We start from the raw sequence: 264178 nt of genomic DNA, 5'->3' as shown, positions 1-264178 counted from the left end.
CACCTCCCTATGATTAAGCATAATGTTAGAAACATTAAGGTATTGGTTGACTGGATAAATTGCCACACATTTCTTTCTCTGCTTCTTTTAATTTTCCTCCCTTTAAATTCTCCCTGTTTTATTCCAACATTTAAGGGGAGGGAAAGGAAAATGATGCCTCATACATCCAAACCCTAATTCTATGATTTCCAATTCTGTCATGCTTTACCGCCAGAAAATAGCAAAAATCATGCCAGGTGAGTAAAAAGGGAAACCACAGGAACAGATTTTTTTTTAAAAAAAAAACACTAAAATACCCCTGGAATATAGGTGAAACCCAAATGAATTAAACTGCAAAATGCACAAAAGGCAACAAAGATCAAAACGTTGGTTCTTCATGAGTAAGTCAATATCAAAGTCAGTGTGAATAATAAACATGATTAGAATAATGAACTAGTCAGGTCAGCAACCCTCGGCTCTGGAGCCGCATGTGGCTCTTTCATCGCTCTGCTGCGGCTCCCTGTCACCGCTCAGTGCCACAATTGATAGGACTTTCGGTTAGGACAGGTAGAGGAAAAGGATGCCTCTCTAGAGGAGACTCTATGGTGGGAGAACCAGACTTCCAGTCAGCAGAGGAAAAAGGACATCGCACTAGAAGGAAACTATGATCAGAGAACTGGACTTCCGGTCACTCCAAATTGAACGGGGGGGGGGGGGACTTCCATTTAGGTCCTTTCTTTGCAGAGGTTGCTGACTCCTGAATAGGTAATGTGCAGAATCTTCGGTGGACAGGATCCTGGAATTGAATCTTGAGGGATCCATATAAAAGGAATTGTTGCAGACTTCCCTCACTTAGCATCACTCTGAACACTTAGGATTGCATCTTGATTCCCAATGAGCTGGAAACCACTTGGAATTCTAGAAGATCTGCCACCCCGCCTCCCCCAGATATTTGGAGGATGTTTTGGGACAGGAAAATTTAGTAAAGTGGAAGGACGCAGCCCTATAATTGAAAGGTTTGGGCCAAAAGGGAGAGAGATTTGAAGGAGAAAGAAGCAGCAAATTGGCGAAGCAACAGCTAAAATAGCCAGCTCATCCTTGGCAAGGCACATTCATGGCATGTTTGAAATGCCTTATAACCAAGGCCTTTGAAGGGAAGCATGTAATCCAGACCTTGCTTTTTTGTGGGTTTTCTCAGAAAGGGAAGATTTTCATCCACAGGGCCATCTTTCAAACCTCTGCGTTTTGCGTATCAGTGGAACCTCAGAACGATTTGCCCCTGTAATGCCAAGCCTGTATTTACACCGAACTCTGTGGCTCTAGCTTAGCTAGTTGATATTTTTTTAAGCAAATAACTTTTTTTTTTAACAAAGGATCTTTATTAAGGGGTCCTTGGTGCTTTCTCAGTTGTTTTCCTGTAGACCTTTCATTACCCAAACTAAGCAGTGGTGGGTTGCCAATTTTTTCACTACCGGTTCGGGCATGGGTACACACGCTTCTGCGCATGCACAGCAGCATCCGGGAAGGTGGGCGGAGCCTCCTGCCACCACTACTACCGGTTCAGCCGAACCGGGCCGAACCGGGAACAACCCACCACTGAAACTAAGTAACAGTCATGCCTGCAAGCCACCTTTTCTTTTGGACTTCAGGCCTGCCACACTTTCTCCTATCTACTTTCTATTGTGGGAAAATGGGAAGGGGGAATTACAGAGTTGGGTGATATGTAGCCATAACAACATTCTTCTTAGAAACTCAAGGTCATCTTTGTTTCTGCACTTGGATGGATGGAATCTGTCATCGTGGCAGTGGAAGATTGGACCATGTGATGGACTTTAGGGTGTGGGGGGCAAGATCTTGAACTTTCAACTGGGTGGGGAAAAACTGGAAGCTTTCAGATTTGGGTTTTCCCAGATGTGCCAAGATGGCTCTTTTAATGAATTGGAACTTTGAGGAATCTTTTGCCTCGGACTCTGATTTAATTTTTGAACCCTGACAGTAACATCATCAATAGGGAGTAGGGAGCAAACCCTATTAACACTGATGATATTACCTAGTTTGGGTAATGAAAGGTCTGCAAGAAAACATCCAAGCTCAGAGAGCACCAAGGACACTTCATTTCAACCCTGAGCTACAATATTCTCACAAATGCTAGTGAGAGAGAGAAGTTCCTTGAAGATGAATTCTAGCATGAGTCCAAAAGTTCGGAAGTCAAAACTCTGATTCCATTCACTGTTCCAGATTGGATCCTACTATAAATATTCTCCTTTAAGGGTCTTTATTCTAGGCTAAGCAGTGGCTCAGTAGCTTAGACACTGAGCTTGTCGATCAGAATGGTCAGCAGTTCGGTGATTCGAATCCCTAGCACCGCGTAACAGAGTCAGCTCCCTTGACTTGTCCCAGCTTCTGCCAACTTAGCAGTTCGAAAGCATGTAAGAATGCAAAGAAAATAGGAACCACCTTGGGTGAGAAGGTAACAGCGTTCCATGTGCCTTCGGCGTTTAGTCACGCCGCAAAATCCCCATTCCCCCCCATTCTCCATCTGGCCACCCACCGGTTCTCCGAAGTACTCAAATTTCCGCTACCGGTTCTCCAGAACCTGTCAGAACCTACTGAATGTCACCCATTTTTATGGCTTTGTAAAAGCACAGTAGGTCAAGGTCAAAGAGATCTCATTCTAAAGGCATGGGCAGCAACTAAGAAGGCATTGGCAGAAAATGTTTTGGCAGCTGGGATTTGGAGCACCCCCAATTCTTCTAGATCATATCCATTGGTTTGGAAACGACAGGAAAAAATCAGGGCCTGAGACATCATTCAGTTCATTGTGAAGTTACATTTCATGGATGATGGTATCTATGCTCTCTGAATTCAGGAAAGAGCATAGCTGGGAAGCAAGTTGTAATTGGTAATAGGTACTTCCATCCCTTGGCCTCTAGCATCATAGGAGTTGAAAGGGACTATTAAAACGTAAAGCCCTGCCTAATCCAAATTATAGTGCTGGTCTAAATTAAAATGCAGGAATCCAGATTAAAGCATTCCAGACCGATGGCTGTCTAGCCTCTATTAGAAACCAACCAGGAAAGAAGGAGCCACCTTCTTCCCTTTGCAGAGTGACAGTGTTGACTCCCCATTCTACATGTCTATCAGGTGGGATTAATTTTTTTTACTACCGGTTCTGTGGGTATGGCTTGATGGGCGTGATGTGGCTTTGTGGGCATGGCAGGGGAAGGATACTGCAAAATCCCCATTCCCTTCCCACACCAGGGGAAGGATACTGCAACATCTCCATTCCTTCCCCACTTCAGGGGAAGGATACTGCAAAATCCCCATTCCCTCCCCACTCCAGGGGAAGGATTCTTCAAAATCTCCATTTCCTCCCCACTCCAGGGAAAGGATACTGCAAAATCTCCATTCCCATCTCACTCCAGGGAAGGATACTGCAAAATCTCCATTCCCTCCCCAACCCACTAACCTGCTTTCCAGCCTGTTCTGTGCAATGCAACAAAAGAAGACCCAGCCAAGCAGCTGAGACTCAGGAGGCAGCAAATAATCAGGGGTGGGGCCAGCCAGAGGTGGTATTTGCTGGTTCTCCGAACTACTCAATATTTCTGCTACTAGTTCACCAAACCGGTCAGAACCGCCTGAATACCATCTCTGATGTTTATTCCTTCTAGGTGCAACATCGTTTTTTTTTAAAAGGGGGGGGAAGTTCCCTAATTCCTCCACTCACAGGTTCCCAGTATTCTTAGTGGCAATTTATAGAACTTTTGAGGCTTCGTTCATTCATTCATTGGGTCCAGGCAACGGTTCATGTCTTGGATAGCATCCTTTGATCTAAATGTTGAGAAGAAATATTGCTGGGCAGCATCAGAACATTTATTTGGCATCTTGACTCAGCGTTCTTGGTTGACCATTGGCCACAGCTTCATGATCGTATTAAAGAGCAGTAGGAGACAAATGATTTGTGGCATTCCACAGCAAGAGCACCAGGGTGCTGAAGTTCATTCAACCCAACACTTATTTTTGAAACCATCTTTAAAAGGAGTGAAACCACCATAGCAAGATACCTTAATCTTTACCTGTTGGAGGCCATTCAGAATGTTGTCATGGTCAACGGTATCAAAAATGGCCAAGATCTAGCAGGATCAAAGAATTACAGCTAGTCCTTGACTTATAACCACAATGGAGCCCAACATTTCTGTTGTTAAATGAGACATTTGTTCAGTGAGCTTTGCCCCATTTTATGACTTTTCTTGGCACAGTTTTAAGCGAATCACTGCAGTTTATAAGTAATCTGGCTGTTAGGTGAATTTGGCTTCCTCATTGATTTTGATTGTCAGGTCATAAAAGGTCATCATATGACCTTGGGACACAGCAACAGTCATGAGTTCAGTTGCCAAGCATCTGAATTTTGATCATGGAGATGCTACGAAGGTTTTAAGTGCGAAAAATTCCTCAATCACTTTTTTCAGTTCTGTATTGTGACGTTGAACGGTCTTTAAATGAACTGTTAAGTCAAGGACTACTTCAGAGGTGGGTTCCTGCCAGTTCTAACCTCTTCTATAGAAGAGGTTCCACAAATCTACAGTGCCGTTTAGAACCGGTTCCAGCTCCCTCCCCGTGCCCGTCTGCACATCATCAAGATGAAGAGCGAGAGGAGGAATTCTGGGAGTTGAAGTCCACAAAGCTGTCAAGTTTGAACACCCCGGGTGGGGGAGTTCCTAAAGGGTTAGGGGTACAAGGGTCTTGTAACTTGACAGCTTTAAGACTTGCACACTTTTACTTACAGCACCCAATCATTGTGTAGTTTGCATTCATGCATGTGTCAAGACTCTCCAACTAATGAACTACAATTGTGTATTCTGGCCTATTGTTTACTGTTCCAGCTGCTAAATTCAATATCCTACCACTAGTACTATGAATTTCCTATGCGCTGGCTGGTGTCAGCTTTGATGGTATCCAACCAACATGTTCTTTGTTGGCCAGGTTTCATTTTACTGCTAACTCTTCTAAACATCATTGTTTTCTCCAGTGAATTCCCCTTCTTGCCATGGCCAAAATAAGTGAGATGCAGTTTTGTGATTTTGGCTGAGCATTAAGGTAAAGGTTCCCCTGCACATGCGTGCTAGTTGTCCCCAGCTCTAGGGGGCGGTGCTCATCTCCGTTTCTAAGCCAAAGAGCTAGCGCTGTCCGAAGATGTCACCGTGGTCATTTGGCCGGCATGACTAAACGCCAAAGGCCCATGGAACGCTGTTACCTTCCCACCAAAGGTGGCTCCTATTTTTCTACTTGTAGTTTTTACGTGCTTTCAAACTGCTAGGGTGGCAGAAGCTGGGACAAGTCACGGGAGCTCACTCCGTTATGTGGCGCTAGGGATTCGAACCCCCAAACTCCCGACCTTTCTGCGTCTTAGCCACTGAGGCACTGTGTCCCTAGTTGAGCATTAGTTGCCATTAAAATATTAGACCCAAGTCTAGTTTCTGAAAGAAACTTTATGAACATTTTTCTCGCCCAGATTTTCCAGAGAATTAGGGACACCTTGATGAGACTTTATAATGTTGTGATGTTTTATCAGTCTGAAAATGAGCGAAGGATGCTTTGTGTCTGGGCAATCATCCACCGGAGTAATTACTACAAGCAGCTACAATATGTTAATTCACTGGACTCATATGAAATAAAGCATCCTGCAGGCATGAATATAAAATAATTACTTATTTAAAACAAAACATGAAAAGGTGGCTGGGTAAGAGAAAATGGTGAAGGTTTGATACCTTCTAAGACTTGAAATAGCAGTAAACCATTTGCTAAGCTGTCCTCAAGTGTGAACAGTGTAATGCCTAGCAAATTCTCAGCTCCTTGAAGCTGCAAAAAGAATAGACCAGTAATGGCTAACCTTTCATCGTCGCGTGCTGAAAGAGCGTGCCTGCACCCATAATGCGATGCATGTGTGGACACCACCACCCCGCTCCACCTCCACTTGCACATGTATGCACCACCCCTCTGCACCTCTTTTTTGGGCCTAGAAGGCCTCCATGCAGCCTCCTGGGACCAAAAATGGGCCACAGGGGGGTGCATGTGTGCGCCCCTTGCATACAATCCCCCTGTCCCCCCATGCATGCACGCATGTCTCCCAACCACCCCCCAACCACACATGCACAGCAGAGAACTGAAAATCAGCTGGCCGGGGGAGGCGTGAAAGCATGCGCGGTGAAACTGAGCTGGGGGGGATGGCTTGTGTGCCCACAGAGATGGCTCTGAGTGCCACCTGTGGCATGCGAGCCATAGGTTCGTCATGACAGGAATAGACCATTTGTTAAAGTGTTTTCAGGTGAGAAAGTGTAATTCCTACAAAATACTCTTTAGTTCTCCTTCTCCAAGGGGACCTAAGTGTCGGAAGTGACCAAGGCAGCTCCCGGAACAAGAGACACACAATTTCCTTCAATGTATGTTTTGAAAATATGTAACTACTTAAGGCAAAAGTAAGACCTCTCTTGGAATACTATGTCCAGTTGTGGTCCCCATGATACAAAAAAGATCTTGAGAACTTAAGAGTGAAGAGCAATGGAGATGTTAAGGGGGTTTAGAGGCTAAACCATACAATGAAAGATTGAGGGAACTCTTCCTGTCTGGTCAAGAAGAGAAGGACTAGGGTGACATGATAGTAGTCTTTCAATAGCTATGGGGCTGTCACAGAGAAGAGGGGGTCAGCCTATTCTCCAAAGCACCCGAGGACAGGACAAGAAACAACAGGTGGAAGCTTATCAAATAGAGATCCAATCTAGAACTAAGGAGAAATTTCCTGAAAGTGAAAACAATTAATTAGTGGATTAATTTGGCTTGCCTCCAGAAGTTGTGGCTGCTCCATTGTTGAAGGTTGTCAAGAAGGGATTGGACAGCCATTTGTCTGGAATGGAATAAGGTCTCCTGCTCGAGCAGGGCGTTCAACTAGAAGACCTCCAAGGTCCTGTCCAACTCTCTTATTCTGTAAAACCTTCTCCAGAAGCTTTGCAAGGCAAAAGCAGACATAGAATAAGATCATCCTAGTTCTCATTCAAAAGCAAAGAACACTTAAACCCAAATAGAATAGAATATCAGAATTGGAAGGGACCTTGGAGATCTTCTAATCCAACCCCTTGCTTAGACAGGAAACCCTACACCACTTCAGACAAAAGGTTATCCAACATCTTCTTTAAAACTTCCAGCATTCACAACTTCTGGAGGCAAGTTGTTCCACTGATTAATTGTTCTGTCAGGAAATTTCTCCTCAGTTCTAAGCTGCTTCTCTCCTTGATTAGTTTCCACCCATTGCTTCTTGTCCTGCCTTCAGGTGCTTTGGAGAATAGCTTGACTCCCTCTTCTTTGTGGCAGCCCCTGAGATGTTGGAACACTGCTATCATGTCTCCCCTAGTCATCAAATTAGACATCCAGTTCCTATAACCATTCTTCATATGTTTAACATACAATCTCCTAACCCTGAGATGTATAGTCTGCCAAAGTCACCACCAGATGAACATCAATTCTAGGCATGATGTGAAAGCACTTTTGTGGTTGAATGGAAGTCATATTTTTTTAAGGAGGATTCTCCCCACCCAAGGATAATGAGGATATATCTATTCAAGAAATGCTTTCAATGCTATGTTTATGTTCTATTCCTCTCTTGTGCAACAAAATCAGGATGTCACACCCAGTTTGACCCTGCAAGCAAATCAGGTGGAAAGTGCTGCCTTGTGCTGTCCAGCTGAGCGTTTTGGCCAAGCTGAAAGAGGGATAGTGACCTGCCAGATCTCAGAAAATCCACAAGCAAAGAAATGGAGGATGACTCTTGAGTTATGCATAACAACTGATCTGAGCCAAGTAAGGTGGAATTGGGAAATGTGCTTCTTTGGATCGGATAAATCTATGTGCTTTGTTTTTTGTTTAACCACTCTGCAAATAGAAAACTAGCAGTATGGAAACTAGATTTCTCTCCTCTCCCCCCCCCCCCACCATTGCTTTTCTTTTCGCAAGATTTCACGCAAGGAAAATATTATTCAAAAATGAAACTTCCCAATTTTATTTCAGTTTGTTGAACTATCTTCTAGACTAGTATTTCTCAACTGTAGCAACTTTAAGATGTCTGGACTTCAACACTCAGAATTCCCCGGCCAGATCTTCTCCCCCCTCTCCTTCCTTCTCCTTTTTCCTTCTCCTTCTTCTCTTTCCTCCTCCTCCATCTTTTCTCAGCCTTTGCAATTTTAAGAGGTCTGGACTTCAACACCCAGAATTCCCCAGCCAGTCCACGCCGCTGCTGCTGCTGCTGCTTCTCCTCCTCTTCCTCCTCCTCCTCCTCCTCCTCCTCCTCCTCCTCCTCCTCCTCCTCCTCCTCCTAATGTTTATTAATAACACATACTCCTAACATATTCTTATCCATGAAGATCAATTACTGCTAAAGATAAATAGATCCTATGTCAATGTATAAGATGGAATCATTTCTTCTTCTTCTTCCTCCTCCTCCTCCTCCTCCTCCTCCTCCTCCTCCTCCTCCTCCTCCTCCTCCTCCTCCTCGTCCTCCTCCTCCTCCTTTCCCATCTGAGGGCTAAAAGACCAGTGTCCCTTCAGCATTCCCAAGTACAACTATCTTTCCCCAACCTGGAGCCTCCTCCTTCTTCTTTTTCTTCTTCTTCTTCTTCCTCCTCCTCCTCTTCTTCTTCTTCCTCCTCCTCCTCCCCTCTCCATGCAAAGACAGATTGACATCCATAGTCTTAGGACATCAATGGATAAGTTTAAGACAGAGTGTCTGCATGCTTATGTATACCTCAGTCCTAAGTCACTGTGATCCCTCAACTGGATCATGCAAACATTACTCTCAATTGTAAGCACCTTCAAACTCTCAATTTTGTTTTTTTTTAGAAGCTTTGTTCCTAATCCTCAAGAATGTGGAGATAAGTTTTAAAGTGTATGGGCAAAGCTTGATTAAATCTCTTGACAGGGGCTTAATAGATTTTTCTAGCAGTCAAGGCTTCGGCGCCCCATTCAGAAGACAAACTCGAGTAAGAGAAGAACTTGTACAAAGAAAGAAAGAAAGAAAGAAAGAAAGAAAGAAAGAAAGAAAGAAAGAAGAAAGAAAGAAAAAAGAAAGAAGGAAGGAAGGAAGGAAAGAAGGAAGGAAGGAAGGAAGGAAGGAAGGAAGGAAGGAAGGAAAGAAAGAAAGAAAGAAAGAAAGAAAGAAAGAAAGAAAGAAAGAAAGAAAGAAAGAAAGAACATTTTTCTTTGGGAATTTTTTTGCTTCATGGAAAAAAAATCATAATCATCATTGAGGGCTGAGATTTCAGCTTTCCTTGGGGCAAAACCAGATATGCTATACCCCAGACATGTAACCTGCTGAATACCCATCCATCGGCTATGAGCTACAGCTGAAAGTATGAAAAGCAAAACAACATATTTCTTAGAAAAACAACAACCAAAAATGACCCTTGCAGATAGAAACAGGACTGATAAGGTCGTGCTTTTTTTGTTTTTGTTTTTCCTCACCTGGAAATGCTGCTGCTTTCTAGCAGTCGCCCACACTTCCTGGATCTGTCGGCAAAAGTCAGACCGAAATAATTATAAAAACAGGGCCACTTAGGAAAGAGATTTATCACCTTTGATCATCACTCCCTGCAATTAGTCATCAACAATCAAAAGGAAAATCCAGGCCGTTTCTTGGGGAGAGCAATTTGACTGTAACAATTAACAAATGACTTTTTTGGTTTTAAAAAAGGGGGGAGGATTGTCTTGTTTTAAAATAATAAGTGACCTCAGAAACAAGTCATTTAAGCAATTCCAGAAAAAAATAGTTTGGCATCACTACCTCCGCATTGATCGAAAACAATGGCTTCTCACAAGTAGCTTTTGTGACTGTGGCTTTTACACTGTGTGTACAGGGGGTCCTCGACTTAACGACCACAAATGAGCCCAAGATTCATGTTGCTATCGGTGGTGGGATTCCAAATTTTTACTAGCGGTTCTGTGGGCGTGACTTAGGGGGCGTGGTGTGGCTTGGTGGGCGTGGCTTGGTGGCCATGGCAGGGGAAGGATACTGCAAAATCCCCATTCCCTCCCGATCAGCTGGGACTCGGGAGGTAGATGGAGGCGGGGGCCAGTCCGAGATGGTATTTACCAGTTCTCCGAATTTCTCCAAATTTCCACTACCGGTTCTCCAGAACTGGTCAGAACCTGCTGAATGCCACCTCTGGTTTCTATGCGAGATATCTGTGAAGTAAGTTATGCCCCATTTTACAACTTTGCATGCCCCAGTTGTTGAGCGAATCATTGCAGTTGTTAAAAGTTAGTCACACAGGTTGTTAAGTGAATCTGGCTTCCCCATTGACTTTGCTTCGTCAGATGGTCGCCAAAGGGATCACATGACCCCGGGACACTGCAACCCTCGTAACTATGAACCAGAGGCCAAGCGTCTGAAGGTTGATCATGTGACCATGGGAATGCTGCAACAGCCGTGTGAAAAACGGACATGTCAATTTTTTTCAGTGCCGTCGTAACTTTGAACGGTCACTACATGAACTGTTGTAAGTCAGGGACTACTTGTATTTTGTTCTGAAACCATGTAAACAGCATCAATCTGTCTTTCCTGGCAGCCTAAAACTTTCCTACTAAAACTCTTGTATCTGTTTGTTTGTAACCCTCAATTAGGCAAAGCTGAAAGATGTAGGGGAATAGTTATTAAATCAAGATAACTCAATTGGGCTAAATTACCCCAGTTATTTTCTCTGCCCTCATTCTGACCTGGGCAGTGCACAGGTCCTCAATGGAAGGCAGGCTGGTTGCAATTGGTTTCCCCCCCCCCCCTGAAATCGTAACTACCCCCTGAAGTCTGTACCTGTCCTATTTGAAGTCTCTACCTGTCCTGAAGTCTGTACCTGCCCTATTCGGTTGCTGTGCCAAATACAAGCAGACATAGTACTCAACCCGGACAAGACCGAGTGGCTGTTGTGTTTCCCTCCCAATAATTTGGCCAGTGTTCCATCGCTCAGGCTGGGGGGGTCAAATTTTACACCCCTCAGACAGGGTTCGCAACTTGGGAGTCCTCCTGGACCCACAGCTGACTTTTGACCATCACCTGTCGGCTGTGACCAGGGGGGCATTTGCACAGGTTCGCCTGGTGCGCCAGTTGCGACCCTACCTGAACCGGGAGGCCCTCACAACAGTCACTCGAGCCCTTGTGACCTCTAGGCTGGAATACTGCAACGTGCTCTACATGGGGCTGCCCTTGAAGAGCATCCGGCGACTTCAGCTAGTCCAGAATGCGGCCGCGCGAGTGATTGTGGGCGCACCGCGGTTCGCCCACATAACACCAATCCTCCGCGAGCTGCGCTGGCTACCTGTTGATCTCCGGGTGCGCTTCAAGGTGCTACTTACCATCCATAAAGCCCTCCATGGTAGTGGATCTGAGTACTTGAGAGACCGCCTCCTGCCAATTACCTCCCTTCGACCAATTAGATCGCACAGATTAGGCCTCCTCCGAGTCCCATCCACCAGTCAGTGCCGACTGGCGACTACGCGGAGGAGAGCCTTCTCAGTAGCAGCTCCGACCCTTTGGAACGATCTCCCCGTGGAGATCCGCACCCTCACCACCGTCCAGACCTTCCGCACAGCCCTTAAGATCTGGCTATCCCGCCAGGCCTGGGGATAAAGATTCTAATCTGCCCCACCTGAATGCTGAATGAAAGTTGTGTTTTATCGTTTTATTTTTTTTTCCACTCACGTATTGTCTTATGTTTTGTCTTGCACTTCCCCTCCCATGAATTGTAAGCCGCCCTGAGTCCCCTCAGGGAAAAGGGCGGCCTATAAATAATAAATAAAATCTAAAATCTAAAAAAAAACAAAAAACATAGAAGTACAAACGACAGTCTCAATAATTCCTCTGTAGAACAGTCTATTCTACTCCAGGGATGTCAAACTCGATTTCGTTGAGGGCCGCATCAGGGTTGTGTTTGACCTTGGAGGACTGGGGGTGGCATGGCCATGGTAGACGTGGCCAGCTTGATGTCACTTGTGTCGGGGGCAGTGGTGGGTTCCGGATCCCGTTCCAATCAGCGCACGGATGCGTTGTAGGTGCAAACGACGCTTCGGCAAGCCTCCGTGATGCTCCAGCTGCTCGGCGGAGCATCGTGCAGGCGCTGTACGGGCCATGTGTGTCCGGGGAAACACCGAAAGCTTTAAAACATGCTAAGGAACTTGGGCGGGCGGGTGGGCCCTCCGGAGCACCATACCGGAACAGTACCTGGTGCTCCGGGCAGGCTCCGGTACGCCTGTACCGGGGCGTACCGCCTGCAACCCACCACTGGTCGCGAGGCACTTGTGGTGGCCAAGTGCTAAGGCAGGACTTCCCCAAGATCCTCCCTCACTCCCATTATAATCTCTTTCCTTCCTTCCTTCTCTTCTTTTCCCTTCCCTCTTCCTTCTCCTTCCTTCTTTTCACTGGCAGAGAGCTACAGGAGGCCATCGTAGCCAAAAATGGTGTGTGAGAGGGCACCGCCCCCGAGCTCCGTTTTCACTGGCAGTGGCACGGCGGGCCAGTCCTTTGCTATTTCCAGGCTGGTCCCACGGGCCTGATCTAAGTACTCCCCAGCCTGGATCTTGCCTGCAGGCCTTAACTTTGACACCCCTGATCTATTTTATTCTAGAACCCAGCAGGGCACAAGTTGTCTAGTTAGCACTAAGATTGTCTAGGTACTGCTAACTGCCTTAAGTAGTCACCAGAACTGCACAGCAGTCTGGGTATGTCTAGTTTAATGAAAAGAAGGACTAGGGGAGATGTGATAGCAGTGTTCCAATATCTCAGGGACTGCCACAAACAAGAGATAGTCAAACTATTCTCCAAAGCACCTGAAGGCAGGAAAAGAAGCAATGGGTGGAAACTAATCAGGGAGAGAAGCAATTTAGAACTAAGGAGAAATTTCTTGGCAGTTAGAACAAGTAATCAGTGGACAGCTTGCCTCCAGAAGTTGTGAATGCTCCAATACTGGAAGTTTTTAAGAAGATGTTGGATAACCATTTGTCTGAAGTGGTTAGAAGTTGTCTTACTCATTTAACAAATGTTTCAAGTTTTCTAAGTCACTTCTTTCACCATTGAAAGAAGTGTCTTACAAAAAGAAAGGGGAAAAAAAAAACCCAGATAATCTAGTTGCCTCCTGAAAAAGCACCTTTGGGACAACCATGACCTGGATGACTTAGAAATCTCTACCGACTTTCAGCTATACAATTTGGGATGAACACCTTTTGAATGTTGTGGGAGTAAGAATGGATTTCCGAAGGGAAAAAATTGCAGACTATAGAAACCAGGAGTATCACTCAGGTGACCCTGAGGACACAGAGAAACCTCCAAGTGTTTCAAGGACCCTGTAAAAGGATGCAAATGACCAGCTTTCTGCAAGGAATATAAATCCTTCCATTCCCCACTATCCTGTCAGAGCTGAAGAAGCTTCTTGGATGAGAAGTGAAATGTCTTTAAAAAAAACCAAGGAAGTCCAATTGCTTCTTGAAAAAGCCCCTTTGGGACTCCGGGGAGATGGTTGCTTGTTGAAGAAGCATTCAACTATCCTTTAGACATTTAACTTGGATTTTCCTTCAGCCTTTGTATGCCGCTTTGTAAATTTTATTGTAACCGCAGCAAAAAAAATACTAGCAATACACCACTTATGAGGCACTCCTGATCTGAATGGTAGTCTTCCCCCTTGATTGGCTTGTTATTGGGCCAAAGTTAAACCCATTAACTTTGTTCTAGTTGCAAGCTTCCAGAAGATCAACTTTGTCTTATGTCCTCAGGATCTATCTGATGGTCAATACAGTTGGTTTACTAGACAAATCAGCCATCGATGGGCACATAGGGATAAACAAAGTTTACATATCATTTAAAAAAGACAACCAGAAAGCCGAAAGGAAAACAAAAAGACGCAAACACCTCCTCAACCAGCAATCCACCCCTAGATAAACAGAGATTAGCACTAAGATTAACACCAGACTAACAATCCTGAAAGAAACAATGCCCCAATCAAAGAACTACAACTCAGACAAACAAGCTAACAATAGACAACACCCTAATCAAAGGACTACCAAAAACACTCCCACCAACACTGACAGGGCAAGACACAAGCATATACAAAGAAAGCAAGCTCTACTCTCACTAGCACTGATGATGTTACCTAATTGGGTAATGAAACATCTGCAAGAAATCAACCCAGTTAAGTAAGTGGCTAAGTATATATTTCAGAAATGAAAGTGCTGGAAGACCAGCTCTCCATATTTGAATAGGAAACCTAGAAAAGAGTTAACTTTTATTTGACTTCCATGAAAAAATAATAGTTTTCCCCAAAATAAGACCTCCCTGGATAATAAGCCCAATCGGGCGTTTGAGCGTATGAGCTAAAATAAGCCCTCCCCCAAAAATATTGCAACACAGCAGCAGCCATGAGATGACCATGCTCGCCGCCTCCTACACCTCAAAAATAATAAGACCTTCCCGAAAATAAGGCCAACCGCTTATTTTTTTTGGGGGGGGGGGTGTTCAAAAGAAAATAAGATCCTGTCTTATTTTCAGGGAAACGCGGTATATGTAGCTTACTTGACCTCTGCTGTGGAGTTCTTGGTGATATTACCTAGTTGGATACCGAAACATCGGCAAGCAAATTAACCGAGCTCAGAGACCACCAAGCACTCCATTGATTTGTTTATACAATCCTAGAAGCCTAACAATTTATCACCTTGCAAAGTAAATTACAAATGTTATGTCCCAAACAGGCATTGCTGATTTCTCAATCCCACGTTTCTTTCGTTTTTTTTCGCTGTTTGCCTCATGTTGTTTTGCCATAAATATTGGATAACCTCCATCACCTGCTCTGACCCAGAATGATCAAAACATATGTCACCCCACCCGGAGGGCACCAGATTAGGAAAACAACCTTCTAAATCATTAGGTCTTTAGGTGCCATCCCGTGCCAGCTGCTGAGAAGACCAGTGGCACTTTTCTTTTAGGTTTTGGGGTAGCAACTAAGATGCTGCAGTAATACCGATTTTTTTCTGAGTATAAGACGCACCATGATTTTGAAGAGGCAAATTTAAAAAAAAAGGTTTTGCACGCTGCAGATCTCCCAAAAATGGCCCATTTTTTTGTCAAAAAGGGGCATGCGTAGCCTTTAGAAGGCTTGTAGAGTGCTCCTAGGAGCTGGGGGGGGGGCAAAAACAAGCAAAAATCGGTCCATTTTTCACTCATTTCTGCCCTCCCCAACCCCTAGGAGCACTCTGGAAGCCTCCTAAAGACTATGCACATCCATTTTTGCAAAGGGGACAGGGTTTCGGGAGGCCAAAAACGCTGTATTAAGTGTATAAGACGCACCCAGATTTTCACCCTCTTTTTTGAGGGGAAAAGGGTGCGTCTTATACTCCGAAAAATACAATAAGCGGATCTTTGGTCCAAAAAGTTGTTTCTTCATTTTCTGAATATATCCATTTTACCCGGAATGCTAAAAAGTCTAAACAGGCCTGGCTGGGTGTTTGAAAGTGCTTCTATAGGTAATCCTCAATTTCTGACCACAATTGAGCACAGAATTTACGTTACTAAGTGAGAAACGTGTTAAATGAGCCTTGCTCCATTTTACAACTTTTCTTGACACCTTTGTAAAGTGAATCATTGCAGCTTTTAAATTAGTAACACGGGTTGTTAAGTGAATTTGGCTTCCCTGTTTAACTTTGCTTGTTGGGAAGGTTGCAAAAGGGGATCGCGTGACCCCGGGACAGTGCAACCGTCATAAGTGTGAGCGAGTTGCCAAGCATCTGAATTTTGCTCACGTGATTGTGGAGATGGCTGCAAAAGTCGTAACTCTGAACAACATGCCAAGCATCCAAAGGTAAATCATGTGACCGCGGGAAGGCTGCCATGGCTGTAAGGATGAAAAATGATCGCAGGTTTCCCTTTTTTTTCCAGCGCCGTTGTAACTTTGAACAGTCACTAAATGAATTGTTGATTACCTCTATTTCTGTGAAAAAGCCCAGTTCAGTTCAGGGAACAGTACAGAAAAATGCCTGAATTGGTACCCACAATTGGCTGACTTGGAACAATGCCCTGGTGCATCCATCCGCTAAGCATAACACGGAGAAAATCAGAGAGGCACATTTTCTGATTTCGCCCCAGGCAGAGAAGGAGATTAAAAGCAGGGAAAACCTCACGCGAGACACAGGATGAAAAGAGGGAGCAGGAGGGTGAGGAAACCCAGCTTAATGCCTACCAAGGAGAGCTTTAAAGGACAATCTCTTTAGATTTGATAAAAGTAGGTCAATCTTTCTGCTTTGTTAAGTCTCTGGGCAGGACGGCATTGCCTTCCGCCAACGCGTTCGAGTTCTCTTTTACACTTCATGGCAGACACGTTTCTCTCTCTCTCTCTCACACACACAGCTAGTTTCTCTCTCTCTCTCACACACACACACAGCTATGCACCAGGGCTGGGCTTCAAAAATTTTAGCAAGGGGTTCTCTGCCTGGTTGCTGGATGGGCATGCCCATGGTGGGCGTGGCATAGCCGGCCTCTTGCACCGTTTCCGCCCTCCCCTAGCTCCGGACGCTTTCCTTGAGCCTCCGGGAAGGCGAAAACGGCATCCCCAGGCCTTCCGGAAGCCGGAAATGGACCTGTTTCTGGCCTTCCCTAACTTCCGGTAGGGCCGTTTTTTTGCCTCCCTGAGCCTCCACACGCACCTTGCACTTACATACATCCAAAATGGGCTGTGTGGGGACTCCTGGGAAGGGAGGGGCAGGGTGGCTGGGTGTGGCCAGCCAGGATTGGGATTTAGGGGTTCTCCAAACTGCACAGAATCTTAGCTAGAGGTTCTCCTGAACCCCTGCGAGCCCCCAGCAGCCCAGCCCTGCTATGCACATACAATTGACTCGTAAATATTTTTAATTTACACAAATACACACATACCTATATTAACGCAGGACGCTGAGTAGTCCTCGATGTACGACCACAATCGAGCCCCCAATTTTTAACCGGGTGAGTTCTTAAGTGAATTTTGCCCCATGTTGCGACCTTTCTCGCCGCAGGTGTTAAGTGAATCACTGCAGCTGTGAGTGACACGGTTGTTAAGTGAAACCGGCTTTTCCCACTTGTTTTGCTTGTCAGGGGGTTGCAAAAGCAGAAGGTCGCAAAAGGAGATCCTGTGACCCCTGGACACATCAACCGTCATAAATACAGGCAGTTGCTAAGCGAGCAAATTTTGATCACATGACCACGAGGATATTGCAATGGTCGAAAGTGTGAAAAACGGTCCCAGGTCACATTTTTCAGAGCCGTTGTAACTTTGAACGGGTCACTAAATGAACCGTTGTAAATTGAGAACTACCTATACCAGTAAATGAATCAACCTTAGTAAATATCCAAAACAGGCCCTGCATCCCTTCAACCTTTATTCTGCTCTCTCCATAGCTTCCCCAGTTTCAAAAAGAAAAATGGCACATTCCTCAGGTCCTGCTCCCCTCCCCCCCACCCCGGTCCCTTGGTTCATCTCCATCCTCCAGTTAGATCGCCATCATCACAGTCTCACTCCTCTCTGGGAGAAAGGCAATAGGCCTGAGTGAGCTCACTGTTTTGTACACCTGAACTCTCCTTTTATTGATCTGCTAGGACTGGTTAACTATACTCCAATCCCAGACTGGGATCCTTTGACTTCTGAGATGATGTTGGTCATGCAGGCTGCCTTCTCTTGACTAATACCATCCATCCATCCATCCATCCATCCATCCATCCATCCATCCATCCATCCATCCATCTAACTATCTTCTATCTGCCTGCCTGCCTGCCTACCTAGCATCTATATCTTCCTACCTACCTACTTATTATCTATCTATCTATCTATCTATCTATCTATCTATCTATCTATCTATCTATCTATCTATCTATCTATCTATCATCTACCTACCCATCCATCCATCCACCCACCCACCCACCCACCCATCATCTATCTATCTATCTATCTATCTATCTATCTATCTATCTATCTATCTATCTATCTACCTACCTACCTACCTACCTACCTACCCATCCATCCACCCACCCACCCACCCACCAATCCATCCATCCACCTACCTACCTACCTATTCTATCTATCTATCTATCTATCTATCTATCTATCTATCTATCTATCTATCTATCTATCTATCTATCTATCATCTACCTACCCATCCATCCACCCACCCACCCACCCACCCACCCACCCACCCACCTACCTACCTATTCTATCTATCTATCTATCTATCTATCTATCTATCTATCTATCTATCTATCTATCTATCTATCTATCTATCTATCATCTACCTACCCATCCATCCATCCACCCACCCAACCACCCACCCACCCATCCATCCATCCATCCATCCATCCATCCATCCATCCATCTCTATCTATCATCTATCTTATCCTCTCCCTCTTCCTCTCTCATCTATCTCTCCTCTCTCTCGGAGGCATGATGGCTAAGTGGTTAAGCTGAGCCTGTCAGCTGGAAAGCTGGCAGCCCCGGTTTGTCACCTGAGCATTGCACGATGTGGCAAGCTCCTGTTTTGCCCCAGTTCCTGCTCACATAGCTGTTCAAAAGCATGAAAACGCGAGTAGATAAATAGGTACCATTTCGGTGGAAAGGCAACAGCTTTCCGTGTTTCGCTGCATGCTCTGCACTGCGGCATGATGTCATGCTGACGACTGTGGAAACGTACTCAGACAATGCAGGGGTCTCTTGGCTAAGAAATGGAGATGAGCCAGGATAGACAAACCTTTATTTTTACCTTATGTCTCTCTCCCTCTCATCTCTCTATTGTTGGTCTATCTATATCATCTGTCTCTCTGTATCTATCTACTATCTTCTATCTATCTATCTATCTATCTATCTATCTATCTATCTATCTATCTATCTCTATCTTACTATCTATCTACTATCTATCATCTATCTATCTATATCATTATCATTGTCTATCATTCTATCATTCTATCATTCTCTATCTATCTATCTATCTATCTATCTATCTATCTATCTATCTATCTATCTATCATCTCCATCTATCTCCACTCTATAAAGCCCTAGTAAGACCACACCTAAAGTACTGCATCCAGTTTTGGTCACCACACTGTAAAAAAGATGTTGAGACCCTAAAAAGAGTGAAGAGAGGAGGAGCAAATATGATTAGGGGACTGGAGACTAAAACATATGAAGAACGGTTACAGGAACTGGGCAATGCTGGTCTAGTGAAGAGAAGGACCAGGAGAGACATGATAGCAGCCTTCCAATACTTGAGGGGCTGCCACAAAGAGGAGGGGCTCAAGCTATTTTCCAAAGCAACTGAAGGCCAGGCAAGGAATAATGGATGGAAACTGACCAAGGAGAGATTCAATCTATAAATAAGGAGGAACTTTTTGACAGTGAGACCAATCAACCAATGGAACAGAAGTTGCCTTCGGAAGTTATGGGAGCTTCATCACTTGAGATTTTCAAGAAGAGATTGGACTGCCATTTGTCAGAAATGGTGTAGGGTCTCCTGCTTGAGCGGGAGTTGGACTGGATGACGTATAAGGTCCCTTCCAACTCTGTTAATTTGTCTAGCAACTCCCACTAATAGTAGAGTAAGAATGACCTTGGGAGACAGAGGAAGTGCTGCAGAGTGGACATCTCAGCCCACAAAAAGAGAGAGGGCACGGGAAGTATTTCAAGAAGGGACGCTCCCTAGTTTTCCAGATGGTAAAAGGAAGGAGGGGAGAAACACACTCAGTCTTGCAAGAGCCTTGCTATAAAGACAAGCGCTAGCATTCAATGTGGTACTTTGGGGTCTGGACTATTTCAAAGGACTAACAGATAGCCAGCTTCCAATACAGGAAGTCACTGCTTTAGAAATGCCTCATTCCATCCCTCCTGCCTATTTATTACCCTCTGCCCTTTCTCTATGCATTCTTTCAGTGCTGCTTGGGGGGGGGGGGCGAGGAGGGCGGGGTTGAGCAGGGACAGCACTGAATACTTCTGCAAATAGAAAGTTAGCAGCCGGGAAATTTAAAGCACCCCCACTTTTTTTGGGGGGAGGCAAGTTTTTATTTTTACATGAGGAAATTATTATTCAGAAATGAAACTTCCCAATTCTGTTTCAGCTCCTTGAACCCACTTCTAGAACTGGTGAATCACAGCACAAGAAATGATTGTGTAAGCAAACGAAGTGTGTGGGGGGAATCCCTCCTGCCCAGAGGTCATGCTTTGCTCTTTCTATAGGGCCCCTTTACGAGGTCCTACTGCTTGAAGGGTTGCAGTTTGACAATCGAAGAAAATCCGAGTTACTAAAGAATATCTTGAGTTGGCTGCAATCACTCCTGGCCACCCTCAAAGGAATGACAAAGAGTTTTGGAGGTGGAAACTTCTAAGTTTTAATCTCCGGTTTCAAGAGGTTCATGGATTCGTAAGAGTTGGAAGGATTGGATGCCACCAGTAGAGAGCCGAGGTGGCACAGTGGTTAGGGTGCAGTACTGCAGGCCACTTCAGCTGACTGCTATCTGCAGTTCGGCGGTTCAAATCTCACCAGCTCAAGGTTGACTCAGCCTTCCATCCTTCCGAGGTGGGTGAAATGAGGACCCAGACTGTGGGGGTGATATGTTGACTCTGTAAACCGTTAGAGAGGGCTGAAAGCCCTATGAAGCGGTATATAAGTCTAACTGCTATAGTTGGACTACATTACATGTCTGTGGAGATTATCTATCATCCAGGTCACGGTTGTCCTAACGGTGCTTTTTCAAAAGGCTGATTACAGATTAATAGAGTTGGAAGGGACTTTGGAAGTCATCTGGTCCAGTGGTCTCCACCCTTGGCAACTTTAAGACCTGTGGACTTCAACTCCCAGAGTTCCTCAGCCAGCTGAGGAACTCTGGGAGTTGAAGTCCATAAGTCTTAAAGTTGCCAAGATTGCAAACCACTGATCTAGTCCACTCCCACCCAAGCAGGAGACCTTATACCCGTGATGATGAACATATGGCACGTGGAGCCATTTGTTAGGGCACGCAAGGAATTGCCCTGTCAGCTCCAGCCCGCATGCGCATGTTGGCCAGCTGACTTCGGCCTTCTTTTAAGGCTGTTTTTTGCCTTCCGGAGGCTTCCCTGAAGCCACACAGGCAAACCAGAACTTCGGAAAAGGACTTCCAGTTTGCTCGTAGGGCCGTTTTTCGCGCTCCGAAGCCTTCAGTGGTTGTGCACATAGTATTATGGGCATGGGCACACCTGCGCACGACTCCCCTGCGTTCCCCGCTTTTGGCACGTGATCCAAAAAAGATTAGCCATCACAGCCCTATGCCATTTCTGACAGATGGGAGTCTAGTCTCTTCTTGAAAGCTTCCAGGGATGAAGCTCCCGCAACGTCTGAAGGCAACTTCTGTTCCATGGTTTGATTGCTTTCACTGTCTGAAAGTTTCTCTTTATTTCTAGGTTGAATCTCTCCTTGGTCAGTTTCCATCCATTCTTCCTTGTCTGGCCTTCAGGTGACCCAACATCTTTTTTATGGTGTGGTGACCAAAACTGGATGCAGTATTCTAGGTGTGGCCTTACTATGGCTTTACAGAGTGGTATTAGTACCTCACTTGATCTTGATTAATCAAGTTTAGGATTGCATTGACTTTTTCGGCTGCCCCTGCATACTGTTGACTCATATTTAGCTGGCTGTCCACTAAAACTCCAAGATCCTTCTCACAGTTATCAAGGCATATAGTCAGGAAGGCATATAGAATCACTTGTTATTGGTATCATCATCATCATTATTATCCTGTTGCTTTGAATGTACATTGTATGTACGCTGGAGACAAATAAAGCATTCCATTCCACTCCATTTTCTCTTCTAGAAATGAAGACTAAAAGGCAACGGTACTTTTGTTTTCCTCTGAAGACACTTCGCTTCTCATCCAAGAAGCTTCCTCAGTTCTGGAAACCAAAGAATGGAAGAAGCTTCTTGGATGAGAAGTGAAACGTCTCCAAAGAAAAACAAAGCACCATTGGGTCTACATTACATCCAACCTCTCACACCATCCTGGAATCTCCATACCTATATAAGCTTTCAATCTCTCTCTCTCTCCTTCGGGCCTTGAAAAAATTACTGCTTTCCAGAGCAAACAATATTTTGACAGTCTGACCTGCCCTAAAATGCTTCCTTCTTATTTACTCAGCCCCGTCCATCCTATCAGGTGCTAGGGGGAAGGAAAAGAGAACATAACATTTACACAGCCTTGGGCTGGCAAGAACTCTGCTTCAGAGTTTATTCTGATTCTCCCACCAAGCATGCATCTTGACTATCGGCATCATTACCAAGGTCACAGGTTCCTTTTGCTTATTTATCTGTTGCTGGTTTCCCTCCAAGCTTATTTTGTTTTCCCAGCAAACTACTTATAGGGAGGAAGAAAAACGTGTCGCTTCTGCTCAACAAATGAAAGTCCGAAAACTTTTATTTTGCGAATCCCACAAAATAAGACTCCAGTACATTTTTCTGGACGCGGTGCCTCAGTGGCTAAGATGCTGAGCTTGTCTATCAGAAAGGTCGGCAGTTCAAATCCCTAGCGTCGCGTAACGGAGGGAGCTCCCGTTCCTTGTCCCAGCTTCTGCCAACCAAGCAATTTGAAAGCAGGTAAAAATGCAAGTAGAAAAATAGGAACCACCTTGGTGGGAAGGTAGCAGCAATACGCGACATTTGCATAAAAGGCACCAGAAGATTCAAGATTCTTTATATGCTTTATTGTAGTTTCAGTTTCAGTTTAATAAAATTTGTATGCCGCCCACTCCCATTGGGACCTCTGGCGGCTCACAGGCAAGATAAAAAAGCATTTAAAATTTAAGATAAAAAATACAATTATTAAATACACCATCCATTTTGTCTAAGTGGGGCTGGATATGACCAACAGCCCAGGCCTGCCGGAACAGCCAGGTCTTGGTGGCTTTATGGAAGGGCCGGGAGAGTGGTAAGGGTCCGTATCTCTACGGGTAGATCGTTCCACAGGGCCGGCGCAGTTCAGAGAAGGCCCTCCCCGGGGCGCCACCAGCTGGCATTGTCCAGTCGACGGCACCCGGAGGAGGCCCAACTTGTGTGATCTTATTGGTCGTGGGAGGTAAGTGGCAGGAGGCGGTCTCTCAGGTAGCCAGGGTCCTAAACCAGGTAGGGCTTTAAAAGTAACGACTAGCACCTTGAAGTGCGTCCGGAGACCAATGGGGAGCCAGTGCAGCTCGCGGAGGATGTGTGTACATGGGTGTATCTAGGTACACCCAAAATCGCTCGCGCGGCTGCATTCTGGACCAACTGCAGTCTTCGAACACTCTTCAGGGGCAGCCCCATGTAGAGCGCATTACAGTAATCCAGTCTTGAGGTGACGAGGGCATGTAATTGTGACAGCTATTTTCTCACGAACTGCTTTGCATTCAGGAATCCAACAGCCACTCTCAGCCACTTTAATGACGGCAGCTTCCAGGTTCCTAACATGTAGATTATCAGTATGGATCTGGCCTGCAGAAATGCTGATCTTCATCGCACTGGTAAATTCTGCCTATTAAAAAGAAGAAAAGAAACAAAGACCCCTCCATTTTAAAAAAATGGAATAGGAGGTTTCCCAGATCTGGTGACTTAACTCCCGATTCTAATTCTGTCTCTATATCTAATCGGCCACTATGTCTCTGATTTCTTTTTTTAACCCACCCATTTTCCAATGCTGCATATTTTATCATCCAGCAGAAATACCCTTTTGCATCACACGCAGAATAAATAGCCCATTTCACAGAAAAGAACGAACAGTTAATATTTGATCGGCAAGACTCAGAAACCAAACAGTCTGTCTTTTGAAGCCATTTAGCTCCAACATGGTCTTGGTATCTCTGTCTCTCGCTCCTTTCTGTGAATTGTTGAAAATTACCGTATTTATCGGCGTATAACACGCACCGGCGTATAACACGCATCCCCCATTTTAACACAAAAATTTGAGTAAAAATTTTTTTCATTAAAAATAAATGACTTGGAAGCTCGGAACTTAATGTTGGATTAAAATTTATAACATTAGAACATGAATTATAACATTAACTCCTCAACATAAAGTGCCTTCCTTCCTTCCCTCCCTCCCATCCCTTTCTTTATGTTTTCTTCATGCTTTCTTTTCTTTTTCCTCTGCTCTTTTTAAATCCCCCCCCCTTCTTCTCCTCCTCTACATTTAGGTTGGATTAGTTTGTACAACGGTCATCAAACTTCTGAAGTAAAAATAAATAAATAAATCATATTTAAGAAGAAGAAGAAAAGGAAGACGTTTTAGTTAAGTCAAACGTTTTAATAAAAGTTTCATCTTTTAAGATTTGTCCAACACATCCAATTGTAACCTTAACAGTAAAGAATATCACCCCAGCTGCTAAAGGTTCAACCAGTCTGAGAACCATTGAAAAGACAACAGTGCAAAATCCAAAAGACACAACTTCCTCACCGCCATTGCTTTGGTACCAAATCTTTGAGGAAGGGGCTCCAGAAAGAAGGAGGAGGAGGAGGAGGAGGAGGAGGAGGGGGAGGGAACCAAAGAGAGGCTTTTACCGAGTCTGCGCCCCACAGCCAGGACCGTCCTGGCGCCTCCAGCCGCGTTTCTTCCCCGCAAAGCCCTTCGGGCAACCCGAGAGTTCCTTTTGGCGCCAGAAGGGCTTTGCAGGAAGAAACGCCGCGTTTCTTCCTGCAAAGCCCTTCTGGCGTCCAGCGGAACTCTCGGGTTGCCCGAAGGGCTTTGCAGGAAGAAACGCGGCTGGAGGCGCAAGGACGGTCCTGGCTGTGGGGCGCAGACTCGGTAAAAGCTCTCTTTGGTTCCCTCCTCCTCCCCCTCCTTCCACAGTCTGTGTGACGCTGCCGCCAGGCTGAGAGCTGCCGCTGAAACAAGTTGGGGAGGTCCTTTGCAGGCAGCCAGTTCTAGCTGCCTGCAAAGGACTTCCCCACGTTTGCTTTGAAAGAAACCTCTGCGCGGGGGTTTCTTGCCATGTGCGCGGCCTTAGAGGGAACAGTGGACCCGGCGTATAACACGCAGTATCGGCGTATAACACGCAGGCAGGGTTTAAGCTTCCAATTTTAGTTTTAAAACTGCGTGTTATACGCCAATAAATACGGTATATAATATTTAATTTACCAGTTCAAGAACGATCTCTCTCTCTCTTTTTGGACACCCTTGTTCCTTTTCACCTTAAATTGGAAACCTATGAACCTGGACTGCCAGGTTTTAACTGATTGCTTTACAAGATTTTATGGCTGCAGCTAGAGTTCAAAACATTTTAAGTCCCATTGATCAATCAGCAACTGATCTGAAATGGATGGCACCATGCTAGGGATTTTCAGGAAGTGGCTGCAGTGCGAAATTGCTGAATAAAAATATCAAGAGGTGTGAATTTATTAACTGGAGTTCCTTGAGAAAATAAAAGGAGGATTAAGGGAAAACATTGATGTTACAGAGAAACTCAAATGCTCTGAAATCTCTTACCTTCACTCCAGGATCTGATATTTAACAGGAAAGGGAATCAGAAGAACTTAACAAATATTGGTGGCAAGAGATAAAAGACCTCTTGTGATAAAGCAATCAGACATACTTAGGATATGACAAGCTTCAATCATGGACATTGTTGGCTGGAGCTTAGAAGAGCTGTAGCTTAAAATACCTGAAGATGGCAGCTTTGTAATCCTGTCAATTTCATCAGCTACGTGAAATATTATATTACATTCAACTGAGAAGGGAGAGAACTGTACAGCTGTGTCCCCAAACACTTGGAGGGCACCAAATTGGCTCTAATCAATGATTATTGATTTGGTGCAGTCCAGAATACATACTTGTTCCTCTGGAAATCCAGTTAATACATGCTTTAAATCTGGAGCCTAGAAAAACTTAACGATTATTCTGTTCATTTTTTTCCCCAATGGGCCAAAGTGTGGGAATACACCTCCTTCCAGGTAACCTGCAGTTTTTCTAGTGTTTCTAAGTGGCTCTCCTAAAGACTATCGGAAGTAACTTTCATTGTAGACCAGGTGGGTCTCCAAACATGTCTGCTTGGAAGACTTGTGGACTTCAACTCCCAGAATTCCCAGCTAGCATGGCTGGCTGACAAATTCTGGGAGTTGAAGTCCACAAGTCATAAAGTTCCCAGGTTTGGAGATTCCTGGATCACGGGGAGAATGTCTGAGTATACATTGAACAAGTAGCACAGATGATACAATGAGAGTACACAGATATTCCTCAAACTACGACCACTATTGAGCCTAAAAATTTATTTTGCTAAGCGAGACAGTTAAGCGAATTTTCCCCATTTGATGACCTTTCTTGCCATAGTCGTTAAGTGAATCATGGCAGTTGTTAAGTTAGTAACATAGCTGTTAAGTGTTAATCTGGCTCCCACTGACTTTGCTTGTCAGTCCCACTGCAACGGTCATAAATAGGGAGACAATGGCCAAGCACCTTTGAGCAATTTTGATCACCTGACCATGGGGGAAGCTGCAACGGTTGTTAAGCGTGAAAAATGGACATAAACCACTTTTTCAGTGTCGTTGTAACTTCAAACATTCGAAACGTCGTAAGTGGAGGACTCCCTGTATCCTAATTTACTCTCCACATTTTGAGCCTATCTTTTTGTCCAACAGCTGAAACCGCAGACCACAAACCTCTTTTGAAGAGCGGGGAGACCCAATCTTGCCGACAACTTTTATTTATCCTTCAAAACTCAGTTCTCCAAAGACGAGAACTGGATTGGATGAAAAGAATTCAGTCACATTGGGGGTGGGGGAATTGAAATAGATCATCTGAGGAGATTAAAATAAAGACTTGAGAGGGGAGTTTTCTTCACTTCCTAGAAACTAACCTGGCCTGTTAATTTTGTCTTTTTAAAACTATTTTTAAATATATATATTTTTTTAAAGCTCCCCCGCCCCTCCCTGCATGGCTTGAATGGCTACTCCCAGGTCATCACTTTAACCCACAAGGTATATATTTAAAGGCTAGCTTACTAAGAACAACAATTTGGCTGGAAAGCCCCTTTCTTTGGCTGCCTCAAAATTTGCAAAATGGCAACAAAGTCTTGTGTATTTGAATACTCAGGGGGAGCACCAAATGCCGGATCCCCCAGAGAGATTGAAAAGGAGGTTGGGTTTTTCCGCTACTCATACTGAAAGTCCTTTCAAATTACTGAGTATTTCTCATACATCACATATATACTATTACTACTACCACTACTACTGTGATGATGTCAACCATGACCACTGGAAGAAATTAATGAATGTGTAGGAATTAGGGTTGCTGCGATACTGTGTTGTGTTGAGTGAGTTACATTTTCAACGTTCTCTGGCGGTTTCCCAGTCAATCTTGCAATCCCTCACTCACCCAGCAGCAGCCACTGATTCCACAAAGAATCACTGGGGAAGCCAGCAGGAAGTTGGAAGTCACTTGCTTCGGACATTGTTTGTTTAGATAAGGAAAGATCTCGGAAACCAAGCACAGGCTATTATTGGGAACAGTTTAGACTCCATTACTTAAATGGTTCTTCAAGCTTTCAGTAAAGAGAACTCTATTTTCTTGGAATTGTTTTAACAAAAGCAGAGAACAAGCACACCTTTATCTAACTAGAAACAGCCACCGATTTATCTTGGAACACCCTAAAGGGGAAAAAAAAACATGTCTGTTGCCAAGCCCAACTTTTCAACACATGACTGTGGGGATGCTGCAACAGTTTGGAAGATCAGTCGTAAGTTCCCCTTTTCAGTGCTGTTGTAACTTCCGATGGTCACTAAATGAATGATTAAAGTCAAGGATTACCTGCATTATATAAGTTTGCAGCCTGGAGTTAGTTATGAAATACCGTATTTTTCGGAGTATAAGATGCACCCTTTTCCCTCAAAAAAAGAGGCTGAAAGTCTGGGTGCATCTTATACACTGAATACAGCATTTTTTGCCTCCTGAAATCCTTCCCCCTTCACCAAAATGGCTGTGCATAGCCTTTAGGAGGCTTTCAGAGTGCTCCTGGGGGCTGGGGAAGGCAGAAATGAATGAAAAACGGGCCTTTTTTTGCTCAATTTTGCCCCCTCCAGCCCCCAGGAGCACTCTATAAGCCTCCTAATGGCTATCCATGCCCCCCTTTTTTCACAAAAAACAGGCCAGGTTTTGTGACCGTTTTTTGCTGGACATCCATTTGCCCAGAATACCACTAGTATGAGGTTTCATGCTTTGGGTAAGAGGTTGGACTAGAAGACCACAATTTTGCCGCCCCCCCCCCCCCGGAGCACTCTATAAGCCTCCTAAAGGCTATGCATGACCTTTTTTTGACAAAAAATGGACCCATTTTTGTGAAAAATGGGCCGTTTCTGGGAGGTCTGCAGAGTGCAAAAAACTTTTTTTTTTATGTTTGCTTATTAAAATCTTGGTGCGTCTTATACTCCAAAAATACGGGTGATAGTTAATTAAATAGTCCCTCAGAGGGAGATGGATGGTTCAGAAATGTGAAAAGCAAATAAATAAAGATAAAAATCTAATAAATGCATAAATAGACACAAAAAATGCAAATGCTTACTTTACCTAAAGAAACTGAGGAACAGAAAGATAATGAAGACAAAAGGGCAATCTAACCCATCTGTCATGCTCACCTAAGCACTGTTCCATCTCCGCATCACTCTTTCTGATTCAATCATGTCATTTCCATCACTTATCAAACGGGACTTTCTCTGGCCATTTGTGTACCCGCTCCAAAATCTGCAAGAAGCAAGAGAAGAAAAACAGATCGTAATTACTGATGAACCTCAAAGGTACCGTTTAGAAAACATGGGAGGACTTTTTCAACCTTATTATTGTTTTTAGAACTATGTCCCACAACCTTCCCCTTTTCTGCACAACAATCTTGTGAGGTGGGTTGGGATGAGTGAGAAGGACTTGCCCCGCCACAAAAATAACCTCAGGACTTAGGGTGGATTTACTGTGATCCTGTGGAAAAACCCAGGGAGCGATCCACTATACAACCCAAGAGCCATTGCTACGTCGTAATGCTCAGCAATCTAGCTACTGAAAACAGCAAAAAAAATTATTACAGCCACTCAAATCATACAATTAAAGTGCAATGCAATAAAATCTCGATGGAAGGATAACAAAATCCCCCAGAGGAACAAATGATGAATGTATCAGAATTATGAATATGTAGAATTCACAGAAATAACAAATTCTGCAAACTATTCGGTCAGGAAAGCATAAAAAAATTGTTAAGATGTTTTTGAAGATTGTCTTGACTTATGAGCACAACTGAGCCCCAAATTTTCATCGTTAAGCACTGTTAGATGAGTTTTGCCCCATTTTACAACTTTTGTTTGTTTATTTATTTATTATTTATTAGACTTATATACCGCTTCATAGGGCTTTCAGCCCTCTCCAAGCGGTTTACAATTTTTTTTAGCAAATTGAGTCAGCAACTTGCCCCCACAGTCCGGGTTCTCATTTCACCCAACTCGGAAGGATGGAAGGCTGAGTCGACCTTGAGCCAGGGAGATTTGTACCGCTGAACTGCAGATCACAGTCAGCTAAAGTGGCCTGCAGTACTGCACCCTAACCACTACGCCACCTCGGCTCTTAAGTTGTTAAGCGAATCACTGCCATTGTTTTTAAACCAATCCAGCTCCCCAAAACCTCTGATGCTTGTCAGAAGCCAGCTGGGGAGGTTACAAATGGTGACCCCATGACCCGGGACAATGCAAGTGTCATAAGTACATGCCAGTTACCAAGTGTCTGAATTCTGACCATGGGAACATGGGGATGCTGCAAAAACAGTCGTAAGTTAGTTTTTTTCAATGCTGTTGTAACTTTGAACAGTTGCCAAATCAAGGACTACCTGCATAGACGTTTTGAAATAAAATTTAAAAGATAATTTGTATAATCATGAAAATTTGAAAATTACGGAAGATGTGAATTGAGTAAAGAGGCTGAAAGGGCTTTTATAACACTGAACTCAGAGGGAGGGTTCCACCACAAAACCGCGCTCAACTAAACCGCGTCCGACTAAACCGCGTAGCTGACGTCATCAACAGGGCGACAACAGCGCGGAGACAGAAGCACGCTGTAAACCCTAACCTAAAATTAACCCCTAAACCTAAACCTAACCCCCCTAAACCTAATCCTAACCCTAACCCTTAACCTAACCCTAAACCTAACCCTTAACCTAACCCTAACCCTTAACCTAACCCTAAACCTAACCCTAACCCTTAACCTAACCCTAACCCTTAACCTAACCCTAACCCTTAACCTAACCCTAAAGCTAACCCTAACCCTAACCTTAAGTTGAATCTGCTTGCTTTCAAAGCGCTATTTAAAGCGCCCTTCTTTCTCCGCACTGGCTGTTGTCGCCCTGTTGATGACATCAGCGATGCGGTTTAATCGGGTCCGGCTTAATCGGGCGCGGTTTGATGGGTCACGGAGAGGGAGGACAGTAATTGTTGAAAAGTGTTGTGGTCCGTTGGTGGCCTAGGGAGCTGGCAGCAGATTCGGACAGTGAGGAGTTTGGGGAGGAACATGGGCCAGTCCTGGAGTCTGGGGAAAGGCTCTGATGAGGGCTCTGCGTCGGAGGCAGAGAGGGGGCCAGGGCTATTTGGGAGTTATGTGCTGCCTCCAGAGTCGGACATCAGCAAGGCAGAGGAACATGGGGAGCATGTTCCCAGTGGAGCTGCCAGAAGGCAAGAACAGTTAAGACAAAAGGGCTGACTTGGGAGTAATGCTTGACATGATTGGCCCCGCCCATAGGACATAAAGGAGGAGCAAAGGCACGTGAGCCTTTGTAGGAAGCAACTTTGTTCGTTCTGGTCGGTTTAAACTCTGAAGCTCCGTTTTGACTCTGTGCTCCATGTGGCCTTGCAAGCTAATTGCCAATTGGGTCTTTGGTAGCATTTCAAGGGAGATAAAGGTGGGTGCTTCAATAGCCTCATCCTGAAAGACTTTGGTAGACTTTTGTCAGACTCTTTACAAACTATTTGTGACTCATTAAGGGCTGTGAATGAACATAATTCACGGCTACTGAAATAAAAAGAGGGTTTTGGGGACTAAGCATGTGCTTTTTACTGTCTCAGGAAGCTTAGGTCACAATAAAAAGGTTGGAAGTCCTTTATATATCCTTTCTTTTTCATCCCTTGCACTTTTTTTTGTTTTTCAATTTGTCTTTTATCCTATGGAAATATTTTAAAATAAATACACAAGACAGTGCTGTAAAATCCATCATGTAAGCCAATTTTAAATGAACAAAATTGGCTTGATGCAGGTTAATAAAACTGCAGTATCAATACAGGGCTGTTGCCTAAAGAATGATATGGAAAACTGTTTTAGTTATATTCAGACTTTCATTTGAAAGGAAACAAGAAACGTAGAATTAAACCATTTTGGAACCTTTGTAGTAAGTGGGCCCATATCAGAGATGGGCAACTTACATCTATCTTTAAGACTTGTAGACTTCAACTCCCAGAATTCCCCAGCCAGTATACTTCCTTATATCCCAATCTAGAGTACAATACAGAAGGTTCAGCCATAGTAGTTTACAAAGTGATAGAAACAAACACCATTGGAAGCTCAATGCACCGAGACTCTCTAATATAGATGAATATATCCATTATCTAGATCAGTGTTTCTCACCTTGGCAACTTGAAGATGTCCGGACTTCAATTCCCAGAATCCTCCAGCCAGCGAATGCATTTTTGCCTTCCCCAGCCCTGCTGAATCCTAAAGAGTGCTTCCGGAGGCTATGGGAAGGCAAAAACACCTCCGTTTTGTGAAAAACGGCCTATCTCTGGACTGGCATGCACACACCATTAAAAAAAAAGGGGGGGTTTTACATTTTTTCAATGAAGATTGTTCTGCGCATGTGCAGAACAGAAAATAAAGATGGCGGCACCCAGGAGTCATGTGTCCGGCCGAATTACTACCTATTTGGCCGAACCGCTAGGAAGCCACCTCTGCATTGAAGCCCTTTCAGGTATGCTTCCAAAGGACTAACAGACTGGATTTAGTCTGTGGGTAATTCTCTGGTTGCGTGACCCGACAAATGCGCGCCGAAAAAACCATGACGTCAAAAGCGCACTCACAAAAGCGTGCCGACAAAACCGCGTCCACAAAAGTGCAATTAGGGTTAGGGTAAGGGTTAGAGTTATTACGTTGTTTCAAGTCCACTATGTTGTTTGTTGATGGCGCGCTTTTGTGGGCGCGCATTTGTCGGCGCGATTTCGACGTCGCAGTTTTGTCGCTGCGGTTTGTCAGACGCGCATTTGTCGGTGAACCCTCTGGTTGTGTGATCTTGATGGGGGCGGGGAGGTGGCAGAGATGCACGAAAGGAACAAGGGGGGAAAGAAATACTGGTGTGCTTTGGTGGCCGCAGGCCCAGGCCTGAGAACTGCCAAGTTCTCAGCTGGCTGGAGCGGCACTTATAACAAAAGAAGAGCCCTTCATCCCTTCCGCCTTGGCCGGGAAAGTGATTTTCCAGTTTCTTTATAAAGCCAGCCTGTTGTTTTATGAAAACCGCAGCCGTCCAGGTAGATCTTGGCACTGGAAGGGAAAAGCAAACGGAAGCAGCAGTTCAAATTTTCAGAATGGGATGACTTTCTCCCCGGCCAAGTCACGATCTGACTCGCTGTAGAAAACGCACAACGGTCAAATCCCCATAGGGCAATTAAAAAAAACAAAACAATTCCATTTAATTATTAAAATCAACAAAAAAAAATCTTTAAATTCTTTGCCATTTCATTCTGTCCTTCCTTCTTAAACGATTCTATTCCACTGTTTCTTTGATATTAGTGTCACTGTTGTCCCCGACGCGTTGTCCGCGGCAAATTGTCATAGACCACAACATTTAGCGCCCCTGGAGACGGCACAGCGTCCACCATGCGGTGAACACAGGTAGTCCTCGAGTTGCAACCCTTGGTTTAGTTTCCGTTCAGAGTTACAACGGCATTGAAAAAAGTGACGCGCAACCCATTTTCACTCTTACGACCATTGCAGCCTCCCCGTGGCCACATGATCGGAATTCGAACGCGTAGCAGCTGGTTCCTATTTATGACAGTGGCAGTGTCCCGGGCAAAATCCATCCATCTATCCAGATTATAGTTAACAACCGTGTCTTAACAACTGTGGCAAGAAAGGTTGGAAAACAGGGCAAGACTCACTTATCAACTGTCTCGCTTATCAACAGAAATTTGGGGCTGAGTTGTAGTCGTAGGTCAGGACTTCTTCCTCCAGAAGAAACAGTTCTGATCCAAAAGCAGAATTCAGCACTAGATAGCAACTGAAGGCTTATATACCGCTTCACAGTGCTTTTACAGCCCTCTCTAAGTGGTTTACAGAGTCAGCCTATTGCCCCCAACAATCTGGATCCTCATTTTACTGACCTTAGAAGATGGGAGTTTGAGTCAACCTGGAACCCCCATCAAGATCTAACATGTGGGGGGGGGGCTTTTTTCGACTTTGGAGGGGCTGGAATTTCCATTGTTTAATCAAGACAATTGTTAAAGTGAGTCACATCCAATTTTATAGTCTCTTTTTTGCCATAGCTGTTAAGTGAATCGCTACAGTTGTTATGTGAATCATGGTCTTTAAGTGAATCCAGATTCCTCCTATGACTTGCTCATCGGAAGGTCACAAATGGCCATCACGCAACCGAGAGATCATCATAAATATCAAATCCATTGCCAAGTACCTGAATTTTTTGCCACATGATTGTGGCAACATTATAACAGTTTGTAAGTGTGAGGACCGGTCATAAGTCACTTTTTTCCGGTGTCACTGGTTTGCTTTAAGTCAAGCACAAGCGGTATAATAAATCCGGCTAAAAGTATTGTCTTCACTTACTTTTGATCCTTTCGCACTTGTAACCAGATACGGTTTCGGTACGACAGAAAGTTTCATCACAGCCAAACAATACGCAATCGACTTCCAAGGAAAACACATATAAAACCAACCATTCTCATTTACTGCTTTTAAAAACCAAGAGTTGTTTTACGATTAACATTTGTTAGCGCCTTTCTGGAAGCCTTTCTGGAATTCCTTGAGGAAGTTTCAGCCGCAGGCCCATTAGAATAATAAAACCAATTCTCTTCTTTAGCAACCTCTGCAGAACATTAAGGGGGGCCTTAACCATGGCAATTTTAAGAGCCGTGGACTTCAATCCCCAGAATTCCCTAACGAGCCGTGCTGGTTAGGGGATGTTGGGACTTGACGTCCACAAGTCTTAACAGTTGCCAAGGCTGGACTTCGGAGACCACCAGTCTCCAACCTTTCTGACTTTTGGGGATGGAGGGGAGGGGGGAGAAGATGGGATGGTCGATGCAAGTGTTGGGCGAGCACACGCCCCATTTGCACAAGCGGTGGTCGGTTCCACCACAAAACCGCATTCGACTAAAGGGTGCTCGACGAAACCGTGTAGCTGACGTCATCACAGCGCGACAACAGCCCTAACCTAACCCTTAACCTAACCCTAAACCTAACCCTTAACCTAACGCTAAACCTAATCCTAACCCTTAACCTAACCCTAACCCTTAACCTACCCTAACCTTAACTTGAATCGGCTTGTTTTCAAGCGCTATTTAAAGCGCCCTTCTTTCTCCGCGCTGGCTGTTGTCGCCCTGTTGATGACGTCAGCAACGCAGTTTAATCGGGCGCGCTTTAGTCGAGCGCGGTTTGTCGTGCCACGGCGGTGGGCACGCACGCCCATCTGCTGCACACACCAAGTGGAGCTGCATGCACTCCTCACGGGCTTGCCTCCCACTTCCGCGGCCCGATAATGGGACACAGCCCAGGGATTGGGTACCGCTAGTGTAGGTTCTATGAATATATATTTATTTTTTTCTAAAGTATGACCTTTACAGGGGATGCTGCGGCTCAGTGATTAAGATGCTGAGTTTGACGATCAGAAAGGTTGGCAATTTGGCAGTTCGAATCCCTAGCGCCGTGTAATGGAGTGAGCTCCATGACTTGTCCCAGCTTCTGCCAACCTAGCAGTTCGAAAGCACGTAAAAATGCAAGTAGAAAAATAGGGGCCACCTTTGGTGGGAAGGGAACAGTGTTCTGTGTGCCTTCGGCGTTTAGTCATGCCGGCCACATGACCACGGAGATGCCTTTGGACAGCGCTGGCTCTTCGGCTTTGAAACAGAGATGGGCACTGCCCGCCTAGAGTCAGGAACGATTAGCACATATGTGCGAAGGGAACCTTTTTTTACCTTTACAGAATATCCCCTGAGCTATTAAGGGTAACCCCAGGAAATCCCCAGCATAACACAATACTCAGTCAAGTGCAGGCTTCCTTCACAGTTCTCACAAAACCTTGAGACCTAGATTTCCACTCCCTTTTCTTGTCCCTATTCTCTTTCTCTCACCCCTGGCTTCTTAAAACAATAGCAAAAAAGCCACAATAAATTTCTCAAAGGCCAAAAGGCTGGGCGGTTAAATGTGAATGGTAACAATTGGACTTTCCCCCATTATTTACTGGATTATTTCTTAAAAGTGATGTAAAACACAGATGATCTCTCAACGTGGCCTGCTGGGAATTCTGGGAATTGAAGTCCACAGGCCTTAAGGTTGCCAAGAGTTGTACAAGACGTTTTGGCCACGAGGTTGCAGCCTAAAATTAGTCTCACACTGGAAACCTGCAGACTAAATCCATTTATTCACGGTACATGCGCGATTAAACTTCCAGGGACAGAAGAAATCATACAGAACTTCCCCACTCTGAGACAAAGGACTACTGTATTTACGTCATGCTCTTTTGATGGACCAGCTGAACAACTTTATCTTAAAAAGATTTGGTGTCCCTTTTGCTGTTTTTGAGGGAGGTGATCGCAGTTCCTTTCCACAAAAAAGACTGATGCGATCACCCTGCTAACTCCAAGGAAACACATGTCTGGATGGAGCCTGAAAAGAGAATACTCTTTGGAAAATTATGCCACAGTTCCTTGAGGGTACAAGACTTTAAGACAGTGATGGCAAAACTTTTCGGCACTCGCAGAAACATCACACATGCACGCACGCGCTTGTCGGGGCTGCGCTCCGGAAAAGCCGAACTTCCAGTTCTAGCACGCATGCACGCTCGACGATCAGCCAGCGGTTGCGCACGCACAGGCCAGTTTTCGGCACTGCTGCACACATGAAGGGACCACACTCCAGAAAAGCTTAACTTCTGGTTCTGGCGAGCATGCACACGCAACAATTAGTTGGCCAGCACACATGTGCACACCGATTTTCGACACTGCTGCGTGCGTGAAGGACAGCTGATCATCACGCCAACATGAGCGCCAGAAAACCCAGAAGACAAACAGGCAAGGCCGCACGTATCGGGCAACATGGCTTCGCGTGCCACTTTGGGCATGCGTGCCATGGGTTCGCCATCAAGGCTTTAGGAGAATAGATCCTGAGGCTAGATTAACAGAAGAACAGAGAATTGGAAGGGACCTTGGTGGTCTTCTAGTCCAACCCCAGATCAGGCAGGAAAGCCTGCCTATACCATTTCAAACAAATCGTTGTCCAATGTCTTCTTAAAAACCACCATGCTTGGAGCACTCACAGCTTCTGAACGCCAGTCTTTCATTGACTTAACTGTTCTGTCAGGAAATTTCTCCGCAGTTCTAGGTTGTTTCTCCCCTTGATTAGTTTCCATCCATTGCTTCTTGTCCTGCCTTCTGGTGCTTTGGAAAACAGTTTGGAACCCCCTCATCTATGTGGCTGCCCCTCAAATATCGGAAAACTTCTATCATGTCACCCCTGGTCCTTCTTTTCATTAAACTAGATGTACACTCAATTCCTGCAACTGTCCTTTCTGTTTTAGCCTCCAGCCTTCCAGTCATCTTTGTTGCTTCTCTCTGCACTCTTTCTAGAATCCCAACATCTTTTTTATATCGTGGTAACCAAAACTGGATGCAACATTCCAGGTGTGGTCTTATTAGCAAGGCATTATAATCAGTACTAACACTTCCTTGATTCTATCCAGCCATGGGCCTGTCTCTTTCCACCAGATGGAAACTGAAGAACAAACCAATGGGCCTCAACGTACAACCAAAATGGGACCAGAATTTCCATTGCTAAGTAAGACGGTTGTTATGTGAGTTGAGCCTGATTTTACAACCTATTTGCTTTGCCACATCTAGTGATTCAATGTAGTTATTGGGTCATGGGGTTGTTAAGGAACCAGTTACACTATATTGCCAAAAGTATTCACCCACCTGCCTTACTTGCATATGAACTTATTGTAAATTACATCCCATTCCTAATCATAGGGTTCAATATGACGTTGGTCAATCCTTTGCAGCTATAACAGCTTCAACTCTTCTGGGAAGGCTGTCCACAAGGTTCAGGAGTGTGTTTATAGGGATTTTTGACCATTCTTCCAGAAGCGCATTTGTGAGGTCACACACTGATGTTGGACGAGTTTACGTGGCCTACCACTTCGTGGCTGAGTTGCTGTCGTTCCTAAACACATCCACATTCTTATAATACAGCTGAGAGTTGACTGTGGAATATTTAGGGGCGAGGAAATGTCACGACTGGATTTGTTGCACAGGTGGCATCCTATCACAGTTCCACGCTGGAATTCACTGAGCTCCTGAGAGCGATCCATTCTTTCACAAATGTTGGTAAAAACAGTCTGCATGCCTAGGTACTTCATTTATACACCTGTGGCCATGGAAGTGATTGGAACCCCCAATTCCGATTATTTGGATGGTGAGCGAATACTTTTGGCAATATAGTGTATCTCCCCTAGTCAGAAGCTGACTAGGAAGGTCCCACATGGACATTACATGAACCCAGTATGCTGCATGTTGTAAATACATATTAGTTACCAACAGAGGTGGGTCGCCAATTTCTTTACTACCGGTTTCGGTGCGCTTCATGCACCCTCCGTGCAACACTTCTGTGCATGAGCAGAAGCTTCCGGGTGGGTGAGCGGAGTCTCCCGCCGCCGCTACTACCAGATCGGCCAATCCAGGCCGAACCGGTAGCAACCCAACTCTGGTTACCAAGCATCAGAATATTGAACACGTGACCACAGGAATGCTGCAATGATTTTAAGTGTGAGACCAGTCGTTAAGTCACTTTTTCGAGGGCCACTGTAACTTCAAACGGTCTTCTAAATGATTTGGTTGCAACACAAACGGTTCTAAGTCAAGGACTACATGAAAGGCTTAATAGCAGTAGCTGTGAGAGGGATCTTGGGAGTTTTAGGGGACAATCACTTAAATATGAGCCAGCAGTGGGCATCAGCTGCCGAATAACCAACACAGCTCTAGGCTCCATAAACAAGAGGGATACAATCAAGATCAAGTGAGGTACTTATACCATTCTATCCAGTTTTGGTCACCACACTATAAAAAGATGTTGAGACTCTGGAAAAATGCAGAGAAGAGCAACAAAGATGATTAGGGGACTGGAGTCTAAAACATAGGTTATGTGACTGGGCAAGGCTAGCCAAGTGAAGAGAAAGACCAGGGGAGACATGATAGCAGTGTTCTAATATATGAGGGGCTGCCACAGAGAGGAGCGGGGCAAACTACTGTATTTTTCGAAGTATAAGATGCCACCAGAGTATAAGACGCACCAAGATTTGAACAGGCAAATGTTTAAAAAAAGTTTTTGCACTCTGCAGACCTCCCCAAAACAGCCTGTTTTTTGTAAAACAACCCTTCCTCCCCCCCCCCCAAATCACATTAATAGCCTTTAGGAGGCTTGTAGAGTGCTCCTGGAGGATGGGACCAAAATGAACAAAAAATGGCCTGTTTTTCGCTCATTTCTGCCCTCCCCAGCCCCCAGGAGCACTCTAGAAGATTTCTAAAGGCTATACACGGCCATTTTGGTGCAGGGGGCGGGGTTTCGGGAGGCAAAAAATGCTGTATTCAGTGTATAAGACACACCCAGATTTTCACCCTCTTTTTTGAGGGAAAAAGATGCGTCTTATACTCCAAAAATACGGTATTTTCCAAGGCACCTGAAGGCCAGAGAAAGAATAATGGATGGAAACTGATTAAGGAGAAATTCAACATAGAAATAAGGAGAATTTTTCTGACAGTGGGAACACTCAACCAGTGGAACAGAAGTTGCCCTTCGGAAGTAGTGAGAGCTTCATCACTGGAGGCTTTCAAGAAGATATTGGACTGCCATTTATCAGAAATAGTGTAGGGTCTTCTGCTTGGGCAGGGGGTTGGACTAGATGACCTACAAGGTCCCTTCCAACCCAATCTGTATCTGTAAAGGACATGAACAGTGGCCTCCAATGAGATGGCTTTCATAGGTCTAATAGACTCTGATCCCCATGACTTCCATGGATTGGTCCATCTTTAAGCCAGCCAATCCGGTAAGTCCATTTTCTTACACATCATCTGGCAGAAGAAATCTTCTCGAAATCGGTTTGAACAAATCACCAAGGTACTTATTTAAGACAAGGAAGTCAAAAGAACAAAGCGCTCAGGGAACCACAGAAATCTTGATTGAGCATTGAAATTATTACTATGAGATTCTGCAGAGAAATAAGGAAAAACCTACCAGCGGCAACCTGTATCTAAAATCTATGCAAATCACAATTCTTAGGAAACAAGACGAGAGCAGGAAACTTTGTAGAAAGTAGAGCAAGAAAGAATCTACCCTGGAGCTACTTTCTTGGCTCGGCTATTGTGTTTCCTTTTTCTGCCATGTTCAAAACCAGCTACTTCTTTTAATATTAATTCGGGAAGCCTCTTCAACGTGCAAAGGCTTAAACTGGGTAGGTAGAGGGGCATTTTTGTTAGTTGCGACCCCATGGTCAACGTTCCGCCAGGTCTTCCTATCCTCTACCATCCTCTGGAGTCCATTTGAGCTCATGCCTACTGCTTCAGTGACTCCATCCAGCCACGTCATTCTCTGGCCTCCCCTTCTTCTTTTGCTCTCAGTCTTTCCCAGCATGAGGCTCTTCTCCAGTGAGTCCTTCCTTCTCATTAGGTGGCCAAAGTATTTGAGTTTCATCTTCAGGATCTGGCCTTCCAAAGAGCAGTCAGGGTTGATCTCCTCTAGGACTGACCGGTTTGATCACCTTGCAGTCCAAGAGACTCGCAGGAGTCTTCTCCAGCACCAGAGTTTCAAAGGCCTCCATTCTTTGTCACTCAGCCTTCCTTATGGTCCACTTGGACCCACACCATCAACATACTATATCCCCCTTTGGATATAGGACCCACACCATCTTTGGACCCACACCATCAACATACTATATCCCCCACTGATTTTCCTAGCTTGCTTGCAGGGACTGAAATCTGGCTGTGCTTGTGTTCATGCAAACACAAAGTCAGCTGTCCAACACAACCAAGGACCTTTCTCATTAGGTGGCTAGGAAAGCTCTGGTTTTGCAACACTCACAAAAAAATGCCGTATTTTATAGCAATAACACTTAGCCTTATATACCTCTTCATAGTCGTTTATAGCCATACAGTGGTTTTACAGAGTCAGCATATTGCCTCCAACAATCTGGTCTTAATTTTTACCGACCTTGGAAGAATGGGAGGGTGAGAATCGAATTCCTGGCTGTGGGCCATGATCATGTGATCAAATTCAGATGCCTGACAACTGGTTCGTACTTATGACCACTGATTCACCTAACAGCCAGGTTACTAACTTATCAACTACAGTAATTCACTTAACAACTGTGGCTAGAAAGGTCATAAATGGGCAAAACTCACCTAATAACTGTCTCACTTAACAGAAATTTGGAGGAGGAGGAGCTGACGTCACAATGACACGATGTGCGATCTTGGAGCTCCAAGATCGCAGTCGATACTTTTGCCGTTGGACGGTCCTTTTGGACCTAAACAGGGAAGAGTACGTCCTGCTGATCTCAGGGGCACCGCAAAGTCCCTGATTGATCCAGGAGAATCTCTTTTTGCTGGCGACAGAAGCACAGCCATTAAAGCTGCTGAAGTTGGGTTAGGTTAGTTGGGACAGCTCTGGAACGGGAGGAAAACAGAAAGAGAAAGTGTGTCCATCTGGTGAGCAAATCTTCTGTTTGAAAACAGAAGAGAACAAGCGGCGAAATTAAGGTACATTAGACAGTGTGTTATCCTTTTTTAAAATTTTCTTTTACGGATGCAAATGTTTCTTATTCTTTAAATTGAACAGATTAGTTTTTCTTCTACTACTTTTTATATTCTTTTTTTATACATATGGATTAAAATCTTTTTCCTTATTTTTATAATGCTGGATTGGATGGGTTTTGTTTTTTTTTGCTCCATTTAAGAATTTTGTTTTTTTTAAAGCCTAGAATATAAAGAAGATATAAAAGGAATACAAAGAGGGCTGTAATAACAGAGGGAATGGAAGTAACACTGCCACTTGGAAGCTGGAGGCTTGGAAATATTGTCTTTTCTTTTTTCTCTTTGATCATTTGATTTTGCATTTCAAGGTCCTCAACTTGTTTAGAGAGAGTGATAGTGAGAAGAGCATGGGTTGTTTATACAGGTGCTGTTTGGGAGCTTTATTGGCAGCTGGAGTGGAGTGAAAACAAAGCCTTGTCTTGAAAGATTATAAATGAACTTGCTTTAAATTTAATAAAAAGTTTTGAATGCCAGAGTGACAGTGTTTACAAGTTGGAAGAATGGCGCAACATGAAAAAAAAAACCTTAACATTGCAAAAGATTATGTTTGAAATTCAAAAATGATTAGAAGTAGCAGAGAAAATTGAGAAGAGATTGGAGAACATAGATCTTAGAACAGTAAAATTTGATGGAAAAAATGAGGATGTTCATCAAATGAAGAAAGTGGAGGTCAGAGTTCTAAAAACTGAAAGAAAAAATAAACAAGAGACAAGAAAATTGTTGATATTGACAGTGAACTGAGCGTGGTTGGAAATGGAAAGAATGGAATATGGAAAGGGGAGATAGATGAACTGGAGCTCCACCCCAGATCTCAAAGTACAGAAGAAGAAAAGAAAGAAGAATTGATGGAACTAAGGAGATAATTTTGTCAGAAGCACTAGTGATAACCAAAGATAAGCTGATCGAAGAAGCAGATGGAGGGTTTCGAGCTTATAGAAGATATGCAATAAGCAATAAGTTGCGAAAAGAAGTCCATACAAAACTTACTAAGGAAATAACCAGTATACTAATGCCACAAATGGCAAGAGTCATACATAAGACTGCACTGCTACTGGAAAGACACAGGTTGATGTATGAAAGCTTATAATAAAAAATTAAGTTAAATTTAGTTAAATTTACAGCATTATGTATAAAATGAAGTGATAATGGATACAATTAATAATTAACTGATAACGATAATAATGCATATATATGTATTGGTTTGATATGAGGAAATTTGATATAAATTGCAAATGGTGACTACAAAAGGAGGTTTAGAAACTTTTATTAAATATAACCAATTTTGATTTAGAACATGTTATAAAGATGTAATGTTACTGGATGATATTGGGAAGAGCTAATGGAATGCCATTATGTGGTTTTGCTTTCAATCTGGAGTATTTTATATAAAAGGACGTAAAAACATATAGTCAAATGAAGGTTGAGGTATGATGATAGTAATATATATAAATATATATGATTTAAAATATGTGTTTTGATATGTATTGTAGGTGATTACTGTGGAAGGGATGCACGGAGGTTTTTGTAACCAATTGACACACTTTCTACAATTTGTAATGGAAGATGGTTTGTTTGTGTGTGTGTGTATGTGTTTGTGTGTGTGCATGTTTTGTCTGTTTGTGTTTAGAAGAGCCGAGGTGGCGCAGTGGTTAGGGTGCAGTACTGCAGGCCACTTCAGCTGAATGTTATCTGCAGTTCAGCGGTTCAAATCTCACCGGCTCAAGGTTGACTCAGCCTTCCATCCTTCCGAGGTGGGTAAAATGAGGACCCGGATTGTTGGGGGCGATATGCTGACTCTGTAAACCGCTTAGAGAGGGCTGAAAGCCCTATGAAGCGGTATATAAGTCTAACTGCTATTTATTCAAAAATAAAAATAAATTCTTTATTTTAAAAAAAACCAGAAATTTTGGGCTCAATTGTGGTTGTAAGTCGAGGACTACCTGGAATTTCTCTCTATAGGACTTACCTTCTTATTGTGGAACACTATGCTTAACCCAACCTATAGCATCGTTATAACCACCCAGGAAATAGTGCAAACGTTCCCTTTAGTTACAGGAGTCAAAGATCTGAAAGTAATGCAAACTATCTGAAAACCTCAGCTGGAACAGAACACCAACAATCCTTTGACAGCAGGTGCGAGCTGCTGAGAAAGTGCCACGACTTTATTAAAACATTGCTCTTTCAAGCCAGTATGATTGTGACCTTGATTGACACAGAAACATGCTCCCCAATTATTCCCTTTGACAAAGCTCAGATTCAATTTCCTTCCTTCTGGAAGCTGAAACGAGTCCTTTCTCAAAGCAACATCAGTGGCTTCCAAGTTAGTTCTGAATGGGTGGTTGCCAGCCTTGTGAGGTAGTCTATAAACAGGAAGCATGCCCTGATGAACTAAATGTACTTCATTGTAAGGCTAAAGGTAAAGGTTCCCCTCACACATATGTGCTAGTTGTTCCCGATTCTAGGGGGCGGTGCACATCTCTGTTTCAAAGCTGAAGCGCCAGCGCTGTCTGAAGACGTCTCCGTGGTCATGTGGCCAGCATGACTAAACGCCAAAGGCGCACGGAATGCTGTTACTTTCCCACCAAAGGTGGTTCCTATTTTTTCTACTTGCATTTTTCACGTGCTTTCGAACTGCTAGGTTGGCAGAAGCTGGGACAAGTAATGGGAGCTCACTCCATTACGCGGCGCTAGGGATTCGAACCGCCAAAGTGCCAACCTTTTCTGATCAACAAGCTCAGCGTCTTAGCCACTGAGCCACCACATCCCTGTATTGTGGACTAAGCTATTTTTAATCATACTCTTCTCCTGGCGGTGACATTTCCTGCTGTCTCTCAAGATTGTTCCAATAGAGGTGGCACTTCTCAGATGGTCGTAGTATGCAATTTTCAGGTCATTCTGAACTCATTTCATTTGCTTGCTGAGATTCTAGAGCAGGAGTGTCAAACTCAAGGCCCGTGGGCCAGATCTGGCCCGTGGGGTGCTTAGATCTGGCTCGCGGTGCCTCTGTCAGAGAAAATGGATGTCAGGAGGGCCAAACGTGGCTATCCCAGGCTCCGTTTTCAGCTGCAACAGCCTCCTGCAGCCCTCTGCCAGCAAAAATGGAGAGCTGCACGAGGTTGTCACAGCCAAAAACAGGGCCCAGAAGGCCTGGCAAAGCGCTTGGCCCATCACAAGTGCCCCTGACATGAGTGACGTCATGCTGCCCCCCCCCAGCCCGGCCCCCCCGGTCCCCTGAAGTCAAACACAACCCTAATGTGGCCCTCAATGAAATCGAGTTTGACACCCCTGTTCTAGAGAGAGTGCAGAGAAGAGCAACAAAGATGATTAGGGGACTGGAGGCCAAAACACACGAAGAACGGTTGCAGGAACTGGGCATGGCTTGTCTGATCAAAAGAAGGACTTGCAGGACAAGAAGCAATGGATGGAAACTAATCAAGGAGAGAATCAACCTAGAATTAAGGAGAAATTTCCTGACAGAACGTTTAATCGGTGGAATGGCTTCCCTCCACAGGATGTTCCAAAACGCGATGTTTTAAAGAAAAGATTGGACAACATATTTGTCTGAAATGGTATAGGGTTTCCTGCTTGAGCAAGGGCTTGGACTAGAAGACCTGCGAGGTCCTTTCCAACTCCTTTATTGTGCTTGAAGGTGACAGATGTGGCCAGGAGAGCCTTCGCATAGACGTGTCTTATATACCGATTCCTTGAGGTCCTTCCTCAGCCATCTTGGAGCTGGGTTACTGCAAAATGGGATGCCCTTGATAATTAGTTGAAAGCTGCCACTGGTCCAAATTGCAGTGGTGACAGTAACCATGGGTGCATCTCAGCATCCACATGGAATAGGACTACTTCAATTGCCCTGGTTATCTGTAGCTTTCTGGGTGCTATGCAAAGTGACGGCAGCCATTTAGGAAGCACTGTCGTATCATGGATCAAGAAGCATTTTCTCTCTCTGTAGGCCCAAGGAATCCTGATCCCGTTTCAAAAATAAGAGCTGGCTCTTGCCAACAGGAAAAGGGCTGATAAGATATGTGACTTCCCTGACAGTGATGTGACTGTCGTGTAAGCCTTTAACTATTTTATTTATTGATATTTATATCCTGCATTTATTACTTTTATAAATAACGCAAGGCAGCGAACATACTTAATGCTCCCTCCTCCTCCTCCTATTTTCCCAGCAACAACTTTGCAAGGTGGGTTGGGCTGAGAGTGGCAGGCCCAAAGTCACCCAACCAACTTTCATGTACAAGATGGGACTAGAAATCACAGTCTCACATATAACAATAGAAAAAGGAAGGGAGGGAAGAAGGAAGGAAGGAGAAGAGAGGAGGAAGGAAGTAGAGAAGAGTGGGATGAAGGAAGGGAAAGGAGAGGAGGGTGGAAAGGAGAGAAAGAGAAGGAGAGATAGTAGGAAAGGAAGACGAAGAGTGGAGGAGAGATAAGGGAAGAAGAGGTAAGGAGAGGTGGATGGAAGGGAGAGAAAGAGAAGGAGAAGAGCGAGGATGGGAGAGAAAGAGAAGGAGAGAGGGGAAGAAAGAGGGTAAGAGTAGGGGAGAGGTAAGGGAAGAAAGTAGGGGACGGAGAGGAGGAAGGAAGGAAGCAGAGAAGGAAGGGAGAGAGAAAAGAAAAGAAAGAGAAAATAAGGTGGTGTCATAACAGGCGCTAGGGATGGTAAACAAAGCAACCCAAACTGTATATTATAACCTTTTAAATGGAATAACAATAGTATAAGAATGGTGAAGAAAAAGAATAACCATGTGAATGTATACCTAGAATTGTATGTAAGAGAAAAAATGATAGTAAGAATATATAGCACAATATAGGTAAACAATATTTGGTTATAAATAGCTAAGTATAAATAAATATAGAATTGTATATAAAAATGGATAACGAATAAGGGGACCATGAACGCAAGATAGAAATGTATAGAAGGGAAAACACTAACTGTAAAGAAACCGATACGGAACTGCTGTATGATATATGATGGAACCTCTTGTTCCTATGTTGTCTTAAGTCATGTGTTTGTTTTTGTTGATGTGTTTGTGTGTTTAAAATAAAAATTTATATTTTAAAAAAAAGAATCCACAGTCTCCTGGTGATTGGCCCAAAGTAACCCAGCCAACTTTCATGTATAAGACGGGACTAGAATTCACAGTCTCCTGGTGATTGGGCCAAAGTCACCCATCTGGCTTTCATGCTTTAAGTGGGACTAGAACTCAGACTCCTAGTCAAAGTCACCCAACCAGCTTTCATGCTTAAGGTGAGACTATAACTCAAAGCTGCAATCATACCTTATTTTCTTTTCTGCATTGTTCCACGGTTGCTCCCATTTTTTTTCCCTTAAAATGTGGTATCCAGATTTGGACACAGTCCTAAAATAGTATGCTTAGGCTATAATTAATCTATTATGTGCCATAATTTAGAAATTACACTTCTGTTGATAGAACCTCCTTGCCGTTGGAGCAGTGTTATCACATTGCTGACTCACATCCATCTACAGTCTTAAAAACTGCATTCAGAATCTGAGGACATAAATCAGCCTGTCTCCCAAAGAAATGATAAAACCTCATCTAAACCCCCACCAAGAGATTTCAACTGTTGGAGGTTGTATGTGCCTTGATTTTCTTGCCTGCAAGCTCTCTTTAGATGTCTGGATAGCAACCTTCCACCATGAAATTTATGGAAATTTTCTTTTGCACTTCACCCCCGAAATACAACGAGTTTAGGTGCTGGCATGTAAGTAAATATAGCTCTCAGACATTTGCAGCCATTTATTAATTTCCGCCTTTGGTTAATGAGAGATGTTATCTTGCTGGCAGAAGTCTTGATTCATCAATGGTGCAGAGTGAAACAGTCTGCACACAATTTCTTCGAAGGTCACTGGAGGAGCACTCCAGGAACCTCCCAAATCTTCAGTCAACCCAAGGTGGGGGAAAAATATAAGTTGATAAACACAGGGTGCAAATGGGCAAGGAAATCTCAAGTTCAATTTTTGTTAAGTGGGAGCAAAGAACACAGTCACCCTTCCTTGTGCGAAGAAGCCCTTAAGTTTTGGTTTTGGACAAGTGAAATCTTTTCTTCCTCTTGGGAATCTCCAAAAGGGGGGGGGGGTTAGGGAGGGAGAAAAGGAACAAGGATACAAACACGCAGACATGGAAGGAAGGATGGAGGAAATAAATAAGAAAAGAAGGAAGGAAACAAACATAGAAACAAAGAAGGAAGGAACAAGGAAACAAGGAACCAACAAGGAAACAAGGAACCAACAAGGAAACAAGGGAAGAAATAAACATGCAAACAAGGAAGGAAGGAAGGAAGGAAAAGGAAACAAACTAATTAACAAGGAAGGAAGGAACAAGGAAAGAAGGAAACAAACAAGGAAGGAAGGAACAAGAAAGAAACAAACAAGGGAAAAATGAAATAAACAAGGAAGGAAACAAACAAGGAAACAAATAAACAAGGAAGGAAAAAACAAGAAGGAAGCAAACAAGGAAAGAAGGAAATAAATATGCAAACATGGAAGGAAAGAAACAAACAAGGAAAGAAGGAAGAAACAAAGAAGGAAAAAACAAGGTAACAAGGAAGGAGGAAGGAAACCAGAAAAGAAGGAAACAAACAAGGATTCAAGGAAGAAGAAACAAGGAAAGAAGGGAAGAAGGAAAGGGAAGGAAGGAAGAAGGAAAGAAACAAGGGAAGGAAGAAAGGAAGAAGAAGGAAACAAACAAGGAAAGAAGGAAGTAACAAGGAAAGAAGAAAAAACAAGGAAACAAGGAAGGAGGAAACAAACAAGGAAACAAGGGAAGGAAGGAAGGAAAAAGAAAGAGAAGCAAGAAAGAAAGGAGGGAGATCAGGAGGGGTCTTCTCTGCGTTTTGGTCTGGCCTCCCCTACTACAAGGAACAAAGATTATGTATGAAGACTCAGCATGGAAATGTGAAACTTCTTTTCTAGTGAGCATTTCTGGTGTAAACTGTGAGTCCAAGTCCTGCCGTAGCCATGAAAGCCAACTGAATGACCTTGGGCCAGTCACTGTCTCTCTCAGCCCAACTCACCTCGCAGGGTTGTTGTTATGGGGAAAATAGGAGGGGAAGGTGTGGATATGTTCACCACCTTCCCTATATTTGTAAACATAATAAAGGCTAGATATAAATATAAATAAGTAAAACGTGCCAACGTTATCTATTCAGGTTTCAGGATAACTATAGCAGGTAAATTCAGATAACTTAGGATGTGCGGCTGAAGAAGCAATTCCAATTTTCTGAGGCTGGAGCAGTGGTGGGTTTCAAAAATTGTTTGAACCTACTCTGTGGGTGTGGCCTCCTTTGTGGGAGTGGCTTGCCACCCACGTGACCGGATGGGAGTGGCTGGCCGCCCATGTGACCGGATATGAAGATGCCGATGACACTTGTCAGAACCACCTTAAATGACCTCACACACAGCACTGGCATGCAGAAGAATATGATGTAAACTTGTTTTTTAAAAGGCATCTTTGGTTTGCGTTAAAACAACTTCAACACACGCAATGTTCTGATTGCACCACAAACGCAGTAGTCATCCTTACCTTTCACAGAGGCACTGAGTTTCATAAATATGAGCATGATAGTGTAGAATAATCATATCCAAGGACCAGTGGTGGGTTTCAAAAAATTTTGGAACCTCTTCTGTAGGTGTGGCCTGCTTTCCGGGTCCACTGGTGGAACCTCTTCTCACCGGTTCGGTAGATTTGACGAACCGGTTCTACCGAATAGGTGCGAACTGGTAGGAACCCACCTCTGGGCTGGAGTAGAGTTAACCACATGCCACCAGTGGTGGGAGGGGGCTGGTTTAACAACTGGTTCCGTGAGCGTGCAAGCAGGGCTGAAAATAGACCATTTAGAAGCTCAGCTGCTTACCTTCTAAGTTAGCAACAGTAAGTAAAAAAGCTGGGGGGGGGGGATCAGCTGTGCCGTGCAATTGAGATGAGGTAGAAAGCAGGAAACAAAGGACAGGAAAGGGTGGGGCCAGCTGATCGTCGGTTTACCGGTCCGAACCGGATGAATATAACCTCTGTAATACCATCCTGAGTCATATTTTGAAAAATGAGTGCTTGTCAAATGGTCACACGTTCTAGGAAAGCTCCATGGGTATTAAAACCCGTGTCAAGGGAGAGGGAGGAAGTGGCTTTGCAACGACAGGGACAGAATTGCAAAGTAAGAAAGTCTTGGTTGCAGTAAACTTCACACACTCTCTCTCTCCATCTCTCTTCTCTCCCTCCCTCAAAAATAGCTTCTGTGTATTTCTGAATGGGTGACGGTTCAGAAACATCTGGTTGGCTCAAATGCAGGAATGCTGCAAAATACATCGGCTAACTACAGCTAGAATAGCATTTGCCCAATGCTGGAAACAAAATAATACCCCCCTCGGACGAATTAGTGATTGTGCAGAGATGGACAAATTAACAATGAAATCAAAAGATAAAGAAGAGTCGGAATATTACGAAATTTGAAACAATTGGTACAAATGGCTGCAAAACAAGAATAAAAGTAATTAAGCTGAAAAACAATATATATAAATATATATAGAACTGTGTATAAAGGTGTGTAAATGTAGAAGTGAAATATTATATACATGTACAGGTATGATGACATAACAATATTGATATAATTGATAGAGAGCCGAGATGGCGCAGTGGTTAGAGTGCAGTACTGCAGGCCACTTCAGCTGACTGCTATCTGCAGTTTGACGGTTCAAATCTCACTGGCTCAAGGTTGACTCAGCCTTCCATCCTTCCGAGGTGGGTGAAATGAGGACCCAAACTGTGGGGGCAATATGCTGACTCTGTAAACCACTTAGAGGGCTGTAAAGCCCTGAGAAGCGATACATAAGTCTAACTGCTATTGCTATTGCTATAATGACTGTAAGGTGTTGTAGAAGGGAAAACATAAAAAAAAATCTGCTAAAAAAAAAAGAATGTTATAAATGCCTGAATTTCTTTTAAATACAGAATAACAGAGTTGAAGGGACTCTGGTGGACTTCTAGTCCAAACCACTATTCAGGAAGGAGACACTATACCGGTGATGGATAATCTTTCCGTCACCAACTGCTGAAAGTGCATGTATCCACCCATAATATAATGCACACATGACCCCCCATGCACCCTGCTCCCCCCATGCATGCGACTCTCCCACATTCCCCCTGCACATACAACCCCATGGACCCCTGCATATGCACATGCAACTCCCCGCATACACCCCGCCCCCGTGCATGCACACATGACCCCTGTGTGCACCCCATCCCCGTGCGTGCATGCATGACCCCTATGCATGCATCTCACCCCCGTGCATCTCCCGCATGCGCCCCCTGCACATGCGTGGCAGAGACCCAAAAGCCAGCTGGCCGGTGGGAGGCACGCACGCATGGACAGTGGAGCTGAGCTGGGTTGACGGCTCCCATGCCCGCAGAGGACACCCATGTCATAGGTTTGCCATCATGGCCCTGTACCATTTCAGATAAATGGCTGAAACTTCCAGTGTTGGAGCACTCACAACTTCTGGAGGCAAGTTGTTCCACTGATTAATTGTTCTCACTGTTAGGACATTTCTCCTTAGTTCTAGGTTGCTTCTCTCCTTGATTAGTTTCCACCCATTGCTTCTTGTTCTACCCTCAGGTACCTTGGAGAATAGCTGGTCTCCCTCTTCCTTGTGGCAGTCCCTCAAATATTGGAACCCTGCTATCATGTCACCCCTTTTTTTCCATTAAACTAGACATACCCAGTTCCTGCAACGGTTCTTCCTATGTTTTAGCCTCCAGTCCCCTAATCATCTTGGTTGCTCTTCTCTGCGCTCTTTCTAGAATCTCCACATCTTTTTTCCATTGTGGTGACCAAAAAAGGAAATAGTATTCTAAGTGTGGTGACACCAGCATGGTATAAAGCAGTACTATCACTTTTTGTTGTCTTGATACAATCCTTCTGTTGAAGCATTGGCTTTTTTGGCAGCTGCCACACACTGTTGGCTCATATTTAAGTGACTGTCTACTAGGACTGAGATCCCTCTCACAGTTACTACTATTGATTCAGGTACCACCTATTCTATACCTGTGCATTTGATTTTTCCTGCCTAAGAGTAGGACAGAGGTGGTATTCAGTAGGTTCTGACCACTTCTGGAAAACTGGTAGCAGAAATTTTGAGTAGGTCGGAGAACCGCTAAATACCACCTCTGGCTGGCCTCGCCCCCATCTATTCTCTGCCTCCCGAGTCCCAGCTGATCGGAGGGAATGGGGATTTTACAGTATCCTTCCCCTTCCACGCCCACCAAGCCACGGCCCCAGAAGCGGTAGTAAAAATTATTGAATCCTACCACTGGCGCAGGACTTTACTTTTCTCATCCTTGAATCGCATTTTGTTGGAATGGGCCCAATACAAGTAGTCCTCGACTTACAACAGTCCATTTAGTGACCATTCAAAGTTACAAAAGCACTGAAAACTGTGGCTCATGGCCATTTTTCAAAGTTAGTTTGTAGCATGCCCATGATCATTGGATCAAAATTTAGATGCTTGGAAACTGCTTCATACTTACGACCGTTCCTGTGTCCCAAGGTCATTGACTCCCCCTTTGCCACCTTTTGACAAGCGAAAGTCAATGGGGAAGACAGATTCACTTAACAACCGGATTACTACCTTATCGGCTGCAGCGATCACTTAACAAACCGACAGCTGTCAATCAAGGAAACCCAAACCAAGGGTACAATGGAAATACTGATGCGGTAACAGCTCAGTACACAGAATAAAAACCAGCTATGGATTCTGTTTATCTTATTTCTAAGAAATGAAGTGCGTTCGCGAGTGAATGCGCATGTGTGTTGAGAGGGGGAGAGAGAGAGGGAAGGGCAGAGAGGAAGTACGTATCAAGAAAAGCAAATGCCTATGAAATAATCAGAAAGCAGGTCTCCAAGAATCATAAATAAAGTATAGCTAGATTTACGGTGCCTATCATGTTTATTTTATTTTACTTTGCAGGGAGCAGGAAATCCAGAATAGGAAATGTACACTTAAAGTTACATGCCTCAAGAGCTCCATGCTATGTGACTTTATTTGCTAAAACAAATGAATGAAAACCCTTCAAATTTGGAGCATCGTTTGTTCTTCTCTTGCTCTCCTGTCTCACGGGGGGGGGGGAATATAGAACACTAACGGAGTTGGAAGGGACCTTGGAGGTCTTCTAGACCAACCCCCTGCTCGAGCAGGAGACCCTATACTATTTTGGACAAATGGTTGTCCAGTTTTCTCTTGAAAACCTCTAATGATGGAGTATTTCTGAAGGCAAGCTATTCCATCGGTTGGTTGTTCTCCTTGATCCGTTGGGAAATTTCTTATGAGTTCTAGGTTGCTTCTCTCCTTGGTTAGCTTTTTGTCTTGCCCTTTGGAGCATAGGTTGATCCCCTCTTCTTTGTAGGAGCCCCTCAAATATTGGAAGACTGCTATCATGTCACCCCCCCTAGTCCTTGTTTTCATTAAACTAGACATACCCAATTCCAGCAACCATTCTTTGTATGCTTTAGCCTCCAACCCCCCCAATCATTCTTGTCGCTCTTCTCTGCACTCTTTCCAGAGTCTCAATATCTTTTTAATATTGGGGTGACCAAAATTGTATGCAGTTTTCTAAATGTGGTCTTATTAAGACTTTGTAAAGCAGTACTAGAACTTCATGGGATCTTGAGTCTATCCCTCTATTAATAAATACAGCCTAAGATTGCATTGGCTTTTTTTGGCTACTGCCGCACACAATTAATCTGGCACTGCCCGAATCCAAACCAGTTGCCCTCATAATGGAAATCAGAATAGAGCTGGAAGGGACCTTGGAGTTCTTCTAGTCCCGTCCCCTGCTCAAGCAGGAGATCCTATACCATTTCAGACTCTCCAGTCTCTTCTTAAAAATCTCCAGTGATGAAGCACCCACAACCTCTGAAGGCAAGATGTTCCATTGGTTAATTGTCCTCACTGTTAGGAAGTTTCTCGTCAATTTCTGGTTCCGGGATAAGGAGACACATCTCGTCCTGCTAAATCATTTGGGAGGGCAAACTTGAACTTCATCCTCTCACCTTTCTAAATCCATCTCAACAGAAGATAACAGAAACTGGGCCTCGAAAATTTGCTAAGGAGCATCCTTCCAACGTATGGCTCTGAAAGTTGGACCAGAAGGAAGGCTGAGCGCCAAAGAATGGAGGCCTTTGAACTATGGTGCTGGAGAAGACTCCTGCAAGTCCCTTGGACTGTAAGGTGTTCAAACCGGTCAGCCGTAGAGGAGATCAACCCTGACTGCTCTTTAGAAGGCCAGATCCTTCTAAAGATGAAACTCAAATACTTTGGTCACCTAATGAGAAGGAAGGACTCCCTGGAGAAGAGCCTAATGATGGGAAAGACTGAGGGCAAAAGAAGAAGGGGATGGCAGAGAAGGAGGTGGCTGGATGGAGTCACAGAACCAGTAGGTGTGAGCTTAAATGGACTCCAGAGGATGGTAGAGGACAGGAAGGCCTGGAGGAACGTTGTCCATGAGGTCACGATGGATCGGACAAGACTTCGCAACTAACAACAACAATCCTTCCTTTCTTCCCCACTGAGGAATGATGATGGGCAATGGCAGTTCCAAACAACTAAGGTTTGTCAACTAGTGAAAGGTTGCTTAAAAACATGAAGAATGTTGCCTATGGGTCCTTCTCGATCAGAAACTTTTTTTTTGACAGCCCTGGAAACAAGTTTTGTCTTGCAAAATTACATTTTTTTTTTTTTACTGTCATCTGTGGTGAAAGACGCACTCTTGGGCTTTCCTGCTCTTATTTTCCCCCACCCGTTGAATTTCTGCATACGCCCACAAGAAAGAGGGCTGTTAATTCCTTCCAAGACACACCTGAGAACCCATTTCCCCAACTCTTCTGCATCTACATAGTGTGAGGGAAAGATTTTAAAAAAAGAAAGAAAGAAAATCTGACTCATTTCCCACACTATCATTTTTGTTAAACACATTCAGTCATCTTGAGATCCGTTTAAGGAAATCCAAGCTACTAGTATAAACTGCTTGCTAGGTTTTATTTTATTTTTTTCAGAAATAAAAGAGAGAGCGAGGGAGAGATTGTGGAAGAAAAAGGGGGAAACAAGGAAAACTTTCCTTGTTTCCTCCGTCCATCAATCAGCACAAAAAGTCTCAATGAGATTCTCTTTCCTAATTTTTTTTCAAGTTTTTATTTTATCTTAACATAAACAATCCATCTTCCATTCGTGACCCGTCAAAACCGCGGTCGACAAAACCGCGCTCGACGAAAGCGCGTACATGACGTCATCAGCAGCGCGACGAAAAAAATTAAAAAATAAATAACATTAAAATTAAAATAAAATTAAAGCAAGCCGATTCACATAAAGGTAAGGGTTAGGTTTAGGTTTAGGTTAAGGGTTAGGGTTAGGGTTAGGTTTAGGGTTACGTTAAGCGTTAGGGTTAGGTTTAGCGTTAGGTTAAGGGTTACCATTAGGTTTAGCGTTAGGTTAAGGGTTACGTTTAGGGTTAGGTTTAGGGTTAGGTTAAGGGTTAGGTTTAGGTTTAGGGTTAGGTTTGGGGGGGTAAGGGTAAGTTTTTCGCTTTATTTTTAAATTTACCGCTCACAGCGCGATGTTTTCGTCGCGCTGTGATGACGTCACGTACGCGCTTTTGTCGAGCGCACAATTGTCTACCGCGGTTTTGTGGTGGAACCTCTTCCATTAAACCGCGTGTCATCTGGATGCAAATATTTTGCATGAACAATTAAGATGTACAATCATATTCATTATTCAATCTGCTCTTAGCTTAATATCAATACCTTAAACGTCTAATACGATAACAATCTTCATATTTATTTAATTCTATTAATTCTATTAACCATTAGTGCATTTTCTGTATTTTACATGACTCATTTTACTGCTAGGTTCTTATATTTATTCTCCAACCATCGATAAAATGATTCCCTTTCCTAATTGTGGAACTATGACAAATCTAGGCATTTTATGGCCCCCGAGTCACATCCAAACACTTTGGCTTTTATTGTACAGCCTATCTAAGATCAAATGTAAATAAGCAGATTCCATAGACATAACGCAACACCATTGTCTATGGAGATTCTCACTCATCCAGGTCATGGTTGTCCCAAAGGTGCTTTTTTCAGGAGGCAACTGGACTTTCTTGTTTTTTTTCTTTTGAAGAAGTTTCGCTTCTCATCCAAGAAGCTTCTTCAGCTCTGACTCGATGGTGGGGAATGGGAAGGATTTATGCTCCTTGCAGACAGCTGGTCATTTGCATTATTTTAAGAGAGTCGTTGAGGCTACTTGGAGGTTTATCTGTGTCCCCAGGGTTACCTGAGAAGTGCAAGGGATGCATGAATGGATTTCTAGGAAAACTGCAGACTACAGGAACCATTTGCACTTCAGTTTGAGAGGCAGACAGCACAGACTCATCCCCAACAGCCTGCACCTGTCATCAACAGTGAAGAGACACATCCTGCTGTCAAGAAGGCTCCACATCCATTTGCAACACTCGGCTGACTCTGAGGACACAGATAAACCAGCAATCAGGTAGTTGATTAAGAGCTGTGGTGGCGCAGTGGTTAGAACGCAGTATTGCAGGCTAATTCTGCTGACTGCCAGCAGTTTGATATTCACTGGCTCAAGGTTGATTCAGCCTTCCATCCTTCCGAGGTTGGTAAAATGAGGATCCAGACTGTTGGGAGCAAGATGCTGACTGTGTAAACTGTTTAGAGCAGGGGTCACCAACCTTTCGGACCTCAGGGACCACTTAATTCATAAGTTTAAATCCCGCGGACCACTAATACGATCTGCCTAAAGACCGGCTGGGTGGGCATGGCAAGGTGGTGATGTGACTGGGTGGGGGTGGCCAACTTAATGTCACTCACATTGACGGGTGCTTTACAGCTTCTACTCGCCACTTCTCGCCTGCCTGCCTGGGCTCCTTAGGGCCCCAACAGGAAGCAGTTGCTGGAGCTAAGCAGCCACCATGAGAAAGAGTTGGCAAAACAGCTGGCTCAGTTCAAACTGGATCTGACAGAGGAGAAGGCTCAGCAGAAGCACCTCACTGAGGACCACGAGCATAGGCTTTCCAAGCAGAGGGAACAACTGCAGGAGTGCAAGGCCAGGTACCAGCGCCTGGAGGCTCACTGGGCTGAGATGGTCAGCCAGTTTGATGCAGTCCCACTGGAACAAGGCCCTCTGGCTCTTTGCCACCAGCGGCGCTTCCCTCCAGCCTTCGCCCAAAGCCCCCCTCCAGGAGACTGAAGCAGAACCCAAGCCGGAATTTCTGCCCCCCTTCCGACCCACACAAAAAGACCCCGAAGGGGGAGACTCTCTGCAGCAACACAAGTATTCATTGCATGTATCCGGCCCTGGGGCCGTAGTTTGAGGACTCCTGATTTAGTGCAATGTAAAAAATGCAAATAATTTTTCTGCGGGCCACCAAAATTGTCTCGGACCACCAAAATTTGCACTTGGTGACCTGTTGGTTTGGAGGGGGTGTAAAGCACTATGAATCAGTATGTAAGCTTAAGCACTATTGCTATCAATGTCACCCCCAAGGCTCTCCATGAATCCACATTCCCCCCCCCCCTGCCGAAACTTGGCACCAGCCCCCTTTTCCCATCTACCCCTCAGCTCTTTCTGATTCAGCAAAGGCTGGGCTAAGAAATGTCATCCCTCACGGGATAATTTTAGCCCCATCAGACAAGTATCTCTGTCAGGCTCAGACAGATGGTGAGATACCTGAAAGGAAAGGAGAGCAATGGAATGGACCAAGTCAGAGACTTGTCTGCGCTGAAAATAATTAGGAACCACTGATTTGATGGGCGAGAAGAGTGCCAAATCGCACGCTGTTTCTTGGACAGCACTGAGCACACAGACTGTGTCCACACCTTTCACACTTAAGCCCAAGGACTGCTCAAATTTAAGCATCTGGAAAAAAGCCAACTGCAGGTCCTAAGCCGATTCGGTATCCCGTTAAAAGGAAAATAGTGCACAAGGGCAACGTAAGATCTTCGAGATAAGTTCAACGACCGCTTATAATTCATTCTGGATGTTCAGGATAGTTGAAGCGAGGGTCTTTTAACAGGCTCCCTGTGATCAGGATTGGAATTCAGGGCTTCCAACCACCCGCTATTTCATTCCCATGATTCAGTCCAAATATAGAACATTAGTAGGACAGTAGGGCTTCAAAACACACATCAGAGCATCTTCTCTAATGGCAAAGCCAAAGAATATTAATATCTCTGTGAGGGTTCTGACTGAGGCTACCCAAGAGCATGAAGCAAACTTCTGGTCCGGACAAAAAACATTTTTTATTAAATTACTATGAATTCTGCTCATTCACATCCAGCAAAGTCTTTCAAGGGAGGATTTACAGTCACAGACCTTATCTGGCTTGGAAAGCTGCCAGGCTGATATCTGCAAAACTTGGCTAGGAGTCTCAGAGAGTCATGAACCAATTAAGCTAACTAATTGTCTCCTGCAAACTTCACTCCCCCTTCTTTTATTTCCTCTAGGAGGGGCCATTCATCGTCCACCTGTGGCCTTACTCCCAAGTCGACCCCTGTTCTTTAGCTGTTCCCTTCGTCTGGCAACTTTGCTCATGCACACTCTGGGAACAGGCTCCAGCTGTTTGTCTGCCTCAGTGATGTCTGACTCTGAAGGCAGCTAATAAGTGTCATACGACCCTGGCCCCCTCTCTGCCTCCGACACAGAGCCCTCATCAGAGCCTTCCCCAGACTCCAGGACTGGCTCATGTTCCTCCCCAACCTCCTCACTGTCCGTATCTGCTGCCAGCTCTGAATAAGAATGGAATGGAATGGAATAAGAATAGAATGAATGGAATAGAATAAGAATAGAATTAGAGTAGAATGGAATGGAATAGAATAAGAATAGAATGGAATGGAATAGAAATAGAATAGAATTAGAGTAGAATGGAATGGAATAGAAATAGAATAGAATTAGAGTAGAATGGAATGGAATAGAAATAGAATAGAATTAGAGTAGAATGGAATGGAATAGAAATAGAATAGAATTAGAGTAGAATGGAATGGAATAGAATAAGAATGGAATGGAATAGAATTATAGTAGAATGGAATGGAATAGAATAAGAATAGAATGGAATTGAATAGCAATAGAATAGAATTATAGTAGAATGGAATGGAATAGAATAGAAATAGAATAGAATTAGAGTAGAATGGAATGGAATAGAATAAGAATAGAATGGAATGGAATAGAAATAGACTAGAATTATAGTAGAATGGAATGGAATAGAATGGAATTGAATAGCAATAGAATAGAATTATAGTAGAATGGAATGGAATAGAATAGAAATAGAATAAGAACTGAAATAGAGTAGAATTATAGTGGAATGGAATGGAATGGAATAGAAATAGAATAGAATTAGAGTAGAATGGAATGGAATAGAATAAGAATGGAATGGAATAGAATTATAGTAGAATGGAATGGAATTGAATAGAAATAAAATAGAATTAGAGTAGAATGGAATGGAATAGAATAAGAATAGAATGGAATGGAATAGAAATAGAATAGAATTAGAGTAGAATGGAATGGAATAGAATAAGAATAGAATAAGAACTGAAATAGAGTAGAATTATAGTGGAATGGAGTGGAGTGAGGTGGAGTGGTGTAGAGTAGAGTAGAGTAGGAATAGGAATGGAATAGAATAGAATTCGTTATTGGCCAAGTGTGATTGCACGCAAGGAATTTGTCTTTGGTGTATATGCTCTCAGTGTACATTAAAAGAAAAGATACATCATAAGGTATAACACTTAATCATACTAGGAAACAATCGATATAAATCGTAAGGATACAAGCAACAAAGTTACAGTCCTGCAGTCATAAGTGGGAGGAGATGGGTGATAGGAAGGATAAGAAGACTAATAGTAATAGTAATGCAGACTTAGTGAATGGTTTGACAGTGGCGAGGGAACCATTTGTTTGGCAGAGTGATGGCGTTCGGGGGAAAAAACTGTCCTTGTGTCTAGTTGTTCTGGTGTGCAGTGCTCTACAGCTTCATTTTGAAGGTAGGAGTTGAAACAATTTATGTCCAGGATGTGAGGGGTCAGTAAATATTTTCACGGCCCTCTTTTTGACTGGTGCAGTGTACAGGTGCTCAATGGAAGGCAGGTTGGTAGCCATTGCTTTTTCTGCAGTTCTGATTATCCCCTGAAGTCTGTGTCTGTCTTGTTGGGTCAAAACAGACAGTTATGGAGGCGCAGAGAACAAGGTAGATACACCTCAACACCAAAGAATTGGGGTGTAAGTAAAATTGTTTCCTCTCTCCCAAAACGGAGGGCTCCCGATACCTTTTTTCTCCCCCTTCCCCACCCCCTGTCCTCCATGCAGCTTTGCTTATGTCTGAACACACGTTTCAGGCATTCCCAGAAACCTATTAATGGAGTAGTGGCCTCACCACCAAACCATTTGCTAAGATCAGCTGTGACAAGTTGCTTGATGGACAACAAGTGGACTGATTAACCTTTGAGCGGTGTAACTCGGGTTTAAACAGAGCAGGAGTGGGAGGGGGGTTTTCTTTTCATTGCAACGCGTCGGTGCAGAGCTGGCAACCTGATCTTAAACATTAACAGAACACCGAAATTGCAATGGCAACCCGAACTGAGAAAACCCTGGCTGCTTCTATCTGACCTCCATGCTTTTTCTTCCCAAGGCCTTCAAGTCCTTTCTGTTTCAATGTGACCCCGTGCCACATTTGGCAAAGCCTCCCATAGCTGAAAGATCTCCAAGAACCTATTGAGGATCTGGATGTAATCAGTAGGCATGTCTCTACTGGAGAGCCAGAATAACAAAGTTGGAGGTGACCTTGGAGATCTTCTAGTCCAACCCCTTGCTCAAGCATGAGACCGTATATCACTTCAGACAACTGGTTGTCGAGTCTCTTCTTAAAAACCTCCTGTGTTGGAGAACCCACAACATCTGGAGTCAAGTCATTCCACTGATTGATTGTTCTAACTGTCAGGAAATTTCTTTTTAGTTCTAGTTTGGATCTCTCCTTGATGAATTTCCACCCATTATTTTTTGTCCTACCCTCAAGTGCTTTGGAGAATAGTTTGACTCCCTCTTCTTTCTGGCAGCCATTCAAATATTGGAACACTGCTATCATGTCTCCCCTAGTCCTTCTTCTCATTAAACTAGACACACCCAATTCCTGCAACTTTTCTTGATGTGTTTCAGCCTCCAGCCCCCTAATCATCTTCATTGATCTTCTCTGCACTCTTTCTAGAGTCTCAGTATCTGTTTTATATCGTGGCGACCAAAGCTGGAAGCAGAATTCCAACTATGTCCTTACTAAGACATTATAAAGTGGTACTAAGACTTCACGTGATCTTGATTCTATCCCTCTGTTAATGGAGCCTAGAACTGGGTTGGCTTTCTTGCAAACTGCAACACTAGTGGTAAGGATAAAGAACTGCAGAGGAGGATTCAGGTGTATAGACAATCTCAATGATCCAAACGTGCTTTTTTTCAAAATGTGCTTTCTTGTTGTTGTTTTCTTTTGAAAACATCTTGCTTCTCACCCCAGAAGCTTCTTCAGTTCTAGTTGAACTAAGAAGCTTCTTGGATGGGAAGTGAGATGTTTTCAAAGGGAAAAAAAATCAAGAAAGCCCAGTTTCCCATTGCAAAAAAAAAAAAAAAAGCACCTTTGGTGCAGCTGGATTCCTACAACAAGGGAAACGCAGGGTAGAGTAGGCTAAAATGGAGTTGACTTAAATTGCCCTTTCACCATATATGATGGGAACCCAGCCATCACCTTTGCATTCTGGGCAAACCCACACTTGTCTTAGCCTGGGAGTTGGCAACCTTAAACACTCAAAAGAGCCACAAAGGTCCAAACCGGAAGACCCACTCCCCTGGTTCAATTCTGGAGCCAACCAGAAGTCTGGTTCCCCCACCATAGAATCTCTTCCTAGCGTGGAGTTCTTTTTCTTCTACCTATCCTAACCGAAAGCCCTATCAATTGTGGAGCCGACTGGAAAACCCGCCCCTTGCCATAGAGTCTCCTCCTGGAGCAACATGCTTCCCACCCACCCCCGCCCCCCAAACTGGAAACTCCTCTCAAAATTGTGGGAATGACAGGGAGCCGCAGCAGAGGGATGAAAGAGCCACATGCGGCTCCAGAGCCGCAGGTTGCCTGCCTTAGCTGATCACATGGGTGGTTTGGGCACTGCAGAGTTTAAAAAAGCAGCTTTCTTTCCTTAATATGGGTTTAGTGAACTGTGTGAATTCAGTCACAGCAGAAAACTGGTCCAGTCACATTATCACACTAATCTCCCTTCCAAAGCCATTCTGAGAAGTACCTCCTTAGAGAAACAGATGTAGCAATGTCTCTGAATCTCCCCTGGGGGGGGGGGGGAAGCTAATGAAGTGATAAACAAAGATGGGTGATCAACAAAGAAGAGCTTGAATTAGTTACCTGGTGTTCCTATTTTCTGCTCTCCTCCAAAATATTTGCATCCCAATTCGCAGGTGCTCCATTTTGTTTCCTCTTTTTATGTCAATCACTCTCTGGCTAATTTCCATTTTCCTTGGCTTCAGAATGGAATCCTTTCTTCCTTCGTCTTCTTTTCTTCGAAGCTGTTATGGTTGCTGGTCCTCTCCATCCTCATGAACCATCTTTTCGAAAAGGCTGACACAACCATCCATTCAAAATTCTTCTCATTTTCAGTTTCAAAAAACCCCCAAATATATCCTAGGAATACTATCCAAAAGATAGCCTCGCGAGTTTGCTCTTCTTAGATGTCTGGGGGAAGAGAGAAGAGAGAATAGCTAACAAACACAAATCACAGCTTCGAACATAAGGTCAGTTTATTTTAAGAAATCATCACCCTCACTTAATGGGAAATTAGCAGTCTTCGTTTTTAAAAGGCGTTCTTTTACAGCAGGGGTGTCCAACCTTGGCAACTTTAAGACCTGTGGACAACTCCCAGCATTGCTCAGCCAGCTATGAATTCTGGGAATTGAAGTCCACAAGTCTTACTGGCTGAAGGATTCTGGGTGCTAAAGTCCACAAGTTTTACTGGCTGAAGGATTCTGGGAGTTGAAGTCCACAAGTCTCACTGGCTGAGGGATTCTGGGTGCTAAAGTCCACAAGTTTTACTGGCTGAAGGATTCTGGGAGTTGAAGTCCACAAGTCTCACTGGCTGAAGGATTCTGGGAGTTGAAGTCCACAAGTCTTACTGGCTGAGGGATTATGGGTGTTGAAGTCCACAAGTCTCACTGGCTGGGGGATTCTGGGAAATAAAAGTCTACAAGTCTTACTGGCTGAGGGATTCTGGGAATTGAAGACCACAAGTCTCACTGGCTGAGGGATTCTGGGTGCTAAAGTCCACAAGTCTCACTGGCTGGGGGATTCTGGGAGTTGAAGTCCACAAGTCTCACTGGCTGAAGGATTCTGGGTGCTAAAGTCCACAAGTCTCACTGGCTGAGGGATTATGGGTGTTGAAGTCCACAAGTCTCACTGGCTGGGGGATTCTGGGAAATAAAAGTCTACAAGTCTTACTGGCTGAGGGATTCTGGGAATTGAAGACCACAAGTCTTACTGGCTGAGGGATTCTGGGTGCTAAAGTCCACAAGTTTTACTGGCTGAAGGATTCTGGGAGATAAAAGTCTTACTGACTGGGCAATTCTGAGAGTTGAAGTCCACAAGTCTTAAAAGTTGCCAAAGTTGGACACCCGTTTTATAGAAAAGGTGAGAAATAAAACCCAATTAGAAACTCAACAGGGCCTCACTTAACCAAGTTAATAACAATCTTCTACACCTTCACTGTAAGGAAATTCATTTTATATCTTTCTATTGGTAGCTAAGTTTATGTGTTCTGTTTCCAGCCAGCTCCTGAGAAGGAAAGTGAATGGGGGAAGCTGGGTCTGCTTAACAACATGATTCACTGAACAACTGCAATTATTTGCTTAACAACCATGGCAAAAAAAGGTCGGGTGCGATTCAAGTTTGGTAGCACCTTCTCAAGCTACACAATTTTATAAAGAGGAACAAGCCTTTGGGAGCTACAGCTCACTTCATTGAATGAATAAAAGTGGTTAGATTGATAGCAATAGTAATAGACTTATATACCGCTTCTTAGTGCTGTACAGCCCTATTTGTAAATCACTCAGACACGGCTGTACAGCCCTGTCTGAGTGGTTTACAAATGCCAGCATTTTGCCCCCAACAATCTGGGTCCTCATTTTTCCCACCTCGGAAGGATGGAAGGCTGAGTCAACCTTGAGCTGGTCAGGATCAAACTGCTGAAAATGAGCAGAGTTTGCTTGTAATACTGCATTCTCACCACTGCACCACCAGGACTCCTAGTATTGTAAGAATGCATTTAAATTTAAAGGTTTCAATATATATCCACCCTAAACCAGTGTTTCTCAACCTTGGGAAATTAAAAGTTGAGTGGACCTCAATTCCCAGCATACTGGTTGTGGAATTCTGGGAATGGTCTTTTAACAGATTAATAGAGTTGGAAGGGACCTTGTAGGTCATCTAGTCCACCACCCCTTGCCTAAGCAGGAGACCCTACACCATTTCTGACCAATGGCAGTGCAATCTCTTCTTGAAAGCCTCCAGTGAAGAAGCTCCCACAACTTCCGAAGGCAATTTTTCTGTTCCATGGGTTCTCACTGTCCAAAAGCTTATGCAGTATAAAAGTAATGACAGTAGTTGGAAAAGGGGCTATCTAAGGCTACTTTGATTGCAGTTATCACTGAGATGGAGAAAAACAAAAGCAAAGAAGACAACTGGGAAGGGTGTGTGTGTGTGTGTGTGTGTGTGTTGTTTGCAATCACGTGTTGGGGAATTTGCACTTTATCCTGAGAATAACTTTTTAATTCAAGGACTGTTTACATAACACAGTGAGGTTTGGGTGTAGAAGGCGAAGCAGGTAAATCAGTTGATCCTTGGTCTCCACGCCTGAGTGCAGTCAGTTATTACTCTCGCTATCACTTCAATGCACCCAATGCACCCAGAGCGGGGTGATTATGATTAAAGATTAAATGACGTTTAAACGAAGCTTTCATTGGAAGCAGAGAAAAAGCTTGCCAGCTAAAACATGACACCTTTGGTGGCAAAGTCACATATCGTATTTTTTGGAGTACAAGACGCACCATTTTCCCTCAAAAAGAAGGGTGAAAATCTGGGTGCGTCTTATACACTGAATACAGCACTTTTGGCCTCCTGAACCCCCCCCCCTTGGCAAAAATGGCCGTGCATAGCCTTTAGGAGTCTTCCAGGGTGCTCCTGGTGGCTGGGAAGGGCAAAAATGAGTGAAAAAACAGACTCTTTTTTGCTCATTTCCCTCCCCCCCCCCCAGGAGCACCCTATAAGCCTCCTAAAGGCTATGCATGACCCTTTTTTTGACAAAAAAACAGGCCCATTTTTGCAAAAAAAACCGGCTGTTTTTTGCTCGTTTTTGCCCCCCCCCCTCCCGGAACACTGTACAAGCCTCCTAAAGGCTATGTATGCCCCTTTTTTAACATAAAACTTTTATTTTAATTTGCCTCTTCAAAATCTTGGTGCGTCTTATACTCCCGTGCATCTTATACTCTGAAAAATATGGTATCTATGAAGAGGGAATCCTACAGCGAGAATACATTTATGATGAGGGAAAAAAAGAAACTGTTCTCTCTTGTTTGCATACAGGCAGTCCTCGACTTAACACAGTTCATTTTGTGATCGTTCCAAGTTAGGACATCATAGGGGGAAAAAAGTGTCATGATCAGTTTTTACACTTATGACCACTGCAGCATCCCCATGGTCATGTGACATTTGGCTGATTGAGCACTGATTCACATTTATGATAGTTGCAGTGTCCCGGGGTCATGGGATCCCCCTTTTGCAACCTTCTGACAAGTAAAGTCAGTGAAAAAACCAGATTCACTTAACAATTATGCTATTAACTTAACTGCAGTAATCCACTTAACAACCGTGGCAAGAATCATCGTAAAATGGGAGAAAACTCACTTTACAAGTTTCTCATTTAGCAACATACATTTTGGGCTCAGTTCTGGTTGTTAAGTTGAGGACTTTCTTTAGTTCCAGTTGCAGAGACTACAGCTTGTAGAAACTTCTACCTTTTAATAGAACTGGTTAATTGGAAAGGATGCTTTCTTGTTTATATGCTATTTTTCCAATGACGCACTAGTGTTTGCAATGCATGAACATTTCTGTCCATTACATTCTGCTTAAAAATTAGCTACTTGATTCACATTTAACAAATGTACTTCAAAAGACTTTATTCCATTAGCCTTCTGACCATTTATCATTCAGGTCTAATAGAAACCTTTGATTTTTATTTTATTTTTAAAAAAGGAGAGTTAGCCCAAGTTAGAAAAAGAGAAACGTTCAGGAGAATATATAAAACTAGGTAATGGTTTAATGCACTGGGTGATTTAAGGTAAATAAAACAGGGAGTCTTCGACTTACGACCAATCACTTAGTGACCCACTGGAGTTACAAAAGACCCATCAGAAGCTACTTATGACCGAAATTCAAAGTTATGACGCCCTGCAGTCATGGGTGCATTTTGAGCTCTGGGCATCCTGCATTACACCACCCCGATTTCCAACATTTCTTTTCTGGTTTCTGACATTTAATTCCTATTTCTGGAAGAAAAAAGCCACCTACTGGGTAAAATTGATTCACTTAACAACTGCAGCATTCAGTTAATGCAAAAAAAAAAAAAGGCGTAAGATAAGGAGTCTGGTTATATGGTGGCCTGTTTCATCACTGCAAAGAGTTGCCATTGTGATTCTATTATTATGGTCGTATGTTGAGGATTACATATATAAATCAGAATAGAGCTGGAAGAAACCTTGGAGGTCTTCCAGTTCAGCCCCTTACTCAAGCAGGAGATGCTATCCATTTCAAAAAAGCAACTGTCCATTCTCTTCTTAAAATCCTGCAGCGATGAAGCGCCCACAACATCCGAATGAATGACCACATGTATAGTGGAAGAAGCAGAAGGAAAAGCACCAAATGTCTTACAGCAAAACACAAAATTTATGACAATATAAGCTAGCCGTAGACCCAGGCATCTGAGTAATGGTTAATTATTTGGAATTGAAGGATACAATGAATAATGTATTTGTTTTTTCCTCTGGCAAATTCTCCCTTCGGAGCTATCTCTGTGCAAATAAGACCAGCCAAGACTTCAATTACACTTTGCTGATTTTGCTAAGAACAGCAGTGCAAGGCCTGAGTTAAATGAACGGAGAAGGCATTTGGGGGGGAGGGGAGGGGGGCAGCACATCCAAATCCAAGTTATGCCAAGTGAATACAGCATTTTTTGGAGTAAGACACACCTTTTCCACCTCAAAAGAGAGGGTGAAAATCTGGGTGCGTCTTATACACTGAATACAGCATTTTTGGCCTGCTGAAACCTGCTGCTTTGCAAAAATGGCCGTGCATAGCCTTTAGAAGGCTTCCAGAGTGCTCCTGGGGGCTGGGAAGGGCAAAAATGAGCGAAAAACAGGCTGGTTTTTTACTCATTTTTGCCCCCCCCAGGAGCACTCTATAAGCCCCCTAAAGGCTATCCATGCCCCCCCCCTTTTTTTTTTTTACAAAAACAGCCTGTTTTCACGTTTTTGGGTGGTTTGCAGAGTGCAAAAGCTTTTTTAATTTTTTTTTGCTTCTGGTGCATCTTATACTCTGAAAAATATGGTACATACCGAATACAAGGAACATGTGTGTGTGCGCGTGTGTAAGAATGTGGGGGTGGGAAGAATCAGAGGCACCTTAGGTAGCGCTAAGCAACCCTGGACTTTGAATTTATTGGCTTGCTTCCAAGCAGAATAAAGGTTAGAAGGGGCCAAATTGGAAAGGTGATCTGAGGACACGAAAACTCAGCAGAACAGGCCCAAAGGTGCTTTTTTCAGGTGGCAACTGGATTTTCTTGGGGGTTTTTCTTTCTTTCTTTCTTTTTTTTGAAGAACTTTCGCTTCTCGTATCCAAGAAGCTTCTTCCGCTCTGACAGGATAGTGGGAATAAGGGATGGATTTCCAGGGGGGTGAGGGGAATTGCAGACTATAGGAACCAGGAGCACCAGTCAGGTGATCCTGAGGACAGAGATAAACCTCCAAGTGCTTCAATAACCCTCTAAAAGGACACAAATGACCAGCTGTCTGCAAGGAATATAAATCCTTCCATTCCCCCATTATCCTGTCAGTGCTGAAGAAGCTTCTTGGATGAATTGAACTGAATTGAATTTATTGCATTTATATGCTGCCCTTTTCCCCCCGAAGGGGACTCAGGGCGGCTCACAATCCAAGTCAGGGAATGGGGTACAAATAAGGGATAAAAAAGACGAACAGAACAATACACAATTTAAAAACACACAACAACCATACCATTGGAGGGGAGGGCAAAAGCTCTTTAGCCCCAGGCCTGTTGGAACAGCCAGGTTTTAAAGGCTTTGCGGAAGGCCTGGAGGGTGGTGAGGGTTCGAATCTTCACGGGGAGCTCGTTCCAGAGGGTTGGACAGCCACAAAGAAGGCTTTCCTCTGGGTACTCGCCAGTCGGCATTGGCCGGCGGATGGAATTCGGAGGAGGCCTAATCTGTGGGATCTAATCGGTCAATTGAAGGTAATTGGCAGCAGGCGGTCTCTCAAGTACCGAGAAGCAAAACGTCTTCAAAAGACAAAAAAAAACAAGGAAGTCCAGTTGATGTGGCCTTCTAAAGAGCAGTCAGGTTTGATCTCCTCTAGGACTGACCAACTTTTTTTGAATATATTTTTATTATTTTTACATTTAAAACTGCAGTACCGCGAAGTCGAAGTGACCATACATTATATACAGCTAATCTCAACCATTAACTATTAGCCTACTTAATACATTGTCTATCCTTCTGTCCAATCACAATATATACAGTTTGTTCCAATCTAGTCACTTATACCAGTCATAAAATCTGTTCCAGACTTCAAAATATTCTGATTCCCCCTTATTTTTAAGTTCAAGAGTGAGCCTATCTGCTTCCGCACAGGCCAACACCTTTCTGATTATATCTAGCTCTGATGGTGTATTTTCTTTTTTCCAATATTGTGCATAAATTATGCACGCCGCAGTTAGTACAAGTATAATTAGATAAAGTGTATCTTTCTTAAACCTCTCTGGTATTATACCTAGGAGAAATATTTCTGGTTTAAACAAGATTTGGTCTCCCACCATTTGTTCTAACCATGATTGAATCATTTTCCAATATTTTTTTTGCCTCATTGCACGTCCACCACATATGATAAAAAGTGTCTGGTGTTTTTTTTACACTTCCAACAATTTGGGGCCAGATTTTTAAACATTTTGGAGAGCCGTGCTGGGGGGAGATGCCATCTGTAGAACATCTTATAAAGATTTTCTTTATACACCGTAGCCATTGTTAGTTTCTGATTAAGTATCCAAAGTTTTTCCCACTTAGCCAATTCCACATTACGACCGAAATTTTTCACCCAGGCGACCATAGTTTCTTTGACATGTTCCTCCTCTAGCTTATGCTCCAACAAAAATCTATACAACACTTTGATCAGCCTGTTTTCTGTCTGTATCATAAGTTTATCTAATGTTATGTAATTTTTGGCTATATCTTCCTTCTTCCTATCCTGTGCAAACCTTGATTGTATCTGTTAAGTAGGACCACCATTCTACTTGTACCCCTTCTAATCTAGTTTTGATCTCCCCCTGTCTGTTCAATAACTCTTTATATGTAACTATATTTTCCATATTAATTAAATTTGGGTGTATGAATGCTTCCATCGTAGATAGCCAAATGGTGTTTTGGTATAGTGGTCATGTTTAATTTTGTTCCATATTAATAACAGGGACTGTCTGATGTAGGGTCTATTAAAATATTTGTGTGCAGATTCTTTTTCATACCAAAGGAAGGCATGCCATCCTACTTGGAGGTCATGACCTTCCAATTTGAGTAATCTTTTATTTCTCAACGTTATCCATTCTTTTAACTATGTTAGAGTGGCCGCAGTATAATAAAGTTCCAAATCTGGTACGCCAAAAACTCCTTTTTCCTTAATGTCTTGCATAGCCTTCAGTTTTATTCTTGGTTTTCTTCCCTGCCAAATAAATTTTGAAACCAATTGATTCAAATCCTTAAAAAAAAAACCTTTTTCTAATTTAATGGGAATATTCTGAAGTAGGATAATACATTCATTTTTATGACTGCGATCCTACTCATCAGGGACAATTGTAGGTTTTTCCATCTTTCTAAGTCTTTCTTAGTTTTATTGATCAAATGAGTATAGTTATCTTCTTTGATGGAAACACACCTCGCAGATAAATGTATACCTAGATATTTGACTTTTTTGACAGTTTGGATACACAATTTCTTCGTTAACTCCTCTTCCGATTTTGGTGTCATATTTTTAACCAGCATTTTAGTCTTTGTCATATTTATCTTTAAACCCGCTACTTTCCCATACTCTGTCAATTAGGACTGACCAATTTGATCGCCTTGCAGTCCCAGGGACTCGCAGGAGTCTTCTCCAGCACCATAGTTCAAAGGTCTTAACAATAGGAGCATACAGTTTATCAAACTATCCTAGTGGATTTTCTTTTCTGGAGTTGTTAAAGGAGGCTGACAGACATCAGGGTTGTTATAGTAATGGATTTCGGTGCAGGGATGGGGGGGGTGTCAGGTTGGATGATCTTTAAGGTTACTTTCAGCTCTTGCATCTGATTCACAACTAAGCATTTGGCCCAAGGGACTCGCAGGAGTCTTCTCCAGCACCATAGTTCAAAGGCCTCCATTCTTTGGTGCTCAGCCTTCCTTAGGGTCCAACTTTCACAGCCATCCATTGCAACTGGGAAAACCTTGACTATACACACTTTTGTTGGCAGGGTGATGTCCCTGCTTTTTAGTATGCTGCCTAGCTTTTTTATTGCGTTCCTCGCCAGGAGCAAGTGAGGAAAGCAATGGAATGACTGCAGTCCCCATCTGCGGTGATCTTGGAGCCCAGGAAAGTAAAAATCTGTCACTACCTCCATTTCTTCCCCATCTATTTGCCAGGAATTGAGAGGGCCAGATGCCATGATCTTAGTGTTCTTAGCTGAAAACAATAGCGAAGCCAATATTTTGAAAGAAGGATGCTAACAAAAAAAGAGGATTCAGGAGGGAAAAAAATAAACCCACTAAAAGCTCTGAGCCTCATCATTCTGAAATGGCTTTGCTAGCATTTGCCTCCCCCAAGCCCTGAGGCACACCCATGCACCTGTCTCATTTAACAACCTGAATGACTTGTGACTAAAACTCAGGGCTCAATCGCGATGGTAAGTCAAGGACTAGTATATCTGGCCTCCCCTGTATTATCAGCTTTGACAGCTGCTAGCAATATTTTATGGCTCTCTCTAATGACATTGTTCTGTAGTAGGTTTTAGTACTGGGTTTTAGTACTACCTCTTACTCTATAAAATGGAATGGCTCTGGATTGAAGATTACACATCCCTAGTTCATTCCAGCCGTAGCTGCATACAACTTCAGCGACGGAGAACTTGTACACTGTCCCCCCTCCCTAAAATAAGACCTCCCCGGATAATAAGCCCAATTGGAATTTTGAGCGCATGCACTAAAATAAGCCCTCCCCTGAAAATAAGCCCTCCTCAACAATATTGCGACACAGCAGCAGCCATGAAGTGACCACGCTCACCACCTCCTGCATCTCAAAAATAATAAGACCACCCAGAAAATAAGGTCAAGCGCTTATTTCGGGGGGGTCAAAAGAAAATAAGACGCTGTCTTGTTTTTGGGAAAACACGGTATATTGATTAAAATGTCCAGACGATGGTTAGAGAATTAGATTCAAACCAATGCTGATTTCATCTGAGAAACCTTTGTCATGTTTGCTTCTGAGCATCCTGGCATCCAAGTTTTTCAGGCTTGTGCGCTTCCGCATCATGGACTTTTAACAACAATTCCTCGGCCATTATGGCTATTGCTGAAAGCCTCAAAGTTCACCTATCTGAAAGCTAACCAGGTGGGAAAGGTGGGATTTTCAGTTTAGTTTTGCCCATAGCTACAATGAAAGGGGATTAGGTAGCTAGCATTCCTTTAAAAAAAAAAGATTTTTATTAACAAACATGTAAAATACACACACACAAAAATTAGACGTACACCACATTTATACAATACAATACGAACTTCCTGTTCTTTATAATAGCAATCCTCAATCGATACCGCTCACCTTATATTATTTCCCCTTCTATTGTATTTCATTTGGATTTCACCATTCTTAACCCTCTTATTTTACTCATAAATATTATTTTTTGAGTTTTGTTATATTCCTCCATTGATTTTTGTTTCTTTCCTCCATCCACCTATACCTTTTATCCCATAAGTTCACCTATCTGAAAGCTAACCAGGTAGGAAAGGCTGATTTTCAGTTTAGTTTTGCCCATAGCTGAAGAGCTACAATGAAAGGGGATTAGATAGCTAGCATTCCTATGGGATTCCCAGCACTGTTCTAACATATAGGTGGTGCAGTGGTTGGCATGGAGTACTGCTGGCTTTTCTCTGCTGACTGCCGGCTGTTCAACAGTTTGCTACTCACCGGCTCAAGGTTAACTCAGCCTTCCATCCTGCCTTGTCTGAAACGGTATAAGTTTCCCACCTAAGCAGGGGGTTGGACTAGAAGACTTCCAAGGTCCCTTCCAGATTCTATTCCCGTGATGGCGAACCCATGGCAAGAGTGCCCAAAGTAGCACACGAAGCCATGTCGCCCGGCATGCATGGCCTTGCCTGTTTGTCCTCTGGGTTTCTGGTGCGCATATGTGTGACGATCAGCTGTCCTTCGTGCATGCAGCAGTGCTGAAAATGGGTGTGCATGCGCACCGGCCAGCTGATTGTTGGGTGCGCATGCGCGCCAGAACCCGGAAGTTTGGCTTTTCCGGAGCACAATCCCTTCATGTGCACCGCAGTGCCAAAAACTGGCCTGTGCATGTGTGCCAGCCGGTTGATTGACGGGCACGAATGAATGCTAGAATCTAGAAGTTCAGCTTTTCCGGAGCACGATCTCGACAAACGTGGGTGACATTTCCACGTAACCTTTGTGACACTTGGTGTTGAAAAGGTCCGCCATCACTGTTCTGTTCTGTTCCGTTCTGTCCCATCCCATCCCATCTCCCCATTGTTCTATTCCCATTCCCATTCTCAATTCCATTCTATTATTTTCCTCAATATCTGTATTTCTAAGGCTGGACATTGGTTCATGGGGGGGGGGGGGGGGAAATGCAGATGCTACTTTCCTAAATCCTTCCATTCTTGTAACTTCAAGAATGATGAGATCTAAGCCAACGTTTGCTTTTCCAATAAGAAGATTGCTGACCATTAACTGCCAAAAACCCTCAGGACCAACCCTGCCCCAAACTGCCAATCCCTTGTCACAGGCTTCCCTGACACCACCTTTGCCAAAACACAACAAGCTGGAGGCCAGACTGCCTACATCAAAACCAAGCGCCAAAGAGGCGGGCCAGCCTCAACCAAAGACTTTTCCCAGCAATCAATCTTGGAAGTCCTGGAATGCCGATTCTCCAAGAAGACGGCGGCGGTGTTTCTTGCCAACAATAAAAGGTATACGGCCGTGACTTTAATTAGCATTCCAGAGCTGCAGGGCGCCAGCCGGCAGGAAAATCCTGGAAGAGCATGAGAGTACTTATAATTTTCCTGTGAATCAGTGCACCTGTAACTACATGACAAGCAGTCATCGGAAAGGAATTCGGTGGGAGGGGGGGATTAGGATTTGCTGTATACTCCACGGTTCTCCTACGTAGGATCAAAGAGTCAAAAGAAGTGTGTGGTTTGCACACCCTGGAGAAGGTGTGTCTCAATCACTTCCATATCTCCGTTTTCCCAGTCAAGATCCACTCCCATTTTCCTTGGTTTGCAAAGCACATCTGAGCAGGCAAAACCTGAAGGACACAAACGTCTCCAGAAGAATCTTACAATAGTTTGCTGCTACATAGCGGGTGACGGAGTTCATTTGGAAGAATGTCTCCAACAGAGGTGTTAAACTCAAGGCCCATGGGACAGATCTGGTCTGTGGGGTGCTTAGATCTGGCCTGCGGGCCCGCCCTGAAAACAACGAAGAACAGGCTCGCGGTGCATCTGTCCATAAAAACGGACCTCGGGAGGGCCACGCGCTGCTTGCCCGGGCTCCGTTTTCGGCTGCGGGAGCCTCCTACAGCCCTCTGCCAACCAAAATGGAGCTTGGGGAGGCTGTACATGACCCATCCGGGCTCCATTTTCAGCCATGACAGCCTCCTGCAGCCCTCTGCCAGTGAAAACGGAGACCGAGCGAGTCACGTGTGGCCTCCCTGAGCTCCATCTTTACTGGCAGAGGACTTCAGGAGGCTGTTACGGCCAAAAATGGAGCCTTGATGAGTGACATCAAGCTGGCCACGCCCTCCTCACTCTCAAACAGATGCCTCCTGAGGTGAAACCCAACCCTGTTGCGGCCCTCAATGAAATTGAGTTTGACACCGCTGGTCTAGAAGCAAATTAGAGGCTCTGAGATCTTAGCAAAGCCATTCTTCCGCTAAAGATTGATAGCACGGAGTTATTTTAAGTGGTGTGAATGCTGGGAAAGTGCCTTGACAGTCATAGAAACATTCACACAATTGTGGAGAAACAGGTCAGAAGATTCCAGTCTGTTTCTTAAGTCACTGCATGATAGAATCAGATTTCTCCACTATCCATTATGACCCATCTTGGCTTTTCCAGTAGCCCAACTGGGCTTGCCACTTCTTTAAAAAAAAAAGTTACAAATTCAAAATACAAAATCATGTATAGAAAGCATGCAATATTAGGTAGCCCTCGATTTATGACCATTTTGATTGTAAAGCAGTGATTGTCGTAAAGTAGATTAACATGTTACCAGACTGAATTTTGCGAGTGATTGTCAAGGAAATGCAGGGATCATTAAACAAACCCCTCATTCACCATAAAGTGCTTTTTGCTGGAAGTAGAATATCAGTTTCTGGCAAAAATGTTGTGAATTGTGGTCACATGGGCCCTGGGAAAGGGCCGTAAATGTGAGCCGCTTGCGAAGTGCCCAAAATGTGATCATGTGACCGTGTGGGTGGAGCAAACTTCAGAACTGTAATAGGACAAATCATTGTGGCCAACTGGTCATGTCCAATTCACCGCAGATAGCTCACCATGTGCTGTGGGACAATTGAACAATTCAATTTAATTATTTAAAATAAACTTTAAAAAATATCTTAATTTTTGTCATTCACATTTCATCTTGCCCTTCCTTTTGCATCCTTTCCTTGAAGTTTTTTTTATTAGGAACCATGTCTGCGAAATACAAAAAAGAAATCCAGTATTTAATACTACATATAATTACGGCAGCAAGGATTGCCTTTGCCCAGAAATGGAAAAACAAATTAATCCCAAGCGAAGATGAAATAATAAGAAAGGTTACGGACTGTGCAGAAATGGACAAACTAACTAAAGAAATCCAGGGAAAAGAAGAATCAGAATTCTACCAGATATGGGATAAATGGTATAGGTGGATGGAGGAAAGAAACAAAAATCAATGAAGGAATATAACAAAACTCAAAAATATGATAATTATGAGTAAAATAAGAGGGTTAAGAATGGTGAAATCCAAATGGAATACAATAGAAGGGGAAATAATATAAGGTGAGCGGTATCGGCTGATAATTGCTATTATAAAGAACAGGAAGTTCCTGTTCGTATTGTATTGTATAAATGTGATGTACGTCTAAATTTTGTGTCTGTGTGTGTGCATTTTACATGTTTGTTAATAAAAATCTTAAAAAAATAATTATTATTATTCTATTCTACTATTTCTTCGATATTAGTGTGGCAAACTGTCACAGACCAGTGATGGTTAACCTTTTTTTTTTGGCTCGGGTGACAAAAGTGTGTTCATGCGGGCATACTTGCCCAAACATAATTCAATCCCCCACGCATGCACGCATGACCCCACACACACTACCACCACCCCCACCACATATGCGCACATCTGCCCACCGCCCCGTCTTGGGCCTAGTAGGACTCACTGAAACCTCCGGAGACCGGAAACGGCCTGTAGATAGGCCGGGTAGGCCTGTTTTTCACCCTCCCCATACTTTGGAGTTTTTCCTGAAGCCTGGGGAGGGCGGAAAAGCCTCTCCCAGCCATCCGGAGGCCCTCCGAAGGCCGAAAATCAGCTGGCTAGTGCGTGCATGTGCAACGGCTTGCATGCCCTCAGAGATAGCTCTGGATGCCACCTGTGGCACCCGTGCCATAGGTTTGCCATCACAGTCATAGACCCTTCGGAACTTCGAATCTAGGTCATAAGTAGCTTTTCTGGGAGTCTGTTGTAATTTTGCAATATCATAAATCAAGGATTAAAGAGAGGAGACAGACATAGTAATGCGACAGCTTCTAAAAGCACAATTGTTAACCCTCCACCCTTCCTGACGGGGCTTAACTTTTCATTTGAAACTTTACTTAACTAGACTGAAGGGCATGAACAGGTAAATAGGTATATGATGTTTTACATCTTTTGAAGCCACTCAAGTCCTCCAAGTGCCAACTTTGATATCTCAGTGACATCTAGGTTTTTTTGGAAGCAAGACAGGGGTTCTGGCCACAATGAAGTTGTCCAGCCCTGATTTAAAATAAACGAAAGCAGCCTGAGATAATTATATGATCCATGTCTTCTGGGTTGCCTTCTCTACAATCCCTAAACCCACAAGTTTATTTATAAGCTGCAGTTCCAAACTATGGAGAAATGCAGTTACACTTACGTCAAACACATTTCCTAATATTGTATCCGCTGCATGTAAATTAATGTGACAATAACAGCTCCTAAACACCAAAACTTTCCTTTTGTAAACATTTTCCCACTGATCCCAAATAAGGATCTTCATTTAGATAACACACATGCCACAAACTAAAGGAAATTTACAACAACATCATCAGGAGGATAAAATGGACCAATAGGTTACAATTTCCATTCATTAAACTTAATGCCTAGCAAACTCTGTCCGGGGTGACAGAAATAAGGAAGGAAGGAAGGAAGGAAGGAGGGAGGGAGGGAGGGAGGGAGGGAGGGAAATAACCAAGACTCATTCTCTAATGAAAGAGAAAAAAATGAATAAAAACCTCAACCTGGAAATATTTATATCAGTATCCCCAAGATATTGTTTTGTTTCTTTAAAACAAAAGTTTTTGTTTTTCCAGCAAATTTCAGTACGTTTGCAAAAAGCCCAGGCAGTTGTACTGACTAACAGACCTGATAATCAAAATGTTTTGCTTCAAATTAAAAACAACAACAACTAAACAACCAAATTTTAACAAGCAAATTGTCGCACCAGGGAACACTTTTCACAAGACTTAATTTCTATTATTGGAGCACCTGAAAATCTTGTGCATCAGAAATGAGAATCTTCTGCGCAACCTCTTACTCTTCTTTTCCTTCTCTTCTTGTTTGGTGTAAGTGGAAGGACCAATTATTTGGGAGTTTTTTTAACTACACTTTTAGAGGCTTGAAACAACTTATTTGCCTTTAAAACATGAGCAAAGGGGGAAGTCTCAATTTTCAGAGATCAAAAGGGGTTGAAAGGGTAAAAGGGACTCCGTAACTCTTAAAACTTCTGACCCTTAGCGTTCTCCCACCCGAAAAATCCAAAGTAGGATGAGAATATTGGCTCCCTCACTGAGGAAATAAGGCACCCACAAACTGCAGGGCAATTTTGCTCATTTCATTTAGAAGGTTTCAAGAAACAGAAAGCACACAGAGCATCTTCTGGAGAAGAAGGGATTGACTTACAGGTTGCTAAATGAACTTTTGTAAGTTAGGACTACACCTGTATCCTCTAGAGCAGGGGTATCAAACTCAAGGCCCAGGGGCCGGATCCAGCCATGATATGCCTAGATCTGGCCCACAGGGCCAACTTGGACCAGCCCGTGGTACCTTTGCCAGCAAAAATGGAGCTCGGGAGGGTCACCTGTGACTCTCCCAAGCTCTGTTTTCACTGGTAGAAGGTTGCAGGAGGCCATCACAGCCAAAAACGGAGCTCGGCAGCCCGTTTTCGTTGGCAGAGTGCTCGGGCCACAACAGGTGCCCCCTACACAAGTGACTTTGAGCTGCTCACAGCCAGGTCGTAAAATGGGGCACAGTTCACTTAACAACTGTCTTGTTTGGATTCAATTGTGATTGTACGTCGAGGACAGGGGTGGGTTTCAACCGGTTCGCGGCGGTCCCCGCGAACCGGTTGGTCGGCGAACCCGGAAGTAAGTAACTTCCGGGAACAGCGAAGGGCCCACCCACCCGCCCACGCTCCTTACCCGGTTTTGACAAGTTCTGCGCTTCCACGCATGCGCAGGACGCATACAGCACCTGCGCGATCCTCCAGGAGCAGCTGGAGCATCGCACAGACGCTAGTACGCATGCGTGCACTGCGCGCGTGCATGAGGACGCCGCCGGCCCCGTTCCAACCGAACCGGTTGGAACGGGGCGAGAAACCCACCCCTGGTCGAGGACTACCTGTATACGTATTCTCCTTGGGTGTGAAGCCACAAGTCTCAAGGCCCTGCCTCTTTCTTTGTTCTGATTCTGATACAGCATTGGCAAGGCAAGGCTTTGTTAACTCATCAGCCCTAACGGGGTAAAAAGAGCCAAAGAATGGTTGAAAAAGACCAGCTTAAACCTCCAAATTATGGCTGCATAAACAGAGGGATAGAATCAAGATCACGTGACCTGTTAATAACACTTTATAATACCTTGGTAAGGCCACACTTGGAATACTGCATTCTGTTTTGGTCACCATGATGGAAAAAAGATGTTGAGCAGCGAAGAGCAACAAAGATGATTAGGGGGCTGGAGGCTAAAACATATGAAGAACGGTTGCAGGAACTGGGTTTGTCTAGTTTAATGAAAAGAAGGACTAGGGGAGATATGATAGCAGTCTTCCAATATCTCAGGGGTTGTCACAAAGAAGAGGAAGTCAAACTATTCTCCAAAACACCTGAGGGTAGGACAAGAAGCAATGGGTGGAAACTAATCAAGGAGAGAAGCAACTTGGAACCAAGGAGACATTTCCTGACAGTTAGAACAATTAATCAGTGGAACAGCTTGCCTCCAGAAGTTGTGAATGCTCCAACACAGCAGGTTTTTAAGAAGATGTTGGATAACCATTTGTCTGAAATGGAGTAGGGTTTCCTGCCTAAGCAGGGGGTTGGTCTAGAAGACCTCCAAGGTCCCTTCCAACTCTGTTATTCTACTCTCTATGGCATTGTTTGTGCGCCTGGGCCAGCCCAGAGTGAGGCTCATTATGCTTTTAATAAGTAAACGAGCACGCTTCCCATAAAAATCGTCCGAGTCCATAACTGCCTATGCTAATAAAAAGTCATTTCGGGTGAAGATGCCAGGCGGGTAACAGAAGGTCGAGAGACGTCGCTTGCTTTTCAATATTCCAAGGCAAATTGCTCAGGTGAGGCAGCCGATTCAAGGACATGCTTTAGCAAAGCCAGCTGTGGCTGAACAAGATTCTGAAAGGGAGAATGTAAATGTGGACTCGGGAGGTGGCCCCATGATTACGCACGTCCCTCCATCCGTTACCGTTCCTCCCTCGTTCAGATCTGCTTTTGTAGTTTTTCAATGGTTTGGTGTTTTTTTTTTAAAAAAAATCACTACTTAACAGTGGCTTTAAGGAACGACTGTTCTATATTGGATGGGGTGAAATGCTGCCCTCGGTTGCTTTCCAGGAGATCGGCGGACATACCCATTTCATAGATAAATAAATGAAATCCGGCAATGGATTTTCAAAGACAGGGACAAGATCTCAGGGGAAAGGGTGCTACATGTCATGGGGTCTTAGCAAGTTATTTAATAACTGTCAGATGCAAAGAAGGGAGAAGGAAACGTGGAGTTCTATCTGTGTAGTCTGTTTATTATTGTTTGCTTACAGACAGAATCTTGCCAGACTAAAGCAATTAGATGCAATAACTGTAGATATGCTCGGTGAATTGCTAGGGAAGGGCTGTCCTTGCCCTCTTCCTACAGACCAGGTATTGAAAGTTATGATGTCTCTTTGCCCTCAGTAACACAGTCCCCCCTCTCCTGCAACTACATTCCACCCCAATAATCTTCTGTTATTCTACACAGCTCACAGTGAAGTCTATGATGCTCCCACTGCTTTCTTTCCCTATCACTGCTGCACAGTGGGTCAATCTGGACTGAAAGAAAGGCTTTGGCCCAAAGTCCCCCAGTTGGCTTCCATCCCTAAAGGAGGCCCAGAACTCACAATCTGCTGGTTTCAGTTCTAGAACCTTCACCATTACACCATAGTGCTTATCTAGAAATCTTCAACTTAGGATGGAGGTAGTATCACTGCTCTGTCTATCCGATGCCACCCAGATGTGCTGAGAATGTAACTCCCAAGACGCCAGCTGGCAACTTTGCTCCGCTTTAAACTTTAAATCAGGCAAAACTTTTTTTTCGTGTGAAAAGGCAAAGAAAACTTTAGCCCCATGATGGCGAGCCTATGGCATGCGGGTAGGTAGGTAGCCCTCTCTGCAGGCATGCCAGCCATCACCCCAGCCTAACTCCAACCCACATGTGTACGTCTCCAGCCGGCCAGCTGGTCTTTGGGTCTCTGCTGCGCATGCATGGAGGGCAGGGCGCATACACGGGGGAGGTGCTCACAATGCATTTTGGGGGCTCACGCAGCACTTCTACGCACCCCGTTTTGGCTTCCAGGTTGGTGCAGGAGGCATTCCAGGCCCAAAACGGAGCACGGGGGGGGGGGGGGATGCATGCCTCCTGCACCAACCTGGTGATCCACGGTAGCCCCGCGGACCAAATCTAAGCACCCCGTGGGGCGGATACAGCCAGATTTACAATTGTCACAACATATGACATTAATGGACAGTCTTCAAACCGTGGTACGTTGAGGATATTTGTAATCACTTTTAAAAAAAAAAATCACATTGTCTTGATTTTTGGAGAAAGGAGCCAGGAGGCATTCAGAATTCTGCATGTAGGCTTATGCTAGTTGTTACAAGGGAATTTGGTAATAACATCTGTTGCAAGAAGGGAAAGTGACGTCCGAGGAGGGGAAAGGAATTTGAAGAATTGGGAACTCTTCCGTAAAATTCAATCCTCTTGCGACGTGTTTATTTACTTTTGGTGGAAGCAATAAAAATTATGCCTGCAGAATCGGAGGGTCTTCTTTAATACATCTGCATTGCAACCTTGCAAAAGGGAGATTGGAGGCAGGAAACTGGGACATTTTAGCAAGACGAGAGAAGTCGATCGGTGTTAACACTGGGTCAAAAACAGAGGAATGGCATTTTAATTTTTTTAACTGTTTTGATAAGGGACAGTACAAAACAGTGATAAGCTGAAATGTTATCAAACAAAAGGGGACAACACTGAAGGACGCGGAGGATATAAAAAGAGCACAGAAGCTGATAAACGACGCAGCCTCGCCAAGAGTTCTGACCGAGGCTTCCCAAGAGCATGAAACAAGCTCCTGGTCCTGACAAAAACACCTTTTATTGATTTACTGTGAATTCTGCTCATTCACAGACAGCAAAGTCTTTCGAGGGAGGATTTACAGTCACAGACCTTATCTAGCCTAGAGAGCTGCCAGACTGATATTTGCAAAACCTGGCAAGTAGCCTTGGAGAGTTACAAGCCAATGAAGCGAACTAGTTGTCTCCTGCAAACTCCACTCCCCTTTCGTTCCTCTTTTATTTCCTCTGGGAGGGGCCATTCATCATCCACCTGTGGCCTTACTCCCAAGTCAACCCCTGTTCTTTAGCTGTTCCCTTTATCTGGGAACTCTGCACATGCACACACTGGGAACAGGCTCCAGCTGTTCGTCTGCCTCACTGACTCAGATAACTGACATACAGCTCTGGCCCCCTCTCTGCCTCCAGCCCAGAGCCCTCGTCAGAGCCTTCCCCAGACTCCAGGACTGGACCATGTTCCTCCCCAACCTCCTCACTGTCTGAATCTGCTGCCAGCTCTGCTGGCTACTGGCGGGCCACAACACCGAGAATAATACAAACAGCCTGAATGTGGCAAAGAGCTTTACAAGGTGTGATGCTGGTTGCAACCACCGGCTTCCTCGCCAGCTGATTGCTCACCATCCACACACTGATCTTGGCTCTCTAGGTCTGGCGACAGCTGGTAGCTTTAACAGCAGCAACCCTTGAAGGTTGATCTGGCAGTAAAACGTACCTAGTAAAGTTTATCCTAGTAATGGAGACATTTGGGCCATTCTGCTTTCGAAGCAACTGAAGGGATGGTCTAAGGCAGGGATGGCAAACCTTTTTGCCAACAAGTGCCCCCCCATGTGCGCCCCACCCCACATGCATGCACACATAACTCCTGTGCATGCATTCTACCCCCGTGCATGTATGGCAGCGCCCTGAAAATTAGCTGGCCGGCATGAGGCACATGCGCGGCAGAACTGAGCTGGGGTGATGGCTCGCGTGCCCGCAGAGAGGGCTCTGCATGCCACCTGTGGTTCGCCATCACGGGACTAGTGGTTAAATCTTTAGGGAAGGGACCGGCTTTCCAATATTGTTACAAGGGTTCCTGCTTGTCTCCAGGTTTATTAGTATGATTATTAGGTTGGTCTAGTGATTAAGGCACCAGGCTAGAAAGTGATATTATCTATCTATCTATCTATCTATCTATCTATCTATCTATCTATCTCATCCATCATCTATTTATCTGTCTATCTATATCTATCCATTTATCTATCTATCTGTCTTTCAGTCTATATCTATCTATTATCTATCTATCTATCTATCTATCTATCTATCTATCTATCTATCTATCTATCTATCTATTTATCCATCCATCCATCCATCCATCAACTACCTAGCTACCTATCATCTATCTCTATCCATCCATCCATCCATCCATCCATCCATCCATCCATCTATATATCATCTTCTACCTACCTACCTACCTACCTACCTACCTACCTACCTACCTACCTACCTACCTACCTACCGTCTATCTCCATCCATCCATCCATCAATCCACCCACCCACCCACCCACCTACCTACCTACCTACCCACCCACCCACCTACCCAGCCAGCCAGCCAGTCAACAAATCTTCTATAGGGACTTCCAATTTCCTTGATGCAATTTCTTTAACCCAACCAAGAATGTTAATTTATTTCCTAACCAGCTGCCCTGCAGATGTGATGCTCTACAACTGTCATCTCTCAGGCACCTGTAACAGAGACAAATGATGTGTATATTAGCACACTCCCAACAACTGGGCAGGTAAATTATGGACCTCTGGTTGTCCCTAGAGAGCTTCAAACACTCTTCTGATAATTCTGCTATACTAAAAAGTGACTATTACTCGGGGAAAAAGATGAACTCATTTTAAAGTGAATTAAGTAGTTAAACAGTACAGTAAAATCTATATTTAATGGGCTGTTTGTGAGAAATGGGTGCTTTTTCATCCCAATGTCCATTATATTTGAATTGATATAATTTGAGCCAATCGGCTTATTTTAAGTAATTGATGTAAATAGCAATGTCTGCAGTTAAATCTACATTTAATGAACAAAGCCTTGATGCAACAGGCATTCAATGAGAGCGAACCCTCAAGGGAAAAAATGTAGCCACTGTATCAGATTTCCGTGGAAGTGATGTGTGTTAAACTGAAAGTTAACTGCAAATTTTTTTCCGGTCTTACAATTTGCAGAATTGTACTTCTGTGAAGGGGTTGGGTTCCTTCAACAGAAAATTCTTAGCATTCCGAGCAAGTAAAAATTCCTCATTGCTTTCAGGAAAGATAAGAAGTTTTCTTCACATACCAAACGCTTAGTTGTGAATCAGATGCAAGAGCTGAAAGTAACCTTAAAGATCATCCAACCTGCCCCCCTCCCCAAATCCCTGCACCAAAATCTGCTTTCAGCCTGCTTTAACAACTCCAGAAAAGAAAATCCACTTGGATAGTTTGATAAATTGTATGCTCCTATTGTTAAGACCTTTGAACTCTGGTGCTGGAGAAGATTCCTGGGAGTCCCTTGGACTGCAAGGTGATCAAACTGGTCAGTCCTAGAGGAGATCAACCCTGACTGTTCTTTAGAAGGCCAGACCCTGAAGAAGAAACTCAAGTACTTTGGCCACCTAATGAGAAGGAAGGACTCACTGGAGAAGAGCCTAATGCAGGGAAAGATGGAGGGCAAAAGAAAGGGATGGCAGAGAATGAGGTGGCTGGATGGAGTCACTAAAGCAGTAGGCATGAGCTTAAATGGACTCCAAGGGATGGTAGAGGACAGGAAGGCCTGGAGGAACGTTGTCCATGGGGTCACAATGGGTCAGACATGACTTTGCAACTAACAGCAACAATGGTTAAGGCAAACACTCTTCCCTTATCATTTAAACCCACTGTTCGTTTTCTGTTTTATGGAACAATTCTGATCAATTCTACCCCATCTTCCAATAACAACCATTCAGATACTTGAAATAGCTATCGTGGGAATAAAGAGGAAAACCTCAACATCAATTAACTCTGTCTGTAACCTTTACCTGGGCGAAATGGTGCACCATAGAGTCACAATTTTTGAATCAAAGTATTTCCAACAGACTAACTTACAAAAGGCATCCAAAATCCGAGACCTACGACTCCTCTGGAATTGTAATTTTAAATTCTTATAAAACATTATAGGACCTAAGCGTGATGCTAAAAGAGTTTATGGCAAGAGGAGAAAATGTCGTAAAGTATTCCCTGTGCCGGTACACGATTGTGCTATTACAGTTCAACATGGACCGTTTTCAAGGCAGATGCATCTGAATGCATCCCAGTTTTACCAAGGAAGGCAGCCAGTTAGAAATTCTACCATTCTTGAAAACATTGAGGAATCTGGTAAAGGAAATACCTTTAAAACAATGACTCAACGGGACACCGGTTGTCTAATTGTTTTTTTTTAAAAAAAATACATAGCAGTCTCGCTGTTCATGCCGAGATGCCATATTTAGGCTAACTCACCAAAAGCAGAGCCTGGTTCTGCTGCTAAATTCCAGGAACATCTGAAACCGCTTCTTCCAGACATCGGAATGCAGGAAACCAACATGGGTGACCAAAGTGTTGCCCTGCCAATTCATTTTTTTTTTTTAAGTTTAAGCAAGCACATTGTTGATGTACACATAATTAGACGTAATTGTTAGCTGTGCCCTGTATTTAATCCTTTCATCTGAAATGATACAAGATGAAGAGGCATTTTCAAAAGCCACCATGGAAATAATTATCAAGCCAATTCCACTCTAGTTTCCATAACATTCGGATGGTTTTCTTCCCTTCCTTCCTTTCCCCCACTTCCTCCCCTCTTCGCATTTTCTTTCCTTCCTTTCTCCCTCCTTATCTCATTTCCTTTCTCTCCTCTCTTCCTTCTTTCCTTCCCTTCTCATTTTCCTTCCTTCCTCTCTTCTCCCTTTTCCTTCCTCCATTTTCTTCTCATTTTCCTTCCTTTCTTCTCTCTCCTTTCCTCACTTCCCTTCTCATTTTCCTTTCTTCCTCTCTCCTCCCTCTTTCTTCCATTTTCCTTCCTTCCTTTTTCCTCTCCTTTCCTCACTTCCCTTATTTTCCTTCCTTTCTCCTCTCTCCTTTCCTCACTTCTCATTTTCCTTCCTTCCTCTCTCCTCCCTCTTCATTCCATTTCCTTCCTTCCTTTCTCCTCTCTCCTTTCCTCACTTCCCTTATTTTCCTTCTTTCCTCTCTTCTCCCTTTTCCTTCTCATTTTCCTTCCTTCCTTCTTCCTCTCTCTTCCCTTCCTTCCCTCCCCATTTTCCTTCCTTCCACTCTCTTCCCTTTTTCTTCCTCCATTTTCTTCTCATTTTCCTTCCTTCCTTCCCTACTCCCCTCCTTTCATCAGATAATGCCATTCTAACCATATAAACTCTTAAAAACTATTCAGGAAGTATAGCAACTTTAGGCCGCATACTCAAAACGTTTAACCCAAATTTAAAATGTTTTAATCTGGGTTAATTTCTTGGGGAGATGGATTTAAATGAGGGACACAGGACGCGTCCCACCCAGGGATGCCTCCGAGTCCCTGTTCTCCTCCTGCAGCAGAAACATTAAAAAAAAAGAAATGGGGGATTTTTGATTGCAAAAAGGCATTGCCTGTGCCCTAGAAGGGGAAAAAGGGAACATTTTGCCAATTTTAGCATCTTTGTGCTAAAAGTCCAGCAAGAGAACACTTTCTTTTCTTTTTTTTTGAGAAATTTTATTGTTTTAGTTAAACAAAATAAAAAAAATAAGAAAAAAAAATCATCCTTCATTACATCTTGTTGAAAGTGTATCGATTGGTTACAAATATATTCCGTGTGTTTCTTCCACCGTCCTTGCATATACTTCATTCAAATCAGGTTGTACACTTTAAGTCAAGAAAGAAACGTTATGTATTTTACTATCCCTCTACCATAATTCTCATTTGGTTACCATTGGTTAAACATGTTTTTATCTAGAATCACTTATATTAGAAGACACAACCACCTACTGGCGTTCATTTACAATTTCAATAGATCTCCAAATACCATTACACCTTTATGACATGCAACCGGACAGTTTCTGAGCCGTCCCAACGGATGGACTTTTGTCTAATTTTGCTGCTACTGTTCCTCAGATTTCCTGGCAGGGATGCGTAGAATTCATGTAGTGTTCAACTTACAAACATCTGTTTAGTGACCATTCATAGTTTCAACAGCATTAAAAAGAATATTAGGTATATAGAGCCTTTTCCCATAAAAAGAGTTTTTAGTCTTCCTGTGAAGTTGATTTCCTGGCCTGTTCTACCAACAGAGGCTACTCCTACATCAACCCCATAAAATGTGTACGAAAAAGCTAATTTAAGCATCCATAAGACCTTCAGAGCAGTGGTGGGTTCCTCCCCCCGCTGCTACCATTGAGGGCTCACGGGACCGCACGTCCTTTCATGCACACGCTCTGCGCACACATGCACACTCCAACACCCCTGTGGCACCCAGCTGCTTGTCGGAGCTCTTCCAGGCTCTGCGTGCAATTGGCCGGTTGCTTTAAAAACTGGTATAGAACGCAGGCAGGTGGGCCAAATGAGCCAACGTACCGGTACGCTGTCAGCTGCTCCCAGCTACTACCAGTACAGCCGTACTGGCCGGAACCCAACACTGCTTCAGTGGTAGTGACAGATTATATTTTCCTGGGCTCCAAGATCACCGCAGATGGGGACTGCAGCCAAGAAATTAAAAGACGCTTCCTCCTGGGGAGGAAAGCTATGGCAAATCTAGACAGCATACTAAAAAGCAGAGACATCACCCTGTCAACAAAAGTGCGTATAGTCAAGGCTGTGGTTTTCCCAGTTGCAATGGATGGCTGTGAAAGTTGGACCATAAGGAAGGCTGAGCACCAAAGAATGGAGGCCTTTGAACTCTGGTGCTGGAGAAGACTCCTGGGAGTCTTTTGGACTGCAAGGCGATCAAACCGGTCAGGTCTAGAGGAGATTAACCCTGACTGCTCTTTAGAAGGCCAGATCCTGAGGAGGAAACTCAAATACTTTGGCCACCTAATGAGAAGGAAGGACTCATTGGAGAAGAGCCTAATGCTGGGGAAGATTGAGGGCAAAAGAAGAAGGGAACGACAGAGAATGAGGTGGCTGGATGGAGTCACTGAAGCAGTCGATGTGAGCTTCAATGGACTCCAGGGGATGGTAGAGGACAGGAAGGCCTGGAGGAACATTATCTATGGGGTCACAATGAGTTGGAGACGACTTCGCGACTAAAAACAATGAAGTCCTCCAGGAATGGACAACCGACAAATCTTCACAACTGGACTAATGCACTGTTCCCAAGTCCCTATTTTTAAAATGTTTTCCCCGTGGAGCACAGCTTCTGATTTACATGCAAAATATCAGGATCCAAAACCCATTATCCAGCACATAACTTTTTTTTAGGATCACAGAACGCTTAAAATTGGTGAATACAGCCCAGAAAGAAAACGTGGGATTTGCACCGGGTCACACAGCAATGATGTGCATAAGCCAAATATGGAAAAGCAAGGACATCAGCAATCAAATGTTAAGTTAGTCTATTGTGTTCTCCGTAGCTGCCCATGGGTTGTGAAAGTTCAGAGGTGGGTTCCTACCAGTTTGCACCTATTCGGTAGAACCGGTTCGTCAAATCTACCGAACCGGTTAGAAGAGGTTCCACCAGTGTACCTGGAAAGCAGGCCACACTTACAGAAGAGGTTCCAAGATTTTTGGAAACCCACCACTGGTCCTTGGATATGATTATTCTACATTATCATGCTCATATTTATAAAACTCAGTGCCTCTGTGAAAGATAAGGATGACTACTGTGTTTGTGGTGCAATCAGAACATTGCGTGTGTTGAAGTTGTTTTAACGCAAACCAAAGATGCCTTTTTAAAAAACAAGTTTACATCATATTCTTATGCATGCCAGTGGTGTGTGTGAGATAATTTAAGGTGGTTCTGACAAGTGTCGTCAGCATCTTCATATCCGGTCACATGGGCGGCAAGCCACTCCCATCCAGTCACATGGGCAGCAAGCCACTCCCACAAAGGAATGCCACACCCACAGAGTAGGTTCGAACAATTTTTGAAACTCACCACTGTGAAAGTTGGACCTTAAAAGAGCAAGACTGGAAGAAAATTGACTCACTTGAGCTGTGGCACTGGAGATGGCTCCTGACTATTCCTTGGATAGCAAAGGGAACCAACAGGCAAATGCTGGAGAGCATAAGACCAGACATGCCCCTGGAAGCCAAGAACCACAAATTTGCATCTCCCTTACTGTAGCTATGACATGTGGGGGAATTCAGTGGAGAGAGCAATTATGTTTGGAAGAGTTAAGAGGTCAAAGGAAACCAGGCTGTCAATGAACCCAATGGCTGGACACCATCAAAGCTGATACCAGCCAGAGCATAGGAAAACTCAAAGAATTTGTGCAAGGTCAGAAGATGTGGATAGACCTGGGACATAGAATCGCCAAGAGTCGGACAATACTGTATGGATAACATCATCATCATATGGAGATTCTCAGTCATCCAAGTCACGATTGTCCCTGTTGTGCCCTGCCAGCAGCCTGCGGTGCTGGCAGCAGACTCGGACAGTAAGGAGGTTGGGGAGGAAGATGGGCCAGTGCTGGAGTCTGGGGAAGGCACTGAAGAAGGTTCTGTGTCGGAAGCAGAGGGGGGGGCAGAGCCGTATGCCAGTTATCAGCTGCCTTCAGAGTCAGACATCAGTGAGGCAGATGAACAGCTGGAGCCTGTTCCCAGTGTGTGGATGCACAGAGTTGCCAGATGAAGGGAACACTAAAGAACAGTGGTTGACCTGGGAGTAAGGCCATAAGTGGACGATGAATGGCCCCTCCCATAGGGAATAAAAGAGGAGCGAAAGGGGAGTGGAGTTTGCAGGAGACATTTAGTTCACTTAATTGATTCGTGGCTCTCCAAGACTCCTTGCCAAGTTTTGCAGATATCCACCTGGCACCTCTCTAGGCCAGATAAGGTCTGTGACTGTAAATCCTCCCTTGAAAGACTTTGCTGGATGTGAATGAGCAGAATTCACAGTAATTTAATAAAAGTTTTTTTTTTAATTGGGACCAAGAGTGTGCTTCATGCTCTTGGGAAGCCTAGATCAGAAGAGTCCCAAATGTGCTTTTTCAAAAGCCAACTGGGTTTTCTTTGTTTTTCCTTGAAGACATTTCGCTGAACAGAAGAAGCTTCTTGGGTGAGAAGTGAAAAGTCTTCAAGGAAAAAACAAAGAAAGTCCAGTTGCCTTTTAAAAGAGCATCTTTAGGTGAGCATCGTCTTAATGTTTGAGGGTGACAGTCGATCAATTCAAATCCAACCTCCTTTTTTCCCCTAGGAGTTGAGGATCCATCACTGCAGGGCTGTAACTTTGTTGCTTGTATCCTTATGATTTATACTGATATTGATTGTTTCCTGATTGCTTATTTGTTCCCTGTGACTATCATTAAGTGTTGTACCTTATGATTCTTGACGATTGCATCTTGCCTTTTTATGTACACTCAGAGCATATGCACCAAAGACAAATTCCTTGTGTGTCCAATTACACTTGGCCAATAAAGAATTCAATTCAATTCTATCACTCCTCCCATCTGCAACCGCAACTAAACTAAGAGGGAGGGGAAAAAAGAGAAAGTATGGCTCACACACCTGCCCAGGTAGACATAATCCCCAATGCACAGGTGTTCTGTGCCAAGACTCACCAAGCACCTCCAGAAAGCTGTCTCAACCCAACAGGTGGGAAAGCACCTACTCATCAACGTCTTCCACCCATGACGCATTCGTTCATGGCCAACTCAAGGCAACAAGAAGGGTCAAGAGGGAAAACCCTACGGCGGGAGAACTGGAGCGCCTGGGAATGAGGCGGCTGCCTTATTTATTTATTTATACCTCCTCTGCGTCTCAACCCTTCAGGGCAGTGACAGCGTGAGAACTGGGGTGTGTCTCTCCCGGCTTTCCAAGAAGGGGGGGGGGAAGAGCTCCCCTTCTTAATTGCTTTGCTTGTCTCCACACCATGCCTGCTCCTTCCCTTCTTCGTGAAGGCAACTGAGGGCAAGCATCCAAGGCAAATGAGTGTTGTCTGTCTGGAGATGCAATTTCCATGCGAGCAAAACAGGCTGGAACTGGGAAAAGGGACACCCCAACAGGAGAGGAACAGACAGACAGGAGATATTACCTGCAAATACCAGGTAGCAATTTTATTTTTTATTTTATTTTATTTTATATATCAAAGCAGGATTGGCTGTTGGAAAATAAAAGAAGAACTTCCTAACAGCTTAGTCCAAGGTGGCATTTAAGGGGTACGAGTAGTCCTTGACTTACACGACTGCAATTTATGTTGCCAAACGAGACCATTGTTAAGTGAGTTTTGCCCCAGTTTACAATTTTTCTTGCCATGGTTGTTAAGTGAACCACTGCCACTGTTAAGTGGGTTAGGTGGTTGTTAAGTGAATGTGGCTTCCCCACTGACTTTCGCAAAAGGGGATGGCGTCTCATCGGGACACTGCAACTGTCATACATATAGCAACACCAGGGATCAAGAACCATCTCCATGCCATGGAAATGCGAAGGCTCCGTTGGATCTCGGGCATCTCCCTTCTTGACCACATCACAAATGACACCACTCGGCCACATTTTGGCGTGGCACCAATTATACAGAAGATGAGAGAAGGCTAGCTCTGCTGGTATGGACACGTCCAGAGAGCAGCACCTTCCACCGTGGCCAAGACTGCCTGCCAACTAGAAGTCAATGGCCAGAGACTTCGCGGGCATCCAAAAGAGAGATGACAAGACACCATCAACAAAGATATGCAAGCCATGGGCCTGTGCCCTGGAGACGCAGCTGACCATGCAAAGTGGCGTTCAATGTACCTGCAGGAATACAGGAGGAGGAGGAGAAGAGGAGGAGGAAGAGAGAGGAAGAGGAGGAGGGGAGAGGAAGAAGAAGAAGAAAAGGAGGAGGAAGAGAAGTGGAGAGGAAGAAGAGGAAAAGGAGGAGGGGAGGGGAGAGGAGGAAGAGGAACAGGAAGAAGAGAAAGAAGAGGAGGAGGAAGAGGAGTGGAGAGGAAGAGGAGGAAGAGGAAGAGGAGGAGGAAGAGGAGAGGAAGAAGAGGAGGAAAAGGAGGAGGGGAGAGAAGGAAGAGGAACAGGAAGAAGAGTAGGAGGAAGAGGAGTGGAGAGGAAGAAGAGTAGGAAGAGGAGTGGAGAGGAAGAGGAAAAGGAGGAGGAAGAAGAGAGGAAAAGGAGGAAGGGAGGGGAGAAAGAAGAAGAGGCATAGGAAGAAGAGGAGGGGAGAGGAAGAAGAGTGGTGAGGAAGAAGAGGAGGGGAGAGGAAGAAGAGGATGAGATAGAGGAGGAAGGAGGCATGGAGAGGAAGAGGAAGAAGAGGAGGGGGAAAGAGGAAGGAGGAGGGGGAAGGGAGAGAAGGGGAAAAGAGGAGGAGGAGGAGGAGGAGGAGGAGGAGGAGAAAACCAGGAAGGTTTAAGATTGCTAAAGAAATGACATAGTTAGGAACAAGTCATTTTACAGCTGGGAAAAAAAACCTAAAGAAACGTCTTGGATGAGAAGCCAAAAGTTTTCAAAGAAAAAAAAAGCAAAACAAGAAAGTCCAGTTGCCTTTTGGGAAAAAAGCACCTTTGAAGCGACACAGATTTCTGTCAACTCCATTAAAAAAAGATTGGGGGGGGGGAATGTAATAATGTTTTGCAAAGCAGCATAGAGAAGGAATGTCCTTTGAACCTTCATTTAAACAAAGCAGGGTTCACACAGCCTCCTAGAACTGATCTTCTCAAGCAAGCCAGCCGGCTTTAATCTCCACTCCTTTCTTTTTGTTTACTCTGCAAGTGTGGTGCATGTGACCGGGATGATTGTTCCTGGGGAAGGAATCCCTCCAAATTAGAGGCAGGTGCCTGCGAACAATGGGTGTCCTCCCTCTTTGGCTGAAATTTGCATTATGCACATCAGGTGCCTTCGTTCTGTAAAGAGCTAAAAAGAGCCGCTCCTGTTATTCCTTGCTCAAGTTTATCATACGGCTCCGAACGTTTGAAAAGATGCCAAAACCACAGAATTGTCAATCTACCCCGGTTAAAGACAAAAGATGAAGCAAGTTCCTCTCTTGGAGAATCCATGCAAATGTAAATCTGATTCTGGGCCAAGTTTGATTTATGTCATTCAAAAACTTAAAATTGACCTTCTTGAACTGGATTAAGAAGGCCTCCCAATAGGAAATACATGGCTTGGCTGATTCACCTGGGTTGTCTTCTACAACCAGATGTTCTCCAGGTTCTTCTCAGAAGAGTTGTCTTCTGCAACCAGATGTTCTCCAGGTTCTTCTGCAGAAGAATTGTCTTCTGCAACCAGATGTTCTCCAGGTTCTTCTGCAACCAGATCTTCTCCAGGTTCTTCTGCAGAAGAATCGTCTCTAACCCTTGCACTCCTGCAGGTCTTCCCTCTGCTTGGAAACGCTTGTAGTCCACAGTGAGGTGCTTCTGCTGAGCCTCCTTCTCGGTCAGATCCAATTTGAACTGAACCAGCTGTTTTGCCAACTCTTTGGTGGCTGCTTAGCTCTAACAACTGCTTCCTGCTGTGGCCCTAAAGAGCTCAGGCGGGCAGGCGAGGAGGGGCTGGGAGGGGAGGAGCGAGCAGAGGCTGGCAAGGGGTCCCTTGACATGAGTGACATCAAGTTGGCCACACCCACTCAGTCACATGACCACCTAGCCATGCCCACCTACCTGGTCATTAGGCAGATCATATTAGTTGTCCACAGGATTTAAAATTATGAATGTAGTGGCCCCTGAGGTTGGAAAGGTTGGTGACCCCTGTCTTAGAGAGCCATATGTAGCAAGGCAAGTGAACCAGATAATGGAAAGGGACAACATGGGTTTGGAAGAGACCACCTTTGGTGGTTAAACAATGTTGCTTTGAGCTCAAAAAAATGATCAAGAAGGAAAAGGAACCTATCTCTCTGGAGGAGAATTTTGCTCTCAGTATGTAACATGTGAGATTGCTCCATTATCAGAACTGTTTGAGTCTTCCACAGAATGTGACTTCTGACAGAGGTAGAGAGCCAGCGTTTAGTTTGTAAAAAAAGGCAGTAGGGTGGAAAGGAGGAGGAAAGTAGACTAGAAGGAAGAGAAAATAAAGGAGAAGAAAAAGGAGAAGACAGACAATGAAAAGGAGAAGGGGAAGGAGGAGATAGACAATCAAGAAGAGGAGAAGATAGAAAATGAAGAGGAGGACAAGACAGATAATAAAGAGGAGTAGGAGGAGAACAAGATAGATAATCAAGAAGAGGAGAAGACAGTCAAAAGGAAGAGAGATAACGAAGAGAAGGAGGAAGAGAAGATAGACAATCAAAAAGAGAAGAAGATAGATAATAAAGAGGAGGAGATAAACAATCAAGAGGCAACGTTAGACAATGAAAGGGAAGTAAACAATAAAGAGAAAAACAGGCAATAGAGAAGGAAAAGAAGGAGAAAGTTTTGTTTCTCACATCAGATATGTTTGATTGATTGATTGATATATTGATTGATTTGATTTGTATGGACACTCATCTTAAACAACTCTGAGAGATTTACAACAACCATAAGCCCTGTAACCATAAAACAACCATAAAAGGTAACAGTAAAGGTTATCCTTGCACATATGTGCCAGTTGTTCCCGACTCTAGGGGGCGGTGCTCATCTCCGTTTCAAAGCCAAAGAGCCAGCACTGTCTGAAGACGTCTCCATGGTCATGTGGTCGGCACATCTAAACGCCAAAGGCACACAGAACACTATTACCTTCCCACCAAAGGTGCTTCCTATTTTTCTACTTGCATTTTTACGTGCTTTCGAACAGCTAGGATGGCAGAAGCTGGGACAAGTAACGGGAGCTCACTCCATTACGCGGCGCTAGGGATTCAAACTGCTGAACTGCCGACCTTTCTGATCGACAAGCTCACCGCCTTAGCCACTGAGCCACCGTATTCCCCAAAAAACAACCATAAACCAATTTTAAAAAGTAAAACAATCAAACTATATTTATTCATTTAAAAGATTTATGCAGCTGCCCATCTTAGAGAGTCTTTCCCCGATGTGGACACAAGTTTTCTCCTACCAGCGCAAGAGCAACCACGGAAATATTCTGAAGATGGGAACCTTCTTCACCTTAAGACAGATCGATTAGGATACAGGTTTTCAATGCAACCGAGGGTGTCCCAGATATTTTTCGAAATTGCTTGGTGCATGTGGGAAACGCCAGGTGTTGAAGATATAAATCATATATTGTATCAATAATTTGATAAAAGAGGGGGCAAAGACCAAAGGGTGTAAAGTGCAGTTTTAAGAAAACCAAAGGTGATAAATTATTACCAAGGAAGGGCTGCCTCCTGTGCTGGCCACTCCCATCCCTTCACTAGGGCTTATTTGGGGGGGCTTATATTTAGGCCCACCCCGAAAATCAGGCTTGGCCTTATTTTCAGGACATGTCGTATTTTCGGAGAAACACAATAGCAGTAATAATGTCAGAATTTTATACTACTGAATGCTATCACTTCATCTGAATTCTATTGGCGATTCTGACTGATTCCAAACTAATAGCTATTTACTTGCAAAATATGAAAAAATGTATGTTTGATTAACTATACAACCCACATAAAGGTAAAGGTTCCCCTCACACATATGTTCTAGTCATTCCCGACTCTAGGGGGCAGTGCTCATCTCTGTTTCAAAGCCGAAGAGCCAGCACTATGCGAAGACGTCTCCGTGGTCATGTGGCCGGCATGACTTAATGCCGAAGGAGCAAAGAACGCTATTACCTTCCCACCAAAGATGGTCTCTGTTTTTCTACTTCCATTTTTACATGCTTTCAAACTAATAGATTGGCAGAAGCTGGGACAAGTAACGGGAGCTCACTCCGTTACACGGCGCTAGGGATTCGAAACACTGAACTACTGACCTTCCTGTTCGACAAGCTCAGTGTCTTGGCCAATACAGCCCACATAGAAACCACAACCGCTACCATCATCCCCCCGACACACATATTTCTACATAAAAATATCACATCATTTCCTATACTGAATTCAATTGTTTTATTTGCCCCCTAAGGTCACATCTTTATTATCAAACAACTACATGTTGTATCCATAGGATAAGGGAGGGGGGAGGTACGCAGGACTAAAGTGCAGTTTTCAAGGAAATCAGAAAAGAAAAATTATCGGCGGTAATCATGTCAGGAATTTATATTGCTGAATGTTATCGCTTCGACTGAATGCAGTTAAAAGAGATTCTATAAATGTCTTTACAACTTCTGTACAGACTGAATTAACAAAGGCGGAGCTCGGGATGTCTGTTTGTGTGTTTTTTTATAACCATGTTTCTAGCCCTCGTGAAGTACATGCTTACCTACATAATGCAATACATGCCCCCCATGCACGCTGAACCCCTGCATATGCCCCACACCCCACGCATGCGCGCTTGACCTGTGCTCCCCCCGTGCATTTGCACGCAACCTCCTGCATGCATGAACAACCCCCGCACATGCACACATGATCTCTGCACATGCACCCCGCCCTTGTGCATGCTTGCACGTCACCCACATGCGCCCCGCTCCACCACGCATGCACAGCAGAGACCCAAAAACCAGCTGACTGGCAGGAGGCGCACATGCATGTGCGATGGAGCTGAGCTGGGACGATAGCTTGTGTGCCCACAGAGGGCTCTGCGTGCCACCTGTAGGACACGTGCCATAGGTTCACCATCACGGATCTAGCTGAACAAACTTCTTGGAAGAGAAGCAAGTTGCCTCCTGAAAAAGCCCTTTTGGGACAACCAAGAAATGGGCAGTGGTGGGTTTCAATTTTTTTTAGAACCTCTTCTGTAGGTGTGGCTTTGTGGGAGTGGCTTGCTGGCCATGTGACCGAGTGGGAGTGGTTTGGCAGTCATGTGACTGGGTGGATGTGGCCAACTTGTAAAATGTGGTGAAACTCACTTAACAACACTCTTGCTTAGCAACTGAAGTGTTGACTCAGAAACTCTGGCATTTGAAGCGTGCAAGCCTTAAGCTGTCAAGTTACAAGACCCTTGCACCCCTAAACCTAGAGAAAAAAACCCCAGGGGTATTCAAACTTGACAGCTTTAAGACTTGTGGACTTCAACTCCCAGAATTCCTCCTCCAGTCATGTTGGCTCAGGAACTCTGGCATTGAAGTGTGCAAGTCTTAAAGCTGTCAAGTTACAAGACACCCCGAAGCCTTTAGAAAAAAAAAACCCAGGGGTGTTCAAATTTGATAGCTTTAAGACTTGTGGACTTCAACTCCCAAAATTCCTCCTCTCGCTCTTCATCTTGATGAAGTGTGGACGGGCGGGGAGAGGGAGCTGGAACCGGTTCTAAAGGGCACAGCAGATTTGTGGAACCTCTTCTACAGAAGAGGTTAGAACTGGCAGGAACCCACCCCTGGACCTGGGTGACTGAGAATCTGTACAGACTTTTAGCTATACAATTTTGGATGAACACCCTTGGAATGGTGTGAAAGTAAGAATGGATTCCCAGAGGGAAAAAAATGCAGACTACAGGAAGTAGGAGCACTACTCAGGTGATCCTGAGGACACAGATAAACCTCCAAGTGCTCCAATGACCCTATAAAAGACAGCAAATGTCCAGCAAGGAGTATAAATTCTTCCATTCCCCACCATCCAGTCAGAGCTGAAGAAGCTTCTTGGATGAGAAGCGAAACGTCTTCAAAAGAAAGAACAAGAAAGTCCAGTTGCCTCCTGAAAAAAAAAAGCCTCTTTGGGACAACCATGACCTGGATGACTGAGAATCTATACAAGACATGACCTACTCTGCAGACTGGGCTGCCTGCTAAACAGCTTTCACCAACAGCCCCTAATCTCTGGATCATCGCTAGTGCTGGGCGTTCACCTCTCTCTCTCTGCCGCTGCGCACCCAATGCACACAACCACACTCTTGTGTACCCTCCTGGGCAGGAGCCAGAGTTTATCGCAGGGAGTTGAGTCAGGCAGGCCTCAGGTAACCTTCCGCCGGTCCCTTTGATCGGCGGCCTTCTGAAGGGCGAAAGGAAGGCGCCAGGCCTATCAGGTTGATAAGGGAGACTCCACTTCATTTAATAAACACAGAAACTTTGCTTTCTCTGAAATGACTGGGCCCTTTGAGCGCCCCCCCCCCCGTGCATACGCTGCCCCGCGCTCTCAGGAGTCTGGGAACAGAACGATCTCGGCCAATAAATCCAGCCACCAAATGTCATCTTGGAAATGCCAAGCTGCCGAAGAACAATGAGCTTCCAATTTTGAGCAGCCAATGAAGTCGCCTTTGTCTGCCTTCACACAGGCTGGGTTTGCACAACTGCAGAAAAGCCACGAGTATCCTTCAACTGTGGTTTGCTGGCCAGTTCCACCTAGCTGGTTCACAACGGGGGCAAGTTGCAAGTCGCAGTGGGCAAAACCCAGCTGACGGGTTCATGCAACACACCGAGAGGGAGCCACTTTGGTGTAGTGGTGAAGGTGTGGGCTTGGAAACCAGGAGACTGTGAGTTCTAGTCCGGCCTTAGGGCATGAAAGCCAGCTGGGTGACTTTGGACCAATCACCAGGAGGGTGTGAGTTCTAGTCCGGCCTTAGACATGAAAGCCATCTGCATGACCTTGCCCCAATCACCAGGAGAGTGTGAGTTCTAGTCCCGCCTTAGGCATGAAAGCCAGCTGGGTGAATTTGGGCCAATTACCAGGAGAGTGTGAGTTCTAATCCTGCCTTAGGCATGAACGCTGGCTGAATGACTTTGGCCCAATCACCAGGAGAGTGTGAGTTCTAATCCCGCCTTAGGCATGAACGCTGGCTGAGTGACTTTGGACAGATCACCAGGAGATTGTGAGTTCTAGTCCCGCCTTAGGCATGAACGCTGGCTGAGTGACTTTGGCCCAATCACCAGGAGAGTGTGAGTTCTAGTCTGGCCTTAGCCATGAAAGCCAGCTTGGTGAATTTGGGCCAATCACCAGGAGAGTGTGAGTTCTAATCCTGCCTTAGGCATGAATGCTGGCTGAATGACTTTGGCCCAATCACCAGGAGAGTGTGAGTTCTAGTCCCGCCTTAAGCATGAACGCTGGCTGAGTGACTTTGGCCCAATCACCAGGAGAGTGTGAGTTCTAGTCCGGCCTTAGCCATGAAAGCCAGCTTGGTGAATTTGGGCCAATCACCAGGAGAGTGTGAGTTCTAATCCTGCCTTAGGCCTGAACGCTGGCTGAGTGACTTTGGACAGATCACCAGGAGACAGTAAGTTCTAGTTGCACCTTAGGCATAACAAAGATGGCCGGGTGACTTTTGGCCAATCACCAGGGACAATGAGTTTTAGTTTCACCTTAGGCATGAAAGCTGGCTAGGTGACTTTTGGCCAATCACCAGGAGAATGTGAGTTGTAGTCCTAGCCTAGACAAGAAAGTCAACTGGGTGACTTTGAACCCATTACCAGGAGACTGCATTCAAATTCAACTGACCCTGTGCATTGTACAAAGACCTTCCTTGGGCCACCCTAAACTTCCCCATGCTTCAGCTTCAACCCAGATGGCATGGTGGCATTTCACAGGCTTAGCAGGCTGGTATAGAACTTCTATATATTTAAATTATGCAGAAGGAGAAGGATGAAGCGCTTATGGTATTTGACTGGCTCAAGATTGATTCAGCCCCCCATCTTTCCGAGGTGGGTAAAATGAGGACCCAGATTGTTGGGGGCATGAGGCTGAGCCTGCAAACCACTTAGAGAGGGCTGTGAAGCAACATGAAGCGGTATATAAGTCTAAGTGCTATAACTATATTTCTTGTCACCTGCCCAAAAATGATGAGGCTCACACTTCCCATGGTGCAGCATGTGTGAATTAGCAGAGAAAAAAAGCAAATTCAAAGGAAAGAGAACATTGGACTTCTGTTTAAAAGCAGGATTGAGAAAGAACTGATTAATTGGACAGAGTGGCCAATCCAATGCATCTCTCTTCGTTAATCAGATAAATTAATTAGTTGATGGGCAAAGAAACGTGGCTCGCCTTTCAATACAAACTGGGTTTAATTTGCACTTCCTAGAAGTATTCATCCATCCATAGTCACCTCTACCTTAAATTTGCTGCACCCTTTACAAATAAAAAGTGCTTACCAAAATGCACACATTGGTAAAAATATTGATATAGACTTCTAAAAAAAAAAATGCTGATGTGGAAGGTGGCCAGAATAAACTCAAGGGTGTAAAACGCAACCCTGAGAAAAAAAAACAGATTTGACACATCCACTTCATCACAATATGGATCGCTAAAAACAAACCTTCCTAAATCGTACTTATTTGCTTGGCTGCTAGATATGTATCTTGGGTTTTCTCCAAGAGCTCAAAAGAGACTGCATATTTCAGAGACATTTAGGGTCGAGGACAGGGGTGGGATTGAAATTTTTTTAGCAACCGGTTCTCTGCCTGGTTGCTGGGTGGGCGTGGCCATGGGGGAGTGGCCTACTCACCCTCTTCATGGTGGAGAGGTGTTTTCGGCCTCCCCAAGCTCCTGAGGCTTTCCTCAAGCCTCTGGGAGGGCGAAAATGGCTCCCCCGGGCTCCAGAAGCCAGAAATGGGCCCGTTTCCAGACCTCCAGAAGTCCTGTTTTTCACCTCCCAGAGCCTCCACGCAGGCATGATGAACAGGCCATGTGTAGACTCCTGGGAGGGGAGGGGCAGGGGGGGCAGCCGGCCCATGCAACAACCGGTTCGGCAAACTGAATGCAAAATTAGCATCCAGTTCACCCAAACCGGGCTAAACTGCCTGAATCCCACCCCTGGATGAGGATGGATTTGTTGGTTGATCTCTCCAGTCCTCATTCAACATCTTCCCTCTGTACCATGTTGGCTCTAGAGGTGTTGAACTACAACTCCCAGAATTCCTATCTACTGGCTAGGCTTCCTGGGACTCTAGAGCAGTGTTTCTCAACCTTGGCAACTTGAAGATGTCCGGACTTCAACTCCCAGAATTCCCCAGCCAGCATTCACTGGCTGGGGAATTCTGGGAGTTGAAGTCCGGACATCTTCAAGTTGCCAAGGTTGAGAAACACTGCTCTAGAGAATCCTTGACTTAAAACCATATTGGAGCCGAGAAATATCTTTGTTAAGATATAACAGTCATAAGTCGAGACACCCACATGATAAAAGACACAATGTTATTGTTGTTTTTACGGTGGTCGTGCAGCAAACACCACTGTCGTTAAGCGAATGTGGTGGTCATTAAAGAAATCAGTCTATTCGCATGGGCGTTTTTTTGCAGGAAATGCCCCCCCCAAAATGTAAATTGTGTCATATGACTGCAGAATGCTACAGCCAGCTTTAAAGGGGAGCCAGTTGCCAAGAGTAGAAAATGGGTCACATGACCATGGTGTGTGTGTGTGTGTGTGTGTGTGTGTGTGTGTGTGTGTGTGTGTTCATCAGAACTCCAGAATCGGATTGTTAAATAGCTTTGGGGGGAGCCACCATGCCTTGCAACAGTTGCTAAGCAACTAGTTGTAAGGCAAGGATCACCTGTACTAAAGTGTGATCTGCACTGTTTGTGAAAACGGAATGTGAGCTTGTAGCTGCTAACCGTTATTTTCCCTCACATCGTGGAACACAATTGTGGGATGTGGGGGCACCCAAATCCAGACTGGAGGGCCGGATTTGCTTCCTGGTTTTCTTGCCCGCTCTTGCTCTCCCCTCCTGGATATAAATACCTCCCTCCATTCAAAATCCTTTTTCCGTGTTTTCTCCCAGTCTGAAAGTCCAAATTCTACTCTCACGGCTCCTAATGTAGAGAAATAACGGTTCACCGACAAATGCGCGATAGACATATGCGCGCCAACAAAACCGCGACGGACAAATGCGTGATTACAAAATTGCTAATTGATTTTCAACAATAGCGTGCCGACAAATGCGCGACGACAAAATCGCGATAACATAGTGGGACGCGTATAGGTATGTTATAACACTAACCCTAATTTTTTCCGATTGTATTATGCTTGTCATTGCGCTTTTGTTGGCGCGCTTTTGACATCCTGTTTTAATTGGCGCTATTTTGTCGGCACGCATATGTCTATCGCGCAATTGTCCGGTCACGAGAAATAACACCACTACAGGTAGACTTAACAACAATTCATTTAGGGACTGTTCTCAAGCGGCACTGAAAAAAGTGACCTATATGACCATTTTCACACTTACGGCCATTTCAGCATTCCCAGGGTCATGTGATCATTCTTTTGCGACTTTCTGGCCAGCAAAGTCAATGGGGAAAGCCAGGTTCACTTAACAACCGGGTGGCTAACTTTATGCCTGTGGTGATTTACTTAAGAACTCTGGCAAGAAAGCTCATAAAATGGAGCAAAACTCACTTTGCAAATGCCTCACTTACCAACAGAAATCTTTGGGCTCAATTGTGGTCATAAGTCGAGGACCACTTACCTTATTTTTCGGACTATAAGACGCATCGTGATTTTGAAGAGGTAAATTTTAAAAAAAGGTTTTTGCACTCTGCAGGCCTCCCAAACCCTCTGCACACCTCGGTTTTTGCACACACACAAAGGGAGCATGCAGAGGCTTGTAGAGCGCTCCTGGGGGCTGGGGGGGGGGGGGCGGGGGGAACAAGCAAAAAACGGATCGTTCTTTTCCTCATTTTTGCCCTCCCCAACTCCAGGAGCCCTTTGCAAGCCTCCCAAACCCTCTGCATGGCCATTTTTGCAAAGGGGGCGGCGTTTCGGTAGGTCAAAAATGTTGTATTCAGTGTATAAGACGCACCCAGATTTTCACCCTCTTTTTTAGGGGAAAAGGGTGCATCTTATACTCCGAAAAATATGGTATATTGCTCTAAACTTTACAACTCAACAGCTACCAACGGTCTGACATTTTCTTCCACTTTTGGAATCTCAAATCAACCTTGTTTAGCCTGAAATGGGAAAGCAAAGTCAGGCTTGGTTCATAAGCTTAAAAGATCCAAAGGGTTCCCACTATCTGAATTCTGGATAAATTCTGTCTTGAACTTGCAATGATCCTCAAGCAAATTGGCTCCCTTATCAGATGCCATTGAGATAAAGGAAACTTGGCTGTATTAGAAGCCAAACACAGACACCCACAGATGGTACGTCTTGAGGCCGAAACTCTCTCGGGACACAAGTCAAGTGAGGTTATCAGCGTCTCTGGGATGCTGGCTGAATTTTCATGAAGGCAGATCATTTGCATCTGTCCTGGGGGGAAAAAAAACTTAGACTGAAGTGAAGAAGTTCACATGGTGGAAAATGTCCCTTTCAGCCTATCCTTATTAGCCTGTACATTTTCTTCCATATCATGATTGTTTTGGGACGCAAGAAGATAAATCCTTTTGGGTTCTGTCAAGACGCAGAAACACAAAACGGAACTTCCTTCTTTCTTTCCCTCCTTCCTTCCTTCTTCCCTTCTCATCTTCCTTCCTTCCTCATCCAGTGGCCAAGCACCCAAAATATAAACACATGGCTACAGCGTGTATGTGTGTGTGTTCACGCGCGCGTGTGTGTGAACGTCTGTCTGTGTAGGCATTGGAACTCCAGAACCAGGTCGTAAGTACAGGTAGTCCTTGACTTACAACAGTTCACTTAGTGATAGTTCCAAGTGACAACAGCACTGAAATAGCAATAGCAATAGCAGTTAGACTTATATACCGCTTCATAGGGCTTTCAGCACTCTCTAAGCGGTTTACAGAGTCAGCATATCGCCCCCACAGTCTGGGTCCTCATTTTACCCACCTCGGAAGGATGGAAGGCTGAGTCAACCTTGAGCCGGTGAGATTAGAACCTCTGAACTGCAGATAACAGTCAGCTGAAGTGGCCTGCAGTACTGCACCCTAACCACTGCGCCACCTCGGCACTGAAAAAAGTGACTTGTGACTGTTTTCCACAGTTACAAACTTTGTAGCATCCCCATGGACACATGATTGAAATCCAGTCGATTGGCTACTGATTCACATTTATGACAGTGGCGGCGTACCTGTGTCCTGCGGTCCCCTTTTCCAGCTTTCTGACCGTGCTACTAACTTAACAACTGCAGCGATTCCCTTAACAAATGTGGCAAGAAAATTCGTAAAATGGGACAAAACTCACTTAACAAATTCCTCACTCAGCAACATAAATTTACAACTCAATTGTAGTTGCAAGTTGAGAACTACTTGTAGCTCTATGGAGGGTTCGTTGTACCTTTGAACAGTCGCTAAGCGAGGACTACCTGTAAATGCATCAGTCCTTCTCCGTTTTTCTACTCCTGGTGGTATGGCAAGAGAAGAGCAACATTCCATTTGATAAAAACCAAATGTTGCCGCTTGGATTATCAAGAGAAACACCATTCTCTGGCCATTCAGGATGGAGATGCCATTGTCGGAGAGCAGCGTAAGTCTTCGGTACGATGGCGAATCTTGTTTGGCTCGCGTGGCAAAAGGGGGGGCGCGCAGGGGATTCGTGCACGGGTGTGCCACACCCATAACTCTATGCGCATGACCCCAGGGCGCATGCACACACCACCAGCGCTTCCCACCTTTCATTTTTGGTGTGCTTTTTTCTGTGACCCAACAAATGCGCGATAGACATATGCACACCGACAAAATAGCGCCGATTAAAACGTGATGTCAAAATCACGCCCACAAATTCACGACGTCAAAATCGCACCGACAAAAGCGCGATGACAAGCACAATAAAAGGTTAGGGTTAGGGATAAACGATTTTGGCGGCGCCCATTTGTTGGCGCGCTCTTGTCAAAAATCAATGAGCGATTTTGACGGCGCTCATTTCTCCGTCACGATTTGACGGCGTGCATATGTCTATCACGCATTTGTCGGTGAACCGCTTTTTTCGCCCTCCCCAGGTTCCAGGGGCTTTATAAGAGCCTGGGGAGGGAGAAAACAGCCTCCACTGCTCCCCCCGAAGGCTTTAGGAGCTTCCCTGAAGCCTCCGGAGCATGAAAAACCGGCCCTACGAGCAAACCGGATGTTTGGGAAGACTTCCAGTTTCCTCTTGGGTTGTTTTTTGCCCTCCGGAGTCTTCAGGGAAGCCTCCTGAATGCTCCTGAATACTCCGGAGGGCTAAAACCAGCCCTACAAGCAAACCAGAAGTACATTTCTGAACTTCCGGTTTGCCCCTAGGGCTGGTTTTTCGCGCTCCGGAGCCTTTAGCCTCCATAGGGTGAAAAATGGCCTCAGAAGGCGGCGAACGCTGGTCAGCTGATAGGGCAATGCCTTGCGTGCCTTGGCAAATGGCTCCGCCATACATTCGCCATCATGGGTATAAGATAATCCTCATTTATCTACTTTTGCATACAGTGACTACAGCAAATACAACAGTGATGAAAAAGCAACTTTACAGCCTCGCACTTATGACCTATCCAAGCCTGTAAAGTGAAGGAAAACTGAACTAAGATAATAAGTACAGTTGCAGCTTCAGTTAACAACCACTTAACAAGTGAAATGCTGGACCCTGCAATGGTCATAAGTGTGGGAAAATGGTTGTAAGTTACTTTTTACTGTGCCGTCGTAACTTTGAATGGTCCCTCAATTAACTTTTGTAAGTCAAGGACTACCTGTATTCTGTTGCCTCAGATTTGGGTTTGGAGGAAGGAATGTGGGGTGAAACCTAAATTAATAAATAACTTATCAATAAATAAAAGCCAGCTGCAATCAAAACATTAAAAAGGTGCATTTAAAAAAGAATTTTTTTCCTTTTTTTTTTTTAGTCCTGTATTTTATATTTTAATGTTGTTTTGGAGAAGATAAAGTTTTTTTTAAAAAAAATCCAATTACAAAAACAACTTAGCACTGCAACAGGTGATATGTCTCCTGTTTCTGTAGTTTACAATTAGAATAAAAAGGGCACTCCAAGGTGAAATGGATATAGCTACAGCTTTTGCATTTGTAAAATGAGGAAACCGTAAAAAAAAATCCAGAGGGGAGGGAGGGAGGGAGGGAGGGAGGGAGGGAGGGAGAGAGAGAGAGAGAGAGAGAGAGGGAGAGAGAGAGAGAGATAATTTCCTACTGTCCCAGCCCCCTACAAGAGCTGAGAAAATAAAGAAGGAAACCTCCTTATTTTTCCCACGGGCTGCATCCCAAAACTCCTGAATTCATTATTCCGCCCCTTCTCTTCTCTTGCAAATCATCCGAAGGCAGGCGGCCAGCCTTCCATCCTTGTCTTGACCCCAAGTCTCTTTAAAATCTTTCTTCATCTCCTAATCACTTCCTGTCTGGACTGTGATTTCTGCTTTTTTTTGTTATTTTAAAAAAAAAAATTCCAGAGTGTTAAAACATCAGGGGGTCCTGTCAGCTGTATGAGAAGCTTCCTTCCTCCAAGGAAGAAAAAAAAAGAGGGGGGGGAGGAGAGAAGTCTCTCTGTGACTGCAAGCATCTTTGCCAAACTTTTGCACTTGAAAAAATGAATGAGTTTTTCTTCCCTTTTCAAGCTGCCATCTTTACCTCTGCAGCTGCTTCTGGGACAACTGGGGACCACAAGTGATGCTTCTTCCCCGTTTCATCCGGTTGTTAGACCCACGGACCTCTCTCCCAGCAGAGTGGAGATGGCTTAGTAAGTTTTGCATTCAATAGATGGGTTAACATCCATAAATGAAATACAGGTAGTCCTTGACTTATGACGCCAATATGGAATTCTGACAGTTTCCTGTCATATGACACTTCGGGCGCTGAGCAACACAGCTGCAACTCTCTCTCTTTTTCATACCTAACACATCCATCCACCCATCATAACTTTGTCTCTTATTTATCTACCTACCTACCTACCTACCTATCTCTACCATCTATCTAACCCATGTACCCACCCCATAACTTCTTTCTTTCTATCTATCTATCTATCTATCTATCTATCTATCTATCTATCTATCTTTATCTTTCTTTCTCCTTTTCTTTCTATCATCTATCATCTATCTATCACCTTTATATCATCTATCTTTCTATTTATCTATCACCTTTCTATCTATCATCTATCTATCATCTATCTATCACCTATCTATCTATCTTCATCATCATCATCATCATCATCATCATCATTATCTATCTATCTATCTATCTATCTATCTATCTAAAGATGGGCGGCCTATAAATTTTGTCTTGTCTGTCTGTCTATCTATCTATCTTTCTTTCTCCTTTTCTTTCTTTCTTTCTATCATCTATCATCTATCTATCACCTTTATATCATCTATCTTTCTATTTATCTATCACCTTTCTATCTATCACCTATCTATGTATCATCTATCTATCATCTATCTATCTATCTATCTATCTATCTTCATCATCATCATCATCAACTATCTATCTATCTATCTTCATCATCATCATTATCTATCTATCTATCTATCTATCTATCTATCTATCTATCTAAAGATGGGCGGCCTATAAATTTTGTCTTGTCTGTCTGTCTATCTATCTTTCTTTCTTTCTCCTTTTCTTTCTTTCTTTCTATCATCTATCATCTATCTATCACCTTATATCATCTATATTTCTATTTATCTATCACCTTTCTATCTATCATCTATCTATCTATCACCTATCTATCTATCTATCTATCTATCTATCTATCTATCTATCTATCTATCTATCTTCATCATCATCATTATCTATCTATCTATCTATCTATCTATCTATCTATCATCTCTCTATCTAAAGGTGGGTGGCCTATAAATTTTGTCTGTCTGTCGTCTGTCTGTCTATCTAAATTTAAAATTGCCCATCTCCCTTCCTTACAGACTTCATGGTGCTTTACAACATCACTCTGTGTGGTTTTGCCTGCGGGCCACAACATTTTCACACTTATGACCGTTGCAGCATCCCCATGGTCATCAACATTCAGATGTTTGGCAGCTGATTCGTATTTATGACAGTGGTAGAATCCCGGGATCATGCGATCCCCTTTTGTGATCTTCTGACAAAAGCAAAAATTCAACAGTGAAGGCAGATTCACTCAACAACTATGTTACCAATTTAACAACTGCACTGATTCAATTAACAACCAAGACAGGAAAGGTCGTAACATGGGGTTAACACTTAACAACCATCTCACTTAGCAACAGAATGGGGATTGGTTCTTACCTGTCATGCAGGTAAGCATCCAGGGGATAAGCATCCAGGGGATAGCATCCAGGAATGGGTTAACTCTGTCCAGCATCCAATCAGACTGAATCTACTAACCAGTGGTGGGTTGCAGGAGCCTCGCTCCGGTATGGGTACCGTTCCGGTATGGTACTCCGGAAGGCCCACCCGCCTGCCTGAGCTCCTTACTGGTCTTTTAAGTCTTCGGTGCTTCCGTGCACGACGTGTACAGCGCCTGCACGACATGACGCTGAGCAGCTGGAGTGTTGCGGAGGCTCACGGAGGCACTATGATGCATGTGGGCATCCATGTAGACGCCGCCAGGCCTGTTCCAACTGTACTAGTTGGATCGGGATCTGGAACCCATCACTGCTACAAACTGTGATGCAGCATCTCCTCTGGAAGCTCCTCCCAGCTTTTGATGAAGGGGGTCTGCAGACTGACGTGTAATGAACTAAAACCAACAATGTCTTTCCTCCCGTACCCCTCCGTAACATGGTACCTGGTAGTCCTCAAGTTACGACCACAATTGAGTGCGAAATTGATGTTGCCAAGTGAAACATTTGTTACGCGAGTCTGTCCCATTTGACCACTTTTCCTGCCCCGTTTGTTAAGTGAATCACTGCAGTTGTGAAATGAGCAGCAACGGTTGTTAAGTGAATCTCGTTTCCCCATCGGCGTTACTTGTCAAGGTCACAAAAGGGGATCAAAATAATTCCAGGATGCCGCAACTGTCGCAAATGTGAATCCGTTGCCAAGCATACAAATGTAAATAACGTGGCCATGGGGATTTTGCAACGGTCTTTAAGTGTGGGAAATGGTCGTAAGTCATTTTTTTTAGTGCCGTTGCAACTTCAAACGGTCACTAAGCGAACTGTCGTAAGTCAAGGACTCCCTGTATTAATAAAAATAAAAAGGTACCAGTTCTATCTACCTGGAGCCCGTGCTGATTGGGAATTCCAGAGATGGTATTTCTACAAACCTAGGAAACATTTGGCTAGAAAACTCTATTCCAGAGGACACTAACGCCTCAATCTGTTGATAACAATAGGCCTTAGACTTATATACCACTTTACAGCCCTCTCTAAGCAGTTTACAGAGTCAGCATCTTGCCCCCAACAATCTGGGTCATTTGACCCACCTCGGAAGGATGGAAGGCTGAGTCAACCTGGAGCCTGCAGTACTGCACTCTTAACCCCTGCGCCACCACGAGACGGCTTGAGATTTGTCCAATCATTCCAAACCTTTATGGGGAACCATGAGGACTAGCAACTTGTGAAAGACGTTAGCGTCCTATCCAGTTCCAATTTTGCATTCTGCCGTGCACACAGTTTTCCTCAGCTCCTGCTAAATAACTACTAACACCCACCCACTGAGTATTACAGGCGTAGGAGGTAGGCAGACTTCCGACTGTTGAGGTATAATTTAGAAAACCAAATTCCCAGGTCACCGTTGCTGGAAATATTTAAGCAGCTGCCGGCCGAATGGGGCAGGAATGCAAAAGGAAACCAACACACGTCTTCGGGATGAATTTTGTGATACGCCAAAACGAACGAGCAATATGTATGATTCATAGAGTCCTTTAGCATCTGCTTGAAAAGAATGCATTAGGCAGAGCAAAACTGCATTGGGAGAAATTGTTTGGAAAAATGCAAGCAACAGGGAAAGTCGCATTTTTTCAAAAGGAATATATATTTGAAAAAGTTACATATGGCAGCAATTGTAGAACAGGGAAAAAAAACCCCTCTGAAAATGGAAAAGGGCACAGGAGTTGTGCGCTCACATAAACTAAAACCGGACTTGATCAAGGATGCTATAATTTACCTTGTGGGTTATAGCTTTCATTTTGTAATGCCTGCAAACTCTTTTACTTGGCTAATATAATCTAACAGAGGTACTCCTTGACTTGCAAACACAATTGTTACCAGAACCTCTGTTACTATGCCAGGCTGTTGGGTTGTTCCCAATTTACAATATTTTTTAACCACGGCCGCTAAGTGAATCAAGTAAGTTTTAAGCTAATCTGAGTTGTCCCATTGATTTAGCTTGTTGGGAGGGTCCCACATAACCCTGGGATGCCATGATCGTCAAAAATGCATGCTGGTTGCCAGGCGCCCCAATTGTGAACATGTGACCATGCAGAGGTCAACTATGGTTGTTAAGTACGAGGACTAGTCGTAAGTTTTTTTTTTTTAAAGGTCCCTAAATGTATGGTTGTAAGCTAAAAACTACCTGCACCCAGGGTTGAAATTCAGCAGGTTCTGATAGGTTCTGGAGAACCAGTAGCGGAAATGTTGAGTAGTTTGGATAACTGGTAAATACCACCTGGCTGGCCCCAGGAGTGGGGTGGAAATGGGGATTTTTTTTTTAACATTTTTTACATTTTATTGAGATTTATAGGCCGCCCTTCTCCCTGAGGGGACTCAGGGCGGCTTACAATCACAAGGGGAGGGGGTGCAATACCAAGAGACAAACAATAGTGAACAAAATAAAATGGTAAACCACAACATGCATTCAACAGTCAGCACTCGGGCGGGTGAATTGGGAACCTATCCCCAGGCCTGCTGGGAGAGCCAGGTCTTGAGGGCTGTGCGGAAGGTCTGGATGGTGGTGAGGGTACGAATCTCAACGGGGAGCTCGTTCCACAGGGTCGGAGCTGCAACAGAAAAGGCTCTCCTCCGCGTAGTCGCCAGTCGGCACTGACTGGCGGATGGAATTCGGAGGAGGCCCAGCCTGTGCGATCTAATCGGTCGGAGGGAGGTGATCGGCAGAAGGCGGTCTCTCAAATATCCAGATCCACTACCATGGAGTGCTTTAAAGGTGGTCATCAATACCCTGAAGCGCACCCGGAGACCGACAGGTAGCCAGTGCAGCTCGCGGAGGATGGGTGTAATGTGGGCGAACCGCGGTGCGCCCACTATCACTCGCGCGGCTGCATTCTGGACTAACTGCAGTCGCCGGATGCTCTTCAAGGGCAACCCCATGTAGAGCCCATTGCAGTATTCCAGCCTAGAGATCACAAGGGCTCGAGTGACTGTTGCGAGAGCCTCCCGGTTCAGGTAGGGCCGTAACTGGCGGACCAGGCGAACCTGGGCAAATGCCCCCCTGGTCACAGCCGACAGCTGATGGTCGAAAGTCAGCTGTGAATCCAGGAGGACTCCTAAGTTACGGACCCTGTCTGAGGGGTATAAAATTTGACCCCCCAGCCTGAGTGTTGGAATGTCAGCCAAATTATTGGGAGGGAAGCACAACAGCCACTCGGTCTTGTCCGGGTTGAGTACCAGTTTGTTAGCGCTCATCCAGTTCTTAACAGCCTCAAGACCCTGGCTCATCACGTCCACCGCTTCATTGAGTTGGCACGGGGCGGACAGATACAATTGTGTATCGTCCGCATATTGGTGGTATTTTATCCCGTGCCTCCGAATGATCTCGCCCAGCGGTTTCATGTATATGTTAAAAAGTAGGTGGGATAAGACCGAACCCTGCAGCACCCCACATGTTAGGGGCCTCAGGGACGATCTCTGCCCCCCGACCAACACCGACTGCGACCTGTCCGAGAGGTAAGAGGAGAACCACTGCAAAACAGTGCCTCCCACCCCCACCTCCCGCAGTCGTCGCAGAAGGATACCATGGTCGATGGTATCGAAAGCCGCTGAGAGGTCAAGGAGAACCAGGATGGACGCATGGCCTCCATCTCTGGCCCTCCAGAGATCATCGGTCAATGCGACCAAAGCGGTTTCTGTGCTGTAACCAGGTCTGAAGCCGGACTGGAAGGGGTCAAGATAACTAGCTTCCTCCAAGGCCCGTTGAAGCTGAAAGGCCACCACCTTCTCAACAACCTTCCCAATAAAGGGGAGGTTGGAGACAGGACGATAGTTGTTTAAAATGGCTGGATCCAAAGATGGTTTCTTCAGGAGGGGTCTCACCACCGCCGCTTTAAGTGCGGCGGGGAAGTGCCCCTCCCGAAGGGAGGCGGTCACGACCGCCTGGATCCAGCCATGTGTCACCTCCCTGCTGTTGGCAACCAGCCAGGAGGGACACGGGTCCAAAATACAGGTGGAGGCACTTACAGCTCGAATGGCCTTGTCCACATCCCCGGAGGCAACATCCTGGAACTCAACCCAGAGATGGCTTGCCAAGTAATCCCCCTGTGTCTCGGCTGGATCTACTGTGGTGGAGTCCAAGTCCGACCGAAACCGAGCAACTTTGTCCGCCAAGAACTGGGCATAGTCCTCAGCCCTACCCTGCAAGGGATCTCCCAGATCCCTCCTATTAAGGAGGGAACGGGTGATCCTAAACAGGGCGGCTGGGCGTGACTCGGCGGACGCAACCAAGGCAGAGATATGCGTTCTTTTGGCATCTCTTAATGCCCGGATGTAGTCTTTGGTGCAGGTGGTCAGAAGTGCTCGGTTCGCCTCGGACTTATCGGACCTCCACAGGTGCTCTAGGCGTCTCCTCCGGCGCTTCTTCTCCCGGAGTTCCTCGGTAAACCAAGGAGGTCTCCGGGATCCACTGGCCCGGAGGGGCCGTAGTGGCGCAATCCGGTCAAGAGACCCCGATGCCGCCGAATACCAGGCGGCAACCAGAGCCTCCACCGAACTGTGGGGATTTTGCAGTATCTTTCCCCTGCCACGCCCACAGAACTGGTAGTAAAAAAAATTGAATTTCACCACTGCCTGTACCCATCCCCTTCGCCCCTCAGTATCCACATTCACATGGCATGTTTCCCCTGATAGTTAAATCATCTCATTTTGAGATGGGCACGATTGACTGAACATAAAACATACTGGGCTGACCTATTATACTAAATCATAAAAGCCCCTTAAAAGCATTAACACCAATGAGACTTTGCAAGCTGTGTGAATGCGGTCAAGGACCGCTTTCTTCAACCCCCACGTTCCTCCCATGTTCCTCTCCCTGTCCGACTCTGCTGCCAGCTAAACCACTGGCCACCGGTGGGCCACAACACTGAACACCAGTGGTGGGTTGCAGGTAGCAAGCCCTGGTATGGGCGTACCGGTGCCTGCCGGGAGCACCGGGTATCGTTCCGGTACAGTGCTCCAGAGGGCCCACCCGTCATCCTTACTTGTATTTGAGCTCTTTGGCGCTTCCATGTACGGCACCTGCACAATGCTCTACCGAGCAGCTGGGGCGTCGCGGAGCATCACAGGAGGTAAGGACGCATGAGAGCACTGCGCATGTGCTGCACGCATTCATGTAGTGGACGCCGGGCCCCATTGCACCGTACCAGTTGCAACGGGATCCGGAACCCACCACTGCTGCATACCCAACGTGGACTAATGCCCTGTGTGGCTTGCCCCAACTTTTTAACATTAACAGAAGGACGATCTGCAAAGCCGCCTTGATCTTGTGCCAAATTTGCACAAAGGGAAAGGTTGTGTTAGTTTCAGTGCTCCATCCGGATGGCACCGAGTGCCAAATTCAGTTTGCCTCTTGGATTCTTATCTCTTAGGAATCTTATTAGACTTCCTTTTAAAGTTATACATTAAATAATAAGGTATATCATTAAAGTGTTGCTGCTGCCCTTCCCCGATTTTCCTTTTGACATTTTTTCCCCCTCCGCTAGGCAAACTGTTGTTTCTGTTATAGAATTTGGTTTGTTCTCTAGATCCTTGATGGTGAACCCATGGCATGCATGTCACAGGGGGCAACCAGAGCCCTTTCTGCTGGCATGCAAGCCGTTGGCCAGCTCAGCTCCACCCAGCATGCACGTGTGCCTCACGCTGGCCTGCTGGTTTTCAGGTATCTGTGTGCATGTAGAAGTGCGTGCATGCATGGAGAGCCATGTACACATGCCCAGGGGCTGGGAGCAGCGCCTCCTTCCATGCTGTTTTTTGTTTCAGGGAGGCCTGCTAGGCCCAAAACAGAGCACGGCAGGGGGGGGGGTGTCACGCACATGCACTGAGGGGTGGGGGTACCGCAGGGGTCTTACGTGCGTGAATAGGGGGCAGGGCGCATTGCATTGGGGGCACGCATGCGTGATTTTGGCACATGGTGACAAAAAGGTTAGCCATCACTGGTCTAGAGAAATCAGATATACGCAATAAATTATTATTTTTCAACAGAAAGAGGAGACCAGAGATGGATTCCAAAGTATTTTTAATTGTGTATTTGACATCTTGAAGTTAAAACCTGGGTCTTACAGCATGGGAACCCATTCAGGAACACAAGTGTTACCTTAATGAGGGGAAATTTTTATTTTTAAGACGTTTTATTTCACCGATGGGCCATTAAAATCCAGCCTTTTATTTAAATAAATAGCCAAGTCACATTAAGCCAGTGTTTCTCAACCTTGGTGACTTTAAGTCCTGCGGACGTCAACTCCCAGAATCCCCCAGCCAGCTATGCTTTTATTTAAATAAATAGCCAAGTCACATTAAGCCAGTGTTTCTCAACCTTGGTGACTTTAAGTCCTGCGGACTTCAACTCCCAGAATCCCCCAGCCAGCTATGCTTTTATTTAAATAAATAGCCAAGTCACATTAAGCCAGTGTTTCTCAACCTTGGTGACTTTAAGTCCTGCGGACTTCAACTCCCAGAATTCCCCAGCCAGCTATGCTGACTGGGGAATTCTGGGAGTTGAAGTCCGCAGGACTTAAAGTCACCAAGGTTGAGAAACACTGCATTAAGCAAACAGGAACTAGTGAATGAATAACCATGAATGAATGAATGACCATCACTTTGAAAGCTGTACAGGTAGGACTCGACTTACAACAGTTCGTTTAAGTGACCGTTCAAAGTTATAACCTTTGCAGCATCCCCAGGATCACCTGCTCAAAATTCAGAATCCCTGGCCACTGGTTCCTATTTATTGACCGTTGCTGTGTCCCAAGATCACGCGATCCCCTTTTGCGACCTTCTCACAATCAAGTCGATGGGGAAGCCAGGTTCACTCCACAACCGGGTTACTAACTTGTCAACTTGCAATGATTCACCTAACAACTGTGGCAAGGAAGGTCGTGAAATGGGGCAGAATTCACTGAACGAACGTCTCTTTTAACCACGGAAATGTTGGGCTGGATTGTAGTCGTAAGCCGAGGACTACCTCCACTCATTCCTACTGGCAGGTCTGACCCGGCCTCATGCTTCCCTTACACCGCCTAGGTTCACATTATGAGATTAGCCTGCAAATAAGCCTTTTGCTTATTTGCTCCCTTTGAAAGTGATCAGTATTTTTGTAAGCTTCTCTTGAATACCTGCGGCCAAGGACGGAGACTTCAAAAGCTGGAACGTCCTCTGAGGACTAAATGACAAAAATTATACTGAAAGTATAAACAGCAGGTGGCAAATTTATCCCATGGGGCACTCTAAAAGTCCTGGAATTGTCCCTTTGTACTTTTTCATCTGCAAACCAGTGTTGGGTTGCATTTATCTTCACTACCGGTTTGCTCATCATGCGCGCCCATGTTCCATTTGCATGCGCCTGACTTGCTCTACACACGCTTGTGCAATCTGCTGTCCCAACCAGCTGATTGTCGGGGCTCGTGCAGGTGCCCCATACCATGCACAATTTGTCTTTTCCCATAAAGACAGGTATAGGTGGGCGGGCGGGCCAAAAGAGCCACCATACCGGTTTGCTCTCAGCTGCTCCGGGCCACTACCAGTTTGGCCGAACTGGCAGCCACCCATCTCTGCTGCAAACCACGATTCTAGGTTTAGATGAACACTTTATAATACAATAGCAGAGTTGGAAGGGACCTTGGAGGTCTTCTAGTCCAACCCCCTGCCTAGGCAGGAAACCCCATACCGTTCCAGACAAATGACTATCCAACATCTTCTTAAAGACTTCCAGTGTTGGGGCATTCACAACCTCTGGAGGCAAGCTGTTCCACTGATTAATTGTTCTAACTGTCAGGAAATTTGTCCTCAGTTCTAAGTTGCTTCTCTCCTTGATTAGTTTCCACCCATTGCTTCTTGTCCTCAGGTGCTTTGGAGAATAATTTGACTCCCTCTTCTTTGTGGCATCCCCTGAGATATTGGAACACTGCTATCATGTCTCCCCTAGTGCTTCTTTCTACTAAACTAGACATACCCAGTTCCTGCAACCGTTCTTCATATATTTTAGCCTCCAGTCCCCTAATCATCTTTGTTGCTCTTCTCTGCACTCTTTCTAGAGTCTCCTTTCAATCCTAAATCCTGAACTGGCCATGAAACTGGCCACAACTGGCAGCCACAACTGAAGCTCAAAATTTCTGTTGCTAAGTCAGATGGCTGTTAAATGAATTTTGCCCATTTTTACAAACCTTTTCTTGCCACGGTTGCTAAGTGAATCACCGCAGTTAAGTTAGTAACACAGTTGTAAAGTGAATCTGGCATCCCCATGGACTTTGCTCATCAGACGGTCCCAAAAGGCGATCCCATAATCCCCTGGGACACTGCAGCTGTCATAAATGAGTCAGTTGCCAAGCATCTGAATTTTGATCTCATGACCATGGGGGGAATGCTGCAACGGTCGTTAAGTGTGAAAAATGGTCATTAAGTCGTTTCGTTAATGTTTTTGCAACTCTGAATGGCCACTAAACAAATGGTTGTAAGTCAAGGACCACCTGTATTTTTGAACTTCCTCTTCGCCATCCTCGAAATAATGCTGCTCCCTATTTAAGAAACAAGCCAGCATTTTGAGCGGCCAAGCAGATTTTTCAAGTTGATTACATTCAGCTTCTTAGCAGCTGAGAGAGAGAGAGAGAGAGCAGGTGTCCTGCCGGAACGGGAACAAACCTATAAAGGGAAAAGGCACTTACCAGGCATTAAAGGAGATTACTAGATGATCTCACCTGCCCTGTGCGGGCTTCCCTTCTCAGCTACCTACGCCAATTTGCAACTTGTAAAATTAATCACTGGCTGACTGGTTCACCGGCTGGGAAAACCCCCAGCGTGTTACAAATGCTTTAATTTATAGGACTTGGGTGAGTCTCTGAAATTGAATCTGTGATACGAGCAGGTGGAAGCCAAAGACTGCAAACACACACACAGGCACACACATACAGCCTCTTTCAGGTTCCCCCCCCCCCCATCCACAGAAGACTGAAAAGCTAAATAACAGGGAGGGAGGGAGGCATGGGAGACAAAAGGCAGGCCCTATAGAAATGGTCCTTCCTTCTAATCTAAAAGATGCATTCACACAGAGAGAGATGGGGGAGGGGGGAGATAAATGACCCTTCTAATCTAAAAGGCGCATTCACACACACATATACACAAAAAGGAAGGGAGGGAGGGAGGGAGGGAGGGAGAAATGACCCTTCTCATCTAAAAGATGGAGGGGGGGGAGAGAGGGAGAAATGACCCTTCTAATCCAAAAGATGCATTCACACACACACACACACACACACATCAGAGGTGGGTGTCACATAATTTTACCACCGGTTCACTGCGCGCTAAAAACATCTGTGCATGCGCTATGCTCGCATGTACAGCTTGCACCCATGCGCGCGGCTTAGAAAACGTGGCTAAATAGGACGCCACAGTGCCAGGGCGGGTTCCCAAGACCGCTTCACCTGAACCGGTCTGAACCGACTGAATACCAACACACACGCATATCTATATCTATAGTGAGCCTGGCCATGTCCCCAATAATATTTCTCAGAGAAACCTAATTTAAGCACAGATTTACATGTTATGAACATCTGGAGTGCTACTGAACCAGTTTCTCCAGCACTAATGTCCCTTCCTTCTTCTTGCCATAAGAACTGAGGCATGCTATATGTATATTTAGGTAATCCTATACTTACAACAGTTTGCTTACTCACCATTTGAATTGCAACAAAATTGAAAGAAGTGACTGTTGGTTGTTTTTTCACACTTTACGACCGACAGTTGCAGCATCCCTGTGGTGAAGTGATCAAAATTCAAATGCTTGGCAACTGGCTCATATTTATGACGGCTGTAGTGTCCTGGGGTAATGGGATCGCCTTTTGCGACTTTCTGACAAGCTAATTCAGTGGGGAAGCGAGATTCACTTAACAACCGTGTTACTAACTTAACTGCAGAGGTTCACTGAAGCGAGATTCACTTAACAACCGTGTTACTAACTTAACTGCAGAGGTTCACTGAACAACAAACAGTGACCAAAAAAAACCCCGGTAAAATGGGCCAAAACTCACTTAACAGTTGTCTTGGTTAGCAACAGAAATGTTGGGCTCAACTGTCGTAATTCAAGGACTAATCAGTGGAAAGACTTGCCTTCAGAAGTTGTGAATGCTCCAACACTGGAGGTTTTTAAGAAGAGATTGAACAGCCATCTGTCTGAAATGGTTTAGAGTTTCCTGCTTGAGCAGGGGGTTGGACTAGAAGACCTCCAAGGTCCCTTCCACCTCCCTAATTCTGTCTACCTGTAGTTAATTTCAGTTATGCCCCTGCAAAGTCTGTCCCCCATGATAATGCTGGAGGAGGGGGGGGAGAGAGAGAAGAAGAGAAGAGAAATCTTATCCATACACATTTTGTTTTAAATTCTGCATCTGCTCCTGCTTATCATTTTCACCGTGTCAGATCTGATTCCAAATTCAGGCTGCCGGTGGACTAATGAGCAGGGTAAGGAAAACGGAACAAAAACATCTCAACACTTCAGAAGTTTTTGGGATCGCCTCTCAACAAAAGCCTGCACAGGTGTTCTGCCAGATCATTACTGTAAAAAAAGGGATTAAGGCAGAGCTTTGCCCAAGCTTCTCAATGCAGATCAACCATCAGTAGCTGATCTAGACTTAAGATTCGCACAAGCCTGGGTGATTTTGGCAGACGAGAAAGCAGCAGTCCTTCTGACAATTTTTGGGCTCATTTACCTAGGACAGAGTGGCTCAGCGGCTAAGACGCTGAGCTTGTCAATGAGAAAGGTCGGCAGTTTGGCGGTTCGAATCCCTAGTGCTGCATAACGGAATGAGCTCCCATTACTCGTCCAAGCTTCTGCCAACCTAGCAGTTCGAAAGCATGTAAAAATGCAAGTAGAAAAACAGGAACCACCTTTGGTGGGAAGATAACAGCGTTCCATGTGCCTTCGGCGTTTAGTCATGCCGGGCATGTGAATTTAGCGAAAAATCGGCCTCCGCTGTACTCAGAAGAAGCAGGCAGCTCTCAGGTTGCCGCGGAGCCCGGAGTCAAAGCCCCCTGTTCTCTTTCGTGAGACTGGAACGTCTCTCTGATGACAAATTAATTTAGAATATCCAATAATCGAATCTTTATCACGGTTAATATAATACCACACTGGAGCCACAGCTCGTGCTTGGACCAAAGACTGAGGGAAACTGGGAGCCGAGAGGGAAAGGAGGATACTTAAGAAAAATCCCTCAGTCTCTGGACCAATCAGGCTGTAACAAACCCTGTTGTAGCGCCTCCCGCCGAAACCAAAGGTAAACAAGTAAACCTTGGAAGAGGGCTGGAAGTAATTTTTATTTATTTTTTATTGCAAAGACAACTTTGCCTAGGGCAAAGTTTCCAAAACAATCCATTTGCTCAGATATTACAATACTGCAGCGGCTGGTAACCAACAGCATCAACATATATTTCTGCTTGCCAAAATCCCACCTGGAGTATTTGGGATTAGCAGCCCAAACAGGACATCAGACCAAGGAAGATTCATTGAGCCCAAAAAGACATAGTTAGGGTTTTGGCAGATCTCAGAATACTGCTCGGGTTAGGATCTGGAGGAGCATCAGGTTGGAGTAAGTTGAAGTAGATCAACACAGTAAAATGGATCCTTCTTCCTGTTAACTTCCCATTAGCAGAACCAGCTAATTATCAAAAGCTAATAGGCAAGGCTCTCACCTTTACGATTAATCAGCTGCCAGTGAAACTTCCCAATTACAGGCAGTCCTCGACTTACAACCACAATTAAACCAAACATTTCTGTTCTTAAGTGAGACTTTAAGTGAGTTTTGCTCCGTTTTACGACCTTTCTTGCCACAGTTGTTAAGTGAATCACTGCAGTGGCTAAGTTAGCAACCGGGTTGTTAAGTGAATCTGGCTTCCCCATTGACTTTGCTCGTCAGAAGGTCGCAAAAGGGGATCCCGTGACCTTGGGACACAGCAGCGGTCGTTAAGTATGAACCAGTTGCCAAGCATCTGGCTTTTGGTCACACGATGACGGGGGACGCTTCAAAAGTCGTAATTATGAAAAATGGGCATGTCACTTTTTTTCAGTGTGGACGTAACTATGAATGGTCGCTAAATGAACTGTTGTAAGCCAGGGACCTCCTGTACGTTAGAAAAATGAGACAGTCCTATTTAGATATGTTACTGGGTACTTGAGAGACCGCCTGCTGCCAATTACCTCCCAAAGACCCATTAGATCCCACAGATTAGGCCTCCTCCGGGTTCCATCTATCGGCCAATGTCGATTGGCGACCACCCAGAGGAGGGCCTTCTCTGTGGCTGCTCCGGCCCTCTTGAACGAACTTCCCGTGGAGATTCGGACCCTCACCTCCCTTCAGGCTTTCCGTAAAGCCGTTAAAACCTGGCTGTTCCGACAGGCCTGGGGTTGACGAGTTCCCTTCCCCGCTCGAATTGTGTGACTGTTGATTGCTTTTAAATTTTTCTCTGTATCTTGTTTGTTGTGTTACGTTTTTTGTACTACCCCCCTCCCCTGGGTTTGTTAGCCGCCCTGAGTCCCTCCGGGAATAGGGCGGCATATAAATGCAATAAACCTTTAACCTTTTAATCACCTATTTAGTTATTTATCCTACTTATCTACACAGAAACCTAGGAGAAATTTCATGAGGATGACAGCAATCAACCAAAGGAGTAGCTTCCCTCCAGATGTTGTGGGTGCTCCATTACTGGAGATTTTCAAGAAGAGACTGGACAACCATTTGTTCGACGTGGTGTCGGGCAGTGATTGCTAACCTTTTTGCCATCGCGAACCAAAAGCGGGGAAGGGGAGCACGGGAGAGTTGTGCTTGCGCGTGCCCCTTTCCCTGTGAATGCGTGCAACCCTCTCCCCCTCCCGCTTTTGGTGCGAGATGGCACGGTGGACCCGTTTTTCGCCCTTTCCAGACTCCAGAGTCTTTCTGTCAGTCTCTGCTTTGCTTACTTGCTATCGGCTGCCATAGAAACAGGGAGGTTGGGGGCATGGTATTTGGGATGGGAATAAAGTTTTCTTCTCACCATCTTCTGCGCTTGCTGGTGGTCGGTGTTTGGACCTGGTCAAGACCAACCATCCTGCATACCAACTTGATGGTGCCTTTTGGAGATGCACCCCACATGACACCTAAGGGAGTTGCAGATTGGACACTGGGATGGGGTCTTTGGAGGGAGTGGGCTGGGTTATCATTTGATATGTATTTGTTCACGCTTTCCTGACTCAGATCTTGCTTTACTTTCGCTGCTATCTTTTCATAACCAGTAAAAGTATTTTAATTCCGGGAACAATGGAGTTAGGAGTTTTCTTTCTTGGTTATTGAGAGAGGCACACCTGGCATTTTCTAGGAGCCTGGGGAGTGCAAAAGAGCCCCCCCGACCCTCCGCAGGCCCTCCAGAGGCTGGAAACAGCCCGTTTTCCAAACTCCGGGTTACCCGTAGGGCTGTTTTTCACCCTCCGGAGGATTCAGGGAAGCCTCCAGAGGGCAAAAAACAGCCAAAGATGAAAACCGAAATCAGCTGGCCAGCAGGCACATGCGCGCTAGAGCTGACAGAGCAACGCATTATCTACATAGAGGGGGTGAAAATATTTTCTCCTCCATCACCTTTCTCCATGACGTCTGCCTGGCCACTCAAATCTACCAAGTAGCAAATGCATTTTGGGATAATAATTGGCAAAGGGACAACTTTTGCAATATGTGTTTTTATGTTGTACGCCGCCGAGTCCTTTGGGAGAAGGGCGGCATATAAGTCCAATAAACCTAAACCTAAACCTAAATAAAAAATAGTAGGGAATGAAGCCAGCCACAAGATACAGAGTTACTGACTCATCCATGGTTGATACACCACTGAGCTTCCTATTGAACAAGAGGCTCGTTACAAGCTCAGAACAGTGGCCGAGAATTGCTTGCGGAAAATCTAAGTAACAGGTACGTGGCGTATGAGTGTTGCAAGGCAAACACTGCTTTCCATAACACCTGCGCCATTCCCATTGCACTATTTATTTGCAGAGTCTCCGAGTTTTTTTTTTTTTAAATCAGCTTAATCAAATATGTCAGATCCAAGCATGGGAACAGTGAGTCAGGTGCCTACTTAATATGGCCCCTATTAGATTTCCAACCCATATTTCTTCCATGGATATGTTAGCATGCACAGGCTTTCTTCGTCCAGTTTTCCCGCAAAGAATTTTGGGACAGCACAGAAAAAGTGCAACGGTTCTAAAGGGCAGAGGGTGGGGGCAGAGGACAGTCCAAACAGAAGAGCTCGGTACTGGAAGTGCCTCCCCCCGTAAGAGAAACGGAGATATTTTCGGCGGTCTATGAAGATGGGAATATAGCTTCGGTCAAGTCCACCACCGTGAGGAAGTTGCTTTTTCTGACTCCCTGCAGGATGGTGTGCAGAGAATGCATTTTGAACCGCCAGTAGACAATATGGCGGTTCAACGATTTTAGATCCAAAATTGCTCTCCATCCCCCGGAATTCTTCGGTACCACAAACAGGTGGGAATAAAAGCCCTGCCTTTCCTGATGGGGAGGAACCGGTTGGATGGCCTGGATCTCCAACAGGTGCTGAATGGCCTGTTCCATCAGTGACCTCTTGCGAAGACACCGAGAGACCGGGCATGGCATGAAGTGTTCCTGGGGGCTGGAGAGGAATTCCAGCATGAGGCCAAATTTGACAGTTTTGAGTACACAATTGTCTGTTGTGGTCTCTTCCCAGCAATGAGCAAAGAACACCAGGCAGCCCCTGATTGGAAGAGAGTCCAGGTAGTCGTTTTCGACGTGAAAATTGGCGGTTGCTTCCTCCATGGTAAGACATCTTGGGGGGGGGGGAACGCTGTGTGTTTCAGTTAGATCTGTCCTGGTGAGATCCCTGTTTGGGAGTGTAGAATTGACGTTGCGGATGGGAGAAGGAAGTTCCCCCATCCACCGGCCGAAAGGGCGACCTCCTATAGTAGGGAGCGGGGACGACTGTCCTGTTTCTTATAGATGGATGAAAGGACCTTGCGCTTGTCTTTAGGTTCTGTGAGGTACGGATCCAAGGGGGTACTAAATAATTCGGTGCCACTGAAGGAAGAGGCTGCCAGGCGCCACTTGGTATGGACGTCCACCTGCCATGGCTTGAGCCAAAGCAGACACATGGCCGTGAGGCCATCGCTTTAGAAGCGAACCTGGCAGCATTGAGAGAAGAATCAGCCGCAAATTCAACGGCTGCCCTAATCTTGTTGAGGTCCCTATGTGATCTATTGTCAGTAGGAGCAATGCGCTCCTGAAGCTGTTCAATCCAGACTAGGGCCACTCCAGAGAAAAAGGAAGTGGTAGTGGAGGCCCTAACAGCCCAGGCCCCAGTTTTTGACTAAGGTTTGGTCTGACATTTTCTCCTCAGGCTTGAGGACTTCTTCAGGGGCTCCAGAGACCACAGTAGGGGATGAAGAGCCTGCAACCGGTGCGTCCACTGGGGGAGTCTCAAAAGAATTTGGTGAGTTCCTGTGCAATGTTATAGAGGCATTTGTCAAGGTTGATTGGCTGTAGACCCGTGCCCAGGATCTCCCACTGCTTCTGGATCACGTTCAGGAAGATCTTGGGAACAGGGATCACTTGCTTTTCCAGAGTAGGTTCGGTGAATGGGGTACTGGGACCCTCAGTTGTAGCCAGTTCTGTCGGTTTCTCCTGTGAAGTAGAAGCTGAAGCAGAAGGTGGTTAAGTTACCAGCTTTAATGGCCTTAAGTAGAAGGGACTTAAAGCGATCTGTTTTGAATAATCCGGCAAAGGACGGGGCATCCGGGGTGACCACCTCGTCATCAGACGGGTCTGAATCTCGCAGGTTATCTTGCTCCCCACTAACTGAAGCCCGAGAAGTAGAAGCAGAGGGATCAGGTTGTTGAGTAGTTGCAGATTATTTATGCTTGTGGCTATGTGATGGAGCAGGTTGGGGGCGCTGTTGTAGGCCAGCAGCCATGACCTGTTTAACGGTTTCAGCAATGATGGTTGCCATATCTGCAGGAGAGGTGTACACGGCTTGGGGAATCCCAGAACCATGCGCAACAGGGAGTTGGAAGCATGTTCAAAGATGTGTTCCCTATTGAAAGGGACATCAAAGAAATTGCCTGTTGTCAGGTTCTATAGAAGAGGAGGACTCTGAAGAAGACAATTCCCCATCTGAATCAGCCAGTGAAGGGCAAGGGCCCATGGGCGGCAAGACAGATGGAGCAGGGGAGGCAACTTGGAGATCCTCGGGAGGAGGGGGAGAGGGCTAGGCAGTTAGAATTTGTTGCTGGTTTTGGGTCCTCTGAAATTCTTTCTCAAGAGCCTTCTGCCTGCGCTCTTCTGCCCTGTTAGTGGCTTTAGAGACCTTGGGGTTTACCCCGGAGGAAGGAGCCTCTTTGGCTTGCCTCTTCCTATTGCTCTTTGCCCCCGATGGCCCTGCCTCCTCTAATCCTGCATCTGCAGCCAAAGCTTGGTCAGCCATCTCACTGGACATAAATCAACGCCACAATAAAGATAGGCAACGGTCTCACCCATTTGATGGCCAGGCGCTCCTGATCCGGTCCACCTGGGATGATCCTGGATCGCTGAGCACTTCTAACGGCTGCTGCAGAGTTCGCGTCTTTTTCAAAGTGTCCAAAATGGCCGACTTTTTGTCTTCGTGGGCTTTTCTGACCTGCAAAATGGCCACCGACACTCAATGTGGCCAAGCGATTTGCAGAATGGGCACCAACTTCGCTGGAACCGCTGCGCGCGAAAGGGCTGGTCGCGCGTCCCTCCAAATGCCCAGTGTCAAGGAGCGTGAGGAAACAGCTCCGGAGCCATAGCTCGTGAGCTGGCCGATCCGACTGCAAGGCAGGCTTCCTGAGCAAACTCGTGGCCGCAACAGTCAGATGGCTGAAGAGAGGGAGCCAGAAAACAGTTTTGAATTTCCCTCTAATTTGGTCAGGAGAAAAAATTCAATTAAAAAAGGGAAATTCAAAGGGGAAAAAAATTGTAAAAAATCGCCAATTAAAGTTATAAGGTTGAAATTTGGAGGAGGGATCAATTCTCACAGCTAGTCCTGGTTGGACTGAGTCTGAACTGGGGAGGAGCCACAAGGGCCCGATGACATCATAATTGTAGACTCAGTCGAATTGGTTACTGGACGGAGCAAACCCAGCCTGGCTGCTGTCTCCACGATCACAGGAGAAGTGACTTTGGACCATTTTCCAGATTTACGATCCAATGGCATCCCAATGGGCATGTGTGTCCCACCAATAGCCCGTTTTTGGTCCCAGGAGGCTACAGGGAGGCATGCTAGGCCAAAAACGGGGTGCATGGGAGAGGGGAGCACGAGGGGTTATGCACATGCACGTAGGGTGGGAGGTGCAGGGGGTCATGCATGCATGGACAGGCAGCAGGGCGCATTGCATTATGGGTGTGGGCACGCAGGGGTGTGCTGTCACGCACACCCATGCAATTTTGGCATAGGAGGAGAAAAAGGTTAACCATCACTTGGGTATAAGGTTTCCTGCTTGATCAGGGAGATGGACTAGAAGACCTCCAAGGTCCCTTCCAACTTCGTTATTCAGTCAAAATCATCGATTGGGAGCTGGGCGACTTGGGGTTCAGAGCCATCCTCAGCTTCAAGGCTTACTAAGTGATCTGAGGGCAATTGCTCTCTCTCCCTAACCCTGTCTACCTCAAAAAAACAGCTGGAATTTAAAATGAACTGCTACATATGCAATCCGAAGGAAAAACAGGACAGAAGACTAACAATCAATTAATCAATAAACAACTCCCCTCTTTCAAAACCAGGCCAAGACAAAAGGTATGTGGTTTGCACAACCGACATTTCAGGACAAATAACAGCTACTCAACGTACGCAAATTCTTTAGCTCATAGATTTCCACAGGGCCTAGCAAGAGTTGAGACTTCCTACTTCCAGCCTGTCCTGCTGTAAAGAAGTTACGGTAATAAGCAAATCACATGTTCTTTGTCTTCTAGTAGAAGGTCCAAATTTCCAGGAAAGGCTTTAGGGGGTAGAAATCAGCTGAAATGCCAATATTACCATAGAAGCTTATCACATACTACCTGTGATAAAACACAGATGTGAAGGAAGAAAGAGATGAGATTTGATCAACAGTCGCCCTGATTAAATCCAGGCTGGATGCTTTTTTTTTTTTTGAATGGCTGATAGACTGATAGTCCAAGTTGATCAGTTTTTGGAGGGAGGGAAATGTAAAGATATTGGGGACGGGGTGGGTGATGAACAATGACATCTAAATATCCTATTGAAAAGATGCAAGATCGCTATCTAGAAGAAAAGGGGCACACATTTTTCAGACCCATTTATCCCAGAGGTGGGGAACAATGGCCCCCTTTATCCCCCCCTGTTGATGTCAACTCCCAGAATTCCTGAGTCAGCATGGCTGGTTCAGGAATTCTGGGAGTTGAAGTCCACGAGTAATAAAAGGGCCATGGGTTGCCACCTCTGATTTAATTAAACAAAAGGAAGCTTAATTTCATTCCTGTTGCCTTCCACAACTCCCTGTGTCTTAAAACCCTTTGATAAAGGTTCAAAAAAGCTGCAGCACTCAAGCCTCAATCAGTCCCCTGCAAACCAAACTGATTCAATCAAACTGATTGCATTATTTAAGGAACGAAGAAAAGCATTCACACTCCTCTCCATCCTGTGCTAAGTTGACTTAAATGCAACACTCAGTGTAGGGCGATCTGACAAGGCCTCCTTGATTAATCCTACTTGTGAAGAACCTAGCTCCAGCCGTCTAACATACACAAGTGGGATCAATCAGTTGATATCTCAAGGGATCGTGGAAATTTACACAGGTATGCAAAGATGCTTCCAAGCTCATGCCTTTGTAAGAAAGCCTAACTATCTCAGATACACAGTTTTGGATTCTACCTATGAAGTTGCTTCAAAGAATGCAACAAGCCGGTGGAGCAGTAATTATAGAGTGCAGTACTGCAGGCTACTTCTGCAGATCACCAGCTGCCAGCAGTTTGGCAGATCGAATCTCACCAGGCTCAAGGTTGACACGGCCTCCTATCCTTCCGAGGTGGGTAAAATGAGGACCCAGGTTGTTGGGGGACATATGCTGACTCTGTAAACTGCTTAAGAGAGGGCTGTAAAGCACTGTGAAGCGGCATATAAATCTAAGTGCTATTGCTATCCCTCACTATGATTGGAATGGGACAACTTGCTGCAGCCAACTCAATGCGAGATAACTCGCCAAGGCCAACAATTTAAGAATTCAATGTGATTATTTAACATAAATAAATAATGTTTTAATTTTTGTCATTCATGTTTTGATTCTGTCCCTCCTTTTGCATCCTTTCTTTAGCAATAACACTTAAGACTTATATATCGCTTTCCAGTGCTTTCCAGCTCTCTCTAAGCTGTTTAGAGAGTCAGCCTATTGCCCCCAACAATCTGGGTCCTCATTTTACACACCTTGGAAGGAGGGAAAGCCGAGTCAACCTTGAGCCAGGTTGGATTTGAACTGCCAAACTGCAGGCAGCCGGCAGTCAGCAGAAGTAGCCTGCAGTATTGCACTCTAACCACTGTGCCACCGAGCCTCTTAATGATTAATGATTTTATTCCACCATTTCTTTGATATTAGTGTAACTGTTCTGCAGCAAATTGTTCCACAGTGAGTTGGCCATGGCAAGTTGGCTATGATGAACTGTCACAGACCCAACTCTGATGATTGGAAGCAGCTGCATCTCTCTCCAGGATCATATGGAAAGCAAGGAGAACATAAACCCTATCTTAGGAAAAGCCTCACTGGCAAAGACGTACTTACATTACTTTATTGTCATTGTATGTAAATACACAGTATACACGTACAACTAAATTCACATAACCCCCAGAGACCAGGCCCAACACACATAACAATCCCCAAACATACCCCCACCCACCCAAAAAATTCCCCGCCCCTAAATCATTCAAGCATCCACACAACAGACCAAGTAGTGCTCTAATAGCTCACTGATGGTGGCCCTTTAATTCATTGTCTAGTGGAATTATAGCCTTTTACACTGAAACTTCCTGTGCTCAGAAAAAACCCCTTGGGAGATTAAATGTGAATTAGGTTAACACCATCAAAAGTTGAATGAGAGTCATTCTGTGTGACACAGCTGCTAAAAAGGGAAATACATTTTAGGCTGTGTGACACAAGGCAACTTCAGAAGATAGGAAGTACAAGCACTCTTATTGTGCATGGATCAGATTCACCTTGAAGGGAGATTGAGGGAGGGGGACAGGTTGAGCCTCGTATCACAGACCTCTCTCTGTGGGCATGTACATCATCGCCAGTTGCTCTTGTGGTGTGCGCAGGCCACCTAGACTTCATGCGCCTGAAACCCCTGAAGACCAGCTGGCCGTTGTGCGCATGTGCAGCGGTCTTCGGCTTTCCGGTGCTCCTGCATGCATGAAGGCCAGTTGGCCAACGGACACTTTCCAGTTTGGGCACTTGGTGCCAAAAAGGTTCACCATCACTGCCATAGTGCATCATTTGATTTCAATTTTAGTTACTTCAAATCTTATTATGAATAGCTGGTAATTAGAGGGGAGATTATTGCTGCCCTCCAAAAGTGCTAAATATATATATATATGTATTCAGAAATATATGCACTCCAGTCTCAGTGTTGAAATCTTGAACTTCCCAAACAAGTTCAGAGACTCATTCCAAAGTGAATCACTTTCATCGCAGACTCCCAAGAGGAAGATAAAACATCTCCAGGTCTACTCACAGCAAGAAGCAAATGTTTCCTTAGTTAAATTATGAAGATTAAATCATTTGCTTGGGGGGGGGGGCAAACAACTAGGAGCCCCCCTTGAGGCAAAAAGAAGAGTCAATATTTTCTGAAGCTCCATAATTTCAATCGAAGCTTCTAAGACACCCAATCAATAGCAATAGCAATAGCAGTTAGACTTATATACCGCTTCATAGGGCTTTCAGCCCTCTCTAAGCGGTTTACAGAGTCAGCATATTGCCCCCAACAACAATCCGGGTCCTCATTTTACCCACCTCGGAAGGATGGAAGGCTGAGTCAACCCTGAGCCGGTGAGATATGAACAGCCGAACTGCAGAACTGCAGTCAGCTAAAGTAGCTTGCAGTGCTGCATTTAACCACTGCACCACCTTGGCTCTCAGAGGTGGGATCAGAGGTGGGATTCAGTCAGTTTGGACTAGTTTACCGGAATCGTTAGTGGAAATTGCAGGGGGCTGGGGACGGACAACTCCCACCTGTCCAGGTTCTATGCTGTCCTTTCTAGGCTTGGTTTTCAAGCCAAAGCACATGCGCGGAAGGCAGAGCGCATGCGTGGAGAGGCGCACACACATGCTCATATTTACAAACTGGTAGGGAAAGTAGCAATAGCAATAGTAAGTGAATACCACCCCTGCACCCAACATTATGCGCTGAAGGGTCCTCCAAAACCCCTCTCACAAACCCCAGCGGTAACCGGAGGCAGCTGCCCATCAATATGCCCAAAATACCCTTTTGCGAAGTGGCAATCAAGTGGCGTAAGGAGAAGAGAAGCAAAAGCAAAAAAAAAGGAACCAGATCATTATCTAGGTTACATGACAAATCTTGCTTACTCTTTGCGAAAGCAGCTAGAAAGGGAGAAAACAAGGTTATGTAAGAGCAAGCCCTCACTCTTAGCACTAAAAGAACAATCCAAGTCCTGGGACAGGCTACATTTCCCAAACAACTTGCCGGGGCCAGGAGAAAAATGTGACGCAGCAAAAGCTGCCCTCAGTGCTTGTCAGTTCTTGGCGAGGAAAGAGCTCAGAATTTGGAGCGGATTCAGAAGAATGAGGCGGTCTTTACAGTAAGTAGTTAGTAATCCAAGAAGCTGCACAGCCCTCCTTTTTTCCTACTTAAAACATGACACATCCGCGCTTGGTGAAATGTTGGGCTGGAGCAATGTTTAGATATTGTTTTTACATAAGTGCATTCCCACAGCACAATGCTTTTTCGGTTTCCGCGTTGCTCACTCATTCACTCCATCCCAGCTTGGGTTGTTGTAATGGCCAGGTTGTTCCCAAGATCAGATCTTTTGAAGTGCGGGAGAAGATGAACCCCAGGACTCACAAAGGGGAGGTGGGAAAACAACCAGGGAGCTTTTTCTGGCTGGCTGGCTTTTGATGAAAACCCACAAATTCTCTGGATAACAGGGAGTGAAGACCGAAAAAACACAAACGCAATCCTCCCACTGAAGAAGTTACAAGACTTTCCAGGCCACATAGTAAGCTGGAATTTGCTTACCTCGTCGCCAGCCAAAAAAAGAGAGGACTCTATTGGCTTGAAATCTTAAAAGGGAGGGAATCTGGCACCTAGCTTTTTTTTTTTTTTAAGGGTTTTGGGAAGGCGTCCAATGGCTTCAAGGAACGTAGGCGCTTTACATACAGCACAATGCATCGGGTTGTTGCACAGCATGGAGGACCGAGGCGGAAGGACAGCAAATACTGGGGAATCACCCAGGCAAGGAAGGTTTCTCCATCCACCTGGGCACAAGCAAATGCGGTTTAAAAAGTCACACCCTGGCTTTTGGAGACATGCTCCCACACGCAAAAGCATTCGTTTGCAGCTCAAGGAAGGCAACTTGAGCAGAGCGAGGGAACATAGAGAAAGCAAGAAGGGCGACTACCAATTCACAGCTGGAAGGAAGGGGCCGAGGAGATCAATTGCAGAAGAAAAACGCCACGGGGGCACAATTTAGGGAACAGGGTGAGACCTGGGATAGCCTTCCCCCCTCTCCCAAATCCTAACCGAGCTGGGTCATCCTGCTAACTATTGAGAAACTGGAGCCCAGGACAGAAGAGCTGAGGGTGCCACAATGGGCTGGGAGAGTCTTATGCAAATTGGGCTACCCACGCCGAGAAGCAGGTGGGAAACACGCAACAGCCCTGCATGGCCATGGGAGGTGGGGATGTTAAAACACCTGAAGAGCCAGCCATCTGTCAGTTTTCCCTACTCTGGGAGGTAGGCCTGTCACTTTTCCCTGCTTTGGGAGGAAGGCAAGGCCCTATTAGTCAGCCTGTTTGATATCCAGTAGGCTTAATTGCATTTTCCTTTGAACTCCTTATCCCAGCCGGCCTGCTCCAAAAGCAACTGACATTGGCTGTCAATCTGACGCCTAGCAGGCCCAACATGGTCCTTGCCAAAATTATGAGTGATAAACCAGGTTAACTCCACCCTCACCCCTGGCTCTTCCTTGGCTCTGGGAAACACACAGCCCTAGTAGCGCAGCGGTTAAAGTGCACTATTGCAGGCAAACTCTGCCCACAGTCTGGAGTTGGATCCTGATGGGCACGGGACTCAAGGTTGACTCAGCCTTTCATCCTTCGGAGGTTGGTAAAATGATGACCCAGAATGTTGGGGGCAATAGGCTGATTGGGTAAACCGCTTAGAGGACGCTATAAAGCACTATGAAGCGGTATATAAGTCAGGGTTACTAACTAATCAACTCCAGTGATTCACTTAACAACAAAGGCAAGAAAGATCGCAAAATGGAGCAAGTGTCACTTAACAAATGTCTCACTTAACGACACAAACTTTTGGCCTCAATTGTGGTCATTAAATCGAGGGCTACCTGTAGCAGGTAGCTTCTGGGTTAGAGAATTATTGGTTTGACTGAGGAAGCGTGGGAAGTCCTTTTAGAGTGGACATCTTGGTGTAAAGAGCTATGGTGGTGCAGTAGTTAATATGCAGTATTGCAGATGAATTCTGCCGACTGCCAGGAGTTCGGTCCTGAGCAGCTCAAGGTTGACTCAGCCTTCTATCTTTCCAAGGTCAGTAAAATGAGGACCCAGATTGTTGGGAGCAACAGGCTGACTCTCTAAAGCACTGTGAAGCGGTATATAAGTCAAAGTGCTACTGCTATTCCCTAATTTCTGTTTTCCAGACATACTAGATTATAACATTCCCCTCTACCCCTTTGAATCCTAATAGCTAGGAGGCAATGGAAATTGTATCCCAACACATTTGAAAAATACTGGATGAGGATGAATAAGTAGAAGTAATTCTGCTTTTTAATAAGCTTCAAATATGCAGCTTTTGCATTTAAGGGGTCCTTGATAGATAAAGCCATAGACACATCTTCTTTTTTAAGACAATGTAGTGGGCCAAAGGATTTCAACTTACCTGAAAATTAGCTTGTAGATAGTTTGAAATATACAAGCCACAAACTTTTCACAATAATGCCTACCTCAATGTTTTGCTCTGTTCTTGCTCCTGGCATAAGTCCAGAAAAAAAGAATTCACTGTTATTGGCAACCCCCCCAAAATACAAATAAACAACAAGTACCAAAGTCATTGCTTCCTTAGGTTTTCCCAGCCATGACACCCTGTCTTCAAATAAGGAAACATCTTAATGGCACACTACACATTGGCCAGTAAAGGAAGTAATCAGAAGGGTTACAGATTGACAACACAATTCTGTAATTATGGGATATCCTCTTCAGGGGCCACCTGAACTGCTCAGTACATAAGGAAACTTTATCACTTCCGTTTAGAAACTAAAAAACAGGGTATGCAAATGTGGAGATGTGAGTGAAGCAAAATGTACTCTCAAGAAGGCTCTTCAACAGATGTAAAGGACAAGCAAGAAGCTTTGGAAATTCGGTTCACTCATACAAATAATTCCTAGCTCTGGGTTACTCAACCTTGGCTATTTTAAAGTGTGGACTTCAACTTCAGTTGAGGTCCACTCATCTTAAAAGTAGATTAAGTTGAGAAACATTACTTTAGATTAAATGTCTATCTTCTTCTTGTCGTTGTGCCACATCCATCATCGGACGTTGGTTATCGTGTTGGCAATCCTATTTTTGTCAACAGCCGCACGAAAAAGTGCTGCCGAGCTTTGTCCAAATCAGTTCCTTAGGTTATGAAGCCATGATGTTCTTCTTCTGTCTGGACCTCATTTGCCATCAATTTTTCCCTGGAGGATTAAATGAGAATCATAAAAAATCTATATTGGCATCAGATAACAAATGTGAGACTCAACTAAATGTCTATGGAGATACTCAATCATCCAGGTTATGACTATCCCAAAGGTGTTTTTCAAGCAGGCAGCTGGACTTGGTTTTTTAACCCTTGAAAATGTTACGCTTTTCATCCAAGAAGCTTCTTCACTTCTGCTTTAGGTTGTTAAGCAGCTCTATTCCAATTCTGTCCAAGGTTGACCTGAAAAGTTCAGCTGGATGGGGATGTAATCTGTAGGAATTTAGTTAAGTTGCAGCCCAAGCCCATCAAGAAGGAAAACTGATCTGTTAGTTGAGGACTGCAAGGTTCCTTACAATAACCATCTGAATACCATTGTTATGGTGGCTACCACTCCTTTTTTTAAATAAATATTTTAATTGTACTTTTTTTCTTTATAATGCATCATGTTTCCAGTTTTGCAGTGGTAGTGTATTGGCTGTATCTAGTCCTTTTTGAGTATACATAGTTTTATACACCCTGATTATAACCAATATTCTCTTAATCCTACATTTATAGACTATTTTAAATACGTAATGCTGTACATCATAATTATAGACACTATTTTCATAATTGTACCATAGTATTCTATATATTTATTTCTCTCCTTTCCCCTCTTCTACTTCCTTCTCCTTTCTTCTACTCCCTTTTCCTCTCCCCTCTTCTCCACTTCCCTCTCCTTTTGTCTCTCCTCATCCATTTCCTTCTCTACTTTCCCCTTTTCCTTCTCCTCTTCCCTCGACTTCTCTCCTCCTCTCCTTTCCTCCACTTCCCTCTCTCCTTTCATCTCTAAATTGGCTACCACTCAATTTGTCCACCAGCCACTGCAATCCCCTTCCTTGGTTTGCAAGACTTTAATTCTGCTCCAAAGAGTTGTTATCCCATGCGGTGAAAGAGGGGATGGGGGAACAGCACAAGAATCAAAGTGACTGTCCCCTCACTTGTTTTTCAGAGTCCCATCTGTCAGATGGTTGAAAGAGACACATTAAAACTATGCTGGGCATGACATGACGTGGAGTTAGCAAAGAGGAATGTGGCACATAGCCCGCCCAACCTCCATCCTACCTAGAGAACTCAAAAAAAGGAGGATATAGACTCTTGCTCTGTCTGGATTTTGTTTTTGCCCCATTCTTCATTTTGCTAGAAGGTGGACGCCTTTCCCAATGTTCCTTGACTGCATTTTTTTTTTTACTATGTTCTTGCTTGTTTGACTTGGCTGCCAATGAACATGTCTTTAGAAAAGCAGGACAGAGAAAAGGGATTCCAAAAGTTGGGAGATTTCAACGAAGCAGTGTGTTTATTTCCTGAGAGGACTGAGCCTAGCCTTCCCTTACAAAGTTAGATCAGAACCTACAAAAGCCCAGGTAGCAATGAGAAGCATCAATTCTTTGGGATTCCTGATAAGACAAAGCAGATCCTTGATCATTTCCAACCACAAGGAGTCACCCAAGTTTAGACAGGAGAAAGTTTGGGACTGAATCCACATGCCAGAGATGATTTTCGAGGGAGACAATTCATCCATTTGCCAGCTACAGCGGGTGAGTCACCTAATCAACCACCTCTCTATCAAACAAAAATTCCATGGATCTGCAAAACTATTTTAAAAAGCCATGAATAATAATCTGCTTCATCACCACACCCAAATGCCGGCTGATTCATTCATTGTAAAGTCCTCTTGCTTCTTTCATACAAAAGACCAATTTAAAACCACATCACACCTTCCAGGTGCTAGCAAAAGAATGATTGTCAACTTCTTCTTCTGCCGTCATCTGTGACCATTGCTGCCAAAAGCTGGAAACGATTCCTGACTATTTTGAAGGGTGAAAAATACTCAAAATATTAACCCCAGTTCCTTCCAAATAAATTTACTCTGGTCCAGGGGTCAGCAACCTGAAACACTCAAAGAGCCACAAAGGTCCTAACTGGAAACCCCCCATTCAATTCTGGAGCCAACCGGAAGTCCGGTTCCCCCACGATAGTGTCTCCTCCTAGCACAGCGTCCTTTTTCCTCTACCTGTCCTAACCAAAAAGCCCTAACCCTATCAACTGTGGAGCCAACTGTCGACAGGGAGCCGCAACAGAGGGATGAAAAAGCCACATGAGGCTCCAGAGCGGCGGGTTGCTGACCTCTGCTCTGGTCCAATCAAAATTGCAATGAGTTCAGAAGAGAGATTTTTGAGGCAAATTATTCAAGAAACTTGGGCAGGGGATGTCCAAACTTGGCAAACTTTGAGACTAGCGCACTTCAACTCCCAGAATTGCTCAGCCAGCCATTTGACACCTGAGACCAAATTAAGCAATTTCCTATATTATTTTTTATTTTCAGGATTAATTATTTCAGCTGCCTGAAAAGGCCCTTGGTATAACTCTTCTCCAAAGTGAAACCAGTGTGTCCACAGAGTTCCTATAACCATTTCTTTTGCTGATACATCTTCAACGCAACCCAAATATATAGAATAACAGAGATTGATGGGACTTTGGAGGTCTTCTAGTCCACTTAGGCAGGAAACCCTACACCACTTCAGACAAATGGTTATCCAACATCTTCTTAAAAAAACTTCCAGTGTTGGAACATTCACAGCTTCTGTAGGCAAGTAGTTCCACTGATTAATTGTACTAACTGTCAGGAAATTTCTCCTTAGTTCTAAGTTGCTTCTCTCCTTGATTAGTTTACACAGGTGCTTCAGAGAATGTAAAGTTCTAAACTACAAAATGCAGTATCTCAATATTAGGCATGGATAAGAAATCAAAGGGGACACAGAAAAACATGAAAAATACTTCTCAAAACCTTTCAAAGACACTTTCCAAAGGAAATGAGTAATTCACTTGTTATTAAGTGATAAATCATAGTGGACAGGAAAAGCCATTGTCCATTATTTATTTTTAATCATAAAACAGCCCTGTAGCTGGCACTGATTTCTAAAAGCGACCGATAAGCTCAGGGTTTGAAGGGGAATAAAGACGCCAGGCAGGGAAATAAAAGGCAATTTTCATTTCAGGCCACCTTTGGATCAAGTCAGATGGAGCTGAAAAGGAAGTGGGGAGGTACAATCAAAGCGATTGTTGCAAAACATACACTCTTGCTTCAATACCGTAAATGTTTTATCAATTCAGCACAATTCCAAACACTAAAGTGTGCACTGAAAGCATTGTCAGTGGCTCAGCCTGCTCGAAGGACAACGAGTTATATAACAGCTCAATTACCAAATTCAGTCTCAGCGGCTTCGTAACATGACATCACACACTCCCAAGCGCGCGCACATACACACACACGTCTGTGAAAACGAAATGCTTGGAAGAAGGTCTTCGTTGATCTCAAGTCTTCTTTTACGCCAAGAACAGGGAAGAATCTTCGACTTAAGACTAACTTTTTTTTATCATTGTGAATGTACACTAATCAGGATACATTACAATGAAATTACATTGCATACAGCTCTCAAAGGTTCTCTACCTCTAATATACACTACATAAACATGACAAAATGGATGGAGAGAGAGGGGGGAGGAAGGAGAGAGAGACTTAGACTAACTTTATTGTTACTTTGAATGTACACTAAACGGCATACGTTAAAATGAAATTACAGTATGTTGCATACAGCTCTCAAAGGGTCTCCACCTCTAATATATACATAAATACAAGATAAATACATACATACATACATACATACATACATACATACATACATACATACATACATACTGCATGTACCAGTGGTGGGTTTCAAAAATTGTTGGAACCTACTCTGTGGGTGTGTCCTCATTTGTGGGAGTGGCTTGCCACCCATGTGACCAGATGGGAGTGGCTTGCCACCCATGTGACCGGATATGAAATTATGAATTAGTTCTTAGGTCGGTCCAAGTAGCTATTCAGAAACTCTGGCATTGAAGCATGCAAGTCTTAAAGCTGTCAAGTTACAAGATCCTTGCCAGTGGTGGGTTTCAAAAATCTTTGGAACCTCTTCTGTAAGTGTGGCCTGCTTTCCGGGTCCACTGGTGGAACCTCTTCTAACCAGTTCGGTAGATTTGACGAACTGGTTCTACCGAATAGGTGCGAACTGGTAGGAACTCACCTCTGGCATGAAACCACATATATTCTATGACATGGAGAAACAACACAGTCTACCATGGAGAGCAAATCCACAAATGCCTCACAAATCAGAAGCTGGAGAAGACAACCTGATTTTGATCTGCAGAGATACACAAATCCAGAATAAAGAAAGATTACCCCCATCTTCCAATTTCTGCTTTTAAACATACAAGATCCCACACAAGTTTTTCTCCTCCCCACCACTTACTGCCTGCCCACCCACAGGTAGTCCTCGATTTACGACCACAAATTTGAGCCCAAAATTTATCTTGCTGAGTAAGGCAAGTTGTTCAGGGAGTTTTGTCCCATTTCATGACATTTCTTGAACACCGTTGTTAAAACGAATCACTGCAGTTGTTAAAAAGTTAGTCGCACGGTTGGTTGTTCAGGCAATCTCTTATTGACTCTGTGCTTGTCAGAAAAGGTCGCAAAAGGGGATCACGTGACCCCGGGACGCTGCAACCGTCATAAATCTGAGTCAGTTGCCAAGCGTCCTAATTTACATCACGTGACCAGGAGGGATACAGCAAGGGTCGTAAGGGTGAAAAATGGTCAAGAGTCACTTTTTTCAGTGCTGTTGTAACATTGAATAGCCACAAAATAATAAAATAAAACGATAAAATAAAATAAAATGATAAAATAAAAGGCTGTAAGTCAAGGGCTACCTATGTGCAGAAAATAGGTCTCCTTTCCTCATGATAATGATGTCCAGGATGACCCAAAATTGTTCCAATATAGGAGAAAGGGAACCTTTTTTCCCCCAATAGCTGCTCAAGTACATATGGAAAATGCTCAAATTTGGTGACAGTGACTATCAATCCTAGATTCTCTTCAATGGTGCACTAATAGATTACAGCTAATTCTCGACTTACAACAATTTGTTTAGTGACCATTCGAAGTTGGTCAACAGCACTGAAAAAAGAGACTTAGGGGAAAGACAGATTCGCGTTACAACCATGTTACTGACTTTAACAACTGCAATGATTCATTTAACACAGGGGTGGGTTTCTCACCCCGTTCCAACTGTTTCGGTTGGAACGAGGCCGGCGGCGTCCTCGTGCACGCGCGTGGGGCACGCATGCGTACTAGCGTCTGCGCGACGCTCCAGCTGCTCCTGGAGGATCGCGCAGGCGCTGTATGCATCCTGCGCATGCGTGGAAGCGCAGAACTCGTCAAAACCGGGTAAGGACCGCGGGCGGGCGGGCGCGCCCTTCGCTGTTCCCGGAAGTTACTTACTTCCGGGTTCGCCGACCAACCGGTTCGCAGGGACCACCGCGAACCGGTTGAAACCCACCCCTGATTTAACAACTGTGGCAAGAAAGGTATCAAACTAGACTGTGGGGGGGGGGGGACAGGGGAGATCCCAGGCACGGTAGAGACTGCGTCTCCCCCACCCCTCGAGGGATATCAAAAATCCCTACTTTATGTCCATTTTACGAACATGGGGTGAAAAGGAGAGAGGATGGTGGTGAGAGCATTGCTGTGGATGAAGTCAAAAGGTTTCAGCACACCCTTCATTTTCTCCAAGCAGCTGCTGGGAAGAGTGTGGGGAAACTGCCAAGGAATTCCCTGACCTACTATGCGGTAAGAGTTTCCTTGCACAAAGCTCTTTGCTTTTTAATGCTAGATAATTGATTTACACCAGGCATTTTAAAAAAAATCTGATAGCTGCTGAGGAGGGAGAGAAAGGGAGGGAGAGGGAGATAAAAACGAGATAGTTGCTGAGGAGAAAAAGAGGGAGGGATGGAGGGAAGAAGGAGGGAGAGAAAGAGAGGGAGAGAAGGAGACATAAAAATCTGATAACTGCTGAAGACAGAGAGGGAGGGAAGGAGAGAGAGGGAGGGAGAGGGGGAGAGGGACACAAAATGATAGCTACTGAGGAGAGAGAAGGGGGGAGATAGAAAGAGAGAGGGAGAGAGAGACATAAAACCTGAGCTGCTGAGGAGAGAGGGAGGAAGAGAATGAGGGAGGGAGAGAAGAGAGACATAAAAACTGATAGCTGCTGAGGAAAGAGAGGGCGGTAGAAAAAAGAGAGAGATAAAAACTGAGCTGCTGAGGAGAGAGGGAGGAAGAGAATGAGGGAGGGAGAGAAAGAGAGACATAAAAACTGATAGCTGCTGAGGAGAGAGAGAGGGAAGAAAGAGGGAGGGACAGAAAGACAGTTAAAATGATAGCTGCTGAGGAGAAAGAGAAAGAGAGAGAGAGAGAGAGGAAAAGAAAGAGTGGGAGAGAAAAAGGGAGAGAAAGAGACAAAAACTGATTGCTGAGGAGAAAGAGAGCGAGGGATGGAGGGAGGGAAAGAAAAAGAGTGGGAGAGAGGGAGGGGGAGAAAGAGAGAGACATAAAAACTGATGGCTGCTGAGGAGAGAGATGGGGGAGAGAAAGAGGGAGGGACAGAAAGACAGTCAAAAATGATAGTTGCTGGGGAGAAAGAGAGAGAGGGATGGAGGAAGGAAAAGAAAAAGAGTGGGAGAGAGGGAGGGAAAAAAAGAGTGGGAGAGAGGGAGGGAGAGAAAGAGAGAGACATAAAAACTGATGGCTGTTGAGGATAGAGATGGGGGAGGGAGAGAAAGAGGGACAGAAAGACAGTCAAAAATGATAGTTGCTGAGGAGAAAGAGAGAGGGGGATGGAGGAAGGGAAAGAAAAAGAGTGGAAGAGAGGGAGGGAGAGAAAGAGAGAGACCTAAAAACTGATGGCTGCTGAGGAGAGATGGGGAAGGGAGAGAAAGAGGGACAGAAAGACAGTAAAAAATGATAATTGCTGAGGAGAAAGAGAGGGAGGGAGAGAGGGAGGGAGAAAGAAAAAGAGGTGAAGGGAGAAAAAGAGAGAAAAGCATAAAAAACTAATAGAAGAGAGGGAGGGAGGGAGGAGAGAGAGAGAGAGAAAGAATGTTCAGCTGAAGGAGGGTTTTTGGCTTGAAGTCCACAATTACGGACAATCCACGCGCCCCCGCAGCCCCCGTCTGGCACTGCACCGCACCGCCTTTTCCAGCGATGCACAATTTTGCAATTCAGCACCACAGCCTTGCTTTCACTTAAATGAGGTCATGAGACTGTGGTCATGCCATTGGCTCAACCCAGCCTGGCAATGTTCTGTCCATGCAGGGGGAAAAAAAGACACCGAGGTGGCAAGTCTAACAGGACGCCTGATATACATGTATTTAACCTAATGAATATTAAAATTTCCTGGACAGAAGGTTTGCTTTTCGAAGACTGAGCCTCTGGCTTTCAGCAACACTGACCAAGTGTTTTGAGGGGCACCCCCTCTTTTGTGGAACAAGTCCAAGATGCCAGTTTAATTTATCGTGTGGCATTAAGCAATGAAGCGGAGAAGCCAAATAACTCACATTTTCTAAAAACACAGGCGCCTCTCGTTTAAAGCACTATTCAGCTACTGGGAAAAGCAACTTCCAAGTGTCGGAAGGTCAGACAGGAGAAGGGACCAAAAGTGAACCCACCTCCCCTTTTCCAAAACCAAAGCTACCCTGATTAACCTTGGGGCGCAGCAACTCAAGGTGGCTTGCATCTTTCTCTTCATTTAAGAGACAGGTAGAATAGCATTCCTTTTCATTATTATTTTTTTTTCAAGCGGACATATTTTTACTCCCTTCCAGTTTCGTTGGCACTATAACTCCCAAAATTCTCCTAAATCAGGCCAGGTGGTCTTCTTTTGAGACTGCAATCCCTTCACATCTGGAGAGCACCAAGTCAGGAAAATTCTGGCTCAATAGTATTAACTGCGAGAGGGATCTTGGGAGTCCTAGAGGACAACCATTTAAGCATGAGCCAGCTGTGTGCTGCAGCTGCCAAAAAAGCCAACGCACTTCTAGGCTGCATAAACAGGGATAGAATCAAGATCACGTGAAAGGTTAATACCACTTTATAATGCCTTGGTAAGGCCACACTTGGAATACTGCACCCAATTTTGGTCGCCATGATTTTTAAAAAAATGTGACACGACAACAGTCTTTCAATATTTGAGAGGATGTCACAGAGAAGAGGTCAACTTATTCTCCAAAGCACCTGAAGGCGGGACAGGAAGCAATGGATGGAAACTAATGAGGAAGAGAACTAATCTACAACTAAGGAGAAATTTCCTGACAGTTAGAACAATTCATCAGTGGTGCAGCTTGCCTCCAGAAGTTGTAAATGCTCCAACACTGGAGGCTTTTAATTAAGAGATTAGATATAATTTGTCTGATATGGTAGAGGGTCTCCTGCTTGAGTAGGGGTTTTCCCAGGAAAAAAGAAATAGATAGCTTAAATGGTTGAAGATTTAGAATATAGAATAACAGAGTTGGAAGGGACCTTGAAGGTCTTCTAGTCCAACCCCTTGCTTAGGTAGGAAACCCTACACCACTTCAGACAAATGGTTATCCAACATCTTCTTAAAAACTTCCAGTGTTGGAGCATTCACAACTTCTGGAGGCAACTTCTGTTCCACTGGTTAATTGTTCTGACTGTCAGGAAATTCCTCCTTGGTTCCAAGTTGCTTCTCTCCTTGATTAGTTTCCACCCATTGCTTTTTGTCCTACCCTCAGGTGCTTTGGAGAATAGTTTGACTCCCTCTTCTTTGTCCATGGTGTGCTGTGAAGAACAGAATTTCTGCAAAAAAAAAAAAGTAAAAATCACAATGAATTCCCAGGATAATGCTGAAAATATCTCTGCATCCATCTTTCCACATTATGCTTCTGAGTGATATAGACTGCTCGGCTCAGTTTAATGGACCAACCAGAAGGAACGCAATGTTTGTCCTTAGCTAGAACATACGTGTTGTAGATGGATCCCTCCCCATCCCTTCTTCTCCTCCTCTAGGAAGTCTCCTTTGACCAGACACTTGGAAGCCTCCTCAGAAATTCTTTCACCTCGCAGAAAGACAGTCACGACAAGTCAAACTAGATTTTTTTTAAAAAAAGAACACCATACTTTGCATGTGGAGACCTTTAATAATAACAGCTTTGAAGATAACTGCATGCCCGATTTATGAAGAAAACCTGGCAGGATAAATCTGAGCTTCCTTGTCCCGAGTCATTCGCCATGTGGAACAAATTGTTTTGACAATTTAATTCTTAATCATAGTTCCTCTAGATCAGAGTTGTAGGAAGTGGTGAGAGTGAGTCAGGCTGAGTCAATTAAAATAAAGCAAATACTTTTATAGTTCACCAGCTCTGCCCCAAGACCAAAATCCTAAGCAGCTGTACAGTTAACAATAACTGAACACACAAACGGAAGCATTTATCACTGGCATTCCAGCCAAATTCCATTTATACGTAACCTTCTAAGGCATTTTTCAGCAACTGAACAGAAGTCAGAGAGGCTCATTTCTATTCAAAACCAGAGCTTTACAAAAAGAAGAAGAAGAAGAAGTTCAACAGTATTGATTTGCAAAACCCACATTGTTTCAGGAAGGGTTGAGAAAAATGTCTCGAATTCCTCTGTGGTTAAAAAGAGAACAAAAAATGAAGGATTATGAATTTTGTCCTGTAATTAATACCCGTGTTTCTGTTGTCCCCCCAAAACTGCGCTCTTGCTTGGTGTCGAAGCAGATAAGTCACCAAGGTGCGATATAGAATTATACTTTTATTTTGGTACCAAGATATAAGGACTCCGGTTTGAAAAGCTAACCAAGGGCCAAGATTAGAATCTTACAGCAGTTTTTATAGTCAAGGGACAGTCTCATTCAACCCTTTGCCCTTCCCCTAATAATGCATGCATAAAAGAGAATATTGATTGGTTATTTCGATTTCAGCCCCCCCCCCCCTAAAAAAATCCTTACGCTTGTTATGTCAAATAGCTAAATGTCACCCGCAGGTCACAGGTATCTTGCAAAGTGTGCCATCTATGTGGGTTTTGGGGTTTTTCTTATAAGTGAGCGATTCTTGTTACTACTATCCTGGCTAGTGGTTTTAAGGTGCTAACTTCTGTCTTGCTGTTAATATGCACCACACACCCCTTCCTATTGCAGAGCAAGATAAAAGAACAGTTTTATCTGAGGCAGCTCCCCACCCCCCACCCCACTCCTTCTGCAGAGAAAAATAAAAGCTTAAAACTTTTGTCTGAGGCAGCAACTACCCCACCACTCCCCCCTCCATCTTCAGTGAGAGACAGGAAAGGAGCAAAGCTCTTAATTGTCAAGGCAAAGAAATGAAGACAAGAGAAAATGTTTTTATCAGAATTCATATTCCTTATTCTCATGTCCATTCCATCCACACCTGGGTCTTATCTCCTCATCCCCAGGGCCTCATCTGGACATGTATTCCATCATCTGATCCTTCATTTCCCTGACCCCAATACTTTGAACCTCAATAATTATTTTGCTCTGGATATCTTAAGCCATTATGTAGCAGTACAGGAAAAAAAAATTCGCATCCCTTCTAGATTTTATAAAAATGGTACCACCATTTGCATGCGATATAAGTTCTACATGGCAGAGTTTCAGGCAAAGGGGCTGTATCAGGGATTTCTCATTCTCCCCTTCCCACCCACGTAGCACATTTTCACATGAGAAAATATTCAAAATTGATCTTGTAAATCCCAAGCCCCAGAAGAATTGCTGAGCAAGCAATCCTACTCAGCCATCTTCAAATTCATATATTGTTAAGACTCCTACGTTTTCCCTCTCTTCTTATTTCTAATCAAGTGGATGGGATAAAACCAAGTTTTAAAAAGTTCATCTTGGGAAAAGTCTTCCAATATTGGAAAAAGCTAATATTTCACCTAGCATTGACAAAGGGGAAACCAGGTTTAAGAGAGATTATGGGTTTGAAATCTGAGCCCAGGGACTTCACTCTTACTTGAGCCCAAAGCTTCTTTGTCTTGGCAACATGAGATGTGGCCCCCCCACACCCATGAATTCAGTATCAAGGATTTCCACTTTTGTGTGAAGGAAGCTTTACAACTCCAATAACAGCCTATAAAGGAAGACAGGAAAGTACTCTTCCATGCTACATGGAATTCACGGGGTGATGAATGTCACCATCACTAAGTTGAGTGGTATCCCAAAATCAGTCAATTTCACATTTTCAAGAAGGTCAATATTGCATTAGTAATCATGATGGGCAACAAACCTGTGCTTTGAGGCATTATGCTACTGAATGCTAGTTGCTAAACAGAAACTATTCTACAGGTTAGTCCTCTTTCCTTGAAGGACTAGGGATGACGTATTAACAGACTTCTAATATGTAAGGGGCTGCCACAAAGAAGAGAAGGTCAACCTCTTCTCCAAAGCACCTGAAAACAAGGAATGGAAACTAATCAAGGAGAAAAGCAACCTAGAACTAAGGAGACATTTCCTGGCAGAACAATTAACCAGTGGAATGGCTTTCCTCCAAAAATTGTAGATGTTACATCATTGGAGATATTTAATAAGATACTGGACAGCCGTTTGTCTGAAATGGTATAAGGTCTTCTGCTTGAGCAAGGGTTGGACTTGAAGATCTCCTAGATCCCTTCCAACTATTATATTTCTGTTATCTTCCCAAATACCCAGCTAGTTAAGGAAGTTCAACTTCTGGAATTACAGGAGAAGAAAGTTATTTCTTCATAAATGTACAATGTTACAAATTTGCCACAATCTGCTCATATGCCTTGAAGCCTTTGAGTTTTTTTTTTTTTAAAAAGACAGTCTCATCTCGTGCGCTGTTGCTTATGGTTTTTTGTGCATTTTTGGTCACTTCTACCGCAAACCCTTTGAAGGTCTGTCAACTCAAATTATCACATGGTCCAATAGTTTCATGCAACTTCTCCTGGAATCACATACATCCCCAAATCCAAAACAGATGCCTATTCGTTTGCAGTTGAATGCAATGTGTGAGCCCAGCTGTTGATCATGGCTATGTGCATTCTAGTGCAATCAGTAAACCACGATTCAAAAAGAGCAGCTTAGAATGATCTGTTCATCTAAACAACAGGCTCCATTGGCAGCTCATATATCTGGCTGCTTCCCAGGGACTAAGGAAACAAAGCTGTGTGACTATTCTTAAGGATAGTGTTGTGTGCTATACTCCAATCAAAGAAATTCCGCATTTGAAAGCCAACAAAAGGTTAAGCCTACAAGCGAAGATTAAATTTTTCCTGCAATGAACAGAGAACAGTGGATTAAGGATATAACCCTGTATCAACACCCAAAAGTCAGAATCTGCTAAAAAGTTGGCTACTTTATCTCCTCTGACCATCATCATCTGATAAGGGAACAATGGGGATCAGATTGATGCAAACAATGTTGTGTCATTGCACTCACTTCTTTTACACATCTGGTAAATCTGGTGATCTGGTGATCCTACACAAACATACAAATGTGGTTTTATGATTCAAATGAAATCAGGAAAATCGTACTAATTCTGACCTCTTGAATTATTTCACTGTTTCCATCCCAAATCCAGTGAGATTTCTGGCAAGAAGGCAAAAGCTTTTAAAAACATTATTTGGGTGATATATTTTTTTCAGGTGCCATGGCTCACCTTTAGTAGATGTGATACTAACTGGGGTATTTGCATCTTACATGTCTCATCCATGACGCTCCACACAATGGAACCATTTCAAAGAACAAACACTGACTTTTGAGGATGGAATAAACCTGGAATTTATAAAAAGATAAAGGCTCCTCGCACATATGTGCTAGTCCTTCCCAACTCTAGGGGGTGGTGCTCCTCTCCGTTTGAAACCCGAAGAGCCAGCGCAGTCCAAAGACCTCTCCGTAGTCATGTGGCTGGCATGACTAAATGCCAAAGGTGCACGGAACGCTGTTACCTTCCCACCAAAGGTGGTCCCTATTTTTCTACTTGCATTTTACATGCTTTCGAACTGCTAGGCTGGCAGAAGCCGGTAGCAGGGGCTCACTCCACTACATGATGCTAAGGATTCAAACCGCCGACCTTTCTGATCAACAAGCTCAGCATCTTAGCCTGAGCCACCGCGTCCCTCTTTGGAATTTATAAAACCATCAATATTGAACCTGGTGCAGACCAGGGAATCATGTGCTACTACACCAAAGCTCTTAACTCAGGACAGGGGTTGAAATCTGCCCTTAGGTGATGATATTAATTCCAGAGGCTGTTTTTCAAATGGAGTAATGCGAAGAAGATAAAGTAACCTAAAATTCCAATCATAAAGATGATTTCCAAAGTTAGCTTCGAGGCATTCAAAGCCTCGCATTCTTCTCCCTCACCTTTTAAAACTGGGGCTTTGATGCAAAGGGGGAAGCATGGTTGAAATTCTTCGGCGTGTGTACACACAGGAGGAAATTGGACCATTGAATCCGAAACGATTGTCTCTTTAATTTTTAAGTTCCCAGCAAAATGTGTCTACAAATTATAAAACGTTTAAAATATGTGATTATTAGATTGCAAGGGTCACGACCTTCAGGGAAACCGAAATAAGCTGCAGGCATCTAGAGAGGATTACACTGTGTTTGTTGCACAATGCCAGACTGTGGAAAGCGCACAACGATAAAAGGATGCCATTAAAACACTGAAGCAAAAAAAATTCGCTCATGGAATGTGGCAACTGGGCCGGCCTACGTGATAATATTTAACGTAGTAAAAAGGGTTTTAAGTTTATTTGTATGTTTAAATAGAAGAGGGAGAGGGGAAAGTGGATGTTTCCCACTTTCTTTAAATCCCTTCTGGTTGATTTTATTGCTTTATTTAGAGTTGCTCACTTCAATTTTTTTAAGTTTCGCTGTTAAATTGTTTCTCACATTAGACTGACTCATTAATGTTAATATTTTCTATTCCAAGTATTCTTTTTAACTAAAATTCCTTGGGTATACCTTTAAAAAAATGTCCTAGAGTCTGGGCCCATAGATCGTATGCATCTCCTGATTTGCTTTGCGCTGGTAATGACTGTAATAAAGATAATGATGTTTTTGTTCACTTTTCATTATGTGGGTTTCAAAAGAAACAGCCGTATTTATTTCAGCTGATATAATAGTCCACTGAATTATGTCCAAGCCTAAAAAAAGGGGAGGGGGGGGGAATTTCCTTCTATGTCATCTAAACTAAATCAAATATTAATTCATATTGTTATGGTGTTTAAATGAATATATGAATATATTGGCTTTTAACGAGGATCCAGCTCAACCCTTTGCAATGTTATAGCATTGCAGCATAGAGAGATATCATAATCCATATTTCCCAAAACCTGATTAAACCAAAACCTGCTCTTTTTAAAGCTTTTTTACTGGAGTCTGCAACTCAAAAATCCCACAGAGAAAACTGCATGGGGGAAAGTTACCCAAATATACAACTATTAAACAAAATGAACGTTAATAAAGTACTGCATAGAATATTTTGTGAATATTTGTTCTGTTTAATGCACACAACACATAACAAGAAAAGTCACAAATGGACATGGAAACGGGCCAAAATGAATTGAATGCTAGGTAAAATTAGAAACTGAGTGAAGCTATATGGATCAATTTGTCTAAATTTAGAAGTGTGTTTATCTCTCTATCTTGAATTAATGAATTATTTAAAAATGCAGATCTCAAAATAGGCCCCTTTTACATTTAAATCAAGTATGTAATCCTAAATAATTTAAAACACAGGTTAATTCAGAAATAATTACTGGAATTGTCTCCCCACAATAGTTGGTAAAATGGGGTAAAGTTCACAACTTGTTCTTGCTTAGCAAAAAAAAGTTTGGACTAAATTGTGGCTGTAAATTGAGAACTACCTGTCCAACTATGGAGATTCTCAGTCATCCAGGTCATAGTTGTCCCAAGGATGCTTTTTTTTTCTTCCAGAGACAACTGGATTTCTGGGTTTTTTTCTTTGAAGAAGTTTTGCTTCTCACGCAAGAAGCTTTCTCTGTTCTGGAAACCAAAGAACCGAAGAAGCAAGAACTGAAGAAGCCTTGGATGAGAAGTGAAACCTCTTCAAAGAAAAAAGGAAGTCCAGTTGCCTCTTGAAAAAAAGCACCTTCGGGACTACCTGTACAGCTATTCCGCACACAGCTGACTGTTGTGCTAAATGATGTTTAATATCAACATTAAACTTAGTAGTTCCATAATCTGACCGTTGCCAATGCGAAGGAGAGTGAACTGTAACACGAGAAATCATTTATCCAAATAAAGTTGGTGCAAAAGGAGCTGTTGTGCTCTAAAGGCTACGTGACACGCACCTAATGTTCTCCTCTCGGCTGAGGGAGTCTTCTTACTCCAAATATAAACTGCAACGTTAATCCAGGTGTTGCACACTGCGGCGGAGTTAGGGAGTTGCAATTCAACCTCACCTCATCCATTGTTATTAGTCGCGAACCCATGGACAACGTTCCTCCAGGCCTTCCTGTCCTCTACCATCCCCCGGAGTCCATTTAAGCTCACACAGACTGCTTTGGTGACTCCATCCAGCCACCTCATTCTCTGCCGTCCCCTTCTTCTTTTGCCCTCCATCTTTCCCAGCATGAGGCTCTTCTCCAGTGAGTCCTTCCTTCTCATTAGGTGACCAAAGTCTTTGAGTTTCCTCTTCGGGATCTGGCCTTCTAAAGAGCAGTCAGGGTTGAACTCCTCTAGGACCGACCGGATGGCTCACCTTGCAGTCCAAGAGACTCGCGGGAGTCTTCTCCAGCACCATAGTTCAAAGGCCTCCATTCTTTGGTGCTCAGCCTTCCTTAGGGACCAACTTTCACAGCCGTATATTGCAACTGGAAAAAAAATAGCCTTGACTATATGCACTTTACGCACTCATACATTAGTGCTTGGAAAAATCAGCCTAAAATCTGACTTCTTTACCATGTTATAAAGTACCTTCCTCACCCACCTCAAATTTAAGCCAAACCTCCTGCAGAAGACAACACTTCTCTTGGCCATTCAGAGCCATGCAAACAGTAGTGAAGTCTGATTTCTTTTCGTCTGCCTGGGCTGCACACGTCTCAAAAAACAGGGGAAGCTAAATATTTATAGAAGGGTGACTGTTTGTTTAATTTCTCCACGGCAGCCCGCAGGGAAGAGAGCCGAAGTGACAAGCCGAAGTGACAGGCCTCCTCAGCAAACCGGCAGGAGATGGGGGAGGATATTCCACCAAGGTTATTCTTCTCACATTCATCTTCTCTGCTTTGCTTGCACTGAGGAAATCATCATTTCCCGAGTAGACTCCACAAACGGGGCTCCGGGAAGGGATATGGAAGAAAAACACTCATTTATATCTGAAATTGCCCGAGCCCACCAGACTTGGATGTTTCTCTCCATCATTACTACTACAATCCTCAAAAGCTCCATGAAATCACCTCCTGAAGTAGACCAGGGGGCGGGGGGTGGGGGGGTGGATTTGATTTAAATCGAGTCGATTTAAATCACAATTTAAATCGCTAGTAAAAAGGCTTGATTTAAATCGACTAGACTGAAATCGTAATTTTTAAAGAGTAACTGTCATCTCTGTCCTCTGACCTAACCTGTCCTCCCATTCACTTTAATGGGACGGCTGGTGATGCGGCGGTGACAAAACAAGTGAGGGATGTGGCGAGTAGCAGGTGAGTGGATGGCCGCTAACAGGCGCTGGCATGATGGATCTGGAATGACAGGTGCTTTTTAATATTATTAGGTTTCACTTTCATTTTTACCGTTTGCCCTTCCTCCTCACGCTTACAAGCCTGGTGGTACAGATGCATTTCTCTTCAAACAATCCTACAGTAGCGCACATATTTTGCAAAACAATGGGATAAAGGACTATTCCTGAACATTGTTTTAGGATTTGTCTCATGATTACTGTGAAATTGTGTGAATGCATCAAGGCAGTGCAAGTTATCTCAGTTTTCAGAGCTTGAATTCATTGAAGGAGTTTACCAAAAATGTAAATATTGCAGAATGGCAGTTGGTCTTACCTGAACTGCTATTTTCGGGGCTCGGGCAGGAGGCTCCAGTGGATGGTACAGCCTCGTGCTCCATAACTAAGCTCCATTTCATGCTGAATAAACTAAATCATTAATGTATCTTAAATAGAAAACTATCTTTAGATAGATTTTTACTCCAAAAGCATTTATTAAAATAAATTTCATAAAAATGAAAAAAAATCGATTTAAATAAAAAAAAGATTTTTTTTCTGATTAAAAAAAAAAATCATCGATTTTTATCCACCCTGACCAGAGGTCCTCAACCACTGACCGGTGACCAGAAATTGGGACACACAAACAAGCCAAGTCCCATCCGCGGAAACCGTGCCTCTTCTCCAGTCTACGGAAAACTCTCTCTCCACAGAACCGGTGCCTAGTGCCCCAGAGATTGGGGGCCACTGAAGTAGAAGGTAGCAGGAGAGGAAGAAAATGTTTGAACAAATCCTGACCTGCTCTAGAGGTAGTCCTCGACTTACGACCACGACGGAGTCTGAAATTTCTGTTGCTAAGCGAGATGGTTGTCATGTGAATTTTGACCTCTTTTCTTTGCCATCTTTGTTAGTGAATCACTGAAGTTGTTAAGTTAGCACGATGGTTCTTAAGTGAATTTGGCCTCCCCACTGACTTTGCTTGTCGGAAGGGGATCCCGTGACCCTGGGACACTGCAACGGTCATAAATGACTCAGTTGCTGAATGTCTGAATCCTGTTCACGAGGATGCTGCAACAACTGTTGTGAGAAAAATGGTCATAAGTCACTTTTTTCAGTGGAAGGTGGACTTCAGAAGAAGGTCACTAAATCAATTGTTGTATATCGAAGATTACCTGAATTACTTTTCTCTCTATGGAGCCAAGCAAACCTGAGGCAGCCCAATCGCTCCTCTGTGGGTAACACAAATGTGTCAACGAGCGCAAGGGCCACGGTGGTGCAAATACTCCTTTCAACGCTTCTGGAGAGTCCTCAAGTTACGACCGTAATGGAACCTCCTCACAGCAATCTTAAGTTCTAACAATTGTAAACCCAAATTTACAAACATTTTGGCATCTCTTGCGCCGAGCATCCAAAGTGTCCACAGAGGGTGGGGCCCCAACCATCCAAAGTTTGGATAACACTCGTTAAGTCCCTTTTTTTCAGGTCTACTGTAACCTCAAATGGCCACTAACTCAAGGACTATATAAACACAACCCTCAGTCAACTCTATTTAACAAGGCTTTTTTAAACCGCAGCTTATCAAATAGAGCTGGAAGGGACCTTGGAGGTCTTCTAGTCCAGCCCCTTGCTCAAGCAGGAGACCCATTACCCTTCCACATAAGTGGCACTCCAGTCTCTTCTTAAAAACCTCCAGTGATGGAGCACCCACAACTTCTGAAGGCAACTTCTGTTCCACTGGTTAATTGTCCTCACTCTTAGGAAGTTTTTCCTTAATTAAGATTAATGTATTAATATTAGCCAATATTAATAATTAATAATAGTTTTAAAAAGTTTGTCCTCTCAAGTTCATTTAGAGGAGAGCAGAGGATAGGAAAATGGACATGCAAGAATACAGTGAGTGTGTGTGTGTGTGTTTGTTTGTGTGTGTGTGTGTGTGTGTCAGGGCTGTCTTAATGCATGGGCCTGATGGGCGCTTACCCATGAGCCCCACAAGCATAGTGGCCTCATATTAATCTGGGTATCATAGCAATAGCAGTTAGACTTATATACCGCTTCATAGGGCTTTCAGCCCTCTCTAAGCGGTTTACAGAGTCAGCATATTGCCCCCAACAATCCGGGTCCTCATTTTACCCACCTCGGAAGGATGGAAGGCTGAGTCAACCCTGAGCTGATGAGATTAGAACCGCTGAACTGCAAATAACAGTCAGCTGAAGTGGCCTGCAGTACTGCACCCTAACCACTGCACCACCTCGGCTCCATATGAGTTCATGATACACCTTGTATCATATAAATGCACCCTGTATCATATAAATTCAGCAACTGTATGGCTTACTAAGTATTATTGTGTTTTTCAAGCCTCGCGTATCGTTCCAATGTTTATCATGTCAATTAGTTGTTGCTGCACAGCATGTTTTTACTGTTTCAACACCAATTTTGTTGGAAGGGCCAATAAAAATAAATACAATATTTTTCGGAGTATAAGACGCACCAAGGTTTTGAAGAGGCAAATTTTTTTTAAAAAAGTTTTCCACTGTGCAAACCTCCCAAAAACGGCCGATTGTTTGCAAAAACACCCCCCCCCCCTTTTTAAAAAGGCATGAATAGCTCTTAGGAGGCTTGTAAAGTGTTCCTGAGGGAGGGGACAAAAACAAGCAAAAAAACAGGCTCATTTTTTGGTTAAAAAAAAGGGGGCATTAGGAAGCTTAGAGTGCTGCATGGAGGGGGGGGGACTGAGCAAAAAATGGACAGTTTTTTCCTCATTTCTGCCCTCCCCAGCCCCCAGGAGCTCTCTGAAAGCCTGCTACAAGCTATGCACAGCCATTTTGGTGAAGGGGGCGGGATTTCGGGTGGCAAAAAATGCGGTATTCAGTGTATAAGACGCACCTAGATTTTCAGTCTCTTTTTTGAGGGAAAAAGGTGCGTCTTATACTCCGAAAAAAAATATGGTATATGTTTAATTTTATCAAGCATTTACATTATTATTCTTGTGAGTAGTTGTCGTAGGGACCCCAGTACACAGCTTTGCCCGGGGCCCATAATGCTGTTAAGACGGTCCTGGTGTGTGTGTTTGTGTAGGTGTGTGTGTTTGTGTATGTGTGTGTGTGTGTGAGAGAGAGAGAGAGAGGGAGGGAGGGAGAGAGAGAGAGAGAGAGAGAGAGAGAGAGAGATTCAAAAAAATTTACTACCATATGGGCGTGGCTTGGTGGGCATGGCAGGGGAAAGGATACTGTAAAAACTTTATTCCCATCCCACTCCAGGGTAATGTTACTGCAAAATCCCCATTCCCTCCTGATTAGCTGGGACTCGAGAGGCAGAGAATAGATGTGGGCGGGGCCAGCCAGAGGTGGTATTTACCGGCTCTCCAAACTACTCAAAATTTCCACTACCAGTTCTCCAAAACTGAACCTGCTGAATGCCACCTCTGGTGTGTGTATAGGTGGTCATTTGGCTTGGAGAAATCCCCTTCAAACACCACACCACTCCAATGAAGGAGGGGGAAAAAATCTATCACTCCTGTTGGATGATTCCCCACCCCCATCGAGGCCGTCATGCTTTTAACACAGATCTTCCCGCTACCGAAGGAGAAGAGCACAGCAGGAGCATTCCAGCAGTCACTTAAATACTTCTGGTTCAGCAGCCTTGACTTTGCAGGTGTTGACTCCCTATCTCTGCATTACGGGTCCTTCCCAGACCTGTTAACACTTTGCATGCACCCTGGGGTATGTCTAACAACCCTGGATTTGAAATAAGAAAGAGCATTCTGGAAGACAAACATAGGCTTCCATCGACTCTGGCAAAACCTACTCTGCTAATTATGCAAGTAAATGACCACGTGACACAGGCGCAAGTATGCGTGGCTGTCATGACTTCAGAACCAGCTTGTAAATACACCCAGGGAGGTCCGTCGTAACTGTGAATGATTGTTAATAGCAATAGCATTTTAAACTTATATACTGCTTCACGGTGCTTTACAGCCCTATCCAAGTGGTTTAGAGTCAGCATATTGCCCCCAACAAGCTAGGTCAGGGTTGGCCAACCCTTTTAGTACTGAGTGCCAAAATGGGAGCGCGCACGCACTTGCGCCATAAACCAGAAGAGCAGCCGCCCCGGGTTGCACATGCACGCACCGGGCGACTGTTCTTCTGGTTTCTGGCACACCACCTGGTCTTTTGGATTCTGGCACGCATGCGCAGGCGAAGACCAGGTGATTGCTGTACATGCCCGTGCAGAAAACCAGAAGAGCAGCCACCCCTCGGCTGCTCTTCCGGTTCCCAGTGCTCCCGCACACATGAATACCAACTGGCCAGCACGCCGGAAACCCAGAAGAGCAACGGGCAATGGCTCTGCGTGCCAGTTCCAGCATGCGTGCTACAGGTTCGCCATCCTGGATGTAGGTCCTCATTTTACTGACCTCAGAAAGATGGAAGGCTGAGTCAACCTTGAGCCGATCAGGATCGAACTGCTGACAGTCGGCAGAGTCAGCCTGCAATACTCCACTCTAACCACTGCGCCGCCACAGCTCTTCGAAAATCAGTCATAGATTGAGAACTACCTGCCTAGTGATTTTTCAAGTTTTATGTTAAGGAAGGCAAAAGAGAGAAATAAGTGTGTGAGATGACCTACCCCACCTCCCTCCATTGTAGCTTTCTATGGTTCCTAAGAGCAGAGGATAGATTAAAGCTTTAGTAAGGACCATGTTCAAAGCAGGAGTGCTTTGACATGAAAGGAAAGGGTTGCTTTTTCCTAATGAATTTATCTTTACAATGGAACGACGTCCTCTTATTGTACTGTTCTGAAAAGATGGCCACAAAAGCAAAGTGATTCCCCCCCCCCCAGTCTAATCTTCCTTTGATGATGATGATGACAGTGTGTTTATGTGTCTGTATAGAATCCTCCTAAACTAGGAATTGTCTTCTTTTGAGTAAAGTCAGGAATAGGTTTGGGTGCTATATCGACCAAGTGCATACAGTGCTTCACAGCACAAAGGATCCCCCCCCCCCCAAGAGTACCTGGCCAATACCTCCCAAGAACTTCCCAGGTGCTTCTAGAAATCCATACTACATATAATGGGACGGCTACGTTTTTAGCACCGCAAACCAGTGGTGGGATTAAAAAAATTTTTTACTACCAGTTCTCTAGCCGTGGCTTGTTGGGCATGGAAGGGGAAGGATACTACAAAATCCCCGTTCCCTCCCCACACCATTTAACCTGCTTTCCAGCTCCGTTCTCCTGTTCAGGGCAACAGAAGAAGATCAGCTGGGAGGCAGCAGGGGCGGGGCCAGCCTATTTGCCAGTTCTCCGAACGATTCAAAATTTCCGCCACCGGTTCTCCAGAACCTGTCAGAACTGGCTGAATATCACCTCTGCTGCAAACTCAAAAAAAAACACATTATGGAGGTTTCCCCTCTGTCACAACCTTGCAATTTAATGAGCCATGCAAAGGTCTAAGTTGATGGGGCAGAATCACATTTGACCCAGATTTCTTTTGCTTCTCCATAGTTGTTGTTTTTCTTTTAACGTCCCCGACGTATGAATTTATTCTGCTTATAAAACAAAAGGCTCACGGCACACACAAATTGCTTTGTAAGTGATACAGGTATACAGTACATTCAAAAACAGAGTACAAAAGCACACTGGTGCTCTTATTTCGTAAACACACACACACACACACACACACACACACACACACACACACACACAAACAGAAAGCCCAATGACACCACTAAAAAGAGATTAAAGGGAAGAATAAACCACATGGGATGCTGGAAATAATAACAGAAGCTTTCATCAGTGAAAACAAGATTGCCCGTGATGACCGAAGCCTCTGATCTTCTAGATGGAGAAAGCCATCATTACAGAGATGGGTTTTTCCCCCCCCTCTCCCTTGTTACCTTTTTTCAAACTATAATCTTGACTGAAAACACAAACAGTTGAAGCCGTCGCTTTCAAAACACTTGGCTTCTCCACATCTCCCGGGATAAAGCAAGTGGCGGTTGGTTTTTATTCTTGTGGTTGTTCTTTTTCGGAAATGTCTTGTTGGATATGACCTTCCTCCTGGTGACCACTGACTGGCATAAGATAGCAAAACCTTGGCCCAAAGTTCAGAAGCAGGAGAGTCTTCTGGTCCACTCTGATGTGCACGCCAGCTAGCAAGTTCTGCCAAAAAAGAGCCTTAACCAGGAATTATCTTCCCAAGCCAACAAACCCATTCAACCTCAGTGAATCCCAGAGGACTCTTCCTATTTTAACACAGAATAACAGGGTTGGAGGGGACCTGGGAGGTCTTCTAGTCCGACCCTCTGTTCAAGTAGCAGACCATATAATCCGGTGATGGCAAACCTATGGCACGCATGGCACAGGTGCCAAGCACCACTCTCTCTCAGCATGCGGGCTGTCACCCTTGTTAGCTCCACCCGTGCATTGGCCAGCCAGTGGTTGGGTCTCTGCCGCGGGTGCATGGGGGTGGGTGAGCCATGCATGCGTGCAGGGTGTGAGGGGGCTCCTATGCATGCGTGGGGACCACACTCGCATGCACGGGGCAGGGCGCATGTGCAGGGGCCGCACACAAATTGCATTTGGGGGGGATGTGAGTGTGAATTTGTACACATGCGTACTTTGGGCACTCGCTCTGGAAAAGGTTAGCCACCACTGCTGTAGTCCATGAACCCCAAACTCCCAGTCCATGAATCCGCACGGGTCTTTCGCTTGGCGGTAATCGGGCTGCGGAAAGAAGCGAAGTCCCAGCACATGAAACCACAGCCCCTCCGATCCGTAGAAAAACTTCTCTCCACGGAACTGGTCCCTTGTACCCAAAAGGTTTGGGGGGGGGGGTGTGAGGTGGTGGCGCTGACCTGTAGCATTCTGGACAAATGGCTGTCCAATCTCTTCTTTAAAACCTCCATTGTTGGAGCATCCATCTATTGCTTCTTGTCCTGCCCCCACGTGCTTTGATAGATAGATTAACAGAGTTGTCAGGGACCTTGTAAGTCCATCTACCGTCTTTCCCCAAAAATACGACACGTCCTGATAATAAGGCCATGCCACATTTTTCTGGTGGCCAAAAATATAAGCCCTTCCCCACAAATAAGCCCCCTGGACAACCCCCACCTCCAACCAGGCAGAGCGCCGCTCACCAACCTAGCGGTATCCCGAGGGTACCAAGCCGCGGGAACCAGGGGGAAGGGGCAAAGGTGATCGCTTTTGCCTTCAGGATACCGCTAAGTTGGTGAGCGGCACTGTGCCCAGCTGAAGAGGGGGATTGCCGGGCAGCTGCTCTCTTGCGAGCAGGCTCCCAAAGAGCCGGGCGGAGCAGCCACCCAGCAAACCCCCTTTCCAGCTGTGCAGAGCGCTATTCACTGACCTAGGGATATCGCCAAGCCACAGGAAGGCCTGTTCGCCGCCGCCTGGCTCTGGCAGCTTGGCGCCTTCGAAATGCCAATAAATGGTGCTCTGCATGGCTGGAGAAGGGGGTTGCGCAAGTGGCTGTTATGCTCCCGCTCCTCCAAGCCTCACGATGCCCTGGCCCAGCTCTCTCTGCCACCATCCCAGCGTGGCTTTTTCAGCAGCTTCCAAACTGAGTCTTCCGGCAGTGGCTGCTCTGGCCATACGCTCTATGGTTGTGGGCCAGTTGCCTCCAGAGTGTACAACCATAGAGCGTACGCCCAGAGTGGCCACTGCTGGAAGACTCAGTTTGGAAGCCGCCGAAAAAACCATGGTGGGATGGTGGCGGCGGCAGCGGAGGTGCCCTGGCTCTGCAGGGAGAGCTGGGCCAGGGCATCGTGAGGTTGGGAGGCGCGTGAGTGAGAGCGGAACAGCTGCTCGCGCAACCCCCCTCTCCAGCCGTGCAGAGCGCCATTCACTGGCATTTTGAAGGCGCCAATTTGCGGTAGCCGGGCAGCAGCGAACAGGCACTCACGCAGCTTGGCAATACCCCTAGGTCAGTGAATGGTGCTCTGCACGGCTGGAAAGGGGTTTTGCTGGGTGGCTGCTCGTGAGCGTGGTCGCTTCATGGACTTCCGGTTTCCTCGTATGAGGCTTCCCTGAAGGCTCCGGAGGGCAAAAACTGGTCCTACAGAGTAAACTGGAAGTCCTGAAGGCTCTGGAGATCAAAAATCGACCCTACGAACAAACCAGAAGTCACCATTCCTGAACTTCCGGGTTCCCCTAAGTCCATTTTTCGCGCTCTGGAGCCTTCAGGGAAGCTCCTGAGGGCATACAGGGGTGGAGTGGGGTGGGGAAGGCTGTTTTCACCCTCCCCAGGCTCCTAGAAAGCTTCTGGAGCCTGAGGAGGGTGAAAAAAACTGTGCCAAAAGCAGGGGGAGGGGAGGTTTGCTGGTCGCGTGCGGCTTGGGTATGGCACGCCCATGCATGACCCCCCCCCTGCGCTCCTCCCGCTTTTGGCACAGGAGCCAAAAAAGATTCGGCATACTATTATAGAGCATATCACAGAAGTGAATACACCCCCTCACATTTTGTAAATATTTAAGTATATCTTTTCATGTGACAACACTGAAGAAATAACACTTGGCTAGGATGCAAAGTAGTGAGTATACAGCTTGTATAACAGTGTAAATGTGCTGTCCCCTCAAAATAACACAACACACAGTCATTCATGTCTAAACTGCTGGCAACAAAAGTGAGTACGCCCCAAGTGATAACATCCAAAATGCGAGGGGGTGTACTCACTTCTGTGATATACTGTAAAATGGGGCAAAACTCGGCTCTGTCTCACTTAGAAACAGAAATTTGGGTTCAGCTGTGGTCGTACGTCAAGGACTAACTGTATAAAAACTCAAGAGTTAAGCAATCGGCCCCTGGCTCTCCTCATAGCTGAGTAAAGGACAACTCAGGATGAGTTAGCAGAGATAGAATTACCTCAACAGTTAAGAATTCAGCGGCTTCCTCAACCAGAGGGCAAATTCCGTGCTTTGTGGGTCCATGTTAAAAGTGAAAATTCCACAAGAGAGGAAATGATAACGTTGCAGTGATAAAACAAATGCCAACAGCTGTACAGTACCTTCCTAATCAAAATGGCATTTCCTTACAATATTTGTAATAAAGGAGTTGGCAGCACAGGAAAAGATATATTTTCCTTAACTCTGCTTTTTTTAAAAATAATAATAATAAGCATTCTTTAATCCAGTATCTTTCTGACTTAAGCAAGAAGGTAAGCAGAACGGGAAGCATATGCAGATCTCCTTATAACTCACGTCGAATCTACTTTCATGCAATGCGAAAAGGCAAAAGAAAAAAAAAATCCTAACAAGGAAGGGATGATACATGGAAATGCTGACTTAAACACAGAATAATAGACTGCAGAGCAAGAGATATGCCAAAAATGAGGAATGTCGTTTCTCCTCTGACGAGCAGTCTAGAAACATGATGGTGCTGGAGAAGACTCCTGCGAGTCCCTTGGACTGCAAGGCGATCCAACCGATCAGTCCTAGAGGAGATCAACCCTGACTGCTCTTTAGAAGGCCAGGCCCTGAAGAGGAAACTCAAATACTTTGGCCACCTAATGAGAAGGAAGGACTGACTGGAGAAGAGCCTCATGCTGGGAAAGATGGAGGGCAAAAGAAGAAGGGGATGACAGAAAATTAGGTCACCGGATGGAGTCACTGAAGCAGTAGATGTGAGCTTAAATGGACTCCAGAGGATGGTAGAGGACACGAAGGCCTGAAGGAACATTGTCCATGGGGTTGCGATGGGTCGGACACGACTTAGCAACTAATGACAACAACAACAACAACTAGAAACATGAAATATAAACAAAGAAAAAATACAAAACAAAGGATTTGTAACTAAGCATTGGCTACTGAAATCCACATATAATCTGAGCCTTATGCTTCAGTGAACGTCTGACCCCATTTAAAAGTCTGGGCTAATTTCATATTAAGGCATGGTTCCTCAGGATTTTGGGACTGGACATGCAATTGGAACTTGGAGATCAGAATATGGAAGATTCACATCAAATGGTTGCCCAGCGGGGTCAGTGGTAGGATTCAAAACACTTTACTACCGCTTTTGTGGGCGTGGCTTGGTGGACGTGGCGTGGCGTGGCTTGGTGGGCGTAGCAGGGGAAGGATACTGCAAAATCCCCATTTCCTCCGGATCAGCTGGGACTCGGGAAGCAGAGAATGGATGAGAACGGGGCCAGTCAGTCATTTACCGGTTCTCCAAACTACTCCAAATTTCCGCTACCAGTTTTCCAGAACTGGTCAGAACCTGCTGAATACTACCTCTGCAGTAGGGGAATAAGCCATCCAGTGTCCCGTCCCGTCCCGTCCCGTCCCATCCCATCCCATTCTATTCAGTCTATTCTACTGTTCTGTTCTATAAGTAATTCTCAACTTACAACCATTCATTCAGCGACTATTTGAAGTTACAGCAATACTGAAAAAAGTGGCTCACGGCCATTTTCACTCTTACAACCGTTGTGGCATCCCCACGGTCGTGTGATCAAAATTCGGACACTCAGCAACTGGCTCAAAATGATGACATGGTCCCCTTTTGCATCTTGTGACGAGCCAAGTCAATGGGGAAGGGAGATTCACTTAACAACCATGTTCCTAACTGAACGACTGCGGTGGTAAGGATGGTGGTAAAACGGGGGCCAACTCACTTCACGCCTATCTTGCTTAGCAACGGAAAGTTCGGGGGGGCTCCCTTGTACGTTGAGGACGATCCGCGTTCTATTCCTATTCCATTCCAAATGTAGATGAGTTAGCAATTTTTGTGTTGTTCAATGCAGGGTTAAAAACGGGGGGGGGGGTTCCTGTACCAGTTGGTACTGGTTCACTTTGCTTGCGCGCCCACTGCGCATTGCTTGTGCATGCGCAGTTGACTGTAAATTGTTCTGCAGAGTTAACATGCTGGAAACGGCATAAAAGACTGGCGAACAGGTTCGGGGGCGTGGCCAGCCTAGGCAGCTACCGGTTCTGCAACCCAGGCCAAATAACCACTACCGGTTTGGCTAAACCGGGAGCAACCCACCTCTGGTTTAAAACAAGATTCTGCTTTTTGCTACAGCCAGGGAGTGTTGTTACTCCCCGTCTCGCTCTACTGGCTTTATGCCAAGTTTTTTCCTCCTCTTTACTCATCCATGCATATGTGTGAATGATTGAGCCTAACATATGCCCAGCTTCCTCTACGATGATCATAACGCTATCATCAATCAGGCATTTTTGAGAAGGGTAACTATAATGAGAATGGAGAAAGCGTTTGGGCTTCCTATCGTTCATAACCGAGACAAATCCTGGCAGGTTATAAAGACCTCCTGGACAGGAACGGCAAGAAATAGCAAACACAAAGTGTACCCTCTTGAGCAGTGAATACACACTCGACGCACGTAGCTGCACAGGCAATCATGCACACCTATCAACAGGAGGAAGCAAGTGGTTATTACAGGCATGCACACCGTTTTAACAGGAGATTTCAAGGGGAATTTATACAGGGTGTAGATAAGCAAGTTCAGGTATTTCTCGTCTTGCAACAGTTCCATTTAATGACCGTTCAAGGTCACAACGACACTGAAAAAAGCGACTTATGACCATTTTTCAGAGTTGCGACCTTTCTAGCATGCAATCAAAATTTGGATGCTTGGCAATTCATACTTATGACGGTGGCAGTGTCCCCTTTCCCCAACCTTCTGACAAGGAAAGTCAATGTGGGTGAGGGCAGATTCACTTAATGACCGTGTATCTAACTTAACAACTGCAGTGATTCACTGAACAACGGGGGCAAGAAAGATCGTAAAAAGTGGGGCAAAACTCGCTTAACAAATGTTTCACTGAAAAACAGAAAAAGAATTGAGCTCAGTTGTGGTTGCAAGTCAAGGACTACCCGTATAAAGAATCCTCAAGTTACGACCACAATTCAGCACAAAATTTCTGTTGCTAAGTGAGACATTTGTTCGGTGAATTTTATCCCGTTTCTTGCCATAGTTGCTAAGTGAATCACCGCAGTTGTTAAAGTTAGTAACATGACTGGTAAATGAATCTGATTCCCCATGGACTTTGCTTGTCAGAAAGTCGCAAAAGGGGATCACGGGATAATTGTAACCGTCATAAATATAAGCCAGTTGCCAAGCATTTGAATTTTAATCACCTGACCGTCGGGATGTTGCAATGGTCTTAAGTATGAAAAACGGCCATAAACCACTTTTTTCAGTGCATTTTTTAAACTGTAATTTCTACTAAACAAAACTGTTGTAAGTTGCACCATGCTTATGTTCCTCCAATGGTGCAAGAAGAACCTAGAGACAACATGGCATTCAGCCATTCTTGCTTTTTAAACTGTGGATGTGACCATGAATGATGAATTACCGGGGAAACGTTTAAGAATAGGGGAGACATGGTAAGTGTCTTCTAGGATTTGAGGGGCTGTCACAGAGAAGAGGAAGTGGACCTATCCTCCAAAGCACCAAATTGCAGGACAAAAAGTAAAAGCTTGTGAAAGAGAGATCCAACTTAGAACTAAGGAAGGAATTTTCTGACAATCACAATAATTAATCAATGGAATGGTTTGCCTCCTGGAATTGTGGGTGCTCTATCAATGGAGGCTTTCAAAAATGAATCGAACAACAATTTGGCCAGCATTGTATAAGGCAGGGGTGTCAAACTCGATTTCCTTGAGGGCCACATCAGGATTGTGTTTGACCTTGGGGTATGTGGCTGGGGTGGGCGTGGCCAGCTCACCTCACTCATATTGGGTGGCACCTATGATGGCCTAAGCAGGGCTAGGAGTTCCATTGTCTCCTTCCTTCCGTCTCCTTTTTTCTTCCGAGGCACCACGGGCCAGTCCTTCGCTGTTTCCAGGACAGCCACACAGGCCAGATCTAAGCACCCCACGGTCTGAGTTTGACACCCCTGGTATTAGGTCTCCTGCCTTTGGCAGGTTTATATATGTATTGTGTCACAACCCCTGGTATGCCCAAATATGGGAGGGAGCATACTGCTTCCCTTTTCTGTCTTTCGGCTCACCCTAGGAGCCATACCGGCAAAAAACCATTTTTTTATGTTGCACAAATGCTATATATATATAAATAAAATCAAAGGATGTAACAACATGTGTTTCAAGTAATCCTGGGTTTACAATCACAATTGGGAACAGAATTTCCATTGCTAAGCAAGGCAGTCATTCAGTGAGTCAATCTTTTTGACCATGGTTGTTACATGAATCACTGAATCATTGTGGTTGTTAAGAGAATCCAGCTTTCCCCATTGATTTCACTTGTTAGAAGCCAGGTGGAAGGTCGCATATGGTGATCATGTGACTGATTGACACACATACACACACTTCGGATGTGCAACCATTGGAAATATCTGCCAGTTGCCAAGCGGCCAACCATAGGGATGCTTTGATGTTTGTAATTGGGAGGACTGCTTGGTCTTAAGTCACTTTTTTCAGTGCCGTTATAACTTCAGACAATTGTTGAACGAATCGTTGTAAATCGAGGACTATCTCTCCTACGGCATAGATTCTGAGAGATCTTACAATGAGATCTTACATTGTTCGTTATCATAGCAGTGAATTCATTAGCAAGCCAGTGACTAGTGGTAAGTATAACATATAAGTTATAAGCTTTCCCCCTCCTTTTTTTCCTTCTTCTTTGTTTGTAGATTTAGTTTGTACTTTTAACTTTTTTTTTTAATTAGTTTATTGAAAAGAAAAGGTGTTAAATATGATATAAAAAGTAGCATCTCCAGCAATGGAAGAAGGGAGGCTTATAGAAGGAAAAAAGAGGTCCCACTTCATATCAAGGGCTGTAAGAGCAGCTGAAGGTCAACCCAATCCAGCAAAATTCTGTTCTGCTAGCTCAAGTCACTGAGTAACAGTCCACAGGTTCACAGCACTACTTAAGACATGATGTCCAGACTTTGGGAACTGCATCTGGGCTGTAACAGAGGAGGAGGAGGAGGACAAAGAGAAAGAAGGAGGAAGAGAGGAAGAGAAAGAGAGGAAGAAAAAGGAGGAAGAGAGGAAGAGAAAGGAGGAAGAGAGGAAGAGGAAGAGGAAGAGAAAGGAAGAGGAAGAAAGGAAGAGGAAGAGGAAGAGGAGGAGGAAGAAGGAAGAAGGAGGAGAAAGAAGGAAGAAGGGGAAGAGGAAGAAGAATAAGAAGAGGAACAAGGAAGAGGAACAAGAGGAGGTGGAGGAGAGAAAGGAAAAGAGAAGCAGAGGAAGAGGAGGAAAAGGAAGATGAAGAGAAGGACGAAGGAAGAGGAAGGAGGAGGACAAAGAGAAAGGAGGAAGAAGAGACAAAGAGGAAGGGGAAGAGGAGAGGAAGAGGACAAAGAATAAGAGAAAGAAGGAAAAGGATGAGGAGGAAGAGGTGGAGGAGAGGAAGGGGAAGAGGAGCAGAGGAAGATGAGAAGGAGAGGAAGAGGAAGAGAAAATGGGGAGGAGGAGGATGTTTTAAATTATGTCGGAGGAGGCCTTCTCCTTCTTAGGACTTTCTCCCTTAGCAGAGGTTAAAACATCAGAGGCATTGCATGTACATCATTCAAAGAAACTTGTTTTGTGGGAAGAGGAAGAGCCTCTCCCACAAACCTCATGAAACTTAACATGCCTACGTACCTCAGGAAGACACTCAATGCTGTGCAGGAAGACTGGGAGAGCTCTCAGATTCTAATTATTCGCCCTTTGTTGCTTTCCAGAATGAAATCTGACCATCATCAAAAAGTTCTGTGCCGTATTCCAATCGTGCTGTGAAAATAATCCATCTCTCAGTGGACGTCAAGAATCAAGGAAACCATTGAGGTGTTGTGGGGGAGTGGGAAGAACTGGCAGAAACCGTGCAGCTCCCCTTTTTCCTGGTCAAGGCATTTCATCTGCAGCCGAAGCTCTCCAGAATCTCTTCTCCGCATGCTAAATCCCACGGCCTTGGAGATCCTTGAACAAAAGGAACGAGATGCCATGGCATTTGCCAAGGATGAGGAGCAGGCCTTGAGGAAGAAGAAAAAGAAGAAACAAATAAATAGAGACTGTTACATCAAGCAGACATCCAAGAGGAGAAAAAACAAAAAGGAAGGAGAGGGCTACAGATGGTCCTCGACTTACAGCAGTTCCGTTTAGCGACCGTTCGAACTGACAACGGCACTGAACAGGGCGACTTAGGGCGTGTTTCACGGACCATTCTGCAGCATGGTCGTGCAATCAAAATTCAGATGTTTGGCAAGTGACTTATGTTTACGACCGTTGCAGTGTCCTCTGGGGTCCCGCGATCCCTATTTGCGACCACCTGACAAGCGGAGTCGACGGGGAAGGCTGGATTCGCTTAACAACTGTGTTTACTAACAGACTACCGCCGTTCACTTAACAACGGTGGCAAGACAACATCATAAATGGGGCAACGCCCACTCAAGAAATGTTCTCGCCTGACAACAGAAATGTCAACTGTGGTCATAAGTCAAGGACGACCAGTAGCAGTGGCACAACACCTCTTGGGCATCCCTGTAAGGAGAGAAATGTAGGAATCCCAGCTGTGGGCTAAAGTGGGGGGGAGAGTGATACCTGGCTCTATTCTAAAGCTCATTAGCCTGAAGACATTGCTTCCAGTCACAGGTGAGGCAGGGAGTGGGCCTTTTGTAACCTTGAAGAGCACTAGAGATAAGATAATCCAATCCTGTGTTATTTGCCTACTCCTCGCCCCCCACCAAGTCACAAAATATAAAGCAACTAAATTCTCTATGCAATTCCTTTCAAGGTTACATTTTTGAATAGGGTATCATTAAAATTCCCTTCTCCTCTCTCTCAAAACAAAAATCACCTTTGTTCCTTATTTATTTATTTATTTATTTGTTTATTTTCAGTTCAGGAAAGTTTTTCATTCTTCAAATGATGCAGAAAAAAAATAGGTTTTCAGTGTGCAATTCACTTCCTCCTGTAGCTACTGCGCATAGAACATCTGGCCAGTGTGTCTCTAAAATTTCATCCACTTCCTCAATTCTAAAACTTTGGTAAACACCAAAGTTACCATACCTATTCATTTCATTTCACTTTTGCGATCTATTTTATCCAAATGCCTACTTACACACACCTGTGCTATTTGAGAAATTGGAAAAATGATGGTGGGGTTTATACATGAATAGGGAAAGGGTTTTTTTCTTTAAAAAAAAATCTACTGTTAGTACAGAAGTCTACTGAATCCTGCCTGTGTCTCAAGTTTCCCTAAATGGTTCACTAGCTTTCCAAGAGGCATTTGCTGACTTGAGCTTGATTTAAAATAAATAAAATGGTTGGCTTGCTTTGAGGAGGGCAAATATATATAGAAACGTGTTCCACTTTGTTCCCCCCACACTGCAAGGCCAAGAGAGATGCAAAATATCAGATGCAATGGAATTAAATGCAATGGAAAAACAACAGATGGAAACTTATCAAAGAGGGATACAAGCTAGAACTAAGAAATTTCCTGAAAGCGAGAACAATGAATCCAGTGGAATGGCTTGTCTTCAGAACCAGGAACAATTGTCCCTATTCGTTCAGCTGAACTGGCCCGAACTGGGAAGATTTCACCCCTGAGGAAGACCAAGGGCATGGCCCGGAAGCCGCTCCCAACTTCTGCCCCACTTCTTGCTGGGGTACCTGGCACTTTCTGGAAAAGAGGGTTAAGAATGGGACCCTCCCCCCACCCCACCCGGGGATAGCCATACGCTTCCAAGGCCACCAGGAGAAAGGCGGCTGATGGGTTTGAGCACCTTGAGCAAACGGGACCCCTCTTCCCTGCCCTCTGGCCAAAGCAGGGACCCCCCCCACAAAATGCAGCCCCCTTGATTCTTCCGCTGTCATCATTTCTTTCCTGGCCAGGTGTGGGGAGCCGGTAGCCCAATAAAGTGGCCCTTGGACGGAAGAGATACAAAGGCTTGTCTTCAGAAGTTGTGGGTGCGTTAACTGGAAGTTTTTAAGAAGAGACTGGACAGCCATTTGACATGGAATGAGGCAGTGCCTGAAGTTAAAAAGGGAAAAGAAAAGAAAAACAAACCATGGCATCTGGCCCTCTCAAATCCTTGCAAATAGATGGGAGAAGACATGGAGGTAGTGACAGATTTTACTTTCCTGGGTTCCAAGATCACCACCTATGGGGACCGCAGCCATGAAATTAAAAGATGTTTGCTCCTGGGGAGGAAAGCTATGGCAAAGCTAGACAGCATACTAAAAAGCAGAGACATCACCCTGCCAACAAAAGTGCATATAGTCAAGGCTATGGTTTTCCCAGTTGCAATGTACGACTGTGGAGGTAGGACCATAAGAAAGGCTCTGCAGTTGAAATGAACACCACTTGATTCCAAGAAACTGGAATCAAAACTACAAAGAGGATGAGGAATGGTGAAAGGATCCACTCTCTCCATCCACAATGCTCTCCTTTATGTGTTTCAACCAAAGGCAGCATCCAGAGGCTGCTGTCATGGAGAGTTGCAATGGATGACTGTGAAGGCTGGACCATAAGAAAGGCTGAGCGCCAAAGAATGGAGGCCTTTCAACTATGGTGCTGGAGAAGATTCCTGCGAGTCCCTTGGACTGCAAGGCGATCCAACCGGTCAGTCCTAGAGGAGATCAACCCTGACTGCTCTTTAGAAGGCCAGATCCTGAAGACGAAACTCAAATACTTTGGCCACCTAATGAGAAGGAAGGACTCACTGGAGAAGAGCCTAATGCTGGGAAAGATGGAGGGCAAAAGAAGAATGGGACGGCAGAGAATGAGGTGGCTGGATGGAGTCACTGAAGCAGTAGCCATGAGCTTAAATAGACTCCGTAGGATGGTAGAGGACAGGAAGGCCTGGAGGAAATTGTCCATGGGGTTGCGATGGGTCGGACAAGACTTCGCAACTAACAACAACAACAAATATTCCAAGGCCTAGTTCTCTATAGGAAAAGGGGAGTTGGGAGAAAGGGAGAGGGAACATTTATTATGCTACATTTTTATACTGACACTCTCCACAAGGCCTAATTTTCTCGTGCAGGATCTTCAACCGTCCTTTTAAGGCTTGTCATCAGCAATGCAAATATCCTGCCAAAGACGTGTTACTGTCTAAATTACAGAGCTTGTAGAAGCAGCCTGATAAAAGAAGACAAGAGGCGTCCAGTTTTTCCTGGATTTTTCTCATTTTCTCCCGTATTAAGCTGTCACAAACACAAAGCTCAAAAGGGTTGTCAGCCCTTGTTTGTTTGCCAGAACTCTTGATCTGGAGTTCTGCTTCCTTCCATCCTAAGTTCACAATACTGTTAAATGTATCCTGTTGAGAATTCTTGTCTTGTAAAATCTAGGTTGTACTCATTCTTACTTCTCATGTTTGTTTATTTTTTTGTTTGTTTCATCTTGCTGGTTGTTTTTTTTTAAAGACGCTCCAACTTGAGACTTTTTGCGGCAGGATATTAATAAAAAGAAATACCAAACGAAACAAATGGCTTCATGTCCGCTTGGAGAGTAATACAAGAAGCCCTCAACCTACACAAGTTTCTCCAGTGATCATTAAGTGACTTATGACCATTTTTCACACTTGCGACCACTGCCGTTTCCTCATGGGTTACATGATCAAATTTCAGATGCTTGGCAATTGACTCATATTTATGACGGTTGCAATGTCCCAAGATCAAGTGATCACCTTTTGACAAGCAAACATCAATGGGGAAGCCAGATTCACTTGACAACAGGGATATTCATTTAACAATTGCAGTGATTCACTTAACAACTGTGGTAAGAAAGGCCGTAAAATTGAGAAAAACTCAATTAACAACTGTCCTGCTCAACAACAGAAACTTGGAGCATAACTGTGGTCGTAAGTCGAGGACTACCTGGACTAAGTATTTTTCAAATTTGTCAACTTTTAAGATGCATGGATTGTAAAGTCTCAGAATTCCCCAGTCAGCATTGGCTGGGGAATTCTGGGACTTGGAAATCCATGCAGCTTAATATGCAGGTTTGAAAAAGAGCAGACTAGACTGCCACAAGACGAAGTGTTTCATGTTTTTATTCCTGATTTAGATAAAAGAGTTGAAAAGATGAGCAAACGACATAGATAACCCCGAGTCAGAAATGAGGGACGCTTTAAAAGAGAAATAAAGGATTAAAAAAAATAATATCTAGGCCGTCCTTAACAGTGGGCCGAAACAAACAGCATGAAAATTAACCATATTGTACAGTTTTACATCTGGGTGAGAGAGATAGAAGTGAAAAAAGAGGCAGAAAAAAAAGAGGCTTGGCATTAGTACATAGGAGAAGGATCCGGGTACCAATGTTTTCTACAAATGGAACATGAGCCAAGATCGTGATGTAGCTGCCAAAAAGGCAAATGCTACCTTGGAAAGCATGAACATGCACAGAAGGTCCAGAAAATGGGAAGCAATTGTTCCATTTTGCTCTTGTGAGGCCCTACTTATAAACAGTATCCATTTCTGGACTCTGCAGTTGAAAAGAACATCAAGAAACTGGAATCAAAACTACGAAGAGGATGAGGAATGGTGAAAGGATCCACTCTATCCATCCATGGTACTCGCCCTTACGTGTCTCAACCAAAGGCAGCATCCAGAGGATGCTAGCGTGGAGAGCTGTAATACATTCAATGAAACTTATCATTATCATAACTAAAAGTGTGGTCTAGACTTAGAAAGCTGGGAGTCCGTGAGTTCTAATCCTGCTTTAGCCATGAAAGCCAGCTGGGTGATTTGGGCGAATCAGCCAGAGACAGTGAGTTTAGTCTGGTCTTAGGCACGAAAGCTGGCTGGGTAACTTTCTCTCAGCCCAACCCATCTCACAAGGTGATTGTTGTAGGGAAATTAGGGAGCGAGATGTGTTGAATATGTTTGGGCCCCCATGAGTTATTTGTAAAAATAATAAAGATCATATATAAACATTTTTTTAAAAAAAATCTGGGTGACAAAACTGTGCAGGAACAGTTCTAGTTAGTACTTGGGTAGAAAAGCAGGGGTTGGACTAGAGCAGTGGTCCCCAACCTTTTTATCGCCGCGGACCAGTCAGCCTTTGATAATTTTACCGTGGCCCGCTGAGCGCGCGCAGGGGTGGGGGGGCGTTGTTCGCGACGACACATTGATTGTTTATATATCAGATTGTTTTGATTAAACTACCATATATAAAAGGAGATACTATCTTAAATAACAAAGTGGGCCCCCACCTCCAAAATATACTAAAAGAAAAAAGATTCCATGTGCTCAACTAATTTTTTTTTAAATCATCACTATATTATGGACTACAGACATATATATATATATATATATATATATATATATATATATATATATATATATATATATATATATATATATATATATATATATATATATATATATATATACATGCATATATACATGCCGTACGTATGTACGTACGTATATATATAATGTCCAAATAACAGGAAAAGCGCTTCAAGGACCAAAGTATATTCCTTTTTTGCAGCCTTAAAAGAACTCTCGTTTTTTGAGGCTCAGAACCAGGCATTCTCATGGGCTGCAAAAAGGAAACGCGACCTGGGAGCGCAGCCTCCAAGAGTCCATATCGCCAATAACTACGCATGGGGGGAAAGGAAATGTGTTTTGTGAGGAAGAGAAAGAGCGCGCTTCACCGATGCCCGTTGGCGAAATTTTGGAAGAGACTTCAGGCACCGAGCCCCCACCCCTGGGTGCGGCAACTGGAGCGGGCGGGAGGCAGGGAAGTGGTGGGCAAGACCGCCGCTTTTCCACCGTGCGCTGCAATAGCTCAGGCGGCGCTCATACCCTCCCCTTTCCTGTGCTACCGTTAGACTCCTCTCAGCCCCGCACCCACGCCCGCGGAGGGCGCACGCGCGCCAAAATCGTGCACCCCCCATCTCCCCTCAAAAGACCCCCCCCCCGCCCTCGGCTGCCCAACGTTCTCTCTCTCTCTCTCTCTCTCTACCTCTCCCGCCGTTCCTTCTCACAAGCCAAGGCCGGGCGGGGAAGCGCCGTCTCCGTCCCGGGCGCGCCGCCCCTCCCTGGGCAACTCGGAGACGACTGAGCCACTTTTTCTCCAACCGCGCCGCGCGACCCTTACCAATGCCGGGCGCCACATAGACGAAGTAGAGCAGTGTTTCTCAACCTTGGCGACTTTAAATCCTGTGGACTTCAACTCCCAGAATTCCCCAGACAGCTATGCTATCTGGGGAATTCTGGGAGTTGAAGTCCACAGGACTTAAAGTTGCCAAGGTTGAGAAACACTGAAGTAGAGGAATGAGGAGGACAGCGAGAAAAAGAAGAGAGCGGCCAGCAACGACCGCCGGGGAAGCCGCCAGGGCCTCCAAGGGCTCCGCTTCCAGCGCATGGTCCGCCCCCTCCTCGCCTCGCTTCCAGGCGAGCCGACTGAGGCGAGAAAGGAGAAAGAGGCGGAGGCGTTCACTGAGGGGACGGCTGACTCGGGGAGGGGGTGGAGGTGGTGTAGTAGCGGGGGATTCTTCCTCCTCGCCTCACTTGCTCCTGTGCTTCCGCGCAGCTCCCCCCCTCCGGCGACGGCGCTGCATGAGTGAAGAGTCGGCCGTTGCTGTGCGGCCCGGTGCCAGGTACTCCACGGCCCGGCACCGGTCCGCGGACCGGGGGTTGGGGACCACTGGACTAGAGGACCTCAAAGGTTCCTTCCAGCTCTATTCAGCAGAGAATCAGCAGAGAATCCCAGAACTAAAGGTTAGATTGGGGAGATGGGAAAAGCATCTTCTGCAAGATTTTCCCTAAGAGGACTAAATGGCTGCATATCCAGGAAGTCCATAGGAATCAAGCTTAGCTGGGAGATTTACTGTAGTTGCTTAATTACATTACAGAAGAAAAGGAATTACTGCATAAGAACAAACTCAATTTGCAAGCTCTGAGTCAAATGGCTTTAAAAACCATTTGACTGCTCAAGGCTTTAGCACTAAATTGTCCCAATCAAGCTTCCCCCCTCCTCCTCCTCCTCCCTTTGGCGGCCTTGATTAACTCAAAAGAAGCATCACCTGCCTTCAAGTTAGAATCAGCTGAATGCTTCCTTTCAAATATCTCCCCCCCCCTCTTTTTTTTTCTTTCTTTCCCAAGCCTCTTCCACCCTTTTCAACTCCCAACAAGCCTCAATCTGCAAACTGCTTAAGAAAAACATCCTTTAGTGGTATGCAATGCAAATCAAACCTTGTTAACAAGTAAATTAAGAGCTACCAGGGATCTTTATCTCCAGGGATCCATAAATGCAAATTGGATAAAACCAGGCTGTGCAAGGTTTTAACTCTTTCTCCTCTTTTGAACCGCCATATGTTGGCGGGTTTGATCTAATCTATGGCTGCCTGATTAGAAAAACCAGGCCAAAGGTGAATCTTTTGAGTTAGCTTGTTAAAAATGTGATTCCTAGTCCAGTATGAAGTTTGGGAGAAAACGATTATTGTTTAGGGCAATGACGGCTCCTTTTCGCTACCTTGAACCCAGGGCAAAAGAAATCCAATTTAAGCCTTCCAAACCGCTGGATGATTTACTGAATGAATAGATATTCTAAGAGGGATTTTATTCTTCCTCTCAATTGCCAGGAGTCAATTTTACTTCCTTTTTTAAAACTCCCCATACATCATGCCTTATAGTACACGTATCAAAACATTTTTCTAATCCCACAATTGCTTAATTTCTAATGTTTTCCCTGAAAAGTACATTTAGCTATCAATTGGTTTTTTTTTTTAAAGGGGCTATCTTTTAATTCACCCGCCCACCTTCTGGATGCAATTCTAAAACCACTGCAGCACCACATTCAGTCTAATTTGAATGTCTGGAGCAGTATTTCTCAACCTGGGCCCTTGTAAGAGGTATGGACTTCAACTCCCAAAATTCCCCACCCAGCTACACTGTCAGTAGGCCCAATGCTGGCTAGGGGCCAAGGTTCCTCAGCCAATCATGCTATCAGTAGCCAGAATCATGGCTGGGGAATTCTGGGAGTTGAAGTCCACATCTCTTAAAAAGGCAAAGTTTGGTTTCCAAAGTCGTCTTCTCACATCTGACCACGGAAGAATTCAAATTATCGTTTATTTATCATAAAGCAGAGGCTTCCAATCTTTGGGGAACCAGTTCTGTGGAAAAAGTCTTTTTCACAGACCAGAGGGAAGCATGGTTTGGCATCCTATGGTTGGCACAGCAGTTTCTGGCATGCCGTGTTCCGGTGCCAATCCACCAACTGGGGGTTGAGGTCCCCTGGCATAGACCATATTGTAACATGGACTAACAATATAAATTAACATTTGAACTAGATTAGTAGAACCAAATAAAATATACATGTTTAAAAGATCTATGTTCAAGTATCAGCCAGACTATTCTATAGACTTTGAAGCGATCAATCTCAACAGCTTTTGCACCACCGTCTCCATCCCAACCTTCCTTTGGCAAAGATTAAAAGATCTGAAGATCACAAAAGTCAGTGACCTTTACAATAAAACAACACTATTATCCTAATTTCGGTTTTGGAACATTTGCTACCTTGGCGATTTGTGCCTTTCAATGGGTCCTTTGATTTTGATCATACATTTTCAATACCAGTTTTTCTGTTTTCCAGAGATTCACATAATTTGAGAAGGATACCTTTCCATAATTTTAAGGGCCTCCACTGAAGTGGATATTTGTTTTTATAAACATTATTCACACACAGAGAGAGAGTTTATTTATTTTTTAACATAATGTGCCCTAGACCGTCAGTTAGAAGGCACAAGAAAAATAAATAAATGCTTTGTCACACAAGCAAACCCTCAGTCAAGATTACCTAAATTCAATTTAATAGAGATGAGAAATCCTGGACAGAGTTATGACTAAACAATGAACCACAAGGTCCCTTTCACTTTTAGGATTTTCACTTTCGAAGAGGTCATTTGAGTTCCTCCATTACAGCATCTGCTTTGTTTGAACAGAGCAATTTTGCTCATCCAAGTGGTGGATCTGTCTTAAGAGCTTTCCTTACTTACTCTCTAAAGATGCAAACACCACTTTTTGAAATGTCTTAAGCTTCATGAAAGATAATCCTGAGTTCTTAACTAAATAACACACTAAACCGCAGCTGAATTTGCCTCAACAAAACCATACGGATTTCTTGCACATGGAAAGCTAGCTTTTCTCCTCTCTAATAACTTAGCTAAGAGTCAGTCTAGTGTAGTGATGAAGGCATCAAGCTAAAAACTGGGAGACGGTGAGTTCTAGTTTTGCCTCAAGCATGGAGCCAGCTGGGTGACCTTGGGCCTGTCACTCTCGCTCCACACTAGGAAGAAGGCCATGGCAAATCATTTGTGAAATCTTGACAAGAAAATTGCAGGGATTTGTCCAGCCAGGAGTCAAAAACTGGGGAGGGAGGGAGGGAGGGAGGGAGGGAGGGAAGGAAGGAAGGAAGGAAGGAAGGAAGGAAGGAAGGCTGGCTTTAGCTAGCATCTTCTCCATCTCATGTCCCTTCAGTCTCCCTGTGGCAAAAAAAAGGTCATAATAGCAATAGCAATAGCAGTAGACTTATATACCGCTTCATAGGCCTTTCAGGCCTCTCTAAGCGGTTTACAGAGAGTCAGCATATTGCCCCCAACAATCTGGGTCCTCATTTTACCCACCTCGGAAGGATGGAAGGCTGAGTCAACCCTGAGCCGGTGAGATTTGAACCGCTGACCTGCTGATCTAGCAGTAGCCTGCAGTGCTGCATTTAACCACTGCGCCACCAAATGGGGCAAAATTCATTTAACAACATTACCTTGCTTAGCAATGGAAACTGGGGGCTCGATTGTGGTTGTAAGTCAAGGGCCACCTCTATAGTAAAGTGTGGTTCAGGTTCTCCCCGGCTAGCTAGGTAAATTCAATTATTAAAAGTATCCTGGGAAAGGGCTTGTGGCCAAAATAAGATCCTGCTTCTTCCTCCTTTGCAAGCAACTTTCCGCAATGCTGAGACTGAGTGCACCCTCTTAATTGCAAACTTTATGCAACTTTGCACCCAAATTCTTCTCTCAGCAGACCAAACGGAAGCCTGACGCAGCTTATTCAAGCCCCAGTCTTCCCTTCTCCTTCCTTGTGTGGTTCGGATATAGTCAGCGCAAGGACAAATTGCAGCTGCAAGTAACATTTCCAGTTGCCCAAATTAGTCAGGTTTCATTCCAAACACACCTGGAGCGGGAAGCCGGCTGCTCCCAAGGTAATTCACAGGCCTGAGAAAGTCACAGAGAGATAAGGATAAATGCAAGGAAAGCAATCTTGCCCCACTGCGCCTCCTTCATTCAGGATATTATCATCAACCACAGGTGCTTCTGATCTACCCCAGCATCAGAGAAGAATGACATGATTATCTCTCCTCTTCTCCCCACAAAGATAAGGGATTAGTTTAATGGTGGAAGATAAAGGATTAGTTTAATGGTCCCTGCTGGGGTCCCTTCCAGGCATTACTCTGAGAAGCTGAGGACAAAGCAAGGATTGGCTGATTCATCATTGCAACAGGACTCAAATCAGAGTGGAGACACATTTTTTTTAAGATGCCAACTGGTTGGTGGATCTTCAAAAGAGCTGGATTGAGCCGCCACAGAAGCTACTGACTTTTGAGGGCTAGCAACTTTCAGTTCGAGCTCTAGCATCCACTTAGGAATGGAGCTTAAATGTCAGAGCATGAAAATATTCTTGTAATTTTACCTTTTGGGTGTCACAGGAAGAACAAAAAATGTATGCTTGAGATGCCACTAAGGATAGGCAACACAAAGCTGAATCAAAGCACAGACTAGGTTTGTAATGGTCTATTATCTGATTTCATACAGTATTACAGGTAGTCCTCGATTTACGACCACTTACAACTCAGGGTTGACTCAGCCCTCCATCCTTCCGAGGTGGGTAAAATGAGGACCCAGACTGTGGGGGCGATATGCTGACTCTGTAAACCGCTTAGAGAGGGCTGAAAGCCCTATGAAGCGGTATATAAGTCTAACTGCTATTGCTATTGCTAACCACCAAAATTTCTGTTACTAAGTGGAACAGTTGTTAAGTGATTTTCACCCCATTTATGACCTTTCTTGTCATGGTTGTTAAGTGAATCACGGCAGTTAGAGTTAGCAACATGGCTGTGAAGTGAATCTGCTTTCTCTACTGACTGCTTGTCAGAAAGTCGCAAAAAGTGACTTACAGGACACTGCCACCATCATAAATATGAGTCAGTTGCCAAGTGCCTCCATTTTGGTGGCGTGACCATAAGGCTGGTCACATGACAATAAGTGTGGGGAAACTGTCGTAAGTCACTTTTTCCCAGTCCCATATTACTTTTTTTATGACGATGATACTATTAACAGCAGAATTGTTAAGAAACAAGGCATGGAAGATGCATAATGTCATTTGCCAAAAATGTCATTAGACTAAAATTAGCACACAGCACGGAGTTGCAAACATGAGAATGTAAAACAATTTGCAGCCTAAACCATTTGTAAACAATGATGTCATTTCTGGCCAGCCCTCTTTCAAGATCAAACTTTTTAAAGGTAATACAGGCATGTTGCACAAAGGAGTAAATGAAAATATATTGCAGATACGTTGTCTTTCAGCTCTGGAATTACAGAGAGTCCTCAACTTACAACCTCAATGGAGCCTAAAATGCCTGTTGCTACGTGAGACATTTAAGTGAATTTTGCCTCGTTTTAGGACCTTTCTTGCCATAGTTGTTAAGTGAATTGCTGCAGTTAAGTTAGTAACACGGTCGTAAAGTGAATGTGGCTTTCCCCGCTTGTCAGAAGATTGAAAAAGGGTGATCACGTGACTCTGGAGATCCTGAAACCATCATACATATGAGTCAGTCACAAAGTGTCTGAATTTTGATCATATGAGTTGGGGTGCCTCAAGGGTCATAAGTATGGATAGCACTCAACTCACAAGAGTTTATTTAGTGACCGTTAAAGTTACAATGGCCCTGAAAAAAGTGACTTATGACCGTTTTTCACACTTATGACCGCTGCAGCATCCCCGTGGTCATGTGATCAAAATTCAGATGCTTGCCAACTGGTTCATATTTTGTGACCTTTTGACAAGCAATGGGGAAACCAGATTAACTTAAAAACCGGGTTACGAACTTAACTGCAGTGATTCACTTAACAACGGTGGCAAGTAATGTCATAAAATGGGGCAAAATCCACTTAACACATGTCTCACTTAACAACAGGAATTTTGGGCTCAATCGTGGTTGTAAGTCAAAGACTACCTGTATGAAAAAAAACAGCCACATCTAATTTTTTTTTCAGTGCCATTATAACTTTGGATGGTCACTAAATGAAGCGTTCTAAGTCAAGGAAAAATGTGTAATAATCTTATGAGGTCGGCTAGACTAATAAGACAGTGACTGCCCTAAAGCCAGCCCGGTTTCATGACTGAATAATTGTAAAGTGGGTTAAAATCTGGTATGAACCACTTCACACCAAGATAACCACTGGAGTCAAACCAATAATTCTCTAACCCAGAAGCTGCCTTCTACAGGCAGTCCTCAATTTAGGACCACAATTGAGCCCAACATTTTTGTGAAGTGTGTCACCTGTTCATTGAGCTTTGCTCCATTTTACAACCTTTCTTGCCTCCACTGTTAAGTGAATCGCTGACGTTGAAAAGTTAGTAACGTAGTTAAGTGCAAGTGGTTTCCCCATTCACTTTGCTTGTCTGGGGACCCACTGCAATAAATACAAAGAAGTTGCCCAGCACAATGATGATGAACCTTTTAAACACCATGCCCAAACTGTGCACACACGCATGCCCAAACTGAAAGGTGCATGTGCGTGAATGTGTGGCTGTGCAGACATGCACATGTGCAGACATGTGTGTGAATGCAGACATGTGCGAATGTGTGGACAAGCAGAATGTGCATATACATGGACATATGTGCATGTACAGATATGCGCACATGCACGGAAATGCATGCATGCACAGACATGTGCGCAGGCACACCAAAGGCCAGATCACTGGGGGGGGGGGGAGGCGGGGCATCCTGGCAGTGCGGCAAGAGGTAAGATCTTTTTCTTTTGTGAGCTTGTTTCGTCATTTGCAGGGAAATAGAAGCTCCCAAAAGAAACACCACGGAGATCTGACCGGGGCAACGGTGTGCATGCCAGCAGAGAGGGATCTGCGTGCTACCTCTGGCACCTGTGCCATAGGTTTGCCATCACAGCCCAAGCCTCTGGGTTTTGATCACGCGATGATGGGAGATGCTGGAAAGGTGGTAACCGTGAAAAATGGTCATAAGTCACTTTTTTCAGTTTAGTGACTTTGAACAGTCACTAAATGAATTGTCGTTAAGTCAAGGACTTCCTGTATAAAGGCCGGAAACCTGGAGCCCTGCATATCATTTGGACTTCAATCCTGGACTTACCAGGGGAAGCAGAGAGCCAAATCCACCTGGTCTGGCAGCAGCTCTTCTATCCTTTTCCCATGGAATTTTCTAATCTTGTCGTCTTCTTCTATCGTTTAAATGCCCGGGGAGATCTACCAATATTGAACTATTTGGAGAATGCAATATATGAGGTAACCAGGGACAAAACCAAGGACAAAGTTGCCAGAACCGAGATAATGCTAGCATTCTTTTCTCCTTTGAGCCCCAAACGGCAGATCGAGCCAGCCTTCCACAACTTTAGCCCTGGATGAACAGACTGTGGTTTAGTTTGGGGCAGAGGAAGCGACAGCCCTGATCTGGGAAGATTAGAAATCCTTTGGGGTTTCGACTGGAAGGTGCCAGCTGAACTGAATCTGAGGATTTTCCTGCTCTACCCGGGAGGTGTAATTCCTTCCATTTGGCAGCTGAATCAGTAGAAATGGGTGTTCGTTGAGGACTCATCGGCCATGCAAGACAAAACAGAAAGAGGGAGGGGGAGGCAGAGATAAGATCAGCTGTTAGTCCCAAATACCCTTGGCATGACCATGAATTTTCTCCAGCGCAGCAAAATCTCCATGGTATTTCAACCAAGTTTGATCACTCATAATTTTACAATTGCACAAGCACAGTTTTGCTCAGAGCCTCCAAAAGGGAATAGTTAACAGCATAAAAGACCATGTTCCACTAGACAACTCGTTGTGTCCGACCCATCGGGACCCCATGGACAACGTTCCTCCAGGCCTTGCTGACCTCAACTATCCCCCGGAGTCCATTTAAGCTCACGCCAACTGCTTTATTGACCCATCCCGCCACCTCTAGAGATGGCTTAATATTTGACCAAATGCAAGGCACAATTCGGATGCTAAGCCTAGGTCTGTGGTGGCAAATCTATGGCACATGTGCCATAGGTGGCACGCGGAGCCCTCTCTGTGGGCACACGAGCTGTCGCCCCAGCTCACCTTCACGGTGAATATGGTGTGTGCCTCCCACTGGACAGTTGGATTTCAGGTCTCTGGCATGCATGCGTGGGGTAGGGTGCATGTGGGAGATGCATGCACATCTGCAGGGGAGCCCGGGGGGTACAGCGCACCCGCCAAGCCCTGTTTTTGGTCCCAGGAAGCTTCAGGGAGGCCTGCTACGCCCAAAAGGGAGTGCGGCAGAGTTGTGCACACATGCATGGGGGACGTGGTGTGTCATGCAAACATACGCAAGGGGTGGGGCATGCATGCGTTGCATTATGGGTGTGGCCACACACGTGTGCATGTGCCTTTGGCATGCGACAACAAAAAGGTTAGCCATCACTGGCCTAGGTAGTCATCACTTGCCACAAGTGGAACCAGAACTGTCATTGCTAAACAAGGTGGTTTTTAAGTGTATAGTGCAACCATACCGGTTGCAACAGGATCCGGAACCCACCCCTGGTGGGGAGGCTGAAAATGTGATGCGCAGAGGCCAAAAACGCAATGCATGGAGGCGGCAATCAGAGGTGATGTGCTCTGGCAATCCCCACAGCTTTGAACGGGTCTCAAACAGCGTTTGGAGCCTGGAAACGTGACGTGCAGAGGCCAAACCCGGAAGGCACGGGAGGGGGGGGATCTATGACAATCCTTGCAGCCTGTAACAGGTGTAAAACACAATGTGCGAAGGGTGGGGGCCGCCGGGTGGGTGAGACTACATTCGGTATATAAGATGCAATTTTTCACCCACTTTTGGGGGGACGGAAGTGCATCTATACTCTGAAAAATATGGTAAGTCGAGGGCTGCCTGAATGCTACTGCAGGATGATGTCACTGTTTTCTCTCCTGTGGATCCCCCCCCCTTTAAAAAAAATAAACACTAGGTTTTCGGTACACAGGATGTATCCAGCAGGATGCAGCCTACAAACTTCCTCCAGGCCCAGAGAACCAGCTGGTGCCAAAGCTTGGCATTTTCGCCAAGCCCCCAAGCTCTGCCAGAAAAAAACCTTCATTCCCCTTCCCTTGGGCGCCCCCCACGCAGCCCCTATCTCAGACTTCCCAGCTCTCTCATAGCCGGCAGTCAGTGGTGCAGCTGTCCAATATCCGAGGCCCAGCACACTTGGTGGGAACCTAGTAACTGACCTTCAGCATTCAAGCTGCCAGCAGAAAGCAGCTGGTTCCCTCCATCCCTGGCCCGCCTCTTTCTCTCAATGAGCTCATTCTTACTATTAATAGCACCAGGAAGGCCCTTTTCCCCCTCCCTCTTCTTTCATGGGAAATGAGAGGGAAGGTGGCAGCAGGCCAGGCCTCCCTGAGCAATTTTTACAGGAAATGTCAGCCGGAACTTCCCACTCCAGCTGGGATTATTAGGAAGGGGAGGGGGAGGCTGGCGGACGCCTTTTGTTGGCAGCCTTCTCCATCTCACTGTGTGCTCGTAACTAGGAATTGCCTCCCCAGCTAGGAATTCTCTGCTATCTCCCTCCCCCCCCCAAAAAAAAAATAACATTTCTCATCATTCATTAAACAGTGTGTCATCTGGGTACCAGTTTTTTGTGCCGTAATAGTTAAAGCTTAACACCATATTCATTGTATATCTCTATTCTTATTTTAATACCATTTTGCTGAAAATAAGCCCTCCCCGGATAATAAGCCTCATCAGGCTTTTGAGCACATGCACTAAAATAAGCCATCCCCCCAAAAAAATAAACTCCCCCCACCCACAATATTGTAACACAGCAACAGCCATGAGGTGACCACGCTCGCCGCCTCCTTCACCTTAAAAATAATAAGACCTCCCCGAAAATAAGGCCAAGTGCTTATTTGGGGGGATCAAAAGACCCGGTCTTATTTTGGGGGAAACACGGTACTAGTACTTAAAACTTAACATACCTATTGTTATAACATTTCTCTTCTTAATTTATTTAACTTTATGTTACATTACTTTCATGTGTGTTCTCTAACCAGTTGGTTAGGAATCCTCTGCTTTCAATGGGAAAGAGTCTGAAAGCAAAGATAAAGATGCTTAGAAGGAACGTTGGTCCTTCCCTGAACGTTTCTTTTCTGTGGTTTCGACAGGAGGGGCTACAACGGGGTTTGTTACAGCCTGATTGGTCCAGAGACTGAGGGATTTTTCTTAAGTATCCTCCTTTCCCTCTTGGCTCCCAGTTTCACGGGGTCGAATGGAAAAGCTGACAGCATTATGTAAGGAAAATAACACCACATATACTGAGAAAACACCGACCACCCCGACTCCTTTTGATCAAACCAAGGATGGGAATGTAGCCCCTCCCGCATCTACCACAGAAAAGAAACGTTCAGGTAAGGACCAACATTCTTTTTCCTGTAGTTTCGGCGGGAGGGGCTACAATAGGGACATACCCAAGCTAAGTCCCAGGGGAGGTCGTTGACTCCGGGAGAGGGGAGGTCGCCACCTGTTGGGAGTACCCGACGGCTGAAGGCCGCGTCCGCTGAAGCGAAACGATTAAGGCGATAGTGTCAAATAAAGGGGGAAGGAGAGGCCCAGGTGGCCACCCTACAAATATCCCCCAGCGGAGCCCTGGTAACCCAGGCGGCCATGGTAGCCGCGCTCCTGGTGGAGTGGGGCAGTGATGCCCTGCGGCGAAGTGCCTGATAGGCCTCTATGATGGCCTGCCGCACTCACCTGCCTATGGTGGCGGAAGACACCCTAGCCCCTAGCGACCTAGGTTGGAAGGACAGGAACAGGCCCTCCGACCGCCTGATAGATGTACGACTGAGATAAATGCGGAGGGCACGGCGGACATCTAGGCGGTGCCAGCGGACCTCCCTCTCATGGGAAGGAGAGGGGCAGAAGTTGGGAAGGATGACCTCCTGCGACCTATGGAATAGGGAGTTGACCTTTGGCAGGAAGGTCGGATCTAGTCTCAGGACAACCCTGTCTTGGTGGAATTGGCACAAATCCTCCTTGGACGACAAAGCGCCCAACTCGGAAATGTGTCTAGCCAAAGTGACGGCGACAAGGAAAATCACCTTCTGGCTCAGGAACCTAAGATGCATGGTCCTCAAAGGCTCGAAGGGGGCACCTGTAATGGCTCTAAGAACCAGGGAGAGATCCCACGTGGGGAACCTGTGTACCGTTTGAGGGCACAGGTTTGCCACATCCTTGAGGAAATGTTTCACCAACGGTGACTGGGTTAATGACCAATGACCCTCCCCTGCTAAGACCGAAGATAGGGGAGCCGTCTGCCTCTGTAAGGTGTTATGGGAGAGGCCGCAGTCTAGACCGTGTAGGAATTCGAGGACCTGGGAGACCGAGGTAGAAGCCGGGGATATTTGGAACCTCCCACACCATTATCATGCCCTCTGGAAGAAGAGGGGGACCTCCACCTGGAAATCACTGGTGATCTAGACACCCCTTGGGAAAAACTGTCCCTCTGGACTAGGCCTGAGGAAATACCCCTAGATATAGCTGCAGAGATGAGTCTCCTGATGCTATCCGGCAACTGGTCTAAATCCTCTAAATTCTCCTCGGGGGACAAGTTGGGCTGCCGGTAGGTGGTCCCGGGATCCCGCTTCCCCCGGATCCTCCACCCTTTCCCTATAGACTCTAGGTGAGATGGGGGAAGAAGGGGAGGCCACCCCCCTGCAGGGCCTTGCAGGAGAGATAGAGGGAGAGGAAGGGCTGAAGCCCCTAGAAGGCAAACCAGATGTTTGAGAATGGGACCCAATCGGAGATCTAGATCTGCTGGGGGATTCAGGCCTAGTCACCTGCGCCAGTCTTTCTGCCCTAGCCACCTGTTTTTCCAGGGCTTTTTGTCTTCTGGATTCATCCCTAGCAGCAGCTCTGGAAGGGCACTGGTCCGCTGTAGGCCTGGAAGCCGCTGCCCTGGGTCTAAGCCTGCCCTGGCCCTCCTCCGCTAGATTCTCCTTGGGCCTGTAGATCTGAAACTGTGGAGGCCATGCCTCACTCACATGTCTGAAGACGACTGTGGGTGCCTGCCGGCTTCGATCTCTGGCTCGCTGCAGTTGCTTCGTGAAGCCTGGCCCGCTTCGTCTCCTGCGGGCTTCCAATTAACTTTCAATTCGGCAGCTGCTGGAAAACGCGGAAAGAGGCTGCCGCCCACGAGGTCGCACCAAAAATGGCCGCCGCGCTTCGTGGGTTAAGAATCGGGCTATCGCAACTCTGAAATGACTCTGAGGGATTAGCTTCATGACAAACTGAGTCTGAGAGACTCCTGCGCCCAGCTTATCTGTAGACCTTCTGTTCTGAGGGCCGCGCCGGACAGCGAATCCGATCGGCGCGCCCTCTGATGACTAAGTGAACCACGGAAGGTCTTTGAAGCCGCGGCAAGGCCCCGCTGGCAGGGGCGCTGAAATCCAATCAGAATCGGCTAGAGCTTTTTAAAGTTGATCACTAGAGGCCGCGTTTGAGCCGCCGTGCTGAATTTAGCGAAAAACGGCCTCCGCTGCGCTCAGAAGGAGCAGGCAGCTCTCAGGTTGCCACGGAGCTCGGAGGCAAATCCCCCTGCTCTCTTTCGTGAGACTGGAACATCTCTCTGATGGCAAGTTGTTTAGAATTACTTTAGAATATCCAATAATCGAATCTTTATCACAGTTAATATAATACCTCACTGGAGCCACAGCTAGTGCTTGGACCAAAGACTGAGGGAAACTGGGAGCCGAGAGGGAAAGGAGGATACTTAAGAAAAATCCCCCATTCTCTGGATCAATCAGGCTGTAACAAACCCTGTTGTAGCCCCTCCCGCTGAAACCACAGGAAAAGTCCTTCCTTTACTAACAAATTCAAGAGGGAAAATACGGAGGGAAGGGCATAGAGCATGGATGTTAAACTCGATTTCTTTTTTTGTTTGTTTGTTTGTACAAACTTCACATCTTTGCAACACTACTTTTTTTACACATCTGTTGTGATTCTTTTATCTATACAAATAAATCTTTTATAACTATAACTTTATATGTTTGTGCATTTATATTATTTCATACATTTTTTTCATTCTATATATATTCTATATATAACAGTCTTCACTACACTTAAGTCATTTTGTTTAATATTTGTCTAATATCTACCTCATATTTCTATCTTTTAATCATTTTCCGGTTTTGCAGTTGTCTATTAATTTGTTGATCTTCCTTTCTTTTTTGCTTTCCTCCCCCCCCCCCTTTTCCTCTAGTTAATTATACAATAAATCCCATACGGAGTAATATTCAGATTCTTCTTTCTCTTTTAGTTCTTTCGTGAGCCTATCCATCTCTGCACATTCCAATATTTTTTTTATTACATTTTCTTCTGTTGGTGTATAATTATTTTTCCAATTTTGTGCGAATGTAATTCTCACTGCTGTAATTATGTGTAGAATTAAGTATCTAATTTTTTTTTCACAATTTCCTTTTATAATTCCTAACAAAAATAATTCAGGTTTTAGTGCAATTTGGTGTGTAGTAATCTCCTCTAACAAATCTTTTATTTTTTTCCCAATATTTTTTCGCAGATGTGCACGTCCACCACATATAGTAGCACGTTCCATGTTGTTGATTGCATTTCCAACAGATAGGTGAGCACCCCGGGAACATTTTCACAATTCTTGCTGGTGGAAGATGCCATCTGTAGAACATCTTGTACATGTTCAAACTCGATTTCATTGAGGGCTGCATCAGGATTGTGTTTGACCTCGGGGGATGGAGGAAGGGGGGACATGGCCAGCTCGATGTCACTCATGTTGGGGATGCCTGTGGTGACCCAAGCACCCTGCCAACGACAACGAGCTCCCGACCTCCGTTTCCACCTGTAACAGCTTCCTGCAACCCTCTGCCAGGGAAAACGGAGCTCCATTTTCACTGGCAGAGACACCACGGGATAGTCCTTTGCTGTTTCCAGGGCAGCCCTGCAGGCCAGATCTAAGCACACTGTAAGTTGAGGACTGCCTGTGTAGGGGAAAGCCACTCTCCTAAACAGCAGCTGAAAATATAGAAGTAGTCCTTGACTTATGACCACAACTGAGCCCAAACTCTCCGTTGCTAAGCGAGGCATTTATTAAATGAGTTGTACTTTTTGCCACAGTGGTGTGAATCACTGCAGTTATTAAATGAATCATACGGTCATTAAATGGACCCGGCTTCCTCTATGGGCTTCTCTTGTTAGAAGCCAGCTGGGAAGGTTAAAATAGTGATCACATGACCCTGGGAAAGTACAACTGTTATAAATACATGCCACTTGCTAAGCACCAAAATTTTGATCATGTGGCTGTGAGGATTCTGCAACAGTCGTGTGAAAAACAATTGTCTCTTTTTGCATTTCCGTTGTTAAGTTTGAATGGTTTTAAGTCGAGGAATAACTGTATAGAAATTTTGCACTTTACCATGCAGTTAATGTGCAAGTTTTACAACTTGCGGACTTCAACTCCCAATATTCCTCAGCCCGCTGGATGAGGAATTCTGGGAGTTGAAGTCCACAAGTCATAAAATTGCCAAGGTGGGAAGCCCCTGACTTAGGCCTCCACCAAACATTGTCCCCAAGTGAACTTTCAAATGTAATCAAAGGGGAAGTAAGTACATTAACTTTAGTTCACTGGAATTAACCACAACAGCTCTGTAATGCCGTAGCAAACATATTTACATTAATGAGGTGTGCCGGCTTTGGTGTGACACTTGTAATCTGGGCCAAAGTAGATTTTCAAACAACTTCCTATTTTATTTCCCTTTTCGGCAGAATCATTTCCAGAATTCTATGTCCCAAGACCATAATGGAGCTTCCTATCTATGGGAGATTTTTTATTTGTTTATTTATTAAATTTGTTTGCTACCTATCTCGCTGCAAAGAGATTCTTTCATACAAGCTTAATAAAGAGACCTTTCTTTGGTATGGCCAAGAAGCCATAATACACATCAAATATTCATGTCAGATATATTCAGAAACCCATGAGTGTCCAAAATCTATAGATATAATAAAAAGGTAAGTACAGTACATTAACATAAAAAAAGGGGAAGCGACAATGTTGACAATCTACTCTTTAATTACAAATCAAACAAATGGAAGAAACAGATGCTTAAAATCAAACAATCTGGGAGGATACATCAGTGTTGATCAAACAGAAGGCACAAGAAAGAGGACATTATAGAGTGTGTCATGTCATAAGAGTCATAAATGTGGTGACATGATGACGGGATGCTACAAACAGCCATAAATGCAACCATGTTGCCAAGCAACCAAATTTCAGTCACGTGACGATGGAAGCAACTTTAAGAAGTTCCAGAATTCCATGGCTAGGTGAGGAACCCTGGGAGTTGAAGTCTACAAGTCTTTAAAAAAAAAAAGGGGGGGGGTGTTATCAGAGTTTCAAATCTGGGTCTTAAGTTTTCTTTTTCAGATTGGTTGTTAACTATGAACGGTCACTAACCAACCAGTCGTAACTCAAGGACTATCTATATGCTCCACCAGGGTTAGTTCCCCCCCCCGTGCCCCCCGAGAATGGGATAACTAGCTCAAGATTATTTTGGGGGGGGGACTAAAAAATAAATCACAGGTTGCAGTAATAGATATTCGGTTTACAATAATTTCAGAAGCAATATCCTAGATCGGGGTTCCTAACCCCAAGGCTGCAGCCCATTAGTGATCCGTGGCCTATTTGGAACTGGGCCGTGTGAGAGATGAGCCGGGCGCACGAACACACACATGCAGCTCTACTCACAAACAGCAGGCCGGAATACTGTGCGGCTCCACTTGCGTGCATGCGCACTGGCCAGCCGCTCATGCAGCCCAGCTGCCCTCTCCCCAGCCAGGCCACCAAGCACAAAAGTTCGGGGATCATTGTCCTGGATACACTGCTTATGAAGGCTCCTAGTACTCTTATATCAGGGGTGTCAAACTCAAGGCCCGAGGGCCGGATCCAGCCCACAGGATGCTTAATCTGGCCCTGGAAACAGCGAAGGAGTAGCCAGCGGTGCCTCTGCCAGCGGAAACAGAGCTCAGGAGGGCTCCACGCAGCTCTCCGTTTTCGCTGGCAGAGGGTTGCAGGAGGCCGTCCCAGCCGAAAATGGGATTGGGAGCCTGTTTTTGCTGGCAGAGCGCTTGGGCCACCACAGGCGCCCCTGACATGAGTGACGTCAAGCTGGCCCCGCCCCTCTGGTCGAACACCATCCTGATGAGGCCCTCAATGAAATCGATTTTGACACCCCTGTCTTAGATCAATACCTATATAGTAGAACCTGACTTAACAACAGTTCATTCAGTGACTCTTTACCACAGCACTGGGGGAAAAAGTGACTTACGACCGTTGTTCATTCAGTATTTACAAATGCTGCAGCATCCACATGTGATGTGACCAAAATTCAGACGTTGCCAACCGACTTATGATTTATGATCACTTTTTGTGACCTTCTGACAAGCAAAGTCAATGGGGAAGCCAGTTCCACATAATAACCACATCATTAATGTAACAACTGCAACGACTCACTTAGCGACTGTGGCAAGGAAAGTCCCAAGATGGGGGGCAAAATTCCCCTAACAAATGTTTCGTTTAGCAACAGAAATGTTGGGCTCCATTGGGGTCGTAACTCGAGGACTACCTGTATACTGTAATTGTCATCGCTCACCAATAAAAAACATTTAACATTTTCCGGAACTTCACCCAAGCCTCACTATTGTTTGCACAAACATTGTTGTTCCTAGTGTAAGCATCATCAGCTCCAGTTTAACACCTGGCCACTGCATGCGCAACCAGAGCAATCAATTTCCTTGATGACATTATGGAAATGATTGCTCATGGCCCTTTATGATTTGTTTACTTTTTATTTCGACTTTCCAGGCAAGCAATAATAATGCTGTGGTCCACACTGTGTGTTTGCAAATATTGCTCATAGGTTTAAATTAAAGGAGGAAGTGAAAGAGGAAGTAACTAGTATTATAAGGAAAATCTGAAACAATTTTGAATACAGTATTGATAATGATGTATTAAACCCACACACCAGTGATTAATTTTCAAAAGAAGAGGGGCGGCTGATTAATTTGCTTAACCGATTCTCTTTAATTACTTAATTATCCAATTAATTGACCAAGTTGTAAACCTCCAACGCAAATTCATGTATATGTCATTCATAATCTCACACTGATAGTTTGTTAATTTGGCAGCTTATTATGCATTATGGAGACTAATACCAGCTGTATTCCATCTGAAACCTATTTTTAACCGAAAGAGCTGAAATAAACTGAATCTCACTGAATCGTCTTGCTCAGCTGCAACTAGCCGCCATAAAGAGTTAGCAACTTGTTTAGCAGACAAGGTCGATAATGCCAAAACAAAACCTGTAAATGTAAGTAATTGTCTTCTTCTCAAGCTTCTAAGAAACATTATTTGCAGGAGTGATGCTAAGATCATGTGATCTTTATGTAGAGGATGACAATTTCCTTTAAACTAGCTAGCTTCCTTTCCTTAAACCTCGGTTTGTTTCATCAGAATCGTAAACGATGCTTTTCAGCTTAGTTAGCCTTGAAATCAACCATTACTCTAAAATCATATTTCCAGATCCAAATTACTTAACAAATTTGCTTTATAGGAATTAAAAGTCTTCCAGTTTCGTACACACACACACACACACACACACACACACACACACACAGCAATTTGAAGAGGAGAAAGGATAGAGGCAGTAACAGTGAAAACTAGACACGGAACCACTGAATGGTTCAAAATTAGGAAAGGAGCCCGGCAAGGCTTTATACTGTCGCCTTGCCTATTTAAGTTATATGCAGAGCACATCATGAAAAAGGTGTGACCCGTCAAAACCGCGGTCCACAAAAGCGCGCTCGACGAAAGCGCGTACGTGACGTCATCACAGCGCCACGAAAAAAATTAAAAATTGAAATAAAAATAAAATTAAAGCAAGCCGATTCACATAAAGGTAAGGGTTAGGTTTAGGGTTAGGGATAGGGTTAGGTTAAGGGTTAGGGTTAGGTTTAGAGCGTTAGGGTTAGGTTTAGCGTTAGGTTAAGGGTTAGCGTTAGGTTTAGCGTTAGGTTAAGGGTTAGGTTTAGGGTTAGGGTTAGGTTTGGGGGGGTTAGGGTAAGGTTTTCGCTTTAATTTTACATTTACCGATCACAGCGCGATGTTTTCGTTGCGCTGTGATGACGTCACGTACGCGCTTTCGTCGAGCGCACTTTTGTCTACCGCGGTTTTGTGGTGGAACCGAAAAAGGTGGAGCTAGATGAATCAAAAATTGGAATTAAGATTGCTGGGAGAAATATCAACAACCTCAGATATGCAGATGATACCACTCTAATGGAAGAAAATGAAGAGGAACTAAAGAGCCTCTTGATGCGGGTGAAGGAGAGTGCAAAAGGTGGCTTGAAATTCAACATTAAGAAAACTAAGATCATGGCATCCGGCCCTCTCAGTTCCTGGCAAATAGATGAGGAAGAAATGGAGAAATGACAGATCACCGCAGATGGGGACTGTAGCCAAGAAATTAAAAGAGGCTTGCTCCTGGGGAGGAAAGCTATGGCAAATCTAAACAGCATACTAAAAAGCACAGACATCACCCTGCCAACAAAAGTGTGCGTCTAGTCAAGGCTGTGGTTTTCCCAGTTGCAATGGATGGCTGTGAAAGTTGGACCATAAGAAAGGCTCTGCGCCGAAGAATGGAGGCCTTTGAACTCTGGTGCTGGAGAAGACTCCTGAAACTCCCTTGGACTGCAAGGCGATCAAACCGGTGAGTCCTAGAGGAGATCAACCCTGACTGCTCTTTAGAAGGCCAGATCCTGAAGAGGAAACTCAAATATTTTGGCCACCTAATGAGAAGGAAGGACTCACTGGAGAAGAGCCTCATGCTGGGAAAGATTGAGGGCAAAAAGAAGGGGATGACAGTGGATGAGGTAGCTGGATGGAGTCACTGAAGAAGTCAGCGTGAGCTTAAATGGACTCATTGTAGGGGACATGAAGGCCTGGAGGAACGTTGTCCATGGGGTCGCGATGGGTTGGACACGACTTTGTAACTACAGGTAATCCTTGACTTACAACCATTCATTTAGTGACCCCCTCAAATTACAATGGCATTGAAAAAAGTGACTTATGATCCAGTTTTCACACTTAAGACACTTGCAGCATTCCCATACACATGTGATCAAACTTTGAATGCTTAGCAACTGGCATGTCTTTACGATGCTTGGTCCCAACAACCTGGGATTGTCCATTTCAACCTTCTTAGGGAACTTCTAACAAGCCAAGTCAATGTCTTGCTTAACAACAATGGCAAAAAAGATTGTAAAATGGGGCATGACTCACTTAAGAACTGTCCCACTACTTGTATAGCAATAGCACTTCATACTGCTTCACAGTGCTTTACAGCCCTCTCTAAGCGGTTAACAGAGTCAGCATCTTGTCCCCAACAATCCGGGTCCTCATTTCACCCACCTCGGAAGGATGGAAGGCTGAGTCAAGCTTGAGCCTGGTGAGATTTGATCTGCCAAAGTGCTGGCAGCCGGCGATCAGCAGAAGTAGCCTGCAGTACTGCACTCTAACCACTGCGCCACCAGGGCTCATTCATTGCTTGAACATGCCACACTACAACACGGTTTACTTTGCCATACAACCCAATGACAACCACTATCATCTAGTCTTCTGGGTTTACCTCTCTGGACCTCCCAATTTGTAAGCCAAGCACCTCCGACTATAATGCAGCATTTTTATTTAGTAATATATTTTTCTACACTCATCATGCAAAAACACTGCTTACTGAATATCAATGCTAAACACAAATCTAGATGAAAACAAATTCAGGACTTCTGGTGGCACATGGCCAGCTTACATCTTTGCAAAGGACTGCAGAAAAGATCATTATGACCTTGCTAACGTATAGAAAAGCCCAATAAACTTGTGCAGCATGTTTTTCTTTTCTTTTTTCCTTTTTCCATTCAATGTCTGATTCTCAGAGACTGGCTGGACAAGTTCCCTCAATTTTCTTGGCAAGGTTTTTCCAAAGTGGCTCGCCGTTCTCTGGTTCCCAAGGCTGGGAGGAAGTGACTGGCACCAAGGTCACCAATTGGTTTTGTGCCCAATGTGGAACTATAAGTAATTCACACAGCCTCCCAGTTTGTTGCTTGATGTCTTAACCCAGGGGTGTCAAACTCAAGGGCCACCGGACGGATTTGGCCCGCTGGATGCATAGATCTGGCCCGCAGGGCCACACTGGAAATAGCGAAGCACCAGCCCACGGTGCCTCTGCCAGTGAAAAAGGGCTTACCTGATACGCCTCTTCTCATAGTGGGGGAGGAGTATCCAGGATGGGTTGACCTTGTCCTCTCTTGATTGGACTGAGTCAGATAAGCTCTTTTAGCCACACCTTGGTCATCAGGCTCCACCCAGTTATCGACTCAGTCCCTCAACTGGACGGTTTGTCATCCTGGATCTCCGATAAACCTGGAAAAATTTAAAGAAAGCAGAAAAATCAAATCGTCTCCCCTCCGCAGCAGCCGCATGCGAGCTGGACAGCTCCCCGAGCTGCAAAGGAACTGCCAAAAGCCGCCAGGGGCGGCACGCTGCCCAGGCCCCTGAGTGAGACAAGCATCACTCAGAAAAGAAATCTGCCGGGCAAGCAGGAGACAAAGGGCACAAGCCTTCCAAAGGCAAACCCTGCCGCGGAGGCTCCAGCAGCGCCAAAGCGCTCCGCCGCTCCCAAAGGTTGAGCGGCGAGCCGTGGCTGTTTATAACGCCCCGGAGTGCCTGCGCTGGCAATGATCACCAGAGAACAAGGTGAGAGCCAGGGAGGCTCAGAAAGTGCCGCAGGAGGCAGGGGGAGGCGAGAGAGAGAGAGCCCACAGCGGCAACGGAAGTCGCGTGGCAGCCTACAAAGGCACAAGCCATTTCCAGCAAAGAGGAGCTTTTTCAATTTGGAGCCGGGGCCATTTTTGAAACCACATGGCCAAAATGGCGGCCCCCAGCAGCTCAGAGGAGGCCGACAAGAGCCGAGCTCTCAGCCCTGCAGCAGCAACCACTGGAGGCACTGAGGAGCCCTTAAAAGGGTTAGAGACCATCGCAGAGGCATCAGCCAAAGGCGGGTGAGGCAAGCAAAGGCCAAAAGGAGGCATATCTCCATCAAGGGGGCTAAAAGAGGCAGGCTGTGGATCAAGTATGAAAGCAAAGGCATCTGCCACAAGGCCAGCAGCAGGAAGAAACACCCCCTCCCGACCTGGATCCTGAGGAAAGATTACCAGGTTTCTCTTCACCTGGCAGGGCTGCAGAAGGGGACCCCTCCCTCCAGGTGAGGATTCCCTTCGGCTTTGTCATCCTGTGTTCTGGCAACCTTGCTATCACAATTTAGCCCTATTCAATCCCCAGTTCCTGCAACCATTCTTCATATGTTTTAGTCTCCAGTCCCCTAATCATCTTTGTTGCTCTTCTCTGCACTCTTTCTAGAGTCTCCACATCTTTTCTACATTGTGGCGACCAAAACTGAATGCCGTATTCCAAGTGTGGCCTTACCAAGGCATTATAAAGTGGTACTAACACTTCACGTGATCTTGATTCTATCCCTCTGTTGATGCAGCCTAGAACCGTGTTGGCTTTTTTGGCAGCTGCTGCACACGGTCAAATTTTATACCCCTCAGATAGGGTCCGCAACTTAGGAGTCCTCCTGGACCCACAGCTGACTTTTGACCATCAGCTGTCAGCTGTGACCAGGGGGGCATTTGCCCAGGTTCGCCTGGTCCGCCAGTTGCGGCCCTACCTAGATCGGGGGGCCCTCACAACAGTCACTCGAGCCCTTGTGATCTCTAGACTGGAATACTGCAATGGGCTCTACATGGGGTTGCCCCTGAAGTGCATCCGGCGACTACAGCTAGTCCAAAATGCAGCCGCGCGAGTGATAGTGGGCGCACCTCGGTTCGCCCACGTTACACCTGTCCTCCGCGAGCTGCACTGGCTGCCTGTTGGTCTCCGGGTGCGCTTCAGGATAATGATGACCATCTTTAAAGCACTCCATGGTAGTGGATCTGGGTACTTGAGAGACCGCCTTCTGCCGATTACCTCCCTAAATCGACCAATCAGATCGCACAGACTGGGCCTCCTCCGAATTCCATCTGCCAGTCAATGTCGACTGGCGACCACACGGAGGAGAGCCTTTTCTGTTGCTGCCCCGACCCTATGGAACGAGCTCCCCATGGAGATCCGCACCCTCACCACGATCCAGACCTTCCGCGCAGCCCTCAAGATCTGGCTCTCCCAGCAGGCCTGGGGATAGGCTTCCAATTACCCGCCCGAGTGTTTGATTGCTGAATGAAAGTTGTGTTTTATTATTTTTCTTTTGTTCACAAAGTGTTTGTTTTGACCTTGCACTTCCCCTCCCCTGTGGTTGTAAGCCGCCCTGAGTCCCCTCAGGGAAAAGGGCGGCATATAAATCCCAATAAAACCAAACCAAACCAAACCAAACGGCTGGCTCATATTTAAATGGTTGTCCAACTCCCCCGCCCCTCACTATGGAGAACAGAGCTCGGGAGCCCGTTTTCACTGGCAGACCACTCGGACGCCCTGACACAAGTGACATCAAGCTGGCCATGCCCACTCCAGCCACACACCCCACCTCCCGAAGTCAAACACAACCCTTAAAGCGGCCCTCAATGAAATAGAGTTTGACACCCCTGTCTTAACCACTACACCAGACTGGTTCTCTGATTTGTATGATCCCTTAAACAAACCACCATGCGAAGGTAGTGTGGGAAGTTATCATCCGGCCCTCTCCCAGAAAAATGAAATATCCTAGGAAATATTGAAAAGGCAGAATATTTCTCTGAATGTGAAAAGAAACATGTTTTAAAAGACAGAATAGTTGCCTATAGCTTTCTGCCCATCCCCAGCTAATGGGCGATTAAGATGGCCAGGCTAGCCCACTTTACATAATAAAGACTTCTCCTCACTGCAGCTGTAGGGGGAAGGGATATTACTCAACTGACCACAAGGCAACAGAACTCATCACAGCCTAGAGAGTAGCCCCCTGCATGGCACCATGGGAGTCTGACAACCAGTCAGAATACATTTCTTACACAGGAACAGGAAACAGAGAGGTGGGACTGAACAGGGTATAAAAATCCTAGCAAGCCCCTTCCTCAGCCCTTCTCTCTTCTTCTCCATCAACATTGAAACATGTGATCACCTTTTCTGGTCAGGGCTCAAGCCATGTGGCCCTGTCCAACAATAAACCATCTTTCCAATCAGGCTCCATGTCTCCAGTGTCTTTTTCCCCACTTGGAGCTGAACCCAGAAGGACATTTCTTTCAACAGTAGGGTAGGCATAAAAGGACATACTGCCATGGCTGAAGCAGAGCCATTCCAAAACAATGCAGCAAATCTTCCCAAAGTGTGGAAGATTTGTTCCATGGGGGGGTGGGGGGAATAAATTTCATTTCACATATCACCCTCAGTAGAAACCAGAGTAGTTATCTAATCAGCGTTCACACTGATTAGTGACAAAACAAATAACTAGCCTAAACATCAAAGGAAGCCACTTCAATTTTGTTTTTTAAAAACCCGGAATTAGGAGTCTTAATTTAGCACTTTGGCCAAACAGCGATCGAGATCCAGATCAGGGTGGAACAAAAGGGTTTTCGCCACGGAATCATTGTTTGCAAAGGCTCCAACGTGGGGTTTTTTTTGTTTTTTTTGCCAATCGCTTGTAGGAAATTCTTCCCCCTGCTATTTTAAGCCGCTTGATTAAAAAGCAAAACAAATTAAAAAAAAAAAAAAGGCAAGGCAGCATATTTTACTGGAAACCCCATTGTGAGACTTTTCCACATGAACAAAGATTAAAAATACACAAAAACTGACTTAACAATGGGAGAGTTAATTATCAACAAGACAATTATCTCCCAAGACATTGGCTTGCCTTCTCTTCTGGTTTTAACCTCCATCTGAATAAATGCAAAATGCAAAATAAGGAGCTGAAGGAGCTCCATGGGCCGGTAAAATATTTTTGGAAACAAAAAAACTAAATTGGGAAAAAGCACCACAAAAAGAAGTGCTATATATCTTTCTGGTGATTATGCATTTGGTACCTTTATTTTATGCTATTTTTGTGCGGATGCTTCATCTCAAAGTTGCATGCAAAATAAGTACAGGTAGTCCTTGACTTACAATGGTTCGCTTAGTGACCATTTGAAGTCAAAAACAGCACTGGAAAAAGTGACTTCTGACCGTTTTTCACTTATGATTGTTGCAGCATCCCTGTGGTAGCGTGATTTGCAATCGGATGTTTGACACCTGACTCACATTTATAATGGTTGCAGTGTCCCGGGATCATGTAATCCACCTTTTGCGACCTTCTGACCAACAGTCAATGGTGAAGCCAGATTCACTTAACGACGGGTTACTAATTTAATAACTGCAGTGATTCCCTCAACAAACATGACAAAAAAAGTCATAAAATGGGGCAAAACTGACTTAACAATGCAAGTTTTGTGCTCAACTGTGGTCGTAAGTCGAGGAAAAGCCACTCTCCTAAAAAGGACAGCTGACAAAATAGAAGTAGTCCTCGAATTGTGACCACAACCGAGCCCAAACTCTCCATTTAATAAGTGAGGCATTTATTAAATGAGTTGCGCCCAATTTTACAACAGTTATTAAATGAATCATGTGGTCATTAAATGAATCGCACGAGTATTAAAATGAACCCGGCTTCCTCTATGGTCTTCGCTTGTTAGAAAGCCACTAGGAAGATTAAAATAGTGGTCGCATGAAACCTGGGAAAGTACAACTGTTATAAATACCTGCCAGTTGCCAAGCACAAAAATTTAGTCCTCTGCTGGCAACAGACTCACTTAGTGAACATTCGAAGCTAAAACAGCACTGAAAAAAGTTACTTATGACCATTTTTCACACTTACGACTGTTACAGCATCCCCGTGGTCATGGGATTTGCATTTGGATGATTGACAACTGAATCATATTTATGACTGCAGTGTCCCAGGATCATGGGATCACCTTTTGTGATCTTCTGACTCATTTAACAACGGCATTACTAATTTAACAACTGCAGTGATTCACTTCACAAATGCGGCAAGAAGAGTTGTAAAATGGGACAAACTCACTTAACAAATGTTTCACTTAGTGACATATATTTTGGACTCAACTGTGGTCGTAACTCGAGGGCTACCTGTAACTGAAGGCGCCAGGGTGATAGATGGCCAAGCAAAGAATTACTGATTTCATCTAAACTCCTAGTCAAAAATTCAAACCAAATTTTCGTAATGGTTGCAGTATCTCTAAGCTGTTTGTAATTACAGAGTCAGCATACATAATGCCCCCAACAATCTGGGTCCTCATTTTACCGACCTCGGAAGGATGGAAGGGTGAGAGTCAAACTCTCAGTTGTGGGCAGAATTAGTCTGCAATACTACATACACTCTAACCACTTTGCCACCACAGCTCTTTATAAATCCCAGCCCTGCACAAGGTATCAGAGATGGAAAAGAAATGAAGAAGTGCACTGTTCAAGTACCATATTTTTCAGAGTATAAGACGCACCTTTTTCCCTCAAAAGAGGCTGGAAATCTGGGTGCGTCTTATACACTGAATACAGCATTACAATTTTGAAGCTGTGGGCTTTTCCAACTGTACAGCAATGTCAATATTATAGACCACAATCAGCAGAAGAGACAAAAAGGAAGACATTTTTCCCAATTTAAGCTTTCCCCAGCTGGCATCCTGCAGAAATAGCTTTACATAGGGGCATCCCATTGATGAAGACTGGACAGATCCATTCTGCTTCAGTGACCATTTGCAACTGATTGTATTGAGCGAAGTATGGCTATAAGTATTACAGATGTTTTAATTTTGGTGCAGACCTTGGAATGCTCCATAGCATTACAATTAATGCAAGGAATTTCTGGGAGAACCAATGACAAACCAGAATCACCAGGAATGTTACATAATCTGAGCCAAGAATAAATTAGCCTTCATTTATTCATACACACAAATGACTTCGAAGGTTGGGACTGAAACTAGAGGCATAGTAAATGATTAGTGAAAGAAGTTTCTTTTTCTAGTCACAAGAGCCCTGAAGTTCTAAATACTAGGGATTAAGTGCACAGACCCCTCCTGACTAAGAAGATTATCTTCCAAGCGAGCTAAAACTGTGGAACTTCTACTAAAAGGAGCCTTTCTACTCTAATACTGGGAGGATGGTTATTTCATGCAGCTTTGCGAGTGCCCAACCATAGAGATGAATCCCAAAACAGACAGTTGACCTTCAACATGTTGGGAGAGCAAGGCGCATTGTAACAGAAATATAAAATAACAGAGTTGGAAGGGACCTTGGAGATCTAGTACTTCAACCCCCTGCTCAGGCAGGAAACCCTATATACCCTTGATGGCGAACCTATGACACATGTTCCAGAAGTGGCATGCAGAGCCATCTGTCCGGGCACGCGAGCCGTCGCCCGTTGCTCTTCTGGGTTCTGGTGCGCCGACCAGCCGATCTTCACATGGGCAGGAGTGGCGGAAACCGGCAGAGCAGCTGCCCAGTGCATATATCATTGCCATCACTGACGGTTTGTGGCGCAGGTGGTTAGGGTGCAGTACTGCAGGCCAGTACTGCAGAGCCGAGGTGGCGCAGTGGTTAGGGTGAAGTACTGCAGGCCACTTCAGCTGACTGTTATCTGCAGTTCAGCAGTTCAAATCTCACCGGCTCAAGGTTGACTCAGCCTTCCATCCTTCCGAGGTGGGTGAAATGAGGACCCAGACTGTGGGGGCGATATGCTGACTCTGTGTAAACCACTTAGAGAGGGCTGAAAGCCCTATGAAGCGGTATATAAGTCTAACTGCTATTGCTATATATCGTCATGTTTTTCCCTTTGCGGAACTGGGGTGGGCGAGGCCTAAGCGTGACACATCCAGCCCACGGGCCACCAGTTTGACACCCCCTGTGCTAGTGTTGAAAAAATGCATGCAAATATGATTTAATATACCATGGATTGAAAGAAAAAACACCCTATACCTTAGCACAGTGGTGTCAAACTTAATTGCATTGAAAGCCGCATCAGGATTGTGTCTAACCTTGGGGGGCTGGGGTGGGCGTGGCCAGGGTGGGTATGGCCAGTTCGATATCTCCTTGATATCGGGCACCTGTGGTGGCCCGAGCACTCTGCCAGTGAAAACGGGCTCCTGAGCTCCAATTCAGGCTGCGTTGGCCTCCTGCAATCCTCTGCCAGCGAAAATGGAGTCTGGGAGGGCTGCATGCAGCCCTCGTGAGCTCCATTTTCAGCTGCGGTGGCCTCCGTTTCCGCTGGCAGAGGCACTGCGGGCCGGTCCTTTGTTTTTTCCAGGGCAGCCCCACAGACCAGATCTAAGCACCCCGCGGGACAGATCCGGCCCCTGGGCCTAGAGTTTGACACCCCTGCCTTAGCAGGGAGAATGAATCATCCCATTACATTCCCAAGATTGTTGGCAATTGTAATTCAGAATAAAGAATACAAAACACAAAAAAAATGTGGCAACGGTTGTTAAAAGCAACAATCAGCAAAACGAAAGTACCAAGATAGAACAAACTGCTAAAATCTGAGGTTATCTAAGCAAAACAAAAAGGGATAGGAAGTCATCATTGTGCATGTTATGAAAACAAAGCTTTTTCTATAATGGAGAGCCAAAACTGACCTAAGTTTGCCTAACCTAAATCTGCCCACGGCATATATTGGCTCTGCCTAGAGGCCTACTCTGAGTTGAAAGAAATAATACGCGGCACCGAAACTACCAGTAGAACAGACGCTCCTGCAATGCCATTTTTCTTCAAGTAACTACAACATGAAGTAATACGACATCCATCAAATTTAGCTTCTTAACCGAGCTTCCCGAAACTGCTAGGATGGGGTAAAAAGAATTAGGGCTACTAACAGGATAACAGCCTACATTCATCCTGATCAGAAGGAGAGGCAATTAATCTTTTCACTTGTCACTTGTGCCGCTGCCACAAAGATCTCAGAAGACGACGTCCATCTGTTACGCGTCTGCTTAGCCCGCTTGTTAGCCGCGCAGTGCTCACCTGAGCTGTCTGATGAGTCGTTAAGCCTCTTAAGAGGTTGCCTCTTTAACCCCTGGCCAGTTCCTCCAAAGTCTTGTTCGGGACATTGACAATCGTCAGAGCAGCAGTCCCCAACCTCTACCATTTGGTAGCCCAGCTTGAGGGAGGGAGAGGGGAACTGGGTGGCGGAACAGTGGGATGGTGTGTTTGCCTAGGTGCGTACATGTAGCGGGCTGGTGTGCAGGCACCCAGCTTGACTTGCACGAGCGGTGGGCCAGGCACATGCACGAGTGCCCGCCGGCCCATCGCTTTCACAAATTAAGCTGCATGTACATGTGCACTGCAGTCCCTTGCATGGCCCAATTCCAAATAGTCCATTAGTGATCTGCAGCCCAGAGGTTGGGGATTTCTATAGTAAAGTACAACACCACCAACAATAGAAATAGAAATGGAGGGATAGGGATAGGGATAGGGACAGTAGAGTAGAGTAGAAGTGTTTCTCCAAAAATAAGACAGGGCATCTTCTTTTCTTTTGACCCCCAAAATAAGCACTTGGCCTTATTTTCAGGGCGGTCTTACTATTTTTGAGGTGCAGGAAACGGCAAGCATGGTCACCTCATGGCTGCTGCTGTGTGGCAATATTTTTCGGCGAGGGCTTATTATCAGGGGAGGTCTTATTTTGGGGGAAACAAGGTAGAATAAGAATAGAATGGAATGGAATAGAATAGAATATCAAAGTTGGAAGGGACCTTGGAGGTCTTTTAGCCCAACCACCTTCTCAAGCAGAAGACCCTACACCAGGGGTGTCAAACTCACAGCCCATGGGCCGGATGTGTCATGTGCTGGCCACACCCACCCCCAGTTTAACAAAGGGGGGGGGGAGTTGCGATACTGCACGTGATAACATGTTGTCGCAAGTTTGACACACACTCCCCGCCCTATGCCATCTCAGAGAGGAATCAGAAGGCCAATAAAATGACAAGGAAGTGAATATTCCAGTCATCATTTCCACTGCTAAAATAAAACTAGTCACTAAATGAACTGTTGTTAAGTTGAGGACTACCTACATCCTTCAGTTTGGCCTGGTAATCATTTTACTGACAGGAAGAGGAAGATCAGGATCCTGACATTTAAAAAATGGGCATATTTGCAATTGTGATCATTTTTTTAATGCCAGAGATTATCAAACTCTGGAAAGATTATGCTAAAGCCGTGATGGCAACCCTATAGAATCCGTGTCACAGGTGGCACAGGGAGCCCTCTCTGTGGGCACGCAAGTGGCGGCCCCAGCTTAGCTGTACCGCACATGCGTGCGCACCTCCCACCAGCTAGCTGGTTTTTGGGTCTCTGCTGCACACGCACTGGGGCAGGGCATATGCAGGAGATGTGCAAGCATGGGAGGGCGCAGGGGGATCACGCACGGATGCATGGGGGGAGCACAGTGGTGTAGCACACACGCAAACCCATTTTTGGTCTCAGGAGGTTACAGGGAGGCCTGCTAGGCCCAAATTATGGCACAGGGGGGCAGTGGAAGGGGAGGTGTCGTGCGCGCATTGCAATGTGTGTGTGGGCACGCAACGACAAAAAGGTTAGCCGTCACTGTGCTATGTAATATCCCATGATCTCATCTTCCCCCTCCCTCCCTTCAGGGACAATTGAGGTTCTTATCGTTCTCTCGTGGTCCAAAGACCTTTGAAACTGTCAAGAAGTTAATTCTTCCAGGAGGCTGTGTGCTAGCCAACGCAAGAAAAAAATAATAATTAAAATCATCATTGAATAAAATAACGGGGCATGCAGTTTCTCCAGCCTTCAACTGAAATGACCTCCTCCGAAGATTCACGGCTTGAGGTTGCAAGGGGAACCCATTTCAAGCCAAACATTTCTGGAGGAGAACCGCGGCCAATGGAATGGGGCTTGGAAGAGGCTCCAATTCCTTCACATGAAAACACATTTGGCGCCTAATCAGAGTTTCTTGGAAAAACACTATTAGGCTGAAGCAAGCCAACATATTTGCTTGCTATCCATCTCAACACGGTATGGCCAGGAATAGAGAGGGTGTCCTAAGCATTAGATGCCTCCTACAATCCTCCTCTGATCCTTGAAGATGGAATAGAATTCTTTATTAGCCAAGTGTGATTGGACACACAAGGAATTTGTCTTTGGTGCATGTGCTCTCCATGTACGTAAAGAAAAATAAAATAAAAATTCATCGAGAATCTTAAGATACAACACTTAGTGATAGTCACAGGTTACTAATAAGTATCAAACCATACTAGGAAACAAATAAAATGTTTTCCAGAGTGGGTTTGCAGGATGGTCCAGTAATGGTATTGTCACAGCCAACTGGCCTCGAGACTGGGTTGAATCTGAAGCCATGCCTCTGGGCTCCACTCTTCTGACTCCAGTTTCAATCCAGTCTGGCCAGCAGAGACTGAAAAAATAGTGACTCCTGATAGAAAAATCCATTAGCGCGGCTTCCTGCCTTCCAGGGACCTTACCCCCTCCTCTCATAAGTTCCCCGTTGCTGGCTGTGGTTTTCCAGCTGCCTGGAGCTTGATTTGGGGGGGGGGGGGTTGGGAGGCTCCGGTGGCTTGGGTTGCTGCTCCAGTGGCCATTTTAGCCGGTGACCACGTGGAGCCTGGAGGCCTCGTGATCGACACCAGAAGAGGCTAACGGGCTCTGGTTTCCAGCCCGACAGCCTCTAAAGCCGAAAGAAGCACCAGCGAGCAGAGGGGGCGAGGAGAAGAGCACGAAGCCCTCGGCGGCAGGGAAAGCCGCAATATAAATTGTAAAGATACAAGCATCATGGTTATAGTCATAAGTGGGAAGAGAGAGGTACTTTGGAAGGATGAGAAGAATAACAGTAATAAAGTCTTAGTAAATAATTTGAGTGTTATGAGGATTAGTTGTTTAGTAGAGTGATGTCATGGAGGTGGAAAAATCCATCCTTGTATCTAGTTGTTCTTGTGTGCAGTGCCCTATAGCATCATTTTGAGGGTAGAAGTTGAAACAATTTATGTCCAGAATGTGAAGGGTCAGTAGATATTTTCATAGCCCTGATTGCTAATGTTTTCCCCCAACAAATTCAGCCTTGTTACCTGTAGCACCTTATCTGTCTTTGTGAAGATTGGTGGACCTTCCACTCCAGTCTATTTAAAGGATCTCTCACCTCAGATGCCTTGAGGGACACAGTCTCAAGCTTCAAAACTTTGGGGATGACCACGTGGAAGGCAACACATGTTAACTGATCCGGCCCGGGGAAAGAACTGAGATCTTCCAACTGCAGATCTAATTTGTTATTGACACACATGAATGAAATGCCAACCAAATGGCAAGACGAGGCTTAAAACTGCAGCTCCAGCTTTGCCGTGTTTTTTTTTGCCTCTTCCTCGTTTCAACTGCAAAATTAATCCACCCAAGGATCTCTTGCTTTTTCCCACCCAAAATAAACTGTGTCCCGCTGGATCGCACCTTTGGTCCATCTAAGAGGCAGTTTGCTCTACTGGCTAAGGAATCAGGCTACAAACCAGGAGACTGTGAGTTCTAGCCCCACCCTAGGTAAGAAAATCAGTTAAGTGACTGTGTACCAATCATCAGGAGACTGTAAGTTATAGTCCCATTTTAGGCATGAAAGTCGACTGGGTGACCTTGGGCCAATCACTAGGAGACTGTGAATTCTAGTCCACCCTAGGTAAGAAAATCATTTAAGTGACTGTGTACCAATCATCAGGAGACTGTGAGTTCTAGTCCCACCCTAGGTCTGAAAACCAGTTAAGTGACTGTGGACCAATCACCAGAAGACTGTAAGTTCTAGTCCAACCTTAGGCATGAAAGTCAACTGGGTGACCTTGGGCCAATCACTAGGAGACTGTGAGTTCTACTCCACCCTAGGTAAGAAAATCATTTAAGTGACTGTGTACCAATCATCAGGAGACTGTGAGTTCTAGTCCCACCCTAAGTATGAGAGCCAGTGAAGTGAATGTGGATCAATCAACAGAAGACTGTGAGTTCTAGTCCCACCTTAGGCATGAAAGCCGACTGGGTGACTTTGGGCCAGTCACTCTCTCTCAATAATTATTACTTATAAACAGTAATGAAGGCAAAATAAAAATCAAAGAAATGAATGAGTAAAGTAATCTGGTAGTCTGTCTTCTTAGCACCAGTACCCCTCACACACATCTCCTTTGCTCGATGACTGAGTCAAAAACTGGGCATGTTCAGTAGGAGGAGGCGTGGCCAAGGATCTGATTGACTCAGTCTCCAAAGCGGAAGAGGAGTCTACACCCACGCAATTGGATTATCCTTTCAGCACACTGGAGGATCCATGAACCTCCACTCAGCTGGCTTTCAAAGCAGTCCCACTGCCATCAAGGCGTACAGCGATTGGCCCCCATGGTTTTTCCATGAAGTGGTGCAACCCATTTTCGAAGCCAGCCAAGTTGATAGCGAGTCAATCGTGAAGCACTGAACTCTATGTTGAAGTCCTCAATGTGTAAAAAAAAAAGATTCCCTTTTGTCCATCCTGCTCCTTTTCCAAGAACTCAATTTCTTTGGGCAAGAGAAAAACAGTTTCTCCTTGTTCCCTTTATTTACACCAGACGAAATTTTGTACACCTCAATGTCTCCTCTGACTCACTTCTTTCTAGACGAAAAGAAACCTCAAATGTTGCAACCCTACCTGAAAGGGAAGGAGAGACGGTCTCTTTAATATCCCAGTTGGCCTCCTCTGAACTTTCTCTGGTTCCACAATTTATTTTTGTAGGTGTGACCACCAGAAAGAAATTTTCACCATAATCCAGATGAAACTGCACCAATGATTTATACAGGCAGTCTTTGACTGAGAGAGCCCAAAATGTGTTGCTAAGCAAGACAGTTGTTAAGCAAGTTTGGTCCCGTTTTATGCCCTTTCTTGCCACAAGTGTTAAGTGAATCTACTACAGTTAAGTCAGTACATAGTTGTTAAAGTGAATCTGCCTTCCCCCATCAACTTTGCTTATCATAAAAAGTGATCACGCGACCCAAGGACATTGCAACCGTCATAAATACGAGTCAGTTGCCTAACAGTCACTAAACGAATTGTTGTCAGTTGATGGCTGTGTTAAGCATTAATAGGTGGTAAACTAGATTTCTAGGGAGGGGGTGGCTCAGTGGCTAAGATGCTGAGCTTGTTGATTGAAAGATCGGCAGTTCAGCGATTCGAATCCCTTGTGCCGCAAAACAGGGTGAGCTCCCGTTACTTGTCCCAGCTTCTGCCAACCTAGCAATTCGAAAGCACGTAAAAAGTGCAAGTAGAAAAATAGGAACCTTTGGTGGGAAGGTAAGGGCATTCTGTGTGCCTTCAGTGTTTAGTCATGCTGGCCACATGACCACGGAGACATCTTCGGACAGCACTGGCTCTTCGGCTTTGAAACAGAGATGCACTGCCCCCTAGAGTTGGGAACTACTAATACATATGCGCGAGGGGAAACTTTACCTTTAGACCAGATTACCCCAGCACTTTTCCTATCTTTGGAAAGGCAGAGGAAAATCCAGATATATTGCAAGCTTCTTGAACATTTCAGACTAGTTTCCATCATCCTTGCTATTTGGCATGAAAATTATAATATTCCCTGAGTAGGGTGGGAATTGCACCTCCACGTGGGAGAAGGCTGTTATATTTTTTACCACCGTGGGACTCTAAAACAAGAGTTTTTATGTTGCACGGAATGACTTGACAGTATTCCAGGAACTTGTTCCAAGAGACACTAGTTTTGTGAATGCAGCATCCATTCATTCAATTTCACTAATCAAATATGAGGCCCTTCCCATGAATGAAGAGAAAATGTTGGCAGATGTCTTCCTCAGACACCCCGTCAGAACAACTATCAGGGGAGAAACAAAAACCACCAAAATGACAATCGAAAGGAAATTAACAGACAAATGTATGCTTTTATGTGGAAAAAAAAAAACACAGGAAAGAGTTTTCCTTCGATGTTTCCCTGTGAAATACGATTTTCCACAACCAAAGCCAAACATTTAAATAAACTGCATGTCACCCTGACACAATTATATTTTTAAAGTATATCTCCCTTCAGGCATCAATCAAAGATGCTGCCAAATGCAAGGTCACGCCCCCATTAATATTTTAAATAGAAGGGAAAATAAGTACATTTAATTTCGTTTTTTTAAAAAATGCTCCCCCCCCTCCCCCAATAAGAAGCCCCATTTGTTCCTTGTTATTCCGCTCAATAAACTCCTATTTCAAACTCGGGCTTCTGCTTGTAATTTATCTGTTTGGTTGTGTTTTATGCCACCCTGCTTCTTGAAAAATTTAGACCACAGTGTCTCCCAACCTTGGCAACTTTGAGATATGGACTTCAACTCCCAGAATTCAGCGCTGATTGGAGGTTGAAAAAGGGTATTATAAGGTGTGTTTAAATAATGGGAAAGCTGGTCCTTGAATGGCGTATTGGCACAGGTGGTATTCAGCCGGTTCGGGTGAACCAGTAGCGGAGATTTTGAGTAGTTTGGAGAACCGGCAAATACCGCCTCTGGTTGGCCCCGCCCTCCCGCCCCTGTTGTTCCCTGTCCTATATCCTTGTTTTTTTTAGTTCAGCTGATTTGCGCGGCAGAGAGGATTGTCGCGCCTCAGCTGTGCTAAAACACAGCTCAGCTCACCAGCGCTGACACTGCGGGTTGTCTCTCTCATGGTTGGTCCGATTGTTGTCATCAGGGGTATCATTACGCTTTGTCAACCATGAAAGACAGGGAAGGGCTTTTGATTATACAGATAGCCTTCACTTCGTGACTTGTTCAGCAACCATTCGAAGTTACAACAGTCCTCAACAAGAAGACTTATGGCCGGTCCTTGAAGTTGTGGCTGTTGCAGTGTCCCCACAGTCACAGGATTGTGATTGGGGCAATTGGCAACCGGCACACATTTACAATGGTCACAGCTTCCCACAGTCACCACTTGTGATCTTCACTGTCAGCTTCCAATAAGTCAATGAGAACAGCCACCACCTGATGTTGTGCTCAATGACTGCACATGATTCCTTAACAACCACAACCTGAACTGTCAGTGTACACTGAAGATCGCATTTAATTTCCTTGTACAAGGTGCAATGACAATAAACTAAACTAAACTAAACTAAACCTGTAGGAAAAGATTTAGAATCCCACTTTGAACAATTAAATAATGAAGGGCTATGCCTTATATAAACATGTGTATTAATATTGTGATTAGCAGTAGTGAGCTGATTAGAAGTTAGAATAGAGGTAGGAATAAGAAATAGGGGGAATATTAGCAGATTTTTTTCCTCTTTTTATATAATAGAATATGAGTAATTATTTGATGGAAAAGATTAGAGGAGGAAAGATGGTATTGCCATGCATGCTTACAACATTATTGGTATTAAGATGAAATATTGAAATATTGAATAACTGCATTAAAAAATAACCATGTATATTAATACGAGAATTATATAAGTTTGATTAATATAACAATTATTATGATTATCATTATTGATCTTTGTATCAAAATGAATTATACCCAGGGACTACACTGTTCATGTATTGATATTGATGTATATTTAAAAATAAAAAAACTAGTTTTAAAAAAAGTTGCCAAAGTTGAGAAACACAGATTTAGACAGCTATCAATCAAAGTTATGTTGCTTATGCACCAAAGACAAATTCCTTGTGTGCCCAATGAAGGTTTCTATTCAATTCTATTCCATGCAGTAGGGCTGTATTGCTATTATCCCTTCTATCTTCTATCTTCCCTACTATCTTCTTCTATTGGTATCATATGATTTATGACTTGTTGTTTGTAGCTTATGATTTATGATTTACTACTTTGTTGTTTGTATGTACACTGAGAGTTTATGCACTGGAGACAAATTCCTTGTGTGTCCAACCACTTTTAGCCAATAAAGGAAATTCCACTATTCCAATTCCGAACAGTCACTAAGTGAGCAGTCATAAGTGGAGGACTACCCACCCATACGTCCTCCTTTGCCTTACAATTTACATCCCCATTTTTCTGGATATTGCACATCAGAGTAAAGGAAAATATTAGCAAAGTTGACCTGGACAGTGAAAGGATTCATTTCTTTCTAATGAAATAACGGGATTCATAGTCCCAAACATAAATTTTATGTAGAAGTTATGTTCCCACTCATACCACAGAGTTATTTGGGAGGATTTTCAGGATAAGTGCTGATAAAAGAATTATTATTCCATAAGGCAGCAATGGGTCGACTGTGTGAGCGGTCTGCCAAAATCATGATTTGTTTTTTTGACAAAGGAGCAACTGAGTTAGTGTGCCAAAATATAATTTCTATGCCTTTTTCTCTCCTTTTCCTTTTTTTAAAAAATTTTTTGAGCTTTAATTAATTTTAATATATTCATTAATCCTTTAAGAGCACTGCAAGTGTCTGTATTTTTAAAGGTTTCATAATGAAATTAGGGGAGTGAATTATTAAAGCCCAAATGCAAAATGTTTTTGGATCATTCAAGAACCCTCAAACTCTTGTTTCCAAGACTATAAAATCATCAGGTAAAATAGCACAAAGCTCTGAGGCCCTCCAACCTAGGAAAATTTGCTGTGCAATTATGACAATTAGATCATTACTACAAATTACATAAACAGAAGAATCATCTCAGCTACCTGTAATTCTCATGATCTGTACTCTGAACATTTGTTCTTCACGTAAAACAAGATGTCCAGATCAAACATATAACCTCATAAAAGTGACTGGAAAGTACACAATATATCCAATATTTCCAACGAACTTCCGATAGGTCTGTTGGGCCTGTTTTTTTGCCCTCCCCAGGCTCCAGAGGCTTTCCTGGAGCCTGGGGAGAGCGAAAAGCGCCCCCCCTCCTTCCCAGAGGAAATACCAAGCTCAACTTGGAAGAAAGCAGTGCGGCACACATGGGGGGGGGAGGAATGGGGGGGTTGTGCGCACATGCACCTGTGTGTGTGTGACTTTGCATTATGGGTGCCGGCACGCAAGCTATCGTGCCCGCATGCTCTCATTTTGGCACCTAACAACAAAAAGGTTAGCCATCACTGCCCTATGCCTTTTGCTAGCGGCTAGAGAAATGGCTTAATACCAGTGGCCAATCCATGAAATTTAGAACATTATCTACTCTAGCTCCAGGACTAATAGAGGTCATTATTCCTCACCCATTTTAAGTCATTGATGGTTTAATGCATCAGTAACCAACCTTGACAACTTTAAGATGATTTGTGGACTTCAACTCCCAGAATTCCCCAGGAATCCATGCCTTCTGGGCACAATTATGGTCATAACTCAAGAACAACTAACTTGTATTTATAGATCACTAGCTGGATACCTGTGCTTCACGATAAAACTATGCAGGAGAAATTCGGTTCACAATCCGTTGGCTTAGTGGTGATCGGGGATTCAAACACATAAGGAGATATCGCTCCCACCTCAAGTGGAAGGCATAGACATTTTGGTGAGGTACTGACGTTTAGTACTGTAAAGAGCCCCGTCTGCCACTTTGAACTGAGGTAACAGAATGTGAGGCAATTTGCAATTGGAACAGAATTCTTTTCAGGTGGGGAGGGGGAGTAGAATGTCTAACTCCTTAGCATCAGAACCAGGGGTGGGTTCCTACCGGTTCGCACCGGTTATGTAGAACCGGTTGGTCAAATCTACCAAACCGGTTAGAAGAGGTTCCACCAGTGGACCCAGAAAGCAGGACACACCTATAGAAGAGGTTCCAAATTTTTTTGAAACCCACCACTGATCAGAGCGTGTTAATATAAGGCAACTGGTAGTTGGAACAGAGTTCTTTTCAGATGGGGAGGGGGAGTAGAACTCTTTAGCATCAGAGCATGTTAATTAATGTATAAGAATTACTAATGATTTGATGGTCATTTCGAAAAATCCTTTCTTAGCAAGCACCTAGAAGCCAAGAGGAACATACGTGCCAAATTTCAGGTTTGTAGGCGTTATGGTTCTGGAGATTTCGTGATGAATGATATATATATATATATTTGCAAATGCTTCCTTGATAATTCTTGTGACAACAAGAAAGCAATATATATTTAGAAGTCACTTGCTCTCATGCCATTTTGATGCTCAACTCTGCGGTAGGCAACCGGATAAAACAGGAGAATAAAGAACCAGGAGAATAAAGATCTACTGCACAATAAGCTCATAAAAACTTCTGAGTTAAGTTAAGATCAAGATGTTATCTGACAAAGTAAAGGACAAGCAAACTGGAAAATGTCTCCCAAAATTCCAGGCAACCTTTAATTTAGCAAGACACAGAAAGCTATGAAACAGGAAGTCTAAGCCCAGCTGTGTGGACAGGTGTCTAGGTACCACATCACCTCTGGATACCTTACAGGGGCAGTTTATGACCCACTAACAGAATAACAAGAGTTGGAAGGAACCTTGGAGGACTTCTAGTCCAACCCCCTAGTGCTGCTAACACTCTTAGATCAACACTTATGGAGGTAGTCCTTGACTTACAACAGTTTGTTTAGTGGCCATTTAAAGTTACAACAGCACTGTAAAAAGTGACATGTCTGTTTTTCACGCCTATTGCAACATCCCCATGGTCACGTGATTAGAAGTTGGGCTCTTGGAAACTGGCTTGTATTTATGACGGTTGCCACGTCGTCCCAGGGTCATGTGACCACCATCCGTAGCCTTCCCAAGTCGGCTTCCAACAAGCGCAGTCAACAGGGGAAGGCAAATTTGATTAATGGCCACAGGATTCACTTAACAATTGCGATTCACTTAACAATTGAGCAAAAAAAAAAAAAAGGTGCAAAATGGTGCAAAACTCACATCACTGCCTTGCTTAGCTGCAAGAAGTTCGGGGCTCAATTGTGGTCACAAGTCAAGGACGATCTGTGATTGCAAAGGCGTGGGGAGAGAAATAAGATGGGAAACAGACCTGGGATGCTACCCCAGACAGTTGGCAAACCAGACCTCCTATCAGCCAAAGAGCAAAAATCCTCAAGCAGCTACATCTGCACTTCGTGCTTGTGATGAAAAGAAAATGAAACTTTGGTTTTGGTTTTATCGATCCAATAGATTTGTTGTTATAGAAATGGGTAGTTATATACTACTAATGTGTAAAAACAAAACGTTGAGGCTGGAGTGTTTTTAATCTTGTACTATGATGAAGAGCCTCGAAGGTCTATGACTTTTTTTTCTTTGTTCCTTAACATTTTCTTTCCCCTTCTTTTTTTCCCCTTTCCCCAATTTCCCCTTTCTATTTCTCTTTAAATTTATATATAGATAAAACAATAAAAGCCATAAAGAAAACCTCATCCGTTCCTCTCATCTGCCAACCTGGAATTAAGAAGAAACTTCCTAACAGTGAGGATAATTAACCAGTGGAACACAAGTTATAGGGCCAGGGTGGCAAACGTATGTGGCACACGGAGCCATTTGTCAGGGCACGCGAGGCGTTGCCCTGTCAGCTGGTTGAGGCCATTTTTCGCCCTCCCCAGGCTCCAGAGGCTTTATAGGAGCCTGGGGAGGGCGGAAACAGCCCCTCTCCCCCCCCCGAAGACCCTCCGGAGGCTTCAGGAGCTTCCCTGAAGCCTCCGAAGCGCAAAAAACAGCCCTACAAGCAAACCAGAAGTGACTTCTGGTTTGCTTGTAGGGCCGGTTTTAGCCCTCCTGAGCCTTCAGGAGCTTTCCCTGAAGGCTCTGGAGGGCAAAAAGCGAACCTACGAGCAAACTGGAAGTCACTTCCGGTTTGTCCGTAGGGGCATTTTTTGTCCTCTGGAGCCTTCAGGGAAGCCTCCTGAAGGTCGCTGAAGGCTCTGGAGGACGAAAAACGGCCCTACGGAAAAACCGGAAGTGACTTTTGTCTGTTTTTTGTCCTCCGGGGCCTTCAGGGAAGCTTCTGAAAGACCCCTAAAGGCTCTGAAGGGCTAAAACCGCTCCTATGAGTAACCGTTCCTGTACTTATCGTTTGCCCGTAGCGCCGGTTTTTTGCACTCTGCAGGCTTCAGGGAAGCTCCTGAAGCCTCCGGTAGGCCTCGGGGGGCAGGAGGCAGGGGAAGCTGTTTTCGCCCTCTCCAGGTATCTATAAAGCCTCTGGAGCATGGGGAGGGCAAAAAAAGCATGCAAAAAATGCAGAGGAACACTGGTCATGCACTGGGGGTCACAGATTGCATTATGGGTGTAGCAGGGGTTCCCTTTCAGCTCTATTCTGCTTGAACCTATATTTAGTAAGGAATACCTAAAGAATGGAGCTGGCTCATCATGGTCATAAGTTAAGACAGTCTATGTCAGTGGTGGGTTACTCTCCCCATAGGTACCGGTACGCTGCGCATGGGGCCAGGCTTCCCGGTCATACATGCGCGCTGCTCATGATGTATCTATATCTAAAAAGTTCAGAAAACTGCAGACAATGGTATTCCACGTGGCATTCTATGGAAGATAAAGTTGGATTTTAAAGAAGCAAGATGGTAAGAATATTTTTTGAAGCTTGTGAATTTTGGTGTGGAGAAGACTTCTGAAAAAAAACATGGACAACCCCCCCAAAAAAACCAAACCAAAGGTTCATGGTACAAATCAACAGAGTTCTCACTTGAGGCACAAATGACAACTCTCAAATTATTATAAAACCCTTCATGGTATTGGACCTGGGTACTTGAGAGACTGCCTGCTGCCAATCACCTCCCAAAGACCCATCAGATCCCACAGACTTGGCCTCCTCCGAATCCCATCTGCCGGCCAATGCCGGTTGTCGACCACCCGGAGGAAGGCCTTCTCTGTGGCTGCTCCGGCCCTCTGGAACGAGCTCCCCGTGGAGATCCGGACCCTCACCACCCTCCAGACTTTCCGTAAAGCCATTAAAACCTGGCTGTTCCAACAGGCCTGGGGTTGACGAGTTCCCTTCCCCGCTCGAATTGGGTGACTGTTGATCATTTTTAAACCCTCTCTGTATCTTGTCTGTTGGTTGCTTTTTGTTTTGTATTACTCCCTCACTTGGGTTTGTTAGCCGCCCTGAGTCCCTCCGGGGAATAGGGCGGCATATAAATGTAATAAACCTAACCTAACCTATTTTACTTTCAACATGTTACCCAAAGACCCAGCTTCTCTAGGGAAACTTCTAATGCAAAATGGCAGGAAAGATGAAAAGACAACCAGCAACAAGATAAATGGACTTGGTTATCAACGATGGATATGTCATTGGAAGACCAGCTAGAGACAGACCATTATGGAGAAAAACATTACACGTTGCTAAGAGTCAACGCCAACTTAATGGAACCTACTCAATCAACAATGGATCATTTAGAACCCCAACATACTTTAAACTTGACCAATTTTGTAAAGAACATTCATTTATAAAGAGCAGAAACTACCGTATTTTTGGAGTATAAGATACACCCTTTTCCCTAAAAAAAAGAGGCTGAAAATCTGGGTGCATCTTATACACTGAATACAGCATTTTTTGCCTCCCAAAACCCCGCCCTTTCACCAAAATGGCTGTGCATAGCCTTTAGGAGGCTTTAAGAGTGGTCCTGGGGGCTGGGGAGGGCAGAAATGAGCCTCCTAAAGGCTATGCATGCCTTTTTTTGACACAAAATGGGCCCATTTTCGCAAGAAATTGGCTTTTTTTTTGGCTTGGTTTTGCCCCACCCCCCAAGAGCACTCTTAAAGCCTCCTAAAGGCTATTCATGCCCTTTGGGGGGGGGGGACCGGGCCCATTTTCATGAAAAAAGCGGCGCTAGGGGGAGGTCTGCAGAGTGCAAAAACTTTTTTTTTAATTTGCCTCTTCAAAACCTTGGTGCGTCTTATACTCTGAAAAATATGGTACGTCAACTAGAGGCATCTTATAAACAGGACAAAACAAGGTCTCCTCAACAAGAACAGAAAATCACTAGTATCCGAGTGTCCAGATACTTCACTGGCTCAGTGATGGCACCAGGAATATCACCTGAGAAGTGTCTTGGGTTCTTCCTTGCCACCCAGGTTAAGAAAAAGTGATGATAGTTTCCGGCACTCCCTTTTACATCATCTTATCGTTATTGCCCTTTGTGTTTATTTACTTATGAATTTGCATACCGCTATGAAATTTCTCGGTGGTTTACAGTAAGTTTCATTAGCACCATTCTATTCAATCTACCCTTATGTCTTATTCAAGGAGCCCTTTCTGAAAATCAAAAAATGAGTAATAAGATTTTGATTTTAAAAGAAGGAAATCAACAATCTTCATGTCCTTGTGTGTTAAGTTGTGTAACTTCCCAAAATAAATATAAATATATACCATACTTTTGGGAGTATAAGACGCACTCCCACCCCTAAAAGAGGGTGGAAATGTCAATGAGTCTTATACACCGAATGTGGCCATTTTTGGCGTCCCGAAATCCCATCCCACATGTCCCATTTTTGCCAAAAACGGGCCTGTTTTTCGCAAAACGGGGCGCACAGAAGGTTTGACAGACCTGCAGTGCTCCTGGGAACTGGGGAAGGCAAAAATGGGGGTGCATGAGTGGTTTTGGAGGGCAAAAATGGCCCCCGTTTTTTGTGAAAACAGGCCCATTTTTCTAAAAACGGGCCATGCAGAAGATTGCTCCTGAGGGCCGGGGAGAGCAAAAACTATTTTTTTCTTGTTTTCATCTTCAAAATCTTGGTGCGTCTTATACTCCAGTGTGTCCTTTTGTCAGAAAAATACGGGAAATATATAAATATATATAAAAAATTACGCAGTTAATTCTGTGGAACTGTATTTGTACAAATTACTTTTGTGGTTTTCGTGGTAAAACACAGTTTATACATTTTGTTTCTGAAATAAATAAGCAACAGTTGATCTGCGCCCCCCCCCCCAAATTTCAGCTAGCCTTGGTTATTAGCCACCTTAATTGAATCCTAAAGAAGAGCACATAGTCCTTGACTTACAACAGTTCATTTAGTGACTGTTCAAAGTTACAATGGCACTGAAAAAAAGTGACCATTTTTCTCATTTACAACCATGGTCACCTAATTAAAACTTGGATGCACGTTAACTGGTTCCTATTTATGACAATTGCATCTGTCCCAGGGTCATGTGATCCCCTTTTGTGACCTTCTGACAAGCAAAGTCAATGGGGAAGCCAGATTCATTTAACAACCATGTTACTAATTTAACCACTGCAGTGATTCACTTAACAACTTTGGCAAGGAATATGGGGCAAAATTCATCAAACAACTATTCCACTTAGCAACAGAAATGTTGTGCTCAATTTTGATCGTAAATCGAGGACTGCCTGTAGTAGAATTTAGTCCTCTTGGCGGAAATGTTTTCATTGCTTTCTGCCATGACATCTAATTAGATCAGTGTTTCTCAACCTTGGCAACTTGAAGATGTCCGGACTTCAACTCCCAGAATTCCCCAGCCAGAAACACTGAATTAGATAGTCCCAGGGTGGATTTGATTTAAATCAAGTTGATTTAAATCACGATTTAAATAATTAGTAAAAAGACCTGATTTAAATCAACTTGACTTAAATCATAATTTTTAAAGAGGAACTATCATCTCTGTCCCACAGCGGCTCCTATGACCCTCTGTTGACTCACCAACAGTCCCATTCACTTTAGTGGGATGGCTGGTAATGCAGCAGTGACAGAACAAGGTGAGGGATGTGGGGGGCAGCAGGTGAGTGGATGCCCATTAACCGGCGCTTCCATGATGGATCTGAAATGACAGGTGCTCTTTAAATGCAAGGACTCATTCCTGCTGGTAGTTAGAATCTTTAATATTATTATTTGCAAACAAAACGAAGGTTTTCTATTTAGAGTGCATATCATCTCAGTTTGCAGAATTTCGATTCCTTGAATGAGTTTGCCAAAAATGTAAATATTGCAGAATATACAGCCTCGTGCTACATAACTGAGCTCCATTTCATGCTGCACAGACTAAATTCTTAATGTATCTTAACTAGAAACTATCTTTAGATAGAATTGTACTCCAAAAGCATTTTATTAAAATAAATTTGATAAAAAAATCAAAACCATCTGATTTCAATCAAAAAAATCTGATTTTTTTAAAAAAATTAAATCATTGATTTTTATCCACCCTGGATAGTCCTCAACTTACACCCATTTGTTTAACAACTGTTTGAAGTTACAATGGCACTGAAAAGTGACTTACAACCAATCCTCGCACTTAAAAACCGTTGAAGGTCATGTGATTAAAATTCGGGAACTTGCTGACTTACATGCATTTTAGAAAGGTTGCAGCATCTCTCAAGAGACATGTGATCACCATTTGCGACCTTCCCAGCCAACTTCCAACAAGTCAATGTGGGAAACTAGGTTCCCTTAACCACCATGTGATTCACTTAAGAATCATTGCAATAATCCACTCGTTATTGTGATTCACTGAACAACCATTGCAAAAATGAAAGATCATAAAATTGAGCACAGATCACTTGACGACTGCCTTACTTAGCAATGGAATTTTTGGTCCCCAATTATGGTCGTAAGCCGAGGACTGCCTGTAGTTCATAATTAAAACAAACTTAACAAAAAAAAGTTGGACGATAAGGAAGGCGGAGCACCAAAGAATTGAGGCCTTTGAACTATGATGCTGGAGAAGACTCCTGCAAGGCGATCAACCCGGATCAGTCCTAGAGGAGATCAACCCTGACTGCTCTTTAGAAGGCCAGATCATGAAGATGAAACTCAAGTACTTTGGTCACCTAATGAGAAGGAAGGACTCTCTGGAGAAGAACCTAATGCTGGGAAAGATTGAGAGCAGAAGAAGGGAACGATAGAGAATGAGGTGGCTGGATGGAGTCACTGAAGCAGAAGGCCTCATCTTAAATGGACTTCAGATGATGGTAGAGAACAGGAAGGTCTGGAGGAACTTTGTCCATGGGGTTGCGATGGGTCAGACACGACTTTGCAACTAACAACAACATAAATACTGGTCGGGTGGTAAACAAATATATAATCCATTTCTATCCTTCTCCTGCTGGAAGAGGAACGGAGATCTGTCTTTCAAATCTTAACAACAGTAGAGAGAAAAAGCTTTAGCAGATGAAAACTGGCAACACAGGGAAGTTGGATTAAATCTCAAAAAAAAAAAGCCAGCCCTGAGTCTGATCCATTTCTATATTTTACACAAGCCATGAAAATCTTTCTGACATACGGACATCCTGCTTTGCATTAAAAGGATACAATTTCGTTTTAAGTGAGAATGTGAAAAGGAAGAGGACGCCCTCGCCAAAGGAGTCCTTTTTTTCCTACACAAATAACGTGCATCTTTCCACATTTTTAAAAAAAACCTCTGGGACAAAAAGGCATGTATGCACAATCATGGGGGAAACTGCTTTTTCCAATTAAAAAGAAAGTTGGTTACGAAAGTTGGTTTCTTCCACAAAATCAGCCTTTCCCGAGAACGATGCAAACAGGCCTAGCTTCAAATTCCTATTTTACTGCGACATTTTGAATCCCTTTCTCCAATCTGATCCGATACAGGGAAATTGAGACTACGATTCCCAGAATCCCCTTCAACCAAACGACCTAGGAATTTTGGAAACTCCGTCTCTTAACATGTCTAAAGGCATCACCTTTACAAGAAAGCCAGCCGTAAAAAAAAATAGTTTATAATTCAAAAGGAGGCCGTAAATGAAAGCAGTGCAGTGTTGTGAGCTCCAGGAAAAGAAGTCCTAGTTAGACAATTAAATAAAATAACAAACAGAACAGGAAGACTACATTTTGTGAAATATTGCAGCCAGAAATAGCCGCCATGTCCCTTGCCACTTTGGTTACAGGCTACAGTTTTTTTAAAAGAAAGAAATAATCTTACATTTTATATTAGGGCTATCAAAGAATAGTCATCTCCTGGCGTGTGATCATTTATTTTAGTGCAAGCTAGGAGTAGTTTTAAAATATTGCTTCAGAAATCACATATACCTCCCACAGGGAAATATTACAGATTATGAATGTATAAGCAACTCTCCTATAAAAATACAAATCGTGCAACTCTGCATGAAATAGGCTATTTGAAGAACTCCACAAATAAGGCCGCGGAAAATGTTAACCTCCGTTGGGACGATTTATTTAAACCTTCTGCAGGCCTGTTAAAAACAAGGAGGACCAAAAATTCAGCACAATTAACATTAATGACTTCTAACAAAAAAAAAATATCACTGCATCAAAATAACCCTTGGTAATGCAACTGGTTTTATACACTTAAATGGGAATTAACTGTAATATTTATATGATTTATGATTCTTCATTCTTATGAACAAATATCCAGTTAGAAACCGTATCATATTTATTTCATATTTGTTGGGGGGCAGGGGGGGGGGAGGCAACTACTCCAAAGTAAGTGGTAGTTTATCAACTGCACCATAAATTAACTTGTTTTCCACCAAATAATCCTCCCCGTGAAGATGCACATTTCAAGACAAGGGGTTATCTGAAACACAATAAAAGGAAATGTTGGTGCCACTGGAGTTTCAGAATGACACAGTGCAAGTCAGAAATAAGGGCCAATGCAAACATGTCTCGACTTGTCAATTTGAGCCTATCATATTCAGGAGGCAATTTTATTTTGATTTTAATGATGCCTGTTCTTTTTCCACGCATTTACTACTCTTGATGTGCATTTACTACTCTTTGCAACCAAAGCACAAATATTCATCCTCAGTGGGAGAGTTGGATCTTCCACGGACATGCACTCTTGCACAAACATTTTGTCCCACCCTATCCAGGGGCCTGCTGTGGTTCTTTAGGATGGGACTACTAAACCATTTACTACTCTTGATGTGCATTTACTACTCTTTTGCAACCAAAGCAAAAATATTCCCCCTCAATGGGAGAGTTGGATCTTCCACGGACATGCACATAAACATTTTGGCCCACCCTATCCCGGGGCCTGCTGTGGTTCTTTAGGATGGGACTACTAAACCTTGCACCTTCCCCACCCCACCCCACAAAAAACACCTTGACTTGGCCATCCCAAAGGGGTTTGTTGCAGGGAAATGTAGCAGGGCTTGAAAAAGGGGAAGGGGAGGCAATGTTGACTTTTGGAGAGGGAAACGTTTTGGGCAGGGGGTTTAGAGAAATATAATCAGTTGCAAGAGGCAGAAGGGAGGGGGAAATCACCTTACAGCGACCCAGGGGGAAGAAAAGTGCCTTTTCTTGATTTAAGGATGGTCGGATCCCCCAGAGGAGAGGGAGGGGGGTAGAGGGGGACAGAGAGGAGGGGGAGAGAAGGAGGGAGAGAGACCTCAATTCGGGTTCAGAGAACTGGAGTGGGGGAGACGTCGAGGGGGGGGGGGGAACGGCCACCTCCCAGCAGACAACACCAAGCCACTATCCAAGCCAGGCTTCTCGGGCCCATCCAAGCCTGCCCTTTGGCACCAGCGGCGGCGGAGGCGAAAGCCTGCGCGAACCCGACCCCCGGATTCGACGCGAACCTCGCCTTCCCAGACGGCGAGGACGAGCAAGCCCCAAAAGAAAATCCAAGCGTGCCACGATGCCAAGGCGCCAACGAAGGGGTTTTTTGGGGGGGTGGGAGAGATCCCTCATTTGGGGGGGGGCTAGGAGATGGGGGGAAATAAGGCCAGTTTGGGGGGGCGGGCTTTTTTAGGGAGGGGAGAAGCCAGAGTTGGAATGGGCCAGGAGATCCGACGACCCTCTTTCCATCCCCTCTCCCCCACTGCAAGGGAGGGGGTGGGCTGCAGGTCTCCGGGACTCTCTTAAAAACGGATCTGATTGGGGGAGGGGAGGTGAAGCTGTGCAGGCCGATGGGGGTTGCCTATGCATGCAAAGAGACCGACCCACGTCCACCCCAAGCAGCAGCAGCGCGCGTGGATCGGCGGGTGGACCGCCAAAGGGCTCTCCGTCCGCTCCTCCCTCCACCCACCCCCCAACCCCGCAAACCCCCCACGCCAGGCGATGGCCGATGGAAGGGCACCTGTAAACTTCGAGCCAACTCCCGAGACTCCCGAGGACTCGCGAAGGAAGGAAAGGCGTTGGAGACAAAGGCAAAGGGAGCAAATCGGAAAGGGACGATCGCCGCCTCCCCCACCCCACCCCACGCGCCTTCTTCATCTGTTCTACCCACCCCCCCCCTCCACTCCGATCCCGCGGACTTACCCACGCATCCTTCCCTTCCTTCCTTCCCCAGGCCCGTCCAAGTTCCCCCTTTCCCCAGTTTGGGGAAAGCGTTTGCAAAAAGTTCTTCGTCTCGATCGGGGCTTGTTTGGTGTTTTTTTTTCCCCTTTCCAAAAAAAAATAATAATCAAGAAGCGTCCACGGCCACGAAGAAGAAGAATTGGAATTAAAAAATAAAAATAAAGCAACCCATGGGAGGATAAAGGGCCGCCACCAGGCCGCACTTCTGCGGCGAGCGAGGCTGGCTGCTTGTTTCCCATGTGCTCGCCGGAGCACGCGCTCGCCTCAATGGAACGTTGTGCTGGCTGAAGCGCTGTGACGTCACGGCCCCCCCAGCAGCTGATCCTGCCTCGCAGCCTTGCAACGACGGCGACGACGGTCTTGCAAGGGAAACTTGCGCGGCTCCGAGGGGGGGGACGTGCAGTTTGCAGCCCCGAGTCCCCTCGCATCTTTCCCAAGACGCGGTGGAAATTGGGGGGCGGAAGCGAGGAGGAGGAGAAAGGGGGAAGAGCGCGAGGCACAAGTGCCGGAGATGACCCAACTTTATTTCTCTCGCACCCACCCACCCACCCCCGTCTCTTAACGGACCTGCTCCTCTACCCCTCGGATAACGGCTTTAGCCGGCTTGGTGTCGTTCCTTCACACAAACACACACACACACAGGTTGCTTTTTCAATATTCCATACTAATCTGGGTATTTGTGTGTGTATGCATATGTATATGCACATACATACATACATATATACATACATACACACACACACACAAATACTTGGCCTTATTTTCGGGGAGGTCTTATTATTTTTGAGGTGCAGGAGGAGCCGAGCATGGTCACCTCATGGCTGCTGCTGTGGTGCAGTATTTTCAGAGATGGCTATTTTCTGGGGAGGGATTGCTTTAGTGCATGTGCTCAAAAGCCCGATTAGGCTTATTATCGGGGGAGGTCTTATTTTCAGGGAAACGGGATGTGTCTGTGTTTGTGTGTGTGTGTATATATATACATACACACACACACACACACACACATATATACCAGTAATGGATTGCAGGCGGTACATGTGTACCGGAGCCTGCCCGGAGCACCAGGTACCGCTCCAGTACGGTGCTCAGGAAGGCCCACCCACCCACCTGTGCTCCTTACCTGTCTTTAAAGTCTTCAGCGCTTCCGTGCACAGTGCAAACAGTGCTTGCGCAACATTCTGCCGAGCAGCTGGAGCATTGCGGAGGCGTCGCTGGACGGTAAGACACATGCGCACACTGCCCACATCCATGTGAACGCCACCGGGCCCTTTCCGGGATCCGGAACCCAACACTAACATATACGTACATATACACACACACACATATACACACACACACACACATGCATACACACACAGGCATGCAGACAAGAATAGCTTCTGGGTTGTGAGTGGTGAGGGTGTGTTCAGTGCATTGGTGGAGGGGGACGGAGTGGCTGCGCTGACCATGTTCTTGACAATTTTTAAGCCAGACCTTGCAAGTTCTATCTTCAAGGAAGAGCAAGAGGTGGAGATATGAAAGCTTGGCTGGTCCCAAAATAGCTGGGGGCGGGGGAGGTGGGAGGATGGGGTAATGGTGGTGGTGATGTAGGAGACAGCTAAGAAGAGAAAGTGTGTGCATATATATCAGCCTAGGGTGCTGCTCTTGATGGGTTCACCTGCAGCCTTCATCTCTTTTTGCTCCACCGCATTGAAACACCATATTGAGTCATGTAATGTATGTGGGTGTGTGCATAATTTTGTATTTATTTGTTTGTTTAGTCATGTTTATGGAGTGTATATTAGAGGTGGAGACCCTTTGAGAGTTGTATGCAATGAAATTTCATTGTAATGTATGCCGATTAGTGTCCATTCAAAGTGACAATAAAGTTATTCAAAGTCTAACGTTGTATATCTGTGATGGCGTGATTGATGATGATGGCATATATCCATTCAGGTTGCGCCCAAATCTTTGCTATTCTATGGGCCAAGTCATTCCACTCCCCCCAATCTTGCTGTTCTGACCTAGGCTTCCCAAGAGCATGAAGCAAACTCCTGGTCCTGACAAAAACTCCTTTTATTAATTTGCTGTGAATTCTGCTCATTCACATCCAGCAAAGTCTTTTAAGGGAGGATTTACGGTCACAGACCTTATGTGGCTTGGAGAGCTGCCAGGCTGATATCTGCAAAACTTGGCAAGGAGTCTCAGAGAGTCACGAACCAATTAAGCGAACTAATTGTCTCCTACAAACTCCACTCCCCTTTCGCTCCTCTTTTATTTCCTCTGGGAGGGGCCATTCATCTTCCACCTGTGCTCTTACTCTCAAGTTGACTCCTGTTCTTTAGCTGTTCTCTTTGTCTGGCAACTCTGTGCATGTGCACACTGGGAACAGGCTCCAGCTGTTCTTCTGCCTCACTGATGTCTGACTCTGAAGGCATAACTGGCATACGGCTCCGGCACAGGCTCTGTGTCGGAGGCAGAGAGCCTCCGACACAGAGCCCTCATCAGAGCCTTCCCCAGACTCCAGAAATGGCTCATGTTCCTCCCCAATCTCCTCACTGTCTGAATCTGCTGCCAGCTCCTCTGGCCTCTGGCAGCCACAACACTTGTATTATTTCTTCGAGTTATATGCTGTGTCAGCTTTGATGGTGTCCAGCCACCATGTTCATTGGAGGCCTGGTTTCCTTTTATCCCCAAATACTTCCAAGCATAATTGCTTTCTCCAGTGAATTCCCTTACATGATATGGCCGAGATAAGTGAAACACATTTTTGTGATTTTTTTTCCCAGTGACACGTCTGATCTTAGAGATTCATGTACCTGCTTGTTAGTTACCTTTGCTGTCCAAGAAATACACAGGACCATACACTAAATTATTTGATTGACAAGTTGTCCTTGGCTTACAACATTTAGTAACTGTTCCAAGTTGTCATGGCACTGAAAAAGGTGATTTATGACCTTTTTTCACACTTATGACCATTGTGTTATCCCCATGGTCACATGATCAAAATTCAGATGCTCGGCAACTGGTTCATATTTATGACGGTCGCCGTGACCCAGGGTCATGGGATCGCCCTTTGCTTCCTTCTGGTAAGCAAAGCCAATGGGGGAAGGCAGGTTCACTCAACAGCCATGTTACTAACTGAACAACTTCGTTGATTCACTTAACAACTTTGGCAAGAAAGGTCATAAGAGGGGGCAAAAATCATCTTCACAAACATTCTGCTTAGCAACAGACGTTTTGGGCTCAATTGTGGCCGTAACTCGAGGACTACCTGCAAAAGCACCACCAGATATCCCATGCCTATCCTTCTGGAAGATTAGCTTCATTTCATTGCACTTTGCACACTGGCCTAATCCAAAGCCTGCTGCTGAGGCAATTGCTTTGGTTCCAATATTGTAAGGCAGTGGTTCCCAAACTTGGCAACTTTAAGACTTGCGGACTTCAACTCCCAGAGCTGGCTGGAGAATTCTGAGAGTTGAAGTCCGCAAGTCTTAAAGTTGCCAAGTTTGGGAACCACTGTTCTAAGGCCAGTCATGGTTCAGCAAAGAAGGGTGGCCTTGTGTTAAGTGAGACTATCAATAAAACCATTTAACCCAGTTGATTGAACTGGTGGTGGTTTCAGGCCAGACGCAGCAACCTTTAGAAAGTATGATTGAAGAAAAAAAAACACCAGACATTACATTGATTTATGATGATATGGATTTTTCTGCTTGCAGAACGCCAAAATACCTTGCGGTGATCCTGATGAATTTGTATGTTATTTCTTTAGTTCCATTAGTGATTTTAACCCCAGTATGGCACACCTAAGGTTGTAAACTGCTGTTGTGTCCATCAACAATTGGAGATATATACCAGCCTAGTGAAGAAATTATATGTAAATCCTCAAGTTACAAGGTCATTTGGGCCAGGATTCCCATTGCTGTTTAACCTATTATTAAGGGAATCACTCCTGATATTTGCAATCTTTTTTTGCCAGAAATCCATGAAATCCAGATTGGGAACCTAAATTCTGGGAACTCAATTCCGTAAACCTTAAAGCTGCCAAGATTAAGAAGTGCTGCTCTGGAAGAATCTTAGAACTGGGTCCCCAACCCCCGGTTCCATAGACTAGCACCGGGCAGCAGCATGCCAGAAACCAGACCAGGCAAACAAGTGAAACCCCATCCACGGGTTGCAGGCAGCATGCAAAACCACGCCCTGTCTGGCCTTAGGCGTAGAGGTAGGGTGCAGGTGTAGGCTGGAATGGAATAGAATAGAATGGAATAGAACAGAATATGCTTGCACCTGGAGAGGAAAGCTATGGCAAATCTAGACAGCATACTAAAAGGCAGAGACATCACCCTGCCAACAAAAGTGAGTATAGTCAAGGCTATGGTTTTCCCAGTTGCAATGGATGGCTGTGAAAGTTGGACCATAAGGAAGGTTGAGTGCCAAAAAAAATGGAGGCCTTTGAACTATGGTGCTGGAGAAGACTCCCGCGAGTCCCTTGGACTGCAAGGCGATCCAACCGGTCAGTCCTAAAGGAGATCAACCCTGACTGCTCTTTAGAAGGCCAGATCCTGAAGAGGAAACCCAAAATACTTTGGCCACCTAATGAGAAGGAAGGACTCACTGGAAAAGAGCCTAATGATGGGAATGATGGAGGGCGAAAGAAGACGGGGACGGCAGAGAATGTGGTGGCTGGATGGAGTCATTGAAACAGCAGGCGTGAGCTTAAATGGACTCCAGAGGATGGTAGAGGACAGGAAGGCCTGGAGGAACGTTGTCCATGGGGTCACGACGGGTCGGACACGACTTTGCAACTAAGAACAAGAATAGAATAGAATAGAATAGAATAACTTTATTGTCACTCAATGTACACTAATCGGTGTACATTAAAATGAAATTTCATTCAGACACCTTTCAAAGGGTTACCACCTCCAATATACATTACCTAAACATGACTGACTGTCTAACTAACTAACTAACAAACAAACAAACAAACAAACAAATAAATAAATAAATAAATATGCATATTCCCACATACCCACATATATTATGTGACATAGAGAAACAACACAGTCTAGTTCAAATGTATACAGGTACATGGTGAGAGAAACGAATCTTGCGAGTTTACCAGATGGATGGTGTAGGGAACAAATCTGTTAACAGAATCCGGCAGTTCGGTTGGAAATACTTCGAAACCTTCTCCCAGAGGAGAGCAACAGAAACAGAACCTGAAGAGGTAGCTGAGTGTGCGCGCTCATATTCGCGAACCTGTAGAGAAGGTAAGTGAACACCGCCCCTGCTTTAGGACCATTTTTCACAGTTATGACCATTGCAGCATCTCCATAGCCATGTGCTCAAAATTCAGAAGTTTCTCAACTGAGTCATATTTATGACGGTTGCACTCACCTGGGGAACATCTCAACCTTTTGGGAACTTCTGACAACCGATGTCAATGGGGACGCCAGATTCCCTGAACAATCACGTCATTAACTGAACAACTGCAATGATTCACTTAACCACCGTGGCAAGAAAGATCGTAAAATGGGGCAAAACTCACTTAACAAACATCTCACTTAGCAACAAATTTTGGGCTCAATTGTGGTCCTAAATGGATGACTACCTGTTCTTATTTCATAATAAAATTCTCAGGGCACTTAGAACAAGAACTTGCACTCGTTTTTAAAATAAATAAATAAATAAATAAAATGAAATCCAGATTGGGAATTTAAATTCTGGATCAAGGGCTTCATTGTACATGTTGCATTTCCCATCTTACGAGCCTTGGACAACCTGCATTTTAAGAGAGAAAGATAAGCATAGTGTGGTTGTAGGGTAAGTCTAATTATTTGAAATTCACCCATCATATTGAGTATTTCAAGAGAGAATGAAGTTATTGCTTGTTTTTAAAAGTCCCCAATATGAAAACTTGCTTCTGCCTTTTAGAATAGAACAACAGAATTGGAAGGGACCTTGGAGGTCTTCTAGTCCAACCCCCTGCCCAGACAGGTAACCCTACACCACTTCAGACAAAGCGTTATCCAACATCTTCTTAAAGACTTGCAGTGTTGGAGCATTCACAACTTCTGGAGGCAAGCTGTTCCACTGATTAATTGTTCTCACTGTCAGGAAATTCCTCCTTAGTTCTAGGTTGCTTCTCTCCTTGATTAGTTTCCACCCATTGCTTCTTGTCCTGCCCTCAGGTGCCTTGGAGAATCGCTTGACTTCCTCTTCTTTGTGGCAGCCCCTGAGATATTGGAACACTGCTAACATGTCTCCCTTGGTCTTTCCTTTCATTAAACTAGACATACCCAGTTCCTGCAACCGTTCTTCATATGTTTTAGCCTCCAGTCCCCTAATCATCTTTGTTGCTCTTCTCTGCACTCCTTATAGAGCAGTGTTTCTCAACCTTGGCAACTTGAAGATATCTGGACTTCAAGTCCCAGAATTCCCCAGCCAGCATTCACTGGCTGGGGAATTCTGGGACTTGAAGTCCAGACATCTTCAAGTTGCCAAGGTTGAGAAACACTGCTCTAGAGTCTCAGCATCTAACTGCCTTCTTTTAATGTTGTCCTTTTTCATCAAGCAGACAGTGGCCCAGAGGATATCTCCAACCACAATCTCACTGAGATCCATGCGTAATCCTGGGAAATAACAATGGGTAGATTCCTGCAGCCCAGTGCTTTATATCAGGGGTCACCAACCTTTCGGACCTCAGGGACCACTCAATTCATAATTTTAAATCCCGCAGACCACCAATAGGATCTGCCTAATGACTGGCTGGGTGGGCGTGGCTAGGTGTTCATGTGACTGGGTGGGCATGGCCAACTCGATGCCACTCATGTCGAGGGCGCCTCACCGGCTTCTACTCACCCCTCCCCTCCCAGCCATTCCTCACCTGCCTGCCCGGGCTCCTTAGGGCCCCAACAGGAAGCAGTTGCTGGAGCTAAGCAGCCACCAGGAGAAAGAGTTGGCAAAACAGCTGGCTCAGTTCAAATTGGATCTGACAGAGGAGAAGGCTCAGTAGAAGCACCTCACTGAGGATTACGAGCATAGGCTTTCCAAGCAGAGGGAAGACCTGCGGGAGTACAAGGCCAGGTACCGGCGCCTGGAAGTTCAGCGGGCTGAGATGGTCAGCCAGTTCCAGGCCATGATGCAGTCCCACTGGAACAAGGCCCTCCGACTCTTCACCACCAGCAGCACTTCCCTCCAGCCTTCACCCACAGCCCCGCACCAGGAGGCTGAAGCAGACCCCAAATCAGAATTTCTGTCCCCTTCCAACACCCCCAAAAGACCCAGAAGGAAGAGACTCTCTGCAGCAACACAAACGTTCATTGCAGACACCCAGCCCAGGGGCCGTAGTTTGAGGACCCCTGATTTAGTGAAATATTTAAAAATGCCAATAATTTTTCTGCGGACCACCAAAATTGTCTCGCGGACCACCAGTTGGTGACCGCTGTTCTGGACCAATCATTCGTTCCTTCTCATTCTGAATTTCATTGTTTTTATTGTTCAACATCAGTAATGTTCTTTTAATAACATCCTCTGGGCTTTGGGGAAGGGGGAATGAAAAGCTGTATAAAAATAAAACACCATCCATAATTGATTGATTGATTGATTTATATTGCATAGTATTATTTTATTCTACAATAATAGCAACACTACAGTATATTTGGCGAAACTGGTGCATAGGCTTGAAGTTCGGGAGCCCAGAGAGGTCCATTGAAAGAGGCTCTTTAAATCTGGCATTTTGTCATTGTTCAGATGGGAAGGGTGATGTCATTTGATGATCGTTAGAGGAATTTTGGCTCCAGACTAAATTCCCAGCCCTTCCTTCCCACTGAAAATAGAAAGACAATTTTTGTCCTGTTGCTAACAATTCAAGTGGCATTAATCACTGGGGCAACAGGCATAAGCGATGTGCTCATGATAAGAAAAATATTACAGAGGGAAAGAGAATGAATGGAGGTATTTAAACGAAACAGTGTCAAACAGTTGATAAAATATAAAGGCAGCATTGTCATGAACATCTTAGGCACATTTCATAATTCTGTGGTGTGTGTGTGTGTGTGTGCGCACACACACCTTTGAGTAAGTGTTGACTCCTGGTGATTGCTTAGACAGAAGGAGGAGGACAAGGAGGAGAAGAGGAGGACAAGGAGGAGGAGGAGGAGGAGGAGGAGGAGGAGGAGGAGGAGGAGATCCATGTTTTGAAAAGGAGATATATTTTCTGCAAAGAAAATATGTGCTTTGCTTTTAAGCTTTGGCCCAATTTCTCTATTGCAGATAGGCTTTAACTGACTAGATCTCCTTCTCTAGATAGATGGACAGTGATTTGTCTGAGGTTATTTGAGAATTCCTGCCCTGGGCTGGAGTTAGTCTATAGGTTGTCCAAGGGATTCGTCATAACTCTGAACAGTAACTAACCAACCAGTTGTAATTGAAGCCTACCTGATCGGTATAGAAAAGCAAAATGTTAAAATGCTTGTTGGCATTGTATGATAGTTGTACACACACCTCAGTGGTGGGATTCAAATTTTTTTATTACCAGTTTTGTGACCGTGGCGTGATGGGCGTGGCATGGCTGGGTAGGTGTGGCTTGGTGGGCATGGCAGGGGAAGGTTACTGTAAAATCCCCATTCCCTTCTGATCAGCTGGGACTCGGGAGGCAGAGAATAGATGGGGGCGGGGCCAACCAGAGGTGGTATTTATGGGTTCTCTGAACTACTCAAAATTTCCACTACCAGTTCTCCAAAATTGGCCAGAACCTGCTGAATACCACTCTGACACACATGTACACACACAAGTGGAGAGAGAGGGAGAAAGAGAGAGAGGGAGGGAGGGAGAGAGAGAGTTTTCTTACATGTGCTGTTAGCTTTGGCAGAACATTTTAAGGAGCACCTGTTAGGAATATAATCTAATGGTTGGGTTGGCAATATATAAATCATGTAACAATGCTATACCTGTTTCTCTCCCAACGGGGAGCTTACCCAACAGTACCCATACAAAATAACTAAGAGGTGAGATGAGCAGCTGGAGTTGCTATTCAGAATAAGCATGAAGGGCCTGTGCGACAAATGGAAGTGGGCCCTGAAGTGGTAGGTATCCCTCTTTTCATGAATACAGTAATGACATAATCCAGTAAATGATATTGTGAAGTGTTAAGTTTGCCAGTCCTGAAATGAGAGTCATGCTAAAATATTATCACCAGTGGTGGGGATTACAAATCTTTTTCTTTCCATTCTATGAGAGTGTAAGTGCGCACACAGCACTCAAAGACCACCCTCTCTGTGAGCACTGTTGAGCTGAACTGTTGTTTATCTCAGCTGAGGCGCGGCAATCCGCTCTGCGGAATATAGGAAAGGGAATGGCGGGGACGGGAGGGCGGGGCCATCCAGAGGTGGTATTTTCCGGTTTTCCGAACTACTCAAAATTTCAGTTACTGGTTCGGCCAAACCAGTCTGAACCAGCTGAATACCACCACCACCTGGTTATCATTTATTTAGAACCTGTCTTCCTTCTCCTCCTTCTCTTTCCCTTCCTACTTCCAATTCCTCTTCTTCTTCTCCTTCCCCCTCTTCCTCCTCTCTTTCCACTTCCAATTTCTCTTCTCTTTCCCCTCCTCTTTTTCTGCCCACTTCCATTTCCCTTTTTCCTTCTCTTTCTCCTCCTTCTCCTGCTCCTTCCTTCCCTCTCATTCCCAGTCGTCTGATAGGTAGAACTTTGCTCAACCTCACCATCTCCAAAGTCTCCAGCTATGCCTCGGAGGCACACATGCTTCCCTCCTGCAAAATTAAACCAAGGTCAACCACTGGGCCTTCTTTTTAATTTCCTTCTTGACGACTCTTTCATTTTAACCAAATTACATCTGGTGTTAATGTGTGCAGGCATCTAATCACACAGCAGAAGGCCGCATTCCCAGCCTGTCATCAATTCCATGTTGAAGCTTCCTTCAGCAACTCCCCAGTGTGGGAGAGAGCTGCAGAAAGCAAACACACCCCAGTGTATTTGGGATAAATGTTTGCTCCACAAAGGCTTTTAATGTTAGGCGTCTATGTTGTCCTTGTAAACCACAATTAAAGGGAATGACTCAGGAGTCAGGTTCATACAAGGAACACAAGCCCAATCTTTTGCTGCTCCTGGGGAAATGAAGGGAGCTTAATTCAATAGCCAGGATGGGGGGGGAAAACATGCTATCTTGTTATTCCAGGAACTTTGGCTGTTCTCGACTATTTTAGTTCATTCCTGGACTCTAGTCACAATATTTGGGTTCTGCTTTTTAGCTTTGTTTTATTTTCCCCTTGTCCCCCCACCCCTCTTTCTTTCTTAACGTTGCAGGAATTCAGAGGACCACAAAAACCACACTGGTGCCTTTTCTAGTACTCTGCCCCAAATCAATATTTGGGGTGGAATACGGTGGAAAGGGACAATAGAATGGGAACCAAGCGAGAAGTGGGAGCCTTAGACCTTCTAGCAATAAACATGACCTGAACAACAAGAACTTGGCTGAGATATTTTTATGGCGAAGGTGAAGGACAAAGGGCGGTGGGGTGGTGGTGGTTATCCATGCTTGATGCCTCTTGATAAATAAAACTGGATTTGTGCTGAGTCATGCCCGCAAAGCCTAGCTGACAGCTCTGGGTGGAATTAAAAAGGAACAGTATAAAAGTGACACTCTAGCTGCTTTCTCTTCCAACATCAAGTTACCAGGGGAAATGGAATCACTGGGACTCAGATGTGTCTTCACTGCCAGAGGGATAGAAAGTGACGTCCCCAAGTTCTTGAGTCTGTCATCTGCACCTCTATAACTGTCTGGTTTGGCTCTGCAACACATCAAGACAGGCACAGACTTCAGAGGATAATTAGAACTGCAGAAAAACTATTACTACCAACCTGCCTTCCATTGAGGACCTGTACACTGCAGGAGTCAAAAAGAGGGCTGTGAAAATATCTACAGATCCTTCACATCCTGGACATAAACTGTTTCAACTCCTACCCTCAAAACGAGGCTATAGGACACTGCACACCAAGACAACTAGACACAAAAACAGTTTTTCCCCGAACGCCATCACTCTGCTAAACAAATAATTCTCTCACCACTGTCAAACGATTCACTAAGGCTGCATTACTATTACTATTAGTCTTCTCATCGTTCCTATCACCCATCTCCTCCCACTTATGACTGCAGGACTATAACTTTGTTGCTTGTATTCATATGATTTATATTGATATTGATTGTTTCCTCATTGTTTATTTGTACTCTACGACTATCATTAAGTGCTGTGCCTTATGATTCTTGATGGATGTATCTTGTCTTTTTATGTACGCTGAGAGCATATGCGCCAAAGACAAATTCCTTGTGTGTCCAATCACACTTGGCCAATAACGAATTCTATCTTCTACCTTCTTGGAATAAGACTGAAGACAGCTAAATTCCAATTCCGATTTGGAATCTGGAATTGGAATTCCTTTAATGGACAAGTGTGGTTACTGTAGATACACAAGGAATTTGTCTCCAGTGCATAAGATCTCAATGTGCCTACAAACAATGAAGTGATAAGTCACAGGTCATAAATCACACCATCATAAATAATAAGATACTAATAGGAGAAAGTAGTAGAAAAGATGAGAAGATAAGAAAGATTAGCAGCATAATAGCAATGCAGCCCTGCTACATGGGTAAATTTGATGAAATGGGTAAGTTTAATGAAAAGAAGGACTAGGGGAGACATGATAGCAGTGTTCCAATATCTCAGGGGCTGCCACAAAGAAGAGGGAGTCAAACTATTCTCCAAGGCACCTGAGGGTAGAACAAGAAGCAATGGGTGGAAACTAATCAAGGAGAGAAGCAACTTAGAACTGAGGAGAAATTTCCTGACAGTTAGAACAATTAATCAGTGGAACAAGTTGCCTCTAGAAGTTACAAAGGCTGCAACACTGGAAGTTTTTAAGAAGAGATTGGATAGCCGTTTGTTTGAAGTGGTGTAGGGTTTCCTGCCTAGGCAGGGGGTTGGACTAGAAGACCTCCAAGGTCCTTTCCAATTCTGTTATTCTAAATATCTTTAGGCATGGATTTCTATCAGCCTGTCTCAGTGTTTTTCAAATGGGTCAGGTGTAACATGGGTGGGCTTCAATTCTCAAAATTCTGGGAGTTGAAGTTTAAAAGTTGACTTGTTTGAGAAACACTGATCTACTATTCTACTTGAGTGGGAAGGTTTTGTAGGGATACAAAAAGAGGAAAATAACCATCTGTAAAACACCCAATTCCAAGCCACAAAGGGAAAAATAAATACATAAAATTGAAATGTTTCTGTTCAGTCATCTCCATTTGCTTTTGGCATTAAGATTTTCCTATCATAAATGGCAATCCGGCACTGGTGTGTGTATGTGTGTGTGTGTGTGAGTGAGTGATTTGTCTCCTTGCAAGGACAAACAATTTAAATTCCATTTAACACAGCGGCTATTCACTTAACAACTACTGCAAAAAAAAAGAAGGTTGCAAAATTAAATGCAGCTCACTTAACAACTGCTTTGCTTAGCAAATGGAAATTCTGGTCCCAATTCTGGTTGTAAGTCATAAATAGCAATAGCAATAGCAGTTAGACTTATATACCGCTACATAGGGCTTTCAGCCCTCTCTAAGAGGTTTACAGAGTCAGCATATCGCCCCACAGTCTGGGTCCTCATTTCACCCACCTCGGAAGGATGGAAGGCTGAGTCAACCTTGAGCCAGTGAGATTAGAACCACTGAACTGCAGATAACAGTCAGCTGAAGTGGCCTGCAGTACTGCACCCTAACCACTGCGCCACCTCGGCTCTTCAACCTATAGTTGGGGGACTGGATTTACCACTATATAAAGCAGTGGTCCCCAACCCCCGGTCCACGGACCGGTGCCGGGCCGTGGAGTACGTGGCACCGGGCCGCGCAGCGGCCGGGGGCCATGATCGCTGCAGCGGCTGGGGGCCATGATCGCTGCAGCGCAAAGGCTCCTGGGCCGTGCGCAAAGGCTCCAGGGAAGAGAGCCCCGCGCAGGTACGCACGTGTGGCCCAAAGCTGACGTGTACCTGCGACCCTGCAGATGCCCCCCCATCCCTGCACGCGCTCAGCGGGCCACGGTAAAATTATCAAAGGCTGACTGGTCCGCGGCGATAAAAAGGTTGGGGACCACTGCCCTACACCATATCTGACAAATGACAGTCCAATCTCTTCTTGAAAGTCTCAAGTGAGGAAGCTCCCACAACTTCTGAAGGCAAGCTGTTCCATTAGTTGATTGTTCTCATTGTCAGAAAGTTCCTTCTTATTTATAGATTGAATCTCTCCTTGGTCAGTTTCCATCTATTATTCCTTGTCTGGCTTTCAGGTGTTTTGGAAAATAGCTTGACACCCTCCTCTTTATGGCATTCCCTCAAATATTGGAAGACTGCTAACATGTCTCCCCTGGTCCTTCTCTTCACTAGACCAGCCATGCCCAGTTCCTGTAACCGTTCCTCATATGTTTTAGCCTCTAGTTCCCTAATCATCTTGATTGCTCCTCTCTGCACTTTTTCTGGAGTATCAACATATTTTTATAGTGTGGTGACCAAAATTGGATGCCATACTCTACATGTGGTCTTACTAAGGCTTTATAGAGTGGTATTAGTACCTTACTTGATCTTGATTATATTATAGATTTTGTGTCCTCCCCTTGAGATAGGTTTTTCTCAACCTTGGCAACTTTAACATATATGAACTTCAACTTCTCCAAGAATTCTGGGAGTTGAAATCCATCCAGTTGAAACCCACACATCTTAAAGTTGCCAACGTTGACAAAGACTGGTCTAGAATCACCAGGATTCTTCTTCCAATCTTCTCAGTGTAAATATCTCAGATCTTATCATGTCTCCTGGTAGGACCTGGTTTCTAACTGCCCTTCACTACCCCTGTTTGATTTTCTTTAAGTTCTTCTTAAAACATGGAATCTCAAACCTGACACAGTATAACAGGGTTCTTGATTAATCTTGCAGAATAAACTGGAGAAACAATTTCCCATCACTTAGAATGAAATGAAACCCTTCAAAGCCCATATCTTTAAACCTGACAGCTAAAATGGAATAATTATAATGATGAGGATGATGAAAACAACATCCATTTTCAAGCTGTGAGCTACAAGGTATTTTTAGATTTTGGATTTAGTTTTCCAGTGCCATGAAATGAATGTCTCTGAGGGGAAGGAAAGAAATTTATTAGCCAAGTTTGCCTATCAGAAACTTGGACTATTGAGTCACTAAAGGGCTTAGTACAGGGGTAGCAAACTCATGGGCCGTGTGCCAGAGGTGGTATTCAGCAGGTACTGAACAGTTTTGGAGCACTGGTAGCGGAAATTTTGAGAACCAGCAAATACCACCTCTGGCTGGCCTCACCCCCATCTATTCTCTGCCTCCCGAGTCCCAGCTAATTGGAGGGAATGGGGATTTTGCAGTAACCTTCCCCTGCCACGCCCACCAAGCCATGCCCACAGAACCATTAGTAAAGTTTTTTGAATCCCATCATTGCCATGGGCCGGATCCAGTCCACAGGATACTTAAATCTAGGCCACAGGCCTGCCTGAAAATGACAAAGGAACGGCCTGCGGTGCCTCTGCCAGAAAAAACGGAAAAAAACCCACCAAAGGTCGGTCCCACCACAAATCCGCGAAGCCCTTATCCGCAGAGACATAAGCACGAAGACTAATCCGCGCCGTTCGAAGCGCTAAGGAAAAACGCGACACTACCGCGATGACATAATCGCGGAGGGCAAATCCGCGCCTTCTGAAGCACTCAGCATCCTAAACCTAACCCTAAACCTAACCCTAAACCTAACCCTAAACTTAACCATAAACCTAACCCTAAACCTAACCCTAAACCTAACCCTAAACCTAACCCTAAACCTAACCCTAAACCTAACCCTAAACCTAACCCTAAACCTAACCCTAACCCTAACCCTAACCCTAACCCTAAACCTAACCCTAAACCTAACCCTAAACCTAACCCTAAACCTAACCCTAAACCTAACCCTAACCCTAACCCTAACCCTAAACCTAAACCTAAACCTAAACCTAACCCTGAACCTAACCCTAACCCTAACCCTAACCTTAAACCTAACCCTAAAGCAAACCCCTAAACCTAATCCTAACCCTTACCTTAATTTAAATCCGCTTTCTGCCACCGCGCTGTTTTAAAGCGCCCTTCTGTCGCCGCGCTGTTGTCGCGGCAGTGATGACGCGTGGTGATGACGTCGCGGCTTTAGCGACGCGATTTTATCACCGCTATTTTGACGAGCACGGTTTTGTTGTGCCACGCCAAAGGTCAGTTGCCTTTTGGAAAAACATTTTGGGATGATCGTTCTGTATATTGCAAGCTAAGGTGGTAATGAATCTTGGTCTTGGTCTTCTTAATGTGATAGTTCTCAAGGATTTGAGTCTGTTTTCCCACGCCTTATTTTTCAGTTCTCAAGTCTAAATATAGCTTCTTCATTCCCTCATGCAAGTTTCTAGTCCCCAATCATGTGTCTTGTTATTCTTTAAAGTTATTCCACTTTCTCTCAATCTTTCTTGAAACATGGTGCTCAGAAGTGCAAAGCTTGAGGTCCTTCAGCTGTGTGGAACCATCAGCCACACTTGTCCCAAAAGTGCCTTTTTAAAAAAAAAAAAACAGTTTCTGGTTTTTCTTTGAAGATGTTTCCCTTCTCATCCAAGAAGCTTCTTCAGCTCTGAGAAGGTACCTCCTCTTACAATACTAGACAATACAGTATCAACAATAGATCTATCATATCCCAAGTCTTAAAATGGACACCTAACATCAAAAAAGCAAAACAAAGAATGTTCTTTCTGCGCCAACTCAGGTAGCTCAAACTGCCGGAGGAGCTGCTGATTCTGTTCTACAGAGGGATTATTGAGTCTGTCACAGGGGTGGGTTTCGACCGGTTTGCACCGGTCCCTGCGATCCGGTTGGTCGCCGAACCCGGAAGTAAGTAACTTCCGGAAACGGCAAAGCCCCCCCCCCCGCGCGTGCCCGCACACCCGCGCCCGCTCCTTACCCGTTTTTTTCGAATTTCGTGCTTTCCACGCATGCGCAGAACGCCTGCGCGATCCTCCAGGAGCAGCTGGAGCATCGCGCAGACGCTAGTACGCATGCGCGTGCCGCATGCGTGCACGCGCGCGCCACGTGCGTGCGCAAGGATGCAGCGTGTGTGCGCAAGGATGCCGCGTGCGTGAGGACGCCGCCGGCCTCGTTCCAACCGATACGGTTGGAACGGGGCGAGAAACCCACCCCTGGTCTGTCATCTGCACCTCCATAACTGTCTGGTTTGGCTCTGCAACCCAACAAGAGAGACACAGACTTCAGAGGAGAATTAGAACTGCAGGAAAAAAAATAACTATCAACCTGCCTTCCATTGAGGACCTGTACACTGCACCAGTCAAAAAGAGGGCTGTGAAAATATCTACAGACCCCTCGCATCCTGGACATAAATTGTTTCAACTTCTACCCTCAAAATGACACTGTAGGACACTGCATACCAGAACAACTAGACACAAGGACAGTTTTTCCCTGAATGCCATAACTCTGCTAAACAACAAATTCCCACAACACTGTCAAATTATTTACTGTATTCTTCTCTTCCTTCCTAGTACCTATTTCTTTCCGAGTACCCATCTCTTTCCACTTAGGACTAGAACCATGTTGTTTGCATCTTTAAAATTTATATTGTTCTATTTGTTTCCTGGTATACTTTGATTGCTTATTGGTAACCTATGACTACCATTAAGTGTTGTATCTTATGATTCTTGATGAACGTATTCTATTTTATTTTTCTTTATCTACACTGAGAGCATATGCACCAAAGACAAATTCCTTGTGTGTCCAACCACACTTGGCCAATAAAGAATTCTATTCTGTTCTGTTCTGTTCTGTTCTGTTCTGCTCTACTCAACTCAGTGGTGGGTTGCAGGAAGTATGCCCTGGTACAGGCGTACCGGAGCCTGCCCGGAGCACCGGGTGTACGGTGCTCCGGAGGGCCTATCCACCCACCCGAGCTCCTTACCGTGTTTTAAAGCTTTCGGCGCTTCCGCACACGTGCATGGCGCATATAGCGTCTGCGCGACGCTCCACCAAGCAGCTGGAACGTTGCGGAGGCTTGCGGAAGCGTCATTTGCAGCTACAATGCATGTGCGCGTTGCATGCGCCCATGTGGGTGATGCCGGGGCCATTCCAACTGTACCAGTTGGAACAGAATCTGGAACCCACCACTGACTCGACTTGACTCTACTTTCTATTCCATTCCATTCCATTCCATTCTCTACTCTACTCTACTCTACTCTGCTCTACATTCTATTCTATTCTATTCTACTCTACTCTACATTCTCTTCTCTTCTATTCTCTGAGAAGCTTCTTGGATGAGAAGTGAAACGTCTTCAAAGAAAAAAAAACAAGGAAGTCCAGTTGCCTCTTGATAAAGCACCTTTATCACCTGAGAGACCGCCTCCTGCCGATTACCTCCCTCAGACTGATTAGATCTCACAGGTTAGGTCTCCTCCGGATTCCATCTGCCAGCCAATGTCGGCTGGCGACTCCCCGGGGGAGAGCCTTCTCTGTTGCAGCTCCAGCCCTCTGGAATGATCTCCCTGTTGAGATCCGGACCCTTACTACCCTCCCGGCCTTCCGCAAAGCCACCAAGTCCTGGCTGCTCCAGCTGGCCGGGGGGCCTGTGAAATATCCAGCCCCACGGAAATTGTGAATGTTGTGGTTTTGTTTTTAAAGTGTTGTCTTTGTCTAGTTTTCCCCCTTTCCCTTGTCTATTGTGAGCCGCCCGGAGTCCTTCGGGAGTGGGCGGCATACAAGACAAATCAAATCAAATCAAATCAAATTTGGAACATCCATGACCTGGATGACATGAGAATCTCCTTAGACATGAGCCACAACAATCCATACTAGCAAAACCATGTTGAGGAGGGCTAGTCTTGAATTTTCTGTTTCTATCTCTGAATCAGGAAAGAATCAAAGGAAACAAAGAAGAAAGGGCTCTTCAAAGGGTAGACGTGACTGCTTGTTTCACACTGTGTTCCTCTTTCCTGGGAGCAGTTCAGCTCTTTCAAACAAGCTGAACCCCTGGGAAGCCCTCGGATTTTGAAAAATCAATAACTGCTCTTGGTTTCTCCCTTTAGAAGGCTGAACGCATACAACATCCATACAATGAAACAGTTTTGCACTCAAAAAGAGGTCGAACTACAAGTGTTGTAGGCTTTCTTTTTTCTTTGCTTCTCTCATCTGCAGTTTCCTGGTAAAATGGTAATACAGTCATGTTTGCACCGAGGAAAATGGGGAGGTTGATTACAAGACTTGCAAACCAGTTGGAAATGATGGACACCAGTAAGCAAATCATAATAAATCTAGTGTGTAACAAGGACGATGATATTCCAGTCATGATATTCTAGACTAGCTGACATGGATCCTTTCCTATCATCTTGCATTCATTTCATCTTGCATTACAGGGGTGGGTTTCAAACTTTTTGGGAACCTACTCTGTGGGTGTGGCCTCCATTTATTTATTTATTTATTTATTTATTTATTTCTCTTTCTCTGTTTGTGTGTGTGTGTGCGTGTGTTTGTGTGTGTGGCAGTGGTGGGTTTCAAACATTTTTGGAACCTCTTCTGTAGGTGTGGCCTGCTTTCCGGGTCCACTGGTGGAACCTCTTCTAACCGGTTCGGTAGATTTGACGAACCGGTTCTACCAAATAGGTGCGAACTGGTAGGAACCCACGTATGTATGTATGTATGTATGTATGTATGTATGTATGTATATATATGTTATATTTGTGCTGATAAATAAATAAAGGGAGACTAGTATAGATCTATTTCAAGCTATTTAGCTCTCATCAGCTAGCCATACCCTTACTGGGAATCGAGCCTGTGCTGTATTGCCTCTTAGGCAGAGGTAAGGCAGAGGTAAGGTACAGCACAGGCTCGATTCCCAGCAAGGGTATGGCTAGCTGATGAGAGCTAAATAGCTTGAAATAGATCTATACTAGTCTCCCTTTATTTATTTATCAGCACAAATATAACAAATGTAACAAAAAGGCAACAGTAAAAAAAATAATTGGGTTTCTGTCTGGATGGTCTCTTGTGACGAGCCGAAGGACAGAGAATGGAAGTAGTGATCTTCCTCCCATATTTGGGCATACCAGCGGTTTTGACTTTATATATATATATATATATATATATATATATATATATATATATTATATATATATATATATATATATATATATAGTTGTATTTGTGCTGATAAATAAATAAAGGGAGACTAGTATAGATCTATTTCAAGCTATTTAGCTCTCATCAGCTAGCCATACCCTTATTGGGATTTGAACCTGGGCTATATTACATACTAGGCAGACTTCTTAGCCATTAGGCCACAGGCTCTTATCCGTTATCAGGGAAGCCAGGGTGAAAGGTATCTATTAGATTTCTTTTACAACCTCCGGTATGCCCAAATATGGGAGGAAGATCACCACTTCCACTCTCTGTCCTTCGGCTGGTCACAAGAGACCATCCAGGCAGAAACCCAATATTTTTACTGTTGCCTTTTTGTTACATTTTGTTGTATTTGTGCTGATAAATAAATAAAGGGAGACTAGTATAGATCTATTTCAAGCTATTTAGTTCTCATCAGCTAGCCATACCCTTATTGGGATTTGAACCTGGGCTATATTACATACTAGGCAGACTTCTTAGCCATTAGGCCATAGGCTCTTATCCGTTATCAGCGATATCAGTATGTGTGTACACACACACACACACACACACACACACACACACACAGTACAACTGTAATCCAGAGTTGGGGGGTAAGGACAGACATGTCTATAGGCACAAATAACTCTGCCTGGAAAAGAAACTAATCCTAAGAAAATGCCTGAACATTCCCAAAAACAACCTGCCCTGATACAGCTTATCCATAAAAGTACTTTGGGAGAGCATTGCTGAAATATTGCAGAAATGCTTCTGAAAGCTGCTCTGTTTTATTGCACCAATGGAATATACAGTGTTTTAGAAGAAATCAAGAGGTAAGCACCTTTGCAATACCCCAGAATAATGAAGCTGTTTTGCTAGGCCGATAAATTATCTCAGTCAGTTTAATCTGTTCTTGCCAACTGTTTACTCCACTTGAAATGTGTTTGGTTTATACGGAGTTTCTTGCCGGTCTTCAAGTACCTGGGCTTACAGAAATCATTTTTGGGGTGAAGGAAGATCTCTTAGTATTTTTAATACAAAATTTGTTTGGGGAGCTCTGCATAAACCTAGCTTCAATTTTTTTGTCCAGCTGCTTATTCAGGAAGGATACCCTGTAATCAACTCCCTTTTACTCATAAAATGTAAAGATTGCTGTGGCAGCGCTTCAAAACCCTGTATTTCTGATGAGAAGAAACCGATTACACCTCCCTCTTTAAGAAGGGTGAAAAAAGTTATAATTCTTGCACGTATAAACTTGAACCTCAGAATCCCAAAGGTGCTTTTTTCAGGAGGTAACTGGACTTTCCTTGTTTTTTCTTTGAAGACATTTTCACCTCTCATCCAAGAAGCTTCTTCAGCTCCTACAGGACAGTGGGGAATGGAAGGATTTATATTCCTTGCAGACAGCTGGTCATTTACATCTTTTCAGAGGGTCCTTGAAATACTTGGAAGTTTATCTGTGTCCTCAGGGTCAGCTGAAGGGTGCTCCTCGTTCCTGCAGTCTGCAATTTTTTCTCTGGAAATCCATTCCCACTCCCACACCGTTCAAAAGGTGTTCATCCCAAATTGTATAGCTGAAAGACTACAGGAACCAGGGGCACTACTCAGCTGTCCCTGAGGACATAGATAAACCTCTACATGGGGCTGCCCTTGAAGAGTATTCGGCGACTTCAGCTGGTCCAGAATGCGGCCGCGCGAGCGATCGTGGGTGCACCACGTTTCACCCACGTAACACCTATCCTCCGCGAGCTGCACTGGCTGCCTGTTGATCTCCGAGTGCGCTTCAAGGTGCTACTTGTCACCTACAAAGCCCTGCATGGTATTGGATCTGGATACTTGAGAGACCGCCTACTGCCAATTACCTCCACTAGGCCGATACGATCGCATAGATTAGGCCTCCTCCGAATTCCATCAGCCGGCCAATGTCGGCTGGCAACTACCCGGAGGAGAGCCTTCTCGGTGGCTGCTCCGACCCTCTGGAACGAACTCCCCGTGGAGATTCGTACCCTCACCACCCTCCAGACCTTCCGTGTAGCCCTTAAGTCCTGGCTGTCCCAACAGGCCTGGGGCTAAAGATTTCAACCCCACTCGAATTGTATGACTGTTGTGTTTTTTAATGATGTATCGTTTATGTCTGTGACTTGTCTGTCCTCCCTCCCCTTGAGTTGTGAGCCGCCCTGAGTCCCCCCAGGGAAAAGGGCGGCATACAAATAAAGCATCTCAATCTCTCAAATGCTTCAACAACCCCCCCCCAAAGGATACAAATTACCAGCTGTTTGCAAGAAATATAAATCCGTCCATTCCCTACTATCCTGTCAGAGCTGAAGAAGCTTCTTGGATGAGAAGTGAAACGTCTTCAAAAGAAAAAAAAAAGAAAAAAACAGAAAGTCCAGTTGCCTCCTGAAAAAGCACCTTTGGGACAACCATGGGTGTCTTGGATGACTGAGAATCTCTACAGACTTTGATCCCCAGAGTTACAAAGTTGATTGTAATTAGGAGTGGAGGAATTGGTGGCCTTCTAAATATTTCCTGATGCACTGGATAAGAATGATGGGAATGAAGTCCTAACACATAGGATGCCAGCATGGAAGTCCTTTGGAACGTAACTGAGACAGCGCATGCTTCAAATGACCTAAGATAGCCAGCCTGGATAGGAGCAAAAATGCTTGCCCCGTTAATCCAGAATGCAAACATCCAGTTGCTGAGTTTGTTCAAGTCTATGCGCTAAGCTAAAGCACATTTTGCAACTGAAGGTCTTCTATGGGCCTTAGTCCAGGTGATTCCTAAACTGATTTGTGGCCCAATGCATTACAGTATAAGCTGCCTGGGAAGCATAACAAAACTCTGCGGCAAATAAGAGTTCTAATTTATGTCATCAGGATTGATGTGGAAGAAAGTGAGTGAAATTGACACAGACAGTCACGCCTTGGGAAGTCTGCCTCTTCAGAACAGGAGAATCAACACACCTACATCAGGTATGGCTTGCATCACTCCATCTATCATTCTGCTGTTTGATGGCATCATGCCGGAAGCTGACAAATCTGCAGCTGTTAAGAAAGTTGCTAGGTATAACTAGATGTGTTAACATTATATAACGCTAACCCATAACCTCCATTTTTTTAAAACTTATTTTCCTTGCCTTTTAGTTGTGGAATTCCACAAACTTTCTTCAGCCCTTTTGTTTTTTTCCCCAAAGTGTGAGGAGCAATCTTCATTAGCAAGCACCATCCCTAAGTATGGAAATAATTTATAAAAAGCTAAAACGATCCCATCCTACATTCCAAGTTTGTGAACTAGAGTTTTTGGAATTGTTCAAGGCCATGGATTATATGCAGCTCGTTGTCAAGTTATTCTAAACCTGATTTAGCTAAATCACCATATCTGAAGATTGAATGGTGGCAAACGTCTATGGAGATTCTCAGTCATCTAGGCCATGGTGCTTTTTTCAAGAGACAACTGGACTTTCTGACTTTTCTTTGAAGACTTTATGCTTCTTGTCCAAGAAGCTTCTTCACACCCATTTGCACCACTCAGTTGACCCTGAAGCCATAGATAAACCTCCAGGTGGCCTTAATAAGAATGCTAATGACCAGCTGTCTGCAATGAATATAATTCCTTCCATTCCCCACCATCCAGTCAGAGCTGAAGAAGCTTTTTGGATGAAAAACAGTCCAAGCTACCTCTTGAGAAAGCACCTTTGGGACATGTCAGGCAAAGCTGTCTAAAGATTGAATTATGGCAACTGGGCTATATTTTTGTTGTTAATTTGAGACATTTCGCTGCTCATCCAAGCAGTTTCATCAATCAAATCAAGTCAGTTAAGCAAAGTCTCATTGGAATGCACCACCTTTTGCCACACCAACCTCAGGGGTTTCCTCCCCAAAAGGCATTGCAATATGTGGATGAAGACACTCTGACTCGGAGAGTCTTCGAAGACAAACCATGTGATGTGTTTTGGACAGGGTATCAACTTTCAAACTTACAAGGCAGGATTCATACTTTTGCAAACTCCCAAGTCACATCATCAGAGGCAGGAAGTACACAATATTTATATTAGTGGGGAACAGTGGGGGGAGCCTCTAACCCACAACTAGAGATATCAAATCAGGAGGGGGCACACAGCGGTCCCCTTTCAGAATAATTTTCTGGTTATTTAATAGCCCAACCCATAAATATCCATACCATTCTGTTTCAGGACTGTGATGGGAGAACCTATGGCACACGGAGCCATTTCGCCTGGCACGTGCATTGCCCTTTCCTCTTCTGGGTTTGTGGCGCACATGCGCACACAATGATTTAGCTGGCTTTCGTGTGACAATGCTGAAAAACAGCGGCATGCGTCAGCCAGCTGATGGTCGCACATGTGCCAGTAACTGGAAGACTAGATGGCTGATGTGCATGCTGGGAAACCGTAAGTTCATTTCCCTCCATGCACATGCTCCCCTTTGCAGCTCTTATTCCAGGTTGCGCGGGTGACAACTGCGCACGCACACTTTTCAGCAGTGTGCCAAAAAGGTTCGCCACCTCTGTTTTAGGATTTTTCAAGGCGCTCCAACCACTTAAAAAACTTAAGAAAACACACTGCATATAGCCAGTTACAATTTTACGGGAAATAGTTTATTTATCTATAAACACAAAATAAAATCAGTTCTTTTTTTAAAAAAAAATGACAAAAAAGGTACTTAAATAAGAATGATCTGTGAGAGATGTTATGGCACCAAAAAAATTCAAGACAATTTATAAATTCAGTGGCCACAACCATTTGAGTATGATCTGCTGAGGGATCTTTTTTTTTTTTTTTAACCTTTTCTATAAAGATTTTTTTTAATTAAAGATATGTACATATCATTTAGGCTGTGTAAATATCTTACAAGAACTTTGACAACAGTTCAGCCTGTCCAAAATCACTTTTTAAGAGAAAAAAAATGCTTTAAATACAAAAAAGAAAGTGGAAAAACTTCATTATCCCCCCACATCCCTCCAATACATCCCCCCCACCCCTTTGCAAGCATAAGCTTGCACCCCAAAATTTTCATTAGTTCTTAGACGCTGGATGGCTGTTTGGCATGCATTCACAAAGTTCTGTGGTTTTTCAAAATGGAGTCCATTATGACATTTACATGAGGCTGAATGTCTATGAAAAGCGCTTAACGTTTTCCACACGTTTATGTCAGGTTGATATTTTACCCCTTTCTAGGTCCACTTCTCTCCCCAATGTTTATAGGCCTGAATAATATTAATAGCAACACTTAAATTGTTTTTTTTTTAAATACAAGAGTTCCTCAACTGTTGAAGTTTGTTTTTGAGTTGTTCGTGTCGTTTCCTCAGATGCTCCTTTTCCGCTAAGAGTCTATGCTCCTCGGATTGGATTGAGAGGACATATTCGGTGGCCTTTTTAAGGATGACAACTTTAGGAGCTTTTTCATTATTCGCGACTTCGGGGATCTGGTCACGCAGCGCAAAGAAACTCAGTTTTAGCTCATTCCGCCTCTGCCGCTCCAGGACGTTGTGCGTTCGCCTTTTGTCATTTTCTTCAGAGTCCGAGGTGCGCGGACTCGAACATTTGCGGTTGTTACTGATTTGTTTCAAAACCCGACCATTGTCCAACTTTAGCCTTTTGGTGGCGCTGTATTCGTGGCGCGTGGAAGGAGGGGCGGCATAATTGTGTTGGTGGATCGGGACATGGCAACGTTTGAGGACCAGTGGGCTGTGAGGGGGCTTACTGTGACCCCCGGATGTGTGTCCAGCGGACTCGGATTTCCTGGCTGAAGGTTGCCTTTTTTCCACAGTAACCACATCAATTTCCTCTTCCTCCTCTTGTTCTTCTTCTTCTTCCTCTTCTGAAAAAAAATAAATAAAAGAAGATAGAGAGATAAAGTTAATTTTTTATTTTTTTTTTCTCCTAGAGGCTTGAATAATATTAATAGCAACACTTAAATTTTTTTTTTTTAAAATACAAGAGTTCCTCAACTGTTGAAGTTTGTTTTTGAGTTGTTCGTGTCGTTTCCTCAGATGCTCCTTTTCCGCTAGAAAAAAAATGGGACGTTGGGATTAGCCTCCCTTAATCTGTCTGTCTTTGGCCAACTTGGAGGCCAGGAATTGTAGATAAAACACACAAAGCTTCTAAAAAAATGAGACTTCTCTCTAAAAATGGGCAGATCTTTAAAAAAAAAAAAAAGTTTATTATGCAATTGAGGATGCAACTCCACGCATCTCCACCAAGATGACAATCCCAAAGAACTAATAACTGAATCCTGGCCATTGCTCGGATGTTGAAATTGCAGAATTGCATAACTGTGCGAGCATCTGAGCCAAGAAAAGACAAGTTTCTAGGCTATTTAAAACAAGGATGACATCTGTCTCGGGGGGGGGGGGCATCCTTCTCCACCCTATGCCAGCTTTCCCCCCCCCTCCTCAACCTCTGGTGAAGACAACCAAGTCATATTCTGAAGGTGGCGAGGACTAAAAATTCCCACGATCCCTTCACACCTAAGGGATGCTTAGGAGGAGCTGATGTTCAACATTTGGGCCTAAGGCTATCCTAGATCGTCCACCCACAAGCCGGAGTGTGGAATGTGAGAAAGTGAAAAAAGAAAAAAAAAACCTTGGCACCACACCCAGCTCTTTGTTAAGTTTTAATGGCCAGGAGCAATCCCTATTTAAACCTATCCTGGGAATCCTGCAATCCTATTATTCAAGCATGTAACAATGCAGCCTGGAAAAAAAGAGGGTGCCTGCCCCCTCCCAATGATTCTCTAAGACCCTTTTCTCTCTCCTCGCCACTTGTATGTGTCAACCAGATCAGGGGGCTCCAAGCCTTGGCAACTTTTGAACCTGCAGGACTTCAACTCCCAGAATTCCCAGCTGGCTGATGTCCTCCAGGCTCAAAAGTTGCCAAGGCTTGGAGACCCCTGTAACCAGAAGACAAGCCCGATTAAAGCCCAGCCACTAGATTTAAACTTCCCGGTCTGTAGCTAGCTCTGCGCTGACCTCATAAGACCCAATTGAAAAAAAAATACTTTTTTGGCTTTGATCTGCCTAGGGGACAAGTTTTTCTAGGAATTGCAATTCCTGGGAAGCTCGGCCCCTGTGTGTCGCTAACGTGGCAGCGTAATAAGAGTACACACATATGCTGGGAGGGAGAGGGAGGTGCTGCGCAATCGAAGTATTTGGGGCAGGGGGGAAGAGAAAGAGCAGACGCGGTTCTCAAATGCTCAGCCCAGCCAACATGTGATGTCAGGGATAAGGAGGACATTCCATTTGGCTATTGTTATCGCGGTGGTTACGCAAGTCAAACTTTCTAGAAGTGAACCCTTCCCGCTTTCTCTCTCCCTTCAAGAGGAAAAGGTGTTCAAACACCCAATTCCCCCCACCACCACCTCAAAAACAAAATAGGGGGGCAGCCAGTTCCTAATAATCCCTGTCTGAAACTTCCACACACACCCCTTTTTTTGGAGTGGCATTATTAGAAGTCCCAAATGAAAACAGAACCAATTTAAATCCTTAGTGGGGACCCCTGAAACTCTCACAAGGACACACGACGAAACAGCCTGGCATAATCCCACTTCCCCCTTTCGCAGCCTCGCTGAGCCTCTCTGTACAATGGGAATATTTCATTCCCGCCACCTGGAAGGAGGAGGAAGCTGGGGTGATTCACTGTTGAAAGGAGCCACTCCAAGCTGCTTCAAGGCAACTGCAGAAAAGCCAGGTACACCTGAAAACAGGGCCAGGTGGAAGTGGTTCGAGGCCAAGTTTAGACCTTGAGTTTTAAAAATAAAATAAAAAAGCCCACCCACCCCCCATATCTTAGTTGGCCAGTTAATACCTGGCTCAGAAGTGCCACTGTGAAGGTATGACTTTTCAGCTGGCGCTTGAGAAAGCGGGTTATGTGCGTCCATGAGAATGCACACACCGCTTTGCATTTTGGTAGTTTGCTGGAACAGTACCCAATGAATTACTCCAGCAGGCAGTTATCATAATACTAAGTGTAGTATTTCCAGTTTGACAACTTCCTAACCTCACCTACAAGTCCATGCTTTGCAAATGCCCAGGGGCCCGGTTCTAAGCACCACTGGGACTGCTGGCTCCTTTCACCCTTCTTCACCCAAATCCCACCTTCTAGAGGGGGCACGCCCCTCCTTCCCCACCCGCACCCCCCCCCAAGTGTGGGAAAGAGGCCCCTAAAAGAGAAGCCCACCCCTCACCTGAATCACTGCTGGTGGTTGGGGGCGTATCTTGGCCGAGCAAGGAAGCCGGGCACGGGTCAGGAGAGGAGGCAGACGCTTCTACAGCTTTGGGGGTCTTCTCCCCCAAAGGGTAAGGAAAGACCACCGAGGGGTCAATGCACTCGGCCGCAGAGGCCCCCAGGTCTTGCAGGTAGGAGCTGCTGCTGCTGGGAGAAGAGGCAGAACTGTGCGAGGAAGACGACGGGAGGCCACTAACGCTGCTGTTCCCACTGCGGAGGGACAGCGGGGACCCCGCCCCGTCCCGACGGGCCGCCTGGTAGGAAGCAAGTTTCTCCGAGACCACCTTCTGGAGCTTGGCTGCCGCCGAGCCCCCGCTCCACATGCAGTCCTGGATGATGATGGACTTGACGAAGGCGTCGTCGTCTGGATCGCAGATGAAGCTCTGGTTGACCACCTCGCTGCCCAGCAGCTCCGTCACCATCTCCAGCTGGTCGGCATGGGAAGGGAAGCTGCTGGACCGGCGGCTGGGCGAGAGAGGCGGTGTGGGCAGCAGCTCAAATTTCTTCCAGATGTCTTCGGACGGGGCGGGTGGCTGGAGCTCGCAGCCCCGGTGGTGGCCCGAGAGGTAGAAGTTCTCCTCCTCATCTTCATAGTAGAAGTAGGGCTGGATGGAGTCGTAGTCGTAATCGTACGCCCGGCTGGGATAACTCAAGCTCGGGACAGTTAGGGGCATGGCACTGGAGGGTTGCCTGGCAAGAAAGGGGGAGATGGTTAATGGGGCAAGTCGCTACCTCGGCCAACTCTACTCCCAATAGGAAAAAAAAAATATCAGATGTCCCGCACGGAGAAAACTCGCGTGGCAACTACTCCGGAATTACTATCTCGCTTGGGATGCGCGTTCAACCCACTTCAGAATTTGGGAGCAATTCGGGTTAATTAAAGTCGCGGGGGGCTACTCCGGGACGCAACATAAGGCACCGGACTTACGAGGGGTCGGAGCGCAGCGCAGGATCCGAGCGCAAGAATCCAGCCCAGCCGTCCCTCCCCACCCCCCGGCCAGCTGGCCAAACGCCGCCTGCCCAGGTGAGCCCTGAATCCGACCGCTCCTCGGTCGAGGCGCGGCACAGCCGTTCCAAGCCCGGCTGCTTTTTCTTTTTTTAACGGGTGGCTTCGGCTACACCCCCCCTTCCTTCCTCGGGAGGCGCCACCCAGAATCAAACCAACTCCACGGCTTTCATGCCCCGGCGCTGCTGTTCCCGGGCGCCACCTTAAAAAGAAAGCCAGGCGAGCGGGCAGCTTTCCAGCAGCGCCTGTCCGGGATTTAACTCCGGGCTCCCGCCGCGCCGGCGTTAGTTCGCGCTCCGAGCGGCACTTTTCGTGGCGCGCGGGGGTCAGGAAACCTCCCCTTCGCTTCCCCTTTCTCCACTCCGCCTCTCTCACTTCGGCTCGGATCAGCCCGCAACCGCTGGTAGTAAGAGAGTATTCCGCGCAACGCCCCGTCCTTCCCCCTTCCAAACGGACCTCGCCACCCACCCACCTTCCCCGGCCACGGAACGCCGGCTACATGAAGGCGAAACGCCCGGCAAAAAAAGCAAAACAAAAGGGTTCCAAAGCGGGGAAAACCCGACACGAAGCGCCAAAGCGGCTGGGGAAAGTCTTCCAAGCAGAGGGTTTTCTTTTGCAAACAGCCGGGCTTGCTCGGGTTGCCTTTGGAGAGGAGGTTCGGCAAGCGGCGTTTAGGAAGAGCCGCCCGCCGCTTGCCTTTCGCCCGGGAGGGGGGGTCGATTCGCCCCGGGCCGGGAGATCGGAGCGACGGAACAAGCAAAGCGAAGGAAAGCAAGCATAAGACTTGCCCCGAACGGCGAAGCTTGGACAGACGCTTCCAAAACTTACCGGTTCTTTTTTTTTTTTCAGATCCCGGCCAAGACTTGCGGCTGGAAAAGTCCCCAAGATCGGTGCAAAAAATGAATAAGAATAGCACAATCCAAGTCTTTGCAAAAAAAAAAAAAGCAAGACCACCCCGCCGAGGGGGGGGCGGCTTAGAAGGAAAGGCGCGCAGTTGCACCGTCTGTTCCTCCCGGCGTCTCTTTAAACGGTGCTGGAAGCACCAGCGAGGATATTGTAAGTCCACAGCGGCGTCTCCAAGCTCCGAAATCCCAGGCTGGAGAATCAAAAAAGCCTTTTTCTTCCCCCCCCCGCGTCTCTTTTCCGAAAGCGCCGGCTCGGGAACGAAAGCCAAGGGGCGGGGAGGGTGGGGGGAGTGGAGTGGAGCTTCGTGCACGCGCGGATCCCCTACGCTGGTATTTATTTACGATGCCCCAGCTTGGAGGGCGGCAATAGCAGCAGCGGCTGCAGCAGCAATTCCTCCTCCTCCTTCGGTGGAAGCTCCGCTCCCTCCCCCCGTGTCGCCTCTGAGCTGCAGGACTCCGCCGCTTTGCTTTATAAGCCCTTGGCCGCTGCTCCGCCTTCCGTTTTCCCGCCAACCGGCCTCCCCTCCCTCCCCTTCGACCCTTCCCTCTTTTGCAAGGGAACAGCCTGGGTAGAAGCTGGAAGCAAAGCAAGGGGAGCGCGTAGAGGGAGAAAAAGGAATGATAATAATAATAATAAAAAATCCACGCACGGACACGCTCGCGCGGGGAAAGGAGGAACGGGGGAGGGAAGGCTGGCTCCCTTCCCCTCTTTGTCTCTCTCTCTCTTTCAATTCTTTCCTCCTCTGCCCTCCCCCCAAAAAGCGGGGAGGGGGCGACCTTGCAAAAGGGGAGGGGGCTTTTCCAAGGGGCGCTGCCGCAGCGAGAGAGAGAGAGAGAGGGAAAGCGGGGGAGGGGGAAAGATACGGCTGGCTCCGGTTCTGCACTGCGATCCGCCTTGCACGGCTCGCGTAGTCCACGGGGGGCTGGGGGAGTCTTCAGCAGAGCAAGCAAGGGAGAAAAAAGACAAGCGTGTGCGTGGAGGTGGCATCGGTCGTGGGGATGGGTGCGTGGGCGGGGGGCTATTGCAGGGTTACTGCTGCGGCGGCGGCACGACGCACCTTCCCTCCCCAGTTTGCAAACGGCCGGGTTCCTTCCAGCTGCTCCCCCCCCCCCCGCTTTTCAGATTTAGGGGAAGGTCGAGCAAAAAAAAGGAAGTAGAAGGAAGAAAAAGTCGACCCTGTTTATTTTATTTTTTGCCCTCCCAAAAAAGCGGGGTGGGCGATTTGGGAGAATTGCATCCCCCCCCCCCGGTTTTTTCAATGCTCAGCCGACAGGCACCAACTCGATTTTAAAGCTACCGCGCCGGGTTTATCTATCTATGGGAGGGCTTACTTTCCCAATTGAAATCAATGGGGTTTACTTCGGAAAGGAAGCGAGGTGCAGAAGCCAACCTTTGTGGGTTTTTAACAAAAGGGGAATGCAGAAGAAGCGGCGTTCCCACGACCTCCGCGCGCTTTTCAAACTGCTGGAGATGGGTGGGCGCGTGGGCAAAAAAAACACGCGTTTCCCGGGGGGCTCGTCCCGCCTTCGGGAGGGAAAGTTGGGCGCCGCTGACTTTGCGAAGGAACCTTTTTGCGAGTCAAGAAGAGCGAGTTGGAACCCAAAGCAGCACCTGCTCGTGGGAACGCGCAACCCCGTGTTTGTCGTTTCAGGACAAGGGTTCCTGGGACGGTGTTTCAAAACCCGGGCGTCTCGGGTCGGGTGAAGCTGCCCGGGGGCTCTTGAGAAGGCGACGCAAAGGGAAACAGCTTTGGAGGTGAACGGGTTCAAAGTTTAATTACAGACGCAACTCTTGCGATGTCTGCACGGGGAGGGAAGGATTGGAACGGGGATAATCCGCGCTACTTCCTCCCCCTTTCTTTAGAGGCGAAGGGATTAAAGTAGGTCCCGGGAAGTCAGCGCTACTGAGCTCGCTGGGGAGGGGAAAAAAATTGAAGCACCGGATTTGCTAAATCCTTAGTAGCCAAAAGGTTGCTTGGTTTCACACGATCACTCCAAACACGTGTAACGGTCATTGCTTTTTTTTTTAAAAACAAGACTTTGCCTACACCCGTTTAAACGGAGTGGACGGCTTAGCGGTCCCGGGGCGAAGAGCCCCTAAGCGACCTCCAGCAGCCTTTCGCCTTCAGTTTGCTAGGTCGTGTGAATGCGACGCCGGCTTCTCCCCGCGGCACGCTTGCAAAAAGCCGCCTTCGCATTTCCAACCCCCCCCCCCCCCCAAAACCCAACTGATTGCAGCCGCGCCAAAAATCCTCTTCCTCCGAGGCGGCGTTACTATTGTGCAAATATATACATATATGTCATATATATACGTATATGACAAAATGGATCGATCCAACAAGATCTTGCAGCCCACCGGCGACTGGATTTAAGGCCGGCACTCGCCCTAAAGCAAAGGCGATCGCTTGGATCGAATCGAGTCGATTTCCCTGGAAATGGGCACCCACCCACCCAAAGGGAAGCGAGAGTTTCCCTTTGGGTGGGTGGGTGCCCATTGCAATGGGTGGGTGCCCATTGCAATTACAGTTGCAACTTCGAGGAGGGGTTTTAAGGTTTAAAGCGCTTTGCAAAAAAAAAAAAAAAGCGATTGCGGCCGCCGGGCAAGAGGGGTTCGCCTCGCGGTGGCACCGCGACGCCCACCCACGCGCGACCCTCCTGCGCTCCCCGCTTCCCCACCCCGCATTTGCTCCCTTCCCAGCTGAACGCGGGGCGTGTTATCAACTGTTGCTCCTTTGTGCAAAAGGGTTACAATCGCTTTCGCCCAGAGGGGTGGGGTTTGCACGGTGCCCGATTAGCCCAGCCGGAGGAAGACTTAGCTTGGGAAGCCGGCAGCTCATTGACGGGGGGGAGGGGGGGCACGCCGCGCGTTTTTCCCCCAGTCAATGGACGCGTTCCCGCTCCTTAACGCCCCGCCCGCCAGCCCGACTTCCCCGCAAACAATCGTCCCTCCGTGTGTGCATGTTTTCCCCCCCCTTTTTTTCACGCGTGGGTGCATTGCTTTCCCTGCAGAGAGCTTTGGCTGGAAAAGCAACGTGGGGGGAGGAAAGCTTCCTTGCAGTGGATTCCCACAGGATCCCCTTTGCGGGGCGGGCGGGCGGGGGGGAGGGGAGAAAGCAAGCTGCGGGTGCCACCCACGCCCTGGGTGGAAAAAGAGAAAGAAGCCGCAGCGTTGGAAGATTTGCGCAAGGCTGCGCGGAGGACTGGCCGGGGAAAATGAAGTAATCGCGCCCTCTAGTGGCGACCCGCGCAAGGAAGCCAAGCAAGGGGGTGTGGCGGCGGCTCACCGGTTGTCTGGATGCTGAGATAGGACAGGCGGGGGGTCTTCCAAATCGACCCCCCCTTTTTTAAAAAAAAAACATTTTATTTTACGGGTTGGACTAGGGGGCATGGCAGCTTCTGAAAACTAGTGGTCCCCCCCCCCCTTTTGCAAACCTTTCAGCTCCAGCGTCTCCCATCCTTGCAGAAAGTTTCCTAAAAAGAAAAGTGGGTGTGCAAAAAACCCCATCAAGTGTCTCCTCCTTGGGGCATTTTGACTTGATTTGATCATTTGAGAACTTCTCTTGTTTGTGCAAATTCATTATAAAGTTTTGGGGGCAAGGATTTGGGGCAAAAATGCTTTTTTTGTGCATTTTTTTGTCCATGTGCCCAGAGTCCTACGGGATTGGGCGGCATATAAATTTATTAAATTGCATCTAAATTTATTAAAATTTGTGCTAGCAAACGCTGTTTGCGCCAAAGGTGGAAGTATGCCAAATAGCCCCCAAACGGCAACATTTTCCTGAAACAAACAAACAAAACACACTGCTTTCTTTCCTCTTACACATTTACCACCGTGTTGCGTTATTCTTCTAGTTGTGCAGCCCCGCCTCCCACTTAAAGTTTATACAGACTGTCCTTCGACTTATGACCGGAATGGAGGTTTCCCAGCATTGCTTCTAAGTCGTGATTTGGGCGTGGTTTGGCTGAAAAGTGGGTCAGGTTTCCAAGCTCACAAAGTTACATGAGGGCAGGATGGGGGGCACTCAAAACTCAGAACATCCGAGGGTGGAGTTGTAAGTAGCAGAACAGAAACAGAATAACACAATCGGAAGGCACTTGGAGGTCTTCTAGTCCAGGGGTCACCAATCTCTCGGACCTCAAAAGACTACTAAATTCATAATTTTAAATCCTGCGGACCACTAATATGATCTGCCTAAAGACCAGCTGGGTAGGCGTGGCTAGATGATCATGTGACTGAGTGGGCGTGGCCAGCTCGATGTCACGTAGAGGGGGCGCCTTGCCAGCCACTCCTCGCCACTCTTTAGCCGGGCTCCTTAGGGCCCCAACAGGAAGCAGTTGCTGGAGCTAAGCAGCCACCAGGAGAAAGAGTTGGCAAAACAGCTGGCTCAGTTCAAATTGGATCTGACCAAGGAGGGGGCTCAGCAGAAGAACCTCACTGAGGACTACAAGCATAGGCTGTCCAAGCAGAGGGAAGGCCTGCGGGAGTGCAAGGCCAGGTACGGCGCCTGGAGGCTCAGTGAGCTGAGATGGTCAGCCAGTTCCAGGCCATGATGCAGTCCCACTGGAACAAGGCCCTCTGGCTCTTTGCCACCAGCGGCCCTTCCCTCCAGCCTTCGCCCAAAGCCCCCCTCCAGGAGACTGAAGCAGACCCCAAGTTGGAATTTCTGCCCCTCCCTCTGCCCCACACAAAAAGACCCCGAAAGGGGGAGACTCTCTGCAGCAACACAAACATTCATTGCACGTATCCGTCCCAGGGGCCATAGTTTGAGGGCCCCTGATTTAGTACAATATAAAAAATGCAAATAATTTTTCTGCGGACCACCAGTGGGGCACAGACCACTAATCCAACCCTCTGCTCAAGCAGGAAATAACCTATAGCCGTTCAGGACAAATGGCAGTCCAATTTCTTCTTAAAAACCTCCAACAATGGAGCACTCATAATTTCTGGAGGCAAGTCGTTCCGCTGATTAATTGTTCTCACCGTTAGGAAATTTCTCCTTCGTTCTAGGTTGCTTCTCTCCCTGATTTGTTTCCACCCGTTGTTTCTTGTCTTGCCTTCTAGCTCCATCGTAACTTGGAACAGTCACTAAGTGGCCAGGTGTATGCCAAGGACTCTCTCTCTCTGCAATAGCTATTCCTGTTTTTACGCGTCAGAAAAGTCAAGGAACCTCTGTAACACTAGGAATAAAGCCAGACATATGCTGTGCTGGAGCATATGAAGAATCCTCAGCTCTAGGATAGGCCTTCAACCTGGCTAAATCTGCTGTGCACAACATCAAAAAGAATACATACGTACGTACGTACGTACGTACGTACGTACGTATGTATGTGTAGGTGTATGTATACACACACACACACACACACACACACACACATATTAATATTCTTTTTGAATATATCTCTATCTATCTATCTATCTATCTATCTATCTATCTATCTATCTATCTATCTATCTATCTAGCTATCTATCTATGATTTTTACAACCCCTGGTAAGCCCCAATTATGGGAGGAAGCTAACTGCTTCCATCATCTGTCAATCGGCTCGTCACAAGAGTCCATCACGACAGAAACCCAATATTTTTACTGTTGCTTTTGTTTTTATTTTATTTTGCTTTTATTTATCAGCACAAATAAAAACACACACACACTATACACACACACACACACACACACACACACATATATGTTATATTTGTGCTGATAAATAAATAAATGGAGACTAGTATAGATCTATTTCAAGCTATTTAGCTCTCATCAGCTAGCTATATATATATATATATATTAATTAAAGGGGAGGAAATAATAAAATGCACCTTTCAGTTGTCTCACCGTTTTGTCTGCCGTGATATCCAGGGACACTGGATATCCAGTTGGGGAAAATGTTTCCCATGTTCGAAAAAGAGTAACAGAGTTGGAAGGGACCCTGGAGGTCATCTAGTCCAACCCCCTGCTCACGCAGGAGACCTGTACTAGGTATTCGAACCGCCGAACTGCCAACGTTTCTGATCGACAAGCTCAGTGTCTTAGCCACTGAGCCACCTCGTCAATACCTAGAGAATACGTGGTTCGTGAATGTCGGCCGTACGAATGGGGATCTAAAATTTAGTCCAAATGGCACTAAGATTTAGTGGCATTTGGGCCACTAGTTTAGTTTAGTTTAGTTTAGTTTCACTTTATTTGTATGCCGCCCTTTTCCCTGGGGGGACTCAGGGCGGCTCACAGTTCAAAAGGGGGGGGGGAGGACAAACAATTTACAATATAAAAGCACTACATCATTTAAGAACTCAACAGTCATACAATTCGAGTAGGGGTTAGAGTCTTTAACCCCAGGCCAGCCGGGACAGCCAGATCTTTAAAGCGGCGTGGAAGGACTGGAGGGTGGTGAGGGTCCGAATCTCCACGGGGAGTTCGTTCGAGAGGGTCGGAGCAGCCACCGAGAAGGCTCTCCTCCGAGTAGTTGCCAGTCTACACTGGCTGGCTGATGGAATTCGGAGGAGGCCTAATCTATGCGATTTTATCGGTCTAGTGGAGGTGATTGGCAGTAGGCGGTCTCTCAAGTAAATGTCAAACCAGGCTCGGCAACTCAGGGTCAGACTCTGGCTTTATGCATTTTTTATTTTACCTTTTACAGCTGCTTTCTTTGGTTTTTTTCTCAACAACAACCTTGCGAGGTAGGCTGAAATGGAAAAGCAAAAGGGCCAAAATCACGCAGAGTTTCTTGCACGGATTGTTCTCAACGCACAATTGAGTCCTTCATGTGTGTTGCTAAGGGAGACATTTGTTAAGTGCGCTTTGCCCTGTTTTACGACCTTGCTTGCCACAGTTGTTAAGTGAATCACTGCTGTTGATAAGTTAGTCACCCGGTTGTTAAGTGAATCTGACTTCCCCATTGACCTTTGGCTTTGTCGAAAGGTCACAAAAAGTGGCCTTAGGACACCTCAGCGGTCATAAATATGAACCAGTTGCCAAGCATGTGAATTTTGATTGTGTGACTATGGGGAATGCTACAAAGGTCGTAACTCTGAAAAAATGGTCATGTCACTTTTTTTTCAGTGCCGTAATACGAGTCAGTTGAGAAGCATCTGAATTTTGATCACATGTCTATGGAGATGCTGCAATTGTGAGAAAAGTGTGAGAAATAGTCACAAGTCACTTTTCTCCAGTGCAGTTGTAACTTTGAATGAACTGTTGTAAGTCGAGGACTTCCAGTAGCTGGTAATGAGTGAAGACCTGGGTCTGCCAGTGTCCTTCAGACATTTTAAAAATCGGCCACATCCTTTTCAAGACGAAGCTTCCAATAAGTTTTTTATGCTGAATATCCAATTGGGAACATTTTTGCTTTTTATATTTTGCTTTTTTTTTTTAAAAAAAGTTGGCAATTCCGTATCAAACTCTTAACTAGACTCAAGTTCATTTGGAAGCAGACCTATTGATTCCAGCCTGCTTTGGAGTTCATCTTTATTTCTTGTTTTATAGCCCCGGTGGGTTTGCAAAATAATAACATTTAACATCTCTGTAATTTTTCTTTCTTTTCTTTTTCCCCTTTTGGAAAGGAAATTGTCTTTTTTTTAAAAAAAAAAAACCCCATCATTACTTACATAGTAAAAGTAGCAATAAAATATATATTTAGCACACAAGAGTTTTATTAGAATAAAAGTTCCTTTCCTCAGAACAATCAGACATTGTTGTTGTTTTTTCCTTTGTCTAAACCCCCCCCCTCGCTTTCCTTTAATCTTTTTCAAAAACATTCTGAATTATTTTTGTCTGCCTTACTAATTTCAGGGCCAGGTTATACCAATTAACCACCTCCTTTTCTTACAGAAATCCCATGACTTAATTAGTGGTGTAACACAGAATCTTAAGGGCTAGAAGGGACCTCAGAGGTCCTCTAGTCCAACCAATAGAATAGAATAAAATAAAATAGAATAGAATAGAAGAGTATAGTATAAAGAGAAATAAGGAGAAAAGAAAAGAAGAGAATAATATAGTAGAGAAGAGAAAATAGAGATTAGTATAGAAGAGAGAGTAGTATAGAAGAGAAGAGAATAGTAGAGAAGAATATAGTATAGAAAAGTATAGTATAGTAAAGAGAAAATAGAGAAGAGAGAATAGTATAGAAGAGAAGATTATAGTATAGAAGAGAAAAGAAGAGAATAATATAGTAGAGAACAGAAAATAGAGATTAGTATAGAAGATAGAGTAGTATAGAAGAGAATAGTAGAGAAGAGAAGAATATAGTATAGAAAAGTATAGTATATTAAAGAAGAGAAAATAGAGAAGAGAAAATAGTAGAGAAGAGAGTATAGTATAGAAGAGAAAAGAAGAGAATAATATAGTAGAGAAGAGAAAATAGAGATTAGTAGAGAAGAGAGAGTAGTATAGAAGAGAATAGTAGAGAAGAGAAGAATATAGTATAGAAAAGTATAGTATATTAAAGAAGAGAAAATAGAGAAGAGAAAATAGTAGAGAAGAGAGTATAGTATAGAAGAGAAGAGTATAGAATAGAATAGAGAAGAAGGAAAGAAAGAGAATTGAAGAGAATGATGGGATGGGAATACAATAGAGGAATGGGAATAGAAAATAGAAGAGAATAATAACTTTACTGTCACTTTGAACGTACAATAATCAGTATAGATGACAATGAAATTTCATTGCATACAGCTCTCAAAGGGCCACCACCTCCAGTATACACTATATAATATAACAGAATAAATAAATAAATACCAATAAATACAGAACTATGCATATACCCACATATATTATCTGTCACAGAGAAACAACATGGTCTCGTTCACATGTACACCTGTAAATGGCAAGGGAGACGAATCTCGGGTGTTTCGTGGCACGTCAAAACCGCAGTCCACTAAAGCGCGCCCGATTAAAGCGTGTACGTGACGTCATCAGCAGCGCGACAAATATGACCGCGGAGAAAAAAGGGCGCTTTAAAAAGCGCTTTTAAAGCAAGCCGATTCACATAAAGGTAAGGGTTAGGGTTAGGGTTAGGGTTAGGGTTACGTTAAGCGTTAGGGTTAGGTTTAGCGTTAGGTTAAGGGTTAGGTTTAGGGTTAGGGTTAGGTTAAGGGTTAGGCTTAGGGTTAGGTTTAGGGTTAGGTTTGGGGGGGTTAGGGTAAGGTTTTCGCGTTAATTTTAAGTTTACCGCTCACAGCGTGCTGTTTTCATCGCACTGTGATGACGTCACCTACGCGCTTTCGTCGAGCGCGCTTTAGTCTACCGCGGTTTTGTGGTGGAACCGGGTGTTTACCAGGCAGATGGCATAGAGAACAAAGCTGTTACGGATCAGGTCGTCCTGCTACAAATATTCTTTCATTTGATTTCCATGCGACAGAAAGTTCTACCTGTCTATTCCTTCCAGGCCAAAATCCCCAATTAAGAGAGAAATATAGCTTACCAGCATTATTCGCATCATTATTATTATTTTTTCTTCCAGCAGTATCTGACCCTGGGGTTTCTTCCCCAAACCCCCCATATTTTAACCTGAGACTGTCTACTGTCGACCTCACCCCATTCCTAAGAGGTCTTTAAGGTGCGTTCATGCCATCCCTGCGCTAATATTCCCTTGCATTTGTATTCATTTCATGTATTCACAATCATGTTTATACTTATATCTGTTATCTAATTCATGCTTGATGAAATAAAATAACATTTTTTTTTAAAAAAAAGTATCTTCCTGATTGGGAGAGTCTACAGGTGATGAAACTCAAATACTCAAATACTAATGAGAAGGAAGGACTCACTGGAGAAGAGCCTAATGCTGGGAACGATGGAGGGCAAAAGAAGAAGGGGACGGCAGAGAATGAGGTGGCTGGATGGAGTCACTGAAGCAGTTGGCGTGAGCTTAAATAGACTTCGTAGGATGGTAGAGGACAGGAAGGCCTGGAGGAACGTTGTCCATGGGGTCGCAATGGGTTGGACACAACTTCGCAACTAACAACAACACAAACGATGACTCTCACTGGACAGGAGGGAATTCAACAGATGCAGTTTCTCTCTTTCTTTCACATTGCGAGTGCTGTTGCTGTTAACATTGTGCTGTTCTTACACCATTTGGATTGCAAATGATAGCCATAACTATAGAATCGAACCCACAACTATCATTTCTGTAAAAAAAAGGGGGTGTAGCTTTGCTGACATGGTTATAGTCACCATCTTGACTTTTTCTGATTTCCCTGCCCCTGAGTAAAGATAAAAAGGTATATAGGTCCCCCTGGCACATATGTGCTAGTTGTTCCCGACTCTAGGGGGCGGTGCTCATCTCCGTTTCAAAGCTGAAGAGCCAGCACTGTCCAAAGACATCTCCATGGTTATATGGCCAACATGACTCAACGCTGAAGGCCCACGGAACACTGTTCCTTCCCACCAAAGGTGGTTCCTATTTTTCTACTTGCATTTTTCACATGCTTTCGAACTGCTAGGTTGGCAGAAGCTGGGACAAGTAACAGGAGCTCACTCCATTACGCAGTGCTATGGATTCGAACCACCAAACTGGTGACCTTTCTGACTGACAAGCTCAGTGTCTTAGCCACTGAGCCACCGTGTTCCTGTCTGCCCCTGAATAATTTATCCTTAAAATGTGGGTAGTGGTGACTTCCAGTTTGTTCCCAATCTTCAATTCAGGTTTTAAACCTTCCAGCCTTCCAGCATTCACTTCTTTTCGGATGTAGGTTTGTGTGTAAAGAATAATAAACTTAATACTTTGTAGGTGGAAAAGATAAAGCAGGAGTCGGTAAAATCCCTCCATGTTCATGAGGTCTAGTCACTTAATCCAAAAGGTGTTTTTTAAAAATTGGGAGTGTTTTAAAGAAACAAGATAGGCTCCGACTCTGCCCCATTTAGTCGAAGTACAACCCACATCATCCCACGCCTGAAACACCAATTGTGCAGGCAGTCCTCAACTTACGACAGTTCATTTAGTGCCCTCTCAAAGTTACGACGGCACTGAAAAAAGTGACTTAACGACCGTTTTTCACACGGCCCTTGCAGCATCCCCATGGTCACGTGATCAAAATTCAGATGCTTGGACACTGGCTCATATTTATGACGGTTGCAGTGTCCTGGGGTCATGCGATCCGGTTTTGCGGCCGGAGAAGCAACAGCAATGGGGAAGCCAGCTTCACTTAACAACCATGCTACTAATTTCACAAATGCAACCATTCACTTAACAATTGTGGCAAGAAAAGTCGTAAAATGAAGCAAACTCACTTAAATGTTTCACTTAGCAACATACATTTTGGGCTTCGTTGTCGTAACTCGAGGACTATCTGTATCGAGGGGTGTAAGTTATTGTATTTTTACATTTAAAAAATAATACTGAATGTTCACTGATTATTACATATGCTTGTTAGTACTTTTTCCAGAGGTTCTTCTCCAACTTGGTTCAATATGTTGCATCTCTCCTGTATCCTTTGGGCCCTGCTGGCTGGGAAGGATGGGAGTTGTAATCCAGGGCAGTTTAAAAAGAAACCCTAGGAATTTGTGAAGGAAAGACAGAAAATATTTCCAGTTCTCCTTTCTGGCTTCCTGTTTAGGAAATGTTTTGTAACTTGGAGATAAGGCTCCCCAGTCATTCTGCCTTTCTTATCCATGCCTCATCCTCTCTCTAGCTGTCCCTTCCTTTTCTTCTAAGGTTTTTATCTTAGTCCTTTTGTGTGGCAGGCATGGTGGATAAGATTTTGCATGATAATTAAAACCATTAAAAAAAAAACCAACAATGGCTGGCTGGGGAATTTTTGGAGTTGAAGTCCAGGCATCTTAGAGACACTGAGGTTGAAAGCCACTGCATTAGAATAAGAAGTTTGTGAAAGGTAACAACACTTCTCTGAATGATCCAGCAAGCCTCCCTTGCCCCCTCCCCAACAGAAATGCAAAGGCTTGTAGTTAGGAGCTGTTGTAACCAAGATGGTTTGTCAGAACAGCTGTCAATCTTCAGAAGATGTCACAATGCAGTCTACGTGCACCCCCTATTATGCCATCAGCCCTTCCCTGATAATAGAATGGAATAGAGTAGAATAATAAAGAGAAGAATGGAATGGAAGAGAAATAGAAGAGAAATAGAATTGAATAAAATAGAATAGAATAATAAAGAGAAGAATGGAATGGAAGAGAAATATAAGACAAATATAAAAGAAATAGAATTGAATAAAATAGAATAGAATAATAAAGAGAAGAATGGAATGGAAGAGAAATAGAAGCAAAATATAAGAGAAATAGAATTGAATAAAATAGAATAGAATAATAAAGAAGAATGGAATGGAAGAGAAATAAAAGAAGAGAAGTAGAAGAGAAGAGAATAAAAAGAGAAATAGAAGAGAATAAAGAGAAGAGAAATAGAAGAGAAGAGAAATGGAATAGAATAGAATAGAATAGAATAAACTTTATTGTCACTTTGAATATACACTAATAGGCATACATCAAAATGAAATTTCATTGCATACAGCTCTCAAAAGGTCACCACCTCCAATATACACTATATAAGGTAAAGGTAAAGGTTCCCCTCGCACATATGTGCCAGTCGCTCCTCACTCTAGGGGGCGATGCTCATCTCCATTTCAAAGCCGAAGAGCCAATGCTGTCCGAAGACGTCTCCGTGGTCAGGTGGCCGGCATGACTAAACGCCAAAGGCGCACGGAATGCTGTTACCTTCCCACCAAAGGTGGTTCTTATTTTTCTACTTGCATTTTTTAATGCTTTCAAACTGCTAGGTTGGCAGAAGCTGGGACAAGTCACGGGAGCTCACTCCGTTACGCGGTGCTAGGGATTCGAACCGCCCAACTGCCAACCTTTCTGATCGACAAACTCAGCGTCTTAGCCACTGAGCCACCACGTCTCTCATACACTACATAAACACGACTAAATAAATAAATACACACATGCATAATTATATATATATCCACATATAGTAGATGACACAACGAAACAACTCAGTCTAGTCCGGATGTATACATGTACGTGGCGAGAAAAAACGAATCTTGCGAGTTTATACTCTTTTAGCATGTGCAAAGTGTCCTTACACTGTGTGTGTGTGTGTGTGTGTGTGTGTGTGTGTGTTTAATTCCCTCCCCCCCCCCCCCGGGAGTTTCAATGCAAGCCCTTTCCTGGTTTGATCTTTCTGGAGGTTTACCTTTAATTTTTAATTCCCCTCCTCCCCCCTGTTTGCGTTCCATTTTATTTATTGTATTTTTTATCCTTCGTGAGCTGTTTAGGGCAGAGGTCTCCAACCTTAGCAACATTAAGTCTGGAGGACTTTAACTCCCAGAATTCCCCAGCCAGCTGGCTGGGGAATTCTGGGAGTTGAAGTCCTCCAGGCTTAATGTTGCCAAGGTTGGAGACCCCTGGTTTAGGAGACTTGCGCCAAGAACAAAGCAACGATCTTGAGTACATTAAAAAGCAATAAATCAGTTCTTCTCCGATAAACGGCTGCTTCAATTTACTTTAAAAGGGAAAGAACAATAATACAAGATATGGATGACTTGACTTCACATCTGGTTTGATGTCTGTTTTTCTCTTTCTTTCTGTTTCTTTGCTTTTTTGTTTGTTTGTTCTCCCCTGTAAAATTAGGGTTGGGAATCACACATTTCTCGGCGTTGAATGCTGGGAGCTGATGACCAGCAAGCTGAGCCACCTCCTCACCCCGTTTTCTGAAGTGTGCAGAAATTGTGGAACAAGACGGGGGAAAAAAATAGTTCCCCCTTTTTTCGTGGGGGGAAAACAACCTCAAAAGATACTGAGAAAAGTATTCATTTGTGCGACCCTATTTACGTTACTCCGTTTGCGGATATAAAGTCATTTCTTTACTTTTTAAAATGCGTTCCAGGTAGTCCTCAACTTGTGACCCAAAATTTCTGCTCCTAAGCCAGACAGTTGTTAAGCGAATTTTGTCCCATTTTACGACGTTTCTTGCCACAATTGTCACTGCATGTCTATGGAGATTCTCAGTCATCCAGGTCAGTGGTGGGATTCAATTTTTTTTTACTACCGGTTCTGTGGGTGTGGTTGGAGGGTGTGGCATGGCTTGGTGGGCGTGGCAGGGGAAGGATACTGTAAAATCTCAATTTCCTCCCCACTCCCCACTCCAGGGGAAGGATACTGCAAAAGCCCCATTCCCTCCCGATCAGCTGGGACTCAGGAGGCAGAGAATAGATGGGGCGGGGCCAGCCAGAGGTGGTATTTACTGGTTCTCCGAACTACTCAAAATTTCCGCTACCGTTCTCCAGAACTGGTCAGAACCTGCTGAATACCACCTCTGATCCAGGTCCTGATTGTCCCAAAGGTGTTTTTTCAAAAGGCAACAGGACTTTCTGGGTTTTTCTGGGTTTTCACTATTATTAAGTTAATAACTTAAGTTATTAAGTTAGTAACACGGTTGTTAATTGAATCTGACTTCTCCATTGACTTGGCTTGTCAGGTCACAAAAGGGGATAATATGTCCCCGGGGCATTGCAACCGTGGTAAATGTGAATCAGTTACCAGGCAAAATTCAGCATCTGAATTATGATCATGTGACGGTGGGGATGCAGCGGTGGTCATAAGTGTGAGAAAATGGTCATAAGTCAGTTTTTTCAGTGCTGTTTAACTTCGATAACTAAATGAACTGTTGTAAGTTCGGGACTACCTATATATATATATGCCTTGTTTTACTCATTGAACTGGTTGCTATAGAGAATGGAAAAGTGTAATTCATTCATAAAGGTAAAGGTTCCCCTCGTACATATGTGCTAGTCATTCCTGACTCTAGGGGGCGGTGCTCATCTCAATTTCAAAGCTGAAGAGCCAGCGCTGTCCGAAGATGTCTCCATGGTCATGTGGCCGACATGACTAAACGCCGAAGACGCACAGAACGGTGTTACCTTCCCACCAAAGGTGGTTCCTATTTTTCTACTTGCATTTTTACGTGCTTTCGAACTGCTAGGTTGACAGGAGCTGGGACAAGTAACGGGAGCTCGCTCCGTTATGCGGCGCTAGGGATTCAAACCGTCGAACTGCCGACCTTTCTGATCGACAAGCTCAGTGTCTTAGCCACTGAGCCACCCTATTCGTTCATATCATCGCTCTAATTCTATTGGTGACCGTTGCAGTTGGCATTCTAAGCTGCTGAAGGTTAAGGAACCGGGGAAGGGTCTTTCTCCATTTTTTATAGATGGAAAGAGGAAGTCAAAAAGTTAATAGAAGAAAGTTTCAAAAGTTTCAAAGTTTAATAACATTAAGAAACGTCAGTATTGTAGCAAAATAAACCAAGTGATATATTTTGGACATTGTGTGTTCCTTGATGATGGACAGAAAGCTCTCATTTTCAGGGGTAAAAAAACACCAAAAAGAGAAGGGGAAGGAAATTAAATTTAGAATATATAATTTGGCCAAGTGGGGTCTGAAGATTTATTAGCATTTTTGTTTCTGATCTTTTATTATTTTCATGGACTTCCTCCTTTGCTATCTTAAAACAAACTTTGCTATTCTTTGGCAGCTAGTTCCTTTCTTGAATTGGGATGACTCTTCCCAGAATTCAATAACTTTTGACATTTTGTGAATGATTTGTAAATATCTTAGGAAATATTCCATCCCTTTCCCCCCCTCCTGTGTTTTTCATCTTCCCCTCTGCCCAACAAGGTCCTGGGCAAGAACATGTTGCTCTTACTAGAGCTCCAAATTAAATGCTGGTGGCTTTTTAGAAATTAGAAAAAGGAGCCGCATGTTACTGCTTATTGCTGTTAAAACATCCTTGGAATTAATCAGAAAATAGTTTATAAGAGTAAAGTGGCTATAATTGTGACAATGAGGAACTCCTTTCTTTCTTCCTCCCTCCGTTTCTTCTCTCTTTCTTCCCTCTCTTTAAACTTGCTTTTTTCCTAGCACTCTTCTTTTTTCATCTTTCCATCTCTTCCTTTTATCTCTTCTTTCTTCCCATCCCTTCCTTTTTTTCCTTCCTTTCTCCCCTCTTTCCCTCCTATTTCTTTCATTGTCTTTCTCTCCCTCCCTCTCTCCTCTCTTTTATCCTGCTCTCCTCCCTCCCTTTCACCTCCCCTTCCTTCCTTCTGTCCACCTCCCTCCATCACTCCCTTTCTTTCTGAGTTCTTTCTTTCTTTCTTTCTTTCTTTCTTTCTTTCTTTCTTTCTTTCATCCTCCTCTCCCTTCCTCCTTCTCTTTCTTTCATCCTCCTCTCTCTCCTTCCTTCCTTTCCCTCCTCCTTTCCTTCCAACCTCCCTCATCTCTATTATCCCGCTGTCCTCCCTCTCTTTCAACCTCCCTCTCTCCCACCCACCCACCCTCCCTCTCTCTCTCTTTCTTTCTTTCATCCTCCTCTCCCTTCCTCCTTTTCTTTCTTTCATCCTCCTCTCTCTCCTTCCTTCCTTTCCCTCCTTCTTTCCTTCCTCCCTCCCTCATCTCCTTTATCCTGCTCTCCTCCCTCCCTTTCACCCTCCCTCACTTCTTTCAACCTCCCTCCTTCCCTCCCACCCATGTTCCCATCCTCCCTTTCTTTCTTTCTTTCTTTCTTTCTTTCATCCTCTCTCTCTCCTTCCTTCCTTCCCTTCCCTTCCTTCTTTTCTTTCCTCCTTCCCTCTTTCTTTCATCCACTTCTCTCTTCCCTCCCTCCCTCTTTCTTTCATCCACCTCTCTCTCCTTCCTTTCTTCCTCCCTCCCTCCCGTCTTTTGTGGGCAGAGTCCTGGCTGCAAAGGCTCCACCTGGCAACAGCCGCCGCCTTATTTTGTCTGTCTCTCCCCCCCCCCCCTTCAGTCATATAAAGAGCTATAAAGAAAGACAAGGGCAGACTAACCTCTAAATAAAAGATGAGGTAATTTTGGAGGCACATTAGAGTTTTTATGTGTATTGTGGCTTCACGTTGGTTCTTTTTCTTCGGCTTCTGAGATATATACAGGCCCGTGGAGGGCTGCTCTATCTCCAAGCCAGGAGCTGTCACCCAGCATTTTCCAGTTTATGGCAATCCCCTCATAAAATGTGAGCATTTGAGAGTCAAATAGCCAAGAAAATGCCATGCGTAGCAGTGCAAGTGGGGAGATAACAAGAGAGAGGAG

General features: G+C 44.9%; 1 protein-coding gene and 1 long non-coding RNA gene across 3 annotated transcripts; both read right to left on the bottom strand.

Annotated features, from left to right (window-relative positions):
* Positions 1 to 23303: 23303 nt before the first annotated feature.
* On the bottom strand, positions 23304 to 177766 carry LOC116512742. The gene is made up of 5 exons (XR_004255915.1): positions 176694 to 177766; positions 162962 to 163329; positions 61575 to 61901; positions 28627 to 28732; positions 23304 to 23539 (listed from the first exon to the last, which is right to left on the bottom strand). It is a non-coding gene; the product is annotated as an uncharacterized LOC116512742 (long non-coding RNA).
* Positions 177767 to 241573: 63807 nt separating this feature from the next.
* MYC (MYC proto-oncogene, bHLH transcription factor) lies at positions 241574 to 247576 on the bottom strand. Of its 2 annotated transcripts, none has more exons than XM_032223214.1 (3): positions 247055 to 247576; positions 245180 to 245910; positions 241574 to 242815 (listed from the first exon to the last, which is right to left on the bottom strand). In XM_032223214.1, exons 2-3 carry the CDS (start codon positions 245892 to 245894, stop codon positions 242241 to 242243), a joined length of 1290 nt encoding a protein of 429 aa, XP_032079105.1. In that variant the 5' UTR covers positions 245895 to 245910; positions 247055 to 247576; the 3' UTR covers positions 241574 to 242240. The 2 variants fall into 2 exon arrangements, with proteins under 2 accessions (XP_032079105.1, XP_032079106.1); XM_032223215.1 differs by lacking the exon at positions 247055 to 247576 and adding an exon at positions 246149 to 246676.
* Positions 247577 to 264178: the final 16602 nt, after the last annotated feature.

The sequence above is a fragment of the Thamnophis elegans genome, chromosome 8 (assembly GCF_009769535.1).
Source record: "Thamnophis elegans isolate rThaEle1 chromosome 8, rThaEle1.pri, whole genome shotgun sequence".
In the NCBI taxonomy this organism is placed as follows: domain Eukaryota; kingdom Metazoa; phylum Chordata; class Lepidosauria; order Squamata; family Colubridae; genus Thamnophis; species Thamnophis elegans.
The sequence above is the reverse complement of the archived record's forward strand: the minus strand, read 5'-3'. Positions and strand labels throughout refer to the sequence as shown.

Bases quoted from the DNA above. Each gene is read 5' to 3' on its own strand.
- MYC (XM_032223214.1), bottom strand. From the start codon at position 245,894: ATGCCCCTAACTGTCCCGAGCTTGAGTTATCCCAGCCGGGCGTACGAT. The intron at 242,816-245,179 runs GTGAGGGGTGGG...ATTTTTTTTCAG, and splicing joins AACCACCAGCAGTGATTCAG to AAGAGGAAGAAGAAGAAGAA.